Source organism: Passer domesticus, chromosome 1 (genome assembly GCF_036417665.1).
Source record: "Passer domesticus isolate bPasDom1 chromosome 1, bPasDom1.hap1, whole genome shotgun sequence".
Taxonomy (NCBI): domain Eukaryota; kingdom Metazoa; phylum Chordata; class Aves; order Passeriformes; family Passeridae; genus Passer; species Passer domesticus.
In genome coordinates this window covers 134808-403353 of record NC_087474.1, presented here as the reverse complement: position 1 = coordinate 403353, position 268546 = coordinate 134808, and the positions used below count along the sequence as shown (strand labels likewise).

At 62.1% G+C, this 268546-nt stretch overlaps 16 protein-coding genes across 28 annotated transcripts in view; 7 read left to right on the top strand and 9 right to left on the bottom strand.

Annotated features, from left to right (window-relative positions):
• Positions 1-16285, bottom strand: part of KCNH2 (potassium voltage-gated channel subfamily H member 2) — a 28605-nt gene extending 12320 nt beyond the window's left edge. For all 4 annotated transcript variants that reach the window (XM_064409451.1, XM_064409527.1, XM_064409675.1 and 1 more), the window contains exons 1-5: positions 15557-16285; positions 14234-14464; positions 10921-11085; positions 9495-9950; positions 8651-8865 (exon numbers count right to left, since the gene is read on the bottom strand). In XM_064409451.1, the coding sequence (XP_064265521.1) occupies positions 8651-8865; positions 9495-9950; positions 10921-11085; positions 14234-14464; positions 15557-15632 (1143 nt within the window). In that variant the 5' untranslated portion in view covers positions 15633-16285. The remainder of the gene's footprint in view (positions 1-8650; positions 8866-9494; positions 9951-10920; positions 11086-14233; positions 14465-15556) is intronic.
• A 2732-nt stretch (positions 16286-19017) lies between these two features.
• Positions 19018-33077, top strand: NOS3 (nitric oxide synthase 3). Its single transcript, XM_064409220.1, has 26 exons — positions 19018-20550; positions 21624-21726; positions 22034-22182; positions 22709-22871; positions 23286-23377; positions 23450-23591; positions 23826-23965; positions 24719-24893; positions 25348-25449; positions 25611-25805; positions 26293-26366; positions 26450-26594; positions 26690-26794; positions 27189-27256; positions 27341-27457; positions 27882-28056; positions 28177-28306; positions 28715-28793; positions 28985-29172; positions 29751-29929; positions 30204-30414; positions 30665-30752; positions 30936-31057; positions 31773-31921; positions 32552-32746; positions 32831-33077. The coding sequence occupies exons 1-26, from the start codon at positions 19829-19831 to the stop codon at positions 32951-32953; spliced, it is 4131 nt and encodes a 1376-aa protein (XP_064265290.1). The 5' UTR covers positions 19018-19828; the 3' UTR covers positions 32954-33077.
• Positions 33078-33582: 505 nt separating this feature from the next.
• Positions 33583-40984, bottom strand: ATG9B (autophagy related 9B). Of its 2 annotated transcripts, none has more exons than XM_064408718.1 (15): positions 40611-40984; positions 38960-39092; positions 38769-38812; positions 38592-38656; positions 38359-38517; positions 37685-37826; positions 36758-37506; positions 36497-36650; positions 35801-35980; positions 35513-35722; positions 35283-35449; positions 34778-34880; positions 34253-34334; positions 34035-34141; positions 33583-33722 (listed from the first exon to the last, which is right to left on the bottom strand). In XM_064408718.1, the coding sequence occupies exons 1-14, from the start codon at positions 40977-40979 to the stop codon at positions 34050-34052; spliced, it is 2649 nt and encodes an 882-aa protein (XP_064264788.1). In that variant the 5' UTR covers positions 40980-40984; the 3' UTR covers positions 33583-33722; positions 34035-34049. The 2 variants fall into 2 exon arrangements, with proteins under 2 accessions (XP_064264788.1, XP_064264847.1); XM_064408777.1 differs by having other exon boundaries at positions 34778-34850.
• Positions 40924-46067, top strand: ABCB8 (ATP binding cassette subfamily B member 8). Its single transcript, XM_064408870.1, has 16 exons — positions 40924-41054; positions 41581-41854; positions 42727-42882; positions 42957-43051; positions 43119-43224; positions 43305-43466; positions 43542-43627; positions 43698-43795; positions 43902-44007; positions 44104-44137; positions 44319-44455; positions 44566-44660; positions 44811-44944; positions 45034-45181; positions 45434-45684; positions 45911-46067. The coding sequence occupies exons 1-16, from the start codon at positions 40978-40980 to the stop codon at positions 45989-45991; spliced, it is 2040 nt and encodes a 679-aa protein (XP_064264940.1). The 5' UTR covers positions 40924-40977; the 3' UTR covers positions 45992-46067.
• A 1155-nt stretch (positions 46068-47222) lies between these two features.
• On the top strand, positions 47223-55001 carry ASIC3 (acid sensing ion channel subunit 3). The gene is made up of 11 exons (XM_064408989.1): positions 47223-48158; positions 50500-50650; positions 50993-51120; positions 51858-52008; positions 52074-52130; positions 53070-53223; positions 53762-53853; positions 53918-53997; positions 54066-54137; positions 54232-54278; positions 54683-55001. The coding sequence occupies exons 1-11, from the start codon at positions 47604-47606 to the stop codon at positions 54759-54761; spliced, it is 1566 nt and encodes a 521-aa protein (XP_064265059.1). The 5' UTR covers positions 47223-47603; the 3' UTR covers positions 54762-55001.
• Positions 55002-55141: 140 nt separating this feature from the next.
• On the bottom strand, positions 55142-59861 carry CDK5 (cyclin dependent kinase 5). The gene is made up of 12 exons (XM_064409096.1): positions 59723-59861; positions 59525-59613; positions 59065-59132; positions 58907-58967; positions 58727-58783; positions 58543-58638; positions 58000-58074; positions 57148-57244; positions 57004-57073; positions 56184-56244; positions 56028-56108; positions 55142-55765 (listed from the first exon to the last, which is right to left on the bottom strand). The coding sequence occupies exons 1-12, from the start codon at positions 59757-59759 to the stop codon at positions 55679-55681; spliced, it is 879 nt and encodes a 292-aa protein (XP_064265166.1). The 5' UTR covers positions 59760-59861; the 3' UTR covers positions 55142-55678.
• Positions 59862-60164: 303 nt separating this feature from the next.
• LOC135286658 (cuticle collagen 2C-like) lies at positions 60165-61171 on the top strand. Its single transcript, XM_064399780.1, has 2 exons — positions 60165-60436; positions 60784-61171. The coding sequence occupies exons 1-2, from the start codon at positions 60165-60167 to the stop codon at positions 61169-61171; spliced, it is 660 nt and encodes a 219-aa protein (XP_064255850.1).
• SLC4A2 (solute carrier family 4 member 2) lies at positions 60188-76574 on the top strand. Of its 4 annotated transcripts, XM_064408527.1 has the most exons (24): positions 60188-60436; positions 61136-61189; positions 65220-65363; positions 68409-68580; positions 68705-68940; positions 69072-69196; positions 69310-69533; positions 70363-70499; positions 70578-70758; positions 70835-70970; positions 71107-71290; positions 71367-71481; positions 71561-71745; positions 72277-72490; positions 72584-72805; positions 73255-73403; positions 73539-73733; positions 73807-74049; positions 74176-74265; positions 74526-74692; positions 74773-75026; positions 75290-75459; positions 75762-75935; positions 76043-76574. In XM_064408527.1, the coding sequence occupies exons 3-24, from the start codon at positions 65304-65306 to the stop codon at positions 76121-76123; spliced, it is 3714 nt and encodes a 1237-aa protein (XP_064264597.1). In that variant the 5' UTR covers positions 60188-60436; positions 61136-61189; positions 65220-65303; the 3' UTR covers positions 76124-76574. The 4 variants fall into 4 exon arrangements, with proteins under 4 accessions (XP_064264597.1, XP_064264417.1, XP_064264488.1 ...); XM_064408347.1 differs by having other exon boundaries at positions 72277-72805; XM_064408418.1 differs by lacking the exon at positions 61136-61189 and having other exon boundaries at positions 72277-72805.
• Positions 76569-86397, bottom strand: FASTK (Fas activated serine/threonine kinase). The gene is made up of 10 exons (XM_064408626.1): positions 86241-86397; positions 85354-85957; positions 82602-83072; positions 81833-81981; positions 81418-81634; positions 81164-81323; positions 80143-80234; positions 79284-79899; positions 78902-79016; positions 76569-77222 (listed from the first exon to the last, which is right to left on the bottom strand). The coding sequence occupies exons 2-10, from the start codon at positions 85910-85912 to the stop codon at positions 77136-77138; spliced, it is 2466 nt and encodes an 821-aa protein (XP_064264696.1). The 5' UTR covers positions 85913-85957; positions 86241-86397; the 3' UTR covers positions 76569-77135.
• Positions 86398-86645: 248 nt separating this feature from the next.
• Positions 86646-88580, bottom strand: TMUB1 (transmembrane and ubiquitin like domain containing 1). The gene is made up of 2 exons (XM_064408227.1): positions 87954-88580; positions 86646-87510 (listed from the first exon to the last, which is right to left on the bottom strand). The coding sequence occupies exons 1-2, from the start codon at positions 88313-88315 to the stop codon at positions 87156-87158; spliced, it is 717 nt and encodes a 238-aa protein (XP_064264297.1). The 5' UTR covers positions 88316-88580; the 3' UTR covers positions 86646-87155.
• A 6116-nt stretch (positions 88581-94696) lies between these two features.
• AGAP3 (ArfGAP with GTPase domain, ankyrin repeat and PH domain 3) lies at positions 94697-202748 on the top strand. 4 transcript variants are annotated; one of them, XM_064408056.1, is made up of 19 exons: positions 95841-95860; positions 95972-95997; positions 134649-134707; positions 138802-138889; positions 139055-139140; positions 139325-139466; positions 140716-140850; positions 143579-143706; positions 151400-151555; positions 155376-155468; positions 162990-163094; positions 167679-167844; positions 183896-184069; positions 188468-188629; positions 198891-199045; positions 199456-199546; positions 199877-200099; positions 201008-201263; positions 201501-202748. In XM_064408056.1, exons 1-19 carry the CDS (start codon positions 95856-95858, stop codon positions 201723-201725), a joined length of 2475 nt encoding a protein of 824 aa, XP_064264126.1. In that variant the 5' UTR covers positions 95841-95855; the 3' UTR covers positions 201726-202748. The 4 variants fall into 4 exon arrangements, with proteins under 4 accessions (XP_064264072.1, XP_064264189.1, XP_064264126.1 ...); XM_064408002.1 differs by lacking the exons at positions 95841-95860; positions 95972-95997 and adding an exon at positions 94697-95097; XM_064407942.1 differs by lacking the exons at positions 95841-95860; positions 95972-95997 and adding an exon at positions 126023-126848.
• An 8345-nt stretch (positions 202749-211093) lies between these two features.
• GBX1 (gastrulation brain homeobox 1) lies at positions 211094-218106 on the bottom strand. The gene is made up of 2 exons (XM_064407818.1): positions 217446-218106; positions 211094-211883 (listed from the first exon to the last, which is right to left on the bottom strand). Exons 1-2 carry the CDS (start codon positions 217903-217905, stop codon positions 211360-211362), a joined length of 984 nt encoding a protein of 327 aa, XP_064263888.1. The 5' UTR covers positions 217906-218106; the 3' UTR covers positions 211094-211359.
• An 11672-nt stretch (positions 218107-229778) lies between these two features.
• On the bottom strand, positions 229779-234877 carry ASB10 (ankyrin repeat and SOCS box containing 10). The gene is made up of 5 exons (XM_064399771.1): positions 234655-234877; positions 233158-233425; positions 232200-232704; positions 230358-230471; positions 229779-230113 (listed from the first exon to the last, which is right to left on the bottom strand). Exons 1-5 carry the CDS (start codon positions 234875-234877, stop codon positions 229928-229930), a joined length of 1296 nt encoding a protein of 431 aa, XP_064255841.1. The 3' UTR covers positions 229779-229927.
• A 9983-nt stretch (positions 234878-244860) lies between these two features.
• LOC135286772 (late histone H2B.L4) lies at positions 244861-246256 on the bottom strand. Its single transcript, XM_064399995.1, has 2 exons — positions 246034-246256; positions 244861-245347 (listed from the first exon to the last, which is right to left on the bottom strand). The coding sequence occupies exons 1-2, from the start codon at positions 246151-246153 to the stop codon at positions 245111-245113; spliced, it is 357 nt and encodes a 118-aa protein (XP_064256065.1). The 5' UTR covers positions 246154-246256; the 3' UTR covers positions 244861-245110.
• Positions 246257-249866: 3610 nt separating this feature from the next.
• On the bottom strand, positions 249867-260311 carry ABCF2 (ATP binding cassette subfamily F member 2). Of its 2 annotated transcripts, none has more exons than XM_064407700.1 (14): positions 259909-260311; positions 257338-257550; positions 256240-256422; positions 255769-255940; positions 255524-255619; positions 254370-254472; positions 254190-254285; positions 253970-254089; positions 253330-253419; positions 253002-253112; positions 252681-252743; positions 252096-252224; positions 251077-251280; positions 249867-250459 (listed from the first exon to the last, which is right to left on the bottom strand). In XM_064407700.1, exons 1-14 carry the CDS (start codon positions 260060-260062, stop codon positions 250322-250324), a joined length of 1872 nt encoding a protein of 623 aa, XP_064263770.1. In that variant the 5' UTR covers positions 260063-260311; the 3' UTR covers positions 249867-250321. The 2 variants fall into 2 exon arrangements, with proteins under 2 accessions (XP_064263770.1, XP_064263684.1); XM_064407614.1 differs by lacking the exon at positions 259909-260311 and adding an exon at positions 258594-258714.
• A 233-nt stretch (positions 260312-260544) lies between these two features.
• Positions 260545-265734, top strand: CHPF2 (chondroitin polymerizing factor 2). 2 transcript variants are annotated; one of them, XM_064404342.1, is made up of 4 exons: positions 260545-261024; positions 262795-263359; positions 263793-263975; positions 264259-265734. In XM_064404342.1, the coding sequence occupies exons 1-4, from the start codon at positions 260768-260770 to the stop codon at positions 265519-265521; spliced, it is 2268 nt and encodes a 755-aa protein (XP_064260412.1). In that variant the 5' UTR covers positions 260545-260767; the 3' UTR covers positions 265522-265734. The 2 variants fall into 2 exon arrangements, with proteins under 2 accessions (XP_064260412.1, XP_064260946.1); XM_064404876.1 differs by having other exon boundaries at positions 260897-261024; positions 262776-263359.
• The last annotated feature ends 2812 nt before the right edge of the window (positions 265735-268546 follow it).

Here is a 268546-nt window from a genome sequence, read left to right as displayed (position 1 = left end):
GCCTGGGGCCTGGGCTGGGGGTCTTGGCCCGGGTGGGTCATTCTGGGGGGCCTTTACAGCCTCAGCAGGGCTGTGACACTCCGGGGTGAGGTGGGACCCCCAAAGGGCAAGGGAGGGCACTGGGGGGCTGCGGGGGGGCAGTGCTGCTGCAGGGCTCCGAGCCCGGCCTGGGGACAGGTGGGGACCTGGCTCATCCCTGGAGCTCGTGGTCCTCAAGGCCCTTCCCAAAAGCAAGGTTCAGTGACTGGGGGGGCAGAGGGACCCCAGCACAGGCCACGAGGGGTGCAGGGACACCACCACGTGTGACCAGGGGTGCCAGGGGGGCACAGGGGGGACAAAGCCCCTTCATTCCCCAGAGCTGCCCCACAACCCCCTCCTGCCCCAGAAATACTGCCAGGGCAGCTCCCACCCCGAACAGCCACAGACACGATGCTGCCTGGGCCCAGCTCTGTGCCCAGCTCTGTACCCAGCTCTGTGCCCCCAGCTCCATGCGCAGCTCCGTGCCCCCAGCTCTGTGCCCAGCTCCGTGCCCAGCTCCGTGCCCAGCTCTGTGCCCAGCTCTGTACCCAGCTCCGTACCCAGCTCTGTGCCCAGCTCCATGCCCAGCTCTGTACCCAGCTCTGTGCCCAGCTCTGTGCCCAGCTCTGTCCCCAGCTCTGTACCCAGCTCTGTGCCCAGCTCCGTGCCCAGCTCCGTGCCCCCAGCTCTGTGCCCAGCTCCGTGCCCAGCTCTGTACCCAGCTCTGTGCCCAGCTCCGTGCCCAGCTCTGTGCCCAGCTCCGTGCCCAGCTCTGTACCCAGCTCTGTACCCAGCTCTGTACCCAGCTCTGTGCCCAGCTCCGTGCCCAGCTCTGTGCCCAGCTCTGTGCCCAGCTCCATGCCCAGCTCTGTGCCCTTTTCCGTGCCCAGCTCTGTGCCCAGCTCTGTGCCCAGCTCTGTCCCCAGCTCCGTGCCCAGCTCTGTGCCCAGCTCCGTGCCCAGCTCTGTCCCCAGCTCTGTACCCAGCTCTGTCCCCAGCTCTGTGCCCAGCTCTGTACCCAGCTCTGTCCCCAGCTCTGTGCCCAGCTCTGTACCCAGCTCTGTACCCAGCTCCGTGCCCCCAGCTCCGTCCCCAGCTCTGTACCCAGCTCTGTCCCCAGCTCTATGCCCAGCTCCGTACCCAGCTCTGTACCCAGCTCTGTACCCAGCTCTGTGCCCAGCTCTGTACCCAGCTCTGTACCCAGCTCCGTGCCCCCAGCTCCGTCCCCAGCTCTGTACCCAGCTCTGTCCCCAGCTCTATGCCCAGCTCCGTGCCCAGCTCTGTGCCCAGCCCTGTGCCCAGCTCCGTGCCCCCAGCTCTGTGCCCAGCTCCGTGCCCTTTTCCGTGCCCAGCTCCGTGCCCTTTTCCATGCCCAGCTCCGTGCCCCCAGCCATGGCCACCCCCCTCGGGGGGCACGGCCCCCCCCGGCATTTCCGTCTGGCGGGCACAGACCCCTCCCCAGGTGCCAGTCCCTGTGCAGAACTCCTGCACGTCCCGGGCACAACCCCGGGGTCTCTGCGGGGTCTGGGTGATGCTCGGGGGTGCCACGGGGTCCATCAGCCCCCCAGCCCCACGGCAGGGGGGAGAGGGAAGGGGCTGACCCCGGCCCCCCCTCCCGTGCCCCACAGGGGTCACCGCCTCCCTTCTGCCCTGGGGGGGGTCTCGGTGCCCCCCGCACCCCCGGGGTCCCCTTGTCCCTCCAGGCCCATCGTGGGGCTCCATCCGCTGCTGCCCCACGGGAGGGGATGGGCACCACCCACCCCCCCCATCGGCCCCAGCCCCGAGGGGACCGGGGGGGCCGGGGTGTCCCCGTCATGCTTTATGTAAGCCCCCATCCCCCCGAAGAGTGCCGAGGACGCGGCCCGAGCCCCCCACAGCCCCGGCGGGTCTCGGGGGGCACAGAGCCCCCCACCCTCGCGGCACCCCCGCCATCCCCGGGGGCGGGAGGGGCGGCGCCGGTACCTTCTCCCGCCGTCCGGTGCCGTGGCGGCGGAGCCCCGGGCAGGCGCTGCGGAGCGGGACCCCGGGCATGGGGCAGGGCCCGGGGGGCGGCCCGGCGCGGGGGGGCGCGGGGGGGGCGCCCGGCAGCTCCTGCAGCAGCTGCAGCAGCGCGGGCAGCATCCTCGGGGGGCGCAGGGCTCAGCCCCCGCCGGCCCGGGGCTGCCGGGGACCCCCCGGCCCCGGCGCCGTGCCCATGGCGTGCCCCGGGCCCGCGGTGGCAGCGGGACCCCCGGTGGCAGCGGGACCCCGGCGCGGCGCGCCAGCCACGCTCCGCCGGAGCCGACGGGAATTATTGGGGCGGAAATTTTTCCCAGGCTGCTCCGCTGCGGCTGGCACGGCACGGCCCGGGCTGCCCCCCCGGCCCCCCGGGACCCCCGGGACCCCCGGGACCCCCGGCACGCGGGGACACCGCGGGGACACCGCTGCGGCTGCGCGTGCCCTCGGGCGGCACGGCACGGGGTGGGACATGCCACAGCCCCCGGGCATCCCCCGGGCACCCCGAGGGCACCCCGAGGGCACCCGGGCACCCGCACCTGGCCCAGGTGTGCGGGGAGAGCTGTCCATGGCACCGAGCAGGGCTCAGGGACACACTGTGCCAGGGACACGCGGGGGACACACCGGGACACGCCAGGGACACGCCAGGGACACGCCAGGGATGTCCCCGCCCGTGCGGTGCCCACAGCCCGGGATGCGCTCCCATCCCAGCCAGGACACGTCCCCCACTGCCACCGCCCCCCGGGACAAGGCCCCGTCACCTCTGTCCCCAGGGGCCGCGGTGGCCCCGCGGAGCAGCGGGAGCAGCCCCGGGGGGATGGCACTGGGCACGGTGACACGCGGTGACACGGGCACACGGCGCCAGGGACACGCAGTGATGGCACCGCGACACGCGGTGACACGCGGTGACACGCGGTGACACCGCCCCGGGGACACACGGCGGCGGCGCTGGCACGCGTGGTGACAGCGCCGGGACACGCGGTGACACGCGGTGACAGCACGGGGACACACGGCGGCTCCTGCGTCACGGCCGCCACCCCCACGCGGGGGATTCCCGTGCCACCCGTGTCCCCACGCGGAGGGACGAGGCCACCGCGGCCGCCCCCAGCCCCTCCTGGGGGGCCGCACCCCAACCCCCCGAGCCCCGGGGGGTGACGGGGACACGGGGGTGGCAGGTCCCGGGGCACAGAGCCCCCGCGGGGCCAGGGGGTGTCCCCAGGGAGGCCCTGGGGGGGACCCCAACCCCCGGGAGCCCCCCGGCGGTGGCGGCTGGGAGGGCGGGGGGCGCGGGGGGCAGCGGGGGAGGGCGGGGGGCGGCTCCAGCCACCAGCCGCTCCCGCCGCTAAATTTATCGCAGCTGCCGCCGCAAAGTGGGACAAATCCCGGCCTGCGGCGCGGGGGGCGGGGGACCGGGCCCGCGGAAGGCCCCGGGGCTGGGGGGGGGGGTCCCGCCGTCTATGGACACCCCCGAGCCGTGCGGCCCCGTGGGGGTGTCCCACAGCCCACCCGGGCTCCCCCCAAGTGACCCTCACGGGGACCCCCGGCCCCGCAGGAGCTGGGCAGGGACGGAGGGCACGGCAGAGTCACCGGGACCCCCAGGCAGCCACAGCCCCCCAAAGGGCACCCCCGCGCAGCAGGTACACCTGTGAGCCCCCCAGTGCACCCCCCGCCCAAATGTCCCCCAGTTTTGGGATCAGCCCCCAGCCCAAATGTCCCCCAGCCGCGGGGACAGCCCCCAGCCCCTCCCCGCTCCCCGTGCCAGCACCATCGGGGTGCCCTGCAGAGGGGTTGGGGACCCCCGCCCCTGTCGCGTGTGTCGGGACGGGGCCGACCCGCGGCGACACCCCGACCCCCCGGGCCCGGTGCCACCCCCCGCCCCGACACCCGTCAGTCACGGTGACACAGATGGCGGCGGTGCCGGTGACACGTTCGGCAGCACGCGGCGACACGTCCCGCCCCGGTGACGCGTCCCCGACACCTGCGGTGACACCGCCACCCCCCGCCCCCCGGGACAGCCGGCGCCGCACCTGCCGCGACCCAGACACCCGCGCCCACGGGCACCCCAAATACCGCGCGGGACAGGGGGGCGCCACAGCCCCCGGGGCCCCAGAGCCCCCCGAGACCCTGCTGAGCCCCCCGAGACCCTGCTGAGCCCCCCGAGACCCTGCTGAGCCCCCGGGGCCCCCAGAGCCCCCCGACACTGCCCAGCCCCTGCTCCCCCCGGGCTCGCCCAGCTCGGATGCCACGGCCCCCAGCACCCGGCAGGGACCCCCACCCCGGCTCTGCCTGGGACCCCACAGCCACAGAGCCCCAAATCCTGTCCCAGCAGGGACCCCCGGATCCCCAAATCCTGCCCCAGCAGGGACCCCACACTCACAGAACCCCAAATCCTGCCCCAGCAGGGACCTGACAGTCCCAGAGCTCCAAATCCTACCCCAGCAGGGACCACAGAGCCCCAGATCCTGCCCCAGCAGGGACCCCACAGCCACAGAGCCCCAGATCCTGCCCCAGCAGGGACCCCACACTCACAGAGCCCCATATCCTGTCCCAACGAGTGCCCCACAGCCACAGAGGCCCAAATCCTGCCCCAGCAGGCACCCAGCAGCAGCCCTGGCAGGCACCCCACACCTCCCTGGGCACCCCACACCTCCCTGGGCACCCCACACGTGCCCTAACCAGGCCCTGGCACCCCCCTCAATGCCCCAGCAGGGTCTAAGACCCCCAGAGCTCCCCAGCCTGAACACTGCCACCCCCCTTGTCACGGACCCCGAGGCGCTGGGAGCCCCGGGGACACCCCCAGCCGGAGGGACGCTGACCCCGTGACACCCCGGCCGCCTGGCTGGTGTCACCCGACCTGGCCAGCACCGGGGCAGCACCGGCTACGGCCGGGTGACACCGGAGCAGCGCGGGGACACCCCGACACGGGAGACGCCCCGGGGCTGGGGACCCCCACCGCCCCCTCCCCACGCTGTCCCCGCTGTCCCCGGGTACTCACGGCACTGAGCTGCGGCGTCGCAGCCCCCTCGGGACCCCCCGACATGGGCACGGCGACACGGGCCGCCCCGGGCGGGCAGCGACAGTGGCACCCGCTGCCTGTGGCACCCGTGGCACCGTGGGGGACAAGCCCCGTGACGGGGTGACGTCCCTGGGGGACGGGGTGACGTCCCTGGGGGCGGTGCGCCCGCCCCAGCCCGACCCCGGCCCGGTGACGCTGGCACTGACCCGCAGCCACCCCAAAGCCACGGGCACTGCACAGCTACGAGGAGCTGGGACACACCGGGGACCCCCTGGGACACACCTGGGACCCCCTGGGACACACCGGGGACCCCCTGGGACACCGCAGAGGCCACCAGCCGTACTCCCTGCCACCCCACAAGCCACCATGGCACAGCGGGACACAGAACCAGGCCCGGCCGTGGCACCAGGTGGGCAGTGGGGACCACGAGGGGGTTACACCCCCAACCCCCGAGGGCACTGGGGGGCTGCAGATCCCCCTGCGCCCCCAGAGTCGCCCACCACAGCCGCCAGCGCCCCCGGTACCCCACAGCCCTGAGGGCGGGAGGGGCTGCAGGAGCCGCTCCCCCAGGGGGACCCCCCAGGTCTCCTCGGGCCCCCCCAGCCCCTCAGAGCCTGCTGCGACCCCCAGCGCCGACCCCTGTTCCATGCCGCCCAGCCCGGCGTGGGGACACCGCGGGGACAGCCCCCACGCGTGGCAGGACAAATGGCGGGTCCCTGTTCCCGCCGTGGGGGGAGACCCCCCCAAAAAATCCCGAGGCCCCCAAACCCGTCCAAACCCTCCGGCCGCGATCCCCGGTGCCCGCCGCCCTCCCCCCATCCCGGCACGGGGACACCCCTGGTCCCCTGTGCCTGCGGGACCCCGTTTGTGCCGCGGGGGGACCCTCAGAGCCCCCCGGTGCCCCCCGGAGCCGCCAGCAGCGCCCGCCGCCGTCCCCGCGCCCCATCCCCTCCATCCCGGCGCGGGGAAAGCACAACGGCACCCCGACCCCCGCGGGGGACCCTCCCCAGAGCCCCCCCGCGCCCCCCGGCGCCCGTACCTCCTGTGCCACCAGGCTGGACACCCGCACGGCGCGGCGGACCCGCTCCCGCCGCTCGCCGTCGGGGCGCTCGCCGCTGTCGCGCCGCGCCGGGGCCATGGCCGCGCTCGGGGGTCCCCGCGCCCCCCCCGCCGCCCCCGGCCCGCCCTGCGCGCGGCAGATGGAGCGGGGCGGGACCCCCCGAGCCCTCCCCGCCGGGCCCCCCCCGGCTCCAGCCGTCGCCACTCCCCGGAGGAGGGACCGGGAGCGCCCGGGAGCGGCCCCGCGGGGACTCCGGGGCGGGCGCGGGGGTCCGCGGCACCGGGCCCCCCCCGCTGCCACCCCCTCCCCGCTGCCAGGCGGCACCTGCGGCCCCCAGCCCCGGAGCGAGCCCCGAAATGTGACCGGCACAGCGCGATGGGGATGGGGACAGCGGCGCTGGGGACAAGGACAGCGATGCTGGGGACAAGGCCGGTGACGGGGACACGGCCGGTGACGGTGGCGGTGAGCTGGCCCTGGCAGCCCCGGCTGATTCACGGCTCCCGCTGTCCCCGTGTCCCTGGCCACTGCCCAGCCCTGGCAGCGCCCCGCGGCTGCGCCCCCCGGCACCCCCAGCCCCACCAGAGGGACCCGGGGGCAGCGCCCCCGCACACCCAGCCGCTGCCAGCGGGGCCGGGGTCGGCAGGACTCGTCCCGCCAGGGGGTCCCTGGTGTCCCCAAGAGCCAGCGATGTCCCGTGGCACCCCCCGGCTGGTGGCACCGCCGGGTCCCCACACACCCTGCGTGGCTCTGGGGTCCCCCCGCCCTATCCTGCCCCACGCGGGGATCCCCTCCAGAGCACAGCGGCAGTTCTGGGGGTCCCACGAGCCGTGGGGTGTCACGGACACAGCCGGCACACCAGGCCCCTGTCAGTGTCACCCAGCGCGCGGTGACCTTGACGGGCGCTTGGCTCCGGCCCCGCGGGTGAATCACGGTGCCGCTGCGGGGACACCGCGTCCCCAGCGCCACCCACCCGAGGGGCTTCGCCGTGCCCGAGCGGGGACAGCCCCACGCCGCAGCTCCCGCGTCCCCCGTGTCCGTGCCCACCGCACAGCCGGGGGGCCCCCGAGACTCCCGCGCCGTGCCGGGGGGCAGAGCCCGGCCCGGTGGCCGCAGCCGAGCCCCCCGTGTCCCCCGTGTCCCCTCACGGCCCCGCGGGGCGGCGGGGAAGGGAGAGCGCAGCGTCACCCCCGCGGCACAATTAACCACGGCCGAGGCAATCAAGAGGATCCGGGGGGTCGGGATGCGGAGTGAGGGGGTGCCCCCCCAGAGGGGTCCCTCAGCCCACAGAGGGTCCCGCCGCCCCCCCGAGGCCCTGCGGGAGCGGCCGGAGCCCGGCGGCGGGGCCGGGAGCTCCGGGGGGAACGGGGGTGCCCCGGGTCCCTCACGTGTGCGGGCAGGTGCGGGGCCGGGGGGAGCCGGGGGGCCGGGGGGAGCCGGGGGGAGCCGAGGGGCCGGGGGGAGCCGGGGGGGCCGGGGGGAGCCGGGGGGAGCCGGGGGGGCCGGGGGGAGCCGGGGGGCCGGGGGGGCCGGGGGGAGCCGGGGGGAGCCGGGGGGGCCGGGGGGAGCCGGGGGGCCGGGCAGATGCGCCGGGGCCGCCCCGTCCCCCGCCAGCTGCCGGGGACCCCGGGGACAGCCCCGGCCGGGCTCGGGGACACCGGGGGCGGGACAGCCCGCGCGTCCCCCACCCGCACAGCCCCCCGGGGATGCCCGGTGCCCCGACCCCCCCCCCGGATCATTAGCGCAGGGAAATCAGGGTGTAATTAAGCGGCGCCTCCTGCTCCCGCGGCAGATGGCGGTTACACAACGGGCCGCGGATTAGCGGCGGCCGCCAGGGCCTGGCACCCGGCAGGCACGGCACCGGAGAGGGGCACCGGAGAGGGGCACCGGGGAGAGGGGCACCGGGAGAGGGGCACCGGGGAGGGGCACCGGGGAGAGGGGCACCGGGAGAGGGGCACCGGGAGAGGGGCACGGCGGCACCGGCGAGTGTCTGCCCCCTGCACCCCACCAGGAGACCCCCAGGGCCTGTCCTGGACCCGGCTGCCCCCGGGCACGGCGCCCACCGCCCCACAACACCACAGTCAGACGCCCGGCCAGTCCCCCCAGCACCACCGAGCCACCTTGGCATCACCCGGGCACTTCTGGCATCACCCGGGCACTTTGGCACCACCCGGACACTTCTGGCATCACCCAGGCCCTTTGGCACCACTCGGCCAGCTCCAGCACTGCCTGGACATCTTGTCACTGCTGGGACACGTTGTCACTGCTGGGCCATCTTGGCACAGCCTGGCCACACCGTCACCGAAACTGTCCGGATGCCACGGTCAGCCCAGCCATCTCTGCACCTCTGGCACCTGCTGTCACCTGCTGTCACCTGGCCACCTCCAGCAGCCACTACGGCATTCCCTGGTAGCCTCTGCCACCACTTGGCCACCTCTGGCACCTCCTGCACCTCCAGCATCACCCAGTCAGCTCCCACCCAAGCCCGGGGCCCTCCACAGCCCCAGGGCTCACCGGTGTCACCTGTGTCACCTGTGTGACCCGTCCCCCCGCCCGGGTCTCACCTGTGTGACCTTCTCGGTGACGTTGTGGGTGCGGTCGCGCAGTTTGGTGGGGGCGATGATGGGGCGGGGGGCCGGCGGCGGGGCCAGGAGCCCCCCCGGCTGCAGGTCCATGAAGTTGAGGGTGATCTGGGGGATGCGGCCGATGGCCCGGAACCGCGCCAGGTCCGAGTCCGACGTGGAGTTGAGCAGCGCGCTGCGCACCGCGGCCACCGCGCCTGCGGGGGACACACCGACACTGTCACCGCCACCCTGGCGTCCCCTGGCCCCTGGGGGATCCCACAGCCCCCAGGGGTCGGTCCCGCGGCCGGTGAAGGGAATGTGGAGCCCCAGGGCAGGGCGGACCCCCAGCCTGTGCCACCACCCCCAGGGACCTGCCGAGCTGCTCTCAGTTACCTTTAATGTCATTACAATGATTGTCCTTATCTTAATACGCTTAACGAGCTCTGGGGCCAGCAGGGTGACTCCCGAGGTGACTCCCGAGGGGATCCCAGGGTGATTCCCGAGGTGATCCCAGGGTGACCCCCGGGGTGACTCCCAGGGTGACTCCCGAGGTGATCCCAGGGTGACTCCCAGGGTGACTCCCCGGGTAACTCCCGAGGTGACCCCCGGGGTGACTCCCGAGGTGATCCCAGGGTGACCCCCGGGGTGACTCCCGAGGTGATCCCAGGGTGACTCCCCGGGTGACTCCCCCGGTGACTCCACCCTCGGCTCAGGGGCTGCAGGACGGGCGAGGAGGGTCCAGGGTGACGCGGGGGTCCCCAGCCCCTGCTGGGGGGCAGTGGGATGGGTGTCACCAGGGTCCCCGGCGTGTCCCCAGCCCCGGTGGCTGTCCCCGGGCCCGTACCGGTGCTGGAGCCGCGCTGCAGGCCGGCGCTGGCGCTGGCGTGGCGGCTGTGGCAGCGCTTGTCCCCGTCCCCCTTCATGGCCTCGATGTCATCCACGGACGAGGCGCGGCGGAGGCTGCGGAGGCTCTCCCGGGACCGGCGCTCCCGGGAGCGGCTCCGGGCCAGGCTGTGGTTGGCGAAGGCCAGCGCCAGGCGCTCGGCCCGCGGCGACGGCGGCACCGGCGGCTCGGGGTCCCCCATCAGCGCCGCCTCGTCCTCGGCACGGTCCCCGGCGCCGGGCTCCAGCGACGAGGACGCGTCCTCAGGGCCCGAGTCGCCGGCGGGCTCCGCGGCCAGCGGCTCCGCGACCCCCGGGTCCACGACCACCACGTCCGGGGGCTCCGCGGGCTCGGGGGGCAGCGACTGGCGGCTGCCCGTGAGCGCCAGCAGCTTCAGGCGCAGGGAGCGGCTGCGGCCTGGGGACAGCAGGGCCGGGCTCAGCCGGGCCGGGCTCAGCAGGGCCGGGCTCAGCAGGGCCGGGCTCAGCCGGGCCGGGCTCAGCCGGGCCGGGCTCAGCCAGGCCGGGCTCAGCAGGGCCGGGCTCAGCCGGGCCAGCTCAGCAGAGCCGGGCTCAGCAGGGCCGGGCTCAGCCGGGCCGGGCTCAGCAGGGCCAGCTCAGCAGAGCCGGGCTCAGCCAGGCCGGGATCAGCAGGGCCGGGCTCAGCAGAGCCGGGCTCAGCCAGGCCGGGCTCAGCAGGGCCGGGTTCAGCAGGGCCGGGCTCAGCCGGGCCGGGCTCAGCAGGGCCAGCTCAGCAGAGCCGGGCTCAGCCGGGCCGGGCTCAGCAGGGCCGGGCTCAGCAGGGCCGGGCTCAGCCGGGCCGGGCTCAGCAGGGCCGGGCTCAGCAGGGCCGGGCTCAGCAGGGCCGGGCTCAGCAGGGCTGCCCAGGGCAGCAGCCAGCTCCAGAGCCCGGCACCGCGCTGCTGCAGCCATGGGGCTCAGCCGCAGCCTGGGCTGGGCCGGGACAGGGTCTGAGCCCCCTCCCCACCGTGCTGCCACTCTCCCCATGGCCCCCAAGCAGCACCTGGGACACGGGGCCAGCAGGACATGGGCTGACACAGCCCGGGGCACTAAGCCCACTCCCCTGCAGGAAACCAGGAGGGGGGGGGGACCCAGTGTCCCTGTCCCCACACCTGGAGGTGACCCGGTGGCCCTGTCCCCACACCTGGGGGTAACCTTGAGTCCCTGTCCCCATACCAGGGGTGACCCAGTGTCCCTGTCCCCCATAGCTGGGGTGACCCGCTGTCCCTGTCCGCCCCACACCTGGATATGACCTGGTGTCCCTGTCCCCACACCTGGAGTGACCCAGTGTCCCTGTCCCCATACCAGGGGCGACCCAGTGTCCCTGTCCCCACACCTGGTGTGACCCAGTGTCCCTGTCCCCATACCTGCCGGGCCCCAGGGGGCCGGGGTGACCCAGTGGTTGGTGCTGGGGGTCGGGGCCTCCCCGGGCTCAGGCTCCCTCACGGCCTCGAAGTTGAGGATGAACATGATGACGGTGCCATCCTCGTTCTTCACCGGCACCACGTCCACCAGGCATGGGAAGGAGCTGCCTGTGGGGAGGGGGGTCAGTGACACGGGGGTGGCACCCCCACCGGGGAGGGCAGCCCTGGAGACACTGCCCCTGTCCCTGCCGGGCACCCCCTGCCGCCCCCCATCCCTGCTGAACCCCGTTCCCGCCTGCCCCCCAACACTGACCCCACCAGGCAGCCCCGCTGCAGCTGCAGCGCGGGGGAAACTGAGGCACGGAACGGCGGGGTGCCCCCTTTCTCCCCCCGCATGTCGTGGCAGGTCTGTGCGTGGGCAGCGGCGCCGGGGGGGGCCGGGGGGGCTCTGGGGGTGCCGGGCAGGGTTAAGCCGCTCAGAACTCGTTAACAGCTGTGGCGTTAATCCGGTGCCACAGCTGGGGCGGGGGGACCCGGGGGTGCTCAGGGCAGCCCGGGGCACCCTCTGGGGGATGGGGGGGCTCCCTGCTCCCCCCGGCACCCCTCGCCCTACGGGGACACGGGCGGGTGGTGCCGGGGGGACACGCGGGTGACGCCGAGCGCCGAGTCCCCGCTGCCGGTGTCCCCCCGCTGGCGCCGGGCCCGGCAGGCTGGCACGGCGGGTGCCAGCTGGCACCGTCCCTGCTCCCGTGCCCGCGGCGGGGGGATTCCCCGACGCGCGCGGGGCCGGGGGCCAGCACGGCGGGGCACAGGGTGGCCCCGGGCTCCCGCGGGGTCCCGGCCGAGCCAGCGCCCCCGGGGGACCCGCGGCACCCACCCGCGGGCACGGCGGCTCCCGCACAGCTCGGGTCCGGCTGCCGGGGGCTGTCCGGGGGGCACGGGGGCACCGCAGTGACACAGGACACCCCGCTGCAAGGGGACCGCCCCTTGGCCCCCTCAGTGCACTGCCGACCTCCAGAGCTGTGCCCCAAATCCCCCTGCACCCCCTCGCTGCACCCTCAGCGCTCCCCGTGACCGCCACGGGGCACCAGGGCTCCCAAAGTGGGGGACATCCCTGTTCCCCAAATCCCTGCACCCCCTCACTGCACCCCAGCACCCCCAGCGCTCCCCGTGACCGCCACGGGGCACCAGGGCCCCCAAAGTGGGGGACATCCCTGTTCCCCCATCCCTGCACCCCCTGACCGCACCCACTGCCCGGGGGCCCGCACCGAGGAGCCCCCTGCACCCCCAGGCTGGGGACACCCCTGTGGCACAGGGCACCCCACAGCCCGAGGTGGCACAGGGACAAGGTCCCACCCCCCACCAGCAGCGGGGGCCGCGCACGGGGGGTCCCCAAAGGCCACAGCAGCACTGGGGGCGCGGGTGCCCCCTCCCCGCCCCCCGCAGCCCGGGGTCCCCGAGGTGTCCCCGCGGGACGCAGGTGCCCCACGGGCGGCGTGACCCCCGCGCGTCCCCGGCTCCGTAAACAACCCGTCGCCAAGACAAATGGCTGCAGCAGCGGCGGCGGCTCCAGCGCGGCTCCGGCCGCCAGGACGCGGCACCGGGACACCGGGGGGCTCGGCCGGGGGCTGCAGGGCACCGCTGGGCACCGCACCACGGTCCCCAGGGCACCCCGGGAGCGGCAGCGACAGCGGGAGCACCGGGCACGCCGGAGCCACCGGCAGCAGGGTCCCTGCCCCACGGCGCCTGGGGGGCCCGGTGCAGTGAGTGAACCCCCCCCAGCATCCTCACACGGCGGCTGGCGCGGGCAGGAGACCCCCACGGTGGCACCAGTGCAGCCCCCAGGGCCGGCACCCCCCGCAGCAGCCGCTGGCCAAGGGGCCCAGGACCCCCAGAGCCACCTCACTGCCAGGCTCCCTCCCCAGCCCAGGGGACAGCCGGTCCCCATGGACTGCCCTGTCCCGGTGGGGCTCCCAGAGCACCCCCAGCGCCCCCACCACACTTCCCCATGGGCCCCACAGCGGCTCCCAGGGGCTGGGACCCCTCATCACTGCTGGGACCCCCTGTCCCACCTCTCCCTGGCAGCACGCGAGGGCTGCCAAGGGGCGAGACCCCCACGCTGCTCGGGGGGCACAGCTGGGGGTGTCGGGCTCTCTGGGGGCCCAAGGAGGGCCCCATTTCCCCCACCCCTGTGGCACCCAGCAGGCCGACCAGTGTCACCCCAACGGGGGCACAACAAGGCTCCAGGGGGGCACCCGTGGCCAGCTGTGCCCCGGAGCCCTGGCACGGCACAGTCCAAGGGGCACGGGGGCGTGCCAGGCACAGCCCCGCGGCACGGCGAGGGTGCCAGGGCCAGCAGGGTGCCTGTGGCCCCAGCCCACCTCGCGGGCTCCACGGTGGCTCCGCATGGCAGCTGGCACCAGCTTTGTTTACTCCGGCACCGGAACCGGGGCCCTGTGCCCAGAGCCGGGACAGCTGTGGTGACAGCCGGGACACCTGGCACTGGCACGGGGCCACGGCCAGGGGAAGCACCAGCACTGCCAAGGCGGGGAGCCAGCCCGGCCCGGGCTCTGGGGACAGGGGGACCGGGGTGTCACCTGCCCAGTGCTCCACACAACCCCGGGGATGGTGGCACTGTGACCCCAGTTCAGCACACTGCTCCCCTGTCCCTGCTGCAGGTGGCACAGCCCCCCACCTGCTCCCCTGTCCCTGCTGCAGGTGACACAGCCCTGCCCACTGCTCCCCTGTCCCTGCTGCAGGTGACACAGCCCTGCCACCTGCTCCCCTGTCCCTGCTGCAGGTGACACAGCCCCCCCCATGCTCCCCTGTCCCTGCTGCAGGTGACACAGCCCCTCTATGTGCTCCCCTGTCCCTGCTGCAGGTGACACAGCCCTGCCCAGTGCTCCCCTGTCCCTGCTGCAGGTGACACAGCCCCTCTATGTGCTCCCCTGTCCCTGCTGCAGGTGACACAGCCCCCCTGCGGGGATCACTGCCCCCCACAACACCCGGTGGCTCCCTGGCCCCACGTGGTGGCCACCATGGCACCAGGAGGGGCCGAGGACTCGCAGGGGGCTGGTGCCCGTCTGGGGCCACCAGTGCCAGGCTGGCACCCTGCTGGGAGCCACCACGGTGCTGGAGAGCGCTGCCAGGGTCCCCCGGGGCTGCCAGGGTCCCTCGGGCTCCAGCTGAGCCATCAGCTCCTGGCACCAGCCCTGTCCCCGGGGCAGTGCCACCCTGGCGGCAGGGGCAGCCCCGCTGTGCCCGCTGTCCCCGCTGTGCCCGCTGTGCCCGCGGTCCCCGCGGTCCCGGCCCGTACCATCCTTGCGGTAGAAGCAGATCTCCACCTTGCGCTCCTCGGCGCCCAGCAGCGCCTGGGCGATCTGCGCGGCGGCGCGGCGCTGCGTGCGCGGGCCGTGCAGGAACTCGCAGGTGCTGGGCTGCTGCATCACCTCGGCCCGCGAGTAGCCGCAGAGCCGGCAGAAGCCCTCGTTGCAGTAGATCACGGCGCAGTTCTCCACGCGCGCGTTCCCGATGATGAACTTGCGGCCTGGCGGGACAGGCGCGGGGGTCAGGCCGGAGCCCCCCGGCCCGGCAGCCCGCGGCGGGGTCCCCTGCACCCATCGACCCCCGGCTCTGCGCTCCCCGGGGACACGCACACCGTGAGTCCCCCCGCCCGCTCCCCGGGGACCCCTCAGCTGGTGCCATCCCCACCGGGGGGACCCCAGGACCGCTGGGATCCACCATCACAGGGGACCCAGGGGCTCCCAGCACCGCAGGGACCCCCCAAGAGCAGGGACCCCACAGCCACGGGGACCCAGGGGCTCCCAGCCCTGCAGGGACCCCCCAAGAGCAGGGACCCCACAGCCACGGGGACCCAAGGGCTCCCAGCACCGCAGGGACCCCCAAAGAGCAGGGACCCCATAACCACGGGGACCCAGGGGCTCCCAGACCTGCAGGGACCCCCAAGGGCAGGGGCCCGGCCGCTGCAGACACCTCACAGGGACCCCCCAAGGGCAGGGACTCTGGGACCCCCTCATCACCACGGGGACCCCCATAACTGCAGAGACCCCCTAAGGACAGCACTACCATGGGGACCCTGGGACCCCCACCGCCCCAGCCCGTCCCCCAGCAGGTGACACCCCCAGCCTGACCCAGGGCAGCGCTCCCCCCAGACCCCTGCCCTGTCTCCAGGCCGGGGATGCCCAGGGCCTGACCCCAGCGAGGCGCTGGGAACCCCCAGATTTTGAGCCTCCCAGACCCCCACTCCGCCAGGCCCCCCTGACCAGCTGCGGGGCAGTGCGGGGGGCACGGGCCAGGGCACCCCCAGCCCCGCAGCAGCCTGAGCAGGCGGCGGGGGCTCCACACCTGGGGGGCGGTGGGGAAGGCCCGGTCCCGGCCCCCCCGAGGCAGGGGCGGCTGGAGGGCAGGGCGGGCAGCAATCCCCGCCAGGCCGGTCTGTCCCCGCCACCCCAAGCCCACCTGGAGCTGGGGACGCCGCACGCCCGGGTCAGCAGGGTCCCTCCCTGCCACCTCAACCCCCCCAGGGCCACAGCCCCCTCACCGCCCTCCCCCCGGTGCTCCCCGGTGTCTCCCAATCCCGCCCGGGCCCCCCAGGTCCCGCCCCGGGCCCCCCACTCACTCTGCCCCTCGAACTTGCGGATGATGGTGTCCAGGAAGGTGTTCTGGGGGGCGACGTGCCCCCGCCGCACCGGCATCGTGCCGGGCCCATGGGCAGCGCCGGCGGGGCGGGGGGGCCGGCCCGGGGGGGCCCCGCGCCGCGGGGGGTCCCGCTGCCCTTGAGCCAAGGACGGCGCCGCTCCGGGGGGGCCCCGGCACCGGGGGGGCCCTCCCGGCGCGGGGCCGCACCCCGCCCGCCGCGGCGCGGAGCGGCGGGGCCGGGGCGGGTCCGGGGGGCGGCGGGGCCGAGCCCCCCCGCTCTAGCCGCCCGGTGCGCGCCGCGCCATCGGCCTTATTTAGTCACGGAGCGGCCGGGGGGGACCGGGACCCGCCCCGCGCGCTCGGCGCCGCCCGGAACAGGTCGGAACGGCTCGGCGCCGTTCGGAACGGCCGGGCCGAGCCGGGCTCGGCCGGCGCGGTGCGGCGCGGGTCGGCCCGCTTCGGTTCGGTTCGGTGCGGCTGCGGCGGCTCGGCCCGGCCCGGTTCGGCTGAGCTCGGGCGAGCTCGGCGGGGTTCGGCGCGGTTCGGCTGGGCTGGGTTCGGCTGGGCTCGGCTGCACCGGGCTCGGCTCGGCTCGGCCCGGCCGCGTTCGGCTGGGCTCGGGCGGGCGCGGCCGGGCTCTGTTGGGCCGGGCTGGGTTCGGCTCGGCTCGGCTCGGCTCGGCTCGGCTCGGCCTGGCCCGGCGGGCGCTGCGTGTTGACAGCGGGGAGGGGGCGGGGCCAGCGCGGCGCAGCCAATGGCCGCGGGGGGGCCCGCGACCCCCGCCCCGCCCCGCCCGGGGGCGCCCAGCGGGCCCTTGGCCCCGCCCCGCCCGGCCCCGCCCCTGCCACGCCCACCGGGCACAGGGCCACGCCCCCTCCCCGCATCCCCGCAACGCCCCGCACCGCCCCCCCACCGGGGACAGCCCGGGGACAGCCCGGGGACAGCCCCGCCTGGCAGCCAGGCCGCACACCCGACAGGTGCCACACGGGGACACGGGGACATGGGGACACAGGGACTCGGGGTCACAAGGACACCAGGACACGGGAACACAGGAACTTGGGGACTTGGAGACACCGGAACATGAAGACACCTGGACATGAGGACACGGGGACACTGGGTTACCAGGACACTGGGACACTGGGACACAGGGACATGGGTACATTTAGACACCAAGACAGCAGAGTAAAGCACAGGGGGACACCATGACACGGGGACATCGGGATTTAGGGACACTGGCACACCAGGACACTGGGACAAGGGACAGTGGGACACCAGGACACGGGGCCGTGTGGGGCAGCAGCGTCCAGGCACAGCCCAGCTGGGCTCCAGGGGAGCTCCCTGCCCCAGCCCTGCCGTGCCAGCCCAGCCCAACCCTCTGCCCAGGCTAGCTCAGTACCGGCCCCAGGCCAGGCCGATCCCAGCCTAATCCCAATCTGCAGCCAATCCCAACGCCAGTCTGTCATAGTCCTGGTTCCTGTCCCGTCCCAGTCCTGTCCCGTCCCAGTCCTGTCCCGTCCCAGTCCTGTCCCACTCCCAGTCCTGTCCCATCCCAGTCCTGTCCCACTCCCAGTCCTGTCCCATCCCAGTCCTGTCCCGTCCCAGTCCTGTCCCATCCCAGTCCTGTCCCGTCCCATTCCTGTCTGCTCCCAGTCCTGTCCCGTCCCAGTCCTGTCCCATCTCAGTCCTGTCCCACTCCCAGTCCTATCCCGCTCCCAGTCCTGTCCCATCCCAGTCCTGTCCCACTCCCAGTCCTGTCCCATCCCAGTCCTGTCCCGTCCCAGTCCTGTCCCATCCCAGTCCTGTCCCGTCCCATTCCTGTCTGCTCCCAGTCCTGTCCCGTCCCAGTCCTGTCCCATCCCAGTCCTGTCCCACTCCCAGTCCTGTCCCACTCCCAGTCCTGTCCCATCCCAGTCCTGTCCCACTTCCAGTCCTGTCCCATCCCAGTCCTGTCCCACTCCCAGTCCTGTCCCATCCTAGTCCTGTCCCGTCCCAGTCCTGTCCTATCCCAGTCCTGTCCCGTCCCAGTCCTGTCCTATCCCAGTCCTGTCCTGTCCCAGTCCTGTCCCATCCCAGTCCTGTCCCATCCTAGTCCTGTCCCACTCCCAGTCCTGTCCCATCCCAGTCCTGTCCCAGTCTCAGCCCAGACCCATCTAGTCCCTGTCCTATCCAGTTGTGGTCGCCGTCCCAATCCCAGTCTAGGCACAGTCCCAGTTAAATCCTAATCCCAGTCCCCTTTCCAGTCCAGTCCCAGTCCAATCTGGTCCCAGTACCAGTCTCCATCCAGTCCAAATCTCAGTTCCACTCCAGTCCCAGTCCCAGTCCCAGTTCAAACTCCAGCCCTAGTCCACTTCCAGACCAGTCCAGCTCCTTCACAGTCCAGTGCAACCCCAACCCACTCCCAGTCTGGTCCCAGTCCCAGCCAAAGATCAGCCCCAGTCCAGGCAGGGTCTCAGCGCTGTCCCAGTCCAGACCAGCCCCAGTCCAGGCCAATCCCAGTCCAGACCAGTCCCGGTCCAGGCAGGGTCTCAGCGCTGTCCCAGTCCAGACCAGTCCCAGCCACGGTTCTGGTCCCAGTGCCGATCCCAGTCCCAGGTCAGCCCAGTCCAGCCCCAGTTCTCCTCCGGCCCCGGTGTCAGTCGCGGTCAGAGCCCGGTCCAGCCCCAGGTCCCGGTGCCCGTTCCGCGCCGTTCCGGCCCGGTCCCGCTCTGTCCCGAGCCCGGCGCTGGCCGGATGCTCCCGGTCTCTGTCCCAGGTGCTGAAAACGCTCCGGTCCCGGGGCAGCCACCGCGGGGACCGACCGGCGTGACCGGACCCGAGCGGACCAACCGGACCCGAACGGCCCCAATAGACGGACGGAACCAGCCGGTCCGGCCGGGCTGGGTGTGCCAACCGGGCCCGACCGGACCCGACCGGACCCGACCGGACCCGACCGGACCGGCTGGACCGGCTGCACCGACCGGCTGCGAGCGGCTCCCAGCGGCCACCAAAGGACCCGAACGGACCCGAGCGGACCCGAATGGACCGACTGGGACCGACCACCCCCGAATGGACCGACCGGACACGAATGGATCCACCGGACACGAATGGATCCACCGGACTGACCACACCGACCAAATCCGACCAAACGTGACCCGACAGAGCAGATCGAGTGGGGGTCAGCCGAGCCGGGCGGGGCTGGGGGGTACGGGGGGATTGTGGGGTACGGGAGGGGCTGTGGGGTACGGGGGGGGGGGGCTGTGGGGTCCGTGGGGGGTTGGGTACGGGGGGATTGTGGGGTACGGGGGGGTCTGTGGGGTACGGGGTTGTCTGTGGGATACGGGGGGATTGTGGGGTACGGGGGGCGCTGTGGGGTACGGGGGGGTCTGTGGGGTACGGGGGTGTCTGTGGGGTACAGGAGGGTTTATGGGGTACGGGGGGCTGTGGGGCTGGACGAGGCCGTGGCACAGGGGAGGCTGTGGATTTGGAGGGGCTGTGGGGCGGGGGGAGCCGGGGGGTGTCAAGGCCTGCCCCTCATCACCCCCGGCTGCCCCGGGCACGGCGGAGGGTCGGGTGGGCGCTCCGCCGTGACCGGCAGGCCTGTCCCCCCCGCACGGCCCCCGGGGAACACCCGGGACGGGCGCGGCCACCCTGGACCCCCCCAGACGGGGCGATCGAGCCCCCTCCGTGTCCCCCGGGGGTCCCCGCGCCCCGGCCCGGCCGTGCCCCGCGCGGTGCCCCGGTCCCGCCCCGCGCCGCCCGGTGCCCCCGCCCCGCTCCCCCGCAGGAAGGAACCGCCGGCCCGGCACCGGGCGCGGTTTCCCGTCGCTGCGTGAGCTGCGGGCTCAGCCCCTCCTCGACCTCCGGAGGGACTGACCCGCCGCGACCCGGGGCACCCCGCACCCCCGCACCCCAACAGCACCCCCGGCCCGGGCTCCCAGCCCCGCCACCCCCGCGACCCCCGCCCCACTCCGGGGTCCCCGTAGGACCCTCCCCGCCGGCAGCGGGGGTGAACCCCACCCCGCGCGGTTCCCAGGGTCCCCCCGGAGGGTCGCGGGGCGCACCCCCCGCCTGGCTCCCCCAGGGGCGCTGACCCGGGGTCCCCGGCAGCGCCCAGCGCGTCAATGGCCGGAACTGGGTGGAAGCGGCGGGAAGCGGGGGGGTCCCGCAGGACATCCGCCCCACGGCCGGGGGGCTGGGGGCGGCTCGGGACCCCCCCGGGGCATCCGATCGCCCCGTGAAAAGGTGTGAGGGGGTACAGTGTCCTGTGGCCAGGATGGGGGTCCCTGCCACCACCGCGGCCCCCCGAGGGCTGTGTGTCCCCCGTGAGGGCTGTGTCCTCCCTCTGGTGCCATCGCTGTGTCCCCAGGGTGCCGTGTCCACCCCAGTGCCATGTGTTTGTTCCCCCGACGCCGCGCGTGTCCCCCCAGTTCCATGTCCCAGTGGGTGCCATGTCCTCTTCAGTGCCGTGTCCCCACAGGTGCCATGTGCCCCCCCAGCTGCCATGCGTGCCCCCCATGCCACATATCCCCCCAGTTCCCTGTCTCCCCCAGGGCTGTGTCCCCCCGGGTGTCATGTGTGCTCCCAAGTCCCCCCAAAGCCATGTCCCGGCCACGAGTGCCGTGTCCCCCTCTCTGGGTGCCATCGCTCCCTCCCCATGCCCACATGCCAGGGCGCGGGGGCAGCCGGGGTTCCCCTCCCCGCGGTGGGGTCCCCGCCGTGTCCCCGCCGCGTGGCGGTGGCGGTGGCGGCGGAGGTGGCGGTGCCCATTGTGTGCGGGGCGGGGGCGTCGCGGCCTCGTCACCACTTCCCCGGGCAGGAGGAAGCGGGAAGCGGCCGCTCCCGGCTCAGAGGGGCCGCGATGGGGAACCTGCCGGGGGTCCTGCCCGGAGCCCCCCGCGCCTGCCCCGGCCTCGGCCTCTGCTCGCGCCCGCGCGGCCCCGCGCCCGAGGACCCCCCTGTCACCGCCGCCCCCGCCGCTGTCACCGAGCCCCCCAGGTGCGTGCCCAGGTGGGACGGGCGGGCTGGCATGGGGAGGAACGGGGCGCAAAGGACGGACGGGGCTCCGGGGCACGGGCACTCACCTGCCGCAGCTCCGAGCCTCCTCGGGGACCCCCTCCTGGCTCGCGGGGACGCTCGCACATGGCCCGAGGCCACCGGAGACGTGTCCCCGCCGTGGAGGTGACCCGGCTGCGGAGGTGTCCCCGCCATGGAGGTGTCCCCGCCATGGAAGTGTCCCCGCCGTGGAGGTGTCCCCGCCGGGGTGGCTCGTGGGGGCACTGGGGCAGAGCACGGAGCCCACTGCCCGTGGCACCGTGACAGTGTCTCCTGTCCCACGGCGCGGCCCCCGCGGCCCACGGGACCCGCTGGGCCGAGCGGCATCGGGGGACACATAGGGGACATATGGGGAGGGGTCTGTGGGGTCCTGTGGGGATGGAGGCGCGGGGAACCCGCACCTCGGAGGGGCTCGGAAGGGACCCGTGTCCTCCCCCCGCGGTGGCGCGGAGCCCGCTCTGACTCATGGCCATTGTTCACACTCACACGAGGAACGCCCCGCGCCCCCTCCATCCTGACCCCTCAACTCCTGACCCCTCCGACTCAGCCCCCCACATCTTGATCTCCCATTCCCTGGCGTCCCGGCTCAGCCCCCCATCCCCTGTCCCCCTGTCCCGGCATCCCCTGATCCCCACATCCCCTGATCCCCCCAGCTCAGCCCCCCCAGCCTCTGCCTCCTATTCTGAGCCCCCCCATCCTCTGAGCCCCCCCATCCCCTGCCCTCCATCCCCTGCCCCTCCCCATCCCCTTGGTGCATCGGGGGGCTCGGGACCCCCGGCCCCCAGCAGCACCAGCTCTTGGGAAGCCCCCGGGCCCCCCGCTGTCCCCCACAGCCCGGCCTTTGCTCCCCTCCTGTCCCCCCCCGGACAGTCCCCGCACCCGGGGGGTCCCGGTGTCCGAGCCGCGGGAGCAAGTGCCCAGGGCGCACGCGTTTCTCTTTCCCCAAGTCCCTCGGGACCCCCGGCTGGCCCCCCGTGCCCGGGCAGGTCTCAGGGGTGCCCCGTGCCACCCCCCAGCTCGGCGCCCTCTTCCCCGGCGGAGCCGCCCCGCTTCGCCCGCCTCAAGAACTGGGAGACCGGCAGCATCAGCTACGACACGCTCTGCGCCACGGCCGGCCAGGTCCGGGGCGGGGGGCGCGGGCTGGGGGCGCGGGCAGGGGGCACGGGAGAGGGGGCACGGGCAGGGGGCACGGGAGAGGGGGCACGGGAAAGGGGGCACGGGCAGGGGGCACGGGTAGGGGGATGGCGGCAGGAGGATGGCGGTGGCGGCGCAGGTTGGAGCTGCGGATTGGGGCTGCAGGACAGGACGCAGATGGGGGCTTGAAGTCAGGGGGCAGGGCTGGGGTGCAGGTTTGTGGGGTGCCAGGAGTGGGCGGGGATACAAGGACGGGAATGTCGCTCCCGGGGGTCACCCGGTGCCCCCCCAGGAGCTGCCCTGCTCGGGGCTGCGCTGCCTGGGGTCGCTGGTGCTGCCGCGGCCGCTGGCCGCCCCCACCCCCGAGGGGACACGACCGCCCGAGGAGCTGCTGGAGCTGGCCCGGGACTTCATCACCCAGTACTACGTGTCCCTGCGGCGGTGAGCGCGGACGGAACCCCCCAGCGGGCACGGGCACACCGCCAGCCCTGCCCGGGCACCCCGGGGCACTTACAGCCCATCCCCAGCCCTGCCCGGGCACCCTGCGGCCCCATTCCACCCCACAGCCTGGACCTCCCCTGAGCCAAGGCACCCCACAGCCCCAGGGCACCCCATAGCCCCACCCCTCCATAGAAACACGTCCATATCCTATCCCTGTCCTGGGACACCCCAAAACCCACCCCTGCCGCAGAGCACCCCCAGCCCCGTCCCTGCCCAGAGCACTCCACATCCCCACCTGCACGCCAGGGTACCCCCACAGCTCCTGCCGTGCCCTGGGGTGCCCCGTACCCCCACCTCTCCCCCAGAGTACGCCCAGATCCCATCCCTGCCCTGGCACACCCCACAGCCCCGTCCGTGCCCCAGAGCAGCCCTCTCCCCTGGCGCTGCTTGGCCCCCCTCCCTGCCCGTGTCTGGGGGTGCCGGGGGGCGGTCGCGGTGTCCGCGGGTGCTGAGGGTGCCCCTGCAGGGAGAACTCGCCGGCGCACACGCAGCGGCTGCGGGAGGTGGCGGCCGACATCGCGGCCTCGGGCTCGTACCGGCTGCGGGAGCCCGAGCTGGCCTTCGGGGCCAAGCAGGCCTGGCGGAACGCGGCGCGCTGCGTCGGCCGCATCCAGTGGAACAAGCTGCAGGTGCGGCCCCCGCGGGACCCCCACCCGCCACAGCCCGCGGGGGCACACCTCAGACGGCTGGGGACAAACCCAAAGGCAGCCCGAGCCACCCCACAGGAGCCCCACCCCACCTCAGGGGTACCCCGGGGAACAGCACCCCCACACCGCGGGGACCCTCACCCCGTGTCCCGTGCCCTGGGGTGACCCCCGCCCCACAGAGACCCCGCCTCGCAGCTGCAGCACGGGGACCCGGGGGACCCTGACTGACGACACCCCGTGCCACGGGCCCCGGTTCCACAGGGAGCTCCCACCCCAGCAAAGACTCCACGCCACCCCCGCGCCGTGGGGACCCCGTCCCAAAGGGGCCCGGCCGCAGATTGCCAGGGGCTCCCATGCCGCCTGCCCCGCAGGGTCCCCACACCCCTGTCCCCGCAGGTGTTTGACGCCCGGGACTGCGCGGGGCTGGGGGAGATGTTCAGCCTCCTCTGCTCCCACATCCAGTTCGCCACCAACCGCGGCAACATCCGGTGAGAATCCCCCCGTTGCCCCCCGGGACCCGCGGCCGCAGGGTGTCCTGACGGCCCCCCCGGCCCCCCCAGGTCGGCCATCACCATCTTCCCCCCGCGGGCTCCGGGCCGCGGCGATTTCCGCATCTGGAACCCGCAGCTGATCCGCTACGCGGGCTACCGGCAGCCCGACGGCTCCGTGCGCGGCGACCCTGCCAATGTGGACATCACCGAGGTGGGGGGACCCCCGCGCCCCCAGGCCCCCTCGCCGCCTCCTGCCCCTCCTCTCTTCCCTCTCCATCCCCATCCCAGTCCTCCCCCCGTGCCGCCCTCCATCCCCGCTCCGTCTCTCTTCCTTCTCCCTCCTCGTACCACTCCACTCCCCTCCATCCCCCCCATGCCCTTCATCTCCCCCGAATCCCCGCGCCCCCCAACACCTCCTGGAGCCCCCGTGCCGCTGTGCCCCCAGCTCTGCATCCAACACGGCTGGACCCCCGGCGGCGGCCGCTTCGACGTGCTGCCGCTGCTGCTGCAGGGCCCCGACGAGTCCCCCGAGCTGTTCCCGCTGCCCCCGGAGCTGGTGCTCGAGGTGCCGCTGCAGCACCCCACGTGAGTGCGGCCCCGCCATCCCCCTGCCCCGGGACTGGCCCGGTGACGGGGCTGGAGAGCCCGGGGTCACCCCGGGGCGGGTTGGAGAGGGGCAGGAGCGGGGCATGGAGGCTGGGGAACCGCGCTGGGACAGGGAGCAGCCGCGGGTCTGATCCCATCCCTGGCGGTGCGGGAATGCCGGCTCCTTCCCGGGCTGGGATCCTGGGCTGCTGACCCCCTCCTGGATCCGGGAATGCCGGGCTGCTGATCCCCCTGACGGAGCCACGGGTGTGCTGACCCTCCCTGGGTGGGGTGCGGGCGGATGGGGGCTGTGGGGCCGGGCTGGCTGCCCAGGCGGGGCTGTGGGGCCGGGCTGGCTGCCCACGGGGGCAGTGGGGCCGGGCTGGCTGCCCACGGGGGCTGTGGGGCCGGGCTGGCTGCCCACGGGGGCTGTGGGGTCGGGCTGGCTGCCCAGGCGGGGCTGTGGGGCCGGGCTGGCTGCCCACGGGGGCAGTGGGGCCGGGCTGGCTGCCCACGGGGGCTGTGGGGCCGGGCAGGGTGCCCACGGGGGCTGTGGGGCCGGGCTGGCTGCCCACGGGGGCAGTGGGGCCGGGCTGGCTGCCCACGCGGGGCTGTGGGGCCGGGCTGGCTGCCCACGCAGAGCTGTGGGGCCGGGCTGGCTGCCCACGGGGGCTGTGGGGCCGGGCTGGCTGCCCACGGGGGCTGTGGGGCCGGGCTGGCCGTGCGGGCGCGCTCACAGCCCCGTGCCCCCAGGCTGGAGTGGTTCTCGGAGCTGGGGCTGCGCTGGCACGCCCTGCCGGCCGTGGCCAACCTGCTGCTGGAGATCGGGGGGCTCGAGTTCCCCGCGGCGCCCTTCAACGGCTGGTACATGGGCACCGAGATCGGCTCCCGCAACCTCTGCGACCGCCACCGCTACGACGTGCTGCCCGTGAGCCCCCGGCCCCGCGGGGCCGCGCCGGGACCCCGGGATTGTACTGGGACCCCCGGGATCACACTGGGACCCCACTGGGACCCCCGGGGCTGCACTGGGACCACGGGGACTGCACTGGGACCCCACAGGAACGGCCCTGGACCCCACAGGGATGGCCCTGGAACCCCACTAGGGTCCCCCAGGACCCCTCCCGGGAGCCCCCTGGTAGTCCCCAGTATTTCCCTTGGGACCCACACTGGCCCCCCCGGAACACCCCAGCGACCCCCACTGGGACCACGCTGGGACCCCCTTCAGGCCCATCCAGAACCCCCCCGAGACCCCCACCAGGACCATGCTTGGGTCACTCCCGGGACCTCCCCCAGAATTCCCCCCGGGAGCCCTCTGGCACCCCAAGGACACCCCTAGAGCCCCATGTGGGACCCCCCCGGCTGACCCCCGGCCCACCCCGCAGGAGGTGGCCGAGCGCATGGGGCTGGACACAGGCAGCAGCTCGTCCCTCTGGAAGGACCGGGCGGCTGTGGAGGTGAACGTGGCCGTGCTGCACAGCTTCCAGGTGGGACCCCGCGCCGGGACCCCCACACTGCGGGGGTCCCCCTTGCCGGGACCCCCACGGCTGGGACCCCCGAACCGGGGCACCCTCAGTGCAGGAGCCCCGCAGCGCCGGGCCTCGGGCACGCCCCCGTGCCCACGCTGCCATGCCCCCGGTCCCCGCAGGTGGCCCAGGTGACCATCGTGGACCACCACGCGGCCACCGAGTCCTTCATGAAGCACCTGGCGGCCGAGGGGCGGGCGCGGGGGGGGTGTCCCGCGGACTGGGCCTGGATCGTGCCCCCCCTCTCGGGCAGCCTCACCCCCGTGTTCCACCAGGAGATGGTCAACTACCAGCTGAGCCCCTCCTTCCGCTACCAGGTGGGACCCTGCCCCACAGCTCCTGCCCCACAGCCCCTGCTGCTGCCAGGGACCCACAGACCCTCAGTGCCCCACGGCTCCCCAGCCCCTCTGCCCCCTCCCCAGGCACTGAGACCCTTGGTCAGCTGCCACGGAGCCCCCTGGACCCCCCAGGACTTTCTGGGGCTGCCCTGGGCACCACTGATCCCCGTGGCACCCCTCTGCATCACCCCACAGCTGCCCCGGGACACCCTACATCATCCCACAGCATCCCCTGGGAGGCTCCAGCACCCAGCTGGGGCTCTCCCCAGCCCCTCTGGGAGCCTTCCAGCCCCCCACGAGCCCCCCAGTGCTCCCCATGACCCCCAGTTCACATTCTGGGAATAGGTGGGTCCGGCCCCACAGACCCCCAACCCCTCTTCCCCACAGCCGACCCCCACCCTGCTCCCCAACCCCACACACCCCCAAGCCCCCCGCCTCACAACTGCCCCACGCCCCTGCCCCACAGCCCGACGCGTGGAAGGTTTACGTGTCCAAGGGCACCACGGTCACCCGGAGGAAGACCTTCAAGGAAGTGGCCAAGTAGGTGAACCCCCCGATCCCGGGGCAGTTCTGGGGTCCCCGGGAACGCCGTGCTGACCCTCGGTGCCCTGGGGACCCCACAGCGCTGTTAAGATCTCGGCCAAGCTCATGGGACACGTGATGGCGCGGCGGGTCAAGGCCACCATCCTCTACGGCACGGAGACCGGGAAGTCGCGCACCTACGCCTGGAACCTGTGCCAGCTCTTCCGCCGGGCCTTCGACCCCAAGGTCTGGCACAAGGGGCAGCACGGGGCGGCCCCCCTCGCCCACCTCCCCCAGGGCCCCGGGCTGGGCAGGGACCCTGATCCCGGGATTCCATCCAGGTGCTGTGCATGGACGAATATGACGTGGTGGCCCTGGAGCACGAGACCCTGGTCCTGGTGGTCACCAGCACATTTGGGAACGGGGACCCGCCAGAATGTGCTGAGGTAGGGATGGGATGGGATAATGGGAATGGGATAATGGGAATGGGATGGGATGGGATGGGATGGGATGGGATGGGATGGGATGGGATGGGATGGGATGGGATGGGATGGGAATGGGATGGGATGGGATGGGATGGGATGGGATGGGATGGGATGGGATGGGATGGGATGGGATGGGGATGGAGATAAGGATGAGGATGGGGATGTGATGGGGATGGGATGGGATTGAGGTTGGAGATGGGATGGGGATGAGGATGAGGATGAGGATGAGGATGAGGATGAGGATGAGGATGTGATAAGGATGGGATTGAGGCTGGAGATGGAATAGGGCTGGGGATGGAGATGGGGTGAGGATGGGGTGGGGATGGGGTGTGGGGGTGACACTCTGCCCCCACAGAGCTTCTCCAAGGCCCTGATGGAGATGACCTCGCCCTACACCGGCACCTCCCAGGCGGAGCCGCCCATGTGAGCACCCCGGGGGTCCTGGGGGTCCCTGCTGGGCCCGGGGCAGGATCCCCCCGACCCTCCTGACCCCCCTGACACCCCCAGGAGCTACAAGCTGCGGTTCAACAGCGTCTCCCAGTCCGACCAGCTCGTGTCCTCCTGGAAGAAGAAGCGGCGGCAGCTGAGCAACACCGACAGCGCGGGAACCTTGGGAGCCCTGCGGTACCCAGGCCACGGGGACGGGCACGGGGTGGGCACGGGATGGGCACGGGATGGACATGGCCATGGGGATGGGCACAGGATGGGCTCCTCAGCCTGGGCACGTCTGGAGTGCTGCAGTACCCAGGCCACAGGGATGGGCACAGCCAGGGAATGGGGATGGGGACGGGCTCCTTGCCTGGGCACGCTGCCCTGCTGGGGCTGGGCACGGGGCTCACACCGGCACCGGCAGCTGCAGCCCTGTCTGCCCTGCGGGTGTGGGTGGGGACAGGAGCCCCCGTGACCCCCCATGTAATGCCTGATAATGGCCAGGCCCCTCTGACTTTGGGGATCCCCCAGTGCACCCCCGCCCAGGCTGGTGGTGTTGGGGTTGGGGTCCCGGGCACACCCCCACACCCCTGGGGAGCCTCACCCCCACCCTGCGCAGGTTCGCGGTGTTCGGGCTGGGGTCCCGGGCGTACCCCCACTTCTGTGCGTTCGCGCGGGCCGTGGACACGCGGCTGGAGGAGCTGGGCGGGGAGCGGGTGCTGCCCCTGGGCGAGGGCGACGAGCTGTGCGCGCAGGAGGAGTCCTTCCGCACCTGGGCACGCCAGGTGTTCCAGGTACGGGGCCGGGGGCCCTCGGGAGCCGCTCGGCACCTGGGCACCCCTGCTCCTCCAGGTACCGGGCGGGGGGCACCCACGGGCCCCCCGCTTGGCACCCACCGCCCCCCGCGCCCCCAGGCTGCCTGCGAGACCTTCTGCGTGGGGGACGGGGCGGGGGGCGCCGAGGAGCTGTTCGCCCCGCCGCAGGGCTGGAAGCGCCACCGGCACCGGCTGGTGCCGCAGCCGCAGGCCACCGAGACTCTGGCCGGTACCGACCCCCCCGGACCCCCAAACCCTGCGGGACCCCCCACTCCCCGTGTCACCCCCCGCCTCTCACCAACCTCCCGAGACACCCCACGGCACCCCCCGAGCACCCTGTGGGATCCCCTCACACCCCACAGCTCTGTGGGGTCAGTCCCCAGTCCCCCCGGGACTCCTCCTGCCCCTCACGACCTCCCCAAGACGCTTTGGTTCCCCCAGCCTTCTCCTCACCCCATGACTCCCAGCCCGCAGCCCCTCCGTGTCCCCCCAAACCCCTGTTCCCCCCAGCCCCTCCGTGTCCCCCCAAACCCCTGTTCCCCCCAGCCCCTCCGTGTCCCCCCAAACCCCTGTTCCCCCCAACCCTCCGTCCCTTCCGGCGCGCCCCATGCCCCCCGTGACCCCCCGCGCCCCCCAGGACTGTCCCAGCTGCACAAGCGCCAGGTGTTCCCCTGCTCGGTGCTGTCTGTGGAGAACCTGCAGAGCGAGGAGTCCAGGTGAGATCCCCCGGGCAGGGATCCCCACCTCGCCCACCCCCGGGATCTCCCATTCCCCTCCTCTCGCGGGGTCCCCAGATCCCCCCACTCTCGGGACCCCCGGGGCCGCTTTTCCCCCGCTGCCCCCTCCTTCACCCCCGTGCCCCTGCCCCCCTGCCCCCTGCCCCCTGCCCGCTGACCCCTGCCCGCAGCCGGCAGACGCTGCTGGTGCGGGTGGGCTGCGCGGAGCAGGGGGGGCTGCGCCACCTGCCCGGCGACCACCTGGGCGTGTTCCCCGCCAACCGCGAGGAGCTGGTGAGGGGCGTCCTGGAGCGCGTGGAGGACCCGCCGCCCCCCGAGCAGCCCCTGGCCTTGGAGAGCCGCGACGGGGACCCCGCGGGTACGGGGGGACACAGGGGGATTGGGGATCCCTCAGTACGGGGGGACACGGGGGGATTGGGGATCCCTCAGTACGGGGGGATTGGGGATCCCTCAGTACGGGGGGACACGGGGGGGATTGGGGGAGCCCTCAGTACGGGGGGACACGGGGGGATTGGGGATCCCTCAGTACGGGGGGACACGGGGGGATTGGGGATCCCTCAGTACGGGGGGATTGGGGATCCCTCAGTACGGGGGGATACGGGGGGATCCCTCAGTACGGGGGGATACGGGGGGATCCCTCAGTACGGGGGGACACGGGGGGATTGGGGGATCCCAGTCACAGGGGGGTGGTGGAGACTCCATACCGGAGGGGGACAGAGGGAAGATGGGGAGGGGGTGAGGCTTGGGAAGAGAAAGAGGAAGGGGAAAGGGAAGAAGCTGAGGCAGGGGAAGAGAGAGGAAGGGGCTAGGGAAAGGAATGGGAAGGGAGTGAGGAAGAAGAAGACAAAGGGGTTAGGACTTGGCGGGGGAGGAAGGAAAGGTGGAAGGGCTCGGGGAAGGAAACGGCCGAGCTGAGCGGCACAATCCCCTCCCCAGGCGGGGCCAGCCCCGGGCCCCGCTGGGTGCTGCAGCCGCGGCTGCCCCCCTGCACCCTGGCCCAGGCTCTCACCTTCTACCTGGACGTGGCGGCGCCCCCGAGCCCGCAGTTCCTGCAGCTCCTGGGCTCGCTGGCGCGGGACCCGGCCGAGCGGGAGCGGCTGCAGCGCCTGGCGCAGGTCAGGGGGCGGGGGGCACGCCCGGAGGGGGGCTGGGGGGGCTGGGGGCTGGGATACCGCGGTGCCCACTCCCCCTCTGGCTGCGGCACTGGGCTGCCGGGATGCCAGCTGCCCTGCAGCCGGACACTGGGCTGCTGATCCCCTCCCTGATCCTGAGGTGCTGATCCGCTGCCTCATGGGGCACCGGGACGCTGTCCCCCACCCGGGCTGTGCCAGGCCTGGGGGTCCCGGGGCCGCGTGCGGGGTCCCCGGCGTGCCAGCCGTGTGCCCGCAGGACGCGCGGCTCTACGAGGAGTGGAAGTGGTTCCGGTGCCCGACGCTGCCGGAGGTGCTGGCCGAGTTCCCGTCCGTGGCTCTGCCCGCCGCGCTGCTGCTCTCCCAGCTCCCGCTGCTCCAGCCCCGCTACTACTCCATCAGCTCCGCGCCCGGCGCCCACCCGGGCGAGATCCACCTCACCGTGGCCGTCGTCACCTACCACAGCGAGAGTGAGCGGCGGGATGGGCACGGGCGGTGGGGCACCCCAGGGCACCCCCAGGGCACCCCCGGGGCACCTCCGGGGGCTCCGGGGCACCTCAGCTCCTCGCCGGGGTTTCCAGAACACCTCCGGTGTCCCCAGAGCACCTTCAGGTGCCCTGCCCGGGCACAGAGGAGTGCCCAGCCCCTCGGGGGCTCTGTGAGGGGCTGCCTTGGGACAGCTCCAGCCGCAGCCCCACCGGTCCCCTCTGATCCCCACAGACGGGCAGGGTCCCCTGCACTACGGCGTCTGCTCCACGTGGCTGGCGCGGCTGCAGCCGGGGGACACGGTGCCAGCCTTCATCCGGGGGTAAGGGGTCGCTGTGCTGCAGCCTGTGTCCTGCCTGCCCTCCCTGTCCCCTGCCTCCATCCCTGTCCCCTACCTGCCCTCCCTGCACATCCCAGCCTACCCCCCACTCCCCCCGCCCCATTTCCCGCCCTCCCCAGGCGGGGCCGGGCTGAAGCCCCCCCGGGTGACCCCCGACTGCTGCAGGGCCCCCTCGTTCCGGCTGCCGCCCGCCCCCGACACGCCCTGCATCCTCGTGGGCCCCGGCACCGGCGTGGCGCCCTTCCGCAGCTTCTGGCAGCACCGGCTGCAGCTGCTGCGCGCCGGAGGTGGGACAGGACACGGGGACACGGGGACATGGGGACACGGGGGGCACGGGGACACGGGGACACGGGGACATGGGGACATGGGGGCACGGACACGGGGACACGGGGACATGGGAACACGGGGACACGGGGACACGGGGACATGGGGACACAGGGGGCACAGGGACACGGGGACACGGGGACATGGGGACATGGGGGCACGGACACGGGGACACGGGGACATGGGAACACGGGGACACGGGGACACGGGGACACGGGGACATGGGGACAAGGACACGGGGGACACAGGGGGCACAGGGACACGGGGACACAGACACATGGACACACGGACACACGGACACGGGGACATGGGGGCACAGACACGGGGACACGGGGACATGGGGACACGGGGGCTGGGGCAGGGTACAGGGGCCACGGGGGCCCAGGAGAAGGGGATGGAGAAATGGTGACATGGGATGGGGACGGCGGGACAGGTGGCTGGGAGGATGTGGGGACAGGGACCCGGGGATGGGAGGGTTGTGGGGACATGGGGACATGGGGACATGGGCACAGGAACATGGTGGCACTGGGATGGAGGACGAGAGACGTGACAGTGATGAAGGGGATGTGGGGACACGGGGAAGGGGATGGAGCCTGGGGACACGGGGGCGTGGGGACAGGGGGGCTGCAGGACAGGGCGAGCGGGGCTGTGGGGACACGAGGACGCTGTCCCCTGCAGGCGGCCCCCTGGGCCCCATGGTGCTGGTGTTCGGGTGCCGCTCCTCCGCCCTGGACCACATCTACCGCGAGGAGATGGAGCAGGCGCGGCAGCAGGGCGCGCTCAGCCGGGTGCTCACCGCCTTCTCCCGCGAGCCCGGCAGCCCCAAGGTGCGGGGGACAGCCCGAGGGGACAGCCCGAGTGGGGACAGGGGGACAGCCCCTGTGGGGACAGCGCCAGTGGGGACAGCCCGAGTGGGGACAGCCCGTGGGGACAGCCCGAGTGGGGACAGCCCGAGTGGGGACAGCCCGTGGGGACAGCCCGAGTGGGGACAGCCCGAGTGGGGACAGCCCGAGTGGGGACAGCCCGAGGGGACAGCCCATGGGGACAGCCCGAGTGGGGACAGCCCGAGTGGGGATGGGGACAGCCCGAGTGGGGACGCCCCGTGGGGACAGCCCGAGTGGGGACAGCCCGAGTGGGGACAGCCCGTGGGGACAGCCCCTGTGGGGACAGCCCATGGGGACAGCCCCTGTGGGGACAGCCCGAGTGGGGACAGCCCGTGGGGACGGCGTGGGGATGGGGACGGAGTGGGGACAGCGGGATGGGCGCGGAGCTGGGGACAAGGACGAGGTGAGGGTGGAAACGGAGGGGACAGGTGGCACACTAGGCCAGCGCTGGAGGTGAGGGGCTGGGGACGCTGCCAAGGACAGGGACAGCACGCGGGGGTCGGGGCGGGATGGGGAGCTGCGCACACGCTGGGTGGGTGGCTGCAGCACGCCGCGGTCCCCGTGTGTCCCCAGACGTACGTGCAGGACGTGCTGCGGGCACAGCTGGCAGCCGAGGTGCACCAGGTGCTCTGCCAGCGCGGGGGACACATGTACGTGTGCGGGGACGTCACCATGGCCACCGAGGTGCTGCAGACCGTGCAGCACATCCTGGCCCAGGAGGGCGACATGACGCTGGGCCAGGCGGGGGACGTCATCAGCGAGCTGAGGGTAAGGGCTGGCAGCCGGGACACCGCGGGGACACACCTGTGGCACGGCGCGGGTGGCGGCCCGGCCCTGACAGCTGTCCCGCAGGACAAGAACCGCTACCACGAGGACATCTTCGGGCTGACGTTCCGCACGCAGGAGGTGGCCCTGCGCATCCGCAGCCAGTCCTTCTCCCTGCAGGAGCGGCGCCCCGCGGGGCCCGCCCCCTGAGCGGGGACACGGGGACACGGGGACAGCGGGGACACGGGGACAGCGGGGACAGGGGCTCCCCGCGGCTGTGCCCCCGTCCCGCCACCCCCCAGTAAAGGTTTAGTTTTGATACCCCCGGCCCGACACTCCGGCTCCTGCGGTGGCACTGGGGACACGGGAGGTGGCACTGTGACACCTCTGGGGACACCTGGCCACGCTCCAGACACGGGGGGGTGGGAAACGGGGGGCACAAGGACACAGCCCGTGGCTCTGAGGGGTGGGAGATGGGGGGCACAAGGACACAGCCATGGTCGTGTGGCTCCCACCTGTGTGGCTGCAGGTGAGTGCCCCCCCTGCCAGCCCCACCGCTGCCACCTGCCCAGGACCTCCCGTGTAACCCCAAACTGCCACGGCCCCACTCATGGCATCACCCCCCAGGACCCCCCGTGTCACCCCAAACTGCCACGGCCCCACCCATGGCATCGCCCCCCCAGGACCTCCAGCTCGCCCCGGGCACAGCCAGTGGGCACAGCCCCTCTGTAAACCTTTATTTCAGCTGGTGCTGGGGGCACCACGGGGGGCACCAGCCCTGTGCCCCCCAAAAACAGCACCTGGGGGGGCCCTGGCAGCACCCCTGACCCTGCACCGTAGTGGGGGCACCAGGGACGCCCCGAGCAGGGGGCTCCTACAGACAGGGCCCCCCTGGCAGCATAGTGGGCACGGCGAGCCCCCCACTGTGCCCCTGGCGGCTCCCCCGGCACCTCCGGGGGGTCTCGGCACAACCAGGACCCTGCAGAGGGAACGGGGAGTCAGCAGGGACCCCGAGCAGGGACCCCGGCACTTGGGGACCCCAACACTGGGCACCCCAGAAACTGCACACGTGGCAGCCAGCCCCCACTGAGCCCCAGCCCCGGAGCCCCTGTCCCCAGCCCCAGGGGTCCCTGTCCCCCAGCCCCTCCGTGTCCCAGTGTGTTCCTTCCGAGTCCCTGTCCCCCCAGCCCGGGGGTCCCAGTCCCCCAGCCCCGAGGGGTTCCATCTCCCACCCCCGGGGGTTTCCATGCCCCAGTCCCGGGGGTCCCCGCTCCCCCGTGTCCCCACCCACCGGCGCCGGGCCCGGCTACGTCATCGTCTCCTCTTCCTCCTCCTCTTCCTCCTCGGCCCACCCGCCCAGCGGCATCTCCCGCAGCTGCGAGGCGCGGGCAGCCGAGCCTGGGGGGCACGGGGGGGTCAGGACCTCCAGAGCCCCCCGGCTGCAGGCTCAGCCCCGCGGTGGGGGGCTTTGGCAGTGTCCCCCAGCCCAGGGACAGCCCGCGGGCTCACCTGTGGTCACGAAGGGGTGTTTGGGTGCCCCCGCGGGCTGCGGGCCGGGGCCCTGCGGCTGCTGCTGCTGCTGCTGGTGGAGCTGGGGGCAGAGGGGTCAGGGAGCAGCAGAGAGCTGGATGGGTGCTCAGAGCCCCCCCAGAGCAGCCAGAGCCCCCACAGTGCTGCTGGAGCCCCCCAGCACAGCAGAGCCCCCCGCCCTGGCACTCGGAGCCCCCCGTGGGCAGCACAGGGGTCCCTCAGCCCGGGGCACTCCCCCGCCCCAAATGGGGGCAGAAGGGGCACCACGGGTGACACCAGCTGCGGTCAGTGGCCGGGAACAGAGGGTGGGTGTCACCCAGCGGGGCAGGGAGGGTGGGGACAGCCTGGCATGGCACCGGGGATGAGGGACAGGGACAAGGGACCAGGGCCAGGAGGCAGAGCACGCAGACAGCGACGCTCTGGTGAGAGACACCAGGGAGCCCAAGGGAGCCGTGTCCCGGGGCGCTGCGGGCAGGGGGACCCCGGGAGGCGCGGGTGACACACCTGGTGCAGGTAGATGGCGTGGAGGCTCATCTCGGCGGAGGCCACCTCGGCCAGCAGCGCCGAGCGGCTCAGGCTGCGCAGCCGCGACTCACTCAGCGCCGGCCTTGGGGCACGGGGGGGGCGACACGCGGTGACAGCCCCGCCGCAGCCCCCCTCCTGGCTGTGACACCCCCCGCAGCCCCCCTCCTGGCTGTGACACCCCCCGCAGCACCCCTCCTGGCTGTGACACCCCCCGCAGCCCCCCTCCTGGCTGTGACACCCCCCGCAGCACCCCTCCTGGCTGTGACACCCCTTCCCTCCCTGCCCCGACACCCCTCCTGGCTGTGACACCCCTCCCTGCCGCCCCTGCCCGCTGTGACACCCCCCCGTGACACCCCCTCCCCACCCCGGCAGCCCCCCTCGGTGACCCCCCAGGCTGCCCTGACACCCTCCCCAGCCCCGTCCCCCCTCCCCACGCCCCCCATGTCCCCGCCACGTCGCCCCTCCTCACGGCCCGCGTCCCCACCTGTCCTCGGGGTGCTCGGCGGGGCTGTCGGGGGCTGCGCAGGGCGGGGTGCCCAGCGGGGTCCGCAGGGACGCCAGCAGGCTGGCGGTGGCGCTGGCCGTGCTGCAGGGCTGCCCCCGGGCCAGCAGCCCGCCGGCCGCCAGGACGCTGCTCAGCAGCGCCTCGGGCTGCGGGGACACCGTCAGCGGGGCACGCACGACACCCCGCAGCGCCCCCGGGCCCGCACTCACCGCCAGCGCCGAGTCCTCGGGCAGCAGGGACGCGGGCGCGGTGGCCGCGTCGCGGGTCACCTGCGCCTGCAGGTGGCCGAGGAAGCGGCGGGCGGGCGGCGGCGGCCGCCAGCGCGGGTTGCTCAGGGCGAAGCGCATCAGCGACAGCTCCGTCTTGCCGTGCTCCGCCTGGCGCTCCGGGGGCGCCTCCGTGTGTCCCTCGGACAGCCACTGCGGGGACAGCGACACGTGGCACGCGCCGGCAGCGCACGGCGGCCCCGCAGCGCCCCGGCCCCGCGCCGTGCCCACCTGCGGGTTGCCGTGGTGGCGCACGTCCAGCTGCGCGAAGGAGCAGATGTCGCCCACCCCCGCCACCTCCACCGTGAAGTTGCGGAAGAAGTCCACGATGTCGAGGGCGCGGGGGGGGAATGCGAAGATGAGGATCAGGGGGGTCACGAGGGGGCTCAGCAGCTCCTCCAGGATGAAAACCTGCACGGGGGCAGCGGGATCAGGGGGTGTCCCGGGGCAGGGGTCCCACATTCGGGAGCCCTGGGGCGGGATGTCCGGGGTGGGGTCTCAGGGCAGGAGGTCCTGAGGAGGGGAGTCCTTGGGCAGGGCTGCCCGGGGGGGAGGGATCTCACTGTGGGGGATTCCAAAGCAGGATGGGGATGCCTCGAGAGTGGGGAAACCGGGGGCACGACCGTCCCAGTGTGGGGGATCCAGGCTATGGGATCCTGGCACAGGAAGCCCCCACTCTGACAGGTCCTGGGGTGGGGGGGTCCCAAGGCAGGGGGTCCCAGGGCAATGGGGTCTTGGAGCAGGGGGTCCCAGTGTTGAGGGGTCTGGGCTGGGGATGCTGAGGTGGGGAGTGCCAGGGCTGGGAAGTCCCAGCATGGGGGGCCCCCAGTCTGTGGGGTGCTGGGATTGGGGGGCTGGGGGGAGAGGAGGGTCCCAGGGCAGTGGGGTCCTTGGGAGGGGGGCTCGGGCAGGGGGGGCTGCACGCACCGCCTTGTACTGGAAGAGCTGTGCCATCTCTGCTCGTGTCTCGGCGCGGCCGGCACGGCCCTGCCAGTGCTCGGGCAGGTAGTGGACGTGGGCCAGGACCCGCTGCAGCAGCTGCTCCGGGCACCACACCGCGTGCTCGTCCGGGATGAAGGACCTGCGGGGGCACGGGGGGGTCCCACCTCAGCCCCCGCTGCCCACCCGGCCCCGCATGGCACGGCACAGGGTCTGGCCCATCCACCTGGCCACCAATGCAGCACCCACCTGGCCACGGTGACCACGAGCCCCAGCAGCGTGATGGCCGTCAGGATGTGCTGCACCGTCAGCACGTCCTCGTCGTACACGGTGAGCACGATGAGCACGGCCAGCACGGAGCCGGCGAAGAAGCCGACGTGGCGAGCCAGCACGGCCAGCAGCGGGCTGCTGAAGGAGTCCATGTACTTGGTGGCGGGCGCGTGGCCGCGGCCCAGCCGCGCCTGCAGCTCGTGGCCCAGCTCGTTGAAGTGGCGCAGGTAGTGGCGCGCGTAGAGCGACCAGCGGCGCGCGCCCAGGCTGCCCGGCGCCCGCTTCAGCCCCTCGGCGTAGCTGAAGAAGGCGAGCAGCAGGCGCCAGCCCAGCACGCAGGGGCACAGCGCCAGGTTGGCCACCCCCAGCAGCACGGCCGCCCGCGCCAGCCCCCGCGCCAGCGCCCGCCGCGCGCCCGCCCGCTTCACCTGCGGCCGCAGGCTCCAGGTGTTCTGGAAGAGCGCGGCCGGGCCGCGGAACAGCAGCAGCTCCAGGTTGAACTGCAGCCCGCGCGTCAGGAAGACCACGGGGCCCAGCAGCGGCAGGCGGAAGCGCACGGGCAGCAGGGATTTGTTGACCATGGCCACGGTGTAGTTGCGGAAGCGCAGGATGCGGTGGTGGATGTCGAGCTCCGTCAGCTCCCGGCGCGGCACGCACAGGGGCTGGCGCCGCTGCAGGGCCAGCAGCCGGGCCTGCACCGACTGCCAGCTGTGGTTACACAGCTCCTCCTGCGGCGACGGCACTGCCATCGGCACTGGGCACCCGCGGCGCGGCCTGGCGCTGCTCGGTGCTGGTGTCACTCAGCGTGGCACTGGGCACCCGCGGCACCTGAGAGCCCAGCCCGGACCCCAGCCCTCCTAGCCCGGACCCCAGCCCCCACAGCCCCTGCCCAGCCCCGTCCCTCACCGCGGGGATGCCGAGCGCGCGGATGTAGAAGCTCCTGATCTCCCAGTAGCCCACGAGGCGCCGCAGCGCCGTGACCAGGCGGCACAGCCAGACTGCGCCCGCCAGCACCAGCAGGAACAGCAGCCACCCGCTGCCACGGAGCCTGTGGGGACACGGGTGTCACCAGGGCCACCAAGCCCCCGTGGCCACCTGCCAATCAGTGCCACAGAGCTTGCTAAGGGAACACAGCTGTCACCAGTGCCACCAGGACCCCCCCACAGCCACACCAGTGCCAGCAAAAGCAGAAGCCACCTGCTGACACAGGTGGGGACACAAGTGTCAGCAGGGCCACCAAACCCTTCCCAGGCAGCAGCCACCCGCTGCCATGAAGGCTGCAGAAACACAGATGTCACCAGTGCCACCAGCTGCCTCACGGCCATCTGCAGTCTCAGGGACTGCTGGGGACACGTCACCCACAGCACCAGGACCCCGTGAGCCACACCAGTGGCACCCTGACCCCGCAGAGCCACGCTGGTGGCACAGGGACATCTGCATGGCCACGCAGGCAGCAGCGGGAGCCGTAGCCACCGTCACCACTGACCCTCTGGGGACACGCGCGTCACGCACGCCGCCGGGAGCCCGTGTGTCCCCGCAGCACTGAGGAGACCCCGCAGTGTCCCCGCTGCCCTGCCCACCTGCGGGCGCACTGCGGGGCGGGCAGCACGGCGTCGGGCAGCGTCACCTTGGCGCGCTCGGGGACGTGGCTGTGGTTGAGCGGGCGCGTGGCAAACAGCACGTCGTAGTCCACGCAGCACAGCAGGAACGTGCTGAAGGTGACCACGAACAGGAACTGCCTGCGGGCACGGGGGGGTCAGCGGCACCCCCCGGGCCGCCTGGCACCGCACGGTGACAGCACGGCGTCACTTACAGCAGCTCGAGCACGTCCGAGAGCAGGACGCAGGCAAAGCCGTTCCTCTGGTGGAACTGGTAGATGTGGGGGGGGTTAAGGAGACTACGAAGGGGTGATGGACCCCCCCATGTCCCCCCCCACCCCCAGAGTCACCCCATGTCCCCCACAGTGCCACCAGGGGCTGTGCCAGGATATCTTGGTGAAGAAACTGTCCAGGTCCTTAATGTGGTGCCACGAGTCTGGGGGGAAAAACACGGGGGATCAGGTGAGAATGTGGTACCGCCCCCACCCGGGACCCCGCGCCCCACCCCGCACCCAGACACACCACCCGGGGTCCCCAAACAGCCCGCGGGACCCCGGATCCCCCCCAGACGGGACCCCAGTACCTGTCGGTCCTTCGGTGACGTGCAGCAGCAGCTGCTCCTCCTCCTCCTCGCCGGGGGGCGAGTCCTCCTCCCCATCCTCCAGCCGCCGGTACTCCCGGTAGTCCCGGTCCTCCTCTCGCTGCTCCGCCATCACCTGCCGGGGACCGTGAGCGCCGGGGGCCGCCGCGGGGCGGGCGTGGGGCCCCGGAAATGCCGCCGGGGTGCCGCCGCGCCGCCCGCGTGCCCCGAATTCGGGCGGCCTGAGCTGGCCCCGGCCGCGGGCAGGTGACACCGCAGGTGCCACCGGCCCGTCCTGTCCCACCGGCCCGGCCGGTGCCAGAGCCTGCCCTGACCCTGTAGGGCTCCCCGGGGGGGAATCCCCTGCGAGGTCCGAGGGACCCCAATACTCCCCCCGGCCGTCCCCGGGCCATGCTGTGCTGCCCGGCCCGAGTGGGGGGACTCCTCCCCCCACGGACCCCTGTGATCACAGCCCCCCACAGAGCCCCCTCCCCACAGAGCCCCCTCCCCATGCACTCGTGTGCCCACGGACCCCCCACAGACCCCACTCCCCACGGACACAGCACCCCCGAGCCGGGGGCAGCAGCCCAGAGCGGGACCAGCTCAGGACCAGCTCCTGAGCCCTGGTGGCCTCTCAGTGCCTTGCGGACCCCGGCCCGGGGAAGGACTGGACCCCCCACCCCTCTGGGGCAGGGCAGGACCCCGCACCTTGGGGCAGGGAACAACCTCCCACAGGGCAGGACGGGACCCAAAACTCTTGGAAGAGACCCCAAACTCTTGGGTGGGACCATCACCCCCTGGGGAAGGATGGGACCCCCACCCTGGAGCAGGGCGGGACCCCCGGTCCAGCCCCACGGTGCCCTTACCGCCGCGCCGCGCGTCACCAGCGTCCCCCGCGGTGGCCACAGCCGCTGTCCGGCCGGGCCGGTGGCCGCGGGTGACACCGCCCGGCCCCACCTGCCCGCGGCTGACTCACGGCGCGGGGCTGGTGCAGCAAGAGAGACTCGACCCCAATTGTGCAACACCCCCGGGGACAGCGGCCGCAGCCCCCGGGATCGGGTGTCCCGGCGGGTGACACCGGCACGGCCCGTCCCAGCCAGCTCCGCATCGGGAGGCCAAAAATACCCGCGGAGCCCGAAAATAGCCCCAGAGGGTAAACGGGGGGGCCGGGGATCCCCGGAACGGGCACCGGGACACCCCCGGGGCCGGGGACAGAGCCCGGGGCACGTGGCACCCCGGGGACACGGCGGCGCGGACAGTGGCCCCGGTGACCCTGCCGGGACACACGTGTGTTTCCGCAGCGTCACCCGTGTCACGGGGAGCCCCGCGACCCCGCACGGGGACAGGGACAGCAGCCCGCGGGACACGGCAGGGTGCCACCACCCCCGTGGTGACCCGAGCCCCGGTGGCGACACGAGCCCCGGTGGCGACACACGGCTGTGCCCCCTGACCACGGCCGGGGCTCGCCGGTGCCCCCGCGAGTGCCCCGGGAGCGCACGCGGGGACACGGGCACGGGCACGGCGGCAGGGCACGCGCCCGCCCGGTGCCCCGCGCCCCCGGCGGCGCTCCCGGGGCAGCGGCGGGGCGGCAGGACCCCGCAAAGGAGCGGCGCGACCCCGCACACCGGGGCTCCGCCGGCCCGTCCCTGCTCACCTGGCCGCTCGGTGCCGGCCCGGTCCCCGCCGGTGCCGGGCGCTCAGGGGGCCCCGCGCCCGCCCCGGGCCCCGCCGGCCATGGCCGCACCGGCAGCGGCCCCGGGCAGCGGCGGGGTCGGGGGTGCCGGGCGCGCTCCGGGCTCCGGCGCGGGGTTCCGGTGCGGCTCCGCAGGCGGCCCGGGGAGCAGCGGTGTGCCGGGACCGGGATCGGCGGGGTCAGGGCGCGGAGCCCGGGAAGGGCCCGAGGGGCCGGTGCGGGTCGGGGCCGGCGCTGGGCCCGGGCCGCCGTGCTGGGGCTCCGCCCGCCCGGTCCCGCCCCGGTGCCGCCCCCGGTGCCGCCCCCGGTGCCGCCCCGCCGAGCCGCCATGCCGCTGCCGGTGCTCTTGCTGCGGGCGGCGGGCGCCTGGAGCCGGCTGCGGCCGCCCTCCGTCGCGGGGCGCAGGTAGCGGGGAGCGCGGGACCCCGGGGGGCCCGAGCCTCGGCTCCCGGGAGCGCGGGAGCCCCGCTCTGCCGGGAGCAGCCCCCGCCCGGGGGTCGCGGGGGTCCCGGGGCTGGGAGTCGGGCTGCGGGGGAGCCAGGGGTGCCGGGAACCCGCGGGGAATCCCGGACGCCTGGATGGCTGCGGGGGGACCGCGGGGCGGCCGGGGCTCCCGGGGGGTTTGGGGTTCGGGGGCTCCCCGGAGCAGCGCACGGGAGTCGGGGCGGGGGCACACGTGGGCAGGTCCTGGGGACCCCGGGCGCCTTGGGGGTCACCCCGGCTCTGGGTGTGCTGCGGTGTGCGGAGCTGGCACCTGCGGCGGCCGGGGAGTGCCAGACTCACGGGCCCTGGGGTGGTGGGGGCACCCCAACTCCTGCTGGGGAGCCAGGACCCCGGGGTTCCAGCTCCTGCTGGGGGGACAGGGGACTCTGCGGCGCCTGGGCTGATCAGTGGGGACTCCCCCAGGTTCACTTCTCTCCCCTCTCCCCAGTTTCAGGTATGGGGAGCGGCCGGGGCTGGCCGTGCCCCCCCGGCTGCCCGCAGCCCTCCCGGCGCCCCGGCGGCTGCTGCTGGTGGGCTCGGGCACGGGCTGCGTGCTGCTGGGGCTGCTGCGCTCGGCTGCGCGCTGCCAGGAGGCCACTGTCCCCAACGGCCCCCCCGCTGCTCCCGAGCCGCCAGAGCCCCCCCCGGAGACCCCCTTTGACTGGCCACTGTTCTGGACCTTCCTGCGCCCGCAGCTCCTGGCGCTCTCAGCTGCTGTTGTGGTGAGCAGGGCTGAGAGGGTGGCCTTGTCCCCACTGTCCCTGTGTCACACCTGTGCCGTGGAGTAACACTGCACAGGTGCCACAGCAGGATGGCCACTGTCCCACTGACATGGTGTGGCACCTGCCATCCCTGCCTGTCACTGTCCTAGTGCCACAGTGTGATGGCACAGTTCCTGTGTAGGGATGTGACACCGCCTGTCCCCATGCTATGGTGTGACATCCTGGTGCCATTGTGTGATACCCGCCATCCTGGTATCCGCTGTTGTGTGACACGTGCTGTCCCAGTGGCACAGTGTGACGGCCACCATCCCAGTGCTGACACAAGATAGCCACTGTCCCAATGCCATGGTGTGACACCCGCTGTCCCACTGCTGTGCCAGGGCACCCACTGTCCCAGTGCCATGGTGTGACACCCGCTGTCCCAGTGCTGTGCCAGGCCACCCACTGTCCCAGTGCCATGGTGTGACACCCGCTGTCCCAGTGCTGTGCCAGGCCACCCACTGTCCCAGTGCCATGGTGTGACACCCGCTGTCCCAGTGCTGTGCCAGGCCACCCACTGTCCCAGTGCCATGGTGTGACACCCGCTGTCCCAGTGCTGTGCCAGGCCACCCACTGTCCCAATGCCATGGTGTGACACCCGCTGTCCCAGTGCTGTGCCAGGCCACCCACTGTCCCAGTGCCATGGTGTGACACCCACTGTCCCAGTGCCACGGTGTGACACCCACTGTCCCAGTGCCACGGTGTGGCACCCCTCTGCTGCTGTCGGGGTGCTGTGGCAGCGCTGTCCCAGTGCTGTGCCAGGCCACCCGCTGTCCCAGTGCCGTGCCAGCCCTGTCCCAATGCCATGCCAGCCCTGTCCTGTGTCCCCGCAGCTGGCGCTGGGCGCGGCCCTGCTCAACGTGCGCATCCCGGTGCTGCTGGGCCAGCTGGTGGACGTGGTGGCCCGATGTGCCCGCGGCCACGTTGCCACCTACCTGCGGGAGGTGCAGCGCCCGGCCCTGCGGCTGCTCGCCGTCTACTGCCTGCAGGTGAGTGCCGACCCCCGAAAGGGTGGGTGGGGGTCCCGGGGTGCCCCCGGCCCTCCTGACCCCCCGTCCCGCAGGGCCTGCTGACCTTCGGGTACATCGCGCTGCTGGCCCGCGTCGGCGAGCGGGTGGCCGGCAACATGCGCAAGGCTCTCTTCAGCGCCCTGCTCAGGTAACCCGGCAGGGACGGGGCGGGACAGACGGGGGCCCGGGACCCCCACCCACCGCTCCCCCGGCAGGCAGGAGGTGGCCTTCTTTGATGCCACACGCACGGGGCAGCTGGTGACACGGCTGACGGCCGACATCCAGGAGTTCAAGTCTTCCTTCAAGCTGGCCATCTCCCAGGTGAGCCCACCACCTGCCAGCTGAGCCCAGCTACGTCCTGGGCAATCCTGGCGGTCCCCCCAGCCCCTGTGTCCCCGCAGGGCCTGCGCAGCGGCACGCAGACCGCCGGCTGCTTCGTGTCGCTGTACCTGCTGTCGCCCAGGCTCACGGCGCTGCTGCTCGTGGCGCTGCCGGCCCTGGTGGGCGCTGGCGCCTTCATCGGCGCCTTCCTGCGCAGCCTGTCCCGCCAGGCACAGGAGCAGGTAGCCCTCACCCGAGAGCCCCTGTCCTGCCCGCCCTGCAGCGGGCGCGTCTCCATGTCCCCGCTGTCCCTGCAGGTGGCCAAGGCCACCGTGGTGGCCGACGAGGCGCTGGGCAACGTGCGGACGGTGCGCGCCTTCGCCATGGAGGAGCAGCAGGCAGGGTAAGGGGAGGGCTGGGGCTCGGGGAGGTGGGCGTGTGGCAGGGGGGACCCCAGCCCATGCCTGCCCCAGGCTGTTCCGTGCCGAGGTGGACCGTGCCGGACGTCTGAGCGAGCGGCTGGGCCTGGGCATCGCCGCCTTCCAGGGGCTCTCCAACCTGGCGCTCAACGGTGAGTGGGGGCACGGTGGGGCCTGGGGGCTGTGCCTGGGACAGGACCCCCTCCATGTCCCTATTGCATGTCCCCTTCAAACCCCAGCTCTGTCCCCACCCCTCAGGCATCGTCCTGGGAACCATCTTCGTGGGTGGCTCCCTGATGGCTGGAGACCAGCTCTCGCCTGGTGACCTCATGTCCTTCCTGGTGGCCTCGCAGACAGTGCAAAGGTCAGGGCAGGGCCCCCAGTACCTCTGGCACCCCCTGTACCCCGCAGCCTGCCTGGGTACAGCCCTGAGCTCAACCTCTGCCCTTGTGCATCCCAGGTCCTTGGCCAGCATCTCCATCCTGATGGGCCAGGTAGGTGTGGTGAGGGGTCCTGGCACCCCCTGAGGCTGGGAATTCAGGTTTGGGGCTCTGGGGCTGCTTTCACCACCCTCCCTGTGGGTGAGGTGGGGTCTGAGTGCCAGTGAGGTGGGGTCTGAGGGGCCATGAGGTGGGGTCTGGGGGGCCATGAGGTGCTCCTGCTGTTCCCCCACAGGTGGTGCGGGGTCTGAGTGCTGGCGCCCGTGTCTTGGAGCTGCTGAGACTGGAGCCCCTGGTGCCACTGCAGGGGGGGGCCACCATCCCTGCCCACTCCCTGCTTGGACACATCTGCTTCGACCACGTCTCCTTCAGGTGGGCCCCACCAGGCCCCTGCCTGGCCCCCCATGGCTCTGATCCACCATGGGCAGGGGCATTGGCACCGTGTCCCCACAGCCCTGCAGCCCCTGCTCCTCTCCCTGCAGCTATCCCACCCGGCCTGGCTACCCTGTCCTGCAGGACTTCAGCCTCACCCTGCCCCCCTGCCAGACCGTGGCCATCGTGGGCCCCTCAGGAGGAGGTACCAGAACCCCCCACCCTCTCCCTGGGTGCATCCTCCTGCACCCCAGTCCTCTGCCCAGTGCACCCAGTGTATGCCAGGGACGGGGGACCCCCAGTGCTGCTGGAGCCGGGGGATCCGGAGCAGGGGGCTCAGGGGTCTCCTCCGCAGGGAAGTCCACGGTGGCAGCGCTGCTGGAGCGGTTCTATGAGCCCACGGCAGGAACCATCACCCTGGACGGGCACGACATCGCGGGCCTGGACCCCTCGTGGCTGCGGGGGCAGGTCATCGGCTTCATCAGCCAGGTGGGGCAGGACCCCCGGCTGTCCCTGGGGAGGGCAGGGAGGGAGGCGGGGCAGGGCTGGCTCGGTGCTGAGGCCGGGGCGTGCTGCAGGAGCCGGTGCTGTTTGGCACAACCATCATGGAGAACATCCGCTTCGGGAAGCCGGGAGCCTCCGATGCCGAGGTGTACGAGGCCGCGCGGCTCGCCAACGCTGACGGCTTCATCCGCAGCTTCCCCCAGGGCTACGACACCATCGTGGGTATGGCCGGGGCTCCCGGGAGGGGTCAGGCCAGCCTGGAGCCAGCCGAGGCGATCCCGGTGCTGCGGGGACAGCGCTGTGTCACCGCTGACGTCCAGCTGTGCGCAGGGCGCTGGGCTCCGGGCAGGAGGGATGGGCTGCGGGCTGGGGCGGTGTCCCCGGGCCGATGGCACGGACGTTCTGGGGGTCCCCTGGGATGGTGCAGCTCAGCATCCCCACGGCGTCCCCGCGGTGTCCCCGCGGTGCCCGCAGGCGAGCGCGGCACGGCGCTGTCCGGGGGGCAGAAGCAGCGCATCGCCATCGCCCGGGCGCTGCTCAAGGACCCGGCCGTGCTCATCCTGGACGAGGCCACGAGCGCGCTGGACGCGCAGGCGGAGCGGGCGGTGCAGGCGGCGCTGGAGCGGGCGGCCCGCGGCCGCACCGTGCTGCTGATCGCGCACCGCCTCAGCACCATCCGCGGCGCGCACCTCATCGCCGTGCTGGCCCGGGGCCGCGTGGCCGAGGTGAGACCTGCGGGCCGGGGACACCATGGCTGGAGACACCCATGGCTGGTGGCACCAATGGCTGGTCACACCCATGGCTGGAGACACCCATGGCTGGTGGCACCAATGGCTGGTGGCACCCATGGCTGGTGGCACCAATGGCTGGTCACACCCATGGCTGGAGACACCCATGGCTGGTGGCACCAATGGCTGGTGACACCCATGGCTGTCCCCGCTGTCTCCGCAGGCAGGGACTCACGAGGAGCTGCTGCGGCGCGGGGGTCTCTACGCCGAGCTCATCCGCCGGCAGACTAAGGAGGAGCCCTGAGGGGTCCCCGCTGTCCCCAATAAAGCGGGCTGCAAGGCGGACGGGCTGCGCTTTGTGGCGGCCTGTGTGGCCACGAGGGTGGCTGGGTGACCTGTGTGCTGCGGACGGTCCTCCGCGCCGCGAGGGGGCGCCCTTGCCACCGGCAGGCGGGGCCGGGCCGAGTGACGTATGATTTTGTGGGCGTGGCCGTGGGGCTGACCCCGCCCCCTCCCCTGTCGCTCTGCCCCGCGGGGCGGGGGTGTCCCCAGTGTCCCCCCTGTGTCCCCCCAGTGTCCCCCCTGTGCCACCCCCGTGTCACCCCCGTGTCACCCCTGCCTGGTGACGGCCCCCCTCCCGAGCTGCCCACATGGCCCTGCTGGGCTGAGCGCTCCCTGTGTGACCCTCGGGTGTCCCGTGTGCCACCGTGCCGTGTGCCACCCCTGTCACTCCCGATGAGGAAACGCTGCAGCACCCCGGGGACTGGAGGGGTGAACCCCTGCGTGACCGCGGGATGGGGGACCCCTGCACCCCCCGGGATGGAGGAGCCCCTGCGTGATGTCCGTGAGGGGGACCCGGTATTGCCCCCGGGGCAGGGCCCTCGTGTGTCACCTCCGGAGTGGAGGAACCCCTGGGTGACCTCTGGGGTGGGGAGACCCCCGTGTGACCCCCCGCTGGAACGGGGGGGGGTGGCCTGTGTCACCCTCCGGGGGCGGGGACCGCTCTGTCACCCTGGAGCGGAGGGACCCTGTGTCATCCATCTTCCTGGGGTAGGGACCCTCTGCATGACCCCGGGCTCCGGGACCCCTGGAATGGGGGTTGCCCCTTCCTAACGCCACTGGGGACACTGTCTCCTGTGCTGTCCCTCAGGGCAGGGGACCCTTGTGTCAACCCCCGGGGGGGTCGCCCCTGTGCGACCCCCGGGGTGGGGTTAGCCCGGCATGGCCCCCTGGTGGGGGTCCCATGGGTCAGCCTCTGGCCGGGAGAGCCCTGTGTCGCCCCCGGCGCGGGGGGACCCTGCGACATCCTCCGGGGCTGCAGGCTGCGCCGCATCGCCTCCCGCGGCGAGGGACCCCCGTGTGACCCCGGGAGGGGGGGACCGCGGTGACCCCGAGCTGCCCGGGGCGGGGGCGCTCTCCGCCGGCCCCCCCTCCCCGGGGGTCTCGGTCCCCCCGCTCCCCGCTGCGGCCGCCGGCGGGGGCGGCGGGTGGAGCCGCGGGAGGGGCGGGGGCGGCGGCGGGGGACGGCGGGGACCGGCGGCGGCTGCGCCGCGCGGGAGCGGAGCCGGGAGCGGGACCGGGGCTGGGAGCGGGGCTGGGGCTGGAGCCGGCACCGGGATCGGGGGGGACCGAGCCTGGAATCGGGACCGGATCCGGGAGCAGGGCTCGAACCGGGACCGGGATCGGAGCCGCGGCCGGGGCTGGAGCCGGGACGGGAGCTGCGCTGCGCTGCCCGCGGCTCCGCGGCACCGGCACCGGCAGCGCGAAGGGGCTGGGGGGGCCGGGCGGCCGGTCCTGCCCCCCCCCCGCCTTCCTCTCCCCTGCCCACCCTCCTCCTCCTCCCCTGCCCGCGCCCTGAGCCCGGCGCGGCGATGGGCTGAGGCTGCGGGGCACCGCGGGGCCCCGGCGGCAACAGGATGAGGAGGGGCTCGGAGGGCAGCGGCGAGGGCGAGGGGCTCTCCAGCCTGCGGGCGTTCGCCCACAGCTCCTCGCTGCACGGCATCAGCCACGTCTTCGCCTACGGGGCCGTGTCCCTGCGCCGCGTGCTCTGGGGCGGCTTTTTCCTGGGCTCGCTGGGGCTGCTGCTGCTCGTGTGCGCCGAGCGCGTCGCCTACTTCCTCACCTACCCGCACGTCACCAAGCTGGACGAGGTGGCTGCCCGCAACCTCACCTTCCCGGCCATCACCATCTGCAACCTCAACGAGTTCCGCTTCTCCAAAATCACCCGCAACGACATGTACCACGTGGGCGAGCTGCTGGCGCTGCTCAACGAGCGCTACGAGATCAGCAACCCGCAGCTGGCCGAGCCCCACGTCCTGGCCGCGCTGCGCGACAAGGCCAACTTCAAGAACTTCAAGGCGAAGCCCTTCAGCATGGCCGAGTTCTACAACCGCACGGGCCACGACCTGGCCGACATGCTGCTGCAGTGCTCCTTCCGCGGCACCGGCTGCACCGCCCGCAACTTCACCGTGGTGAGTGCCCGGGGGCGGGAGGGGAGCGCCGGGCGGCCGGGGCTGCGCAGGGACACGGGGGGTCCTGCTGGGGCCGGGCAGGTGATGCCCCTCTCTCATTGCCCGCCCCGCTGGGGACAGCCCCCCCGCACCGGGATGTCCCCACCCGGGTGCTGCCAGCCGTGCCAGGATGGAGCGGGGCTGTGCCGGGCACTCTGGGCTGCCCGGGGGTGTCTGCTGCGTGCAGGGGTGGTGGTGGGCACGGGATGCTCACAGGACGCTCACAGGTGTGGGGTGCTCTCCTGCACGGGGTGTCACTTGTACAGGTGCTCGAGGTGCAGCCCCCAGCCCCCGTGCCAGCCTCAGGTGCCGCTGGGCACCGCCAGCAGCAGCCGCTGCCCTGACTGCTGGCACAGAGGCTCCCTCCCATGGGCAGCTCTTCCATGCCGGGCATGGGTGGGGGTCCCTGTGCCAGCCCTGCTGGGACCCCCTGCTGCTGCTCCCAGCACCCTCCAGCAGCCCCACTGTGGCCCCCAGAGCAGGGCAGGGACACTGGCACAGGCAGCGATGGTGGCACTTGTGTGACAGGCAGGGACAGTGGCACAGGCAGCGATGGTGGCACTTGTGTGACAGGCAGGGCTGGTGGCACAGGCAGGACGGGCAGGGACAGTGGCACACGCAGGGGGACAGGGGCGGTGGCACGGGCAGGATGGGCAGGGACACTGGCACAGGCAGTGATGGCGGCATGGGCAGCACAGACACTCCCCTCCTGCCACAGCAGCACCAGGCAGCAGCGTGGGCAGCTCACGTCTGCCATGCCAGCTCTGCCCAGTCCACATCACTGTCCCCAGCAGCTGCTGCCCCTTAGTGCTCTTGGAGCACTAATTAATTCAGCACGCAGCTTAGGGACAAGCTGTGCTTTGACGGGTCTGTGCCCCCTGCTCCCTGTGCCCCCCGTGCCCGTGGCCAGAGCTGCTCTGCCAGTGTTCCCAGAGCCTGGCCAGGCTGTGGTGATGGCCCTGGGTGGTGACAGCCCTGGGTTTGAGGGCTGGCACATGTGGCAGCAGGGCTGCGGGTCCCCAGGGCAGCACTCGGGTGGGTGGCATGTGCCTGATTAGGCAGCAAGGTCCCGGCTCCACCCCCCAAAACGCCCAGGCTCGGCCAGTCTTAGTCCTGGCTTGGGATGCTGTGCCCTAGGCCGGGGGCTGAGCTCTGGCACGGTGTCCCTGCGCCTCGCCCCAGCTGGGCCCAGCGTCCCCGAGGCTCCTGCACATGGGCAGGGGCCCGAGGGCCAGCGGGTGAGCTGTGTCTCCTCTGGCATCCCCCAGGGCCTGTGGACGGGTGTGGGGACAGGGCCTCTTCGGGGAGCAGGGCTGGGGGTCCCCAGGGTGCGGGGCTGGGGTCCCCGTGTGACCCTGAGCAGGAGGACTGGCGGTGCTGGGGACACGTCCCCATCGCTGTCCCCACCCATGCCCCCCCCAGCATCCCCATGCCGGGCAGCCGTTGCCATGACACCCGCCCCCCCCCTTTCCTCCTTGGGCACCGCATTGCCATGGCAACGGGTCCCCACTTTGGGAGCAGCTGGTTGCCACGGCAACGCCCCCTCCGCTCCCCCCGTGGGACATTACCCCGGGTGGGGCACCCGGCACAGAGGGCCAGGACACCACGGGACTGCATGGCAGGAGCCGGGGGCCACGGGACCGCTCTGGGGGCTCGGGGTCACCCCAGGGTCCCCGGCTGGGGGTTCTGATCCCCGGAACTCAAGGTCACCCCAGGGCTCCTGGGGGGGGGCGGCCCAGGGGGGCTGGCCCAGGACAGGCTCTCAGCTCCTGGGGGGGACATGATGGCCCCCGCCGCTGTGACAAAGGTGTCCTGGTCCCCATCACCGTTCTGGCTTGTGTCCTCCCCTCTCAAGTGTCCCCACGTGTTCCCTGGAACCACGAGGAAACCCAATATCCCTGCAGAGCCGCGGCAGCACAGGCCAGCACCACCAACGCCCTCGCCTCTCCTGGCAGCACTAGCATCCTGTCCTGGGGCACGGGGACCCCATCCTGGGTCCTGTAGGGCACTGGCATCCTGTCCTGGGGCACTGGGACCCCATCCTGGGTCCTGTAGGGCACTGGGATCCTGTCCTGGGGCACTGGGACCCCATCCTGGGTCCTGTAGGGCACTGGGATCCTGCCCTGGGGCACTGGGATCCTGCCCTGGCTCATGTGGGGCACTGGATCCCCACTGCCAGTCCCCATGTGGGTCCTTGTGTCCCCACAGGGTCCCCACAGTGGCAGTGAATGTCCACGTGGGGTGCCCGCAGTGGCAGCGAGTGCCTGTCCCCACGTCCCACGGGTGCCCCGTGTCCCCGCAGATCTTCACGCGCCTGGGGAAGTGCTACACGTTCAACCCGGGGGGGCCGGGCCGCGAGGTGCTGACCACGCTGCAGGGCGGCTCCGGCAACGGGCTGGAGCTCATGCTCAACGTGCAGCAGGAGGAGTACCTGCCCGTCTGGGGGGACACAGGTGAGACCCTGCCAGCTGGGGGGACACGGTGAGACCCTGCCCGTCTGGGGGGACACAGGTGAGACCCTGCCATCTGGGGGGACAGGGTGAGACCCTGCTGGCTGGGGGGACACAGGTGAGACACTGCCGGCTGGGGGGACACGGTGAGACCCTGCCCATTTGGGGGGACAGGGTGAGACCCTGCTGGCTGGGGGGACACAGGTGAGACCCTGCCTGGCTGGGGGACAGGGTGAGACCCTGCCGGCTGGGGGACAGGGTGAGAGCACTGGGTCCCAGGTCCTTTTAGGGGGACACGGGTGAGATCCCCTGCCCTGCACCTGACCCCCCTCCCCTGCTCTGCAGATGAGACCTCGTTCGAGGTGGGGGTGAAGGTGCAGATCCACAGCCAGGACGAGCCGCCCTTCATCGACCAGCTGGGCTTCGGCGTGGCCCCTGGCTTCCAGACCTTCGTCTCCTGCCAGCAGCAGCGGGTATCCGGGCACGGCGCCCGGGGCTGGGCACAGACCCCGAGGGATTGGGATGGACCCTCCCGGGGCTCGGGATGGTGACCCAAAGGGATGAGAACGGCCGCCCAGAGGGCTCGGGATGGCCTGGTGTCGCCCCAGCCCTGAGGGGACACTCCGAGCCGCGGGTACCCCAGCCATGCCCATGGGTACCCCCTGGCAGCCGTGCCAGGGCACGGCGCACGCTGTGGGGCAGCCCCACGCCAGGCCCGGGCAGGCAGGGCTCGGCAGCGACCCCCGGCTCCGCGGAGCAGCCGCCGGGGGGTGGCGGCCCGGCCCCCGCAGCCAGACACCTAAATTTAGGTGCCTCGGGTGGGCGTCACCACGTGTGCCGGCACATGGGCGGCAGCAGCGCGGCGGCACCAGGAATGGCCCTGGCACCCACGGGCGGGGGGTGCTGGGCCTCCGCCAGGCGCGGTGCCCGCACCGAGGGGAGGGTCCGCGCTGGCCCCCGCCCTGGCACGGCCTGCTCCAGCCAGCGCCACCTGCCAGACTGCGCTGTGGCACCCGGCACGGGTGACAACTGCTGCAGCGCCGTGCCCCGAAAGGAGGGGACGGGGGGCTCTGGGCGGCAGGACCCGCAGCACTGGGGCGCGGGTGAGCTGTGCCCCGGGGACGGCGCTGCGCGGGCTGGGAGGCGCGGGGACATCGGGGCTGGCACGGGGCCCCAGGACGCCGTGTTTTCCTTAGCGGGTGCCCGGCAGCTGGTGTACCTGCCCCCGCCGTGGGGGGACTGCAAGGCCACCCCCATCGAGTCCGACTTCTTCACCAACTACAGCCTGACGGCGTGCCGCCTGGACTGCGAGACGCGCTACCTGGCCGAGAACTGCAACTGCCGCATGGTGCACATGCCGGGTGAGCGGGGCCGGCCGGGCGCCGCGGGGCTCGGCCGCCGGGCACCAACCCCGCCTCCCCCGCAGGCAATGCCAACGTCTGCACCCCGGAGCAGTACAAGGAGTGCGCCGACCCCGCGCTGGGTACGTACCCTGTGCCCCCCAAGGGCCCCGGGCACCCCGGAGCCTCCCCATGCCCCCATTTCTGCGAGTGCAGCTCCGGTGTCCCTGTGCCCCACCACTGACACTGTGGCTGTGGTGTCCCTGTGCCCCACCACTGAGAATGGCCCTGGTGTCCCTGTGCCCCACCACTGACACTGTGGCTGTGGTGTCCCTGTGCTCCACCACTGAGTGTGGCCCTGGTGTCCCTGTGCCCCACCACTGACACTGTGGCTCCGGTGTCCCTGTGCCCCACCACTGACAGTGTGGCCCTGGTGTCCCTGTGCCCCACCACTGACAATGGCCCTGGTGTCCCTGTGCCCCACCACTGACAGTGTGGCCCTGGTGTCCCTGTGCCCCACCACTGACAATGGCCCTGGTGTCCCTGTGCCCCACCACTGACACTGTGGCTGTGGTGTCCCTGTGTCCCACCACTGAGTGTGGCCCTGGTGTCCCTGTGCCCCACCACTGAGAATGGCCCTGGTGTCCCTGTGCCCCCACCACTGAGTGTGGCCCTGGTGTCCCTGTGCCCCACCACTGAGAATGGCCCTGGTGTCCCTGTGCCCCACCACTGACAGTGTGGCCCTGGTGTCCCTGTGCCCCACCACTGACACTGTGGCTGTGGTGTCCCTGTGCCCCACCACTGAGTGTGGCCCTGGTGTCCCTGTGCCCCACCACTGACAGTGTGGCCCTGGTGTCCCCACCACTGAGGTTGTGGCCCCGGTGTCCCTGTGCCCCCGCCAGGGTGGGGGTCACTGCTGTCCCCAGAGGCGCAGGGCCGGGTCCCCTCCCTGTGCCACCAAGAGTGCTCGTGGCACTCTTGTCCCGGGTGGCACCACCAGCGCCCAGCTCTGTCCCCGGAGCGCCCCGCCGCCCCCGCGGGCCAGAGTCCTGGGGGTCCCCGTCCCACCCACGCCCCCCCAGACTTCCTGGTGACGAAGGACAGCGAGTACTGCGCGTGCCGCACGCCCTGCGCCATGGTGCGCTACGGCAAGGAGCTCTCCATGGTGAAGATCCCCAGCAAGGCCTCGGCCAAGTACCTGGCCAAGAAGTTCAACAAGACGGAGCAGTACATTGCGTGAGTGACACCGCCGCCTCCGCCGCTGCCACCGCGCTGTCACCCGCCGCCTCGCCGGCGCACAGCGTGACAGCCCCAAGCATGACAGCTGGCAGCAGAGGGCACGCTGTGACGGTGTGACACGGCACTGCGTGGCCCCGTGACACGAGCAGTGTGACACAACGGCCCCAGTGACAGTGTGACAGCGTGCCCAGCCAGCATCCCCAGCAGACATGAAGTGGGACGGCGTGGCAGTGTGACACAGCAGCACGGCACAGCCACGCACGGCATCCCCAGCACACACCAAGTGACAGCCCCAAATGACAGTGTGACATGGCATGGCACAGTGTGACAGCATGGCACGGCACAGCATGGCACGGCATGGCCTCCCCTGTGCAAACCTGCCCCAGGAACAGGGAATGCACCCAGCACGGCATGGCTCAGCATGGCCTGGCACAGCATGGCCCAGCACCCCCCTCTGCCCTGGCCCACGGTGCCCCATGGCACAGTCCAGCCCGCCCTGGAGCTGACACTGCCCCCTCATCCCCGTGTCCCCCAGGGACAATGTGCTGGTCCTGGACATCTTCTTCGAGGCACTGAACTACGAGATGATCGAGCAGAAGAAGGCGTACGAGGTGGCGGGGCTGCTGGGTGAGCACGGGGCCGGGCGCTGGGGACACGGGCTGTGCCCTCGCTGACGTCCCCTCCCGCGCAGGTGACATCGGGGGGCAGATGGGGCTCTTCATCGGCGCCAGCCTCCTCACCATCCTGGAGATCTTCGATTACCTGTACGAGGTGAGCCCGCCCTGGCCTCCCCCCGCCCGGGGCTCCCCGGGCCGGGGTCTCTGACCTGCCCCCCCCAGGTGTTCCGGGACAAACTCCTGAGCCTGTACAAGGAGAAGAAGCGGAGCCCCCGGAGCGACGGCGGCACCCTGGTAACCCCCCGCGCCCCCCGCGCCCCAGCCCCCCGCCCAGGGGTCACTCATCCCCCCGCTCACCGCTCTCTCGTCCCTCCGTGCGCCCGTCCAGGAGCACCCGGCGGTCCCGGGCAGCCCCGCGGCCCCGCGCCCACCCAGGTACACGGGGGGGGTGGGGCTGTCACCCCCGGGGGGAGACGGGGGTCCGGGGGGGCTCCCCAGGGCCAGCTCGGGGGTGCGGGGCCATTCCCGGCATTCCCTGCCAACCCCCCGCATTCTCTGCAGACCCCCCCATTCCCTGCAGACATCCCCCATCCTCATCATTGTTCCGGGGTACCCCTGCCCCGACACCCCCAGCGGGGCCGGGGTCCCCCCGCCTGCCATCTGGGACACAGTGGGGCACGGGGGGGGGTCCGCGTGGGGACACGGCAGGGGCCAGCCCGGCTGCGGGGTGGCCGCGAGGTGTCCCCTGCCCAAGTGGAGGGCTCCTGGGGGGCACTGTGGGGGGGCAGGGGCAGAGCCCCCAGCAGGCGGGGCGCAGCTGACCCCCCACCCCCCTGTAGGGCGCCTGGCCCCCCCTGCCCGGCCCCACGCCCCGTCTCGGCGTCGCCCCGAACCTGCTACCTCGTCACCCGGCTCTAGGGTCCCCCCCGGGCCCCCCCGCAGAGCCCAGCCCGCCCCCCCGCCGGCCGGGGGGCTGGGGGGACACCCCCGGGCCGCGGGGCGGCCTCCAGGCCTCCCCCGCCCCCTGAGGGGGTGAGGGGGGCTGGGGGTGAGGGGCCCCCCCGGCCCCGCTCCCACGTCCCTGCATGCGCTGCCTGTGCCCCCCGCGCTGGACATGCAACCCCTCCCCAGAGCCCCCCAAATAAAGAGGTGCCCCAGCCCCGGCTCCGTCTGCCTGGGGGGATGGGGGGCTTGGGGGGACGGGGGGGGGTCACAGGGCTGGGCTGGGCTCAGGGGATGGGGGGGGTCTGTCACACGGCAGCAGGGGTCCCCGACATCCCAGGAAGGAGGAGGCAGCACTGGGGGAGAAGCTCTTTATGGGAATCCAAACGCACATCACCCACGAACAGCAGTGCCCTGGCAGGGGCACCTGGGACCCCCGGCACAGGGGGCTCAGGGTACACCAAAAACCCCCGGCACAGGGGGCTCGGGGCACCCCGGGACCCCCGGCACAGGGGGCTCAGGGTACACCAAAAACCCCCGGCACAGGGGGCTCGGGGCACCCCGGGACCCCCGGCACAGGGGGCTCGGGGGAAGGAGGGAGAGGAGACTGGGGGGTTCATTCCCCCCTTGGGTCCCTGTGCCTGGTCCCGGAGGGTCCTGCCCCTCCACCAGCTCTGTGGCCCCGTGTCTGGGGGCTCCCATGCCCTGGGGAAGCCCCCTGCCCCAGGGTGAGTCCTGTGTCCCCGGGGGGAGTCCCAGCCCTCTCATCCTCCCCCGGGAGGTTGTGCCAGCCCCCCGCAGCCGGGGCAGAACCTAATAAATACTGGGGGGCTGCGGTCAGGGGGCTGGCACGGGCTGGCACCCGGCTGGGGGGTCTGGGGAGTTGGGGGGCCCTAGGGGGGGCAGAAGTCGGTGAAGTAGGGGTGCTGCAGGGCCTCCTCCGCCGAGATCCGCTGCACCGGATTGCACTTGAGCAGGTTCTGGGGGGCACGGGGGGCTCAGGGGGGACAGCACGGACCCTCCCCGTCCCACAGCCCCCCGGGAGGGCAGGGGGCTGCGAGGGGGAGGGCACCCACGCCCAGGAGCCACAGCCCCCACAGGGTGGGCAGGGGTGACACGTGTGGGGGACACAGCGGTGGGACAGGAGCAGGGGCTGTGCAGGCTGGCACACACAGCAGGGGTGGGGGGCACGGGCAGGGGGCACAAACAGGTGGCACAGGGGCAGGGGGCACAGGGTCTCACCTGCAGCAGGTCCCGGCCAGTCGCGTTCAGCTTGGGCACCACGTTGACCAGGGAAGTGGTAGCTGGGTACATGGGGTAGGGCTGGGGACACGCAGGTGAGCCCCAGCTCCCCCAGACCCCCTGATTCCCCTGACCCCCCGAGTCCCCTGCCCTCACCTTGTAGTCCGGCAGCTTGGCCATGGCCGGCCACTGCTCCTCCGTGGGGGTCCCCAGCAGCGTGGGGACAGTCAAGGGCCACCACGGGGGCACCCAGCACCTGCCCCCTGCCCAGCCAAGGGCATTCCCGTTCCAAGGGATCCTCATTCTCAGAGCTCCCCATTCCCCAGGGGGTCCCCATTCTGCAGGGCTCCCCATTCCCAGGATTTCCCCAATCCCCCATTCTGGGGGGAAGTGTCCATTGCTAGGGGCTCTCCATTTAAGAGTTTCCCCATTCCCAGCAGTCCCCATTCCTTTGGGCTCCCCATTCCCAGGGGATTTCCCATTCCCAGAGCTCTACATTCCCAGGGGATTCCCCATTCCTTTGGGCTCCCCATTCCCAGGGGATTCTCCGTTTCCAGAGCTCCCCATTCCTTTGGGCTCCCCATTCCCTGAGCTCCCAATTCCCAGGGGATTTCCCATTCTGAGGCTCCCCATTCCCTGAACTCCCCATTCCCAGCAGTCCCCATTCCTTTGGGCTCCCCATTCCCAGGGCATTCTCCATTCCCAGAGGTCCCCATTAATTTGAGCTCCCCATTCCCTGAGCTCCTCATTCCCAGAGGATTCCCCATTCCCAGCAGTCCCCACTCCCTGAGCTCCCATTGCTTTGGGCTCCCCATTCCCAGCAGTCCCCATTCCCTGAGCTGCCATTCCCAGGAATCCCCATTCCTTTGGGCTCCCCATTTTCTGAGCTCCCATTGCTTTGGGCTCCCCATTCCCAGGAATCCCCACTCCCTGAGCTCCCATTCCCAGGCAGCCCTTTCCCCACTCCCAAGGATATCGGAAGATTCTCTTCAGCTGGTCGTCCACGTCGTTGCCCGGGAAGAGGGGCCGCCCCGCGTTGGCCAGCTCTGGGGGGACAGGGGGTGGTTCCCACAGGCCCCCAGCCCCCCGGGCCCCCCCACGGCCCTGGCCCCCCGTGTACCCGCAAAGATGCACCCAGCTGACCACATGTCAATGGAGGTGGAGTAGAGCTTGGCCCCGAAGAGAACGTCAGGGGGCCGGTACCACAGAGTGACCACCTGGGGAGGGACACGGACACTGGCATGGGGACAGGGACACTGGCATGGGGACGGGGGAGCCCCAGCCGGCTGGGCAGGGCAGTACCCCAGGAGCCCCAGCAGCCCCAGGAGCCCCGGCAGCCTCAGGAGCCCCAGGAGCCCCGGCAGCCCCTGCAGCCCCAGGAGCCCCAGCAGCCACAGGAGCCCTGGCAGCCCCGGCAGCCCCAGGAGCCCCAGGAGCCCCAGGAGCCCCAGCAGCCCCAGGAGCCCCAGGAGCCCTGGCAGCCCCAGGAGCCCCAGCAGTCCCAGGAGCCCCAGCAGCCCCAGGAGCCCCAGCAGTCCCAGGAGCCCCAGGAACACCAGCAGCCCCAGCAGCCCCAGGAGCCCCAGCAGTCCCAGGAGCCCTGGCAGCCCCAGCAGTCCCAGGAGCCCCAGGAACACCAGCAGCCCCAGGAGCCCCAGCAGCCCCGGCAGCCCCAGGAGCCCCGGCAGCCCCAGGAGCCCCAGGAGCCCCAGGAGCCCCAGCAGCCCCGGCAGCCCCAGGAGCCCCAGGAGCCCCAGCAGTCCCAGGAGCCCTGGCAGCCCCAGCAGCCCCAGGAGCCCCAGGAGCCCCAGCAGTCCCAGGAGCCCTGGCAGCCCCAGCAGTCCCAGGAGCCCCAGGAACACCAGCAGCCCCAGCAGCCCCAGGAGCCCCAGGAGCCCCAGGAGCCCCGGCAGCCCCAGCAGCCCCGGCAGCCCCAGGAGCCCCACGAGCCCCGGCAGCCCCAGGAGCTCACCTCGGCCGAGTAGCAGCGCACGGGGATGCCGAAGGCCCGAGCCAGCCCGAAATCCGCCAGCTTGAGCTCCCCGTTCTGGGGGGACACACGGGGTCAGCCTGGGGGCCCCACTGCACCCCCAGGGACAGTGGCCCTGCTGCTTTCCCATCCCTGGGAACACGGCAGAGACGGAGCTGCGGCTGGACAGACACCAGCTGTGACTGCCAGGACAGACAGACAGACAGCCCCACTCGCAGGTGTGACTGCCCAGGACACACAGACAGGCAGACAGATACACAAACAGACAACCCCGTTCGTAAGTGTGACTGCCCAGCACACACAGACAGACAGACAGCCCCATTACCAAGTGCCACCCCGAAGCACAGCCCTGCTCGCAGGTGTGAGTGCCCAGGACAGACAGACAAACACAAAGACAGCTCCGCTCGCAGGTGTGACTGCCAGGACAGACACACAGACATCCAGACAGCCCCACTCGCAGGTGTGAGTGCCCAGGATGGACAGCCAGCCCCGTGCCCGTGCCCATGCCCCGCTGCCCGTGCGCACCCGGTTGATGAGCAGGTTCTGCGGTTTCAGGTCGCGGTGCAGCACGTTGCGGCTGTGGCAGAAGGCGAGCCCCTTCAGCAGCTGGTACATGAAGGACTGCGGGCACGGCGGCTCCGTCAGCCCGGGGGGCACCGCTAGCCCCGGGCACCGCAGCGCCCCGCGGCCCCGGGACTGCCCCACCCACCTTGACGATCTCGGGGTCCAGATCCCCATTGCAGCTGTCAAAGTATTTCTTCAGGTCCTGGGGGAAGCGAGCAGAGACCCTCAGAGGACCCCAGGACCCCGTGTCCTCCCAGGGTCCCTGTGCCCCCCGGTCCCCCGTGCCCCCCGGTTCCCCGTGCCCCGCCGTGCCCCCGGTGCTCACCTGGTCGCAGAACTCGAAGACCAGGGTCAGCTTCTTGTCGCTGTGCAGCACGTCGTGCAGCCTGCGGGGCAGGGGTTGCTGAGCCACGGGCCCGGGGCAGCGGCAGGAGCAGCCCCCGGCCGCGGGCCCGGCCCCGGTGCCCCCGGTGCCGCCGGTACCTGACGATGTTCTTGTGCTTGAGCTCCTTGAGCAGGCAGATCTCCCGCAGCGCCGAGCTGGGCACGCCCTGCGGGACACGGGGTCGTGGGAACAGGGGGCATGGGGGTACCGGGGTACCGGGGGTGTACTGGGAGTACTGGGTACCGAGGGTACCAGGGTACCAGAGTACCGGGGTACCGGGGGCACCGGGATACTGGTGGGTACCGGGGCACCAGGGTACCGGGATTCTGGGTGGTACCGGGGGTACTGGGGCACCGGAGATGTACTGGGAGTACTGGGTACCGGGGTACCGGGGGTACTGGGGTACCAGAGTACCAGGGCACTGGGGCACCAGGATACGGGGGGCACCGGGGATACCGGGGGTGTACCGGGAGTACCAGGGCTACCGGGATATGGAGGGCACCGGGGGTACCGGGATACCGGGGGCACCGGGAGGGTCGCAGCCCCGGCCCCCCTCACCTCATCATCGTCGTCCAGCCGCACCCGCTTCAGCGCCACGATCTCGTGCGTCTCCCGGTTCTTGGCCTTGAACACGGTCCCGTAGGTGCCTGCGGGGGATGGAACGGGGTCACGGCCGAGCCCCCGCTACCTGTACCGGCACCGCCGCCGGGCCCCGCAGCACCCGGCTCCCTCCGTACGGCTCCGGCCCTGCCGCACCTTCGCCGATCTTCTCCAGCTTCTCGTACTTCTGCATCGCGCCGCGATCGCTCCCGGCCCGGCCCGGCCCCGGTACCGGCCCCGCCCGCCCCGCCGCGCCTCCCGGCAGCCCCCGCGCGGCCCGCCACACCTCCCGGCAGCCCCCGCGCGTCCCGCCACACCTCCCGGCAGCCCCCGCGCGTCCCGGCCCGCCACACCTCCCGGCAGCCCCCGCGCGTCCCGCCACACCTCCCGGCAGCCCCCGCGCGTCCCGCCACACCTCCCGGCAGCCCCCGCGCGGCCCGGCCCCGCCACACCTCCCGGCAGCCCCCGCGCGTCCCGCCCCGCCACACCTCCCGGCAGCGCCCGCGCGTCCCGCCACACCTCCCGGCAGCCCCCGCGCGGCCCGGCCCCGCCACACCTCCCGGCAGCCCCCGCGCGGCCCCGCCCCGCCACACCCCCCATGGCCCCGCCCCGGCCCGGCCCCGCCCCGCCCGGCGGTTCCGGGTTCGATCCCGGCTCCGCCCGGTGCCGCGCCCCCGCCCGACCCCCGGTCCCCTCGTCCCTCCCCGGGACAGCGCCACTGCGGGGATCCCTGGCGGGGCCGGTGTCCGCACCCGCCGGGTCGGTGCCGGAAGCGGTGCGGACCCGCCCGCTGCCGCCCCGCCCCGGCGCGCTCCCGCCGTTCCGCCCCGCGGGGACGCGCAGACCCGCCCGGCGCGGCTGGACTGTCCGGTAAGAGCGGCACCGGCAGCGGGATCGTGAACGGAGGCGGTGAGGCTGGCGGGGCGCACACGGCTGGTCCCCTCCCGGTCCCGGTCCCGGTCCCGTCCCGGTGCCCCTCCCCGCCCGGTGCCGCCCGTCCCGGTCGGTGCTGTCCCCGCTCCCCGCACGCTGCTCTCACCGAGCCCCTCCATTCCGCTCCCTGCTCTCCCGCCCGCCCTGGCAGCCCCGGTCCCGGTTCTGTTCCCGGTTCTGTTCCCGGTGCCGGTGCCGTCCCGCCCCGCCCTGGCAGCCCCGGTCCCGGCGCGGCCGCGGCTCTGCTTGCCCCGGTTCCTCCCGGGCCCTGCTGGGGGGTTCAGGGGCTGTGCCGTGTCCCGGGACTCGGGCTCTCCCGGCACACGCTCCGGGTGCCGCGGCTCCTGCGGCTGCGGGGGGAGCGATGCCAGCCCCGGACCCCCGGGACCCCCGGGACCCTCCCGGGCACCCCCGGACCCTCCCGGGCACCCCCGGACCCTCCCGGGCACCCCGGCACATCCTCCCGGCCGGCAGCGGCGCTGCCCGGGACGCTGCCCCTCGCCCCCCGCCGCCCTGGAGCTCCGTGCCGGGGGTCCCGGGGACGCCGGGCCCGCTCTCGGGGTGCCGGGGCTCCCGGGGGTCCCGGGGGTCCCGGGGCAGCGGGCACCCCGGCCCACGCTCGTCGCTCTCTTGCAGCCCGGCCGCTCCATGCGCTTGCCCCGCGGCGCCTGAGCCCGCAGCCCTCGGCAGGTGAGTGGCGCGGGGGTCCCGCCGGGGGTCCCGTCACTCGGCTGCGGCCCCGAGCCCCGGGGCGCCGGGAAGGGTCTGGGGTCCTGCAGCCCCCTCCGCCGTCTGCCGCCCGGCACGGAGGGGCCGGGCAGTGCCCCTTGCGAAAGCGGCGGGGTTGAGCAAGGCCGGGCACGGCTCCAGCCCGGGGCCGCCCCGCGGGGCCGGGCTCCGCTGCCCCGGGCGCCCGGCAGCGGCAGCGGCTGTGCGGGCCGCGCTGCCCGTGCTCCTCTCGCCGCTGCGGGGCCCCGTTCGGTTCGGGGCGGCCCCAGGAGCCGCGGCCGCTCGGTACCGGAGTTGTGCTGGCAGCTCCCGGTGCTGCGGGAGGGCTCCGTGCCCGCCCCGTGCCCCTGGCAGGGGCTCCACCGGGAACCCGCTGTCCCGCCCTTCGGGGTCGCTGCACCGCTTCAAAAATGCGGGATTTGATCGTTCTAACGATCCGCTGGCACCGGCGCCTGCGCCGCCCCGCGGGCTCGGGGCTCCGTGCCGGCTCCGTCACCTGTCCCGGGCGGGAGATGGGGCTGCCCGAGGGCTCCGGGGACCCTCCCGTGCCCTGGCAGGGCTGAGGGTGACCCGGGTGCCACCCTGTCCCGGCGGCGGAAGGGAGGGGGCCGTGGGAGCTGTCCCCGCGCTGTCCCCGTTCCAGCCCCCGCAGCGCAGCCTGTCATTAGCCGGGCCGGGCGGCCGCAGGGCCCGGGCTGCCTGCCGAGGGCATTGCGGGGGCGCCGGGCCAAGGGGTGGGCACAGCCCTGCCGAGGTGGGACCCTGCCCTCGCGGAGGGGGCCGTGTCCCCTGCGTCCCCAAGACGCGCGGGGCGGGAGCGGGGTCGCGCCGGGAGCCCCGGCGAAGGGCTGGGCAGAGCTCCGCTGTCGGGGCTGCTCCGCGGACAAAGGCTCGCGCTCCGCCGCTGCTCCCGCGGGCTCTGTGCCTCCGGAGCCGGCGTGAGGCTGCGGGCAGCGCTCGGCAGCTCCGGGCACGGCGCCGCTGCCCGCGCTCCGGGACTCCCGGTGCTTCCCGCCGGACCGGAGCCCGGCCTGGGGGCGGGAGCGGCGGGAGCCTTGGCTGACCAGATCAGTGATGGGGTGAGTGGGGCCAGCCTGTGCGGGCACTGGGGATGGCACAGCGGCAGCGACACCTCCCCGGGGGCTCCGACAGCCGAGGGGCGGTGGGCGGCGTCCGGCCCTGCCGCAGGTGACACTGTGGCTGTCCCTGTGCCAGAGCACCCCTCACGGTGTGCCACCCTGCAGGGACCGAGCTGTCAGTGCTGCTGCGGGTCCCCGCAGGACTGGGGGTGGCTGTCCCCTCCTGGGGCTGGAGGGGGACAGTGGCTGGGATGGGGACAGTGGCAGGGATGGGGACACTGGCAGGGATGGGGACAGTGGCAGGAGGCTCCTGCAGTCTGGTGCTGCGCTGGGGGCTCCTGGCCTCCCTGAGGTGGCAGAGGGGTGGCAGAGGGTGCCCTGGCACGTCGGTGGCAGCGGCAATGACAGCGGTAGTGGCACCGTGTGGGTGCAGAGCTGTGACTCATCTCCCGACCCGGCGGTTTTGAGGTCGTGGGCAGGGGCGGTGAACATTTTTGGGGTTGGTTTCTGGAGTTTCCGCGTGTGAAGCTCTGCGGGGTGGCAGCCCGTGGTGCCTGGCCCGGCTCTGTCCCGCGGTGACGAGGGGCTGCAGGGTCCCCAGTGCTTCTGCTGGGAGGGGTCTGGGGCACACCGCGTGCCAGTGGCACCCAGGGCTCTCCCAGGGCAGCCAGGTGAGAGGGGGCAGGGAGCAAGGGGCTGCAGGGAGAGGGGCTCCTCCCGTCTTTGGGGGTGGGCAGAGTGCTGGGGCACCCACTGGGGCTCCCCCACTTCGGGGTGCAGGGAACTGGGGGGTCCTGACTTCCCCTTTCCACGGACATGCCTGCCAGGCGAGGGGCAGAGCCTGAGCTGTTCCTCCTGCCTGGCACACGCCGTGCTGGAGGGTGCTGCCAGCAGGGAGGCCACAACAGACACGGTGTGCTGTTCCTTGTCACCAAGGGGCAGCTGGTGTCACCGCCAAGGCTGGGGAATGTGCTACGGGGTCACCACCAGCCTTGATGCCAGCGTGGGCACAATCATGGGTGGCACACGTGTGTGCAGGAGATGTTCTGGCAGGAGCCATGCTGCTGCAGCGAGTGGGGGCACTGGCATGGGAGGGGGCGGGGGACACTCGGTGCCCCGGGGGTCCCCACCCCCAGTCCTGTCTCTTCTCACGGGGTTTTGGCTCTGAGCTGTGGACGTGGTAGTCCTGGTGTGGATGTGTGACCTGGCTGCCCAGGACGTGGGTGTCCTGGCTGTGCCTGTCCAGGATGTCCTGTTGTGTGATTGTCCCGGTGCAGGTGTGGATGTGGTTGTCCCAATGTCCAGACACAGCTGTCCAGGTGTGGACGGGTGTACCCGGTGTATCCCGGTGTATCCCGGTGTATCCCAGGGGTGGGTCCAGCAGCTCGTGGGCCCTCTGGGGCAGCCCCGAGGCGGTGTGGGGCCAGGCCGAGCCCTCTAATCGCCTCAGCAGCTCGGGCAGGCCGGGGCCGGTCCCAGGAATGTGACTCCGGCGGCGCGGGAGCGGCCGTGGCAGCGGCAGGTCACTCCCGGCGCTGGCAGCCCGCAGCGCGCTCCTGCCCCGCTCACCGGGGCGGCCCGGCCTCCAAAGGGGCCATTGTGCCGCGGGGCGCGGCCGCTGGCAGTGCCAGCGCCCGCACCGGCAGCTCCTGTCGCCCGTGGTGTGTGTCCTGACCCTCTGCCCGGCTGCGGGGCGAGGCGGCGGCGCTGGGACTGTCCGGGCTGTCTGCTCCGGACGCGTCCCGGGGTGCCGGAGGTCCCGGGAGTGGGGCTGGCCGCAGGGCACCGACCAAGGCTCGTTCTGGCGGCTTTCCACGAGCCCGGAGCCGTTCCCGGCCGCTGCTCGCCGGTGACTCAGCGAGCGCAGCGGAAAGCAGAAGTGTCCCCCCGTGCCCCCCCAGCTGTCCGTCACCCTTTCCAGCGGGGTCACAGCCCTGGCGCCCGGAGGCCACATGTCCCCAGAGTCACCGTCCTGCCGCGGTGCCGGGGGGCAGGACCCCCTTTTTGGGTGTTTTGGTGAAAGCACGGCGTTCCCGAGAACAATCCCAGTGTGTTCCCAAACTAATCCCGAGCTGCCCACGAGATTAAGCCCAAAAAGCTGCTTAGTGCCCACAGCGGCGGCACCGTGCCATGCCGGCGCCCCGGCTCCCGGCGAGGGGTGGCCCAGCCCCAGGTCCCCCCTGGGAGGGTCCCGTCCTGGATTTGGGGGGGTGAGCGCTGGCGGCGGCTTGGCGGGCGCCCCAGGAGAGCGGCGTGGCAGGGCGGATAATCTGCCTGCTGGAATGTGGATGTGCTGGCTCCGGCCCCGGACGGCAGCGGGGATTAGGGGGAAGCCGGAGCAGGGTAGCACCGAGTTTTGGGAGGAGGTGGGACTCGGGGCTGCGCTGGGGCTCGGAGCCGCAGCCCCGGGGCTCACCGGGGGCAGCTCCCCGAGCCTCACCACGGCACCCCGGCGGTGACGGTGGCGGCGATGCCACCCATGTGAGACGCAGTCATCCGTCACCCCCCTCCGCGGTCCCCCCGTCACGTGGGGCACCTCCCGTGGCAATAAACGCGCAGCGGGTGCCAGAGGGGTCAGCGCGGGGCCCGGGAGCCGCCCAGGGGCACACGTGGGTGGAAGCCGGGTCGGGAAAATGGGGAAATGGGGGAGGGCTGTGGGGTTTCGGGAGGGTCGGGAGCTGCTGTGCCCCCCGAGCCTGGCACCCTGCCTGCACCCCGCGGGGTTGGGTGCCTGCCCGGGGTCCCGCTGCCCCGACTCCGCTCCCCTCCCGGCGTTTGTGTTGGCCGCAGCTCTCCCATTCCAGCCGGGGGCCAAGACAAACCAGCCCGGAGCCGCGCAGCCCGAGGAGGGGCAGCCCCGGCCCCGGCTGCGTCACGGCTCGGGGGCACCGCTGATCCCCCTGTGCCCGCAGGTTATGCTGCCCCGAGAGCGTCCCCTGAGCCCCCGCGAGAAGGAAAAGGGCTAAGCCGGCCGTGCCGGGGGCCGTGCCAGCGCCATGACCCACTCCCAGGTGTCCTCCGAGCTTCACCACATTGTCTCCTCGGCTTTCCAGAGCGTAAGTGCCACCGCGGGCCGGGCCTGGGCGGGGGCGAGGGGCTGCACCCCCGGACCGTGCCCGCAGGGGGGACGGGGGGCATGGCACGGCCCCCTGAGGCACCCGGGGGTGCAGGGCTGGGGGGGGCTGGCATTGCCCCCTGCACCTCACTCAGGTGTGGGGCAGGGCTGTGGGGCGCTGGCAGTGCCCACTGCACCTGGCTCAGGTGCAGGGCAGGGCTGTGGGGTGCTGGCAGTGCCCACTGCACCTCACTCAGGTGTGGGGCAGGGCTGTGGTGCACCTGGCCCAGGTGTGGGGCAGTGCCGTGTGGCCCCACGGCCCAGCCGTGGCACGGGAGTGCCCCACGCAGCCCCGGGGCAGGCCGGGCCGGCTGTGCCAGGCGCCCTTGGGGCCGGCGCGGTGCCAGTGCCGCCGGTGGCACGGCCGTGGCGGTGCCCGCGGTGCCAGCGCTGCCCTGGCGGCGGTTCCCGGGCGAGTTAATGATTGAGCCGGTGTCACGCCGCGGCCGCCCGGTGCTGCTGGCCGGCCCCGCCGCCGCACGTGACCGGGAATGGCACCGGCCCCATCCTGATGGAGTTCCTCCGGGGCTCCCGGGTAAGCGGCGGCCCAGGGGGGCTCTGGGGGCTCTCTCTGCGCTGCCGGCCCGGGGCACCGCGCCCGCCTGTGCCACGGTGCCGCCAGGTGCCACCCAGGGGAGTGCCCGGTGCTGCCGGGGTGCAGGGTGGAGCCCCGCGGGTGTGGGGCCACGGGGCCCTGGCCAGAGGGGCTGGGGGGCTCGGGGGATCCAAGGGGTCCCGGGATGGTGGAGGAATGTGGCAGGAGCGGGGGATGCAGGTGCAGGACGCGGTCTGATGGCACCGCTGCCATCACAGCCCTGCCCCTTTGGCCACGGCCCCACGGCCCCAAACCCGCCGGGCTCTGTGAGCCGGCTGTGACGGGGCGCCGGGGTCACCACCTGGGTCACCCCCGTGTCACCCGCCAGGGGTCACTGCGCGGTGGGGACAGGCACGGGGCACCCGTGCCCAAACCTGCTTCCTGGCTGAGGTCCGTGTGGGGTGGCCATGGCACAGCCCGGGACCCACAAGTGCTGCTGGGGTGCCCGCTCGGGGTGCAGGGACACCCGGAGTGTCCCTGCAGGCAGATCCTGCTGCCGGGGGTGCCCCTGAACCCCCTTTCCCCCACTCCGGGGGTCACTGGGTGGGGCCGTGGTGGGGGGCTCGGCTGCGCAGCCCCCGCGGGGGCTGAGGGGGGCGAGGCTGGGGGGATTTACCGGGGGTCCGTGCGGCCCCGGGGGATGGAGCGCGGCCGGGGGCTCGCTGCACTCCGGGGTTGGTCCGAGCTCGGCCCGGAGCCCCGGTCGCTCGGGGGCCGGGGCTGGCGGGAGGGGCTGGTGCGTCCGGGGGTCGGTGCGTCCGGGGGGCCGGGGCTGGCGGGGGCCCGGCGCATCCCGCGGGGCCCGGCGCATCCCGGGCCGAGTCGGTGCATTCCGGGAGGGGGGGCCGGGCGCTCCGGGGCCGCCGCCGGTGCCGCGGTGCCGCCGGTGCCCTCTGCGTTCGCCGTCACCTTGAGACGGGCGCGAGGCGGCTCCGTCAATATTTGGCAAGGCCGGGACGGAGCCGCCGCCCCCCGGTTCCCTCCCCCGGCCCCCCCCGCGCTCCCCCCACCCCGGCCCCATCCCCGGCCGGTCCCGGCGCTCCGATAAAGCGCTGCGGGAGCTGCGGAGGGAGCGGCTCCGCCATGACTCAGGTAGGACCGGCCGGGGACGCGCCCCCGCAGCCCCCGCAGCCCCTCCCGCACTACCCCGCCAGCCCCTGCTGCCGCCAGCCACGCGTCCTCCGGCTCCGCATCCCCGTGTCCCCGCAGTGCCGCTCCCGCCTTCCCCCCACAACCCCCCCGCGCCCCCCACTCCTCCTGATCCCTCTACGCCCCCAGCCCCGCATCCCCCCCGCCCCTAGCCCCGCCCCCTGCCCCCGCAGCCCCTCCCCCCGAGACCACCCTTGTCCCCGGTACCCCCCGACACCCCCCGGCACCCCCGGCATCCCCCGACACCCCCCGGCACCCCCCGGCCGGGGGGCAGCGGGGGGGTACCCCTGGGCAGGGGGCACAGAGCCGGGGGCTCTGCGGGTGCAGGGGCAGCACGGGGGGGCGGGGGGCACCGCACTGGGGGGGCTGGGGTTGTCCAGGGGCACCGCACTGGGGGGGCTGGGTCCCGTTCGGAGGGGAGCAGGGCATGGGGTACCCGGGGCACAGCCCAGGGCCTGCAGCTGGGGTGCTGTGGTGTTACTGTGGCACATGGGGTGCAGGTGACACCGGCGCACAGCGCTGAGGCCGGGCGTGCTGGGGGTGCGTGGGGTGGGAATGGTGCAGGGGGTGCCCAGCCCAGGGCAGGGGTGCCCAGCCCAGGACATGGCTGCACAGCCCAGGGCAGGGGTGTACAGCCCAGGACAGGGGTGCCCAGCCCAGGGCAGGGGTGCACAGCCCAGGGCAGGGGTGCCCAGCCCAAAGCAGGGGTGCCCAGCCCAGGGCAGGGGTGCACAGCCCAGGACAGGGGTGTACAGCTCAGGTCATGGCTGTACAGCCCAGGACAGGGGTGCCCAGCCCAGGACAGGGGTGTACGGCTCAGGGCAGGGGTGCCCAGCCCAGGACAGGGGTGCCCAGCCCAGAGCAGGGGTGCACAGCCCAGGGCAGGGGTGCCCAGCCCAGGACAGGGGTGCACAGCCCAGGACAGGGGTGCCCAGCCCAGAGCAGGGGTGCCCAGCCCAGGGCATGGCTGTACAGCCCAGGACATGGCTGTACAGCCCAGGGCAGGGGTGCCCAGCCCAGGGCATGGCTGTACAGCCCAGGACAGGGGTGCCCAGCCCAGGACAGGGGTGCACAGCCCAGGACAGGGGTGCCCAGCCCAGGACAGGGGTGCCCAGCCCCTGGGAGCCGTCGGGGCCCAGGCAGCCCCTCGGGGCCCGTCTGGCGGGGCCGTGCCGGGCGCGCCGGGGCTGGCGGCGGTGCCCGCGCTGCCGGGTGCCCGCTCATCCCCGCTCCCGCCCGCAGCCCGAGCAGGAGGCGCTGGGCGCCGGCTCGCCTGCCTTCGGCCAGGAGGAGGAGGAGGAGAAGGACCTGAACAAGGCCCTGGGCGTGGAGCGCTTCGAGGAGATCCTGAACGACGCTCACCCCCGCAACGCCGAGGAGGCCGGGCGCAGCTACGGCGAGGAGGACTTCGAGTGTGAGCGGGGCCAAGGGCGGGCACGGAGCGGGGCAGGGGCAGGGAGCGCACAGGGGGCAAGCAGGGAGTGGGGAGCTGGCAGGAAATGGGCAGGGAACACAGCACCAAGTGCCGCTCCCCCCAGACCACCGCCAGTCGTCCCACCACATCCACCACCCGCTCTCCACGCACCTGCCCTCTGACGCCCGCCGCAAGAAGGGGGTCCCGAAAAAAGGCAAAAAGAAGGCCCGGCGCGCCTCCGTCCCCGGAGAGACCCCCACCATCGAGGAGGCCGAGGAGGATGAGGATGACGCGTGCGACACGGAGACGGAGCGCTCGGCGGAGGAGCTGCGGCAGCCCGGGCCAGCCGAGGCGGTGCAGGTGAGGGCAGGGCAGGGTGGGGCAGCGCCGTGCCCCCTGTCCGGGCACAGCTGGGCACCAGAGGAGCGGGCCCGGTGCTGCCGTGCCAGGGAGACAGGCTCCCCGGCAGCCGGCTCACCCGCTGCCCGCAGTTCTTCCTGCAGGAGGACGAGGTGGCCGACCGGCAGGCAGAGGAGCCTGCGGCCCCCGCCGCACCGCCCGGCTCCCCGCCCGAGCCCCGAGCGGGCGCGGCCCCGCAGGAAGCCCAGCCCGGCAGGTGAGCGGGGGCTCCTGGGGAGCGCAGCATCCTCTGGACAGCCCCTCCCGTAGCCCGGGGCAGCACTGGGGTGCAGAGCGGGCTCGGCACTGAGCCGGGCTCCTGCCTTGCAGCCCCGATGCAGAGCAGGGGGCTCCGGGGGAGGGGGCAGCCCCCGAGGCCGGGTCCCCCGGCCGCCCTGCGCCCAAGTCGCAGCCGGGGCACCGCAGCTACAACCTGCACGAGCGGCGCTGCATCGGCAGCATGACGGCAGCCGGGCAGGACCGCTACCAGAGCATGCCCACGGACGAGTCGGAGGCACAGACCCTGGCCTCGGCCGACCTGGACTACATGAAGAGTGAGTGAGGGGGGGCCGTGCACCTGGGGCTGCCCTGCCGGCCACTCTGTGTCAGGCGAGCGGGCTGGGACAGTGCAGCGGGGCTGGGGACAGTGGGCTGGCAGTGCTGGGGATGGTGGGGTTGGGATGGTGGGTTTGGGATGGTGGGGCTGGGATGGTGGGTTTGGGACAGTGGGGTGGCAGTGCTGGGGATGGTGGGGTTGGGATGGTGGGTTTGGGATGGTGGGGCTGGGATGGTGGGGCTGGCAGTGCTGGGGATGGTGGGTTTGGGATGGTGGAGTGGCAGTGCCGGGTTGCCTTGGGGCTGCACCAAGCTGGGCTGGGTGCAGGCACTGACTCTGCTCCCAGTGCTAGGCACAACCACAGGGGATCCATCCCTGGTGCCAGGGCTGGGCCGAGTCCCTGTGGAACGTGGCCAGGAGCTGGGCCCAGGGCAGCTGGAGCCAGTGCCAGCAGTAGAGGTGGTGGTGGCTCCCCTGGGCCTTCAGCACCCCAGGGATTCACACCCAGGGCTCTCAGGGTGGTGGGTGATGCTGTGGAGCTCCCAGGGGAGTGCAGCCAGGGCAGAGCCCCTGTGCCAGTGGCCATGGGTGGGCACACAGGGAGCAGGTGACCCCGGTGCCAGGAGCCACCTGGATTGGTGGCATTGCTGGCAGTGACCAAGTGACCCCCAGAGCTGCAGCACTTGCCCCCAGCAGTGGGATGATGGCTGTGCCCTGAGCCATCCCTGGCAGGATACCTCGCACAGCTCCCTGCCGCCCGTGGCAGGGCTCAGTGTCCCCTGCGCTGGGTGTGAGAGGCAGGGCCACCCCACTGCTGACCCCCCCAGGTCACCGCTTCGAGGACGTGCCGGGCGTGCGCCGGCACCTGGTGCGGAAGAGCGCCAAGGCACAGGTGGTGCACGTCAGCAAGGACCACAAGGAGCCCAGCACGCGGCAGCGCAAGCAGGACCGGCAGCCCCACGAGGTGTGGCTCCTGGCAGGGACAGCAGGGACGGGCAGGGACAGGCCCCGGGGTCACAGCACTGACCCGGCTGTGCTGCAGGTGTTTGTGGAGCTGAACGAGCTGGTGGTGGACAAGAACCAGGAGCTGCAGTGGAAGGAGACGGCGCGCTGGATCAAGTTTGAGGAGGACGTGGAGGAGGAGACAGACCGCTGGGGCAAGCCACACGTGGCCTCCCTCTCCTTCCGCAGCCTCCTGGAGCTCCGCAAGACCCTGGCCCACGGTAGGGAGGTGGAGACCACCCCGTGGGGCCCTGAGGTGGAGTCCTGTCCCTGCTCAGCACCCCCTCTGTTGTGCAGGGGCCGTGCTCCTGGACCTGGACCAAAAGACGCTGCCAGGGGTGGCTCACCAGGTGGTGGAGCAGATGGTCATCACGGACCAGATCCGGGCTGAGGACCGTGCCAACGTGCTGCGGGCGCTGCTGCTCAAGCACAGGTGGGCAGGGGGGCACGAACACAGCCCCTCGCCCCCGGGCTGTGCTCCCTGCGCTGTGGGGCTGAGGCTGCCCCTGGGATCCTGGCGCTGGCTGTGCCGCTGGGCCAGCACGGACAGCCCTGGCCCTGTCCCGCAGCCACCCGAGCGACGAGAAGGAGTTCTCCTTCCCGCGGAACATCTCGGCGGGCAGCCTGGGCTCCCTGCTCGTGCACCACCACAGCACCAACCACGTGGCCGAGGGCAGCGAGCCAGCCGTCACCGAGCCCCTCATCGCTGGCCACGCCGGCGAGCACGACACGCGCGTCGACGTGGAGCGGGAGGTGGGTGCCACGGCCCCAGCCCTGCCCAAGCCCTGGGGAAGGGCCCTGACCCCCGTCCCCCACTCTGTCCCCACAGAGGGAGGTCCTCACGCCCACACCCCCCGCCGGCATCACTCGCTCCAAGTCAAAGCACGAGCTGAAGCTGCTGGAGAAGATCCCGGACAACGCTGAGGCCACAGTGGTGCTCGTGGGTATGGAGGGGTGGGCAGGCTGGGGGTGTGGGCACCGCATGCCAGGCACCCTGGTGACCCTGTGCCCCTGTGCCCCCAGGCTGTGTGGAGTTCCTGGACCAGCCCACCATGGCCTTTGTGAGGCTGCAGGAGGCCGTGGAGCTGGACGCGGTGCTGGAGGTGCCCGTGCCCGTGCGGTTCCTCTTCGTGCTGCTGGGCCCCAGCAGCACCCACATGGACTACCACGAGATTGGGCGCTCCATCTCCACCCTCATGTCCGACAAGGTCCCTGCCGGGCGGGGGCTCGGGCTGTGCCCGGTTGAGGGGGTTGGGGCTGTACCAGGATGGGGGTTCAGGGCTCTGCTGGGGCGGGGGCTCGAGGCTGTGCTGGGCAGGGAGCTCAGGGCTTTTGTGCCAGGGCTGGGGGCTCAGGGTTGTGCTGGGACTTTGGTCTTGAGACAGCACTGGACTGAGCGTTTGGGGCTGTGATGGGGCCAGCAGCTCAGGACTCAGATGGGATGGGCTGGAGGGCCCAGGTTATGCCAGTGCTGGGGTCTCAGAGAAATGCCAGGATGAGGGCTTGGAGTCCTGTTGGGGCTGGGGAGCTTGGGGCCATGCCAGGATAGCAGTCGAGCCTTGCCATGTTGGGGTCTCGTGCCCATACTGGGTGGGGGCCAGGGCGGTGCCAGGGCCAGGGGCTCAGGGCTGTGCCAGGACAGGGCCATCCCAGGGCTGTGGGTTTGGGGCTGTGCCACACCGGGCTCTCAGGAGCCTCGGAGCTGTGGCGTGGGCACTGACCCTGCCACGGCCCCCCAGCAATTCCACGAGGCTGCCTACCTGGCTGACGACCGTCACGACCTTCTGAATGCCATCAACGAGTTCCTGGACTGTAGCGTGGTGCTGCCGCCGTCCGAGGTGCAGGGCGAGGAGCTGCTGCGCAGCGTCGCCCACTTCCAGCGCGAGATGCTGAAGAAGAGGATGGAGCAGGAGCGAAGGCTGCTGCTGGAGCCCAAGTCCCCTGAGGAGAAAGGTGCCAGGGCTGGGGCCAGGGCAGGGTTTGGGGTGTCCCAGCTGTTGGGGTCTCACTGTCTGTCCGTCTGTCTGTGCATCCGCTCGCCCCCAGCTCTGCTGAAGCTGAAGGTGGTGGAGGACGAGGCCGAGGAGGACGACGACCCCCTGAGGCGCACGGGCCGCCCCTTCGGGGGGCTGATCCGGGACGTGCGGCGGAGGTACCCCCACTACCTGAGCGACTTCCGTGACGCGCTGGACCCCCAGTGCATTGCTGCCGTCATCTTCATCTACTTCGCCGCGCTGTCGCCCGCCATCACCTTCGGGGGGCTGCTGGGTGAGTGGGGTGTGGAGCCTGCGGGGCTGGTGCAGCCGCAGGGCCTGCAGGCAGTGTGGTGCAGCTGCAGGCAGGGCTGGTGCAGCTGCAGGGGCTGCAGGCAGTGTGGTGCAGCTGCAGGGGCTGCAGGCAGTCTGGTGCAGCTGCAGGGGCTGCAGGCAGGCTGGTGCAGCTGCAGGGGCTGCAGTCAGGCTGGTGCTGCTGCAGGGGCTGCAGGCAGGCTGGTGCAGCTGCAGGGGCTGCAGGCAGTGTGGTGCAGCTGCGGGGGCTGCAGGCAGTGTGGTGCAGCTGCAGGGGCTGCAGGCAGGCTGGTGCAGCTGCAGGGGCTGCAGGCAGGCTGGTGCAGCTGTGGGGGCTGCAGGCAGGCTGGTGCTGCCCGCTGCGTGTGCTGCAGGCAGGGCTGTGACCCAGGCCCATCCCGATGTGTGCCTGAGCCTGTGCTGCCGCAGGGGAGAAGACGCAGGACCTGATCGGGGTGTCGGAGCTGATCATCTCCACGTCGCTGCAGGGCGTCCTCTTCTGCCTGCTGGGTGCTCAGCCCCTGCTCGTCATCGGCTTCTCGGGGCCGCTGCTGGTCTTCGAGGAAGCCTTCTTCACGGTGAGCTGCTGGGGTCTGCCCTGGGGGCTGGGGGACACCCCCACCCAGCCCCACAGCCCTGCTGCCAGGGCTCTGCCCACCCCGTGACCGTCCTGACACCCGTCTGTCCGTCCGTCTGTCTGCACGGCTGGGCAGTTCTGCACGTCCAACGAGCTGGAGTACCTGGTGGGGCGTGTCTGGATCGGCTTTTGGCTCATCCTCATCGTGCTGGTCATGGTGGCCTTTGAGGGCAGCTTCCTGGTGCGCTTCGTCTCCCGCTTCACCCAGGAGATCTTTGCCTTTCTCATCTCCCTCATCTTCATCTATGAGACCTTTTCCAAGCTGGCCAAGGTGAGCTGTGGGGGAGAGCCAGGGGGGCTGGGGCAGGCAGGATGGGGCTGAGCATCCCATTCTCCCGCTCCAGATCTTCCAAGAGCACCCCCTGCACGGCTGCCTGAGCACCAACACCTCGGCCGAGGCCTGGGGCAACGGCAGCGTGGCCGTGGCCAACGCCACAGCCCTGGCCACCAGCCCGGCTGCCCGCGGGGTCACCAAGGTCACGGGACAGCCCAACACGGCGCTGCTCTCACTCGTGCTCATGGCTGGCACCTTCTTCATCGCCTTCTTCCTGCGCAAGTTCAAGAACAGCCGCTTCTTCCCGGGACGGGTGCGTGGGGACGGCTGTGAGACCGTGGGGCTGGGGAGAGCCTGGGGGCTGGGGGGCTGGGGTGAGCCTGGGGGGCTGGGGTGAACCAGGAGGGCTGTGGCCAGGCTGGCACTGGTGTTCCCCCAGATCCGGAGGCTCATCGGGGACTTTGGGGTGCCCATCGCCATCCTGGTGATGGTGCTGGTGGACTACAGCATCCAGGACACCTACACACAGGTGAGCAGCCACCCATCCACTGCCTGGGCAGGACACCTAATCCCACACCCTGCTAGGGATGCCTGTGCCCCATCCCAGTGTCCTGGCTGCGGGTCAGCAGCTCCTGCTCCCAGCAGGGCTGCACCTGCTCGGTGCCAGCATCTGACCTTCTCTCTGCCTCTGAGTCTGGCTGCTGGGGGTCCTGGTGCCTCCCCAGCCCCCCTCACTCTATGGGGCACAGCCCGTGCCCTCTCAGCATTTGTCTCCCCCTCCCCCTGCAGAAGCTGAGTGTGCCCAGTGGGTTCTCGGTGACAGCCCCAGACAAGCGGGGTTGGGTGATCAACCCCCTGGGTGTGCAGAGTGCCTTCCCCGTGTGGATGATGGTGGCCAGCGGCCTCCCCGCCATCCTTGTCTTCATCCTCATCTTCATGGAGACCCAGATCACCACGTGAGTGCAGTGGGGGCGGGCAGGGGGCACTGGTGGGGCGGGGGGAGCGCGTGCTGTGCCAACTGTGCCCTGGCTCCCAGGCTGATCATCAGCAAGAAGGAGCGGATGCTGCAGAAGGGCTCCGGCTTCCACCTCGACCTCCTGCTCATCGTGGCCATGGGCGGCTTCTTCGCGCTCTTCGGGCTGCCCTGGCTCGCCGCAGCCACCGTGCGCTCCGTCACCCACGCCAACGCCCTCACCGTCATGAGCAAGGCCGTGGCACCTGGGGACAAGCCCAAGATCCAGGAGGTGAAGGAGCAGCGGGTCACCGGGCTGCTGGTGGCCGTGCTGGTCGGTAGGTCCGGCCCTTGGGTGCTGGGGGACTGCAGTGCCGTGGGGAGGGGGCTGGGGAGCCCTGGGGGGCTGCGGTGGGGAGGGGGCAGCGTGGGGAATGGGGCTGGGGCATCCTGAGCCCCGGCCAAATTGGTGTGGCCACGCTGTCCCCAGTGGACACAGGGATGGGGACCCTGCCCGTGTGAGGGGGTTAGGTGGGCAGGGGGAGGTGGGCTGGAGGGCTGTGCGGAGCCCCCTCCCCAGGCTGACTCTGCTGCGGCCCAGGGCTGTCCATCGTCATCGGGGACCTGCTGCGGCAGATCCCTCTGGCCGTGCTCTTCGGCATCTTCCTCTACATGGGCGTCACCTCCCTCAATGGCATCCAGTTCTACGAGCGCCTGCAGCTGCTGCTGATGCCCCCCAAGCACCACCCTGACGTCACCTACGTCAAAAAGGTGGGGAGGGGGCCTGGGGAGGATCCTTAGGGGCAGGACCCGTGTCTGGGACAGCAGCCAGGCTGGGGTACCCTTGTGTGGGAGCACTGCGGTGTCTGCAGCACAGGCTGTGGCAGAGCCTTGTTTAGGGGGCAGAGGAGGACGCAGTATGGACTTGGGGGGCTGTGTCTGGGGGTGTGGGTACCCAAGCTGTGCCCGCGCTGGGAGGGGGACACAGGGGAACACCCTGTGTGTCCTGGGGCTGCCCGGGCTGGCCAGGGACGGCTCCTCGCCCAGGCCAGCCCTGACAGCCGCGTGCCCAGGTGCGCACGCTGCGCATGCACCTGTTCACTGGGCTGCAGCTGGCCTGCCTGGCCGTGCTCTGGGCCGTCATGTCCACCGTGGCCTCCCTCGCCTTCCCCTTCATCCTCATCCTCACGGTGCCGCTCCGCATGTGCCTGCTCAGCCGCATCTTCACCGACCGGGAAATGAAGTGTGTAAGTGGCTGCGCCGCCGGGCCCCGCGGGGCGGCAGGGCGGGGGGCTCCCGGGGCCGGGGGGCTCCCGGGGGGCCCTGGCCGCCCCTCAGCCGCCGTGTCCTGCAGCTGGACGCAGCCGAGGCCGAGCCCATCCTGGACGAGCGGGAAGGTGTGGACGAGTACAACGAGATGCCGATGCCGGTGTGACGGCGGCAGCGGCTGGCGGGCGCCGGGCACGGCGGGAGCCCCGCGCGGGGCCGGGGGCAGCGGCCGAGCCCGGGACGGGCCGGGGCCTGCGCTCCCCGGGCCCTGCAGGGCCCCAGGCTCAGCCCCTCGGACCCCTGCTGCCCGCCCCCTCGGACAGGGTATCCCGGGCCAGAGTGTCCCGGGCCAGGGTCCCTCGGCCAGGCTGTCCCGGGCCAGGACGTCCCGGCCCCTCGGCTCCCGCCCCACCCTCAGGCGCCGGCTGGAGCCCCGGGGTTTATGGAACACGCAATTCAAAGGCAATAAACAGCTTTATTCCAGCGCGGGGCTCGGGGCAGAGGTGCTGGGTCCCCCTGCCAGGGGAGGCCTGCTCCGAGCAGTCCCTGGGGGGCTACCGGGCTGGGGGCTGGGGCCCCCCCGCTGCCTTCAACTAATAAAGAGACCGGACTTTGCACACTTTTCACCAGTTTTATTGGAAAGTTCCCCCTTCCCTAACACCCCCCTCGTCCAGGCCCAGGCCCTGGGAACAGCCCCATGTGCACGCCCGCTCCCGGCCCTGCTCACCATCCCTGCAGCCCCCGGGACCCTGCGCCCCCGGAGGGGCCAGGCCCAGCGCCCCGGCCCAGCAGCCGTGCTGGGGACACAGGGATTGCCCCCGGTGCCCAGGGAAGCCCAGGGAAGCCCAGGCCAGGCCCCACAGCAGCAACACACCGGGCTGAAGTGGCAGAGCCAGGGCAGGGGGGCCATGAGGGACCTTCCCCAGTAACACCCCCCACCCCCCGGCACCCCTCAAGTCACACCCCGGCCCCCCATAACGGCAATAAATAATCTCACACTCCCCCAGCCCCACAGCAGGAGCAGGTGCCCACAGCCTGGCCCCACAGCCTGGCTCCCCAACGGGGAGCATCTCCATATCCCCCGACCCCCCGGGATGGGGGGCAGCTCCGTATCCCCCTGCACAGGGGAAGGGGCTGGCAGCACCCACCTGGCCCCCCACACCCCCCGCATCCGTCCCTCAGAAGCGCAGCTCCCTCAGCTTCTGCCGCAGGTAGTGCTTGGCCTCTTCGATGCCACTCACCTTCTCCAGCTCCGTGTAGGGCAGCTGTGAGGGGACAGGGACGATGTCAGAGCGCTGACAGCATGTCTGGCCCCAGCTGTACCCCCGTACCCCCAGCCCCACCCAGCCGTCTGTGTGGTGGAGGAACCAGGACACAGATCCCCCCCTGGAGAAGGAGCTCAGCCCTGGACAGGTGCTGCAGGCACAGAGGGAGGAATCTCGAGCCTCACGCCACCCTGGAGCCCCTGTCAGCACCCTCCATGAAAGGTGACAGGGGACTGGGGGGGCTGGGAACTTTATGAGTCCCACAGCCCTGAGGGCACCAGCAGCACCCAGAGCAGGACTGAGGTCACTGGGACCCACGCTCCAGCCACGGGCAGCACAGGGGAGCAATAAAGGTGGTGATGGCTGGAGCCCCTCAACTCGCAGGTGAGAGCTGGGGGTGTTCACCAGGAAAAAGAAGGCTCTGGGGAGACCCTTTAGAGCCCCTTCCAGTGCCTAAAGGGGCTCCAAGAGAGTTGGGAGAGGGACTAGGTCAAGAGCCTGGAGGGACAAAACCATGGGGAACAGCTTCCCACTGGCAGAGGGCAGGGAGGAATGGATATTGGGAAGGAATTCCTGGCTGGGAGGGCGGGAGACCCTGGCACAGGGTGCCCAGAGCAGCTGGCTGCCCCTGTCCAAGCCAGGCTGGGCAGGGTTTGGAGCACTGGGATAGTTAAAGGTGCTGCTGCCCATGGCGGGGCTGGCAATGAAGTCCCTTCAGCTGGGTCCCTGCTGTGCCTGCTGCAGGAGGGACACAGCCCTGGCCAGCCCAGCCCAAACACCAGCTCAAGGGAGAGCTGGCCCTGCTCCCGGCCCAGCAGCACTGCTGGGCAGCTCCCAGGTGACTCCTCAGCAGTCACAGGACCCTGGAGCTCTGCACAAACACGGGGCTCTGGGCTGCTGAGCTCCAGAATGAGGAGGGAGCTGCGGCTGGCACAGCCTGGCAGCAGCAGGGAGTGAAACTGTTTGGGAATGGCTGTGGGACGGCCCGGTGGAGGCACAGCTGCAATCCTGGTCCTCTCTGCAGTGCAAGAGTGAACAGGACAGAGGGCTCATTGCCAGTGCCATTTTCCTCAGGAAGACTCATCCTCAGGCTAAAACCACCCACAGAGAAGCACGTGGAGCTGCACATCCTAAACCAACACCTGGAGTTTGCACACCTGAGGGCTCTCCCAGCCCCAGCACTCGGCAGAGAACAGCTGGGGCTGGAACCAGGGCGGGCAGAGCTCTGGCACAAAAGGAGAACCAACCTCCCTCCTGCGCCCCTGGCACACGGGATCACAGGTCAGCACATGTGGACCCACGTGTGTCCCCCCCACCTGATTCCACCCCGAGGCCTCACACCCGATGCTGCCACTGTGCTGTGTCTGCCAGCCTGGGCTGAGCACCCTCCCCTTCCCCTTCCCCTCACTCAGGTCGGGTCTTAGCTCACAGGACACACTGTCCCTTGTCTCTGCTTTCCATCAGGGCTGGTGTCACCCACCAGCTGCATGGAAAAAGTCCTGCATGGGGTGGGGGAGGGCGAGGAGACATGAGGATGAGTCATCCCTGCTTCCTCTCACAGGGACACGAGTGTTTACACTGGGGATGCCAGGCCCCGGCCCATCCTTCCAGGGGGATGCCAGCTCCGAGCCCCTCACCCAGCGTGTCCCCTGGCCCCGAGGAGGGGCAGCCCCACTCACCTGCACCAGACAGTATCCCAGCAGCCGCAGGTGCCGGTCCCTCATGGCCCGGGAGCCCACCAGGATGTCGGAGTTCTGGCAGTAGTGCCACTTGTCATTGACCGACAGCACCACCCTGCACAGGGGACAGCAGGAGTGCAGTGTCAGCCCACGCCACGGACCCTGCTCCCCAGCACCGTGGCAGCTGAAGAGCAGCACCCCAGCTGCTGGCAGAGACAGCTGTGTCCAGCACCCCAGCACAGCAGGGACATGGCTCTGTGGGTGCCCCGTGGCACTGGGCAGGAAGGGCCAGGGCTGTCCCAGCGAGCAGGAGGCCAGGGCAGCGCCAGGGTGGCTGTCCTGCTGGAAGGGACCAGGGGCACACCGTGTGGCCCTGCCGTACCTCTGGATCTCCTCGGCTCCCTGCGGCCCCTCGCCCGGGCCCCGCTTGGGGCTGGGCCGGCACGGTGAGGGCGGGGGGCCGGCGTCCTCGCTGCCCGGGGGGCTGCGCTCCTCGGGCTGCTCCTGGGGCTGCTCCCCCTGGAAGCAGCCGTGCTCTTGGCCAGGGCAGCCGGCGGCCTCCTCCTCCAGGATTTTGCCGATGGGGAACTGGAAGAGCGAGGTGGTGGAGGTGCGGGGCGAGCAGTCGGGGGTGCCGGGCGGCGGCGCCGAGAGGCACTCGGAGGGGCTGCTGAGCGTGGAGCTGCCCGGGCTGGCCAGGGACGGCTCCTTGCTCAGCCCGCAGTAATAGTCCGAGGGGGGCTGGAAGCAGGGCCCCCCCGGGGCCGGGCAGAGCGCCGGCAGGAACCGCCCGGCCCGGCCGCTCTCCCGCGGGCCCGGGGGGCTGCTGGGCGGCTCTGCAGCAAACGGGGCAAAGTCCTGCAAATCCGAGGTGAGGGCGAGCACGCTGGAGCGCAGGGACATGGCGACGGGGGACGTGGCTGGGGGTGCCCTGGAAGCTGCTGGAACCCGTGAGAGAGGCAGCACTGTGCCCGAGCGGTTGATCCACAGCAGGAAGTCTGCGGGAGAGAGAACAGGGATCAGCAACTGATGGGACAAGGATTGAGGACTCTGTGCTCCAGCTGGGATTCTGAGCCAGCAAACAGACAGAGAAGAACCCCTCTTGTGCAGCGGGAGGGCTCAGGGAGCTTTGTCCCAAAGGCAGTGTCACGGGGAAGGCAGTGACAAAGCAGCCAGAGCTCATTCTGCCCCACACGACCTCCCACCTCGGATGCCACCTGGCAGCCCACAGCCCGGGTTACCTGTGCAGTAGCCAGGAGGCAGCACCTCGTCCTGCCGGTAGCATTCCTCCCCCACCAGCTGTCGCAGCGCCTCGGCCACCAGCCCCTTGTAGCTGCAAGGAGGGGACAATCAGGGGGGCACTGCAGGGGCTGGCACGTCCCCCCGGCACTGCTGGTGCTGAGTACATCGATATGGAGATGGGAACCCCCAGGAGTGGGATGCACAGGCCTGGAGTTTTGGGCTCTGCTGTTGGGAGTCAAGAGGGGATGGGCTCCAGTTCCTTTTGCACAAAAGCTCCCCACAACATTGGGACACCAATAGGGCTGGCTAGCCCTGACACCACTGCCCAGGGCAGGGGGAGTCCCCATCTCTCAGCCACATGGATGTGGCACTTGGGGACATGGTCAGTGGTGGCCTTAGCAGTGCTGGGGACAGGTGGGCTCAGGGGCTAGGTGACCCAGATTGTTATGACATCTTCATCCAGATGTGCAATCCCTTCATGCAAGCACCCTTCCTCCTCCTCTGCCCAGGTCCTGTTGGGGAAATATGATGTGCAGAATGCATTTCCATAATCTGATGTTTTGCTCTCCTCACTGTCAATCTGAAAGCCTTCACCTGTACAACGGTCTCCTGACCTCCTGTACATCCTGCTTCCAGCAGGTGGTATCCCCCAGAATGCTTGGGCTGTGGTGAGGCTGGAGTGGCAGAGAGAGGGCACTGACTGTGAGAATGCCTTGGGAAAGGAGCCTCTGCACCCAGCTTCTGCCCCACACTGTTGGTAACTCTGGCTGGACTTGGAGGCCTTTCCAAGCCAGTTCTCCCTGTAGGGATATCACCTCTTCTCCAGTGAGGTCTCCAAGGCTTTCCCAACCCAAACAACTCTGCAATTCTAAATGACTCTGCGATTCTAGAGTGCTACCCCACAGACCTGGAGCAGCCATAGGGCCCCTCATCCCGGCAGCCTGTGGGATCCCGCCAGAGCAGGTGACAGGCCCCGTCCCCGCGAGGGACAGCAGCGGGTGCCCGCCCTGGCCCCCTCACCTGTACTTTCTGTTGGCCTCGTCGGCGGTCAGGGCGTGCTCGAACATGAGCACGCGGTAGCGCGGGTCGAGGCGGGGGCCGCTGTACTCGCGGAACTCCAGCTCCACGGCCGCGTCCAGCAGCGACAGGTACCGGCGCACGATCAGCGCGTAGGGGCTGCCTGCGGGGAGCGCACGTGGAGCCGCCGCCGCCGCGGGCACCCCGCCCCACCGCGGCGCTGCCGGCCGCGAGCGCCCCGGAGCCGCCCCACGTACTCATGACGTTGGTGATGAAGCCCGGAGAGAAGACCTGGTGCAGGACGGTCTGCGGGAAGTGGCTGAGCTGGAACATGGACATGAGGATGTTGACGGTGGCCAGTGGGGAGCTGCCGGCCTTCTGCTCCAAGATGGCCTCCAGCTTGGGGAAGAGCTCGCCGTGGTTGGAGGGGCGGTAGTTCATCCGGCTGAAGGGAAACACCAACTTCTGGATCACCTGTGGCAAGAGAGGCGTGTGGGGCCAGGCTGGGACAAGGGACAGGTCGGGGCCACCTGCCCGGTGCCATGAAAAGACGGAGGCTCAGAACCTGCCAGGAGTGGGGCACAGCCCCTGGTCCCCTGGAATGCCCCTCATGACAGAGACGGGCCACGGCTCCCATGCCCAGGTGTGCCCACAGGTGGAGGGAGCGCTCACCTTGCTGTCGAGCTGCTCGCCGCGCTTCAGCAGGAAGTTGGCGATGGTGTCGAGCAGCCGTGGCTCGCGCAGCCGGTGCCGTGCCACGTACTTGGCAATGAGGGCCATGGTGTAGGGGGTGAGGTTCTCTGCCTTCCGGGGCAGCCACTCTGCCGAGCCAACACAGCGGGGAGGCTGTCACAGGGGCCAGCTCTGTCCCCACCCCAGGTGCTCTGCAGCCACCCACAGCCTGGCCAGGTGGGGTGGGAGGACAAGACCAGACAGGAGGGCCAGTCCCAAAAACCTCAAAAGTCAGGCAGCTAAAAATCCTCAGGTATGGGTCAGGTGAGAGGCTGAGGCAGACTGCTGTCATACACAGCCAGAAGGCACAGATGGAGCACAGCTGGAATGTGCATAGATGGGGCCTTCTGCAAAACCCCACCAAAACTCCACTGTGCCCAACCCCAAGGCACTGTGGGAAAACAGCCCCAGAAAGAATGGGGGGCTCCTGATCCCTCCCAGTCCCTAGAGGAATGGGGGACTTTCAGCCTCTCAAAGGGCCCAGCTGTCAGTGACAAGGGTGGCCATGACACCTTGTCCTTCTGCCCCACTTCTGGGGCTCAGCAGGGTCCCAGCTGAGCCTGCACCACCCAAACATGTCCAGGGCCAGGGAAGGCATCTGCGAGGCTGCCCCCCACCCGGCCAGAGGCCCCCATGTCCTCTGCCCGACCAGAGCCCTGCACCCCCAGTGCTGGTGGCAACACTGGACCCTCCCCCGGGCACCCCTCACCTGCCATGCTGCGAATGAAGCGCTCCTGCCGGTTCTCGTAGAAGAGCTGGGAGCTGAAGATGGCCTCCAGGGCCTTGTTGTTGGCCTCCTGGGCACACAGGGCCAGCATCTCGTCCAGCAGCGCCAGCTCGTGCTCCCTCATGGCGCTGACCTGGCCCAGCGTGTGCCGCACCAGGCGCAGGATCTTGCGGTTGTTGATGAGCTGCTGGTCGGAGGCGGCGTGGCCCTGCAGCGCCTGCGCCCGCAGCCGGTAGTAGGAGAGCAGCAGGAAGAGGGTCTGCGGGTGCCGCTCCTTCTCCAGGTGCCGCTCCAGGCTGCTGAGGCACGACTCCACCAGCGGGTGGGGGCTGGAGGGGTGCAGCCGCATCACGCTGCTGAACACCATCGACACGTCCTTCTGGTTGAAGCGGCCCAGGCGGCTGCGGGACTCGTCCTCCAGCACCCGCACGAGCGGAGACTCGCCGGGCAGCCCTGCGGGGGGACGGGCACAGGCACGGCTCAGCCCCGGGCACGGCTCAGCTCCACAGCTCCACGGCACAACCACCTCGGAGCTCGGGCAGGAGGCCACTGCCGTGACGGGATGGATGTGCTGGGTCAGTGACCGAGCTGAGAACGGGAAGGGAGGGGAAGGCAAAGCACCGAGAGCAGCAGAGCATCTGCACCATGGGAAACACTACGTGGGGCTGTGGGGCCATTCCCACCCGTCCCACTGGAGTGGGAGCCCTGCAGCTCACCCGCACTAGCAAGGGTCATTTCCTAAGTCTCAAACGTCTCAAAGACAAGTAATTCATAGAATCCCAAAATCTCAGACTGTTTTGGGTTGGAAGGAACCTTAAATCCCATCCAGTTCCACTCTCCTGCCATGGGCAGGAACATTTCCACTAGACCAGGTTGCTCCAACCTGGCCTGGAGCACTTCCAGGGGCTCTGGGCACTCAAAAAACTCACGTCAAAAAGTTCATTAAAAAAAGTTGTGGTTGGAAAACAACTGTGACATCCCATGTGACCAAACTAAACCCTGTTTGTTCCAGCAGGGACTAATCCTTTGGCTTTTCTGACCTTCTCCTGTTTCCCAGCTCAGCTTTAGCTTGTGCGACCTGGCTCCCAGGGAAACACTTCCCTGCAGCTCAGGACGTGTTATCCAGGCCTGGGCACAGGCTCAGTGCCTTGGCTGTCAGGAGGGATCTCCTCAGCAGAGGCAGAGAGCACTGGGGGGGCCTGGAGCTCCCCATCACCCCAGGATTTGGGCAGGCACAGGCCGAGTCACTGCGGGTTATTGTTAATGAGAACTCAGCTGGGGGAACGCGCAGAATTGGTCTGAGCAGCTGCTTTGTTCCGTCAAAAGGCCTCAAAAGAAAGCTGGAGTTTGTGTTAATGAGGGACAAGGGGGCAGAACAAAGTGGGGGGCACAGCAGAGCTGTGGGGGGCCCAGCACGGGGAGCCTGGCCAGGGCAGCTCCGGCTCCGTGTCAACAAACACCGGCGCCGCCGGCCCGGGGCTGCGGGCAGCGCCGCCCCCGCCCCGGCAGGGGCTCGGGTTACCGCGCCAGCCCCGGCCCGGCGGCTCCACCGAGCCCTGGCCCGGCACGGCTGCGGGGAACGGGAACAGGCACAGGATGGGGGAGCCACGGGAAGGAGCGCAGGCACCCGCCAGAGCGTGGAATCCTGGAATTGTTTGGGTTGGAAGGGACCTTAAGGATCATCCAGTTACAACCCCCTGCCGTGACCAGGGACACCTTCCACTAGACCGGGCTGCTCCAGCCTGGCCTCGAACACTTCCAGGGATGGGACAGCAACAGCTTCTCTGGGCAACTTGTGCCAGGGCCTCCCGACCCTCCCAGGGAAGAATTCCTTCCCAATATCCCATCTAACCCTGCCCTCTGGCCGTGGGAAACCATTCCCCCTTGTCCTGTCCCTCCAGGCCCTTGTCCAAAGTCCCTCTCCAGCTCTCAGAGCTTCTCCGTGGCCTCCTCTGGGCTCTCTCCATGTCGTTCTGCTGTTGGGCTTCAGAGCTGGAAGCAGCACTGCAGGTAGGGCCTCACCTGAGTGGGACAGAGGGGAAGATTCCCCTTCTGCCCCACTGTGCACTGCTGCCCTGCTGTGCACTCCTCTTTGGACGTCGATCCCATCCCCCTGCTCGCAGCAGGAGAACTTACAGGATCACCCCAGCCCACAGAAGGAGGAGGCTCCAGGATACAGCCCTCCCTGGGACACAGCCCCTGGGGATGCAGCCCCTGGGGATGCAGCGTTCCCAGGGACACAGCCCCTCGGGATGCAGCCCCTGGGGATGCAGCCTCCCTGGGACACAGCCCCTGGGGATGCAGCCCCTCGGGATGCAGCGTTCCCAGCTCAGCAGCCCCCCAAGGCAGCTGCACAGGAACCCAAGCACCCCAAACCCTCTCTCGCACACAGCAACGCCTGGTGACACAGGGCTTGTGCCCTCCAAGAGTGCAGCCACATCCAGGGTGTCCCCCATCAGCGCTCAGGTGTTTCCTGGTTTTCAGGGCTTGGAACTCAAGCTGCAACTAGACATGGCCCAGGAGTGGGTGACACACACCCTGCCAAGCAGGGCTGCCCAGCATCGACCCCAGGTCAGCCAGGGACACCCGGCCTCCTGCCCGGGCGGGGCAGAGCGTCCCTGCTGAGCTGAGCCCCCCTGCCCAGATCCCCAGCGGTCACAGCTGTCTGTCACAAGCCCACGGCTGCAGAAATGCCCGAGGCAGCGCCGCGCTCCCCGTGTCACGCGGGGCTCACCCAGCGCGGCCGCGGCGTACAGGCAGTTGACGATGCTGAAGTTGTCGAACTTGGCGCAGCCGCTGACGATGGCCTGGCAGAGCACGTGGAACTCGGGCTGCTCCAGCACCTGCCCCGCGGGCCCACGCCCGTCCCCGGCGCCCGCGGGCGGCCCCGGCTGCTGCTGCAGGAGCTGCCCCAGCTTGTGCAGCGCGATGGGGTAGTGACTCGCCGACACCTTGCCCGGGTTCTGCGTGACCCAGCGCAGCACCTCGCCCACGCTGCGCGAGCGCTCGATCAGCCGCTTCATGGTGAAGAAGGTGTCGTAGCTCATCTTCTCGTGGATGAAGTTCCAGCTCTTCCTCTTGCCGTGGGCCCGGCCCCGGCCGCCGTCCGGGGGCACGGCGGGCAGCAGCCCATGGCCGTAGGGGTCCAGGGGCAGCAGCAGCCGCGGCCTGGCCTTGCCGGCGCAGCAGCAGGCGGGGAACATCGCGGCACCGCGGCGCTCACGGGCAGCCGGGCCCCGCGGGCCCGCCCGGGTCAGAGCGCGGAGCCATGGGCACAGCAGCGGGCACAGCATGGCGGGGGCGGCGCGGCGCGGGGGGCTCCGCGGCTCCGGGGGACCCTGCGGGACAGAGCGCCGCGGCCGTGACGGGGGCACCGCGGGACGGCGGGGGGCACGGGCGCTCCCCCACCCGCCGGGACCCCCGCCCCGCCCGCACGGCCCCCCGGCACCGGGCCCGCCGCCCCGTCCGGGCCCCGCGGTGCCGGGACCTCCCGCCTGCCCGGCGTCCCCCGCCCCTCAGCGCCCGCCCCTCTCCCGGGCATGCCCCGACCTCCCCCGGCACCGGGCCCGCCCTGCTCCCCCCGGCGGGGCTCCCCGCCCTCCCCACCCAGCCCGGCCGTACATGGCGCTGGCGGCCGCTCGCTCCCGCCGCCACCGCCGCCGCTCAGCGCCGCCGGGACACGGGCACGGCCCGGGAGCGCAGCCCCGCCGCCATCTTCCTGCGGCCCCGCCCCGCGCGCGGCACTTCCGGGGCGGGGCCGGCGCGCGCTGCATGCAAATCAGCGCAGCGCCTCCGCCAATGAGCGAGAGCTCCGCTGAGAGCGGGGCGGTGCCACCGGCGCAGGCGCGCTGCCGCGCTGCGGAGCGCGTGGCGGGAGGCGCCGGGCCCCGCCCCTCCCGGGGCCCCGCCCCTCCCGGGGCCCCGCCCCTCCCGGAGCCCCGCCCCTCCCGGTTCCCGGTCACCCGCCGCCGCCCGCCCCGCCCCGCCCCGCCCCGCGGCGCAGCACAGCCGGGACGCCACGGCCGGTCACAGTCTGTCTGCTTTAATCGGAACGGCGGCGCGGGGCGGCACCGCCAACACAGCATCGGAACCCCGGGGAGCGCGGCCGGCACCGGGACCGCCTCGGGGCCGAAATCCTCCCCCGGCACGGGGACCTCAGGAGCGCGTCCCGCCGGCACCCCGGGGCTCATGTCCCTGGGCAGGCAGCGGAGCAGCCAGGCCGCATTCCCGCGAGGAGAAGCTCCCGGGGCACGGAGAGCAGCTCGGGCAGGCCCGCACCGGGGGATGCTCCGTGCAGGCACGGGGCACCGGCACCCCCCGAGGTAGCTGAGCCCCCACAGCAGACAGGGCCGGGCGGGCGCTGCTCGGGGCTCTGGGGGCACAGTCCGGAGCCAGCCCCCCTTCAGGCACCGGGCGTGCCCCCGGTGTGCCCAGCGGGCTGAACGCAGAGCCCCGCACGGCCCGGGCGGGCGGGCAGGCTCTCGGTGTCCGGGCGCGGCTCCGGGTCCCGGTGTCCCCGGGCGGCTCCGGGCCGCGCTATCTGCGGTACATGGCGAAGGCCACGAAGGTGACGAGCAGCGTGAGGCCGGCCAGGCAGGTGGTGGCGGTGGCGGTGAAGACGTGCCGGTGCTGCAGCTGCAGGTACCAGAGCAGGGCCAGCAGCAGCACGAAGAGCGGCAGCGCCAGGCTGCCCACGCCCAGCGCGGCGGGCGCGGGGCCGCGGGGGCCGGGGCTGCCCGGGGCCGCGGGCGCCGCGCTGGCCGGGGACAGGTGGCAGTGCAGCACGCTCAGGTGGCCCAGGTGCAGCCCCGCCAGGCTCTGGCTGTCGTCCCGCAGCAGCTGCCCCTGGTAGATCAAGCGCACCTGCTGCTCCTGGCCCGGGAAGTAGGTCCTGCGGGAGACAGGGACAGCGGTGACACCGCTGAGGGGACAGGCCCTGACCCAGCTCCTGCGCCCGCCCTGCCCTCTCACCCAGCTGAGCCTGTGTCCCCATCAGCCACCCCACGCGTCACCCGCCAGCTCAGTATCCCCATCCACCTGCCGTGAGTGTGCCACCCTGCCCGCACACCCGTGCCTGCCCCGGCTGTCACTGCAGGGACAGTCCCCTCTGTGCGCCCTGCCACCGCACCCGCCGGGACCCTGCCCTCGCACCCGAGTGTGCGTGTGTGTGCCCACCGGCCTGCCCAGGGCTCCCCTGCCGCCGCGGGCTGCCCCACGGCCCCGCAGGGATAGGCACGGCCACCGGGCACGGCCACCGGGCACGGCCACCGGGACACGGGCCACTTGTCCGGGACAGCGCTGTCCCCCGGCAGGTGCTGCGGGCCGCAGCCTCACCTCTTGAGCGCCCCGACGGTGTCGCCGGGGCGCACCCGGGCCAGGCGCTCGGTGTCGTTCAGGAACTTGAGCCGCAGCACCAGCGTGGGCTCGGCGGGGCCCTCGGCGGCGGCCGCGGGCGCGTTCCGGTGCCGCGGCCCCTCCGCCTCCTCGGGGGCCGCCGCTCCCTCGGCCGGCGCCGCGGCCGGGTTCGGGGCCGAGGCCTTGCGCTCGGCGGGGGCCGCGCTCGGGGCCGCCTCAGGCGGCGGCGCCGCGGGCTCGGGGGCGCGCGTGGAGGCCCAGGCGAGCCCCAGCACGGCGGCCGCCAGCAGCAGCGCGAACAGCACCGTCACCTCATCGCCGATGCCCTCGATGAGCGCCATGGCGGCGGCAGGACCGGGAGAGGCTGGCTGGCGGGCGGGCGCGGCCTCAGCCCGCGGGGCCGCGGGGAACCGGGGCCGCGGCCGCACCGGGCCGGGCTCGAGCCGCCATCGCGCCGCTTCCGGCCGGGCGCGGGGGGCGATGGGACTCGTAGTCCTGGCTGCAGGAGCCGCAGCGGGGCGTGGCCGCCGCGCGGAGCACGCCGGGAGTTGTAGTCCCGGGCCGGGCCGGGCACGCCCCGTGCATTCCCGGCTACTCCCGGTGCACGGGCGCTCCCGCCGTGATCCCAGCCCCTCCTGGACACTCCCGGAGTCATCCTAGTAACCTGCAGTATGCTCCCAGACACTGCCAGTGCGGTCAGTTTTACCCCAGCGTGGGCCCCGCTGCTCCAAGTACGATCCCAGAATGGTTTCAGTGGCTCCTAGCGTGATTCCCATGAACCCAGTTAACCCCAGTATGATGCCGTTGGTCCCCAGTGTAGGTCCAGTTGCTAGCAGTCCCCCCAGTATGGCTGCAGTCACTGCCAGATACTCTGGATACTGCCAGGTTCAAATTCCTGTGGATGTGTCACTTGGGGACATGGGCACTGCTGAGGGTGGGGGGGCTCGGGCAGCTCTGGGACTTTTCTGCCCTCAGTGATTCTGTGAATCCCCAGGAGTGCCCAAAGCCACCTGCAGGCTCTGATTAAAATCTTTTATATTAGGTGAAAAATTCTTAATTTTAGATTAAAAATTGTTAATTCTAGGTGAAAATGTCTTAACTTTAGGCTAGAAATTGTTCCATTTAACTGAAAGATTCTTAACTTTAAGTGAAAAGTTCTTAGTTTTATGTAAAAATTCTTACTTTTAGGTGAAGAGGTCCAACCATGGAAATACAGCAACAGGGATGGGGGAGGTGGGAACAAACTGACTCTCCCATGAAGGACAATTGTGGGTGGGGGGGAAATTCTGGCAACAACGTCCCCTGTCCCCAGGGTGTCCCCTCCGTGGGTCCCTCGCTGGCGTGGCACTGACACTTCCTGGGGTGAGATCAGGAGCATTTTCTCCTCCATATTATTTTTCCTGGGTAAAAAATCAGGATGAAATCAGGATAGAAGCAGGAGGCACCAGCGTGCTGGGGCTGTGCCGGAGCTCAGGGTGGGAGCTGCCCCTGGGGATGAGGGGCTGCAGGTGGGGGTCCCCCCGGGCAGGGTGGAGCCCGCGTGTGCCGGGGCTGCCGAGGAGCCCAGCCCAGCCCAGCCCAGCCCAGCCCAGCCCGGCTGGCACAGCAGCGACGGCACACAGCAGCACGTTTACACTGATCCCGCAGGCACGGCACCACCGGGATTTATCCCTCCCCGAGGCTGCAACGAGCCCGGATCCACTCTGGAGGGGCTGTGTCTGCTCAGATTTGAGGTTTATCCCGCGGTTCATCCCCTCCCCGATAAATCCGGTGTCTGGCTGTCACTGTGGATTTGTCTGGCTGCAGCTCGCAGAGAGTGAGGCGTTTCCATCCTGCCAGCCTCGAGCTGTTTAATATTCCCTGACAGTACTTCCCCAGTGCCACCAGTCACCCTGTTTCCAGGAAAGCTGAGCAGCCTGTGCTCCCTAAACCTGCTGCTGAGGAGCCAGGCGTGCCGGCGTGCCGCGCCCGGGGCTGCTCTGGGTGCCCTGCAGTCTTCAGTGCCCTCCTGAAGGACGGGTGATGTGAACTACAGCCAGTCCTGGAGCTGGGAACGCCCTGCCCTGCCCTGCCCAGGCTCTGCAGGCAGCACTGCGGTGGTCCCAGGGGTCAGCAGGGCAGGGACCCCGACAGTGACACCCAGAGGTGTCCCAGCCCCTTCCTGCAGCTCTGCCCTCCTGGGCGCAGGGGAACCTGCCAAGGCAGACCCTGAGGGGCTGGAGCGTCCAGGGAACGGAGCTGGGGAGGGAATGGAGCCCCAGGAGGGGCTGGGGGAGCTGGGAAGGGGCTCAGCCTGGAGAAAAGGGGGCTCAGGGGGGACCTTGTGGCTCTGCACAGCTCCTGCCAGGAGGGGACAGCCGGGGGGTCGGGCTGTGCTCACAGGGACAGGACAGGTGGAAACAGCCCCAAGCTGTGCCAGAGGAGGTTTAGGTTGGATGTTGGGGAGAATATTTTCACGAGAGGGCTGTCCCATTGTGTTTCTGCCAGGGCTCACGGTCCCCTCCTCCTGGCTGCTCTTTAGTCCCCATTTCACCTTTCTTCAGTGTTTCTCCCCGTGACTGGGCCAAGCCCCCTCCTGTCCCACAGACCCTGCGGGGATTGTCGTGCCACAGAGCCCAGGGGGTTTAACCCACCTCGTTCCCCTTTCAGCCTCCTTTCCCAGAGCCCACGCACTGGGACAGTCCAGCTGCTCCGGGGCTGTGACCAGAGGGGGTCACAGAGGGGCTGTGCCCCAGAGGGGCCCTGGGGACACTGGGACACCGCCCCAGACAGGGATGTCACTGAGGTGACCCCGGCTCGTGCGGAGCAGCGCTGATGGGACCCAGTGCCCGTCCCAGAGGAGGCTCCCGGGCCCGCCAGTGTGCAGGCAGACACCTGGCGTGGCACAGGTCCAGGTGTCACCAAACCCCCGGGGCAGCCTGAGGTGGCTGGTGGCATCGCGGGGGTCACACAAGGGACACGGACAGTGCCACCCCTCGGGGCCAGCAGCCCCGTGTCCTGGGCACGGCGAGGGGACGTGAGCTCTGGGTGGGACACCGGTGCTCTCTGCTCCCCGAGCTGTGCCAGGCCTCGGGGCAGGGCACGGCGGGACGCTCCCAGCGCTGAGCAGCGGATTTTGGGCTGGCACCGAGAGCCGCGGGCTGCGGGTCGGGGGGGATTAACGGTGCAGCCGTGCTGCAGAGCCAGATTAGAGCTGCAGCTATTCCGGGAGAGCTGCAGGCTGAGCCCAGCCCGGAGAACAGCCCTGTCACGGCATTAAACACCTCTCTGATGGCATTAAACACCTCTCTGCCCCGAACCAGCGCTGCCATGCCGTGAAGCACCGCTGCCTTTGGAACAGCAGCCACAGCTCCGGGGAGCACAGGGGGACAGGCAGCCCGAGCCTCCCAAAGACACACGGAGTTTGCTGCTCCCCTGCTCTGGGAAGGGGAGCAGGGTCCCCAGCAGGGCCCCCCAGCTGTGCTCTCAGCTCTCCCAGCAGAGATGTCCCCACAGAAAGAAAGCCCCAGTTTTTATTGCAGAAGTGATCAAGCACCTCAGTGTCCCGGGGCCCTGAGAAGCCAGAAAGGCCTGCAGACCTCCCGGGACCCCCTCTCTGCCCACTTTGCTCGGACACTGACTGAAGCTCAGCCCTGGGTCTCCCCCCTCAGCTCTGCTCTGGGGGTGCTGCTCCCAGCCCCACATCCTGGGGGGACGTTGTGAGTCTGCTGTGGGGACCCTCCTGCTGCCCCCGTGGGCCCGGCACTGTCCGGTGTCACGGAATGGTCTGGGTGGGAAGGGACCTTCACACCCATCCTGTTCCACCTCACGCCATGGGCACCACAGGTACCAGGGTGGCTGCTCTGGGGGTGGGAGCAGCCGCAGGAAAAGGGGGGGAGGAAGAGGAGGAGGAGGAGGAGAAGGAGGAGGAGGAGGCAGTGGAGGAGGTGGCAGCTCCTCTTGGCAGCAGCACCGGTTTGAGGCACTCACGAACTGCAGCGTCAGATGGGAGGGCTGCAGATGGAGCAGGGAAAGTTCAGGATCTGAGGGTGAAATCCATCCTGAAAAGCAGTTTACATCTTCAAGTGGCCTGTGCCTGCAGCAGGCAGGTGGTGGCCATCCCTGAGGGAATGTTTGCTCCTGACAGCTCGGCTTGTCCCCACGCGCCCCTGCCTTTTCAGCATATTGAACTTCTCTCCTGGGTGTTCCCATCCCTTTGCTAAGCCCCAGCTCCATCTGCTGCTCTGCAGCGCTCCAGCTCCAGCTCCAGCGCTGGTCCCGTGCTGCCCGGGGTCCTGCCCCACCGGGGCTGGCAGGGCCAGGGCCCCTGGGCAGGCTGGGGCTGGGCGATGCTCCGTCCCCATCCGCCGCGCCCTGTGCCCTGCTGGCCGCGGGACCCGCGCGGTCTGGGCTGGGGGCACTGGTGGCACAAGGAGATGAGAGCTGTCAGCTCAGGGTGGCTGTGAACACCACGGGGGCACGAGCAGCCACATCCCTGCCAGGGCAGGAGGAAGAGGAGGCAAAGGAGGAGGGGGCAGAGCCCACCTGCCAGGGGAAAGCCACCATGACTGATCCGGGCTGCTGCTTCAGCCAGGTGAGGGTGAGGGAAGGATGAGGGATGAGGGATGCTGTCCCACCCCTCACCAGGGATACATCCTGGAATCCCTGACTGGGAGGGTGGCTTGGTGGAGGCAGCTGCACCTGGGGTGTCTGGACATTCAAAGGTGCTGAAATGGAGACAATTTATAAATGTTTATGTGATAACTGACTGAGGGCAGCGTTTAGTGGGATAATGGGGAGAAATTCTTCCCTGTCAGGGTGGTGAGGGCCTGGTGCAGGCTGCCCAGAGAAGCTGTGGCTGCCCTATTCCTGGAAGAATTCAAGGCTGGGGCAAGCTGGCCTGGTAGGAGGAGTGCCTGTCTGCAGCAGGGGGGGGCACTGGATGGGCTTTGAGGTCTCTTCCTACCCAAACCACCCTGGGATGATGATAATGATGCTGATGGTGGTGATGCTGATGATGATGATGGAAGAAGACGGAGAAAAAGGCCATGAGCAAGGACCAAGGGCCCCAAACAAAAAGCAGGCTGGAGAAAGGCCCTTGCACAGCCAGGCACTGCTGTGTTGGGTGCTGGCATGGCCTTGCACTGCCCATGTGGATGTAATCCCCTTGGACGGGTCAGGGAAGCTCCTGCTGAGCAGAGCTGTGACCGACAGATCTTTCAAAGGCCTTTGGAAGCCTTGGGGAGCATGAGGGGTGAGGGCAGCCCGGTGCTGTACCAGGTACAGATTTTCTAAATGCTTTCAAAAAACCCTCATGAAAGTTGTTTTCTAATAACCCCTTCTCGTGGCAGAGGCAGTTGGGATGCACTCAAGGAATCCCGGAAGGGCACAAGAGGGAGGGGGAGAGGGCAGGGAGGTGCTGCTCCCACCCACACACCCCGCACCCACTGCCGAGTCACAGAGGATTCCGGAGCCGGGAGGCATTTAGAAACTTCCCAGGGATCTCTCCTCCTCCTTTTCCTCCTTGCTGTCCTCTTCCTCCTCCTCCAACGCTTCCCACCATCACCCAGAGAGGGCAGAGGGTGGGAACCAGCCCCCCACTGCCCCCTGAGCCCCCTGGCACCGGGGCATTGCTGCACACCATGACTCTGGTCCCAGTGGGACTGAGGGAGAAATCCATGGCAATCCTGGTTCTCTCAGCTGCTCACCTTTCTGCTCCTTCTCCTCTCCCAAATTCCACTTTTTTATTTAATCTGCCAGGGCCCACGATCCTGTTTTTTAATGTTTCTCAGCCATTTGGAAGATTTCAGCTGGTCCCCAGTGATGCCCCAGCGAGCTGCACTGGCTCCCACGGTGCTGCCAGCCCTGTGCCCACCAGAGCCTTGCTGTGCCCCAGGTCACCCCACGCAAGCTGATTTAGGGATGGGCACAGCGGGAGGGGTGCAAGCAGCCCCTGCCCAGCAGGCACGCCCTGAGGTGGCCGGACTGCCACCAGGCTGTCCCCTGGGCAGCTCCACCATCGTGCCTCCAGAGAGGCCAGGAGCAGCGAGCACTGAGCGAACGGGCAGGGGGACAGCGCTGGCTCTGCGGGCCGGGGCTGCCAGGGAGGGACCCCACAGCAGGCAGCACCTGGCGGGCACCAGGGGCTCCGTGGGACAGGTCATGTTCCACACCTCACCTGGGGTGAGTAATGACGAAATTACCGCTGGCAGGCAGCCGGGGGCAGGGCTGGCACGGGGGGTTCGCAGACAGGGCCAGGGGTCTCCAGGCTGGCACAGGGGGTTCCCAGGCTCGGGGGCAGCGTGGGCACGGGCAGCACAACAGCGGCGACCGGGATGGCCGCGGTGGGACGCTGAGGGACGGGAGCCGGGACCCGCAGCCGGGCCGGTGCCCACCGCCGCCGTGCCGGGCGGGCAGGGGCCGCGGCGGAGCGGGCAGCGACAGCCTCCGCTCCCGGTGCCCGCTCCCCCCGCTCCCGGTGCCAGCTCCCCCCGCTCCCGGTGCCCGCTCCCCCCGCTCCCGGTGCCCGCTCCCTCCGCTCCCGGTGCCAGCTCCCCCGGTCCCAGTGCCAGCTCCCCCGGTCCCAGTGCCAGCTCCCCCCGCTCCCGGTGCCCGCTCCCCCGCTCCCGGTGCCGGCTCCCCCGCTGTCCCTCCGGATGCCAGCGCCCCCTCTCCCCTGCGCAGCCCCGCTCCGCTCGCCGCTCCCCGCCCGCCGCGGGGCCGGTCCCGCTGACGCGGGCGGGGCGGGGCGGGAGGCGGTCGGGGGCGGCGGCGGAGCCCGGGGGACCCGCGGACGGACGCGGCTGCGGCCATGCAGCGGCTGCCCGGAGCCCCGCGGCGCTGAGCGGGCCTGCCGCCGCCGCGATGAACTTCCCGGGCGGCGCCGGGCAGAGCCCCGGGCAGCAGCAGAGCCTGGCGGCGCCGGGCGGGCCGGTGCCCGTGCCCGTGCCCGGGCCCTCGGGGCCGCAGCCCGGCGGGCCGCCCCCGCCGCAGTTCGGGCTCTCCAACTCGGCCGCGATCCGCGCCGAAATCGGGCGCTTCGAGTCCGTGCACCCCAACATCTACGCGATCTACGACCTCATCGAGCGCGTGGAGGACCTGGCGCTGCAGAGCCAGATCCGCGAGCACGTCATCTCCATCGAGGGTGAGCACCGGCAGCGGGCACCGAGCGGGCACCGGGAACGGCACCGCGCCGGCCCGGCCGCGCCGCCGCCTTTGTCCCCGCGCCGCTGCACCTGCGCCCGCTGCCGCCGGCGGGGCCCGGCCCGGCCCGGCCCAGCCCTGCCCGCGGGACCGGCATCGCGGCGGGGCCGGGGGCGCGGGGCCGGGCGCGGCCTGCGCGGGCCGGGGCGGGCGGGCGCCGCGCCCCCAGCGCCGGCAGCGCGGCCGGGCACGGCGGGGCCGGGAGGGAGCGGGAGGGAGCGGGAGGGAGCGGGCGAAGCGGACGCGCTCGGCAGCCGCCCCCGCCCCGGCCCCGGCCGGCCCCGCTGCCATGGTGGTCGCGGCCGGGCCTGCGCAGGGCCGGGGACTCCGCCCGCGGCCTCTGCCGGGAGCGGCGGGCGGGGGCGGGCGCCGGTCCGGCACCGCGGCGGGGGCGCTGGTGCTCGGCGGGGAGCGGGAGCCGCCGGAGCCCGTTAACATTAGAAATGCAGAACGCTGCAGCCCGGGTGCCGGGAGCCGGCGGCGAGGGGAGGGATGGAGCCGAGGAGCTGCAGAGGAGCTGAGGAAACGCAATGGAGCCGAGGGGCTGCGATGGAATTGGAGACTGGGATGGAATTGGGGGACTGAGATGGAGGTGAGGGGCTGCGATGGAATTTTGGGGCTATAATGGAGCCGGGGGCTGCGATGGAGCTGAGGGGCTGGGATGGAGCCAGGGGGCTGCAATGGAATTGGGAGGCTGGGATGGAATTGGGAACTGGGATGGATCCGAGGGGCTGCGATGGAATTGTGGGTCTGTAATGGAGCCGGGGGCTGTGATGGAATTGGGAGGCTGGGATGGAATTGGGGACTGGGATGGATCCGAGGGGCTGCGATGGAATTGTGGGTCTGTAATGGAGCTGGGGGCTGTGATGGAATTGGGGGGCTGCGATGGAGCTGAGGGGCTGGGATGGAACTGGGAACTGGAATAGAGCCAGGAGCCTGCAATAGAATTGGGGGGCTGGGATGGGATTGGGGACTGGTTGGAGCTGGGGGGCTGCCGAGGGTGAGGGGCCGCGGGGCTGGCATGCAGGGGGGCTGGGATGCAGCTGCAGGCCAGGATGGGCGAGTGGCTGCGCTGGAGCTGACGGGAGGGGATGATTGTGCTGTGCTGGGCCCCACTGAGGGCCGGCAGGCTGTGCAGCCCCCCAGCCGCAGGGTGCCCTGCCCTGGGTAGCCCAAGTCTCCAGGTTTCTGCAGCAGCCCCACGGCAGGGAAGGCAGGGCTGGGGTGCCCTGGTCTGCGTGAGGAGCCCTGGTCCAACTCCGTGCTGCCGTTTCCTGCCCTGGGTTTTGTTGTCCCAGCTTGGTGGCAGTGTGCTCAGCTCCGTTCCTGCTGCCTCATGCCGGGAATGTCACTGCAGGGGCACACGAGGTGCTTTTGGGGGGTGGTAGCCATGCTATAGGGGTGCTGGGCACTGTGGTGATGCTGCATGTGAGCAGCAGCCTGGCTGCTTCTCCAGAGCCCTGCTTCCCACTTTGGTCCTTTTGGGTTTCTGGGGAAAGAAGGAAAGGAAGATGGCCTGTAAGAAGAGTCAGGCCTGTAAGAAGAAAGGTTGCATGGGTAGAGGGAATGTAAATCCCAGAATTCGTTTTATTTGCCTCATGGTGTACAGACAAAGAACACTCTGTGGGGTAAAGACAGGGAGGATGTAAAACCCTGCGCTGATGCTGGAGGGGCCTTTCAGTGTCTGTGGAGGTCTTCAGCCACAGAAAGCTGTTGGGTTGATGGAACTGGAGGAGAAGAGGAAGGGGACTGAGGCTGATGGAGATGGGTGGGAGCGCAGGCTGGCACACGCCGTGGCAGTGGCTCAGTCCAATACACTGGGGTCCCACCAGCACAACTGGGGGAGTCCCAGTGGGCTGGTGGGGGAGGACTGTGCTGTGCCCATTCCTGTGGGGCTCCTGCAGCTCTCCCTTGTTTGTGCCTCTGGTGACAGCTGTGGTGGGAGCCCCGGGGTCACTGGTGACATGGTCTTATCATGTGTGAGGTTCCTGCGCTGTGGGACAGAGGAGCTGCCAGCTGGGACATGGCAGGGCTGTGCCTGAGGTGCTCCTAGGGTCACCTCTGGGGGCAGAGATGTCCTGGGCACCGTGTCCCTGCCCCTGTCCCCCTGCAGGGACACAGAGCCAGGCAGGTGCGTGTCCCTGCCCCTGTCCCCCTGCAGGGACAGGGAGCCAGGAGGGTGCAGGTGCGTGTCCCGTCCGCCTGCAGGGACAGGGAGCCAGGAGGGTGCAGGTGCGTGTCCCTGTCCCCCTGCAGGGACATGGAGCCAGGAGGGTGCAGGTGCGTGTCCCGTCCGCCTGCAGGGACAGGGAGCCAGGAGGGTGCAGGTGTGTGTCCCTGTCCCCCTGCAGGGACAGGGAGCCAGGAGGGTGCAGGTGCGTGTCCCCCTGTCCCCCTGCAGGGACATGGAGCCAGGAGGGTGCAGGTGCGTGTCCCTGCCCCTGTCCCCCTGCAGGGACAGGGAGCCAGGAAGGTGCAGGTGCGTGTCCCTGTCCCCCTGCAGGGACAGGGAGCCAGGAGGGTGCAGGTGCGTGTCCCCCTGTCCCCCTGCAGGGACAGGGAGCCAGGAGGGTGCAGGTGCGTGTCCCTGTCCCCCTGCAGGGACAGGGAGCCAGGAGGGTGCAGGTGCGTGTCCCGTCCCGCGCCCCCAGCCCGGCAGCGGGTGCTGGGCACGCTGGTGGGAGGCGTGCGTCTCTTAGCAACTCCTGTGCTGCGTGGTTCCTGCTGGTGCTGGGAAGGTGTGAACACACACACCGGCCTCTGCCTGCTGCTGAGGGGCTTCCCAAGCACCCTGTGTCACCCACAGTGAGGGCTGAGGGTGTCCTGCTCACTGTGTCCCCAGGGCTCACCTGTGTCCAGGGCTGTGGCATGGTGCCAGGGGCTGCATGTCCTCAGGGGCTTTGCCTGCTCGAGCCACAGTGCCATCCTGTCTCTTCTGAACCTTCCCTGTGGATTTGCTGCAGGAATCCCACAGATTTCCTTGTCTGGGCTGCATTCCCTTAATACCTGCCTGGCACTGGGATGGAGCCTGATCTGGTGAAACGTGTGCTGTGTTTACACCTGTGACCCGTGGTGTGTGTGAGTGAATTAACAGGGGTTAATTAACAGCTGGAAGAGCCTTGCTGGAGATGTTATCATTCCATGCAGTGCCTTGGTCTGGAAGGGAATTTCCTTTTAAACTGCAGGTTTGGGGCTTGATACAGAAATGTCTGAAAGAGAATTTTGTTTGTTGATGTTCCTGATCTGAAGATCAGAGTTGGTGACTGGAACAATGGTTCGTGGTCTGAAAATCCATGGCGGAAGTTGCCAGTGAAACCCCAAATTCAATTTCCTAAAACTTGAGCACTGGGTCTTGCACGACTTGCTCATGTCCTCCTGCCAGATTCCTTTCCTGTAGGTAATTCCTTCATTTTTGAAGGGGAAAAGTTGAAGGCTGCAGCAGGGCAGGGGGTCCAAGCTGCCCACCCTCTGCTGGGCCGGGGCTGCCAGTGTCCCTGCAGGGGTGTCCCTGCAGGGGTGCCAGCAGTGGAGCCGGGGGCATTGGCAGAGCTGCACAGAACGGGGGTGGGGGTCTGTGGCAGTGTGGCTCTGCCAAGGAGGGGGTGCAGTGGGTGTGGGGGGCTGCTGCAGCCCCAGCCCTGCCAGCCCCCAGGCTTGGGGAACAAGCCTTCCTTGAGAAGTTTGCAGCCCACGATGGGGTGAGAGCCAGCTGCGCCTGCTCGTGGGTCGGCATCGGTGGTGCCACTGTGGGATGGAAGGGAAATCTGCTCTGTTTTGGTCTCCTCCTTGAGCTGGAGCTTTATTCAGAGGCGAGGGGGGCTGAGGGGCACTGGGCTGGGGGAGACAGCGGGTTGGGCTGGTCGCCAGCACCAGCTGCATCACAGGCAGGACCTGGAGTTTTTTGGTGGTGTCTAACCACCAAATTTGGACAGATTTTCAGGGGGCTTGCAAAAAGCGATTCCCTCATCCCAGGCTGCTTTCCGTGCCAAATTGTGGAGACTGCTGCAAGCTGCTGAGTTCTATAAAAGATTTCATATCTGCATAAAGCAAAACGATACCAACCTGGGGCTGGTGCAGACAGTAAATGTGGCCTCCAACATCGTGACTCTGGGACAGGCTGCAGACAGAGCCGTGTTAATAGAGTTTGTAATTAGAGCAGTAATTGCACAGTGCTCAATTTCTTTCCTAGAAGTGAACTTTGAGCAGTGAGCAGAACATGGGTTTGAGGAGGACGAGCGATGTCTCTGGTGTGGGGGTTACCTGAGGGAATGGAGGACAGGCTGTGAGCAGCATGGGCTGCAGGAGCCAGCACGGCTCCATGGACAGCTGGGAGAGACAGCGCCAGCAAGGTGGAATAGCCAAGGAAGATCATGATGTGGGACTGGAGAGATGGTTGCACACAGGTTTTCTGGGCGTGTGAAGTGGTGAAGGCAGGAGGGAGAGGTAGAAGGGAGATAAGAAGTAGGTGAGATTCCCTCAACAGAGCTTTTGCCAGATGATGAGAATTTTCTTTATGGTTGTGCACATGCCTTGCAGCCCACCTAAAGCTCAGCTCTCTGGGAAAGCTTGGAGAAGGTTTGAGCCATGGTGAGGACTTGGTGTCCAGGGAGCAGCACCAGGAATCTCTTTGTAGTCAGCTTTACCTGGAGCACATGTTTTTTCCCTTCATTGTCCTTCCTCACCTCTCCCACTGCCTCTAAATCCATGTGGGTTCCTCTCTGCAGTTTAAGAAGCAGGGTTAGTTTGGGAAAGCCCTCCTCTACAATTTCCAGCTGTTGCTGCTCTGGCAGAGGCTGGGGATGAGAGAAGCCCTGCAGAATGTCTGTGGTGGCTGGGAGCAGCCTGGATGTCCGTGAGCTCCTCATTTGCTCTGTGGGCAGGGGCTGCCCCACTGCTGGCTCTGCCTCACCCCAGGCCTGGCTGTTGGCTGGGGTGAGGCCAGCATGGACCATTGGCTCACTTGGTGTAAATAGCCCATCCCAGGATTTGGGCCTTAAAAAACAAGGCCTCTGTTGGAGCTATAGACCTGGCCCTCTGCCTCAGGAGTTTACTCCATCGTCACCTGTCTTGCTGTCAATGATTGCTGTGGCTTTCCCAGCTGGCATCTCCAACATCCTGGGTATTTTCTGCATTTCCCTCTTAGACATCTGCTTTGATACTGGGTATTTTCCTGTTTCAAGCCACTTGTACCAGTTACTGAGGCCACTTTGCCATCTCTGTTTCTCGTGAGTTAGATTGGCTGAACATCATCATTCTGTTCAGTTCCAGCTTGTCTTCCAGCTCCACGCTCCATCCTTTCCCATCCTCTTTTGAAACTGGCTCCTGATGTGCTGCTTCACCAAGTGAACTGAGGCAGGAGCTGCCATTGATGCAGGATCTTCTGGAGCAAGATGAGGGCCCTGCTCGCTGGGGGAGCCCCACACTGCCAGGCTGCACTCAGGGCTCACCATGTCTTCGCTCTGCTGAATCAGCCTCGAGTAAATTACACCCTTTGGGAAGGAGAGCGTTCTGCTTAGCCAGCTTTTTCCTGCTAATTCCATGACCTCTGCAGAAAACTGCCCTGTTTATGTATGCCTGTGAGTTCCCGAGGGCTGGGAAACCACAGGCCGTGGTGCTGGGGTGCCGAAGGGGAGCTGCACACTCCAGAGCCATCGGCACATCCCTGCTCCAGGGCCGGAGCTGGGCGCTCTGGGCAGCTGCGTGCCTCGTGCTGCATTACCCCTGCATTCAGGGCGAGCTTCCTCTGACACTGTGGTCTCCAGATCTGCTGGAAGTTAAGTGCAAAGGCAGTTAAAAGAGCACAAAATGAGAGGTTGGGCAAATCACAGAACCAGAGAATGGTTTGGGTTACAGACCATCTTGTTCCACACCTTCCACTAGACCAGGATGCTCCAAGTGCCATCCAGTCTGGCCTTGAGCACTTCCAGGGATGGGGCAGCCACAGCTTCTCTGGGCAGCTTGTGCCAGGGCTTCCTCACAAGGAAAATTGCCTTCCCAATATCCCATCTAACCCTGCCTTCTTCTCTGTGAGAAGCCATTCCCCCTTGTCCTGTCACTCCAGTCCCTTATCCCAAGTCCCTCTGCAGTTTTCCTGGAGCCTCTTTAGGCACTGGAAAGAGCTCTGAGGTCTCCCTGGAGCCTTCTCCTCTCCAGGTGAGCATCTCCAGATGAACATCCCAGCCTGGCTCCAGGGCAGAGGGGCTCCAGCTCTCGGAGCAGCTCCTGTTCTGACCCTGCACTCTGGTTGTTTGGGTGAGGGGTGCTGTGGTCTCAGGGCCCCTCCCAGGAGAGGCTCCTGGGGGCACTGGGAAAGGCTTCCCTGCTGGCAAGGGAGAGCCCTGGCTCCTCCACCCCTGCGTGTGTCCTGGCCTGGCTGAGGTCATTGGCAGGGCTGGCCCTGCTCAGCATCTCGTGGTGCCAGTGCCTGGCATGAGCAGCACAAGCCAGAGGATCTGCCTGGAAGGAGCCCTGCAGCAGATTCTGATGTGACAGGGGACGTTGGACCCCCAGGAGTGATGGGCAAGAGCCAAAGCACAGCTGAAGGAGCCTTTAGCACGCTTGAACAAATACATCCCCTGTTTTTACTGAGTTTTGTGTTGTGGCCCAAGTCATCTGGAGGCATCTTTGCTAGGTGCAGCTCACACCTTTCTGAGCTTACAGATGGAGAATCTGTAATGGTCTTGGGGAAGAATGAGAAAAGGCCATTCCTTGATGCCTGATAGATGCCTGATAGATGAAGTTGAGAGAGGTGGTGAAACTGTAGCAGGAAGGCTGGAGGATGGTCCTGATGGCTGGGAGCTGAGCAGGATGGAAGGTGCTGTGCTGGGCAAGGCGAAGGTTCCAGGTCCTCTGGGGGCAGGAACTCAATACTGTGGCTAAAGGGGAAAACTGGGATGTGAAGGGGAAGAACAGGATTGGGAGGTGGGATCAGGAGAGAATTGGAGTCTCTGTGGCTGCAGTTTCAGTTCCCTTGATCCAATACAAGCGTGGTTGCTACGGGCAGGGACAGTGCAGCTCTTCCCACTTGGCAGCTCCACCTCCCCCTGCCTGCGATCAGGAGCTGCTCTGGCAGGAGCCAGGCAAGCGCTGGGCTTGGTTCAGCCAGCCCTCAGCTGCGTGTGGTGTGAGCATGTGAATGCTTGTGGTGAGGAGGGGCAGGGTGGGCAGGTCTGGGGGAGCCGCGGGGGCCTGAGCTGTGACAGCGGGTGGCAGAGCTCCCTGTGCCAGCTGTGACCGTGGCAGCAGCACCAGCAGCCTCTGCCTGTCCCAGGGACGCGCTCTGTGTCCCTGGCAGATGTTGGCCAGTCTCCCTGTGCTCGCTGTGGGTCGGTGTCAGTGCTCAGTGGCTCTCTGCCTTCCCAGCACAGCTATTGTGGGAAGTCCTAACGTAACTCTTTCTCGACATAAACCCCAGATTTCCCAGGAGTTTCGCAGCCTGGTTGCACAGAGCCTTTTGCAGTTTAGGGATGCCCTGTGCTGGCTGCTGCTCCAGGCGGTGATGTCCGGCCCCTGTCAGGGCAGGCCAGCAGTGCCCCTGTGCTCAGAGCTGCCTCTGGGCTGTGGGCTCTGGGCTGTGGGCTCTGGGCTGAGCCCTCCTGCGCTCCTGACTGCTTGGGCTGGAGCTGTGGGCTCTGGGCTGTGGGCTCTGGGCTGTGGGCTCTGGGCTGAGCCCTCCTGCGCTCCTGACTGCTTGGGCTGGAGCTGTGGGCTCTGGGCTGTGGGCTCTGGGCTGAGCCCTCCTATGTTCCTGACTGCTTGGGCTGGAGCTGTGGGCTCCGGGCTGTGGGCTCTGGGCTGAGCCCTCCTGCGTTCCTGACTGCTTGGGCTGGAGCTGTGGGCTCTGGGCTGTGGGCTCTGGGGTGAGCCCTCCTGTGCTCCTGACTGGGCTGGAGCTGTGGGCTCTGGGCTGTGGGCTCCGGGCTGTGGGCTCTGGGCTGAGCCCTCCTGCGCTCCTGACTGCTTGGGCTGGAGCTGTGGGCTCTGGGCTGTGGGCTCTGGGCTGTGGGCTCTGGGCTGTGGGCTCTGGGCTGAGCCCTCCTGCGTTCCTGACTGCTTGGGCTGGAGCTGTGGGCCGTGCCTGGGGGAGCAGTGTGACTGGGCCAGCTTTGTGCAGTTGGCTGTGAACCATTCATCTGCCATTCGCTTTCAGGAGCTTTCCCAAAGCTGACAGAGCACCACCACTTCCTGCACAGACACCTTCCAGTGCTGGGCGCTGCTGGGCTCTCACCTCCTCTGGAGTCCCACTGAGATGGAAATGTAAGGCATGGCTGCATCCAGGCTGGTTGTTCTGAGCTAGTGATGGGGCTTGGTTAATTTGGGTGGCCAAATTAGACCTCTGTGATGTCTGATCTCGTCCCAAACTGTGTTTCCAGCTGGGCTGGCTGACATGGGATGGTCCTACGCTGAGAAATACTGGGTGTTCTGGTGGCTGTGGCAGTGGGGTACAGCCCTGGGGCTAAGATCCCCTTGTAGCTGGTGTGGATGTGGGGGCAGTAGGCAGTGGCCACATGGTCTGGAGGAGCAGCTGTGGGCTGAAGGGCTGGCACAGAAGCCTGGCTGCTGGGAATTGAGGGATGCAGGAGCTGCCCCAGCCTGTGATCAGAGCTTGGCAACTTGATGGGCATCTCAGCAGTACCATGATGCTGTTATTGCATCCCTCCCTGGCAGGAGGAGGCCTTTTCTCCTTGTGATCCCATCTTCCCGCTTTGACATTGGATTCTTTCTAAAATTGTTCTCCAAGCCTTGCTGCAAGTCGTTATCTCGCCGTGCAGCAGCTGCAGGGTTTGGGAATCCGTGTCTGTTGTGTTCCTGCTGGCAGTGCCCTTCATGGAAGAGACACCTGTCCTCTCACTGCTGCTGCCTCCCGCAGCTCTGGCAGCACAGGTCCCGTGGGTGCCTGTTCAGGTGGATTTCCTGAATGATGTAGTGAGTGCAAGAAATCTTCTGGGGCAGGAAAGGTAAGAATTAAGATAATTTTAGCTGCCTCCTGACTGGAAGGAGGTTTGTGTGATTAAGACCTGTTGCATGCCTGCTCACCTCTCCTGCCTCAGCAACTTTCAGACCTGCTGTCCAATTGCAACCAAACCTTGCTGCTTCTGAATTCCCACAGATTCTAAGGAAATAGCTTTCCAGACCAGAGAACCCCAGCTGGTGGCATGCAGAGGGAGAGGGCAGTTTGCATCTGTCCATGTGTCTGGCTGCATCTCCACTCTGCAAGCCGTGTCTGAGTCACTGGGGAATTCCTGCCTGGGGTCATGTGTGAGATCTGGTTCTGGCCATGTGATCTGTGTGATGAAATCCTCTCCAGCCTCGGGGCTGTGTGCCACACTCCCAGCTGCTGCATCTGGAATGCGGCCGGGTCCTGCTGGTGCTCCAGGGTGGGAGCTGCTGGCTCTGGGTTGCCGTGTGGCCAGCGTGGTGCTGGCCCTGGCTCCGCAGTGCGCTCAGTGCTCGCTGGCTGCTGCTCTGGCTTTTGGGCAGCTTTGGGTGTTCACCCCGGCAGTGACTCCTGTCTGGCCTTCCCTTTGAACCAGGGACTCGAGTGACAAGGGGGAATTTGCCTTCCCATGCACAGAGGGCATGGTCAGATGGGATATTGGGCAGAAATTTTTCCCTGTGAGAGTGGTGAGGCCCTGGCATAGGTTGCTTAGAACAGTTACGGCTGTCCCATCCCTGGAAGGGTCCAAGGCCAGGTTGGATGGGGCTTGGAGCACCTGGGATAGCGGGAAGATGTCCCTGCCCATGGCAAGGGTGGGACTGGGTGGGCGTTAAGGTCCTTTTCCACTCAGAGCGTTTGGTGTTTCTGTGGTCAGGCTCTGGTGAGGCTGGAGCAGGGCTGGAGGGACACACGCCCGTGCAGGGTGCCACACTGCAGCGGGTGGCCAAGGCCAGTGCTGCTCCTGTGGGAGGTGGGTGCTGCAGGGCTGATGGCACCGTGGCCCTTCTGCTCAGGGCTGGTTCAGTGGGAGAAGCTGCCCCTGGTCCTGGTTTTTCACTGTAGTCACCCTTGGAGCCTCACCTGTGTATGGGAGCACAGGACAGGGCCAACTTCGCTGTGGAGGGCTTGGAGCTGGTTTAAAAGTCAGGGTCAGGTGCTGATGAGTATGTGGGGGCTGTGTCAGGGCATGGATCTCCCAGGTCACCCACCTCAGCTGGGGCATCTGGGTGTTCCTGGTGGGCACAGCGCTTGGGGGAGCTTCAAGGAGCTCCTTAAAAGAGGAGAATAAAGTGATTTCAGGTGATTTACATAGAGCTTTTCCAACATGAAGCACAAACAGGAGGAAGCAGGGAGGTGTTTGCTGTAATTCAGCATCTGGGAAGTGGAGCTTCTGGCAGGGTTGGGGAGGGAGACAGTGAGGAAGGATGGTTGTTATGGAATGAGGCGTTTGGGAGGGGGAAGACGCAGCTCGCGGTTGACGTGACAGAAGAGGAGGGCCCGGAGGGGATTCAGAGGCAGCACTCGCCTGCTGAGGAGAGGGGTTGGGGAAATAATGCCAGCAGCAGCAGTGCCTGAGTAGGGATGAGGCAGGATTTTATGGGTTATAGGCACTTCTTGGGAAGAGGAGTAGTAGTGGTCCATGCAGAGTGACACTGTGGGGCTTTGGTTGCATTTGGCCTGGGGACAGGGAGGTTTCAGGGACTGCAGCTTGTGTGATAAGAAGTGAGGACAGGGGAAAGAGAATCTGTGAACTCTTACTGTCTGAGTCATGTCCTCAAGTGCCAGACAGGGTCTGAGTGACGTCCCCAGTCCCTGTGCAGCAAGGGCTTGGGGGAGATGGGACAAAGCTGGGATTAGCAGCAGCTCTCTTTAATCATGTGGACCTCGGGCTTGTGGGTGCACACTTGAAATGCTGGAGGGGAAAAGAAGCTGAGACTTCATTTTGGACAGGAGACAGTCCAGGAATAGAAAAGCAGAACTATGAATCATCACACAGAGCTGAGGGATGGCGTTAAATTAAAGGCTGGCTGGAGGAAGCGTGGAAGGAGAAGGGAAGGTGCTATGGGCAGAGCCATGTGAGACACCCAAAAAACAGCATCACTGGAGGTGGAGAGTGAGGATGGTCTGTCTGAGGCTGGTGAAAGAAGCTGTAGAGAACCAGGAGGAGAACAAAGAGGATAAAAGGATTGCTGGGATCAATGAGGACAAGGTGCTGTGGCCAGTTTGGTTCCTGAGAGAGGAGCCCAGGGTCCAGGAGAGCCCAGAATCTGCAGGTGAGGCAGGAACAGCCTTGTGCAGTCCCCCAGTGAGACAGAAAAGGGCAGTGGGAGAACCCGAGGTGGGAGTGTTGTCCTCCAGGGAAATGAAGGCGTGTCAGTGACATCAGACACCTTCCCAGGAGACTGGAGAGAATTCAGAGAGAGGTGGCTTTGGTGGATGGGCTGTTGGGTGGTGAGGAATTGCACAGATGGCCACGTCCAGAGGGTCATGGTCAGTGGGCAAGTGGAAACCAGTAATGAGCACTGTCCCCCAGGTGTGTACTGGGAGCAGTAGTGGTTAGTATCTGTGTTAATGACAGAGTGGCACTGAGTGCACCCTCGGTGTGTTCACAGGTGACACCAAGCCGAGGGGTGCGGGTGAGAGGCTGGAGGACAGGGATCCATCCAGAGGACATTGACAGGGCAGTGGGGCCATGGGATCCTCACAAAGTGCAGCAAGTGCAAGGTCCTGCACCTGGTCCTGGCCAGTCAGCTGTATCAGGACAGGCTGGGCACCTTCCACTATCCCAGGGTGCTCCAAGCCCCATCCAGCCTGGCCCTGGACACTTCCAGGGATGGAGGGAGCCCTGTGCCAGGGCCTCACCACCCCCACAGGGAAGAATTTAATCCTAGTATCTGATCTGAATCTCCTCTTGTAGTTTGAAACTATCACCCCTTGGTCTGTCACCATCTGCCCATGTAAAACATCTGAAATTGCATTTTTTTACTGGAAGTTTTGGTGAGTTATTTGGGCTCTGCCTGTGCTGGCCTCCTCTTTGCTCTTAGTTGTGGAAACCTACACAAAGAGGCTTAAACCTCCCCTGTCCTCAGCATCATTCCTCAGTGTCTTCTCTGTCTCCTGTGGAACAGGCCAAGCTTTCCCGTGTCCTTATGCTGGTCCCTGATGTGCCTGGAATTTGTCTCTATTTCTGCTGTTTGTCACTGGTCACCTCTCACTCCTTGTGTAGCTGCTCTGGGCTCAGACTAGGGTGCTGCTGCCACTCCTTTATATTTATCCGTATTAATCTGACCTAATTTCCAGTTTTCCTGTGCATGCCTTCCTGTGCCAAGCCTGGTATGGAGCTTGGGTGAGCCAAGCTGATCTCCTACCACACTGGTTTTCTTCTGCACTGGGATGATTTCTGTGTGCCATCACTGCTGCTTCAGGGGCCCAACAGCTTTTTGTAATTTTTTTTTTCTTTTTCCTTTTGGGTTTGCTTCCAATAAGATCTTGCCTATGGAGTTGGTAATCATAGGATTCCAGAATGGTTTGGGTTGAAAGGGACCCTAAAGCTCATCCAGTTCCACCCCCTGCCCTGGCCAAGGACACTGTGCACTAGACCAGGTTGCTCCAAGTCCTGTTCAGCCTGGCCTGAGCACTTGCAGAGGGGGGGAGTCCACAGCCCCTCTGGGCAGGACCTGCCTCGGTGGAGACTCTGCAGGTGGCTGTCCTTCCTGCCATGGGCTGTAAGAGCTTGGGGACAGCCTGCCCTGCCCTGCCTCCTGCCACCACGGCCCCCAGAGGGTCAGCTGAAGGGTGCTCTGGTGGACCTCAAGACCTGGAGAGTGAGCTGGGGGAGTCTAAGAGAAAATCGGGGACAAAATGACACGTGGCCTGGTGTGAGTGAGAAATGGGCACGGGAGGAGCTGCCCAGCCCCTTGCAGGTCTGGGAGTGGATTTTTGGGGACGGGATTGCACAAGGTGTTTGGGGAGCTCTGGTGGTGAGAGATGAGGGAGGAGACTGAGATATTCCTCTTGGGGGAGGAAATGCCTAAATGCGTGTTGGGCTTAGGTGGTTTGCAGGCTCCGTGGGGTTTGATTTCCAACACCAACTTCGATACTGGAGTGCATTCCATTACTGGCCATGTGTCATGAGCTGCTAAATGGTACTGCCATCCCCCTGTTCAGTTTAACAGCTTTGCTATCCGGGTTGGGAAGTACTTTGTGTGGCTGGAAAGGTCTTGGATCCCCCATTCCTGGAGGCCTTCACACCCTCCTGGGGCAACAACTGAAGGGAGCTGCTTCTTCAGTCGGTTGTTCCAGTCATTAATTCCTCCAGCTGAGATAGTTCCCCTTTAATTCCCAATTTACATTCATCTGTTTTAAAGTTCATTTTCTCACTTGATTCTTTAGATTAGACTAAATAAAACCTTGTTACCTGAACATTGTTCCCTGAGAAGTTTACTGTTACTTCATCATCAATTCTCTTGATGTTCTTTTTGGGAAGTAAATCACATAACTCTCATTAAAAGTCTCTTCATGAGTTCATTTTGTGTGGTCTTCAAAGAATTTTTATGGCTCTTCCTTACCCAGTGTTTTTAAAATGAAAATCACCAGGCTACAGGCAGTGTGCTCCCACTTGACCCAGCCACAGTTTGGTGAACTGTAAACCCAGTTCCTTTCTCTGCTGGCTGCTCTTTTTTATGAAATCCCAGTTTGGCTTGGGAGGAACCTTAAAGGTCATGTGTGGCCTGTGTGCATGAGAGCTCTGTTGCCTGGCATGTCCATCTGCTGCTTCCTGATGGGGCTGATCCACACTGATGGTTCCTGTTCTCCCAGTCATTTCTCCCGAACTGGAAATGGCCCCAAAAGGACGTGGTCTGTGGTTTGGGGCTGGGGGACCCGACTGTCCTGGCGTTCCTGGCATTTGCCATTTCACCTCTCCTGGAGCTGGCATAGTGAAAGTGTTTGCCCGTTGTCTGAAGGTTCCCAACAGCGCTGGTAAGGCCCCAGGTGTCACTGGAATGCTCTTCCCTGTTGACGTGGATCTCTGGCTCTTTTGAGCCTGGTCCTGCTGTGTTAATTGTAAATGACTTTGCAGAGTGGTGGTTTGTAGAGGGAGTGTTGCATGGGAATGGGTTACATGCTCATGGAAACATGGGCAGAGTTGTTTGTGTCATGGAACCATGGGTCACTTTGGGCTGCAAGCACCATTGAGGCTGTCCAGTCAAACCCTGAACAGCAACACCTGAAGCACCTGGAGGAGTGCAATCAGCTGTAACATGAATTGTTGTTTAAGAACATCCAGTTCCACTGACTCCATCCCAGAGACTGGTGTCAGTGGGGGCTGGGGGGCTCCCCTTCCTGGCGACTGGTGTCACTGGGACAGCGAGGGAGGCCGGGGGCCCCGTTCCTGCAGGCACTGGTGTCAGAAAGGGCTGCTGGGGGTATGAGGTCACTTTGCTCTCTTCCAGCCATTCCTGAATATCTCTGTTATTTCAATATTTATTAAAAACTCGCATGAGCAGGAGTGTGAGCTCACTCTTCCTTGCTCTTCCTTGCACCATTGCATTCAGGTTGTTTGTGCCTTTAAATTGAAGTTATGTTTTTTGATGACATCTTTACAATTGTTTCCGCCAGTGGTTTTGCCATTGCACATTGGTCTGTTTGCTCTTCCCCAGTGTTTGTCATGCCTGTGAGCCCAGCAGGCCCTGTCCTGGCCGTGCTCTGGGGAGCAGCCGTGCCTCCTGTGCAGGTCTGTGCTCACACAGCCGCTTCCTGCTGCTCTCAGCATTGTTACTGACTCCTTTTCCTGAAGGCTTCAGCTTCCTACACCCTTTTTGATGCTTCCTGCGTTCAAGATCTTATTGACATCTGTTTCCTCCTCTTTCTTCCTACTTTTTACCCTTTTTTGGGCAGTTTGGATGTCCCTTGCCTCCAGGCGGGTTCGGGAGTTTCAGCCAAGTTGTCCTGGTGGTTTTATGAAGTGTTGGCATTTGGACTGTCTGATCAATTATTGTGGAAGTGTAAAAACACAATCCACAGCGAAAGCCCCGAACTGGGGCTTAGAATCCTGGAATGGTTTAGACTGGAAGGGACCTTGCATCTCCTTTCATTCTTCCCCCTTGCCATGGTCAGGGACACTTTCCACTAGACCAGGCTGCTCCAAGCCGTGTCCAGCCTGGCCTTGGACACTTGGACACTTGCAGGGGTGGTTCAGCCACAGCTGCTCTGGGCACACCCAGGTTGCCCTGCTGTCCTCCCCAGGTGCTGGGGGCTGCTGCTGTCCCCCGTGTCCCTGGCTCCCACTGTGCCCATGGCTGTGTCTGGTGGCTCCTCACAGCACTGGCCCTAGCGCAGCGTCCCTTCCTCTCCTTGAGCTAGTTCTGCTGCTCCCAGAGGCCAGATCTAGTGCCATATTTAGGTGGCACAGTAAAACAAGAGCAGTTACTGAGGATTTGGGTTACTTTATTATGAAAGTAGCTGCTAAGCAGCTTTCCTCAGGTGAGGATGGTGCAGTGGTCAGAGGGACAGGGCAGGTCTGGTCCCCTCAGTCCCCCTGCACGGAATGACATGTCCCTGTGTCCTGGCCATGTGGATGCAGCACTTGGGAACGTCCTGGTGGCCTTGGCAGTGCTGGGGAACACTTGGTCTTGATGGTCTCTGAGGGTTTTCCAACCTTAATGATTGTGTGAGTCCATGACAAGCTGTGCTTCTGGCACAGCCTGGCCCTTGGGCTGCCCCATGCCCAGGGCAGGGGATGCTGAGGCTGATCAGTGGCGTGTGGGGCACAGGCTGAGCCCTGGGCTGGGCACCAGAGCCAGCAGGGCAGTGGCAGCTTGGTCAGGCTGAGGGCTCCCCTGATCCACAGCAAGGAGGGACCCCGCAGCAGGGCCACCAGCGTGTCTGGGGACAGGCACAGCGCCCTGCTCAGCGTCCTTGGGGCACCCCTGCAGCGCTGAGAGACCCTGCCCATGGCACTGCCAGCTCTGTGCTCTGCCCGGGGCCCTCGGGGAGCAGCAGCAGTGTGTGAGCAAACCTGCAGCTGGAGCTGCTGTGGCTGTGTGTGCTGGCCGCAGTGTCCAGGGTGAGTCACGGCCACGCTGTGACTCAGCCAGGCTCTGCTGTGCTGCTGGCTCTGCTCTGAGTCACTGCGCTGCCAGCGCTGGGAGGGACACGCTGGGACAGCCCGGGGCCCTGGGGTCCCAGCACGGCCGGGAGCAGCCCGGGTCCCTGGGGTCCCAGCACGGCCGGGAGCAGCCCCTGTCCCTGGGGTCCCAGCACGGCCGGGAGCAGCCCTGTCCCTGGGGTCCCAGCACGGCCAGGAGCAGCCCCTGTCCCTGGGGTCCCAGCACAGCCGGGAGCAGCCCTGTCCCTGGGGTCCCAGCACGGCCAGGAGCAGCCCCTGTCCCTGGGGTCCCAGCACAGCCGGGAGCAGCCCTGTCCCTGGGGTCCCAGCACGGCCAGGAGCAGCCCGGGGCCCTGGGGTCCCAGCACGGCCGGGAGCAGCCCCTGTCCCTGGGGTTCCAGCACAGCCGGGAGCAGCCCTGTCCCTGGGGTCCCAGCACGGCCAGGGAGCAGCCCGGGGCCCTGGGGTCCCAGCACGGCTGGGGAGCAGCCCCTGTCCCTGGGGTCCCAGCACGGCCGGGGAGCAGCCCGGGGCCCTGGGGTCCCAGCACGGCTGGGGAGCAGCCCCTGTCCCTGGGGTCCCAGCACGGCCGGGAGCAGCCCGGGGCCCTGAGGTCCCAGCACAGCCGGGAGCAGCCCGGGGCCCTGGGGTCCCAGCATGGCCGGGAGCAGCCCGAGGCCCTGGGGTCCCAGCACGGCCGGGAGCAGCCCGGGGTCCCTGGGGTCCCAGCACGGCTGGGGAGCAGCCCGGGGTCCTGCCGGGGGTCCTGCCGGGGGTCCTGCAGCATGTCCCCTCCACAGCAGCTCCCCAGTGCTGTGTGTGACACGGAGCAGTGGCAGGGCTGCCTGTGTGACACGGGGAACTCGGGTGGGTGACTGCAGGGGTCGGGGTGCTCACGGGCCCAGGATGGATCACAGGTCACAGTGGCTCTTCCCTGCTGGTACCTGTCTGTGCAGGCAGTGTGTGCAGCTGTGCTCTGGGAAGTTCTCTCCAGAGGCTGGAGGAGTCTGGCCTGGAGCACACTCTGCTTTCATGGGAGATCAGCTGTAGAAGTACTTTTGGCTCTGGAGCCTTGCCAGTCTGAGGGTGGGGTGACTCCACATGAGCTCCTGATGGAGCAGGCACTTGCTGTGTCCCACAGACTCCGGCAGAAGATGGCATCCTTCCAGCTGCCCCAGGTCTGGGCTCTTGGAGCTGGATTGGAATTTTCTGTGGGTGAGAAGTTGCTTTCCTTGAGGTTGAACATCAGTGTCCAGACCTGCGGGAAGGGCTTTAGGAGTGTGTCTGTAATCATGGCAGGAGTGTTCCTCGTGGCCAGGTGTCCACTGTCTTCCAGGCATGGGCAGGGCAGTGGAATGCACGTGCCATGGAAAACTCCTCTCCATCAGCATGCTGCCCACTGCCTGACTGTTGGTCTGTGTGGTGGTACATGTCAGAGCTGGGCTGAGCAATTCCAGTCCTTGGGTTGGGTGTAACAGCCAGGGATGCCTGGGCCCATCAGCTAATGGTCCTGCTGAGCACAGTGGGGCCAAGGCATGGGGCACGTGGAGGGGATTTTGGCCAGTGACCTCTCTCAGTGGACCCCTGTCTGGACAGAAGACAGAGGGGCAGCTCTTCTCTGGGAGATGTGTCTGCATTAGCTGAGGGCTTCCTGGGCACAGGGAGCTCCCCTGATCTACCCCAGCAGCTTTGCTGATGCTCCCAGGGTTGCAGTTTATGTTGTGGTGTTTGCAAACCCAAGATATGAGTCCGGGGAGCTCCGTGGTGTGCTGCCAGGTCCTTCCCAGCTTTGCTTTCAGGAAAGGCTTGTGGCTGCACGGTGGAGTGGTGAGAGTGGGGTGGGACAGGGTACCCTGTGCCAGTGATGGTAATTAGCACCTCGGCTCCACACTGTCCTCAGCTGACCAGAGCCACTGTGGGGCTTTGCTGTGTCAGGGAAAGGGCCTGCCCTGGGAGGCACTGGGCCAGTGCTCCCCGTAGTGCCTGGAGCCATCCCGTAATTCCCTGAGTGACTCACGAGCACATAAAGCCTTTTCCTGCTGCTGAGGCACTGGGGAAGCCTTGGTCAGCAGGATCACTGTGTGTGCTCCAGGATCAGCGGCTGACAGACAAGTCAGCACTGGACTGAGCCCCCGTGAGCTTCCATCCCCTGATGTGCTGACGTGGGAGGCCCTCTGGAAACCCAGCTGGCTGCTGCAGGAAGCAGGAGCAAACACCTGAGCGTGGCTGGCCGTGGTGCTGGGGCACTGCAGGGCAGTGGTGTGGGTAAGTGCCATCTCCTCTCCTGGCACTGGGGATGGGAGTGTGACAGGTTTAACAGTTAAATTCCCAATGCTGGTAATTGTCGTTCCATCGAAGTCTCTAATTCTGCCGTTTCCATGGAAATAGAATGATCTTGTGATTAAGATGTGAGGCTGAGGTGGCAGCTCTCTGGTCCTTTGGAGCTGCAGGTCCTTGTTTGCTCCCACGATTGTGTCTCTGTGAGGGGAGACACACAGCTGCCCTTACACGGCAGTGTGGGTTCCTGCCTGCAGAAAGGTGTCCAGGAGCCCTGCCGTGCCCCAAGGATCCTGCCAGAACCTCCTCAGGTGCATCGAGCAGCGGTATCGCTCGTTCTGTGTCAGCTGAGTGGGTTGTCCTCTATGGAAACTGTGGGGGAGTTGGCTCATACAGTGTCAGGGGTGGAGGTGACATCACCTGAGTCTGCTCCCCCAGGCTCCTCGTCATTGTCAGCGGTCTCAGGCTGAAGTAGGAGTGATAAGTAGGTTGGGTGACTTGGGCACTGGAAGTGCTGATTTCTCTCCATGCTGTGGGAGAGCTGCGGGTGCTGGATCAGATCTGGAGCTGTAAACCGCAGATGGCTGGAGTTCAGCTTGAGAGGAGGAGGAGGAAGAGTTGTGATGGGACCCACTTTAGTTCTGACGCCCTCCTGCACAGGGTGGTGGTGCCAGTGGGCCATGGGGCTGGTGGGCTCAGCAGGGCCTCTCCCTGCAGAGCTGCCCAGGGAAATGGGCTCTGCAGGGCAGATCCATTCTCAGGAGGCTGGGGACTGGGGTGTGCAGCCACCTCCCCCAGGTCCCCAAACTCTTATCTGGCTGAGTGGTCTTGGCATTTCTCCTGCCTCCCTGTCTCAGGTAATGCCTTGGAGGGAAATCCTGCAGTCACCATGGTCATAGAGCCCAGAACCTTAAAGCTCATCTAGTCCCACCCCCTGCCATGAGCAGGGACACCTTCCACTAGAGCAGTCTGCTCTGAGCCTCATCCAGCCTGGTCTTGAATACTTCCAGGGGTGGGTGGGGTAGCCACAGCTTCTCTGGGAAATGTTTTCCTAGAGTTGTTGAGAATAACCCCAGGATTTCATCTGAGAAATGCTGGGACTGGAGATGCAGGAAACACTTGCTGGGCCCCAAGCAGAGCCCACTGTGGCTTGGCAGATCAAAGTCTAGAGAGCTGGGCTCCAGCCTGGAGCTGGGAGGTTGATCAGCTCTTCAGTCCCTCACTCAAAGCTGGAAAAATGTGCAGCTTTGGCCGAGCTGCCGTGTTTTTCTCCAGCCTGCTTTTGGGAAGTGTCTGAATTGCTTTTGCTGAAACTTCTATAAATACCATCCCGATGCAGTGAGCGAGCATGGAAAATGTCAGTGGGAATGTGGGTTTGGCAGCCGCGGGCCTCGCTGCCGCGGGGCCGGTGTGACAGCCCCAGCCGTGGCACTGCTGCGGCTCGGCGTGCGCGCACGGGGATGGGGCCAGGGGGGCTCCTCTGCCCCCTGCCAGCCTGGGCTGTGCCTCTCCTGCTCCCAGGAAGCCGTTCCCGAGCCCAAAGCTGTGTCCTGTGTCTCTGTGGCCTCGCGCTGAGCCTTTGTCCTTGGACTTGGCCGAGCGTCCTTTGAGCGCGTGTTCGCTGCGCGCCGCCGCAGCCCTGATGAGACATTTCACAGGGATGCTTTATGTGAAAAAACCTCCTGTTTTGGACCCGCTTAATTGGATGCGATGTCCCCAAGTTCCTGCTTCGGAAGAAACAGTGAACAAATTGTTCCCTAGTGGCCTCCTCTTTTATTCTCCTGGCATGGAAAACTTCATTCCCCCTCTGCCATCTTCCTTTCCAGGCTCCCTGTGCAGTGGCTGTTCCTGTCCTGTCCCTCATGGTACCTGGTGAGGACTGTGCGTCCAGATGAGAGTGTTGGGGTATTCCCTCTCTTGTTCTCCATTCTTTACCTAGTAATGGCGGGCACCCTCTTTGCTCTTTGATTGCTGCTAAGCAGTGAACTGATGTTCACAGAATCGTGGAATAATGGAATTGTTTGGGTTTGGAAGGACCTTAAAGCCCATCCAGTTCCACCCCCCTTCCACTGGACCAGGTTGCTCCAAGCCCCATCCAACCCAGCCTTGAACACTTCCAGGAATGGGGTAGCCACACCTTCTCTGGAAAAAAGAATAACCCCAGGATTTCATCTGAGTGGTGAGAACTTGCCGCTTATTTTTCCAGATGTAAAATCAGAATTGTTTGTTTCTGACGATTCCACTTCTTATCAGTCACCTGCTGTTGTGGCAGCTGGACACTCAGGATTTTAAGGTCCTTTTGCCACTCATTCTCTTTGTTTCTGCCACCTTGAGTAATGCTTGGAGCTGCTGGTGTTTCCTTGCTTTATGTTGTTCTCCCTGTGCCTGTCACACACCTCATACTTGTTCTGCACCTTCCTCCTGTGGAGTTCCAGGGCTGCAGTCGGGGCAGCACTGCCTGTGAGAGCTGTGCCACCCGGCAGGCAGGCAGGCAGGCAGAGCTCCCCTTGAGCCGAGCCTTGGTCTGAGCACCACGGGATCTGCCCCTTTCCCAGGCTCTCCCCAGCCCGTTCCCTGTCTGCCTGTGGCCAGGGCAGGTTTCCTGTTTGCCAACCTTCCAGCAGCACAGCATGGCAGAGCCTTGCAGCCACGTCCTTCCAGAGCAGAGATCTCCAGGGAGGGATGCTGTGGTCCTGGGGAACACACCATGGTGCTGGGGTGCCTGCCATGCTCCCTGGTAGCCCTCCTACCCTAGTGGCTGCACTTGCTCCCTGGTAGCCCTTCCTCTAGCCTCAATGTCTCAGTACTGTTCATTCCCACCTTCTCTCCAGCACAGCACAGAACCAGCTGCATCTAAAGAGCTTGGTGGAGGTGTGAACCCCACAGCCTTGCCCGGGATTTGCTCCAGGCACTGCACAGGTGCCCCAGTTGTGCGGTGGATTTTGAGGTGAGCAGCAGTGTGCAGTGAATGCTGGATTACTGGGACTGGTGGCGTGGTGTCACCAGTGGTACCAGTCTGGTATCAGCCCTGGACATCCCCAGGAGGTTCCCAGCAGTGTTTCATCTCCACCAAGGTCATCTCTTGGGAGCCATCCCAGCCCTTTCCCCAGTAGCAGATTGCCTGTGGATGGGGATGTTCCCTGTCCCTCACAGCCCCCATAGTGCCCTGCCAATCTGGAGCAGTGATGCTGTTCTGGGCAGGTGTTTGGGTAATACTCACCCCTTGCCATTTGGTTTTGGAGGTTGGTGTCACTAAAGCCAAAAAACCAATAAAATGATGAGCCACAGGACTTGAGAGAACACAAACAGCAAATGCAGTAATTCCAAAGAATGTCATGTTTGTGCCCAAATCACATAAAGCCCCATTAATGAGGGAGGCTGTGCCAATTGCCAGCCTGGCATGTGGAGCGGGTGGCGCATCAAAACAGCAGGACTGGCACAGAATTGATCCTGAACAGAGGAAGAGTTGGTGTTACAGAGCACAGACCAAGAGTGGAAATGAGCAAAAGAGGTGGGACACAAGTGGCCATTGGCATCCAGCTGGTCAGTGCCTATTGGGAACTGGGAGGTTTATTTGGAACAGGGATGTTTTTAGCTGAGACCTTTGTCTGTACTGTCTGAAACATGGGGTGTGGGGAGCTGTGCAGTGTAAGCATCTCCATCCCTGCTTGGAGAGGTGGAATCCTTTCTCTGGAATGGTTGTTCAGTTCTGAACAGCAGCTGCCAGAGGCAGGTGTTTTCAGATCCCAGCTTTGGGCAGCTGGCACCCAGAGCTGGCTGCAGAGCTCCCTGCAGGCTGGCTGTGAGAAGATGAGCGAGGTTGGAGTGGGCTAATGCTCTGCCAGCCTTCAGCAGGATCCGTGGATGACTCAGGTGTTTAGGATACAGTTAAGCTGATACCGATTCCTGAGAGCACAGTGGAGTGCCTGACATAATCCGAATTAGTGGAGAATTAGAGGAGAGAGGTGGGTGCTGGGTGAGGTAGTTTGATGGGATCTACTTTCCATGACATTAAGAACAGTTCCTGAGCAGTGGGATTAGTGAAAGGTGTTAGTGATTAAATAATACCTTGAGGTTTCTTTATGGTATTTGGGTTAGTCCAGAGTAACCTCAGGAAGAAATTGGAAGAGTCAATGGTCAACATGAGATCTGTGAAGTGGCCTAAGAACTGGGGTCCTCAGTGTGTAGTTGTAAATACAAACTGAGCTGAGGCAGGTTTGGGGGTGTTCTTGGGGATCCATCCTCTCATGTGAGCATTTAGTGTCTGTATTGCATCCAGAAAAATCATCAGGAATGGTTCTCCCTGCCAAATCCCAGATGGTGCAAGGCACTCAAAACCATCCCCTTCTGCCCCAGCCACATGGGAAGTTGGTTTTGGTCCTGGGGGATTTGAGGTGTCCCTTGTTGCTCTCTGTGGTCACGTCAGGCAGGGGCCCCACTGTGACTCAGGTAACTGGGACCCTCGTGCCCTGCTGGGACCCTCGAGCCCTGCTGGGACCCCTCGAGCCCTGCTGGGGCCCCTTGGACCCTGCTGGGACCCTCAGGCCCTGCTGGGACCCCACAGACCCTGCTGGGCCTCGGTGCTGGCAGGGAGCCACGAGGCGAGGGTTGCTGGGGCCGAGGGTGTGAGCTGGGCAGAGTGACACGGGGACTGGTCCCTCCTGGGCCCTGCAGTGAGACGTGGCAGCCGTTCCCAGCTGGAGGATGAGCCTGCAGGCTGAGGTGTCTGTGGCTGCAGCAGGGAAGCCTCAGGGGATGGAGGGAAGGAGAAGCAGGTGCAAGACCTGCGCCTTCCGTCCCACCTTCCGGCTGCGGCTTGTGGCTTTCAGTTTCTGGGTTTTGCTGCTGCCTGTGGTTGGTGGTTGCCCTCTGTGCAGAGGCCTCGGGGAGGAACCCAAAATGCCTGAGTTAGACACAGGTAGGCTCTTTGGGCCACTGGGTCTGTAAAGGTGGCACTGGTGGAGATGGTTGGTGTGGGGAGGCTGCTTCCAGCAGGGGCTGCTCCAGGGGTCAGAGCCGGGACCCTCGTGCCAAAGTGAGAGCAGAGAGAGACATCAAACCCTTGGTCAGCCTGGAGCAGGGTCTTTGGCTCAGCATCCCTCAGGCTGGGGCTGCCTCTGGCTTTCTCCAGGAGCTCGGGGCAGCACCTGAGGTATGAGTGGCTTCATTGAAATGGATAGTCTCACCTAAGTGTTTGTTGTGAAGGTGAGTTCCATGTGCCAGGTGACATCTGCTTCTTTACCGTCCCAAGGTTGACATTTCCTTCTCTAAGTCCATTCCTTGTGGTCTGGGGCAGTCCACCATGAGGGAGCTGGAGAAGGTTCTTGGGGGCTGGAGCACTGCAGTCCCCCTGCTGCAGGTGGGATACAGGGGTATTACTAACACTGTTCTCACAACTGGCTCTTGTTGTTTGCTGCAAAACAATCTCTGCCTGTGTGTGCAGATGCTGTTAGTCACCGTGCTCGCCTCAGAGGATGACGAGGTGGGAGCAGCAGTAACACAATGTTTGTTGGGGCACTCAGGCCCGCGTGAGCATCCTGTGTTGTTGTCAGCCTCAGTTGCTTTTTTGCTTGTGTTTTGAAAATACTTCCTTTGCCTGCTCTGTTGTTCCTGAGCAGGTGCCTTTGGGAGCAGGGCAGAAGGATGGGATCTTTCCGTGGCTTTAATTGTTTTGCATGTTTCCCAGGGAGGGAGGAGTGGTCTTGGAGAGCTCTGGGAAGCACTGTTGGGAACATCCCTTTGGGATTCTGGGCTGCTCGCTTTTCTGTGGAGCTTGATGACCCTCCAGTCCTACCTTTTGCTAGGGTGGGCTCCTCCCAAAGTTCCTGTGTTGTTGATGTCTGCGATGCCAGGTGTGCAGAGCCAGAGGGGTGAGGGCAGGTGAGCCATGTCTGGTCAGCACAGGCCTGCTTGGAGGCCCAGGCTCCATCTGCTGCTGGGCTGGCTGGGAGCTCTGCTTGTGGGCACAGAAATGTCCTGGGCACAGGAATGTCACCACAGGGAAGGAGCTCCACGGTCCAGCTGAAGGACAGCTCTGTGAGCATCCTTTGCAGGCTGCTGCGGGGTCTCTGCCTTTCTGTCAAGGCCGGAGGGATTTTCCAGCCTCCTCCATCTCCTGCCATGTTCTGCTCCTGACCTCCATGTGGATTTTTGTGTCCTCTGAGTCCCATTGCTGCACTGTTCAGTTCTTAGTTTCACCCTCTTGCTATTTTTAGTGCCATTTCTTTTTTCATTTGCTGCTTTTGGAATAAACTGGAGGATTTTCACTGTTTATGGGAGAGATTTTAAGCGAGGCTTGACGACCTGAGGAGGTCTTCTTTAGTCTTCTAACCAAATTTTCACCTGGCCTTTTGTCTTTGGATTTCAAAATCCCAAGGAGATTTCACAATGTCTAGCCTACTCATGCTGATGCTGCTCATACCTGCATCACCAGTGGGGAGCTTGGGAATTGGGAACATCCTGGTGCCTGGAGACAGCCCTGTTCCATGGGAACGCCTGTGTGCCTGGGGCCAGCCCGGTGCAGGCTGGCAGCTCGGCGGGGCTGCTCGTGCCCTGCAGTGCAGGTTCCAGACTGCAGATTTAGTCAGGATGCTGGTATGGAAGTGCCCCGAGGTAGCTTAAGGAGCAGAAGTGATTGCTGCTGCCTTGATCTAGTATGACACCCTGTGGTAACATCCCATTATCTTCTGGGGCTTCCCTGAGGCACCAGGGTCTGGACCAGCTTAGGAAGCATCATCCTGCATCTGTTACCCCTACATCTGCCTTCCCTGCATCTGCCTTGCATCATTGTGGGTGCAGGTTCTGCAGCATGGCCACCTCCGCAGGGTGCCTGGCAGGATGCCCTCTTCGAAGGGCTGGTAGCAGTTTGGTGCTCAGCTGCTGTCCTTGGTGGACAGGAGCCCTGTTTGGTGACATGGGCCTGACCTCACGTGTGTGGGAGGGAGGCGTTTGCTCAGCGCTGCATCCCGGGGCGGGGGGAGAAGGTGGCAATTTCCTCATCAGCAGCTCGAGGTTTGCGGCAGGACCTGAGCTGGGGGTGTGCAGTGTGGGAGGAGGGAGGGAGCTGCTGCTGGAGTCGGGCTCTCCTGTGACTGTTACTTACTTCCCAGCTGGTGTTAACTCTCTGCTGGCTGGGCCTGCTCCTCCTCTCCATGGAAACTGTGGGGAACAACCTGCTTTGAGGCGCCTCTCTGGGCAGGAGGCCTCGGAAGGTCGGTCAGCCTGTCAGGTGTCAGACGCAGGGCTTGTGCTGCAGGGTGGGCACAGGGACAGCAGGGCAGGGCACGGGTGCAGCTGGCAGCGAGGGTCTGTGGCAGAGCTGGCACCTGGAGCCGTGCCTCATCGCTGCGTCCTGAGACCCTGGGCATGTGCAGGGGCCGTGGGCGGGGGGGTGTTTGTCTCTGCGGCCCAGGGTGGTTCGGGCGACCAGAAGGGCTTGTTGGGCTGCTCGGGGTGGCCAGGAAAGGCTGCCACAGTGGGGCTGTGCGCTGTGCAGTGGTGCTGTGGTGGATGCCGAGCCTGCGGCAGGCCTCAGCGTGAACGTGTCTCTGCGCTGGGTCAGGCGACGCCTCCGTGTCCTTCTCGCTCCTCCTGTGTCTGTCTCCGTGCGGGCCCCGTGAGGCCAGCAGGCAGGGGCTGGCCCCGCCGCCGCCCGGAGTGACGGTGCCGCTGACGCCGGCGCTGCGGGCTGTGACGCGGGGAGCGGGGGCTGCCCCCGGGCCGGGCCTGCGCCCCCGGCGCTCCGCCGGACAGCCTCATCAGCATGCCTGGTGCGCGGCCCGGCCGGCTGGAGCTGGTTTGCAGAGCCCGGCAGCTCCGGCATGGTCCTGACACAGCGCTCGGGTCCTCCTGCAGCTGCGGGCGGGCTGCGCTGCCGTCCCTGGCGCTGCGCAGAGCCCCGCTGCTCCAGCTGGGCCCTGCGTGCCCTGCAGCCCGGCACAGCTGCGGCGGTGTCCCCTGTCCTGACTGCCCCTGGCAGGGGTGCGCAGCCTGCTGCGCTGCCCGCAGTCCCACTGCCAGCGCGGGCTGTGCAGGGCTGCCAGCCTCGGGCACTCGCAGCCCTGGTAGCACACAGGGCCTGGAGCTGGCTGGGGTCTTCATGTGCCCCTGGTATCTGCCGCTGTATCTGCCCTCTGGGCGGGCACTGGGAGCTGTTGGGTCCCATGCCATGAGCCTCATCCCTCCCCGGCTGCCGAGGCAGTGCTGCTGCCTCATCCCTGCTGGATGTGTGGGGCTGCGGGGACCCCAGACCCAGGCCCCTCTGCAGAGTGACATTTGAACCCAGGAGGGATGGTGAGTGCAGGTGTCCCATCCTCCCAGCTGGGCATCTCCCTGGCAACAAAATCACCCATCTGCAGATGTCTGGGGCAGCAATACTGCTTGTGTCTGGGGGAACACAGGGCTACCAGTGCCGGTGGGTCAGGGAGAGCAGTGACACCAGCGTCATGGGGAGCACAGTGGAACATTTGACCATGGTTTAGACTCCTTTTCAGGGCTCCACCCTGAGTGTCACACCAGGGCCAACCAGCCCTGGAATGTTTCCTGGCTCTCGGACGCTTCCCATGCAGCTGTTGTTAAGCCTCTCATGGATTATATTAATTTCAGCCAGATGTTCATGGCCATAAGGTTTGTACCATGCATGTGACCCAAAAAGGGTGTGGTAAGGGACCAACTTGCTTCTGTCCCCAGGCACCTGCTCTGGGTCAGATTGCCAAAGCCCTGTTGCTTCCCAGCTCTGGGAGAGGCTTCTGCAGCCCTGCATAGCCCTGGGGACTCTGGCCAAGCTGCTGCCCACCAGTGAACAGGTGAGCTGTCACCTGTCGTCTGCATTAGGCATAGACACGGCTCCAGTCCAACCCAATATGGTTATGGTGTGAACTGCCAGAGAAGAGACACATTAAAGGCATGTGGGGAGTTCCATTGATGGCTCTCCTCAAACCCTGGTGTTTTCTGGTCTCGTTCTCAGAGCAGTTTCTCCATCGGTGGAGGGCTGAGGCAGCTGGAGCCCCTGTGTTGCCGAGCCTGGCGGGGTTTGAACCTGCCCTGGGGTACAGATTCCCAACCTGTGCAGGTGCCCTGCAGCCCTCAGCCCCAGGACTTGAATCTAAGGCTCCATTTTAGCCTATTTTAGATGTCTTGTGGAATAACATTGAGGGGATCATGTCAATATACATATCAATGCAGACAGCATTTGGAAACCTTTGCCACCAAACAGCCTAATGAGGTAAGAACAGTGTTAGGCCGTCACTGTGGTATAGACCAGGATCTTCCTGGGATGCAGTAGCACAGGTGTTGTACCTGTATTCTTAGGCCGCTGGAGGTTCCAACTGAGTGCTGTGCCCAGGTTCTGACTCTGTGTTTAAGAAAGGTGCAGACAAACTGCAGAGAATTGGGCATGCTTTAAAAACACTAATAGCTTTAAAAACATGATCCCTGGTAGGGCAGGGAAGGGATGTTGTCAGCTAAGGGGAGCTCTCCATGTTTTCCAGTAGGTTTAAGCAGAATTTGTATGGGATCAAAGGAGGAGGAAGAGCTGGAGGAGGAAGGAGGTCACAGGTGGGAGGGGGCTTGAGGAGGTCATGGTGCTGGAGGGGTCTTGTGGAGCTCCTAGGGATGGGTCAGACAGACCCTGTCAGGGGGACCCAGCATGTCCAGTCCTGCCTCAGCAGGCAGCACAAGGTGCATAATCTCCCCAGCAGACAGTTTGTGATTCAGCGACACCTCACAGCCAGAACCTGCCAGAATATTTTAAAAAGCTGAGACTCATGTGGAAGGGGAACCATCTGGTGCTGTTGCAGTATGTGCTAAACCCAGGGTTTGGAAAGAGATGGATATAGACGGTCCAGTCTCCCCACAGGAAGAACTTTCCGTGCCTGGGAGCACAGAGCTGTGCCAGGCACGGTGGACAGGAGCTTGTGAGGGTCCTGACGTGGTTGCCTGCCCAGGGCCAGGTACCTGTGCCTGAGGTGGCCCTGACAGGTCGGCTCTGACAGCCTGGTCCCCGCAGCCAGCCCTGTCTGGTGCTGAGGACTTTGGAAGGCATTCCCTTGTAATTGCTTCCTGCAGAATCCCTCGCTGTCGCTGCAGTGCGGCTGCTCGGGAGACGGGCTGGCAGATGCCGTGCACGCGGGTCGGATCCAGTCTGGCAGTTCGCGTGTTCCCGTGACCTTGGCACAGATGGCAGAGCCGCGGCTCTGGCGGGCTGGCAGGCGCCTTCTGCTCAGTCCCGGGCACAGGTGCCCGTTGTCCTGGGAGGGAGGGCAGTGGGATGTGCCCACTGTCTGCCCACGGGGCATGGGCTGGCGTGGGGAGAGGCGGCTCTGAGCTCCGGCTCTGTGTGTTTGCCAGCGGGTACCGGGAGGGGAGCTGCCGGCAGAGGGCTGGGGCTGGCACCTGCGGGAAGAGCGGGACGTGAATTCCCAGGGGAGGCTCTGGGTGGGACCTCTGCTCCTGCATGCTGTGATGGGATCTGTGGTACTGACAGGGATGGGAGGGGAGGTGGATGGTGGGATCTGTGGGTTTGGGAGAGGAGGGAGAAGGAAGGGGCTTGGCCGAGGCGCTGGCTGTGCAGGAGGGAGGGGAAGAGCTCTAGGTGGGGTTTGGCTGTGTCCAAGGCCTGGGTGCATCCAGAAAACTGGAGAAGGATGAGGCCTGCTGTGGAGGAGGATGAGAGGTCAAAGAGAAGGCACAGTCTGAGAAGGTGGTGGGAGTTTGGAAGTGTCAAGGCAGTGGAGTCAAAGTCTCCTGTATAAGGAGGGGGAAAGGGAGGTGCTTGATGTTACGGTGTTCCCTGGAGAGGCCTGGAGAAGCAGGAGAAGACCTGGGCTGGCTCAGCAGACAGGGCTTTCAGTAAGGTAAAAATAGTTTAAGGGGGAGTCAGGTATCTTTTTTTTCCTCCCCAGAGGGAGCACAGATCATACCTGTAATGTGAAGGAGGAAAGCTAGGGAGAGGGAAAAGGTGTGGAGGAAAAAGGAGGAGGAAGGGAAGTGGGGAGGAGGAGGAGTGCCCTGGGGTGATGGTGGAGACAGGGACTGCAGGCAGAATGGGGGGTGCTGGGGAAGAGGTGGAGGAGGTACCACAGTCAGGACTCCAGTGGCCAAGGAGGAGGGTCAGTGCTTAGTGATGGTGGCTTTGGTCAGAGGAATGACCGCCCTGGAACGAGACAGGAGTGAAGCTCTGGCTGAGGTGGTCACACTTCACCTGGTGCCCTCTGCTTTGGGCTCGGGGGAGCTCTGGAAGTCAGTGCTCCTGGGGGTCAGTGCTCCAGGGTGTGGGTGCTCCGGGGGTCCCTGGGGTCCACACTGACGGTTTTCACGTGTCCCCGAGCACAGGGCAGCATCACGCAGCTGCTGGGCGTTTGCTGCCCCGTCACGGGTTTGGGAAAGGTGAGAAGGCAGAAGGCAGCTGGATCTGGTGCAGGGCCGGGGCCGGGGGTGCTGGCAGGAGAGGGGCAGCTGCGGGCCGGGCTGAGGAACGTGCGGCGGGACTGCGGCCGGGGCGGGCAGCGGGGGGATGCCGCAAGGGGCGGGCCGAGCCGGGGCCGCCGCAGGGTGCGTGTTTGCCGGCAGCGGGATGCCGGTGCCGTTCCCGGGGCCGGTCCCGCCGCGGTCCCGGTGTCGCTGCCGGTGTCGCTGCCGGTGTCGTGCCGGTGTCCCTGCCGGTGTGGTGCCGGTGTCACTGCCGGTGTGGTGCCGGTGTCACTGCCGGTGTGGTGCCGGTGTCACTGCCGGTGTAGTGCCGGTGTCGTGCGGTGTCCCTGCCGGTGTCGTGCCGGTGTCACTGCCGGTGTGGTGCCGGTGTCACTGCCGGTGTGGTGCCGGTGTCGCTGCCGGTGTGGTGCCGCTGTCGCTGCCGGTGTCGTGCCGGTGTCACTGCCGGTGTGGTGCCGGTGTGGTGCCGGTGTCACTGCCGGTGTGGTGCCGGTGTCGCTGCCGGTGTCATGCCGGTGTCCCGGGCAGCAGCGGCCAGCGGGGGCGCAGCGCCCCCTGGCGGACACGGCCGGCCCCGCGCCGCACCGGGGCCCCGCTGCCGGCCCTGCCCCGCCGTCCGTACCTGGCAGGGGCCGGGCCGGTTCTGGTCCCGGTGAACGCCCCGGCGGGGCCCGGGCAGGTTCTGGTCCCGGCTCTCGGCGCCGCTCCGACGGGGTCCGAACCAGTTCTGGTCCCGGTGAGCGCCACGGCGGGGCCCGGGCGGCCGGGCAGCGGGGCCGCTGCCTGGTGCGGGCTCCGCCGCGGGCGCTGAGCGCGGCCGAGCAGTGACAGGGACCGCCGGTGCTCTGCCCCGGGGCCGCAGCCCCGCGCGCCCGGGACGGCGCCGCCGCCGCCGCTGCCCGTCGCCCGGACTCGGTGCCGTCGGTGCCCGCGGAGGGCGCGGCGGGCGGGGCGGCCCCGGCCCCCGCCCCATCCCCATGGCGGCCCCGGCCCGTTCCGGGGCGGGCCGGCCCAGCCCCGCGCTGGCGGCGCCGAGCGCGGCCCGGACATGCGGGCGCGTCGTGGGAGCCCCGCGCCGGCGGCGGAGAGCGGCGGGCGTGGGGCCATGGGGCAGCCCCGCCGCTGACCATGGCCGAAGGCTGGCGCTGGGCCGGGCCGGGCCGGGGCGCCCCGCGGCCGAGCCCCCGCCGCGCCGTCAGCGTCTGCGAGTCGCTGGACTTGCAGGGCGTCCCCGCCGTCCAGGCCGCGCTCGGCGCCGCGCAGCAGCAGCGCCGGCGGCCCAAGAGCTTCTGCGCGGCGGGCAACGGGCTGCCCGGGGCGCTGCTGCCGCCGCCGCCCCCCGCCCGCGCCCGCGGCGGCCTCCTGGAGCTGCTCCGGCTGCGCTCGCCCCGCAGGCACGGCCCCGAGGCCGAGGGCGACGGCCCCGACGAGGCGCAGCGCCCGCGCCCCAGCAGCATGACCTTCCTGCCCGCCGCCCGGCCGCCGCACCCCTCCGAGAGCCCCGGCTTCCTCCGGGGGGGCTCCCTGTGGGGCAGCCGCCGCTGGAACCTCTTCGGGGGCAGCGGCTGGAGCGGCTCCAGCCCCAGGAAGAACTTCAGCTCCCTGCGGAAAAGCTTCAGTTTCCGCCTGCGCCGGGGCCACGAGCTGCGGCGCTCGGAGTCCGGGGGGCTCCTGCGCCCCGCGCGCCTCCGCACCAAGAGCGAGGGTGATGCCAGCTCCCTGCACACCTGCCCCAGCAAGCGCGACCTGCTGTACCCGGAGCTGAGCAGGGTCGGGGGCCGGCTGCACACCGACCCCGTGCAGACGGGGGGACTCTGGAAACTCCTCACGAGCCGCTTCCGAAGGCGAGAGCGTGGCAGCACTGGCAGCGTGTGCCCCAAGGATCCCCACGGCAGCGTTGAGCCTGTCCTCATGGGTGGGGGTCCTCTGCGGGCGCTGGGTGAGTAAGCACAGGAGCGGTGCTGGGCTGGCACGGGCCCCCTGTGCCCACGGGCCTGCAGGGATGCGTGGCTGTGGCCTGTCCCAGCTGAGGCTCTGGGCTGTGCGCTGGCACCTGGTTCTGTCCCGGTGCTCTGCAGGGCTTGCGCTGCAGCAAAGTGAGCGCTCACAGGGTCACGTCACCCTCCGGTGCCCTGGGCACTGCCATCGTCAGTGCTGCTGGAGCAGCCGTGCTGTGCCTGCTTGGGAGGATGTGCTCCGGCGTCTGGTTCCCTTGCTGGCCACACACCTGGGAGTCAAGCATGTCCTCCCTGCCCTGGTGGTGTCCCAGCAAGGGCAGGGTGGGCTGAGCCATCCTGCCCTTGCCCCACAACATAGCTGGAATGGGGAGAGAAGTGCTGTTGGGCTCCCAGGCAAGTGGGACTGTTTGGGAGGTTGCCAGAGCAGAGCATGGAGCAGCACAGGGGGTTGGGGAGCCCAGAAATGTGCCTGTACCCCCGTCTTGTGAGCGGCTCCCTGGTGCCAGGCCTCATCTGGGGGATGCTCAGCCCCAGCCACCCCTGCCAAGGTCCTGCACTGGGGCTGAGTGGAGACCATGTGTTGGGGAGCACAGGGACCCTCACCGGGTATGGGGCAGCCTGCGGAGAGCAGGAATGGCATCACCGGTGATGGGACAGGGACAGGTCCCCACGGGGCTGGGCATTCAAGGGGAGCAGCTCTCGGGTGTTCGACTCTCTGATGCTGGTGGCGAGTTCTCTGGCGCCGGGGCTTTGTGGGGCTCAGCTGGGGCTGTGCTGGCTGTGCCTCTGTGGCCTGTCCCCTCCCGGGCCCTGTGGAAGGAGCTGCAGGCCAGCCCTGTGGCCTGGCAGGGCCGGGAGGGACAGCAGCATCCACAGCTTTTTAAGGCATGGAACGCATGGAGCTGGGGGCTGGGCCAGGCCCTGCACCCGCTCCCGGGGCCTCGCTGCGTGCCGCTGCGCTGCTCTGCAGCTGGGTGCTGTGCAGGCCGCTCTCTGCTCGGCTTGTGTGCCTGCCAGAGGGATGTCTCGGGGCTGGCAGGCGCTCCAGGGAACCCACTGCTCCCGTGGGACCTGGTTCTGCTGAGCAGGGGCTCTCCAGGGCAGCATCATGCCTGGACGTTCCCCAGGAGTGCTGGCCCACGGAGATCAGCACAGGAGCAGCTCTGCAGCTGCCCAGGGAGCTCAGGGGGCTCCATCCTCCAGCGCCGTGTGTCCCTCGGGCTCGCTGTGCTGCAGGGAAGGTTCTGGAGGCTCTGGTGGATGCGGGGCTGCCCGTGTGCCAAGGGCCGGGATGCCGCTGCGCTCCGGGGGTTCCGGGGCTGGCAGGGCAGCCCGGGCCGTGCGCCGCTGCCGGCTGGGTGGCGGGAGGTTCCCAGGAGAGGGGAGGCTGCGCTCATGGCTGGGGAATGTGGGTGTATGCGGGCAGGGAGGGCCGGGCCCTGCCCCTGCAGCGGGGGCCTGTTCCTGCTTGCCGCTTCCAGTGGGAGCTGCGCCAGCAGCAGCCAGCCTGGCGGCCGCATTCCCAGAGAAGCAGCCGAGGTTGAGCGCTTGGTTGGCGTCCTTGCCTCTCACCTGGCTCCTCCATGAGACAGGTAGGAGCTCCCTTTGGATCCATCTTCGGGAGACCCTGCTGAGGTTTCTGTGCAGACTGGTGTGGGCAGCTTGGGGTCCCTGCAGCAGTGACCAGCCAGCTCATGCAGGACTACTGCTCGTTACAGGGATTAATGTTTGCCACTGTGGCTTGTGCTGGAGGCACAGGCTCAGGGATTGACCTCTCCAGGCTGCTGCCAGCACTGTGGCTCCTGGCAGGAGCCCCTGGCACTGCAGAGCTCACACGGGGTTCAGTCACACTGAGAACACAATTCGTTAGCTGCCTGGTACCTGCACAGTCCCTGTACCCACCAGCCCTGTGTCCTCCTGGGGATGGTGGTCTGTGAAAAGGCAGTGGTGAAGTCTGCGCAGTGAAGTAGCTGCTGCTTGTCCTCTCTTGTGCCCCATCTCCCTGTTGTCCCTCTGCTCAGAACGTTGGTCCGTGGCTTCCTCTGCTGGGAGCTGTGGGTCTCTGAGCCAGGCCAGGGGGCTCAGCCTTAGTGCTGCTGCCACGGGGCTGCTCAGGAGGTCTCTGCCCCATTCCTGTTCCAGTCTTGCAGGCCCGTGGTGTTCCAAACACCTGCTTGATGTCCCACAGACTTTGATGGTGTTTGTGGGCGCTGCCCACCTTGCCCTGGGAAAGCTGCTGGTGCAGCCCCAACTTGCCCTCCTGGGGGGTGCAGCTGCAGCTGCGGTTATCAGCACTTGGAAAAGCTGGATGTAGGAGTCCCGGCACAGAGCCAAGCCAGCGCTCTCTGTGTTTCCAGAACCTGGAGTGGTTGTTTATGGCACGCTGTGATACCCACCCTGCACCACGATCTGCATCCAGATAGACCCACAAGAGCCAGGGGCTCGCTCCAAGTGCTGCTCCCAGCCCTGGGGGGGTTCGGCCGGGATTGAGCACACAGAGAGGTGATGGGGGATTTCAGGGCTTGCTACCCAAAAAAGACATAAAGAGCTGATCCTTGTGTAATGGGCGATGGAGGGCAACAGCCCTTGGGACTAGAGAGCAAAGTCAACACAGAGTCTGGCCAGCTTGGACTGACCCAGGTGCTCGTGGTCAGTGGTTCAGAGCATTTCTAGGTACCCAGGTGTTGGCTGGTGCCATTCCAGAGAGGCTCTCTAATAGGTATGGCCTTGGGAAGACTGGACTGTTTTGGAATTGGAGTTGTCCCTGTGCATGAAGGGACTGTGTGATGGGTACAGCATCTCTGATGGCTCAAGAGGCATTCCTCATCTGAGGGAACAGCATGGAGCTGTGTCAGGGAGGTTTAGGTTGGATATCAGGAAAGAGTTCTTCCCCCAGAGGGTGATTGGGCACTGAAGAGGCTCCCGAGGGAATGGTCATGGCCCCAAGGCTGCATTTGGACAGTGCTCTCAGGCCAGGGTGGGATTGTTGGGGTGCCTCTGCAGGGCCAGGGATGAGACTTAATGATCCTTGTGGGTCTCTTCCAGCTCGGGATATTCCGTGATTCTGTGATCACAGCTGTGTCCCCTCTCCCAGAGAGATGCCTTTAAGGTACCTCCCTTTACTCTCGTGCAGGGCATGCGAGGGAAAGCTTCTGAGAGAAGGCAGGCTGTTTTCTCATGGATTGGGTGAAGTTTGCATAGTGAGTTGGGTAGGTCATGATAAATATCACCTCGTGTTGGTACTTGCCTTGGTTGAGCTGGGAGTGTTGGTGAGAGGCAGAGATGTCATGGTGGGGTTAGAGATGCATCGGATGCTGAGGCCAGTCTGGTGTCTGCACTTTGGAAAAACTTGGGAGATCTGGAGGTGTCAGGGAGGGAGCTGTTGGGACAATACTCTGGAGGACTCAGTTCTAAGATGAGGGTGTGCAGTGGGTGCAGAGGTGTCTGACTGCAGTCACAGGCAGCCTTAGGGAGAGGGAGCCCTGTGCCTTCAGTGTTCACCTGCCAGCACTCGTGGGGCTGCACAGCTGGAGATGAGGTCAGGCACATTGGGAACAGGTTTTTGCTGCTGAGGTAGGTCCCCACAGAGTGTGTGATGGGAGGTTGAGTTACCTGTCACTCTCTCCTGGGTTTTCCCTTCCAGCAGACCCTGTCCCACCATCACAGCAGGGTTTGGTCTGGGTCTTTGGCAGTGTTTGGATGGGTGCTGGAGAGCAGCAGGTGCCGAGAGGTTGCTGGATCTTCCAGAACCTGCACTGACCTCAGAGCACAGTGACACCAGCTGCTGCCCCCCGTGCACACTGACGAAGCAAGGGTGGCAGTTCCTAAGTGTGCCCTTTCCCAGAGAGACACAGCATCGTCTCCTTTTGTTGCTGCAGAGTGTTTGAAGCTCTGCTGAGAGAGTCCTTGCCAAGGTCATGTCCTGCAGTGGGTACCCGTGGCTGGAGCGCTGGCTATGCCTGTGCTGGTCCTTGACCTGCAGAAATCCCCCTCCTGCAGCATTGCCGGGGTAGAGGCTTTATCAGCCTGGCCTGGGAGGGGTGGCAGTGCCCAGGAAGGGTGGCTGTGCCTCCCTTTGATCTGTGTGTGGTCAGGCGGGTCCGTTTGTGTGGCCGCAGTGGTGGCCACAAGGGGCCTCGGTTTGTGTGGCCTCTGCTGTGTTTGCACAGCCTCTGACCTGGTTTCAAGGCTGGGTTTAGTGTCCAGGGTTGCAGTGTCCAAGGGAGTTCCACCATGGCTTGGATAATGGTAGGTTAATTATTAGTTGCTGTGTGGGGAGACAGATGTGTCTGGCACTGGCGCTCCTGGAGCACTGGGTAGATGAACCTGCTGTGCATCATCCCGTGGAGCCAGCAGCTGGGCTGAGCAGTTGAGTTTGGCCAGCCAGCCCCTTTTCCTGCCAGTCTCCCTGTGGCATGTGGGGCTGGGAGCTGTGGGTGTGTGGCTGAACTCCCTCCAAGCTCGTCAGGGCACAGGGAGCCACGGTGTCCAAGCTCTGTGGTGGAGGGTGCTGGTCCTGCCCTCGGTGCACACCACTGCTGTCCACAGCTGGGGTCTGGTCTGTAGGTCCTGAAGGTGTCCAGGGTGACCAGCTGACCAAGGGACATCAGATACAGAGTGCCTCCTTTATGTCCCTGTCTGCTCTTCTGGATGGCAGGGACTCTGCCCGCCCCATCTCCCAGATTTCCACTTTCTGTAGCAGAGCTGCCTGTGCCAGGAAACCTCCATCAACAGAAGCTTCTGGAGAGTAACAGAATTGTCCTAAATTTCCTTTTCCCAGGCCAGCCTGGACTGATCTCCTCTTGTAGAGTTGTGTTGTGGAGCCAAGGATGCTGTTGGGCTGTGCTGAAGCTCTTGGTATGACAGTGGTTCCCTGAGCCCACTGCTTTGGTTTTGGAGGTCAGGTGCACCTGGGGAAGGTGCTGAACTGCAGCACGGACAGCCTGGTCCCCTCTGTGTGATTTAATAACAAAGACAAGATGCAGAAGAGTGACCAGGTGTATTTTCATCTGCAATTGCAGGTGATGCAGCCAGTCCAGCACTGAGGCTGTGCAGTAAAGGGTGGCTCCCTGATGGTACACGAGCCCCAGTGCCCAGAGGTGATCAGTCCCGGGAGTGTCTCCTGCTGGATGAGCTGGCACAGGGGCCCAGGAGCTGCAGGGAGGGTGCTCTGCTCACCTCCCTGCCAGGATTTGGGTGGTGCCTCAGGCTGCTGGGGGCTCGCTGTGTGTTTGTTCCCACATGGTCACAGCTTCACCCAGGACACCGTGGGGTCTCGGTGGGGAGCAGTGCCCGAGGGCTGGGCACCCCTGGGCTGTCAGTGCCACACGCGCCAGGGTCACCAGGAGCCGTGGGTGGCCTGGGCTGGCCTTCAGGCCTGGCAGTGCTGGAGCAGGCAGACAGGCGTGCCTGGTGATCAGCTAGGGTGGGCTAACAGAGTGAGGAGCAGGGTGTGTTGTGGGGCTGAGTACAGTCCTGGTGGCCTTGTGTTGTTGGTTTTTATTTGTGTTAAGTTAAACCTTCTCAGCAAGTAAAATATCAAAGTGTTGCAAACTCTTGAACCTGGGTTAAGAACCAAGCAAGGATCTGTTGGGATGGTTGGTGCAGGAGGCAGCTGGCAGCTGTTGGGCAGCTTGTCCTGGTCATCCTTGAGCAGATCCAGAGAGAGCCCAGCCAGCCCTCTCCCGGGCTCTCCCTGCCTCTCCTCCTTCCAAGGCCAGTCAGCGAGTGTGTGTGCCTTGTGCTCCAGTCAGAACCTGCCAAAAACCTGCTGTGTGTAGTGAAACAGCACGAGTGTGTGCTGCCTGCTCCCTTCAGGGAGTGCTGGGGACAGAAGGCCTGCATGGTGCTTTGTCTGTCACATTACCTGCCAAGGAGGCTGAGCAGGGCAGAAGTCCCAAGTGGAGGTGACAGCTTTTTTTAGACCCAGTGATGCAGTTGGAAATACAGGTGTGCTGTTACCTTTTGGAAAGGGCTCAAAAATGTATCATTTTCCTCCTGATTGATGAATTGTTCTAATAAAAACATTACCTCTGCCTAAAAAAGGAAAGGGCAGGTGAAAGACACCGCAGAGAAATGATTCCTCAGGAAGGCTATAAATAACCCAGTGTTCCTGCAGCAGGCTTGGGGAGTATTTGTCTGTAACTCCTGGAAAAGGAGTGTTCCTAAGTCAGCCAAGGAAGGTAAAACTCCAGGTAGGAGCACCATGTTCACACCTTTCCTGAGCACGAGGGATGGATGTTGTGGGTGCTGGTGGCTGCACAAAACAGGGACGAGGGCACAGTGCCAGGTTTGTTGCCTCGTGCTCTCTGAGCAGCTTGGCCAGCCCTCTGGCAGTGGGAGCCGGAGTGGGCTCTTCCCCATGGCTGTGGCTGCCCAGCGAGGGGAGAGTGAGGTGAAGCTTTAGCCTGCAGGTGGAGGATGTGTGTCCAGGCTTCCCTAGGGAGGTGCGAGGGCTGGAACAGGAGCTGGGGTGAGGGCAGGCACTGGTGGGCTCTGGCAGGGCTGTGGGGCACAGTGCTGCCCCCAGCACAAGGTAGATGCTGCCAGGGCTGGGCTGGAGCCCCTCTGCCCTGGAGCCAGGCTGGGAGAGCTGGGGCTGCTCACCTGGAGAGGGGAAGGCTCCAGGCAGAGCTCAGAGCCCCTGCCAGTGCCCTAAAGGGGCTCCAGGAGAGCTGCAGAGGGACTGGGGACAAGGATGGAGGGACAGGACTCAGGGAATGGCTCCCAGTGCCACAGGGCAGGGATGGATGGGAGATTGGGAATTGGGAATTGTTCTCTGGGAGGGTGGTTTGGGTACTGCTGGAGCAGGCACTAGGAGTTGTGGTTGTGGTGCTGGGGCTGCTGGGGCAGACCTGGAGCCCCCCTCCCTGTGGCCTCGGGTGGCACTGGAGCAGTGGCAGTGCCCAGTGTTTGATTGCTGCCTGCTTTGGGGTCTGCTGGATTTGCTGCTTCCCTTCTGAGTCACCTGAGATTCCCATTCCTGCAGTAGCCTGTGGCCACCGATTTGGCAGGTTTATTAGAGGCTCCTGAAGGTGCAGAGCTCCTGGACCAGACAGATTTCTGGTCTCCAAAAATCCTTTCTGTTTGTATGTGGTAGACATGCAGGAGGTGCTGCTCCTGTGGTCCTGCCCTGGAGCTGGTGTTGGGTGGAAGGTCTGGCCTCAGCAAGGTGAGTGAGGGGCTGAGGTTTGTCAGGAGGGGCTGCTGGCTGCCTCTGGCACTGGAGGTGTCCTCCAGGCTCCTGCTGCTCCTGCAGATGCTCTGTGGCAGGGTGGGCGTGTTTCCTCAAGCCGTGCTGCACTGCCACAGCCTCTGTAAGCCTCCTGCAGCATGCTGCCAGTTCCACCATGTGCAATAACTCCCCGTGTGTGTGTTCATCGGGGAGGGTGGCTGATACCCTGGGCAGCTCCAGCGCCTGTGGTGTGCCAAGGGCAGGGCTCGGGGCACTGGCACATGCCCTCAGCTCTGGGGGCTGCTGCAGCTCTGCTCCCAGAAGGGAGTCTGCTCCCTAGTGCCTCCCTTGTGCTCTGGGCCTCGGGGCAGGGGGTGCTGAAGGGGATTTTGTGCTCCTGCAGGGCTGAAGGGGGGCTCCAGCCTGTTTGATGCCCTTGGCTTGGCCACTCCTCCCCGTTTGGGGCTGCTGCTGGGCTGGGTCCTCGTGCAGCTCTGTGTCTCTGGAGTAGAAGGGTGGGAAGAACCATATATCTGCCTGGAGGGCGTAGCAGGATCTTTGCTGGGATCCTGAGGGTAACCTGATGATTTCTTGCCTCTGTCTGCAGATTCGTTTGTGAACAGCCAGGAATGGACCCTGAGTCGCTCGGTGCCTGAGCTGAAGGTGGTGAGTACTTGTGGCTTGTGCCTGGGATGCCCCTGTTCCCCAGATCCTGAAGAAAACTCTGCATTTTCGTGTGGCCAGGTGGAAACACACAGAGGCTTCAGCCTCAGGAGGAGAGGGGAGCTGGGGCTGGGCTGTGCCAGGGAGGGACTGATGATTCTCAGCTGAAGCTGCAGGTGCTTCAGTGATCGATTCCTCCCGCTGCCCTTGCTGTGCTCTGTGCCAGCCCTCAGCTCTCCTTACAGGCTCCTGGCGTGTGCCCTTCCGTTCCTTCTCCCTTCAGCTTTTGCAAGATTAACTTTTTTCAATATCAGTCCAAGAAACAAAAGAACAAAATTCTTCTTGCAAAACATTCCAGCACCGTCCTGCCCCAGTGTCTGTTAGCTTCAGTTAAGTGAGAATCAAACCAAATTTTGAATATTCATTTGCTTGTTTACCTGTGAAATGCATTTTAAAATCATTCTCACAGCTGTTTGGTGTCGCTGCCTGATGTTGGGGTTCTGCAAGGCTGCAAAGCCACGCTGCCAGCTAAACCATCCTAAAGCTTTTAATTCTTCCTCAAGTGGCACAGCCCTTTCCCCAGCTTGTGCATGACCTCTGGGGATCTCTGTTGCTCCAGGATTTGATCTGGCCAAAGCAGCTCTTGTAAAAGCCCAGAGGCCTCCTGGAGTCCTAGTTTAGAGTGACAGAATCATTTGGGTTGGAAAAGCCTCTGGAGATCTTTGAGTTCAGCTGCTTCCCCAGCACTGCCAAGGCCATCACTGGCTGTGTCCCCAAGTGCCACATCCACACAGGTTTTAAATTCCTGCAGGGATGGGGGCTCCCCCTGCCCTGGGCAGCTGTGCCACATCTGGACAGCCCTTTCCAGGAGGGAATTGTTCCCAATATCCCACCTGAGCCTGCCCTGGCCCAGCCTGGGGCCGTTCCCTCTGCTCTTGTCCCTGTTCCCTGGAGCACAGCCCGACCCCCCCGGCTGTCCCCTCCTGGCAGGAGCTGTGCAGAGCCACAAGGTCCCCCCTGAGCCCCCTTTTCTCCAGGCTCAGCCCCTTCCCAGCTCCCTCAGCCCCTCCTGGGAGCAGAGCCCCTTCTCAGCTCTGTTCCCTGGACATGCTTCAGCCCCTCAAGTCCTTCTTGTCATGAGGGGCCCAACACTGACTCCAGCAAGAAATGTTGCCAAGCTTCACTTCCTTCCCATTTTCAAGCAATTGTGTGTCCTCTGTCTCTCTCAGAGGAGTTGAGGGTCTCACTGCTCTCCCTGATTATGTTCCCAGGCATTCAGGATACTTTCTCCAAGGTCTTTGAATAATTTGATGTACTTAAATACATTCAGCAGTTTTCCCTCCCTCAGTTTCCCCCCAAAAGCTCCCTCCCAGTGCTGGAGGCCAGGAGGAAGCTGTGGCTGGGCAGTTCTTGCAGAGGGGCACTGATGGTGCCTCCTGGCAGGGCTTGTCCCCTGCACCTGCCACTGGGCAGTGCCAGCACAGTGCTGACTGCGTTCCCACATTCTCCCAAAAACCATGGACCAGAGGCTCCCTCAGTGCTTACAGACCCTGTTTGGCTCCAGTTTGCTGCCTCTCAGGGGCTGTGTTCCTCAGGGTTGTCAGTTCTGTGGCTGGTTTGAAGCTCTGGGTGAGCTCAAGAACACGGCAGAGCAGCAGGATTTTGGTGAGATGGGGGCCAGGGTTTGTACTATGTGCAGACAAAGTGTAAGTGCAGCCTCTGTCCACGTTTTAGAGCTGAATGCCATGGAGTGTTTATCTTTGGCGTGGTGTGGCACCCTTGCTGCTGGGCAGCCTCGGGAGCCGCTCCGTGGGCAGAGCAGCCATGGCCAGCCTGGCACTGAAGCCTGAGCTGCCTGCCCAGGGCTGGGCTCTCCAGAGTTCCTCCTGTGAGACCTTCTGGAGTGCTGTGTCTGTGTCAGGGGCCCAGCAGAACACAGACATGGCCCTGGAATGGGTCCAGAGAGGCCATGGAGATGCTCTGAGGGCTGGAACTCCTCTGGAGCCAGGCTGGGAGAGCTGGGGGTGTTCAGCCTGGAGAAGAGAAGGTTCTGGAGACATTAGAGCCCCTTCTAGTGCCTGAAGGAGCTCCAGGAAAGCGGGAGAGGGACTTGGGATAAGAGCCTGGAGTGACAGGACAAAGGGGAATGGCTTCCCATGGACAGAGGGCAGGGTTAGATGCAGTATTAGATTAGATGGAATGAATGCAATCTTCCCTGTGAGAGTGGTGAGGCCCTGGCACTGGCTGCCCACAGAAGCTGCCCCATGATCCCTGGAAGTGTCCACGGCCAGGCTGGATGGGGCTTGGAGCCAGCTGGGGCAGTGGGAGGTGTCCCTGTCCATGGCAGGGGTGATTCTGAAGGTCCCTTCCAGCACAAGCTGTGGTGGGATTCCATGGTTCTGAGGTTACCCTGGGCAGAGCGCAGTGGCAGGGAGGGCTCGGGCAGAGGCTGGGCTGTGCCATTGTCCCTGGCATGGGCAGGGTGTTGGTGCAGCCTGCCCAGTGAGGCTCTGGAGGTGCAGAGCGGGCAGGGCTGCAGCCACCGCGCTCTCTGCGTTGTCACCTGTGTGGCTGTCCCTGCTCTGAGGGGGACATGGGGCAGTGCTGAGAGCGGCCCCGGGAGCCATTGACCAGTGCTCCTGCTGCTGCCAGTGGCACCAGGAGCTGGCAGACAGGTGCCCTGGGCTGTGCCAGCACGGTCTGTGCCGCACAGGCCACGGGGCTGGTGCCTCTCTGCTTCACAGGGAGCATGTGCCTGGCCCAGGGCAGCACTGAGTGCCTGCCCAGAACCTGCCTGGTGGTGACTCACCTGCCAGGCTCATCCCTGTGCCTGGAAAAGTTTGGCTGTAAACTTCCATGGTGGCAGAGGCAGCTTTAGTGTTCGTAGCCACTCCTTACCTCACGTCTTCTGGCACTGGTGTGGCCATGTGAGTGCAGCAGTACAGAATAACAGAACCTTTAAGGCTGGAAAAGCCCTCTAAGGTCATCAAGTCCAGCCATCAACCAGCACCACCACTGTGTTCACCACTAAACTATACCCTCAAGTGCCACTTCCACATTTTTGAACGCTTCTGGGGATAGTAACTTGGTTCACCTTCAGCTGAAGGCGACCCTTCCCTTTTTGTGGAAAAGGGATACCTGATATCCAACCTGAACCTTCCCTGATGCAATTTGAGGATGTTACCTCTTGTCCTGTCGTTCGTTACTTGAGAGCAGAGCCCAGTCCCCACCTGGCTGCACCCTCCTGTCAGGTATGGAATGAGAAGGTTCCCCCTGAGCCTTCTTTTCTCCAGGCTGAGCCCCTCCCTCAGCCAGTTCTCCTTAGACTCATGCTCCAGCTCCTCCAGTACAGACCTGCTCCCACAATTAAGCAGCATTAAATGGTCAGGAGGACACTGACAACGAGGTGAGCTGGGCTCTCTGACCCATCCTGGGTCACCCACCTGCATTTCACAGCCAGTCTGAGGGTGCTGCAGTCAGGTGTGCTGCCACCCAGTTCCATTCGGTGCTCGGTGGGTTTCTCCTGTGTTGGTGGAACTTGGTGCTGGGTGTTTCCGTGTGGGTGGCACCATCAGCTCTGCTGGGAGGTGCACGCAGTGCTGCTGTGGTGCTGGTGCCTCAGGCATGAGCACAAGCTGGGCCTGCACCCATGTGGAGCTGCTCTCTGCTTCCCTTCTGCTGGCAGCTGCTGTCCAGAGCTGCAGCACCCCAAAACCGAGCATGTGTGGGCTGGGGAAGAGGTTGTTCTCCTGAATTGATTTGGGACGGCAGGTGTTCTCTGAGGAGCAGAAGGGCTGTGGGAAGAGCTGATGTGGCTCTGACAGGGCTGTGCCTGCTCAGGTGAGGACAGGAGTACTCAGTGCCCTCTGTCCAGGTGGCCGTGCCCCATTCTCAGCTGCTCTCTGCCTGACTGAGCCCAGTCCATCCCCTGGCCTCCCACCGACTCCTGGGCTGGCTGACACCAGCCCTGTGTCCTCTCAGGGACACCTCTGCCTCTCATCAGAGTGTGCCCAGCACTGCTGCTGTCACCTCACAGGGGTGGCCTTGTGTACAGGGACACGTGCTGGGCACACGGGTGACATGTGCATCTGTTCCAGGGCATCGTGGGGAACCTGTCCAGTGGCAAGTCGGCCCTGGTGCACCGCTACCTGACCGGCACCTACGTGCAGGAGGAGTCTCCAGAGGGTAAGGCCTGCTTCCCTGCGTGCCTGGGCATGGGCTGGGGTCACTCCTCTCCGTGGTGCAGTGATCCCAGTCCCTGCACCTCCTCCACTGCCATGGGGCTCTGCAGCTGTTTGTTTGGGGTGTCCCCTGCTTGCACCCCGCTTACTGACCACCTTTGCTCCCAAGGTGGCCGGTTTAAGAAGGAGATCGTGGTGGATGGGCAGAGCTACTTGCTGCTGATTCGAGATGAAGGGGGCCCCCCTGAACTCCAGGTAGGAGAGCTGTCCTCCTGTGGTCCTTCCCTCCCATCGTGGTGGAGGGGCTGGGGGAGGCGGTGCTGGCTGAGCCCCGAGGTGGCTGCCCTTGCTGGCTGCCCTTGCTGGCTGCCCTTGCTGGCTGCCCCGGGCGCGGCTGTCGGCTGCTGGTCCGCGCTCTAATCCTGCCATGTCTCCTCAGTTCGCTGCCTGGGTTGATGCAGTGGTGTTTGTCTTCAGCCTGGAGGACGAGATCAGCTTCCAGACCGTCTACAACTACTACCTGCGGCTGTGCAGCTACCGGAACACGGCGGAGGTGCCGATGGTGCTGGTGGGCACGCAGGGTGAGCACGGCGCCGGGCTGGCCCTGTGGCCACGGGGGGCATCAGGGGCATCCTGCTCTCTGAGCCTTGCGTGGGGCTCAGGGACGGTGCTGGGGCCCTGGCAGGAGGGAGTTCCTGCTCACACCATCTCAGCTTCCCCACAGAGGGCTGCCTCATTCCATGGAGCCAGTTTCCTCTTGGAAATGGCATGACACCCTGGTGCTGCCTCCCCCGGCTCTGCCAGCCCAGGCAGGAGGGAGCCTGGGGTGAAGAGTTTTCTGTCTGACAGTAGAGAGCAGGAGTGGGACATGGATGTAGGAAAAACTGAACTGACAGGACAGTTCTGAGCACTGTGTGACCTGTTCCTGGCCAGGAAGAAGCTTTGAGGCCAGGAAAACAGGCAGGAGCAGTGGGAGGGAGTCACAGGGGGTCTGCTCCAGACCCCCATATTGAAAGCAGAACAAAGTTGTTAAACTTTAGATAATTAGAGCTTGTGGAATGAATTTTAGGACTGAATGATCTTGGCTCAGGAACAGAGCAGCAGCATGCACTGTGGGGCACAGGAGTGGGACAGGTGACAGGGTAGTGGCTGTTGTTGTTCCAGACACAGAACCAGGTGAGGTCCTAGCCTTGGTACAGGCTCACAACCATCTGGAGGAGGGCTTCCTCACAGTGCAGGTCCCAGGTCTCCTACCCTACCTGAGAAGGTTTGTTCACAGCCATCACTCTGGCTTGTCTTTAAGGAGTTGGATTCCTCTTGGTAAGGAAGTTTTTCCAAAACAGGCAAACACTTGGTGGCTATCTGGGATACAAATGGAGCCTGTATTTTAGAGCTGTCCAGGAATTCCTTGGCTGTGGAGACATCCCAGCAGAGTTGACTTTCTTGTTAAACCAGGAGGATTTCTCCTTTGGATTCTTTAACATGTAGGGCTTGGCCTTGAGCCCTAAAATGTTGGAGACTGACAAATCAAATTTATTTGGCAGCTGGGGCTGCCTGGCCTTGGTCCCCGCACCTCCCAGAGGTGTTCTGCCTCTGTCTTGCTGAAATGTCGGTGCCTGGGTGGTTTGGGAAATTGAGTCAGGTTCATTTACAGAGATTCATCCATTTTTCTACAAACGTGGGACTTTGTGATCACAGGCGTTTGTGGGACAGTGCTGTGGAGGTGGTTCCTCTGTGAGGGAGAGGCAGGGAGGCCAGAAGCGTGGTGGGACCCGTGGGTGGGTGGGACAGGGTGCTCGCCTTTCAGCCCGCTGTCCCCTTGGCTCGCAGATGCCATCAGTGCCACCAACCCCCGCGTCATCGACGACTCCCGCGCTCGGAAGCTCTCCAATGACCTGAAGCGCTGCACCTACTACGAGACCTGCGCCACCTACGGCCTGAACGTGGAGAGGGTCTTCCAGGACGGTAACTGCAGCCCCTCAGGGTGCAGGCAGCCCAGGGCCGCGCAGAGGAGCTAGTGCTGCCCTCGGAGCACCTGAACGGCTGGGTGGGACTGCTGTTCCTCCTGGGAACGGTGTGAGAGAGCGTTCCTGCTGGGCTTGGAGAGGGCTCTGCAGCACAGTGATGCTGAGGGGCACAGGGAGCCTGCACCATCTCCTGCGGGTTTGCACTCTGCTTAAATTAACTGTGACCTTACCCTAAAGGAGGCTGTGTGTTCCCTCTAGTGACAGGACAAGGGGGATGGCCTGAAGCCGATGGGATGAGGTGTTGCTGGAGTGGGTAAGCTGTTCTTCCTAGTGAGCACTGGTGGCTCATGATGCTGCTGGTGTGGCATCTGGTGGATCCTGGTGCAGCTGGTTTGGGATCTTGTGGAGTGCTGGCAGTCACAGACTCTGTGAGGACCTTGCCCCACATGGCAATCCAGTTTCCATCAGGCTTGTCTTTATATGACTTCTTCCACACAAGTCACCACCCGGATCCCAGCAGACCTGCCCTGGGCAGGCTGGGAAGGATGTCCACTTCCCACAGCAGGAGCACTGCTTTCAGAGCCGAGGTTGCCTGCTTGCCTGTGCTGGGTGGAGTGTGTGCTGCACCTCTGTTTCTAGAGAGCCCTTCCCTGCCAGCGTCCCGGGTCACAGCCAGTGGCTGCTGACCTTCCTGGGGAACAGGTCAATGTGCTGGAACGAGAGCTTGAGGGAGTGACCATCCTTGGTGTTCACAGACAGCTCTTCCCACACATGCACACAGTGCTGCAGAGTGTGGGGGATGCTCCAGGACAGAAAAACTGGTGTCCCCATCTTCACCAACTGCCCAGGGATTCTCCAGGACCTGGGTGGCCCCACAGCTCAGGCAGCAGCAGCAGAGACCCTGTTCTTCAGAGCAGGTTTTGATGTCTGCTCTGTGGCCTGGAGCTGCGTGTGGTTGAGCTGTGCTGTGTCTGGTCTGAGCACACTGCAGTGTGTGCCTGACACACGCTGGTGTTGGGGATTTTGTGGCTGAGGCTGTGTCTGGGCACTCAGGCTGCTGAAGGTCACCGTGAGGAGGGCACGTGGCAGGAGAATGGGGATCGCTTCCTCCTTTCTGGTTTCTGTGTCCTGGCAGGATTCCCCCTGGAGGTGCTGCTGGCTTTGTGGGAATTGTGCTGCTCCATCCTTCCCAAGTCCACAGATGTGACAGTGACTCCTGCAGTGAGAGGGTGGGATCTTGGTGGGACAGTGCCCTAGGCCAGGCTGTGTCCCACAGTGTCGGGTCAGCCTCAGGACTCCCTGAGGCAGGCCTGCCCCAAGGGGTGCTTGGCAGAGCCCCGCTGACTGGAGGCTGCCATGTAATGTGCCTTCTGCCCTCTTGGCTCCAAGGAGGTCTGGTTAAAGAACTTCATTCTCAGGGTCACCCTCACAATTGCTGTTTGCAGAAATCTGGGGTTCACATTCAGCAGATGCCAGGACAGATTGCAAGGAGCCATCAGTGTGGGGGGTCTCAGTTCTTGGGCTTCATTTTAATGGTGTTTCTGTACCAAGGAAAGGTCAGGGAGCCCCTAGCCATGGTCACCTTGGCTATGTTCCTGAGGAGGAGGAGGACTGACCCAGCCCAGTCCTGCAGGGACAGCAGCTGTGCTGTGGGTGACTTCTTGAGCCTCAGCTCTGCTGCAGATCCCAGGTGCATAGTCCTGCCTTTCGTCTGCCCTGAGCACTGGAGAGGGCAGCCAGCAGCTGCATGGCCCAGGACCTGTGTCTGGGGTGCTGGTGGCATTGCTGCTCTCCATCATCCCTCTCAAACATGGGGCTGCAGGCCCAGGCTCCAGCAGGAACTCCCAGGGAGGCTCTGGATCCCCTGCCCAGGGGACATCTCCTATCCCAGTGCTGGCTGGGCACACTGTGAGCTCAGCTCCCAGGGGCCAGGAAATGTCCAGAAAAAGCCCTCAGCCACTGCTGTTGTGGGCAGGGAGCCTGGAAGAGGCTCTGCCCATCAGTTATCCCTTACCACTACTGCTAATGAGGAATTAACCATGAGACCACACTGGAGGGATAACATCTCCCCAGCCCTGAAATGAGGCACCTTGAGGTGACCTTCACCTTCCTGTGTGCCAGGCCTGAACATCAGCCAGATGTTCTGGGGTAATTTCTGCCATCCCTTACACCAGTCTTTGTCCTGGTTTCTCTGGTTGCCCCACAGGGCTGTGCTGTACAAGCAGTGAGGTGTGCCCTGCCCTGAGCAGCCCCACTGCCCAGTGTCACTGTGAGCACCAGCACCTGAGCAGCTCGCAGGGTTTCAGAGAAACCCAGCAAGTTTGGACAGAGGAAGAGCATGCAAAGGTCCCTAGTGATCCACCAAGGATTCTACAGAGAACCCTCAGGGTGTCCCTTTAGAGACCCACAAGGCCCAGACCCATGGAGGTGGCATTTGCCCAGGCAGTTCAGTACCTGGCTCCTGGAGTTGGCGTGAGGGGTGGCTGAGAAGTGATGGACTCCCAGGGGCTCTCCTGCAGCAGCCTGGGCTCCTGTGGTGTCCATGGGAAGTTGCTGCTCTGTGTGGTGCCCGAGGGGCCAGATGGCCTCTGGGGACTCAGCCTGAGCAGTGCAGGCAGCACATCAGTCAGGGCAAGGGCCTGGCTCTCCCTGAAGCCCTCCAGAAATCTGTGGGGGGAGTAAACTGCTTTCTGCAGGCTGACCCTGTCCCTTTCTCCCTTTTGCAGTGGCTCAGAAGGTGGTGGCTCTCCGCAAGAAGCACCAGCTGTCCATCGGCCCCTGCAAGTCCCTGCCCAACTCACCCAGCCACTCGTCTGTGTCCGCAGCCTCCATTCCTTCTGTCCACATCAACCAGGTGGGGAATGGGAACGGGGCGAGCCAAGGGCTCTCGTGCTCTCCACACCCTCAGCTCAGTAGGCAGCAGTTCATCCTTAGCCTGGTACCACTGCTCGGGGCTGGCTCTTGGAAGAGCAGAGCGTGTCACCCTGGTGCTTCTCCCACAGCCCAGAGCAGCTGTGGCTGCCCTGTCCCTGGCAGTGTCCCAGGCCAGGTTGGACACTGGGGCTGGAGCAGCCTGGAACAGTGCAAGGTGTCCCTGCCCATGGCAGGGGTGGATTGAGATGTACTTGAAGGTCCTTTCCAGCCCAAAGCACTCCATGATTTTGTGATTGTGTGACAGTTTGATGCTTGCCCTGAGGTCAAGTTTCATGTCTAAACCTTTGGGTGTGGCTCGTGGTGCCCAGACTGTTGTGCCTTGGCAGACACTCAGCAGAGCCATGAGTGGGTTGGGGAGCTCTTGGGCAGCACAGGGGCTGTGGCAGGGGGCTGCCCCAGCTGGGTGGGCACAGCTGCTCAGGTCCTGCTTCCCCCAGACTCAGGAAGCTGATGGTCAGCATGCACATGCAGCTGAGGGCTTCTGAGGGGCTCTGAGGGCATGTTCCTGTGGAGGGGTGTGTTCAGTGGTGAGCTGAAGGAGCACAGCAGGGAAGGAGGTTCCCTCCCCTCTGCCAGAGGAAGGGCTCTGTGCTGTTGGTAAGGTTTGCCAAGGTCCTGCTGCGGGAGGATGGTGATGTTCTGTGATCCTGGAGCAGAGCTGAGGCAGGAAGGCTCCATTGTGAGGGGCTGGGGGAGGAGATCCTTCAGGCAGCCACCTCACTGCATTCAAGCTTTGCTGCATTCCCAGTGCCCACAGAAATGCTGGCTGGGCGACTGGTGAGGGAGAAAGGAGAGGTCCTGGGCTCCATTGCTCCCCAGGGCACTCAAGGCAGCAGATTCCATCTCTGGCATATGGAATCACAGGATCTGTGACAGGGACTGCAGGAAATCTGCCTGTGGCTGAGGGACAGCACGTGTCGCTGATGGCTTTTCCATAAGGGGTTGCCTTTGAAGCTCTGGTTGTGTCAGAGCCTCCTAGCCCTGGGGGGACTCCTGGGCCCCCACCACAGGAGCCTGTCCCTGCACTGACCTGGCCATATCTGCAGCCTACCTGATTGCAGGGGCTTCTGAAGCTGGATTGCAAGTAGGTGAGTGCAGGTTTTTGCAGAGACCTGTGCCAGCTTCCTGGTGCTGCAGGTCACCTGGACACCAGCAAGTTCAGGTAAAGTCTGTGTGCAGCTGGATGGGCTGCTGGGGAAGGCTGCAAAGCCAGGTTCTGTCTGCTTGTGTCCAGAAAGCTGGGGACAAGTTCAGTGGGAGACATCCAAGGTGGAGGGCAGAGTCCCAGGGACATACAGATTTGAGGGACATACAGATTTGAGTGCCTCTGGTAATTTGAGGGTTTTATTAGCAAATTGTGTACAGTGTGAGCCTGGTTGGGAAGAGGCCACCTGTGCTGGAAGGGAAGCAAGAGGCTGATGGCCCAGGTCAGCATTTCTCAGGGGAGCTGGACACTTCTGTAGTGTTTTCTTCCACGTCCAAAGTATGAGAAGAGTCCCATACACGTGTGTCATTGGCACTGGCTGTGCCAGGCAGGCAGGGTGTTTACTGTGAAGCTAAAAAGTGTTCCCTGTGTGAGGGATGGGGCTGCCAGACCCCTCGGTTCCCCAGCTGAATCCAGTACTCAAGTGACTGTGCATGAACCTGAAGGAGTACCAAAAACGTCTGGGGGGGAAGAGAGCCTGGCACAGGAGGAAAGTCAGCACTTGACTGATTTAGCTGAGGAATGAGTGCAGAGATAGACCTGAAATCCACAGGTGTGACATGAAAGAGCTCCTTCAGGAGAGGCAGCACTGAACAAAAGGGGTGGCTTTAGGACTGGCTGCAGGGAAACAAATTCTGGAAGAATTTTCTAACTGCATGTTGTGAGCTTTGTGAGGCGTTTGCTCAGAGGCGTCCCTGCTTTCCTCTCCTCTCCTTCCCACAGAGCACCTCTCAGCACGGCTGGCAGACGACGTCTGTGTAGAGGTGAATTCTGGCTGCCTGCTCGGGGACAGACCTTTGCTCTCTGTGCCTCGCTGTGCTCCTGGCGTGGCTGGAGGGACGTAGGGAGCTGTGGTGGGAAGCAGAGCTGTGGAGGGAAGTAACGCAGGGATTGTGGCTTGGTGCCCGTGCCCCCTCCCAGGACCTGCTCTGTGCCCCCTGCCCTCGGCAAACCTGAGCCCCACAAGGGTGACCCAAGTCAGTTTGTGTTCTGGCTCTTGTGTGGTCCCACCACAACCCCTCTTGGTGCCAATCTTTGCCCCTGGTGTTTGCATGGCTCTCCCCCATTACTAAGGACACCTCTAAAAATAGAGAAGCAATGGTGAGTGATCCTGAAATGCTGTGAAGCGTTTGCCTGTTCTTGCATGGGCTCGGAAGTGAGGTTCTGGAGCTGCTCCCCACTGTCCTCAGGGAAAATCCAACTGGCTTTGGGAAACGAATTCACCCATAACTGGTGGTTCTGGCAGGGAACTGGGCAGAGCACAGGGAGCTGGCACACGCTCAGGTGTGTGCTCAGGCTGCCCTCGTGGGAGGGCACCGTGGCCAGGTGGGTGCTGGGGAGCAGTGTCCTGGTGTGCCCTGCTCCTGGCCCAGCAGTACATGGTGGGGCAGCTCTGGGAGAGGGTGGACAGGCTGGCCCTGCCAGGAAGGAGCAATGGGAGGGTGACAAGGTGTTTGTGAGCTGAGCTGAAATCTGTCATACCTGAGGGCCTGGGGCTCTCACCAGGGTTTCTCATTTGCTTTTGCAAGTCAGAGAGGAGTAGCTGGCACAGGGAAAACAGGAAGAAGGCTCTCAAGGAAGAGTTTAGGAGCACAGGACTTAACATGGAGATGAGGTGGAGAGAAGCCAGACAAAAAACACAATTAGGAGCTTTGCCTTGTGCCTCAGGTATCTGTGTGTACAGGTGAGGCATGCACTTGGGACAGAAGGATCCCCTTCCCTTCCAGTACTGCCTGGAGGAGTCTCTGGAACAGTGGGACTGGCATTTGGGGGCCAGGAGGAGGCCCTGGAACAACAGGGTTGGCATTTAGGGTCAGGAGGAGCCCCTGGAACTGGGATTGGCAGTACTGCTCTGGGCCTGGTCTGGCCATACTGCAGGGACAGTGCTGTCCTCTGGAGCTGCCAGCTGAGAAGGCACTTTTCTTGGAATGGGAACAAGGAGTCCCCCACAAAGGGCTTCTTATGGTAGGTGGGAGCTAGGACCCAGCCCTGCCCCTTCTCTTGCTCTGGGCACAACTCTTCTGGAAGTAGCTTGACACTACTGGCTGAGCCAAACTAACTTTTCTGGACATGGCACTGGTCTGTCATTTGGACCAGTGCAGCGTGGTTACTGGGAGAGGAGGGACTCCTTGTTACCCGTCTGTCTGGAGGATTGCCTTCTCCTGGGACAGTGGTGCTGTGGATGTGTCCCAGTCTCCTTGCACAGTGCATGATGGTCTTGGGAACCAGCCAAAGGCCCTGGCTCCACTTCTGCCTTTCGGAGTTTGGGGTTTTTGCTCTTATTCTGCAGCAGTGCCAGGAGGATGTTGCTCCATCCGTGGGGAGGGAAAGGGAGCTGCAGGAGCAGGTCAGCCCTGGTCAGGGTTTTCCACCAGCTCTCATGAGTCACTAGGTGTGCTCAGCAGGTCCCTGACCCTGGCTACTGTGCTCAGCATCAGTCTGGAGCAGCAGGCCAGGGCCAGCCCTGGAGTCCTGCACTCCCCTGGGGACACAGATCTGTCCCTTTGGCCTTCCCAGCAGCTTGAGGGGTGTGGGTCTGCACCTGCTGGAGCAGGCACCTGCTGTTCCCCAGAACCAGCAGCCCCAGGGAGAGCTCTTGCCTGCTGCCTTGGGCTCTCCTCTCTGTATCTTGCCCACACCTATTGCTGAGTGAGCAGGTTGGGTGGGTTTGGGAATCCCACTCCTCACTTAGCCCTGACTCCCGCCTTGCTCCCTGCTGGCAGCTCCTGGCCCTTGCCTGCAGGGAGGGGTGGGAGTTTCTCGGGCCAGTGGGTGCTTGCAACACCCGCAGAGTTGTTCTACCTGATTTCCTCACTTTTGCTGCCCCGTTCTCAGTCTTTCTTCAGGGCCTCTGGGATGCCTTTGGGAGTTCCCCAGGCTGTGGGTGAGTCAGTGTTGTGTTTGCTGTGGGATGGCAGTTTGTCTTTCTGCCAGGAAACTGGTTCCCAGCAGCGGGCAGGAGGTAACACAGGTACCCCATGCAGGTACCCAGCAGGCTGGTGGAGGGAGCTGGGTGCCCCCCAGGCCTTGGGGGCTGCTGCCATCCCCCGTGCTCTGGGCTGCCCAGTATGATGGCTCTTCTCCAGTGGCCTCGGTCTGCCTTCCTGCACGGGCTCTTGGGGGGCACTGGAAGGGCCTTCATCCGGCCTTCAGGGAGACATCAGATGAAAGAGGTGGAAAATCAAGGTTTGCAAGTGAAATGAAGGCCCGAGGGCAGCTCACCTGAGCCGTAGCAGTGCTCACTGCTGCGGCACGTTCCGTCGGGGCTCAGGAGCTGTGGCAGCAGGCGTTGGCATTTCCTCCTGGCAGCCGAGTCCCGCTGCCTGCTCGGCTCACGGTGCCCACTTCCCATCGTCCTTGTGCTCCTCTGGCCTCTCCCTTCTTCCCGCAGACAGCGGGGTGCTGGTTGTTGTTTCTGTGTGCTCTTGCACTCAGAGCCCTTCCCAAGCTCCTTGTTCCGCCCCAGGCCCTGTTCCACCAGGAATTCCTGCCCTGACCTCCAGCTGAGTTCTGCCCTTCCCAGGCACCCGTGGCGCTGCCGGTGCTCTTCTGGTGGTTACACACTAGTGGGAAGGATTTGTCCCACAGCTGTTTACCAGGTTTCCAGTTCCCACTGTGTTCTCAGATTCCAGTGGTGACCACAGGTGCTTGTTCAGGTCCACCAGCAAAGTACCTGAAAACAGCAGGCACATGATACCGGCCCAGACCTGCCACCTTGTTCACCCACATCCCTGGGATTTGTCCTGTGTCCCTAGATCCCATGGAAGTTAGGGAGCTCCCTGCTCCAGCAGAGCTCAGGATTGGCTCAGGATTGGCTCAGGATTGCTTGAGCCACTCTCTATCTCTTTCTCCTCTGTCCCCAAACTCATGGCAGCTTGCCTTGATAGCCTTCGTGGTGTGAGCCATCCTCCAGCCCCAGAGCCCTTCCTGAGGTTTGGTCTGTGGACCATAGGAGGGTCAAAGGCCAGTGTCCTTCATCACTCAAGGACACTAACCTTGGCTCCAACACCAGGCAGACTTAAAGGCTAAGGAAAGTTATTCTGGCCAGACAGAAATGTCACACAGAACTGCAGGGAGTAAGTAAAATATAAACCAGAGTGTAGCAAAATTTCTTCCTTGATGCTTCAGTGTCCATCATCTGCAGCCACAGGGTTTGTTCCAGCTGCTCTGGCAGGAGCTCAGACTCTGCAGCCTCCTTGGAACTGGCTCCTCCCCACAGTCACAGCATCATGAACGTGCAGCCAAGGTCACTGAGACATGCCAGGCATGGCCAGGAGGCATCTTGGAGGGACAGCCATGCCCAGCTCAATGTTCCATGTGGCAGGTTGTCTGTGCTGCTGCATCCTCCTACTCTTCCTAGCACTTGGAATGTTTCACTTTCTTTGAGCTGGTTCACGTGTGCTGAATCACAGACCGCGCATGCGTGCACTTGGTGGCCCTGGCTCCCTGCAGCCTTTCCTCCATCACAGCACCTGCAGTCCTGTGTGGGTGCTGGACTGGCACTGACAGCAGCTCTCTCTGTTGAAGTTAGGATGGCAGGTGACATGTTGCTTCACCCCTTTGTGTCCCTGGTGGTCTCCCCTTCTCTGGGACTTGGCACTGAACCTTCTTGTCCAGCACAGGGTTCCTCACCCTGCAGAGGAGCTCCCACGCAAACTGGACTAAGTTCCCAGCTTCTTGTACTTGTGGAAAAACACAACCAGGCTAGGTTCCCTCTTGTTCTGTGTTTCAGGACTCCAGAACTGTTCCTGTTTCCAGACAGGCTGGGATGGTCTGAGCCATCCACCTGCTCACAGCATGGAATTATTTTCCTTGCTCTGCCTTTGTGAGGAGGAAACTGAAATGCTGCTTGGGTGGCTTTCTCCTCTCTTAAGTTCTCATTGTGTGTCTTCTCCCATATCTCTTGTTAAAGATGAGGGGATCCATGGCTTGGTGAAGGTTGCACCTCTCTCTGAGACTGGGCTGTGGGTCATGGTCACTGCTCTGCCTGCACAGCCCCTTTCACACTTCTCTGAACTGCTTGTCTCAGAATAAGGCTCTGATCCCAATGGGGATCGGGGTCTCCCGTGGAGCCCCTTCAGCAGATCATCACCCTGCAAGGGCTCCACTCGTGCTCAGAGTGTAGGCAGGATGGAGGAAGTCACTGGGCCATTGGTGCCACCACTCTGTGGTGTGAGTGTGGGAGCTGGGAGGAGGCGGGCTGTCCCTTCTGGGGTGCTGGAACTCACCTGCCCTTCCAGGGGCAGCTCCTCCATGTGTTTCTGAAACGCTGTTCAGAGCTGCCCGGGAGCTCGGGCTGCCATGTGCCTGTCTCAGTGAGATGTCCTGGGCTGCAGACCTGAAATGCTTCCATGCCAGTTTTGTTCCTGGGGTGTCCCTAAGCCCCTGTCCACTGGCTTGCCCACACTGGGCAGGGTGGGAGTGAGCAGCCTTGTCTGGAAGACTTGTTTGTGGCGTGGATGCATGGCTGCATGGTTGGATCTTCCTCTTGCCGTGGAGTCCAGTGAAGTGTTGGTGAAGCCCCTTGTGTTCCCAGACACCCTCAACTGTGGCTGTGGTGGTCTGCAGGCATGGGAGGTGTGTGCCAGCCTCATGTCTGCTCAGAGAGACCTCCAAACCAGCAGCAGAGATGGGTTTCACACAGAGGTTGAGCATGGGGTGTGGCACTGTGCTTCAGGACACAGGAGAGGTGAGAGCTGGAGTGCTGGGGACACACTTCCCCGTTGGCATCACAGCTCTACTCATGAACAGGGAATGGATGAATGGGACTTGGAGCTTGGCAGGCTTTGGGCTGCCTCACAGCCTCGTGTCTGAGGGGCTCAGTGGAGAGGAAGGGCATGACTGCCCAAGGAGAGTTACCCTGATCCTGTGTTCTGGGAGCAGGTGGAGGTGCCCTAGCTGTGCCCCTCTGCTGGGGACAGCTACATGGGACTCTGCTGCCTCAGGCCTCATTCCACACCTGTGTTTGGAAGGGCTTCAGCTGGATTTCTCTGGCCATTTGCTGCCCTTCTCTTTGATTTCAGAATCTGGTGAAAAACTAGAGCAGAAAGAGGCTTCCCAAGCCCCTCTGTTGAGCAGGAGCAGTGCCTGGCATTGGATGTCTCTCTGGGTTGCCCACAGAGGTTGTGAGCTCCCCATCTCTGGAAGTGTTCAAGGCCAGGTTGAATGGGGCTTGGAGCAATCTGGTCTAGTGGAAGTTGTCCCTGCCCATGGCAGGGGGTTGGAACTAATGCCTTTAAGGTTCCTTCCAACTGAAACAATTCCATGAGTTTTTGGATGTCACCCAGTCCCAGTCCTGCATGGCACACCCTGCCCTGGCATGAGGCCACGTGGGGCAGGTGGTGTTCCGGCAGTCGTGCCTCCAGGTAGCCTGCCTCTGACCTCCCTGACCATCCATCTCCTCCTCCAGGCCACCAACGGTGGAGGAGCCTTCAGTGACTACTCCTCCTCTGTGCCCTCCACCCCGAGCATCAGCCAGCGGGAGCTGCGGATCGAGACCATCGCTGCCTCCAACACGCCCACCCCCATCCGCAAGCAGTCCAAGCGGCGCTCCAACATCTTCACGGTAAGCAGCACAGGGAGCCCAGGAGCGCTGGGGTGGGTTTCAGCAGGAGAGGGCAGGGCAGTGGCTCACGGCAGCCGGAGCCCTTGGGCTCTCCTGCACGGTAAGCCGTGCTGTGCTGGCAGGGGTGTGTGCAGGAGGGACCTGCGTGTGCAGGGACCGTGGTGCTGCAGGCTGCTTCAGGCAGAGCGTGCGTGCATGGGGAGCATCTGGGAGCAGGACATTGCTCACACACATGGGAGTGTGCAGCGTGCACTCGTGTGGCTGTGTAGTGTGTGTGAGCTCCTGCTCGTTGCAGGGAGCGCAGCTGTGCGTGCACAGCACCAGTGACTCTGCTCATCCTCTCCTTGGGGCTGCATACCCCGAGCGTGGCACAGAGCCCCTGCTCCGTGGGCCTCCTGTTTGCTGCTGGTGATGCTGTGCCAGTGGTGCTGTGCAGAGCTCAGCACCTGGCATGGGGCCCCACTTGCTCCCGTTCCTGAATCCTGCGTGACTTGAGCAGCACGCGTGGGAGCTGCTGTGGGTGTGGAGGGAGGGAAGACAGAGGGGAGGCAGTGAAGCTGTGGGCCCCAGGTGGAGCAGGGTACATTTGCAGCCCTCAGCTGTGCTGGTTGCCTTGCAGCCTGCCTCTCTGCACGCTCTCACACCATGCACACGCCGTCCACGCAGTGTGCCCAGTCCTGCCCTCACACTCACCCTTGCTCTGAGCACAGCCATGAGTGTCCCCTCACTGTGAGCACACGTGTCCCAGTCCCACGTCTAGTGCAGGTGTGGCCTCTGTTCCCTGTGTACATGTGCAGGCTCCGGCCTTGATCCTCTCCCCATCTCAATGTGCTTTCCAGCCACCATTGCTCAGCACACTGTGTCTGCTGTTTGTGGAACCAGCCACAACAAAGCCCTTGTACCTGTTGCACTGTGTCACCCTTGTGACCAGCCGCTATTGCTCTGAGCCCAGACCACACAAATTAGGTGTCCTGTGCCCCATTCCTCTCACTGCACCATTGGCATCCCAGATTCCCCACTCCTCGTGCTGGGAATGTGCCCATCTCCCTTGGCTTGTGACCTCCTGGCGCTGACCTCCCAAACACTCTGTGCATTCCCCCAGCTGCATCTCACACACCCCCAGCTCTCTGTGCCCGCCCCAGGCCCACGCTCACCCCGTCCGTGTGCTGTTGGCGGGTGGGCTGTGCTCCTCACATCCTCCTGCCAGCCCACACGGCCCCTCCAGCAGCTCCCCACTCCCAGCGCATGGTTGTTCCCTCCCTGCCTTCCCCTCCCTGTGCTCACGCCCTCTGCAATGCCCGCTAGCTCTGCGGTGTGGAGGCCGTGCTCCCCCTGCACGCAGCACTGCGGGTGCCTGTCCTGGGCCCTGCCGTCCCCTCGCTGTGCTTGCTGCTGTGCCACCTCTGTGCCACCACCTCGCTGTGCCACCACCTCGCTGTGCCACGCCCGTGCTGCCCGCCGCGCGCCCACGCCTCTGGACTCGCCGCCGGCTCGCGTTCGCGCTCCCCGGAGCCCCGTGCTCGCTCCCTGGGGCGGGCACGCTTGGGGGGAGGAGGAGGGCGGCTTGCTGGGGGCTTACGCTTGTTCGCTGTGGATCTCATCGCGCGCGCGGGGCTCTCGCGCGCTCGCTCATCCCGGGCTCACGCTTGCTCTCCGCCACACGCTCACCTGTGCTCGGCGGCGCTCGCTCGCTCGCCGCGGGGCTGGGGCTCACCTCACCTGCTTGCTCGTGTGCTGGTGCACATCCATGGCTCACGTTGACGTCTTCACCCATCTGGTCGTGGCAGCAGCAGCAGCTCCTGACACCTCCCACAGTGGGACAGGACCAGGAAGGGCGGGAAGGGAAGGAGAGGGCAGGCTGTTTTCTGCCACTAGCTTTTCCCAGGCAGACAGCGCAGGTGTAGCCAGCAGCTTTGTCCTTACAGGGTCCCCAGGTGGGCACAGGCCTTTCCGAGGTGCAGTGCTCAGCCCAGCTCTGGGAGCTGCTGCAGCCCCAGTCCTGAGCTATGCCCGACTCCTTTGCTCCTCTTCTCCTCTCCTCCCTCTCCTTTCCTACTCCTCCTCCCCGTTCTCCTTCTTCTCTTTCTCCTCCTCTCCTCTTCTACTTTTCTCCTCCTCCTCTTTTCTTCCACTCTCCTTCTCCTCTCTCCTGCTCTGGCTCCTCTCCTGCTCCCCTCCCGCTCCCCACGGGATCGCATTCCCCCCCGGGGGTCTGCATGCCCCAGAGCTCCAGGTGGAGACAAACTCTGCGCCCACCCGCGCCTCGAGGCGCCCACCCACTCCTGCCCCCAGCCCCAGCCCCGACTGCTGCTGCCGCCGGCGCCCACTCCGTGGCCTGTCCGTGCTGTCTGCTGGCACCCATCACTGACAGACTCGTGTCCGTGTTCTGAGTATAACTTGCCAAACTCTTTATTCTTTCGATATTTGCAGATATGTGCCACTGTTTCCAACTTTTCATCAACAAAAAGGCCTTTCCAACTCCTTCCAAATTAGAAGATCCAGGTGGTTACACACGGCACCTCTGTACAAATTCTCTCACTTTTCATTGCCTCTCCAGGGCCGGATAAGGGATGGGCACTGGGATTGATCTAAGATTAGAGGCTCGCCCGCCCTCCAGCCAGCATGGGTCCCCCCCTCGGAGACACGCAGGAGCCTTTTAAATCCCCCCAATGTAAAGTCTAGGAAGCGCTGAGACGGCCTGCGCCTGCACTTTAAGCTGGGACATTTCTGGGCCTGCTGGATGCTGTCTAGGCACTGCCCTTTCTCGGGGATGCCAGGCGGACGACCCTCCTGGGATGGGAAGACCTGCAGCCACACCGGGACCGGGCGACAGCTGCGCATGGAGCTGGATGGGCCAAAAGACGCTTTGCTGCTGCCTGCGGGAGCCGCTGCAGCGCCTGCCGCTAGCGCTCCGCTCCTTCTTCCCTCCTGCACCTCTGCAGCCTGCATGGACTCCTGCTCCTTCTCCTCTTCTCCTCGCAGCCGAGCAGCCATCTGTGTCTCTTTAGTTTTCTTCTCTTTCAATCTCTTTGTTTGGTTCTGGGCCCAAAATCTGGTGAATCGGTGTCCCAGGCGCGCGGGGCTCGTATCCCTTTCTGATCCAAAGCACACGGGGCCCTCCTGGACTGAGGGGGTGTGTAGGACGCTCCAGAGAGATGCTGCCGCTGCCTCCTGCCATTGTTGTGATTCTGAATGTATTGGTTGTGCTCCATGCCATGTATGACTTGGTATTTCCCTCTGTCCTAAGCACTTTGAATGAGTTCTGCTCAACAGACTGTAAATTTCATATTGTATTTATCAGAGTTTGCTCTCCCCGCGGCCCTCGGGCACTGGTGGGTCCTGCTCTCGCCGCTCTAGACGTGTGGTAGATATTTATTGTCCATGCTCTTTTGTAAGGGGCTGGTATCTGCCCGGTGACCTGTGCTACTTTGTATGGTGCAAGTGTGTTACCAGAATAAATCTGTTGGATTAGTAGAGGTGTGAGTTCCTTCACTGCCTGACCCTCTCCCGCTTCCATCCATGCTCCACCTGCATCCCATGCCATTTCTGTCTGTCGCCATGTCCTGTGTGCCCCACGGGAGGGGGTGCCCACATAGCCCCGCTCTGCCAGGAGGAGGACAGCTCTGCTTGCCGTGGGGGGAGAGGAGAGCTTGCTGGGGGGCTGGGCTGGAGTGTCCCGAGCGTCCCTAGAGGGGCCGGGTGCTGGGAGAGCTGGCCCGGGGGAGAGCAGAGTGGTGTGCCCTGGAGGCTGCCGGGGACAGGGGACCGCGGTTCGGCCTCTGTGCCCAGCTCTAACGCGCCTGTGTCTCTTCTCTTCCAGTCTCGGAAGGGCGCGGACCCGGAGCGCGACAAGAAGGTGCCGGAGTGTAAAGCGGACAGTATTGGCAGCGGGCGGGCCATCCCCATGAAGCAGGTTCGGTGCTCCCCTTGGCTGCTGCGGCAGCGGGCTCCGGGCAGTGGGGCTGCCCGTGCCCCCTGCCCCGGGGGCTGCCACCCGCGGGCCCGGCAGTGTGGGGGCTGTGGCCCGTGCCCTGGGTGGGTGGGTGCGGCGGGGCTGTGGCTGCAGAGCGGTTCCAGCAGATGGCATCCATGCCCCACGCCCGCCGCAGCCTCTGCCGCAGCCTCTCTCTGCTCCTTGCCGCTCCTCTGCTCTCCTGCTCCTTTCCACTCCTGGCAGGACAGGAAGGGATTCCCCTCTTCAGGGGCTCCTACAGAGAGCTGTGAGCACAGTGCCCACACCGTGAGCCGCTGGCAGTCTAAGGGAGGCACTGCTTCCTCCAGTAGCACTGCATTCTGCTCCTGCCTCTTGGCTTCCAGGGAAGCTTGAACCGCTGGGATCCAACCCAGAGTGTTGCCTGCCCCTGTGTCCATCACTGGCAAGCAGGGATGGGTGATGTCCAGGCGAGCCAAGTGGTGTGGATTGGCTGGATGGTGTTTCAGTCAGGATTTCCTTGCATTACAGGAAAGACTGATCTGGCAGTTTGTGCTCCTGTCTTGCATGTTGTGCCCCCGTTGTGGATTCATTTACCCCCTGCGGGTCTCTCTGTGCCCCATGGGCCCCCCAGCGCTGCCAGGGCTGAGTTGCACAGGGTCAGTTGTGTCCCTGCATTGCAGGAGTGCTGGGACACGAGGCAGGAGAGTTGAGTCTACATCCCCACCAGGTTCTGGCTGCCTGGTACAATTCCATGCTGAGATTCCATGGGGAAGGACTCAGTGAAGCCAGGCTAGCTGAGGAGGGGAGTGGTGGGTCAGAAGAGAAAGACCCTGCTCACTGCTGGAGCTGCTGAAGCTGCTGGAGCTCCCTTCCCTGCCCATGGAGTAATCCTGGGGCGGGTTTGTGCAGGGCTGTTGGTGCCCTGGGCAAGGGGTTGTGCTGAAAGGAGGGTGCTGTTGGGAGAGCAGCCTTGGGAGGGTTGGCTCTGGAGCCAGGGGGAGCAGTGACAGGAGGAGCAATGCCAGGGTGGAGGCTGTGGGATCTCACACGTGGGGCTCTGCTCCTGAGGTGCCCAAGTTTGGCCCTGCCCAGCAGGAAGAGGCAGCCCAGCTGTGTGCTGGGCCGTGCCCTGCTCTCTGCAGCACAGCGTCTGCTGGTGTGCAGTGGGTCATTGCTGGTGTGCAGTGGGTTGCTGTTTGTGGTGGATCATTGTTGGTGTGAGGGTCATTGGCTGAGGTGGGTTGTTGATTGCAGTGGGTTGTTGGTATGGTGAGTTTTTGGTATGCAGTGGGTTGTTGTTATGGTGGGTTGTTGTTATGGTGGGTTGTTGGTGTGCAGTGGGTTGTTGGTGTGCAGTGGGTTGTTGTTATGGTGGGTTGTTGGTTGCAGTGGGTTGTTCATTGCAGTGGGTTGTTGGTATGGTGAGTTTTTGGTATGCAGTGGGTTGTTGTTATGGTGGGTTGTTGGTGTGCAGTGGGTTGTTGTTATGGTGGGTTGTTGTTATGGTGGGTTGTTGTTATGGTGGGTTGTTGGTGTGCAGTGGGTTGTTGGTGTGCAGTGGGTTGTTGTTATGGTGGGTTGTTGGTGTGCAGCGGGTTGTTGGTGTGCAGTGGCAGTGCCCATTTGCTCTGGTTTGGGCTCAGCCCAAGCTGGGCAGCAGGGGAAGAGGTGGGTGGCTGTTCTGTGGTGAGGTAGGGGAGGCTGAGAGTAGAGCAGCTGGAGCCCTCAGTGAGACCTGACTTGGCTCCCCTGATCCTGCTGCTGCCTGCCAAGGGCTGGTCCTGAGAGGGACCTGACAGCCCATTGTGCCTGGACCTCTGGGCTCCTTTTTCCAGGATCTCCCTCCACCTGGCAGGGCAGGATGATTCTTTACCTGCTCCTGTGTCTCCGTGCTGCTGACAGAGCCTGGCCTGGTCTGCCAGAGGCTGTGTTGGTTTAGTGGGATTGAGTCATTCCATGGTGTTCCTGTGTGAAATGGGGAGAACTGGGACCAACAGAGGCCCAGCTCTGCAAACACAACCTCTGTACATCCTTTCTAGGCTTTGCAAGGAGGAGGAGATGCCAAACTGCTGCCTGGTTCAGGACTAAGCAGAGGAGCCAGTTCATGGCAGCAGCAGCAGCTCACAAGGAGAGCCTGGAGCAAAGAGTTCCCACGGGAGATCCAGGTCCATGCTGGGTTCAGGACTGGCACCTTTTCTAGCCAGAGGTGGTTTCCCAGAGATCTGGGCAGTGTTTTTACAGGAGCATCGTGGGGGGAAGTGGTGTTGGACAGGTGGACACTAGCTTGTTCCAGCCGATATCAGCATGTGGCTTGTGGGGAAGGGCTTGTCAGGGGTCCATAGTGAGGTTAGCACTACAGTTTGGCACATTCCTGCTGTGGCCCTAGGCCACAAGGAGTGATGGCTTGGTCCCACCAGCAGGGAGAGGAGCAGAGACTCTCAGGAGGTGTAGCACTGTATCACAAAGATTCAGGACTGGGGGTGGTTGCTCTGGTCTCTGGCATGGACCTGCTCCTTCTGGAAGATGGTGGAGGTCTCACTGCTTGCTGTCTCTGAGAGGCAGTGGGAGAGTGGGGCCTTTAGTTGGTTTTCCTCTTAGACCCTCGTTGGTCCTGCCCAGCGTAGCAGTAGAGGAGCTGTTGGGTTTGGGGCTGTGAGTGGCAAAGGGGCAGGATCTGCTGCTTGGGTTTGTGGCCAGCACTGGCTTCCCTGGGCATGGGCACCTCTGGGCTGGCACGTTGGGTGCTGGGGCTGCTGCAGGTCACCTCAGGAGCAGCTGGGTTCCTCTGTGTGGGAGAAGGAGGCAGGTCTGTGCCCACAGGGCCAGCCCAGGCTGAAGGCAGCGGGTGCTGGGGGCAGCAGGCTCACCCATGGCCCCCATGGCTGCAGTCACTGTGATCCACGATCCCTGCCTGGTCTCTGTGAGCACAGAACAAGTGTTGGGAAGCACTGACAGCCCTCCTCAGCACGTGGGGTCTGGGGCTTGCATGGAGCCAGGGAGCAGGAGGCTGGGCTGGGTGCTGCAGAAAGAGACACACTGGGGAGCCTTGGCTGAGGAGGGATGTGTGGTGCTGCTGCAGGCTGCTTGGTTGTCACTTGTCACTGCCTTCTCCAACACGGCACCTCTGGGTGACCTGATCTGTCTCCCTTATGCACGTCTGGAAAAGATGAAGCTCCCCAAGGGGACAGGTGAGGCTGTGGGTGTTGGGGCCCCCCTGCACCTGGAAGGGCACCTACACACCCTCCAGGCAGTGGGTGCCTCTGCCAGGGCTGCTCTGTGCCAGGGACTCGGGGTCCGTGTGCTGCAGTGTCCTCTTGGTGATGGTCCTGCAAGGCTGGCAGAGTTCCCTCATAGCTGGACACTTGTCTCTGAGAAGTGGGTTAATTAGGCCGGGAGACGAAGCTTCCTCAGCTGTTTGTTACCGGGAATGAGCTCCTAATTGCACATCTACCAGATCTTTTTGGGAAGGCTGCATGGAGCGTGCTGGCAGCCCGAGGGTCCCCTGGCCCCTGGCCTGGCTCTGCTCGGGCCGTGCACTCCAGCAGGGCCCAAGGCGGGTGACTCCTCCTTCTTGGGAGCTGGGATCATGCTGGGAGCTTAGATTACATTTAAATTGCCATTTGCATTTTCCAATCAATACGCGACTTCACAATTAAGTTTGGTGTTAAAATTCTTAGCAAAAAGTGAGTGGAAGGGAGATTTGTGGAGTAAACGAGTCCTCTGGGGGCCATCGCCGCTGCCTGCTTCATTACGCTGCATATTGCTGCTGCTGCTTTTACTGTGCACCGGCACAGCCCAGCGCCAGCAGCCCGAGAGAGGGAGAGGGAGCAGCTCTGCTCCCTTTGTGTGTCAGGGGAAGAACTCCTGGAAGGCTTCCTGCCTGCAGGTCCTGCACGGTGAGAGGGAGGGTGAGGAGCACCGCGTGTGCTGGCGCAGGGCTCCCGGGCCACCAGGGCCTCTGGGGAGGCTCGAGGGCAGCAGCACGGGCAGGCAGCCTGGGTTCTCCTGCTTTTGGAGCTTTGTTCCTTCTGGCTTGCACAAAGGGGCTGTAGGGCCAGTCCTCCTTCCCAGCTCTGAGTTTGGTTGTGCTTCAGTCTGCCAAGCTGCAGGTTAGAGGCTGACCTAAGTGCAGCCACTGTTCCCTGCAGGCAGCATGTGTTTGGGGCAGGCTGGAAGTGCTGAAGTGGCTGTTCTGTAGCATCAGGGTGCATCAGGCTGAAGTCACATTGAGGGGAGGAGAGGAGAGGAGAGGAGCTGTACTGCAGGGTGCTGTGGAAGGGCAGGTCAGACTGTGGAAGTGAGCTGGGTTTAAGGCAAAAAGGGGATCATCATGCCCAGGAGGGATCTTCATGCCCAGGAGGGATCTTCATGCCCGGAAGAGATCACTGTGTCCAGAAGGAATTGTCACGCTCAGAAGCCAGAGAATTCCACACAGTGACTTTGAGTTAGATCTGTAACTTTGGCCCACTCTGGAGCAGATTTGTTTGACAGGTACCAAACAAATGTTCTGAATTACAGAGAATTCACCGTTTGCCTGGGTGAGCTGGTGGATGTTAAACTGGCTTTGTGTGGCAGGAGGAATGATCATTTTCTTACACCATGTGGGAAATGTGTGGCCCAGCTGTGGTGTTAGAGAGGATGACTTTGGGTGGGCCCAGAACCAGTGCTGAAGGGAGCGTGGGTGCTGCTGAGTGTGTGTGGGAGGATGGTGCACAAGATCCAGGCAGCCGTCCTGCCCATGGCTTGGCATGGCATGGCATGGCATGGCATGGCATGGCGTGGCGTGGCGTGGCATGACATGGCTGCCGTCTCATCTGGGAGGTGCAGGGGTGTCAGGATCCATCTCTGCTGCAGTGTCCATCAGTGCAGGTTTTGTGCAGAGGTTGGAGTGCCGTGGTGCAGCTGAGCCTGTCCAGGGAGGGAGGGCGAGGTGACCTCCCAGCACTCCTGCAGCTCTGCTGTGCTGTGGCAGTGCCACAGATGGGCACTGCCTGCCCTGTCTGACCCAACGAGCACCCCCAGACTGAGGTACCTTTCCCACAGAGCCCAGGAGCTGCTCAGGGATGGCACCTCCTGCCCCAGAGCTCACACGTGGGCAGCTCCCACCCAGGCCCTGTGCAGGACCAGCCCTGACAGCCCACTGCAGGGTCCTGCCACCTGAGCAGGATTGTGCCTGCTGTCCTCAGCAGCTCAGTGTGCCCAGTGAGAGGAGGCAGCTGGGGTTAAGGACAGTCACTGCACTGATTTACACCATGCAATTGCAACATTACCTTTAGGTTTTCTGGCTTTGTGTTTTCTTGGAGTTCATTTGAGCAAGATGTTGAGGAACTGGTCTGAATCAGATGCAGGTTGGCTGGACCTCTGTAATTCCTCTTGGACACAGGTTTGCCATTTATAACCGTGCTTGTTCTCAGACATGGATATGTTTTGAGACCTTGCACTTGACTAGTTCTCATTGCATTCATTGCTGGCTCTATGGGTTTTGTACAACTGGTGCTGAAGAGGGTTGTTGCTCAGTTAAAAACCTGACAGAAAGCAAAAACACTTGTCAGCACAGTCACTCCTGCCATCAGATAGTGTGTTTTACCCAGGGGAGAGCCAGGCTCCTCTAATGTCCTGTTTGCATCAGCTGGCATTGGCTCCTCTCCTCTCCTCTCCTCTCCTCTCCTCTCCTCTCCTCTCCTCTCCTCTCCTCTCCTCTCCTCTCCTCTCCTCTCCTCTCCTCTCCTCTCCTCTCCTCTCCTCTCCTCTCCTCTCCTCTCCTCTCCTCTCCTCTCCTCTCCTCTCCTCTCCTCTCCTCTCCTCTCCTCTCCTCTCCTCTCCTCTCCTCTCCTCTCCTCTCCTCTCCTCTCCTCTCCTCTCCTCTCCTCTCCTCTCCTCTCCTCTCCTCTCCTCTCCTCTCCTCTCCTCTCCTCTCCTCTCCTCTTTGCCCATCACTCTTTGCCATAGTTTTGCCATAGTTTTTCCATGGATTTGCTCAGTGTGAGCCTCCAGCTGTGACTCCAGGGGTTGTTGCTTGTCCCTGGCAGGCCTTGGCAGAGCAGGAGCTGTCAGCCAGCTGCCACATTCCATGCCATGTTCTCATTAGCACCTTCTGACTCTCCCAAGTGAGTTCTTCAGCTCATGTCCTCTGAGCTCCTGAGGGCCAGGTCTCAGATCCTGGCAGGGGATCTGATCCTGCCCACACACAGCTTTGCCTTAGCCACTCTGCTTTGCTGTTCCATCCCTGCATGTTGGAGGGCAGTTCCTTTCCCACTGCTGGCTGCCCGAGCCCCGAGCTGGAGGGCTCGTGGGGACTCCTGCCTGTTGTGCACCATTTATTGCTGATTTCACGGTCACGTCTGGCAGGGTTGTGCCCCCACCACTTTGTGCTGGGCCTTTGCACCGTGCAGGCGCAGCAGCTCAGTCTCCAGGCACTGGGATGGGGCCCCCAAATATGCCAAGGCTGGCAGGGCTGACACTTTCTGCCCAGGGTTTTGAGGAGGGGCTGGCCCGGGGCCCAGATTTTTGCCAAGTTAGGAACAGGCAGTCTGGGTGTCTGTCCAGACAGCACTTTCAGAGGTGCCAGGCCTGACAGTTGGTAGAGCCAGCTTTTTCCCAGACTTTGTTACTCATTCCTACTTTTGTCCCCCCATGCTGTGCTTCCCTCCCTGCCGACAGAGTGCTTGATGTGCTCTCCCTGCTCCAGAGCCCCTGCACCTGGTGTCTTGCCCCAGCTTCCTTCTCCCTCTCCACCTTTGTCCTTACCTGATACGTAATAAATTGCTGCTGGAGGTAGATTCCTGGGGAGGCAAAAATGAATGGGGAGAGGATGGGGGTCGTGCTGTGAGCTTTGGTTCAGATCAATGGAGTTGGGTCTGGGTTACCTGAGTGCAGTCATTTCCTGGCCCTGGGAGTGTGGTGCCAGCGACAGCAGGGTGGGTCTCAGGTAAAATCCTGATGGGAAAAGGGGATAACTCTGACTCTCAGCTGCCCAGGACCTGCACTCCCTCCTGGGATGTGTCCATCCCTACTCTGACAGCTCTCAGAATCACTAGCTGGCGAGAGAATGTGCATCCCTTGGGAGACCTGTGTTTGGAGTGTTATTTCTCAACTGGCCCCTGCCTGTCCCCAGTTTTCCCTGCCTTGACCATCCCTCTGCACTTTGGGTGGTGGGAGAAGGTCTGGGAGCAATCTGTGTCTGTGGTGGTTGCCCTTCAGCATGGGAAGAGTGGGTGGTTTGGGACACCAGAGGATGTGATGGGTCCCTCAGAGGACCTGAACATTGGTGTTGACACGTGGAGACCCTTATCCCTGAAAGGAAGGGGCTGTCTGTGGGACTGGGGGGTTGGTATGGAAAGAGTGCAGCCCAGGGAGTGTGGGAAAGCCAACCTAGAAGATGTTTTCTTGAGTCTGCTCGTCCTTTCTTCTCAAAGACCAGTGTCCAAGGGGCAGTGTTGGAGTGGAGCATGAGGTGCCTGGATCAAACACCATCTGACACTCGTGACTCTTCTCTTTTAGGGCATTCTCCTCAAACGCAGTGGCAAGTCCCTCAATAAGGAGTGGAAGAAGAAGTACGTGACACTGTGTGATAATGGGGTCCTCACCTACCACCCCAGCCTGCACGTGAGTACTGGGCTGAGAGGGGGAGCAGGGTGGGACAGAGCAGTGTCCTTCATGCACTTGCAGCAGCTGTCATGGCAGAGAGGGGCTGGGGAAGAGTTTGGTAGCAGATGGAAGATCTGGGCTCTGCCCTGTGCAGGCGTTCAGCGTTGGCCACCTCCCAGGCAGCATTTTCAGCAGACCAGGTTTTTACCAGGGTCAGGGGGAGACTCTCTCCTGCAGGCCATTTGCTCAGTGCTAGGCTGGTGGAAGCAAGCTCTGTGCAGGATTGCCCTGGGAAGCTGCAGTTCTCTCCTGTTTGCCTGCTCAGCCCATTAAAGCAGGGCCTACCTTGCAGCCGGACGAGGAGCAGGCAGAGAACTCCTTGCAGCTGTGTCTGATGTGCCATTTGGGTGTGGAATAATTTTCCTGGCTGCTGGGTGTTGGGTAATGGAGACGAGGTGCCTGTGCAGAGGCGCGCTGCCCCGGTGCCGTCTGATCCCCCGCTCCTCAGGCACGCAGCTGCCGCCCCATCCATCTCTGTCGCCTCCCCACTGTGGGGCTAATGGCTTCTTCCCTGTTCCCTCTTGAGCACAGTTTGCTGCTGTGGCAGCAGCCACGGACAGACACACCTGTGACACAGGCCCAGCACCTCTGCCAAGGGCGTGCTGCCGCAGGACAGACAGACGGGCAGTGGCTGGGGGGCACACGGTGGTTTAGGGGGCTGCAAGGAGGAGAACAAGGTGCTGCAGCTCTTGTGAATGTTTCCAGGCCCTCGGTGTGTCCCTGATCTCTTCAGATGTGGGGTATTGGAGTGTCCTGAGCCTCGGAGTCTTTCTCCTCATTGCTAACCCTGCACTGTCACTCCAGGGTTTACCATGCTCAGTTATCCAGCTCCAGAGCCCCTGGACCCTGACCCAACCATTGCATTTCCTTTCTCTAATTTTTTGGAGCTTTTTCTTAGAGTTCTCAACCCCCATACTGTAGTCTGCAGTTCTCTAACTTTGTAACCCCAGTTTTTGGTCTTCACATCACCAAACCAGGAGGGAGTGGCTGCTGCTGCCATCTCTGCGTGTGTGCTCACCTGTGCACCTGTGTGTATGGGCTTATCACATTTCCACCATGGAAATTACCATGCTATTACCATCAGCTGTGGAGGGAGAGCAATTTCTGGGCTGTTGTTTAGCTCCTCTCAGATGCTGCTGCTGCCACACACCAGGTTTCTCTCAGTTTTTCACCATTCCTTCCTCAGGGGGTGATCGAGATTGATGCCACTTGCTTTCCATCCTGCACTTCAGTGTTTCATTTCATTACTGCATTGCCCTGGGAAAAAATCTGGTTTGCTTCCAGCTGGTGCCACTGGTGATCCACAGCCCGTTGCTGAGGGTGGTGCCAGCTGGGCCTCTCCTGCCTGGTTTCCACGAGGAGCTCTGAACCTTGCCCCTGAGACAGGAGGTGTATTGCTGGGTGTGTTTACCCACAGCGAGGGTGGATTACCCGTGGGCACAGAGCATGGGGCTGCCCAGCCTGTCTGCCACAAGGCTGGGGTTCTGTGTGCTGCCCTGGGGCATCGCCTGCCTCGCAGCTGGGGAATGGACCCTGGCACCCACCCTCGTGTCCCACTGCCTGCTGCAGTTCTGGCAGCATGACCCACAAAGCCTCTCTGCCTCCCTTTCCCTTGGGTACCTGGTGTACAGCCTGCTTGGAAGGGGTAGATGCAGGAGGAAGAGGTAGTCCAGAGGAGGATGTCCCATTGTAGCTGCTCCTCCCCGTCCTCCAGAGTGAATCAGGGGGTGCTGTGGTGGGTCTGTACCCACCCTGTGGCCCAAGGCAAAGCTCCCATGTCCTTTTCCAGGATGACACAAGCAGAGCACGTTAGGGATGGAGCAAACCTGTTCTCCTGAGGATGGGCACATGCTCTTCAATCACTTCAGTGTGGCAGCAGATCCCAGGCTGGCTGGCACAGGGTGGGGGAGCTGTGGGCCAGAACTAACCACAGAGTGCCAGCCAAGGGGACATGCAGCATCCAGTTCTTGCCATGGAATGGGAAGTCCCAGCTTCTTCCCTGCCTGTGCTGCCATGTGTCTGTGGATGGTGGAATTCTGGGTGCAGCAAAGGAGTCCCTGAGAGCAGACTGAGCCTTGCAGGAAGAGTCTTCCCTGTCCATCAGGATGTTCAATGCCCCAGAGCATTTTTGTGCTCTTTTTGAGTTCCCAGTGGCTGTTCCCTGGCATGAGTCCTGGCTTTTCTTCTCTTCCATCTCTGTTACATTCTCTCTCTGTCCCTCTTGGGGTGGGTGTCAGGACCTCAGGGATCAGCAGCCCTAATTTATTTCTCTGCCAGTGCACATCTGACCAGGTGTGTCCATGCCCCATTGGGTGGAGGTCAGGGCCTGGCTCTGGCAGTGCTGATTTTACCAACCAAAGCTTCCTGGTGGAGCTCTTCATCTGTTTTTGGGAGTTCATCACTCAGCCTATGTCTGGATCTGGATCTGGATCGTGGTACCTCCAGCCCAACTTGAAAGTTTCCTCAACAGGAGTCAGGCGTAAACTCTGGGTTTTCAGTCACAGGTTGGCAAACACATAGTGGTGAGCTGGCCCTGGCCCTGGAATTGCTTTCCTGATGGAAGCAAATCTGCCTTGAGCACCAGCCTGGACTCACCAGCTTGGGAACTGTGGGGCAGTGGTGGGCTCCTGCCCTGAGGTGCCACCTCTGCCTCTGCACTGGAGCAGTTGGTGGTTTCAGGGACAAGCAGGATGCCTGGAGATGAAGGCAGGAGTGCTGGGGGCCTGATCCCTGGATGCAGCAGGGCTTTCCTTGTTGCATTTATGTTCTACCTTTCTGTAAGTGTGCTCAGTGAAAGGAGAACAAGTTGTGTGAAGAGCCTGGTGCAGCTTCCCATCACTTCCCAAAGCCTTGGAGAGAATTCTGCTGCTGGGAAGGTGCGTGGCTGAGCCCAGGCTCGCCGGCCGCGCTGCACAGAGCCAGGGAAGCAGCTCCCATTTTGCAGCCAGTGGAGCCATTCACACAATCACCTTCTGTTAATTCTATCTGCAACATCAATTAAATTGTTTGTAGAAACTAATTGAATGTGGCTTAATCACACATCTTAATAGCTTTCCACGCTTTGAACTCGTTGTTAATTCCAGTAATAAAATGAAATGAGAGAACTGGCTGGGTAATTAGCGAGGAGGCTTGGGAAGAAATTGCTGTTTTATGGTAGGTAATAAAAGCGAGCGGCAGTGACCGCTCGCTCCGGCAGGCAGCCGGCGACCGCGGCACTTGTGCTGAGTGAGGGAAAATCCTCCAGCCCCTCGGAGGGTCCTGCCCAGGGCTGGCAGCAGCCCTGCACCCAGCTGGGCGCAGCTCGGTGTGCTGTGTGCTTGGGCTGGCCGTGTCAGGGCACGCAGGGTACCGGCTGGGGAGTGCCAGGTTGGAGGCCAGGCTGCCCGGGGGCGTGGGGGTGCTGCCCCGTGTCCAGGTGTGCTCTGGGGGCAGGATGCCTGCAGGGGGGTCAGTGGGGAGACAGGAGCTCAGACCAGGTGTGAAGGTGCTGTGGGAGACTATGACCCTTGCAAATAGCTACCTGAGAGCACAGAGAGCCTGTGCAGCCCCTGTCACCCGCTTTTGGGTCCAGGATGGGAGGATTGTTGCTCTTAAACTGAGCTTGTTCTTGTGTTTGTCTTCTTAGATGTGGAAGCAGATGGGGACCATCTCTGAATTAATCTTTTTGGTGACCTCCTTGTGAACTGGAGTAAACTCAAGCCCCCTGCACCAGCCACAAGCTCTCCCTGGACAGCTGTGGCTTCTCTCCTGATGGCAGCAGAGGAGCCCAGGGATGGTGTCCCCAGTTCCCTGTTCCTCCCAGAGCCTTGAGCTCCAGTGTTGGTCCCTGCTCCCTTGGGATCTGACCAAGAGTTTCCCCCTGTGACATTGGTTGGGTCTTCCCCTTCTGAGGGCACAAGCCCAAGGAGGAGCTGGCCTCATCAGAGAGGGCTGGAGAAGAACCACAGTGCCCCAGGGGCAGGGAGGGGTGAGAGACACAGGAAGGGATACAATGCTTGGGAGAGATTGGGAGTCTGCACCCTCATTCTGACTGAAAGCTGAAATGCTCTTGGAAGACAGGGCAGAGTGATAGTTACAGACTGCACATGGGCTTTTGGTTGTATAATGAATTGTCTGCCAGAAGAAGTGGTGGAAGCACCAAGTTTGGAGTAACAGGGAGCTCTGCAGGTGAATGAGCAGTTACCTGAGTTCTGTTGTTTTGGGTTTCTCTTAGCCCAGCTGTGACCTGAGGGAATTTTTAGGTATCCTATTGCTTATGCTGTACTCATATCATATTATATAATGTCATATCATATGTCATTATATCATATCATATGCTGTTGCAGGTGAGTGCTGAGATTAAGCAAGGATGACAGGGAGGAGGAGGAGGTGCTGGCCAGCTGTGTGCCCTTTGGCTCCATGTGGTCTCTGATCCCCAGCCGTGCTTTCCCAAACGGGCTTGTCCTGGCATCCAGCAGGGCCTAGTGCTGATTCTGAGGATGGGGGAGCTGAGCGTGTGTGGCTGGGGCAGGGCTGATCCTCCCCCCTTGTGCTCTGCTGCAGGACTACATGCAGAACGTGCACGGCAAGGAGATCGACCTGCTGCGAACCACGGTGAAGGTCCCGGGCAAGCGGCTGCCCCGGGCCACGGCGGCAGCGCCCAGCGCCAGCCCCAAGGCCAACGGGCTGGCCAAGGACAGGAGCAGCTCGCAGCTGGCAGGAGGCACAGGTAGGAGCTGGTGTGGGTGGCACAGAGCCAGCAGCTGTCTCTGCACAATGCCCCAGCAGCCCTTAGCTTTGCTGAGCTGGTGACAGAACCCCTTCTGGAGTGTCTGGCTTTCACCACCCTCAGGGAGTCCCTTTGGTGGGTGTTGGCATTTCTGTGCAGGTCCCAGGTAAGCTCCCTGGGTAATCCTTTTAGGATTTTACAGGTAAGAGGTAATACTTGTAGGATTTTGTGCTGGTTGGCATCCAGGACAGAAGAACGTCAGAGGGTTTAACTGCAGTGTGAACCCCTGAGGAATTTCCTCACCTTGAGGAGAGTGCTGAGGCTGGTGAGCTGCGGCACATGGTGGAAGCTGCTGCTCCCTAAACCAAAGGAAATCCCAAGACTCTTGGTTCCTGACAAGTTCTGTTTCTTTCTGGTTTTGGGACCCTCTTTCCTCCTTACCTTTCCCTGGAGAAATGGTGAAGATCTGGTTTGGGACCATCACTCTGTGTGCACACTGAAGAGTTGCCCCAGAGTGTGGTGAGGTGAGACTGGGAGGCTGGCTGTCCCTCTGGCCTCTCACAGAGTTCCTGTCACACTCCTCCTCTCATGGAGTTCCTGCCATGCTCCTCTCACTGCTGCTGCCATGGGAGGCTCTCACCCTGCCAGGGGGAACTGCTGAACCTGGGGCTGTCCTGCTCACATTTCCCAGAGCCTTTACTGCATCCTTGGGGCTGGTGTCCTTGGCCAGGGTGGGCAGTTCCCACCTGCCTTTATCTCAGCTAGCTGTTGGCACAGTCTGGTGCACAGGTTATGGAAAAAGCTCTGTTGGGGATGCTGAGGGTGGTGCTGCTGATCACAGAAATTCTTCCAAATCCAGTACTCAGGGTGAGCTTGGGTGACACATCCCCATCTGGTTCACTCCTGCTCTGTGCCCCAGCTCTGCCCCGTGGCCAGATGCTGTCAGCACAGAGCTTCAGAGTGACCTGGGGCTGAGGGGAGGTGGGATGCAGCTGTGGTGAGTATCAGGAGCTGCTGGAGTCCTTGGCATCACACACACAGAGACATGGACAGGGAATGGGGCAAGTAACATCACTGCTCACATGGTGCCAAGGAGGGCATCACAAGCCCTCCCAAACCCAAACCACTGTTCTTAGTAAGTTAGAAGTCATCTGTGGGTAAACTGTCAGTTCTGACCAGGGCTGTGCAGCTCTGCCTGTTCCTTGCCTGGGCTCTCCACTGTACACTGACACTCTTCCACCACCTCCACCCGCACTCAGCGTTCCCCAGCATGGGACAGTTCCTGAGTCTGGGCAGGGACACTTCTCTGCCTGCCTGTCAGAGGTGCTTTGTCTGAGCTCTGACTTAGCAGAGGTATCAGAGCTGGGGGAAGGATTCAAACCACAGAGGATCTTCTGCTGATGTCAAACCAGCTGCTCACACAGCGCCGTATCCTGCTTCCAGCAGTCCTCTCAGTCCTGCTGGGCTCAGGAGCAGGTTGGGATGTACCTGGATTACTGGGATGTACCTGGATTACTGATCCCTGCTGCTGGAAAACCAGTGCCAAGGATGAGTACAGTGTGAGAGTGCCCCTGCAGTTTGGGCCAGGGGGCTGGAGCAGTTGCAGAGGGTGGGCTGGAGCTAGAGCAGTTACACAGGAGAGGAGATGCAATGTCCTAGCAAGGGGGAAATGAATGTTGGAATAGTTTATCTGGAGAGCAGTTGGGCTGAGCACTGCCTGAGCCTTTAGAATGAGACCAGTTTCCTGTTCAGATGTGCTTTAGCCCAGCTTGCAGGTGCTGCTGGCAGTGTGCAGGGGGGGGACCCTGTGGCACTCCCACATGGTCACTGCCATGTAGGCTCTGTGCCTTTGGGATCCCCTGTCTGCCCTGGGCCCTCCAGCAGAGCAGTGCTCTGGGCTGCCCAGACTGGGTGTCCACACAGGGCTCAGCACCAGGACAGCAGCTTTACCACAGGTGTGAGTCCTGTCTTGGCTCAGGCTGTGTCTGCAGTGTCAGAAATGCTTTTTGTCTGGTACACAATCAGTAAAGGCTTTTCTGAGGCTTTTTAAATCCCTCTCTGATGCCTCCAAGCCCCATAGCAGTGGATGCAGTCACTAAGTGCACTGATAGGACACAGACTCTCTGAGGTGATGTGCTCTTATCCCTGTGCAATGCCCAGGGCTGGATTTAGGGTTGATGGAGAATCTGCCTGCCTTCAAATCAGCAGTGACCTCACAGTTTTGCCACCTTTGGGACTGTGGATGAGATTGTTACTGGATCCACTGGGCATCTCTCATCTGACACATATTTTGGGACCTGGAGGAGAAGCACTTCAAAGTTTGCAGTTCTTTGTCAGTCACAAGTTAATCTTCAGAGGACACAGACTTTGGAGACATGAGGGATTTGCTGTCTTGCCCCAGGAGTCTCTGGGCAAAGCCAGGTGGCCAGTGGTTAGAGTTCAGAGCAAGTGTCTGGTTCCTCTGTGAGCTGACCTCTGCAGAGGTAAGTGACTGTGCTGGCTGATGTCCACTGCAGTGTCTTTACCTGGGGTGAGGAAAGACCAAGAACACAGAGGGCAGAAGAAATAAAAAATGAAGTCTCACCTTGCCCTGTATGTGGATGAAATACATGAGTGCAGTGCTCTGGTGAGGATCCAGAATAACTCCAAGGCAGGTATAGACAGCTTCATGCTAAGTACAGTAGGAGTGAGGAAGGGACTTGTGTGTGTGAAGCCAGTGGGGGCTCTGTGCACCAGTATTTAAACCATTCAAGAAGGCAGCTTTACTGCAGTTAAGCTTGGTTTTATTTTGGGTTGGCTGAGTTCTCATTGTCCAGAGGAGGCCATGGAGATGCTCCAAGGGCTGGAGCCCTCTCCTACAGAGAGGGCTGAGAGAGCTGGAGGTGTTAACCTGGAGAAGAGAAGGTTCCAGCGAAGACCTTAGAGCCCTCCAGTGCCTGAAGCTGGAGAGGGAGCTTGGACAAGGGCCTGGAGTGACAGGACAAGGGGGAATGATGTTATAGTGAAGGAGGGGAGGTTTAGATTGGATATTGGGAAGTTCTTCCATGTGAGGGTGGTGAGGTCCTGGCACTGGTTGGCCAGAGGAGCTGTGGCTGCCTCATCCCTGGAAGTGTCCAGGGCCAGTTTGGACAGGTCTTGGAGAAGCCTGGTCTGGTGGAAGGTGTGGCAGGGGATGGCCCTGCAGTGGTTGGGCTGGAGAGGGCAGGAAAGGGATGAGCAGATCTGCCAGAGCTCACAGGTGCTGTGGCCTGAAGGCAGGTATTCATGAGAGGTGTGCCACTGCTGGCTCAGGTGTCTCCTTCACATCCCTGCTGCTCCTCTTCCCACTGGAATGTCTCTTCTCCTGCCCTCTCCCTCACAGCCCCCCAGGTGCATCCTTGCTATGGTTCCTCAGGCTCACCTGGCCTCGTGCTGTGCTGCATCACACGTTCCTGGCTCCAGGAACAAGGGCAGCTCCTATCAAAGTGCAGGTGGGATGAAAAAGGACTTCAGTTGAGGGAGGAGAGATGGTGGCACGAGACAGTGTCAGTCAGCACAGGAGCCTAGCCTCAGCCCAGCTGAGCCTGGGTTCTTGCTTCACAGAGGTTTGTAGGGGCCTGCTCCAAAGGGGAGCTGGCCAGGGAGGTGCTGGGCTGTGTCCATGGCACCTGTGACAGTTGGTACGTGGCACGGAGCACAGCAGCTGCCTCTGCAGCTCCCTGGTGGCAGAGGCTGTCGAGAGCTCAGCACTGGGAAGCCTGCCTTGAGTGGGAAGTGAAGAGAAGTGCAGGAAGAGCTGCAGCAGTGCTGAGATGGTTGTGGTTGCAGGCAGCAATTGGAGGTGTTGCCAGCAGCAGACAGAGATGGGACTGAAGGAAACAAACATGGGGGAGCCAGAGCAGTAGAGTGAAGGGAGCAGGCTAAAGGGGAAAGTTCTGCTCCACTGTGGGGGGCTCACAGGGGATTCTCCAGCTTGCTGAGCACCATGAGTCTCCCGTGGGATGCAGTGCCAGAGAGCAGACATGTCCTCAGCACTGGGCAGGCTGAGCAGGACAGGCCAGTCGGACTCAGCACGGAGTTGTGAGCTCAAGCTCTGGAGGATTTTGGGTGGGGACTGCTGCTGGCCAGTTCCTTCAGCCCGAGGAACAACCTGCATGGTCTGACACGTGTGTTGGGGCCAGTGCCAGTGTGAGTCCTCTTCCTCCTCCTGCTTCTGCAGCAGCACTCCTGCATCTCCAGGGAGAGCTTTTTGCAGAGTGTGTGGTGCTGGGAGGCACTGCTTGGGATGCAGGGCTTGGTTGATGCTCCTGTTTGTCTGAGGTGATGAGGGTCCAGCTGTCCCTGGGCCGAGTTCTGTGTGCTGGCACCGACTCCTGGCTCCACAGCACAGGACAGGGAGCCATCGGTGCAGAGTGTGGCAGCGTGCACGTCTCTAGGCCTCTGTGCCCATCCCTGGGGCTCTGTGCCCGTCCCTGAGCCTCTGTGCCCATCTCTGGACCTCTGTGCCCGTCCCTGGGCCTCTGTGCCCGTCCCTGGGCCTCTGTGCCCATCCCTGGGGCTCTGTGCCCATCCCTGGGTCTCTGTGCCCGTCCCTGGGGCTCTGTGCCCATCCCTGGGTCTCTGTGCCCATCCCTGAGCCTCTGTGCCCGTCTCTGGACCTCTGTGCCTATCCCTGGGTCTCTGTGCCTGTCCATGGGCCTCTGTGCCTGTTCCTGGGGCTCTGTACCTGTCCCTGGGGCTCTGTGCCTGTCCATGGGCCTCTGTGCCTGTTCCTGGGGCTCTGTGCCTGTCCCTGAGCCTCTGTGCCCATCTCTGGACCTCTGTGCCTATCCCTGGGTCTCTGTGCCTGTCCATGGGCCTCTGTGCCCGTCCCTGGGGCTCTGTCCTTGGGGCTCTGTGCCCGTCTCTGGGCCTCTGTGCCCATCCCTGGGGCTCTGTGCCCGTCTCTGGGCCTCTGTGCCCATCCCTGGGCTTCTGTGCCCGTCTCTGGGCCTCTGTGCTCGTCCCTGGGGCTCTGTGCCCATCTCTGGGGCTCTGTCCCTGGGGCTCTGTGCCCGTCTCTGGGCCTCTGTGCCCATCCCTGAGCCTCTGTGCCCATCTCTGGGGCTCTGTCCCTGGGGCTCTGTGCCCGTCTCTGGGCCTCTGTGCCCATCCCTGGGGCTCTGTGCCCATCCCTGGGTCTCTGTCCCTGGGGCTCTGTCCCTGGGGCTCTGTGCCCATCCCTGGGGCTCTGTCCCTGGGGCTCTGTGCCCGTCTCTGGGCCTCTGTGCCCATCCCTGGGGCTCTGTGCCCATCCCTGGCCTCTGTGCCCATCCCTGGCCTCTGTGCCCGTCTCTGGGCCTCCATGCTGGACGCGCTGGTGGGAGGGAGCCCGTGCTGGCCCCAGTCACTGCAAACAGGATGGCAGGGCATGGTGCTGGGTCTCGAGCAGCTCGGGGTCCTCTCTGGCAGCTCCGTGGTGGCCTCTGGAGCGGGGCTGGCAGCGTTTGCAGGCGGCTGCGGAGCCGGGGCCGGGGCCGGGGCCGGGGGAGCCCCGCGCTGGCAGGGCCCCCCCGCCGGGCCCGTGCCCCCCGATGCTCTTCCTCTGCAGAGTGAGGGATTGGCTCCCCCAGGCCGGGGTTGCTGAGCCTGCTGTGATCATGTCACGTCGGGCTCCGTCGATGTTAACATCTCATTATCTTTGTTACTGTAATTACATTATCCGCTGCTTTATGCAGAATTATTCTCCGAGGACTAATTGATGGATCCATGTTTAATTCATTAATCATTAGCATCAAATTCGACAATTACAGTGCACACTGATTGTGGAATTTCAAATGTAATGAGGGAAGAATTAACAAAGAAAAGGGAAAACCTGTTTCCCTGGCACACCGCTGCTCGCCGTGGGGGACAATGACATTGAGGGAAGAAGAGCAGTGAGAGCAGGGTGGTGCAGGTCATGGCAGACAGGAGGCTGGTGGATCATCTCCTGCCTTTCTCCTGGTTGTGGCTGCACGACAGGTTCTTCAGGTCAGAGCAGGGTCATTAATCTACAAAATAATGGAAATGGGGACTCGGGAGGGAAAGCTCAGCTCTGACTTGTGAAACAAAGTTGGTTTTGCTTTCCCCCCCACCAGCAGCTGGGGTCACCCTGCCCTGGCGTGTGTCAAGGAGCATCCCAGGTTAAGCTGTGCCCCACACTTGGCAGGGAAGGCTGGATGGACTCTGGTGTCCCCGGGACTGGCCCGTAGTCCCACGGCTGCTCTGTTCCATGCACACGAGTGGCTCCGCCTGTGCTCGGTGTGTCCTGTGCTCTGCTCAGAGGCAGGGTCCTGTCCACTGTGCTCTTTGTGGTGCTCCCTGGGAGCTGGGCAGCAGAGGGAAAGCCAGAGCAGGGCCCCCAGTGCCCCCCCTCCAGCCTGAGGGGCTGCTTGGGGTGGGGGCAGTGCCCATGCACAGCTGGTTCCGTGCCAGCTGTGGGGACACACCCTCCCTCCCTCCAGCTGTGATTTCTGCTTGCTCACTTGCCTTTCTGTAGAGTCTGACTGTAAAAGTCCAGTGTTAGTCACTGTGTCCACCAAGGGCAGGGGCTGGGAGTGGATGATCTTTGAGGTCACTTCTGACCCAAACCAGACTGGGATTCTGTAACTCAGACATGGGGATGCTGAGCTGAAAGGAAAAGGGTGAGGGTCTGTCTGTTCCTCAGTGTGGGACTTCTGCCCTTCCCAATAATATGTTAAAGGGTTGTTTGTAGTCTGAAGATGAAGCTGAGATGAGAGATTTACTAAAATTTATCTGTAATTAATATTTTGCATCATGAATCATGTATAAAATACTGCAAATTCATATGTATATTATAAATATTATACATTCACCATTACAGTCATACAGTAACCTCTTGCTAATGTTTATCTGCATGTCTGAAGGTGGAGGATGAATCCAAATGTGAGGTTGAGCTGCTGGTTTAAAGTTTTGCATTGAGTAGAAGCTGGAATTGTCAGGACTCTGTGGGAAGAGGAGGAGCAGCCAGTGGCTGCAGCCGGGTGGGATGACACAGGTGGGACAGGACCAGCAATCCTTGGTGCCTGGTTCTCGTGCTGGACAGAAGGCTGGAGGGCTGAGATTCTGCTGGTCAGAATGGCTCCTGCTCTTGGAACAGGCAGCTCCAGGGCTGTGTGAGCAGGGAGGGGTCCCTGGAGGGGATCGGAGCACGAAGGGAGCTGCTGGTGCTTCCCCCCTCCACACCCAGCTCTACCTGCCCTCCCCAGGGGGAAAGCAGACACCGACTTTCTCTGACCCAACAGTGTGATCACTAACCCTAATTAGGGGTAATTAGGGAGTTGATGCACTTATTCCTTACCAGATCACTAAGGAGCTGTGCAGTGCAGGGCTGAGCAGGGAAAAGGCCTTGGAGAAAGGAAGGAGGAGAGGAGCAGGGAGGGAGAAGCACAAGGCAGAGGAGTGCCATGGTGATCAGAGCCCTGCCCAGGGCTGGCCAAGGTGTCCAGGGCAGCCAGGAGGGCACAGGGCAGCCAGGGAGGCACAGGCACCCAGGTGGGCATGGGGCAGATAGCCAGGCCTGGGGGCTGCAGCTGTAGCTCTCAGCATCCTCAATTCTGGAACATCTGGCTCAGGTTCCTTGCGTGGGGCACCTGGAAAAGCTACAGGGGCGTAATTAGTGGCCACCTGTGAAAATCTCAGTGTAAATAACTTGCCTGGTGCTGCCAGGGAGGGCTGGGCTGGAGGGGTGGCCGGTGTTCTCCAAGGTGGACTGGGAGCCTTCTCCAGCAAACCAAACTGTCTCATCCATACAGCCCAGGCTTGGCTGCAGGAGGGAGAGGGGCCAGGGAGTGACTTGTTACAGGCCACAGAGTCCTGCTCTTTGGTGTCACACAGCCCCAGCTCATCCTGACCACAGGCAGCAGCTCCAGGGGTGAGTCTGTCTGGGGCTGCCCCTGCCATCAGCACACAGGGCCTTTGCTGGGTCTGCACAGTGCTGCTGGACAGGGAGTGTCCCAGAGCAACGTGGGAAAGCTCATCGCTAGCAGGCAAGGGGCACAGCCATCCTCTTCTCCAAACAGCAGGGCTTGCTCCATCCCCTGGAATTATGCACCCCAGGAGGTTGTGCTGCTGCACACCAAGCAGCCTCTGTGGACAAAGCAGGCAGGGGTGGATAAAGCCTTGTATGAGTGAATGGCTTTAGAAACAGGAGTTGTGCAGGAAAATACAGCAATTCGAGCATCCCCAGCTGGCCCTTCCCCAGCTGCCCTTGGGAGCTGGGGGCAGGGGCTGTTCCTCATCAGTCACTGCAGTGCTGGTCCAGCTCCACACTCCTCAGCAAGCCCAGAAAGTTCTGGCTGTGCTCCCTTCCCTCCTGCAGTTCTGTCTCAGAGCCAGGTTCCTGCTCCATCTACACACAGATGGGGATCCATGTCGGTGCTGCTGGTCCATCTCCCACTGCCACCACAGGGATCTCAGGGATCTGTTCTGGGCTGTGTTTTAGACAGCATTACTTGCAGATTTCCTGCAGGGACTGTAAGGACACCTCTCTTCACAGTCACAGAGCAGGAGAGTGATCTGGAACACAGACCCTGCTTCCTTCATCTGCTTCTGCTGCTCATTCCCAGCACCTTGGTTCTCTGAGATAATTCTTTGTAACGTGTTGGAGAGTCACTGAGGGACCTTATGAAGTTGCACTAAAGCTTCCGTGGACTTTCTGAATGCTGGTTCCAAACAGCAGAGCAGCTCCCAAGGAGAACACCACTGTTACCCCAATCACCAAACTAAATTCAGTAGTGCCTTACGTAAAGGTGACTTGGCTGTATTGTGCTGGTGTTCAGGCAGAGTAACATTCAGATCAGAAATAGAGTATTGAACACATGCACAGACACATGCACACAAAAATGTGTCTGAGCCAATTTCACCAAGCTGGAAGCAATTACGTGCCAGATCTTTTGGGAGAAGGAATTTAAACAGGGGAAAAAAAAGTGAAGCGTAATTAGGAGTTTTAAAAGAATATTTTACCGGATACCAGAAAGTTAAAAGGAAGGTTGTACTGCTTAAAAATATGTCAGTCTTGGTGGAGAGGAGATGCAAACTGTTTGTTCTCTGTCTCGATAGTGAGAAGGGGCAGGAGCAGGCGGAAGAGGCTGGCTGCATGGTGCTGCTGTGGTTTGTGCAGCTGTATCTGTGTGTGTCTGAAAAGTGATAAAACTAACAGCAACATGATAAAGTAATGGGTAAGTGCTGAGCAGGGGCTGGAAGCTGCAGCCGAAGGAGGCTGTGGCTGTGGTGGCTGTGGCTCTGGAGGCTGTGGCTCCGTGGCACAGCCAGCTGGAGGAGGCTCCCGTGCCAGCGCTCCCGGCCCAACGTCCGCCAGCAGTGATTAATTGTGAGCAGCCCTCGAAGTGACCCTCCTGGCTTTATGGGAAGTGCTCCAGCTCCTTGTGTTTCCAGATTCACTGGCTGCAGCCACACAAAGGGCTGTGTCACCATTTGCTCTGGGCTCTCGGGGCAGCCTGGCAGCCTTACACTGCCCCACATCACACTCCGTGCCCACCAGGTCTAGGGAGGAAGTTAAACAACATTTGACAGATGGTGGTGATGAGGAATTTAGGAACAAAGTCACTGATGAAGTGAGAGCACCAGCACAGCACAACTGCTGGGGAGACCCCCCCATCTCTTTCTCTGTGGGGACAGGAGTGTCCCAGCTTACGGGGACACTAACACTGCCTGCCCCATTTTGGGAACATCTGCACAAGTCTGTCACTTCACTTCTGTTCCTTTCTCCCAGAGGAAAACCTCTCTTTCATCACTCTCACAGCTGCTTTACTTGGCAAAAACTCAGCTCCTGTGTCTCAGTTCCTGCTCCAGGTGCTGAGCACAGGGCAGCTCCCGTGTCCTCCCTGCACTCTCTGTCTTGGTCTCTGCAGCGTGGTCTCCTTCACCACCATTCCATGCCAGACTCATCTTTGCCCAGTGCTGGGTGAGCCACTGCTTGGGTGGCTGCTTCACCCTGTCACCATTGTTCAGCCTGAGAGCCATGAGAACAGTCACTGCTCACGTATCTCACCAAGTCTCTAATCCTCAATTATTCACATTCCATGGAGTTTCCACACAACATACAAATAAAAGTGATGGATCCAGCTCACCTTCCACCTTGGCTGGCACAGGAGCCTGCACTGCCATGGCTGCACGAGGAGATGCAGAACAGGGACCAGTAGAGTTACAGACAGTGAAAGGGTTTTTTTCAAGTGTATTAGGAACTAATGAATCCTAACCCCAGCATTCTTTCATTACTGTATGGGAATAATAGAATGGTTAATAAGGAAAAAAAGCAAAGTGTTCAGTGAACACTCGTATTGGTGTTTGGGAAGAGGCAGGATGATGTATCTCAGCACAGAATGATAAATTCTTCATATTCCAGCTGTAATTAGGCAGCAAATTAAACAGCAGGTAGGAGATGTGGACATGTTGGAATCAGCAAGGCTGAATTATTTAATTCAGGAATTTTAGAAGATGCGGTCAAGGTGTGGATGGTAACAGTCAGTTTTGGGGTGGAGAGGACTTCCACAGAGCTCAGGTTAATGGATTTATGTGTACACAGGATGAGACTAAAAATGATGGACAGGAAAGGCTGTAAAAACTAGGAACTGCTCTCAGAATCACCTTGTAGGAAGATTCAATGAGCTCAATATATTTAACTTACTGGAGAAAAGGTTAAGAGATAATTTCAACACCACCTGTAAATACCTGTATAGGAACAGAAATTTGGTGAGAGAGCTCTTTATCAGATAAAATGTACCAGGATCCAGTGACAGTGGCAGAAGGAACACAACTCAGGCCAGAAATAAGGCCCAGATTTCAGCAGTGAAGGCAATTAACCACTGGAACCACTCACCCAGCATCACTGTGATCTCTCTGGCACCAGCAGTGTTCAAGTCAGGCTCAGATTTTCTGACAGATCTGTCACTGTTCGGGCAGGAGTGGCAGAGGGGCAGACCTGTGAGGTGACTTTGCACTGTGCAGCAAAGCTTGGGCAGTGCAGGGGCTCCTCTGGCTCCAGGTCTGCCACTGCTCTTCCAGCAATCCTCCTCTTCCTTGCAGAGCTCGCCTTCCCTGGCCACGGAGCTGCTCCGTGGTAGCGTGGGGTGCCTCAGCTGGCAGCGTGGGCTCTGTGTGGGGCTTGGTGCAGAGCTCAGGCTGGAGGCAGACGGAGAAGCTGCAGCTGCCCGCAGTGCCCAGGCTGGCAGAGTGCTCCCAGGGCAGGATTTAGGGGGCAGCGTCACTGAGGTGCCCACTGCCAGCTTTCTCCAGTCTGCTGGGCCCTTCTGGTCACCCTCTAAACCGGAGGTGAATTGGTGTGTTGTCTGGAGAAGCATTGGCTCATCCTGTGTGTCCTGGAGCTCTGGCTGGGGAGTGGGAGGGTGCCATGGCCACCCTCCCCATGCTGCTGCCACAGCCAGCCCAGGCTCTCAGCTGTCCCCGAGTCACTGGCACCATGCAGAGTTTTTTGTCCTGATGGTTTGTACCCACCACGAGTCAGCTTTGGTAGGAGCTGGGGTGTCACTTGGTTATGAGCATGTGCAGATGTCCAAAACCATGCTCTGCAAGGGCAGCACTGAGAGGGGAGGGAGATTCCCTGTGTCAGAGCATCTGTGAGGCCCAGTGCAAGGCATGGCTCCTGCTGTGTGCAAGCTGGCAGATCCTGATGGCCCTGCTATGGAGCTGGGCTGGGAATCCTCAGTCGCCCAGCTTGGATCAGTGATTCCACACAGACGTTGGGTGTCGGCAGAGCTGGGAAGGACACCTGTCCCTCTGTCAGCCCAGAACGTGCCCCACCACGCCTGGGAGCTGTGTGGGTGCCCAGCATGGGGGCCAGCCCCAAGGAGAGCGCAGAGGGTGAAGTCTCAAATGACAGGTCTGCATCCTGGGGCTCCTGCTTGCTAGGAGCCAGCCCTTGTGTTTGGCACTCATGGAAGTTGTTCAGGAGGAAGGACCCAACAATGTCCAGGTAGCAGCAAGCAGTGCTCCTTTAGAAACCCAGCCTGACAGAGACTCCTGACTCTGGCTCTGGGGCACAGGTGGCTCTGGGAACAGCAGCCACAGGGGCTCCAGCACAGCCACCTTCCTGCCATGGCAGCTGCTGCCTCGTTGACACAGGGGTGAGGTATGTCCTCCCCAGCAGGGTGTTCACAGGCAGGCAGCTCTGCCAGGCTCCTTGGCTCTCACCTCCCTTCAAGAACCCGTTGGTTTCCCACTAGCTGCAGTTGTGTTCAGCCCAGCTCAGGGTCCTGAGCTGCTGTAGCTTTTGGGGAGGCTTTGAGCCAAATTCAGCTGCAGGCTCCAGCCAGGCTCTGGGGAGCCAGTACACTAAGGTGACTCACAATAATCCTGGTTTTTATTTGGAATAAATGATGACATGTTGGCAACAAGCGGTTGAGAGGCACAGTGACTGCTGGCTCCTTGGGACACTGTTTGGCAGACAGTTAACAGCATTAATCTGCACTGTGCTGTTGGCCTCTGCAGTACCAGAGAAAACAGGGCTAGCCCCATGCCTGGGTGTCCTCACCCATCCTGGAGCTCCTCCATCACCATCCTGAGCCACACGCTGACAGTTCTCTGCACCGTGGTGCAGCAGCAGCATCCCTCTGCCTGTCAGGGAGCAGGGCCTGGCACTCCAGAGGAAAGACCTGCCCTGTACTTGGCCGTAAACCCAGGGGGAGCCCAAAAGTTCTCTCCAGCTGGTGCCTCTTTAAAATTCAGCATAGCGTGTTCCCTGTGCCAAAATTTGATTCCTCCACACTGTAAGGGCCTGGTAGCAGCATCCAGTATAATGTTGCCAGGAAATTTTACCAGATCCTGTGTTTTATTTTGCCAAATTGCTCTTGAAAATATTAAAGAGATCCTAAAAAAGATCCTCAAGTGACTCTGCAAATGACCTCTTTCCCGACTGGTGGTGCACTTTTGGCTTACTCTCCTTTATCCTGTTCCCTGGGCAGCCACACCCTAATGAGGAATTCCCAGTTTGCTCTGATCCAGGTGTTTCCCCAGAGCATCTGGGCTGCCACATGTCATGCCTGGGAAAAGGCCATTCTGGTTTTAGGTAATTTTCCATCCAGTGCCACGTGGTCAGTTGGGCTGTACTGAAAAGGCATCAGGGAGCCATGTGAGTGTTTTTTGGAGGGCTTGAGGAAACTGACTGGGATAGGGACTTGGGGAACTGTCAGCAGTTTGGGGGTTCAGTTCCTGCAGGCCCAGAGGCATGTAGTGTTTACATGTCACTTACACGATGGACAGGGAAGATATCCAGCAGCTACCAGGATGTCACTTCCAAAGGGATGCAATTCCTGAAGCTCTGGCCTTGCTGGGAGCACCCAGCAGCTCCCTCGAGAAGCCAGAGCTGCACAGAACAATGTCTGTGAGCGAGCAGAGACTGGGCTGTGAGGGAGTTCCCCCAGCTGGGTGACTGCAGGCAGCTGGAGAGAGGTGCAGGGAGCCTGGAGGGGCTGCAGAGGCTGATGGAAGCTGTTCCTGCTTTCAAAATGGAACAGTGGCATTTGTGGCAGCCTGTGCTGCTTCTCAGAAGTGTGATGAAAGGACATGTCCTGGTGTGCTGGGGCTCCTGGCCTGGCTGGGTGAGGGAGCAGGGGTCAGATCTGCGCTCCCTAGGGCCCTGCAGGACTTTCCCCTCTGCAGGAGGAGCTTCTCCCAGGCCCTCTGTGTCTGTTCTCCCTTCTTCACCTTCCTCTGCTTCGTGGCTGTGGCCATAACCAGGGCTGGGGGCACTTGGGGCTTGGTCCTGGCAGACACTGTCTGAGCTCTGAGCATCCCAGCCCAGCCCATCCCAGCCCAGCCCAGCCCAGCCCATCCCATCCCATCCCAGGACCCAGCCCAGCCCATCCCAGGACCCAGCCCAGCTCATCCCAGTCCCAGGACCAAGCTGATCCCAGTCCCAGGAGAGCAGCGTTGTCCCTGCTTCAGCAGCAGCAGGCTCCCTCCCACGAGGAGGCAGAGAGGAGATGGATGCAGCAGTCAGGAGCAGAGCGCCAGCTAATTACCCTTCCGAGTGTGTCTTGTAAATTAAGGGCTAATTAGAGGCAAAGTCAGTGTCATGGTTTTACACGTGTTTCTGTGGCGCTGAACAAGGGGAGGGAGGGGGAACATGCAGCAGCCAGAGTGGAGGCAGGAACGTGGTGGGGCTCTGCAAGGAAGGTCCTGGCAACTTGGGTGAGGCTTGTGGGAGCACAGGGTGCAGGTCACCAGGGCCTGGCACTTTGGGGTGCAGGGAGCTGTGTCCCAGCAAGCCCTCCCTCAGCACGGCTGGCAGGTGGGATCTGCAGGGGGGGCTCGCAGGGGGTCCCTGCACAGCCCTGCAGGGAAAGGGCGTTGTGGTGCAGGGTGAGTACAGGGAAGAGGAGGGTGGGAGGTACATGCCTGGCTGGTGATGGAGTGGTGGCAATGATGATGATGATGGTGGTGGTGGTGGTGGTTGTAGTGGCACAGTGGGTGGCAGGCATGCCACCAGGCATGGTGCAGGTCTGGTGGCAATGTCACCCCTACTTGCAGCCCTTGCCTTTGGAGGGAGTATTTGGATCTTGAGCTGTCCCGTCAGACACTCGGCAGCCCTGGCTGTGCTTGGGTCTAAATAGCAACTCTTGTGTTTTCATGGGAGCAACAAGGACAGAAACACACATTTATGTATGAGCTCTGGGGCTTCACATGGGGTTTTGTGGGGCTCTGCTCTTTGTAGAGGGTGGGGCAGCACAGGGATAGGTTGGCCAGGGAGGTTATGCCACCTCCCTCCTTAGACATGCTCCAGACTCATCAGAAACAGTCCAGGGCCACTGGCTCTGGGGGGCTCTGCTTGAGCCAGGCTGTACAGGACGATGGCAGAGCTCCCTTCCACCTCGGCCATGCTGGGATCCATGAGAGTCAGTGAACGTGGATTCCCACAGGAAGACAGGTGAGCTGTCCTGGCTGTAGCAGCTCCCTCTGAGGAGCTGCTTCCACAGGTGTTCCTTTGCTTCCGTGGAAGGCTCCCACTTGTACCAGTCCCACTGGACCAATGGTTCCTCACAGCCCAGCTTTGTCGTGACTGCAGGGCTGAGCTGTGGGTGTGCAGCATCTGGAGCTGTTCTGTGGCCCTGCCCTGGGCCATGGCCAGGTGGGCTGCACTGAGAGTCCCAGCTCAGTGTCTGTGCCTGCGGGCAGGGAAGGAGGAGATGTAGCTGTGTAGTAGGGACAGGGCCCTTGTCCTGAGCTCCCAGAGCTCCCAGAGCACTTGCTCTGCAGTGGCTGGAGCAGAATGGCCTGAGGGGAGTGTGGGAGAGGGCATGTGCAGAGGGATCCCTCGGGCCACTGTCCTCTGTGGCAGATTGCCTGCAGACTGAGCGGGAGGGTGTGTGCTCCCTGCCAGAACCATTTTGTTTGCTATTCTGGACATTTTGGGTATTCCTGTAATCCAGAAACACTTGACCCATTTTGCATCACTGAGTGATCATGTCCTCTGTGGCAGACTCTAGTCCCAAAATCACTCCTCTCTTGGGGGTTCAGGTTTCTGGGCTCAGCCACAGCAGTTTTGAGCTAGTGGAAAAAGCAGCTTCCATCTGCCATCCTGTTCCCCTGCTTGTTTCTTTGACACCCTCCATGTGATTTCACAGTGTCTCCCAGTGCCCCCAGCATGGCTGGATTTCCTGCCAGGGACACACAAGAAAGTGAAGTTGAGAGATGAAAGTGGGTGTGCTGGTTGTGGGGTGGGTTTGGGTTTGCTCAGGGGCCAGAGGCTGTAGTGAAAATCATGACTGTGAGCTCCAGCTGTGGGAAGCTGAATGCCAGAATCCCCAGCTGTGCATTCCGGGGTGCTGCACTGCAGCCCACTAAGCTGGGGCTCCCTCTGGGAAGTGGGGTGTGCTGGGCTCTTCTGTCAGCACCTTTGGGGTGATGCACAAGCACCCCTTGGGAGAGGAGAGCCAGGGAGAGCCTGTCCTCATGTGGAGCCACCCGAGGGGTGTGACACCAGGTACGGGGCAGCTTTGCTTCTCCCCTGTGCTGCAGTCAGCAGTCAGCCCGTGCTCGTTGCTCTCTCTTGCAGGTGCTCCCCACTCGACCAGCAGCACCTCGCTGCACTCCGAGCGCTCCATCAGTGGCATCAACCTCGTGGGCTTCAGCTCCAAGCCGGACGGGATGCACCAGCGCTCCTACTCCGTCTCCAGTGCAGACCAGTGGAACGAGGCTGTGGCCATCCCCGGCAGCTGCCCCAACCCCTGTGAGTAGCCCTCCTGCCCTCTCCCCTCAGCCACAGCAGGTAGGGGAGCTCATTTCAGCAGGGAGGCAGGTCTGGGCTCTGCCCTGTGGCTGTGAGCCCAGAGTCTGCTCGGGAGTGTCAGACACAGCCTCTGGGCCTCGCTGGGGCTGTGCCCCTTGGCGAGGGTCAGCTGGCAGTGTCCCAGCCAGGGAAGAAGCTGTCCTGCAAGGCGTGGAGCAGCTCCAGCCAAGGGACACTGCTCTGCAGCAGGATGGCTCCGAGCCCTCTGCTCTGACCTTGCTCTGAGCTCTGCGTGCTGGGGTACGGGGGTACATCCCACTGCTTTCCCATCACTGCACCTTACCGGCACCCCCACCTCCCAGATTTCGGGGCAGCTGAAGGAATAGGAGTGATTCCTGTCTCTGGAGCACACACTGAGCACGGCCCACCCCCTCCCCCCACGCTCACTCGCTCTCAGTGATGTTTCAGGACAGTTGAGTGAATTAAAATAATTCATACATTTCCCAACGTAGCCACTTTGCCGAATTGGAAAATAAATGCTTTTGTGCTGCATTCATCACTCCTTCGTTCCTGGCTCTGCCGCCGCACTAAAAAAGCAGTTAAATGCACATCAAGAGTGGAGGAGCCATTTCCATGCCTGCTCGCCCCTTGTAGTTCTCATTAGCGCGGCAGCCGCCCCCCCGCCCGCTCCCAGGGGCTTTCGCAGTTTAAAGGAGCCTCTTTATGATCATTACCGGAGTCCGACTGTGCGGGCGCCATTTGCAGCTGAGGAGGCTCCTCATTTGTAACTGTGAAAAACTATCAATTTCAGCGCGCCTGATGCAGCGGCTCCATCATTGGCCCCATCAGCTCCCTGCTGGAAGCGAATTAATCAGACTGTTACTGCTGATGGGGCAGCGCGGGCGAGGGGAGCGGAAGGGCGCAGCGCTGAGCGGGATGTGCCGCAGCCCCTCGCCCTGGACGCGGGGCAGCGCTTTGCGAGGGGCTGCTCACGGCTGTCTGCCTGTCCCCGTGCGGGCAGGGACCCCGGCCCGGCCCCCCGAGCCCCTGCACACCCCGGTGTGCCCAGCAGCAGCTCCCTGCCCTCCCGCAGCCCCGCGCGGGGTGCGTGCCTTGGCACGCGTCGCTCCTGTGCCACCAGCCCTCTGGGGAGCAGCTCCTTGCCCCAGCTCCCTCCTGCCCCAGGAGCTGCCCTGGCAGGTCTCATCCTTCCTCCCAGCACCCCTCTGCGGAGCTGGGGGCTGCTGCGGCCATGCTGTGTGCTGCTCTGCCCTGCCCTGCCCTGCCCTGCCCTGCCCTGCCCTGCCCTGCCTTGCCCTGCCTTGCCCTGCCCTGTCCTGGGGACACAGGAGAGCAAGCCAGCCCATGCCCCATCCCTCTGTTCCCTGTCCTGCCCCCATCCCTCTGTCCCCTGTCTTTCTGCTCTCCATCCCTCTGCTCCCTGTCCTTCTGTTCCTGTCCATGGAGGAGCTGTCCGTGCTCACAGCACCTGGACCAGTCTGCCTCTTCTGTGCACAGTAACTGAAGACTGAAATGAGAGCTGATCTGCACGGCCTGCTGTAGCAGGAAAAGAAATAATGTTTTTAAACTAAAAGTGGGTGAGTTTAGACTAGATATAAGGAAGAGATGTTTTATTGAGAGGATGCCCAGAGGAGCTGTGGCAGTGTCCAAGGGCAGGTTGGACAGGGCTTGAAGCAGCCTGGGACAGTGGAAGGGTCCGTGCCCATGGCAGGGGTGGCTCTGGGTGAGCTTTGGTCCCTTCCCACCCAAACCATTCTGTGATTCTGTGCTGCTGCTCCTGCCAGTGACATGGAGGGATGAGGTGTCATCTCTGCTCACTGTTGTCCTGCCTGCTGGTGGCTGCTCACCCAGGGGCCAGCTGTTCTGGAGGGCCACAGCACAGCCTGGGCCGCTTGCCTGGGGGCCCCAGGCAGTTCCCAGCACTGCCTCCCTGCTCTGTGTCCCCACAGCCACAGCTGGCAGAGGTGGCTTCTCAGTGTCCTGAGGGAGGGGGCATTTGTGGGGGGCAGCACTTTGCACATGGCAGGGCGTGCTGAGCTGAGCAGCACAGCCAGCCTTCCCTCGAGGAGCTGAGCTGAGGCTGTCCTGCACCACACCTAAACCCAGCTCTGCCAGGGGTCAGGCTCTCTGCTGCGTTTGCAGTTCTGCATGGCAGGGCAGGTGAGGAGTTGTTCTGTGCTCAGAGCTGATTTTGGGCACATAGCAAGGCTGTAGGCTCCCATCCCAGCTCCTGGGGACAGGCTGTCTGCTCTGGTTGTGCCTGGAGAGCACATGGAAGAGCAATGGGATGGGGCCAGACAGCCATATGAACATGCTGCAGCACATTCTATATCTGTCCCTTATGCAGGAGCTCTGCAGCCCACCTGTGGGGTCCCAGGGTCCCCCCTAAGGCTAACTGGTTTGGAGAAGGGCCCAGGAGGTCCCAGGTGTGCCTGTGAAAGGTTCCCTTGCTGAGCTGGGGCTCTGGAAGTCCTTGGGTGGGTCAGAGGGGTTCGGTTGTCCTGCTGGGGAAGGAGAGGGTGAGCAATGCCTGATCTAACAGGGGGAGTGTGTTCCATATGCTGCCCCCACCCCATTGCCATCCTGTCCCCATCCACGGGGGCCCTGCAAGTCCCCAGCTCTGGCGTTGGCTGCTGGGCAGTAAGAGCAGGGAGTGGGTGATGATCCCTCAGGAGCTGCCAGGCTCTCAGCAGGCCACAGGAGGGGGAGTGCAGAAATGTGACCCCTGTCACTGAGCCTGGAGTGGGGCTGGGTGCCAGAGGTGTGGGATTTGGCCCAGGGAGCATCCTGGTGAGCAGGTGGGCAGCAGAGGGAGGATGGAGGCACCACATGTAGCCACTGAGAAAGTTCAGGTCCCCTGTGACATATGGCTGGGAGCTGAAGGTGCTTCACACCTGCTCTAAGCACGGTCCTGTAGCAGGATCAGTAATTTATATTTAGAAAACTGGAGTCTGATTTTATTAGATTTATCTCTCTTAATTGTCAAGGGTGAGCTATTTCCCCATGGATAAATAGCAGCAGAAACACCCTACTGGTGTGTGTCAGTGCAGGAGAAACCAGAGCTGGGAGAGCTCCAAGGCTGCAGCCTCTCTCAGCTGTGTGAGGGGGACACCAGCTGCACCTCCATCCCTGCCTGGCAGCTCCTGGCCTCACACCCTCTGTGCCTCTCTCCACCCCACTTTTGGTGTTTGTCGAGACCAGCCGAGCCCTAAAAACCAGTCTGACCAAGCCAGGATGAACCGAGGGAGCAGAGGATGGGCTGGGGTGGGAGAAAGGCTTGGCAGGTCCCTGCCATCCCACTGCTGGAGCTGCTGCCCTTGTGCAGCGCTGTGGTTCCTTTCTTAACTCCAGGTGCCACAGAACATGGAAATGGGAAGTCAGGACTTGCTGGGAGACACTGGACTGTGGCAGAGAGGACGGCAAGCTGCCTGGGGCAGAGGTCCTGGCCATGGAGCTGCCACCTATGCCCTGGGGTGGGTGGACACTGGAGAGGCAGGAGTGGATTTAGGAGAGGGTTAACAGTGCAGCGAGGACTCCTGCGCCTCGTTGCCTTCCCCGGAGTCTGCATTTTTATGCTGATTGGAAGCCTGCGCTGTGTGTGCTGCTGAAATTGAATGTCAGGCTTTTGATTTTGTTGCTGGTCTCTAATGAAATTTGACATTTAATGGTGAGTGCAGCGGCAGCGTGTGTGTGTGTGATCGGAGCTTGATTAGCGCACTCTAATTGACAGTAATTAGGCAGCTCCCTGATTGTTTCTAATTCTGCTATTAATTGTAAGGAACAGTATGATTGAGGATAAATTTGGTGCGTTGCTGCTGGGGATGCAGCTTCTTCAGCTCCGTATCGGAAGCCTATTGAGCCCATCACGCTCAGGTTCCTGAGTGTGGCAACCCCAGTCACCTCGTCTGGCAGAGCAGCGCTGCGAGGGCAGCGCTTCTGCAGGGGCTCTGCAGATCTGCCCCAGAGAGCCAGATCACCCGGGCTGTCCCTTCCCAAAACGCCTGTCCAGCCCTGTGAGGACACGGCCCTGTGGGGGAGCTGCTTCCCCAGGAGCACACGCTGGGGCCTCGGGCTGCTCCAGAGGTGCTGCTGCACGTGTGCGGCTGCGCGGGTGCCGGCGCTGTCCCTGTGTGATGGCTCTGCATGGATCCCATGCAGACAGGGTCCAGCCTGACTGCCCAGCAGCTGCCAGCCCTGAGCTGCAGTGGGTGTGGGAGTGGCCCTGTGCCGTGGAGCTGGCTGGGTCCTGCCCTGTCTCATGGGGTCGTGTGGGTCGAGCCAGCCAAGTACTGGGGCTGGCCCCAGAACGCTTCGGTGTCTCTGGGAAGAGGAGTCTCACTGTCCCATGTGCATGACTTGCCTTATTTTTGTCCCCAGCTAACGGTACTGCCGACTCCCTCAGCTCCAGCCCAAACATTTCCAGTGCTGCCAGCCCAAAGCTGGAGCCGCCTCCGTCACCACATGCCAACAGGAAAAAGCATCGCAGGAAAAAGAGCACGGGGACAACTCGGCTTGATGGCCCCAGCACGGCAGCTGAAGGTAGGAGGGGTCTGCCTGGAGCAGCTCTGCGGCTCACAGGGTCCTGCAGTGCTCTCCGGGTGCCTGGGGCTTGGAGTGCTTCTCATGTGGGGCTCGCTGGTGACCTGGGGCTCAGAGCTCTCCCTGTCCAAGCTGCTTGGGCTGAGGCAGGAAAGAGCTACCAGCCTCTCTGATCTGCCTTTCCCTCCATTTCCCACGTGCCCTGCAGAACCACCATCACGCCTGTGCGTGCTCAGACAGTCACTGGTAATTAAAATTGCTAACTGCAATAGCAGACCTGAGAGTACACCATATGGTTAAGGTGTGCCCTCAGACACTTTCCACCACAAGGACTTAATTCCATTGACTTGGCCGGACATTCATATTTTAGAAGACCTGTGCTGGGCACTCAATAAGCTTCTGTAGTGAACCAAAGTAAAGACAGAATTCAGAGGGGAGGAGGTTGCAGTACAAGTGTTTGAAGCTAACAGTTGCTACAAAACAAACCAGGAAATATTAGTCTGTACCTGAAGTGCTGCAGCTGTCCTGGCACCTTGCTCCAAATCACGTGTCTGCCTGCAGTCCAGCAGCCCAGGTGTCCCACAGCAGAGCAGGTCAACTTCTTGGTCTTGGAATCATTGCTTTGATAATTTGCAGAGTTGGGCAGCTCTGTTGGGTTTTTTTGCTGTTGTAGGTGTCTGCATCTGAAAGACACAAGTCTAAGACAGGCTTCCCCTCTGTGGTGGTTGATAGAGGAACTTTGAGCATCGTTTGAGTCTGTCAAACTGGTGTCCCATGGATAGCAAGAAGGATTGCCTGTACTTGCACTTTGTTCTTAGCTCTGTGTGTATGTGGCCTCCTCAGACCCATTGTTGTCCTGCCCAAATTGTTTTGCAGTTCTCAGCCCAGTGCTTGGCAAAAGGAGAGGCTCATTCTTGGTACGAACAGTGGGACAGTGAAGGAGGGGATGGTTTTGCACCCCCACACGTAAGACTGAGAAAGCATGTGCTGAAGTAGTGTGCTCTGCCCTGTAAATAAAATGCTAAGAGAGTTGTAAAGCAGGTCCAAAGCTGACCTCGGTGTGATGACTGGGTTTGTGATGTGGACATGAGGGCTCTCCGCTGACCACAGCAAAGACCAAGAAGCACAGGGCTGAGAGCAGTGCTTGCAGAGGAGGTCTGGTCCTGTGGCTGCTCAGCGCAGCTGACAGTGTGGGAGGTGCAGAGCTGGGACCTGATGTTACACAGAATGGGATGCCATTTCGTAGTGAAAAAGGGAATTGAATGTGGGAACACTTTATGAAGCAGTAACACGGACTAACCACTGCTTGAAGTCTTAAAATTTGATTAGTTCCTTTTCAACAACACACGCGTGCTTGGCAGGAGTCCCAGCCCTCTGCTCCCAGATGCACAGGCTGGAGGGCTGTCACCCTTCTCCTTGTGTGCCCAGGACAGGAGTCCTTGAGCAATCCCAGTTTTTCATCATCTCACAGGCATGTGTTTTCAGACACATGCTCGCTCTTTCTGTCCTTCCTGGTTTGGCAGCATCCCTGGAAGGTGGAGTGATGGGGGTGGAGACATGGGGCAAGAATGAGGGCATCAGAGTATTTTTGTTGTTTCCTGCACTGGTCCTTGGCCGTGGTGGTGAGCTGGGCAGAGGTCTGTCTTACCTGAAGTGTCTCAGATTTATATAGTTAATTTAAAGCCCTTTCAGGTGTTTTAGCAATGTAACTTTTTCCTACAGTGTGCATTCCTTGGCATTTTTCAACACAGAACTTCATTTACCAGTGTCAATTACCAAACTTCATGTGTCACTGCACAGACCTTGCAGTCTGTGGATGCTCCTGCTGCCATTCCTCAGGAGGAATCCCCTCTCTGTGATCTGCAGTGCCAAAGTGAGTGGCAGCAGGCAGCCGAGCTGCCCTGGTGCTGCAGAGGAAAGAGCAGGACAGGGGTGAGCAGAGCACGGCACAGCAGAGGGGCAGGGCACAGGCAGCCCTCCCTCCACGTCTCCAGCATGAATCCAGGCTGTCCAGGCCCCTGTGTCCTTCTGCAGAGGGTGAGCAGGTGCAGCACCTGCCAGCTCAGTGCTGCAGTGGGGCAGAGCTGGAGGATCCAGCTGCTCCCAGACCTGTGTGGGGCACAGTGGTGCCGTGGGCTGCTGTGTGGTGGGTTTCTGGCTTTTGGTCAGCTACTGACAAACTGAACTTGCATTTCATTTTTGAAAGAATCTATAGTATTATTAGAAATAATATATTAGAAAGTTGATCCAATTGCAAAATTGGAGTTCCAGAGGCTGGGTCAGTTCTGTCATGCTCCCAGCTTGCCCTGCATCAACAGGATCTGCTGCTGTGGGCAGCGTCCGTGCCAGCAGAACCATGCTCCAAGTCCATGGGAGCAGCCACTGTTGCTGCACTTAGAGCTTCCCAGCTTGGTTTTAGCCAGTTCCAGCAGCAATGAGCTGTGTGCCCCATTTTGGCATGAGGGGGACATCCTGCTCAAGAGAGGACCATGTGCATCCCTGTGCTCACTGTGAATTCAGGAGCTGGGTCACACATCCTCTCCATCCCCTGCCTGCCACGTGCCTGCTGCACAGCTCCTGCCCTGGTGCCTTTGTGGGTGACTTGGCTGGTCTCTCTCCTGCTCTGAGCTCCAGGACTGTTCCAAGAATGGATGCAGCTCTGGACACTGCGGCAGCTCCTCACCAAGACCAGCAGGCCAGGGCAAAGGCAGAGGAGTGGGTGACTCTGGGACTGGTGTTCAGGTGGCCCCCCATGGTGGGTCACTGTCCTGCATGACAAGCAGAGACTGGCAACAAGTACGAGGAGGTGCTGAGCCTCTGCTTGAGGTCCCATCCCAGTGTCTGAATGGTCCAACTGTGAATCCTGGGCAGAGCATTGCCCCACACCATGGGCATGGCCAGTGGTTTGTGTCGTGGACTGCTGTCCATAAGTGTGACTGATACCCCTTGAATCTTTTTTAGCTGCTTTGAACAGTTACGGCAGGTTTTTTTCACAGCAGGATAATTTGAGTTTTTTGTTTCTGCATAGTCAGCACAGTGGAAGTGTGAAATTGCTGTGCCAGGAGCAGGGCTGCTGGGCCTGTGGCAGAGCTGCCATCCCTTGTGGCTGAGCTGCTGTCCCCTCGTGGTGCTCATCCCTCTGTGGAGGGTTCACTGTGCTGGCAGGGGCATGGGGACAGCCCAGTGAGGAGCCATGCTTTCCGTTAGCTCACGTCAGTGTGGCTGTACTGGTGTGGGGAGTACTGTGGAGGGACACCCCCAAAACTTCCCACCCACCAGGAGCTGCATGGGGCCAGGCAGGGCGTCAGGCTCAGCCTCTGTCACAGCATCCCTGTGGGCAGGAGCAGCCCTGGGGTATGTGAGGGAGCAGGTTTGGACTGTGCTCAGGCTGCCTGCACCTGCCTCCTCCCGCCCCACGGCGGTGAGCTAGGCACGAGCAGCTCAGGTTAGCATCCTGGGAAAGTTGGTGAGGTCTGGGGATAAATTGCCATCAGTTTATCTCATTTAGGAGGTAATCAGAGCCAGGGACGTGCAGAGCAATTGAATCTTAGTTGTTCTGAAGTATCATAAATCAAACGAGCTGTTGCTTTTTTACATGGGCTCATGTTAAAGAGAGCTCCGTGTCAGGCTGCCAGGGAGCATCCACAAACTATGGCAGGCGTGGGATTGGGCTGCCGGAGATGTCACCAAACTGGGGAGTGCAGCTCAGGCTGTCAGGGAGCACCCACAGGCTGGCAAACACATGTCAGGCTGTCAGGGGACGGAGATGCTCATCCCCGTGGTGTAGGTGCAGTGTCATCCTGCACGGACCATCAGGAAAGTCTGCTCTGATCAGAGCCCAGCACAGCTCTGTGGCCAGGAGCGCCCCGTCCTGCCACGGAGCAGCCCACAGCCCCCCTGCAGCCTGCCTGGACCCTCGGCCCCTGTTCATGCTTCCAGCAGGGCCAAAGAGCCAGCAGACACGGCTGAGGGCAGCAGCACCTTTGCGACGCTCCCTGCTCCAGTCTCCCCATGGCTGCCAGAGCTCCGGGGATAATGAACTTCTCATGTGCTTAAAGAGTGATGCAGGGTGCATGGCGAGAAGCTGACAGCCCCTTAATGTGCTTCTCAGTGGCGGCCAAACGACGTGGTTTTGTCTTTGTTTTTTAGTTTTAAAACCCACAGGAAATTGATGGCCAGTAAAGAGTTGTGTTGGGGCGATGTGCGTGATTAATGCCAACTGTCAGGGGCTGTCGAGGCCCATCGTGGCAAGCCAGGAGTGTGAGGCTGAGCCGTGCTCACCAGATTGCTGGGGATTCCAGCTGCTATCGCTCAGCTCCCGCCTGCCCCACACAGCTTGTGTCACCCGCCGCTTCCTTCCACCAAGCCTCTTAATTCAGTGCTAACAAGTCACTCCAGCTCATTATGGACCTTGGAGCTCCCTGCTCAGTCCTGGCGGGAGGGAGGCAGCCTGTGCTGGGCATCTCGTGGTTCAGCTGGTCCCCTGTCTCCATCAGGTCCCATCCCTTCAGTCTGTGATTCCTGGGGACCTTACACAGCTCCGTGTTACCCCTCTGAGAGACCCTCATGCACGCACCCCTGACCCTGACAGGCCTCTGCTCACACCATGAAGCCCACGCTGTCGTGCCCTCCCTCCTGTGTCCTGCCTCCCTGATGCCTGCACACACCCCCAGCCCTTCTCCCACCCCCCGGCCTGCCCGCGGTGCACACGCTGCACCCCACATTGCATCCTCCCTGCCCCGTACACAGAAATGGCACTACTCGTGCCATGTACACAGAAATGACACTGTTGGACCCTTACATGACCCCCCTGCACACCCCTGTGCCCCTGTGGTGTCCCTTGGGAGCACCTGCTCCTCCTGACACACTGTGTCCTTCCCCACACGTGCCACACACGTTTGGGACCCCAGCAGATGCCCCCTTGCCCAGCTCAGTGTGCCCCTCCAGGCTCGAGTCCCGCGCTGCTGCTGCCCCACGCCATCGCTGGTGGTGACTGCCAGCTCAGCCTGGGGCACTCTGGCCCTGGGGGCGCCGGGACAGCGGCACTGGGGGGTCTCCATAGCGCTGCTCCTGCTGCGCTCTCCCGGCGACTGTCCCCGCGGAGGGCCTGTCCCTGTCGCACTAATACAGGTTGGGAATATTGGGTTTAATGATCTGCAAAATGAGGAGGTAGCGAGCTGACATTTACGAATGGTGCTGCATCCCTCTCTTCCCAGACGCCTGCTAATTTGTTGATATCCCAAACACCTCATAATGATATGGTACAGTCGCAGCTTGCAAACAAGCACCCGCGGCCAGGGGCTGCTGGCTGCCCTGCTCCAGGACCCTTCTCACAGGCCTGGCAGCCAGAGAGCAGAACTGTGGGCCAGGGTCTCCCTGCATGTCTGACAGGACCTGCCCTGGTTCCTGCCGTGTGCCCCACGGAGGGGCTGGAGGCATCCCCCCACCTCCTCCCTGCGTGACTACCCAGATCTCTGGAGGCACTTCTACTGTGGCAGCACAAAGTGGGAGAAGGGATGGGAGTGGGAGAAGGATGGCATGCAGGGAGAGGCTGGATGTGACTGGGAGATGGTGAAGAGGTGACAGAGGAAACTTCTCCTTCAGGAGTGGGGCTTGGTGCCAGCTCTGCTTCCTGTGTTGCTGATGTTTAGTGGAATCCTGTTCCTCTCTGCCGGACCTGCCGGGATGAGGGAAGGTGTCCTACACTGCCCTGCACCCATCTGCTCAGGAAGCAGCCAGCTGGGAAGCTGTCTGGCATGGAAGGCTCTCTGCCTGGTGTGCTGGGATGGAGATGCTCCTGCCATCCCCTGTGCTGAGCTCCCCCTTCCCACGAGGGAAGGAAGTGCTGCCCTGGGCCTTTGGGCTGGCGTGGGGGAGCTCTGTCCGGTGCCCTGTGCAGAGAGGGAATTGCTGTGCCAAGTGCTGGGAGCACAGTCCTGCCGCACTTGGGGGGACCAGAGGGACATTGCTCTGTCCTCACAGAGCTGCTTCGTATCCCGGTGCTTCTGGGACAGGGGAGCAGCCCCCATATTGCTGCCTGTGCTCTGGGAGTGCTGCCCCAAGCTGTGTGGGGTATCTCGGGTAGGGGTGAGGCTTGGGGCCAGCCCGTCCCCTGCAGCTCCCGGGGCAGCACGCTGCCTGGGTGCACCCACGGAGAAGCAGGCTGTCCGTGGGAGTGCAGGTGGGAAGTACTGCTCCCGTGGCTCCACATCAGGGTCCCTGCTGAGGGTCTCTGGGCTGGGCACCAGTGCAGGGTGTAGCCAGAGCCCTTTGCAGAGCAGCACCAAGCTCTGCCCCAGCCCTGTATTGAAGCTGAGGCATTTTTAGCTCCCCAGTGTACCTCTTGTGCTCAGAGCTGTACTTCCCCCCACTCAGAGCTTAGAGAGGGTGCTTGGCACGAGCTGTGAAGGCAACACTCTGTGTCACTGCTGCTGCCCTTCTTTTTCCTCTCTGGCATCCCACAGGTGTCAGTGGGACACACTGTTCCACTGGGCACCCTCGCCCCCAGGGCTGCCTTCAGCAGCAGGTGCAAACTCCCTTGTATCTTGGTGGGCACTTCGTACCCTCCTGCTGTCCCTTTGGTCTGGCTCCTGGCTGGACACACAGGATGTCCATTCCCTCATTCTTGGCAGTCCCGTGGTGCTCCTCTGCTGTCGGGAGGATGCTTCCCCCCAGGGCTAGGGTGTTGGCACAGCGTGGGTGACTGCTCTGGGGCTGCTGCTCTCCCTGCAGGTCCTGCCCATTGTCTTGGCTGCTGCTGGGCTCTGGGTGCCATGTGGCCCTGCTGTCCCAGCCTTGCCCTCCCTAATTCTGCTCCTGTTCAGAGCCCTCATTCCTGGGCAGTGTTGGAAGGGGGGGTCGTGGGGTTAACACCCATTAGCAGAGCCGGCTCACACCACTCTGCTCAGCAACTCTTCACGGAGCTCAGTCTTTAAAACATCATCAAAAAATCATCAAGAGAGAGAGAGGCAGCACATTCATTTCCACTGCCCACTAATTCTAATGGATCTGGTGTAATGGGCTCCCACCAGCACGCTGGGGCAGCCGCAGGGCTGGGGCCGGGCTCTGGCCTCTGGGTAGCCGCTCACTCAGAGCCAGCTGGGAAGGGCTCCCTGCTCCTGTAGGAGTGGCTTCCTCTGAGGTCTGAGTCCTTTCAAGTTGGAGCTGGCAAGCTCTGGGACTTCTCTGGCCTCTGAGAAGGAGCCTGTGCCCATGTGTGGGGCAGGGGAGGGAGTTCTGCCGGTTCTGCTTCAGCAGAGGTAGTCTAAACCCTTCTGCTTATGTTATCTGCTTGGTGCCTTCCTCTCATCTGGCCAGAAATGGTCCTGCCACACTGGAGACCTGTACCTCTCCCCAGAAGAAGCTGAGAATACTCAGTGCTTTCCCTAAAAGAACTGCTCGAGTCTGATTCAGTTTGTGTGGGTGCCCTGAGGTGCTCGGGACCCGGTCCTGGACCATCCCAGAAGGTGGGTCTGCACAGTGTTCAAAGCTGCTGCAGGTCCTTGATTCCCTTCCCAGCTGTGCTGGTCCTCACGTGAATCCAGGGCGTGACCCTGCAGTGCTCCTCTGTTGTAGTCAGGCCATGCTGAGGCCCCGCAGAGACCAGCCCCTGTGCTGTCCTGCACTGTGAGCTGGGGAATCGGCCGCAGCGCAGCAGAAAAGCTGTGCTCCTTTGTTAGCTCTTCCCGGGCTCCGAGAGCAGCAGGGCCTTTGTTTGGCCTGAAGCTGGAATCCAGGAGGCACAAAGAAGGAAGGGAACGGAGGTCCTGTGTCTTGCAGAGCTGGCGCCAGGGCTTTGCTTGGGCTGGGACTGCTCCCAGGGCTGGGCCTGGGCAGCCCGAGAGCTCTGGAATGTCCCTCAGCTGTGACAGTAGGAAAGTCTGTCCAAGTCACTTGGAGCCCCAGAAATCTCTCACCCAGAAGGAGCAAACCTCCTGCCCTACTGTGAATGTCCTGAGCAGAGTGCTGGGAGCCACATGGGGCCTCCCCTGCCCCAGCATGGTGCCTCGAGGAGCAGCAGTGACCCCCACACCAGAGCCCTGGGCAGGCAGGGCAGACCTTTTCTTCCCGGGAAGTGTTCAGGTGCAGGAGGGCTGGGATTGCTGCCTGCCTGCTTGCTAGGGAGGTGCTGGGCAAACAGGAAACTGGAGCTGGGAAGATGGAGCCATGTGAGCCCTCAGCAGGAGCCCCGCTGTGCCCTGCTGACCGTGATGTCCTCGTCCTGCTGTGCAGGAGAGGCTCGGCACCAGGAGGAGGACTTCAGGTCACCCAGTGCTTCCCGAGTCCAGGCAGCTGGCTTGGGCTCAGCAGCACAGCAGCAGCAGCCACAGGTGGCTCAGACCAAGGCAGGACGAGGTTTGTGATGTGTCGGGGTCCCCCAGGAGCACTGTCTGCAGGTGTTCCCTCTGCCCCAGGGAGCTGCTGCTCGTTCCTGCCTGGCTGGAAGTGCTGGGCCCAGGCAGCCCCCGTGCCGTGGCTGGGGGGGATGGTCCTGGCTCCCCTGCAGTCTGGGGGCTCCCTGCCCATGCCGGGCTCTGGCAGCACTCACAGGGGCTGGTGCCAGCAAGCAAAGGAGGCAATGCCTGTTAGCCTGGCTGTTGCCTGGTTATTTCCTCTCCCAGTATTCACAGGCTGGCAGCTGTATATTTTCCAAGAACCCAGTTCTTGAGCTGGGAATTGATGTCTGTGGGGTCTCTCCTGCAGCTGAGAGCTGGAGGAAGGTGTGGACAGGTGGGATGTCCCAGTGACACCTGTGCATCACAGGGGGGAGAGTCCAGCAGCACAGCTAACTACCCACTCCCTGCAGTCTGTCATCCTCCTGAGGGCTCAGTCTCTCATTCCAGCAGGACACACGCAGTTGCAGACATCTTTCCCTGGAGGAGTCCCAGGCTGATTTAGGCTGAAATGAGTAAAAGAGCCTTGCCTTCCTATCTGGGAAGAGCAAGCCAGGACAAGCCCTCATGCTAGAGTCAGTCCATCCTGCCCAGGCTCTGATGGTGTGCAGACCCAGCCTCATTCTCCTGCACCAGTTCACAAGCACTGGTGGTCTCCAGGCCTGGTACTTGTCAGTGCAGGTGCTGACCACGAGCCTGGGAAGAAGGGCTGTGCACTCCCATCATGGCAAACAGACCTGGCTCTCCTAAGGAGGCTTCCCAAGGCTGCACCATGTTCTGGCGCTGTGCATGGACACAGCCTGGCTCAGATGGGCCCAGGAGGCCCCAGAGCAGCTGAGGGTGGCCGTGCCCTTGGTGGGACGCAGCCAGGGGCCTCTGCACCATTCACTGTGGGCTGCAGCAGCTCCTGGGTCCCTGCCTTCCTGCTGCTTCCCTCTGCAGTGAGAGCCTTCTGTGCTGCAGAGAAGTCAGGGAGAGGAGGGGGACCTCCCTCAAACACCTCCAGACCCCTGCTCACCTCCCCACGTCATGCCCGCTGTGCACAGACCCTGCCAGGCTTGAGGCCAGCACAGCTCTGCCTGGATGTGGACCAGAGGCCCCTCGGCCTCCGTGCTGTCTCTGGAGCTGAGCAGTTGACTCCCTGCTTTTAATAGAGAGCTGGGAAGGCACATTATGGAGATGAGGGTGTTATTTGCATAACGCTAATTAGGTAATTACAAATCATTTTGCTATGAGCTGAAGCGTGTGCTGTGACATAACGTTTATTAGTCATTCCATTCAGGCCCCGCTTAGTTAAGTCATTTACTGCACTAACTACTGAAGTTGGCAATAAAAGGTAAATGCTGGTGCTGGGTGTGAGGCTGACACGACACCCCATGAACTGTGCCCGTGGGGGGCCGTGTGAGGCAGAGCCAGGCTGGCAGGTGTTAGCAGGGCAGAGCACCGTGTAAGCCTTGCTGAGGAGCTGCCTCTGAGCCCTCTGCACAGGCTCCTCTCGCCTGGCCTCACTCACTCCTGTGCAGGGCCCGTCCAGGGCGGGCACTGAGCCCTGGCACCGGGCTGTCTGCAGGCACTGGCTCCTGGAGGAGCTGATTTCACTGCTCCAGAGCTGGCAGCTCTCTGTGAGGGTGGGACACAGGGCAGGGAGAGCTCCGCAAGCCAGTGGAGCTGTGAGGGGCAGAGGGAGGGAGGAGGGAGGACTGGCACAGAGCTCTGATTCTTCTCTGCAGGGGAAGACATGGACTTGCCTGTCCCAGCCTCCTGGGCTCTGCTGCTGCCTCAACCCTGCCATGTGAGGATGGCAGGATCTGTCCCATGGCAGACCCACTCCTTCCCAGTCCCATGTTAGGCACATCTTTCTCTTCCAGAGCCAGATGAGCCATTTGAGTTCATTATCGTGTCACTGACGGGCCAGACATGGCTCTTCGAAGCCTCAACATCAGAGGAGCGGGAGCTCTGGGTGCAGGCCATTGAGAGCCAGATCCTGGCCAGCCTGCAGGGCTGTGAGAGCAGCAAAAACAAGGTAAGAGCTCTTGGCCAACTTCTGTTCCATCTTCTCTGGCATCTGCTTTGCCACGTTCCTCCATGTCCCACGCTTGCCTGTCTGTCCATGCTGAATCCTGCCTTGACCCCTCTTCTCCCAGCGGGAGTTCAGTCCTGTCCTGGGACTATGCAGTTCCCCCAGGTTTCTTGTCACCTCTTCCCCGCCTGGCTCTGGCCCCACAGAGTACTCTGCATCCCATGTGGCTGGATCCTGCATGTTCATTCCCTCCCTGGACATTCCTGCCGTTTCTCCCCACCTTGGCCCGCTGTCCCCTGCTCCTCTGGCACTCCAGACCTGTTGTCAGAGCCCCCATGCTGGTGGAGCGTGGGGTGCAGGATGGTTGGTAGGGTGGCTGCCTGCAGTGAAGGGCCTTGTGGGGTTCCTTGCAGGCTCGGCTGGGCAGCCAGGGCGACGCGCAGGCCATGCAGGCCGTCCGCACCGCGCGCGGGAACAGCTTCTGCGTGGACTGCAACGCACCCAGTAAGAGATCTGTGCTGGGCGGGGGCTCACCCTGGAGGGAGGGGCTCCGGCACCCCAGGCACCCCCTCTCTCAGCCCAGAGAGACCGCTCGGTGTGTCTGTCCTGTCCTCTCCTGCCCGGGACCTGCTCTCGGGGCCGGCGTATGGAGCACACTGCCACCCTGGCCTGTGACCCCTCTGGGCAGCCTGAGGTGCTGGCCTCTCGCAGGGACACTGAGCTGGGAAGGGCTCCGGGGGGCAGGTGCCTGCAAATACGGGTCTGAACTGTGGCAGGCGGGCTCGTGAGTCTCGGCAGGTTATTAACTGTCCCCACTGATGCTGCTGCCCTCAGATCCGGACTGGGCCAGTCTCAACCTGGGCGCTCTCATGTGCATCGAGTGCTCCGGGATCCATCGCAACCTGGGCACCCACCTGTCCCGCGTGCGCTCCCTGGACCTGGACGACTGGCCGAGCGAGCTCCTCATGGTCATGACGGCCATCGGCAACGCACTTGCAAACGCTGTCTGGGAGGGAATGGTGGAGGGGTACCCCAAGCCCACGCCCGAGAGCAGTCGGTAAGGGAGGCGGTGAAGCCCAGAGACGCTTCCCGGGAGCTGCCAGGAGGGCTGGGAGGCACTGCAGGGGTCGGGAGCGGCCGTGGGGCAGCGGGATTCTCCGGGTTCTCCGTGCCGGGGGTCGTGCCTCTCCTGCCACCCTGCCGGGGCACTGCGCTCCACGGCGAGAGCTGAGGTGCAGAGCCGAAGGGGTTAACAGAGATGGCTTGCCGGCGTGGCGCGGGTCTCCAGGGCCTGTCCTTTCAGGCCCTTGTCGGCGCGGATCGCGCCGCGCCGCTGTCACTCAGGCCGACAGGAGCCCATTCTGCGCCTTATCAGCGCCGGGCCGGGTCAGGCCGGGCCCGCGGCGCATGCGCGCCGCGCCATTGATGGCCGCCCGGCGGCCGCAGATGGAGAGAATGGCAGCAGATAGCGGGGCGCGGCGCGCATCGATCGGCCGCCCCGGCGGGACGGACGCGGACACAGCCTTTGTCTGCGCCAGGCGGGACGGCGGCAGCGATAAGGTGCCTCCCGTGGCACCGGGCTGGCGTGCGCAGCGCTGTCCTTTCCCCGCCGCCGGCCGTGGCCCGCGCGCAGGCCGGGGGCAGCGACGGTCCCCGCGCTGCCGCAGGCGGGCACCCAGCCCCGGCGTGAGGGGCACACGGGCCGGGTGTAAGCACACCGTGTCCGTGGGGGCGGTGAGCTGGGGCAGGAGTGCAGCGGGTGTCAGGAAGCTGTCCAGAGTGGGATGACAGAGGCTCGGTGGCACCTGTGGGCACAGGGGCACGGCAGGGGCTGTGCAGAACGTACCTGGGAGTTCACTGCTCACACGAGTATGTTCACATGGCACTGCTGATACTCGTGTCCTTTGTGCACGGGGCCCAGGCAAATTGTCTCAGCTGTGCCCGTGACCATGTCCTGTCTGGCAGGGAGGAGAAGGAGCGCTGGATCCGGGCTAAGTACGAGCAGAAGCTCTTTCTGGCCCCACTGCCCCAGTCGGACATCCCGCTGGGGCAGCAGCTGCTGCGGGCCGTGGTGGAGGATGACCTGCGGCTCGTGGTGACGCTGCTGGCCCATGGCACCAAGGAGGAGGTGAACGAGACCTACGGAGACGGAGACGGGCGCACGGCGCTGCACCTCTCGTGCGCAATGGCCAACGTAGTCTTCACACAGCTGCTCATCTGGGTAAGACAGAGCCTGCGCCTGCATCGCAGTGCTTCTGGTGCTATCCCGGTGCTTCCCACCTCCCTGCTACCTTTATCCATCCTGCTTCCGTGGGCTCCCCCACACGCCCACCGGCACTGACCTGCCCGCCCTCTTGGCCCCTCTCGCTGCCCGCCCTCCCAGCTCCGTGCCCCTGCCGCTCCCGTGCCCTGGGCACACGGTCCCGGTGGCACTGACCGGCCGCTTGTCTCTGCGCAGTACGGCGTGGACGTGAAGAGCCGGGACGCGCGGGGCCTGACCCCGCTGGCCTACGCGCGGCGGGCCGGCAGCCAGGAGTGCATCGACATCCTGCTGCAGCACGGCTGCCCCAGCGACAGCGCCGGCACGCTGACCCCCAGCCTGCCCCGCCGCAACGCCAACGCCAACAACAACGCCTGCGCCGCCGCGGCCCTGGAGCTCAGCGCCGGCCCCGGCACGGCCTAGCCCGGCACGGCCTAGCCCGGCACGGCTCGCCGCACAGCTGCCTCCAGCCCTGCCGCGGGGCTCCGAGAGCCGCACAGACGGGCCCGCGCTGCCTGCCCCGGCCAGCAGCAGGCTGCAGCCAGCTGGGAGCCGGCATCCCGCTCCTCCGCGCTGGTTCCAGCCGCCCTGGCCGTGCAGCTGTGCGGACCCAGTGTGGCAGCTTGTGGAGGGCTCTGCATTATCGCTGGGGCGGCTCCAGTGCGCCCCGCTCTCGGTACGTGGATGGGGAGGCAGTTCCTGCTGCTCCCCCCACATCTGTAGATAAAGCAGGGGCTGGGGGCAGCTCAGGCGTGTGGCCTCCCCTGCACAGCAGCGCCAGGGACGCTGATGGCTGCGCCTGCTCCCTCAGGGAGGTCAGTGTGGTCGCTTCCCTCCTGCTGTCCCTCCATGCAGTGGTGCAGGGGTGAGGTGGCAGCAGGAGGTGCGTGTTTCTCCATTGCTCCCCGTGCTCCTCTGCTTCTGGCCAGTGCAGGAGGGCTGCACGCACCGACACTGCTCCCCACGTGCTGATGCAAGGGTGGCACCTCCCCAGCACTGCCCCCGGACAAAGGCCTCCCCAGCCTCCCTGGTGACCTAGACGGGGAAGAGGATGGTCACCTCGGAATCCCCAGCTCTGTCTGTCTGTCTGTCTGTAGAGTCACTGTCCTTCCAGGTTAAAGCTCCAAGCTCCAAGCCATACACAGTGTCTCCCTCAGAGCCTCCCGCTGGCTCCCGCTGCTGCCCAGGTGGGGCTGGTCTCCAGCTGAGCAAGAGGAGAGGAGAGGAGCATCTCTCTCTGCATTGGGGTCAGGCCTCTAGCTGAATGCTGGAACCTCAAGGCTTTGGACACTGCTATGGAATGTCTCTGTCACTTGTGTATAAAATGTACATTGGAAATATTTATATGGACACTCTGTATATACGGTTTCTTTTCCATAAGTTGCCCTGTGTGTGTTATCTGCAGCCAAGGAGATAAAGGCCAATAAAGCAACCCACCTCCTGCCAGGCCAGTGTCTCTGTGCTGCCTTTGGGGCCTCCGATGCAGCCCTGGTTTGCAGCTGGGTCTGGTGCCTCTCCAGCCCACACTGACAAACGTTCAGCCTCTTCTCCTGGGGCTTGGGCTCTGGTAACAGCAGTCCTGTGCCAAACCAGGCTCCTGGGACACGGCAGAGTGCTGAGGGGAGATGTGCCAGCCTGGGGCACTGAGGGACAATGCCAGAACCTGGCCCCAGAGGAGTGCAGAGCTCTTTGGGATGGGAGATGGGCACAGCAGAGGGGTGTGCTGGAGAGGGGACACGCAGGGCAGGAGGGCTGGGCCGGCTGGTCCCTGTGCACAGGACAGCAATGTGAGGCTGGGCCGGGGGAAGGCAGAGATGGGCAGGGGGCGATGGGCTGCCACAGCAAGCTAGGAGTGCAGGCTGCAGGATCATGGAGTCCCAAGGCACAGGCAGACCCTGAGCGCTGAAGGGAGCCGTGTGTGCCCTGCCAGCCCTGCCTTCGCACGCCTCTCCTAGCTGTGGGCAGAGTAGGGCCCCAGGGCCGGCAGTGCCGGGCTGGCTGCACCCAGGCCACACCACAAACAGCACTTTGGGGCTCCAGTGTTTGTGCTGTGCTGGGCTCCAGGCTCTGCTGCCCTGCAAGCGGGCATAGGCCTTGGGCCCCAAGCCTGTGTGGCAGGGCTGCAAGGAAGGGAGGTGCCAGGACCCCCCAGCTGCCAGGGGTACCCTCAGATGTCCCTGTCACACCCCTGCTGCCTCCTCCTAGTGCCCTCCCATGACACAGCTGCCTTGCTGGGGGCTGCAGACGGTGGCCCCAGCCCCTCCACTCCTTGATGTGTTCTGGCTGTGTGTGCCCATGTCAGCATCCTCAGCCTGGTCCCAGTCCTGGTCCTGGTCCCAGTCCGGCCCCTGCACCCATGTCACCCCTCATTCCCGTCCCCTCGTGGTGCCCGTGGGTGCCCCCACACCGGCCCTGGCCCCAGCCCAGTGCTGGGTTTGGTTAATTTCCTGGCGACTGCATTAACGGGAATGGAAGCCGAGGGACGGCAGCTCCTCTGGGGCCCATTAATCATCCCCCTCAGACAAGCTGCCTTGATTACAAGTGGCAAGAAATTCATTAGGGCTGCGGCTCTGACAACTTTTATCTGCGCGGCTGGATCTGACTCATTAGGCAGCCAAATTAAAGCCATGATGGGCCCTGATGAAATTCACTGCTTGTTTATCTTGTGCGATCTGATACATCTGCCCATACATCATCTCCCGCGCGGGATCCCGCCCTACCCAGCCCTGGCGCCTCCCTTCCCATCCCAGCCCTGCCCCAGGCCCCCGGCTGCCCAGCCTGGGCCCAGCTCTGACCCCAGAGCCCCCTCGCCTGCCCCCACACTCTGCCTGTGGCACTGGGGCTGGAGCTGGGGCTGCGAGCCACGACCGTGCCACCGGGAGCCACGCAGGGACAGCTCTGGAATCAAAACCATGCAACACTCTGAACTGGAAGGGACCACAGAGATATCAACGTCCAAGGTCTGGGGTCACACAGCCCCGAGCAGCCCCCACGGCCCCTGCAGGGCACCCGGAGCCCTGGCCAGGTTCTGCTGTGTGCCCACTGCTGTGGGCACAGAGCCCTGTGGGGACAGGCCCCGTGCCCTGCTGCTCCCACAGACTGCAAACAGGGGCTGGGGATCCTGGTGATGCCCTTTTGCTGGCACCTGGGGGCAGGGAATGCCACCAGATCCCTGCAGGCTCTGGCACCGTCCCAAGGGGCCAAGAGTGGGCCAGACCCCAGCCCAGCATTATCCATTGTTGGAGCACATCTGGGTGCCAAGGTGACCAGTGTGGCTTCAGGTGGCCCTGGGCCAGGGCAGGCTGAATGAAGCAGGAGCTCCCTGTCCGTGTTCAGGGGCAGAGGTGTGTGTCCATGTTTAGGGGCGTGTTTAGGAGCCGTGTCTGTGCTCAGGGGCAGGAGCTGTGTGTCTGTGTTCAGGGGCACTGTGTCTGTGTTTTGGGGCAGGAGTCAGGTGTCTGTGTTCAGGCTGATGCCAGGGAGGGCACGGGCCAGCCCTCTGCTCTGCTGCACACCAGAGCACTGTGCCAGGGCAGCAGCAGTGGGGCTGTCTCTGAGTTACGTGGCCCCAGCAGCAGCAGTGACCACAGCAGCTCCGTGAGGACCGTGCCCCAGGCAGCCAGCAGCACTCACATCGTCGAGCAGAGGCTGGAGCCAGGGCAGGGAGGTGGGTGCCACAGGACAGGAGCCATGGGGTGCAGCCTCATGCCATGAGTAAATCCACGCATGCAGCCTCTGGCTGGAAACCAGCCATACCAGGTTTGCAGCGCTTCCCAGGGAGCCTGGGCACAGCCAGGAAAAACCCCACCGGGCACAACTTACAATCAAAGCCCCACAGGACTTCTTGCAGCCCCAGCTGAGCAGGCACAGCTTCCTGGGGATCTGCAGGTGGGCATGGGGCAGCACCGTCCACCCCGAGGCTGCTGGGATCCTGCTGAGCACATGCAGAGGTGGCCAGAGCAGAGATCCTGCCACAGGGCTGTGCCTTCGTGTGTCCAGCCAGCCTTGCCTCTGGGGGAAAAGGTGTGGCAGTGTCCCAGCCCCTCGGCCTGTGCTCACTCAGGCACAGCACCCACAGCCTCCACTGCAACGCCTGCACCCTGATTCCGTGGGAATCAGGCCTGGGGGGTGCAGACACAGCACACGGAGTCACAAAGCCCTGAGGGGAGTCCAGCCTGGCTGACGGGGACACTGGACAAGCTGGCACAGGCTGCAAAGGAGTTGGGGAGGGTCACAACCTTTCCCAGGTGCCAGTCGTTGGGACATTGTTTCTCTCTTGCCCATTATTTCGCTCCTGGATGTTGAGCTAGTCCTGGCAGCACCATGTTATGGGCCATCACATCTTCATGCAAGCCCCTTGCCAGGGAATGCTGAGGACGAGCTTTCTTGTGCTGAGTGAATAAACACTCTGTGGGATGCAATCCCTACTCCTTTCCCACTTCTTTAAGAACCACCATACAGGTAAACAAGCCAAAGACAGGTTTGGGTAGGGAGAATTCCCTTGTAAATGCTGAAATTACCTTCCTTAGGGCAACATAAGTCTTGTTTTATGAATGCATGTATATATATATGTGTATAAACATATTTATATAGACAAACATGTCCATGTATAAGCACACTCTATGAATTTATCTGTGTGAGTCTGCACCTGTATCTACCTTTTACTCTGTGTGTGCACACATGTGTGTGTATCCCTGCACATACGTGTACCAGTGCTTGTGTGGAGATTCCTTCCCTGGCAGTTCCTGCTCCAGGACACAGGGTAACAGCCAGAAGCTGGTGGATGGGAAATTCCAAATAGATGCAAATGAAAAAACATGCTAGGGAGTGGTTGGGCACTGGTCCGGGGGCCCGAAGAGGAGGGTTGCCCACCCTTGGAGATACTGGAAGTCAGATGGGCAAATTCTTCAGCATTTTTAATGGGACAAGCTTTGAGCAGGTGTGGGAGCAGAGACCTCCCAAGGCCCATCCAGCCTCATGGCTCAGTTGTCCTGGGTCTGTATTAACTGCCCAGTTTCTCATTGTGGCTCTCCTTCTCCCACAACCCCAGTCTGACCCAGCACCCAGAGCTCCAGCTCATGGGGGCCCCCACAGCTCTCCAATCTGAGGAGGGGCCACAGCTGCTTTGGGCAGTGTGGGCAGTGCTGTGCCCCGTGCTCACTGTGCAGAGTGGGCAGTGCTGGCACTGTGCTCACTGTGCAGAGTGGGCAGTGCTGTGCCCCATGCTCACTGTGCAGAGTGGGCAGTGCTGTGCCCCGTGCTCACTGTGCAGAGTGGGCAGTGCTGGCACTGTGCTCACTGTGCAGTGTGGGCAGTGCTGTGCCCCGTGCTCACTGTGCAGTGTGGGCAGTGCTGGCACTGTGCTCACTGTGCAGTGTGGGCAGTGCTGGGCCCTGTGCTCACTGTGCAGAGTGGGCAGTGCTGGCACTGTGCTCACTGTGCAGTGTGGGCAGTGCTGTGCCCCGTGCTCACTGTGCAGAGTGGGCAGTGCTGGCACTGTGCTCACTGTGCAGAGTGGGCAGTGCTGTGCCCCATGCTCACTGTGCAGAGTGGGCAGTGCTGTGCCCCGTGCTCACTGTGCAGAGTGGGCAGTGCTGGCACTGTGCTCACTGTGCAGTGTGGGCAGTGCTGTGCCCCGTGCTCACTGTGCAGAGTGGGCAGTGCTGGCACTGTGCTCACTGTGCAGAGTGGGCAGTGCTGGGCCCTGTGCTCACTGTGCAGTGTGGGCAGTGCTGTGCCCCGTGCTCACTGTGCAGAGTGGGCAGTGCTGGGCCCCGTGCTCACTGTGCAGAGTGGGCAGTGCTGGCACTGTGCTCACTGTGCAGTGTGGGCAGTGCTGTGCCCCGTGCTCACTGTGCAGAGTGGGCAGTGCTGGCACTGTGCTCACTGTGCAGAGTGGGCAGTGTCCTCACCATGCTCACTGTGCAGAGTGGGCAGTGCTGGGCACTGTGCTCACTGTGCAGAGTGGGCAGTGCTGGCACTGTGCTCACTGTGCAGAGTGGGCAGTGTCCTCACCATGCTCACTGTGCAGAGTGGGCAGTGCTGTGCCCCGTGCTCACTGTGCAGTGTGGGCAGTGCTGTGCCCCGTGCTCACTGTGCAGAGTGGGCAGTGCTGGCACTGTGCTCACTGTGCAGTGTGGGCAGTGCTGTGCCCCGTGCTCACTGTGCAGTGTGGGCAGTGCTGTGCCCTGTGCTCACTGTGCAGAGTGGGCAGTGCTGGCACTGTGCTCACTGTGCAGTGTGGGCAGTGCTGTGCCCCGTGCTCACTGTGCAGAGTGGGCAGTGCTGGCACTGTGCTCACTGTGCAGAGTGGGCAGTGTCCTCACCATGCTCACTGTGCAGAGTGGGCAGTGCTGGGCCCCGTGCTCACTGTGCAGAGTGGGCAGTGCTGGGCCCTGTGCTCACTGTGCAGAGTGGGCAGTGCTGTGCCCCGTGCTCACTGTGCAGAGTGGGCAGTGCTGGGCCCTGTGCTCACTGTGCAGAGTGGGCAGTGCTGGGCCCTGTGCTCACTGTGCAGTGTGGGCAGTGTCCTCACCATGCTCACTGTGCAGAGTGGGCAGTGCTGGCACTGTGCTCACTGTGCAGTGTGGGCAGTGCTGGGCCCTGTGCTCACTGTGCAGAGTGGGCAGTGCTGGCACTGTGCTCACTGTGCAGTGTGGGCAGTGCTGTGCCCCGTGCTCACTGTGCAGAGTGGGCAGTGCTGGGCCCTGTGCTCACTGTGCAGAGTGGGCAGTGCTGTGCCCCGTGCTCACTGTGCAGAGTGGGCAGTGCTGGGCCCTGTGCTCACTGTGCAGTGTGGGCAGTGCTGGCACTGTGCTCACTGTGCAGAGTGGGCAGTGTCCTCACCATGCTCACTGTGCAGAGTGGGCAGTGCTGGGCCCTGTGCTCACTGTGCAGAGTGGGCAGTGCTGGGCCCTGTGCTCACTGTGCAGTGTGGGCAGTGCTGTGCCCTGTGCTCACTGTGCAGAGTGGGCAGTGCTGGCACTGTGCTCACTGTGCAGAGTGGGCAGTGTCCTCACCATGCTCACTGTGCAGAGTGGGCAGTGCTGGGCCCTGTGCTCACTGTGCAGAGTGGGCAGTGCTGTGCCCCGTGCTCACTGTGCAGTGTGGGCAGTGCTGGCACTGTGCTCACTGTGCAGAGTGGGCAGTGTCCTCACCATGCTCACTGTGCAGAGTGGGCAGTGCTGGGCCCTGTGCTCACTGTGCAGAGTGGGCAGTGCTGTGCCCCGTGCTCACTGTGCAGAGTGGGCAGTGCTGGGCCCTGTGCTCACTGTGCAGAGTGGGCAGTGCTGGGCCCTGTGCTCACTGTGCAGTGTGGGCAGTGTCCTCACCATGCTCACTGTGCAGTGCTTTGCTCTCCGCTGTGCAGGAGGCACCAGAGCCATCACAATGCTCAGGGTTCACAGGGAGCTCTGCTCTGCTCTGCTCAGTGCCAGGAACACTCTGCTGCTCTGCAGCTCTCTCCAGCAGCGCTGGTGACAGCATGAGTCTGTCACCCCCAGCAGCTCTGCACAGAGCTGCACCTCTGCAGCATTTGTGGGGATTTCAACATGGCTGTTTGTAGGGCTGCAGTGTGTGTGGGCTCTGGGATGGTCTAATACAACAACAACAAAACCCTCCATGCAGCTAAAAACTGTAGGTGTTGGAACAACCTCAGCAGCAGTGCATGGATGAGCATGCAGTGGAGAGGGAGTGCTCTGCACGCAGATTTTGGGTGGGCTGTGGCCTCTGTGGTGGGGGACGTGGGTTAAAGACACAATAAGTGTCTATATATATATATATATATATATATATAATAACAAAAAGTGCTGCCACTGGGGCAGGACATATCAAGCCAGTGTCAGTTAGAAATGCCTGGTGGAAATAAGGGAGTTCTTGGACGTTAAAATAAAATTTGACTCCTTTTAATGTCACTGCCCCAACCCTGGAGCTGTGGACACTTTCTGGAGTGTTGTGGTTAACGTGCACTGCTGTGCTGTGGTCGGCTGTAGTGGCACAGACCCCTCATGTGGACACATTTGTAGTGGCAGAGTGGCTTTACCCTGCCCCTCGCCCTCCCACACAGAGGTGAGTACCCGTTCCTGTGCCAGAGCCATCGCTGCAAGCAGCTGTGTCCCTTTGCAGCCACGCAGCACAGCTGAGGTCAGTGCCTGTCCCAGAGCAGCCCCCACCCGAGGATGGAGCAGTGGTGCAGCTGCAGGAGCTCTACCCCAGCCTGCTGCAGAGGGAGCAGACAGTTTTCCTGAGAGTAGGGTGCTGGGGGCTGCTGCCAAAGGACATTTACTCCCCTGATCCAGAGGGAATGCCAGCAGGTGTTGCTGCCTGGACAGGGCAAATCCATGCTGGGGATGCTGTGAGCAGCACCAGGCCAGGCGTTTCCTGAGGGTACTTTCTTGTTTCCAGGTCAGTGGTGCAGGGACAGAGGCAGGTGTCCTGTAGTGGAAGCCAGCTGTGCTGAGAAACCAGATCCTGAAAGGATCCCACAGAACCCTTTCGGTACCTGCAGCAAATATTTCTGTGGAAAGAGCCACCCACCAAGGACAGCGAGAAGCACAGCTTTGTCCAAATGACTGCTCTGATCTCAGCTGTGCCTGTTGGCCACGGCAGCCAACTGGAGCCAACAGCCAAGGGACAGGGACAGCCACCCCCAGTGCTCCAAAGCTCCAGGGCACTGCAGGACCCAGCTCTACAGGCTGAGCATGGACCCCACACTCCAGGTGAACAGAATGCACCTGCCAAAGAGGGAGGGGAAATGGGGAGGGAGCACTGCTCCCCAGGCAGCACAGAGACGGCCCAGCCCTTGCTATGGCATCAGGGGAAGGTGGAGCCAGCTCTGGCTGCCAGGGATCGTTCCTGCTCTCCCAAGCTTGTCTCCCAGGGAAGGTGACAGCAGCTGGCTGGACCGTTTGTGACCCAAACTCCCTATCAAACCTGTGAGCAATTGGTGCCCCACCAAACCTTGGAGAGAGCCCTCTGGCTCTCCAGGAACCTCTGGTGACATTGCAATGGGTGCTGCTGCCACAGCACAGGATGGGAGCTCCCGTGCTCCATGGACTCACTGACGTTTGTCACACCAGAACAGTTTTCCCAGGCTGGACACCCAGGGAGCCTCGCAGCCCTTGTGCTGTAGACTGGGCATGCAGCTGTGCCCTGTGCAAAACCGGGTCTTCATGGGGTTCTGGGGCTGGGCTCTGAGATGGCTGGCTGCCGAAGCAGCATCTCGTGTGACAGCTCTCAAGAACAGAGCATGGCTGGCCTGGATGTGCGAGCCCCTTTTGTTGCCCCTGTCCCAGGGCATCAGCACCAGGAGCCGGGCCCGGCAGGGGTGCTGTGGGTCTGCAGCAGCGCAGCATTCCCCCGCTGCGGGACGAGCTGCGGAGGCGCTCCTGAGCCATCCTGGCCGCGGCTCCGCCGGCGGGAGGGCCGAGCCGGGGCTGCTCCCGGGCGCCTCTCGGCCCGCCCCATCCTCTTCTCTCCCGCTCTGGGCCCCGGCACAGCAGCGGGTGCAATGAGCCGCAAGGCCACGGCTGCGGCTCGCACAGCCTCCGGCTCCGCGGGCCCGGTCCCGGCGCCGGCCGAGGGGCGGTGAGCCCCGAGCCTCCCCTTCTCCCGCTGGCCGCCCCGGCCTCCGCGGCCGCCTCTCGGCGCCGCCGCCCGCTGCCGTGCCCGTGTCCCTGTCCCTGTCCCTGTCCCTGTTCCCGACCTCTCCCTTCCCTGCTCTCCTCCTCTGCCCGCGCCGGGCCGGGGCCGCGGGAGCCCCGTTCCCGCAGCGAGGAAGAACGTGGTCTTGCTCCATAGAAAATAATTTATTGAAATCACAGCTATACACGGGCGGGCGCCAGCGGCAGCGAGGGCCCGGCCCGGCCCGGCCTGGCCCGGCTCAGCCCGGCCCAGCGGGCGGCCGGGGCCCGAGGGCCCGGCGGCCGCGCTCCCCATGGCACGGACAGAAGGACACGCTGCCGTATGTACAGAGTTTACACGGAATAAATAAGGGACATGTACACAGGAGTGGGAGCGGGCGCTCGGCCCGCCCCAGGGTCCGGGAGCGCGGCCGGGCTCAGGGCCGGGCGCCCTGCTCGATCTGCTGGTGCTGGCTGCGCACGGCGAAGCGATTGACGTGCACCGGGATGGGCACCACGATCTTGGGGTTGCGGACGGGCTCTCCCGAGCGGTTGCTGACATTGCCGGCCTTGATGCGTTTCCACTTGGCGCGGCGGTTCTGGAACCAGATCTTCACCTGCACCTCGCTCAGCTTCAGGGCGTGTGCGATCTGCGAGCGCTCCGTCAGGCTCAGGTACTTCTTGCAGTGGAACTCCTTCTCCAGCTCCAGCAGCTGCTCGCTGGTGAAGGCCGTGCGGCGCCGGCGGCTCTTGCCGGCCCCGGAGCCCGGCGGGGGCTGCTCGGCGGCGGGGCCGCCCTTGCCCTTGCCCTTGGCTCCCAGCGCGGCGCCGCCGGCCGCCCCGTCCAGGAACGGCTCCTCCTCGCTCTCGCCCGCCGAGCTCTCCTCCTCCCGCTCGCTGCACGGCGTCGCCGCCGACTTCACCTCCAGCTTCTCCTCGTCCGAGCTGTACGCCTTCCCGTCTGCGGGGCACACAGCGTCAGTGTCCGCCGCACCGCACCGCACCCGCACCGCGCCCCGCCCGCTCCCAGAGCCCCGCAGCCGCGGGGAAGCTCCCCCCGCTCCCCCGGCCGGAGGCTGCAGCTCCTCCCGCCGTCTCGGGCCCCGTCAGCACCGCGTCCCGCAGCGGGCAAAGCGGCAGCCCCGGCTCCAGCCCCGGCTCCAGCCCCGGCTCCAGCCCGCAGCCCTGCTCCCTCCCTGCCCTTCTCCCCGCAGCCCGCCCGGCTGCAAGGGGCAGCACCGACAGAGCCGGCGGGCTCCCTGGGCTCGGACCCCCTCTGCAGCTGCCCATCCCCATCCCCATCCCATCCCCATCCCATCCCCGTCCCATCCTCGTCCCCATCCCCATCCCACGGCCCAGCCGCAGCAGCACCACGGTCTCGGTCTAGCAGAGAACATCACAACGCTTCAGGGCTTGTCTGGATCTCCGCACAGGAAAGAACACCCACACCTTCTCTCTCAGCTCAGCCCTCCCTGTCTCTTCCCAGCGCACCAGACCATCGATGCTGTTAGAAAGTAGCCAGCCAGGAGCTGAAGAACTGTCCTGGAAACAGCATTCGGAGCCAGCTCTGGCCCAGCAAACCTCTCTGCAGGGCTCTACAGGACATGGGGGGGCCACTTCTGGCTCTCCCTCCTAATCCAAGGATGCTCCACAGCAGACTGTGCAGCCAGGGAACAAGGTGCTGAGGCAGCCGATGCTCAGGGCTCAGCTACGCCCAGCAGTGGGCAGAGGGGCAGGACAGAATCTGTAAACATTTATCACCCAACAGACAGCACCTCATGGCCTCATCCAGGCCATCAGGCAGAATGCAGTGCTTGGATCATGGCCAACACCTCTGTTAAGATGCCTGTGAGGATATTGGTAGGGTACTGGTGTATGAATCTCGTCCTTGCAAGCTTCAAATTGCTGCCTGAAGGATTAAACAGCCATGGAGCAAGGGAGGACACGGTGGGAGACAGAGGGAGGAAAGAGGCTTGGAAGACAGTCACTTCCATAGTAGAAGGGCTCAAAGTGAGACGATGCTCTCAGCCACAGACAGGGGTCATGAAGGGAGGACCCACAGATATGCACAAGCAGGTGAAGATGCTTTTCTGTCAGGCTGAGACTAGAAAAGAGAGAAGAGACCAGAAAATTCTTCAAGTCTGACCCAAGAGCAGGAATCGCTGCTGGAAGGAGTTGTCCTGAAGCACTGCTGCTTTATATAATCCAACATGCACAAGGAGGTGCAGTAGCTCTCCAAATTTCTAAGAAGTATCCAGGTACTGACACATGCAGCCAGGGCCCCTGGATTGCTGGCCACCTTTCCTCATCTCAGTGGGAAATGCAGAACAGCCCTCAGAAGCCTGACTGCAGGGTTTAAATACACAAACAGAACTGCAGGAGACTACTTGAGCGAGCCCAGAAGACATTCCTGGTAGCCTGGTGACTGTGGAGCTCCCACACCCCTTGTCACTCCTGCAGCAAGCCTGTGGCTTCCTGAGACCAGGCTTTGGAGATCTGGAATCTTCTCCCTACTCTTCCTGTTTCCTACAGTGGGAAAGAACACCTTCATCCCTATCCTGCTGCAGAGTGATTTCTTTCTTCCTGAGGGCCAGGGGTAGGGGAAGAGACTTCCCATGTGCATAGAGGGTAAAGACCCAGAGATTTTGTGCTTGTGGGGCTGAGGATCAGCAGCAAGGAGCACTTTGGCTGCCATTGCACAGCCTGATGCAAGCACTCTGATGAAGAGAAGAAGAGCTTTCACTTCTGTGTACCACCTCTCTCTGCTGGAGCATGGGGCCTGACAAGGTAAGAGAGCTCTTGTGAGGAATTCAGTGTCTTCCCCAAGGGCTCTTTAGGTCCTGCCCTGGCACTGCAATTCCCCAGGGAGGGAGGATGGCATCCCAGCAGCCACACCAGCAAACAGTGCTCCTAGGGCAGCTTGCTCCTGTCAGCCCAGGCTGTGCCCCAGGAGACTGGAAGAAGACTGAGCAACATGATGGTTTGCAAAACAGGTGCTGTCTCTGAATACTCTCTTCTGAACCAGACTCCAAATTTTAAATGAAGCACTCTCACATTTGTGTCTTATAAAAGGGCTGGGTTTGCAGTAAGGAACTTGGAACTACTTGATAACGTAACCTAAATTGAATGTGTTCACAAAGAAAATTGTATATTGGTCTGTTAGTCACCTACTATGTCACTAGCAAGGAAGGAATGAGGGCAGGGGATCCCACCCATGTGGCTGGGGTGTACTGAGACTTTCAAGGCCTTTGAACATGAAGGGAAGCTGCCATGAAGCAAAGCATCATGATTGAAAAATCAACGAGAAGCAGTAAATGAAGAACAGGGTTGACCTGCTGGTTTGTTTTACACAAAGTCACAGCTGTTCATTGATCTTGTCAAAGACATTGAAGAGAGTCCAAAGGGGGTCACAAAAATGTTCTGAGGGCTGGAGCACCTCTGCTGTGAGGCCAGGCTGAGAGAGTTGGGGTTGTTCAGAGTGGAGAAGAGAAGGCTCCAGGTAAACCTTATTGCAACCTTTCAGTGCTTAAGGAGGGCTTAAAGAAAGACAAAGAGAGACTTTAAAGTCTCTTGTGATAGAACAAGGGGTGATGATTTTACCTAAAAGAGGGTCGATTAAATGAGGTATAAGAAAGAATTATTCACAATGAGTGTGGTGAAACACTGGGACGGGTTGCCCAGATAAGTAGTGGATACCACATCCCCAGCAACACTCAAAGCCTGGTCAGACAGGGCTCTGAGCAGCCTGATGTAGTCGAAGATGTCCCAGCCCATGGCAGGGGGTTGGACTAGGTGGCCTTTAAAGTTCCTTGCCAACCCATTCTGTAAGTCTGTGATTATGGATGTGGAAAGCATGGTGAAGAGACTTGAGTGTCGCAGGTGACAAAGCTACCAGGGAAGCACCTGGGTCAGGAATGGGTGTTGTGATGAGCCCTGTGTGGGTAAGGGGAACAACAGAAACTTCACCCTGTCCCTGGATGAATGTGCTGTCACTACAGCAAACCAAGAAAGAGTCTCAGACTCCTGCCTGAATCTCAGAGGAGATCTGTACAGCTCAGGAACAAACCTGCTCTCACAAGAGATGTGGGGATGTTCAGTACCCTTACACCAGGGGTCATAACTTTGTGGCAACTGTAGAAACAAACCTGACTTCAAGCTTTGCTGCTTCTCACCACCAGTTTACCCAATGCCTCTCCCTGCTCGAGAAGGGTGGCAGTTGCTGGAAGCAAGTTTCTAACCCAGTGGATGCAGAGAGAAGTTCTAAAATAGTGCATTAATTCCTTTGGCTGCTCCTGTGTCCACAGACACCTGCGTGATGGAGATACTAACAGAGCCTAGGGACAGCAGCAGTCACTCCAGAGTGTAAGTCACTAAATGTCAGTAAAACTGTCAAAAGGGGGCATTTATTCTTCACAAGGTTCTTCTACAGGTAAAAAATCTGTGGAACATCTTGCCATCTTGATGTGGCTGATGTCAAGGTTATCCCTCCTTTCTAGTGGACTCCAGGGGAGATTAGATAAGACCACAGAAAACAAATTAGTTGAAGTTTACTAAATATACAGAAACAACACTTGGCACAGGAAGTCCCTGATGTGCAGATGGTTGAATGTGAGGGAAATATCATTTTAGAATTGACCACTGAACAGGTTGTGCTCTCTTGCTCTTCCCTGGACAACTGCTTTTGGTGAGGGCCACAGATTGGATGTGAGAGCAAACTGCATTATAGATAGTTTTTGATGACTCCTGTTTACATGAATCATCTTTCTATTCCTTAGTGCTGGAAAAAGCTCACAACAACCCTCCTGAGCTTCCTGTAAGATGATTGTAAAACAAGCCCCACTGTCCATCTCCAGTTTTGTCTGGTACAGCCAGGAGAAGCAGCAGGTAAAGGAGAAGGTAGGCACATTTGGCCTGGGCAAAGCAGCCCACAGAACTGGGTCCACATGGGCACATGCCTGTGCAGAAGGACAAGCACCCCTCATGGCTGCAGAGCAAACCCAGTGCTGAGGCAGCAGGGGATGAGCAGCAAGACATCTTCCCTTCCATCACATCGTCCAGTTGCAACAGGAAAAGTCTTAGAGGTAGGATTTCTTGGATTCAGAAGTGGCCACTGTCTGGGACAGTTCATGTGAGTCCCTTGGGAGCAGAGAACAGACTGGGCTCAGTTATGGAGGAGCCAAGGAGGCAGATGAAGCACAGTGCAGTTTGTCTGCTCACACACGGGAAGGGTGAGGTCACACAGACCTGGTTTTGGCCAGGGCAGTGAGAAGACTTTCACAAAAATAAAGTAAGATTGCATTGGGCTTTTGACTCAGCACCGAGGCCAGGGGAGCACCGGAGGGGCACCCAATAACCCACACAGGCAAGGGGGAGGCAGAATGCCCCCATTGTCCTACTTGGGGTGAGAGGTCTGAGGGGTACCTGAGTGAGTGAAATGCTCTTCTGAGGGATGAACAAGGCAGGGCAAGGAAGACACCTGGGCTTACCCAGGAGAGCCTAAGGAGAGGATGGAGAACAAACAGCCAAGCACTGCAAGAAGCAGCAGAGACTGTCAGCACACATCCATGCCAAGAAGCCCGTGAGACAAAGGTGGATCCCGGGAGCGGCCAGGAGAGACAGTTCAAGAGAGGCCGCACCAGAGAAGCAGCAGCTGGCTCGTCTGTGTCCTGCCGCAGGGACCCCGCACGCCCCGTGCTGCAGGACCTCGGGAGAAGAGATGAGTGCTGGACTGGCTGGGAAACACGGAGCAACAAGTCTCCGAGGCTGGTGCTGGCGCGCTCGGGGAGCGGTCGCAGCGCACAAAGGCGCGGACCCCGACGAGAGCGGTTCCCGTCGCACCGGGGGTCCCGGGAGGGGCGCTGCCGCTGCCCGCGCCGTCGGGCTGGGCCGGTGCCGAGGCGGCGGGCGCGGAGCAGAGCGGGGCTGCGGGACCTGCGGGGCGGGCTCGGGGAACTTTAGAGAGCCGGCAGTCCAGCACGGCGATGCCGGGAGGCACCGGCCCGGGCCACCGCAGCATGCTGGGGACGAGGCGCAGCCCCGCGGGACCGGGACGGGACCAGGACCGAGACCGGTGCGGGCGGGGAGGGCTGCGGACCGAGCCGTGGGACGCCCGGCCACCTTGCGCCTCGCCCGCCCCGGGCCGAGTGCCAGGACCTCGGAGAGCTCCGTGCGATGCTCCGGCCGCTCTCCCGCCCCTCCTGCCCCGCGGCCCGGCCGGGGCAAGCGAAGTTTGACTCCCATCGGGGAACGGGTCCGGGCCTGGGACGGAGGGGAATCGGTTCGGTACCCCGAGCCGGGCCGGGAGCGCAGCCCAGGGCGGGTGCCGCCGCCGCGACCCTGCTGCCCCGCTGTCCTGCCCGGCACCTCTGCTGCCGTGCTGGCGAGCTCCGGCCCGCAAGAGCGCCGGCCCCCGGTGCCGCTGGGACGGCGGAGAGGAGCCGGGCAGCTCTCCCCGGGCTGCGGCGGTCCGGGTGACGGGGGCGGCTGCTCTCCGCCGGGCAGGACGGGCCCGCGCCGCTCTTACCTGCCAGGCCGGGGAAGGGGTCCGGGAAGTGCAGCGGCGGCTCGGCCGGCCCCTTGTCGCGGCCCGGGGGCAGCTCCTCCGCCTCCAGCCCGTCGGCGCCGCGCCGGCAGCCGGCGTCGGGGGTGGCGCGCGGCGGGGGCAGCTCCTGCGGCGGGTAGAAGCCGTCGGGGGGCTCGGAGAAGCTGGGCAGGGCGGTGGTGAGCGCCACCATGGAGGGCACGGCCTGGCCCAGGCTGGCGCAGAAGGTGTTGGTGAGGCGGCCGGCGAAGGAAGCGAGCGGGGCCAGCGGCGGCAGCCCCGACTGCAGCGGGGCGTGGGACAGCGCCTGCGGTAGCACCAGCGGCCGGTACGGCATGAACATGGGGTAGCCGGTGTAGAGCAGGTGCCCGGAGCGCGGCGGCGGCGTCCCGATGAGCGAGTCGATGGAGAAGGCGGTCCCCTGGCCGCCGGGTCTCTGCATGGCGAGCGGGCGCCTCCGGCTCAGCCGGCACCAACTTTCCGGCGAGCTCGGGCCGCCGCCAACTCGCCGCGATCCCGCCGCCGCCGGGCCCCGCCGCCGCGGCCCCGGCCCCGGCCCGCGCCCTCCGCCTCCCGTGGGCTCCGGCGCCCGGCGAGAGCTGCCGCCCGCTCGCTGGCTCGGCGCGGCGGAGTGGAGGCGCGCTCGGAGCGCGGAGCCGCCCGCCCGCCCCGCCGCGGGGGGGCCGGGCCGGGCCGCCGAGGGGAGGGGGAGGAGGCGAGGGGAGGCGGGCGGGGGTGTCGCCCTCTGCTCTCATCCATCTTCTGCACATCACGGTCGAGTTCCTCCTTCAGCGCCCGCTCCGGCGGGGCAAGGCGCCCCGCTCCCCCGGCGCGGCCGGCCCCTGGGAAGGCACCTCCCCCTCCCGCCTCATCAGCTGTTATTAATGGTGATTGATGATTAGCAATTACGGGGCCAGGACAAGGGTGCTTTTGTGGGGACGGGACGGGACGAGGCCGCGCCGCTCCGCACAGCCTCTCCGGGCCCACGGACGGGGCGAACCGGCTCCGCTCCGCCGGCACCACCGGGCTCCCGGAACCGGCCCCGAGCCGGCCCTGCGGCAGCTCCGGATGGCCGAGCCCGCGGGGACTGGTCCGGGAACGGCAGCGAAGGGCGAGCTCCAGCGCCCCGACGGACCGGCTCTGGCCAAGCACCGGCCGCCCCGTGCCGTGCCGTGCCTGTGCCGTGCCGGCGCCGTGCCGTGCCGTGCCCGCAGACCGCCCGAACAGGGCGCGGGGAGAGCAACCACGGAGCAGGGTCCGGACTGTCCCTTTCTCGGCCCTGGAGCCCTGTCAGCTCGGAGCGGGGTCTCCGTGAGACCGGCGGGCTCGGGCGCCGCGGGGCCGGGAAGAGCCCGGGGCCTCCCGCAGACGCACTCGGGTCAGGGTTGGGGGGGTGTATCCTGAAATGCCCCCTCCTGCTGCTCCCCGCACTCCGTGTGCCGGACTCGTCCCCGGCGGCCGGGCTGCGCATCGCTCCATCTGCAGAGCCGTGCGAGCCGAAAGCTCCCGAGCCGCGGCTCCGCCGCGCTCTCTGTGTCCCGAGGAACATCGCCTGCCCCTTGTGGGGAGTCCCCGCGCTAAAACAGAGGGCTTTCTGCCTCCAGCTCGGCATTTGGGCTGTCCTGTCTATAGACCTGCAGGAAGCAAACTGAAGCCTTGCTTCAGAAGAATATCAGGATTTTTAAAGTGCTTGGAAGCTAAGAAATGCAAGCTGGAGTCGTGTCTGTGCTCGCTCCAGCTGTAGTTTCAGTGGCACAGTGACACTCCAGACCTCCTGCTCTCACCTAGGGGTATTCCTCTTCTCGAGCCCTCTGTGTGTTCCTGCCTGCACTTCCCCTTTGACCAGGGATGCAGCACCCCTGGCTGCCTAGCTACCCAGGCTCCCTGGTGGCATCGATATCTGTGTAAACACATGGATTTCTCTGCCAGCACCTTCTGCTTTGTCCCTGAAGATGTCTGGAACACCACTTTGAAGTGTGTGTTTTCTGTGGGACATGACAGCCCAGCCATGGAGTTGGACACTTGGATCCTGTGTGCAGCATTCAAGTGAGGCAAAATGGGCTCACTGTGCTGAAAGTGGGTACTCAGCCTTCCTCCACAAAACAGGCAAAATCTGAATCCCCAGGGCCCAGATAGGACATCACACAGCCTTCTCTTCCTTTCTTGTCTTTTGTGCCTTTTTCTGTGGCACATTCTTGTTGTCCCAAAGAATTATCCCTCCACAGCAAGAACAGCCCTGCTTCAAGCCAGGGAAATGAGTGTGGAGAAGTCAATGGTAAAACAATCATCCAGGCTCAAATATTGAATCATTGAGCCCTGGCATAGGAGATCCCTGTCACCCCTCTGAAGCAGACACCTCCTGCTCTTGATTGCTGAGAGAGTGAGAGATGCTCATTTGCAGGTCAGTGACTGCCTGTGGACCCCGGTCCAGGACTAGGGCCCAGATTCCATGGTGGGAAGGAATATGGCAGTGACAAGCATTTGGATGAACCCCACCGCAGAGACCAGCTGTGACACAGTAAGGGACATGGCTCCAGATCTGCTGGGCAGCATCTGGGCTCTGTCTGTCCTTGCCCCAGCTCTCCTGCCTCATCCACCAGATGTCTGTGGTAAAGGAACCTTCAAGTTGGAGTCGTCTTCAATGCACATAGCTTGGGTCCATTCCCTGCTATGGAAGCACCATGGAGGAAGTGAAAGCACAGCCACATGTTACTGGAACTCAAGACTGCACTCAAAGGGCCCAGATCAGGCTGTGAAAGCAGCTTTCTGACTCCTGAGCAAAGACAATTTGATCACTTGCTGGATGAATCTTTTCTGTGTAACCAACCCACACCTCACACCTGCAGACAGGTTAGCAAGGTATTTGAGAGCAGCAGGAAGCTGCTCTCTCTAGTGACCTTGCTGGAGACCCGAGCGAGCTGGGGGTGAGCTGTGTCTCCCACGGGAGGGAGGATGGCAGCCCGTGCCCACAGCAGCAGCTCCTGCCTGGAGACCACAGTGGCAGGCTCATCTCTGCCCTCTGCACAGCAGGAGCTTGCACCCTGCCAGTCCCTGCTGATGTCTCCACGGTTAAGGTTCTGCTTACCTGATCATCCACTTGCACTCCTGCAGCCCCATCTCCCCTCCAGCATTGAGTCTGTTCCATGCTAGGAGCAGCAAGGCAAGGCTGCTTCCAGAGGGGTGGGAAGCCGGGCAGGAAGGGCTGCAGCAAGGAAGGGGCTTCAGTGACCAGGGTGCATTCCCACAGGACCTGAGGAAGGTGAGCAGAGCAGATCTGGTGACAGATGGCTTCATCCTATGAGTTGGTCCTGACCCTGGAGTGTCAAACCTCCCCCAGGGAGGGGGGATGTACTCAGGGCCCCAGCAATTCACTGCACTTTGGTTTACTGTGTCTCATGAGACTTTGTAGTAGAGGTAGAAACTCATGTGCAAATCATGAAGCAAGATTTCAGAGAAGGGTATGTTGAAGGACTACAGAAAAAAAATAAAAGGTTGTAAGAATAATAAAGCAAAGATGTGCTGCTATACTCTCGTGTGTACATCACATGGGACAGAGCTCCCTCATCCACCATCCTCACAGGTGAGCCAGCTTGGAATGAGGGTCCAGGCTGCACATCCACCCACTGGACTTCCATGGGCTTTCCCAATTCCAGTTGTGTAACCTATGTTGAATCTCCCACAGCTTCTTGCTGCCTAGTGAAATGCAGTTTCCATGGCTTCCACTTGAGGCTCAGACCTCCACTGCTCAGATGCTTCCTGGGCATCTTTCCCTCTCCACACACCTCTGCAGAAAGCCCCTTGATTCCAGTTTAAAGGGCTTCATCCCTCCCTCTAAAGGAAACAGTGTATTTCCTTAATGTGGCTGAAGATAGACTGTCCAACACGCCAGGTACAGCAGAAACATAAATTGTGTGTGCAATTTGTAAAGCCTCGTGTCCCACTGCACTCTCAGCTGTTGATGGAGATCTCTCAGGACCTTGCTAGGAACATTATCAGACACTGAGTTGAAAAGGTCTTGGGAGGAGACCTGCTCTCTCCTGTTTTGGGGTCGCTGTGTCATGGCTCGTGTTTTGCAGTCTCAGCAGGTGGCCCTGAGTCTCACCAAGCTGGACCCTGAGTGCTGAATTCAAGTCCAGTCTCTGCAAGCAGTAATCACAGACCAGCCTGGCCCATCTCCCCATCCTCAGTCTGCCTTTGCTCACCACCTCTCTTCTCTGTTTCCTGCATCAGAACTGTTCAACTCCTCCTCCTCATTCCTTGCTGCAGACATGTGAACATGGACCAGTCTGTCTGCCTGCTTTTCTGGAGTCAGCAGGAAAGCTGGAAGGTGTCCTGCTCAACACTTGGCACGTGGGACAGTGTCTGTCCTGAGGATGGTGCATGACCTGTCTGATCAGCACAGAGGATCCCAGGAGAAAACCTTCAGCCTTTAAAACTATCCTTGCTCGGATCCTGCAAAGTGGGATCCTCAGAGGCTGTTCATTAAGGAAAATTTGATCCTGTGCTGCTGGCCAGGAAAAGAACCACCCAGGCTGGCTCTCCTCTCTGAGGTGGAGAGCCTGGAGTATTCCTGATGCACCAGCTGTTGGCCAAATACAGGCCAATTAATTTTTGCTGCATCTGTAATGGGTAAAGTTCTGAGTAACACAGCACAGCAACCACAACTGCAACAGTTAAAGCGTAATGACAGACTGGGAAATGAAAGCAGGTCTTCCTAATGGAAACTGCTATGCAGTCTTAACTTTATGCCTCTACCTGCTCCACTTACTATCTCTGCACGGAATCTAGCACAACAGGACTAAATCTAGTCACAGCCTCTAGGCATTCCTGCAACATAGCTGCTAAACATACTAAAAGCAAGAGTAACGTTGTGAAATTATTTACTCCAGGTTTGGTAAGTCTAGAGAGCAGGCTGGCTGTGGCCATGGTGTTGTTTGACCGGAGCTGGGCTCCCACCAGGCAGACCCTGGTGCTGGGGGTGCCCTTGGCATGGCCCCTCAGGCTCTGCAGCCACACGCTGCCTGAGGTGGGCAACCCTCACGTGCCAGGGGCACCCAGGAGGAACCAGCTGGCTCCTGCAGACAGGTCCCTCAGGCCCTCCCTGACTGCAGAGCTGCCCCACGCACTTCTGTCTTCAGCTTCTGACATGAAACCTGTCTGTGTTCATGCCTGGGGAAGGTATTCAGAGCTAGAGCTGGCAGGGCCATAGCTGGAGCAGTGGGAGTCCAGGATCCTCATTAACAGTAGCACGAGCATGCCCAGGTGCATGGGTTTGCTGCTGACAAGATCTCAGACCGGAAATTTTTGTTTCTGTAGTCCTGGACAAGGTTCACATATTCCTTTCACAAATTTCTTTAAGGATTGTTCTGCTCAGGAGAGCCAAGCTCTCCCTCACTCCTGTGTTTGGATCCTGCTCAGGGAGAGCGATGTTAACCAAATTCTTTAGATAATTTATGGGGCTTCTAAGGCACAGGGCTGGTACCTCTTGCGTGTTTAGGCCAGAAGCAGCTCTCTCCACGTGCACTGCTCTGCCCAGCAGTTATGTGAGCATGGCACTCCAGAACTGTTCATTCAGAAGACATCCATCATCTGCAGGTCACTATACAGACATGCATCTCATGGCTCTGTGAGAGCCTGTAAGCAAAGCTGGTGTTCTCAGAGTGCAGTTTGCAGGATTCAGAACAAAATGGGTTATGCAACACTATGCAGAATAGAGGCTGGCACATGAGCATCGTTTCCTCAGCTGGGAGCACAGCCCAGGCAAAGGCACCACTGGAAGCAGCCAGCCTCCATCGCCTTCGTGCCCTCCCCTCAGGTATTTATCCACACTGATGAGATCCCCTGTGCCTTCCCTTCTCCAGGCTGAACTGCTCCTGCTCCCTCAGCCTTTCCTCATAGGAGAGGTGCTCAGGTAATTTTTCCATGTTAAGATATTGTTATTTTGTCACTGCTCAGGTTTTCTCCTTGAGGCAGCTTTTATTGTCTTCTGACCATTCCTGCTGCCTTCTGCTACTGCTGCAAAGTTATACCAAACCAGCTTTTGTTGAAACCTTTGCTGGGGACTCTTTCAGCGACCTGAAGCACCCACCCCTGGCAGCAGCTGCAGGTGACTCTGCTGAGGAGTGGAATGAGCCAGAGCAGGGCTGGCAGCCCAAAGACAGCGTGCAAAGGGGGTCTGCTGCCCTGGGGCTCACCTGGGGAGCACGGCACCTCGGGAGCACCAGCCTCTGCTGCAGCACCTCTGCATGGAACCAGTGCAGGAGGAACCTGGAGCCTTGCTCCTCACAAAGAAAGGCAGAAGGCCTCGGCAGCGGGACAAGCAAGCCCCAGCATGAGCCCAGCAGAGCTCTGCTCAGGGGGACTCTGTTGCTGTGGGGGTCACAGCCTGGCATGGGCACTGAGGTTCCTGGTGCCCCAAGGCAGGCACTTTGCAGTGCCTCCTCGGGGAAATCACAGCCAGGATTGGTGAGCAGCCCCCGAGGTGCTCGTGTGCTGGGGAAAGGATGGGGTTTGCCTTTGTGGGTCCTTCAGAACTCCTGAGCACTGTCCATCCCACTCCAGTGAAACGTGCTTGGTGCTGCCAAACAGCTGAGATGTCAAAGATAAAGCTTGTGAGACAAGTGGTGTAAGACCAAATATTTAAATAACTTAATAAAAGCAGCATCCCCATTTATTTCAGACTGTCCTTCTCAGAAACCACTGCAGCCAGCACATTCAGAGCAAGGAATCTGATAGAACCAGTACAGACCAGTGGACTCCAAACGAAGGAAACTCAGGTTAAGTCAGAGATGTCAATGAGGTGTTAATGGAGTTAGCAGTGCTGGGAAGGGAAACTGGAACTTATTGTCCTGGGGCAAAACGCAGTCCCAGTGGTGACAGCATCTTGCAGCAGCCCAGTGAAGGTTCAGAGATCTGTAATTAATCGGCCTGATCTCTTTGGGACTGGGCTGAGCACCACCTGGTCTGGGCTAGGGCAGATCCTCACGTGATTTAAAAACAACCCCTGAGATAAGAAATCTACATCCACCATGATAAACTGTTCTAAGATGCAACTACCTAGAAGATTAATTGCCCTTCTATTAAAATAGTCTCATTTCTAATATGTGTTTGCCCAGCTTCGGTTTCCAGCCATGTATCTGGTTTTAGCTCCAGGTGCCTCCAGGAAGGCCCCACAGTGCTGAACGAGCCCTCAGGGAGGCTGAGCCAGAAGGCACAGCAGGGTCCAGCAGCGGCTGCCAGGGGACAGTGGAGGGGTCCCTGGCTCTCTTTGGGCTGGGGGCTCAGCCCCGGGGGCCCTGTGACCCCGAGCACAGGCAGCCACACCTGCACCCAGGACTGAGAGCAGCCCTGGAGTGTCCAACGCCCTCAGCTCCACATCTCCCGCTGCCAGCAGCCCCTGCAGCCCCCTCCCGCTGCTGGTGCTGCTCTGAGCCCTCCTCTCTCTCAAACCCCCTGAAACACCGACCCCAGAGCCGCGTGCCCCTGCAGCAGAGAGCCCAGAGAGCTGCAGGCACTGGGCACCTGCCCCGTGTGCAGCACACATTCTGCATAATGACATCCAGGAACGCAGTAAATATTTCTGCTCTGCATTTGAAACAACTATGTGCAGTATTCATATTTTACAGTGGTAATGAAATACTTTCTATTCCATCAGTAATTAAGGAAGATGCTAAACTGTGTAAGTAACAATTTTTATAATGTGCAGGAGAAGAGCTTACATGCAAGAGTATTTAATCGGCTAATGAGTTCACTGAACCATTTATTTTTTTCTTTATAACAAATCATGGCACACTGGGGAACTTAAGATTACTAGGGGGAAAAACACCAGTGTCTTGTCAGTATTTAAATGTGTTCACATGGATATCCAAGAAACTACACAGCAGTTAGTTCAACATACCTCCCAAGCAATCACGGACAAGCAGTCAAAGGATGTCCTGGGTAAGTCAGTAAAAACTAGAACCTAATTCAATGTAATTTGAAGGAGATACTCTCAAATCATTTTATATAACTTTTTATAAGCCTACAAGTTTGATAGAGCTAATGAGAGAGATGGGGCATGCTTAGAAATCTGTAAGTCATTTGACTAAGTTCTGCATGGCATTCTAATAAGAAAAATTAGCTGTATGCTGCAGTGAGTGTCCTCAGTATTAACAGATCCAAAAGAACTTGGTGACTGAGGAGACTTATCTTACACAGCCATTTGACAGGGTTATCTCCAGTTCCATTCTCTTCACATATCAATGCTATATGCTATTAGCAATCAGGGAGAAATAAAAAACAATTGCTGATAAAATTATTGGAATGGATGAAAATGAATTGTTGGTAAAAGTAACAGGTGCACTTGCTCAAGAGAACCTGATCTGGGTTGGTGGAAACACCAGGCTGAGGAGCAGCCTGGTTGGTTGCACTGCAGTGTAAGGTGCAATTTGTGAGTAAGAATGGGGCTTCAGTTCAGGGACAGAATCATGGGTGTAATGAGTCTGAACAAGTCCTCTTTGGAGGCTGCAACATCTGCCACGGAGCACAGACCACGCTGGCTGGAGGGCAGCACTGCCCAGGACTCCACCTGGGCTGTGCAAATGGGGAAATCACACCAAATACGGGCAAATCACACCAAATACGGGCAAATCACACAGAATTTGGAGCCAGGGCTCCTGAGCATTTCTGTGCACAGCAGAACAGCCCCCACACAATCACAGCACTGCACTGCTGCCCTCCCTCCATCCCAAGGGATGCACTGCAACAGGAGAAGCCCAGGGAAACCCTGTGTGTGGAGTCAGGGCTGGGTGACAGCTCCCACACAGGAACAGCACAGCTGAACACAATTCCAGCCCAAATAAGGGGAGAAATAGCACAGATCTGTGCAGTTTTAAATTATATGATGAAGAGAAACAGAACATCGTTGCCTATATGTTCTTACATGGCATCAAATGAAACATAACAGGGACAGCAGAAAGATAGAGCAAGGTGATCAATGCACTGTGCAATTCTTCTCTCCTTCCCACAAGGGAATCAGAATGCTCAAATATTCACAGGCCCAAAAAGTGGCTGGTCAAATTTATGGCAGAAAAAAAAATATCTCCACAACAAAAAATACAAAGATGCCTTTTTGACTCAAAACTACCTAAGAAGCAGGTTACAGCTCAGGGTGGGTACAGACATGCTGGGAAAGAGCTTTTCTCTGCCTGCTTTGCCTGTAAGTACCTTACTGTTAACCCCCATTATGGCCTCTCCTGCTCTTTACTGAGGAACAGGAAAAACCGAGTGAGAGTCAAGCAGGTGCTTGAGGCTGGGAAGCCTGCAGAGAGTGCTGGTTGTCTGTCAGAAGGAACACCAGGGATGGGCAGGGCTTTGGCTGCACAGGGAGGGTCAGAGCAGGATCCAGTGGCTGCAGCTGGGATGGAAACTTCTGTCTGGAGCTGGGACGACTCTTTCCCCGAGCACATCACTTGAATGGCTGCACTGAAAATGCAACAGTGGACTCACATCTCTCCAGCCACTCCTAAGGCTGCACCTTGCCACGACTGTTCTGCCGACAAACCCATGTGGATGCTGAAGGAGGAGCACCAGCCTGTGCCCAAGAGACATTCCCAGCACACCCAGGACACAGAAGTGACTGGCAGCTGCCTGTGCCTGCAGCAGCCGATAAAAACACACCAGAACCACGTGTCCCTGTGCTAACAACCCCCTAGGTTCAGTGTTCTCAGCAGAGACCCCAGCCCTCCCACTCAGGATGGTTAAATTTCCCTGGCAAAATTGTCCCTGCAAGTACATCCAATGCTGCATCAGGAATTTCCCCTTCAGAAACCTGAGAAAATAGCAAAGCTTGTTAAGTTGCCAGAATGTGCTCTGGAACATTACATCTTTTAAAATCTGTTATTGTAAATGTTTTTGAAAATCAATTGCTAATCAATTAGCATAACTGAGTTGAAGTCAGAGCATTTGCACTCAGGCTGCATCTTAGCTTGAACCCTTCTGATTGTTTCTATTTGCAAAGGGCTGGAGTTCCCAGGAACCTTTCTAGTGGATTGGTTTGATTTGGTTTAGTTTTTTCCCCAGCAGTTGCGTTTGTCATGCTGTAAAAGGTTCTCCCTTTTTCCTCCCAGCCTCACATTCCTTGAAGTCTGTTATCCAGTGGTATCCTTATGCACAAGGAACTCGTGCCCCTTTCAGTTTTGGTAGGAGCACAGACAAAACTCAGTTTCTGAAGACTGTGGCCAGGGAGGGCCTGTTCCTCTCAGCAGCCACCTGACCTCAGCCCTCCCAGGCACACAGGATGCTCTGTCTGCAAACCTGGTGGCTCTGAGGGGAGCCCTGGAAATGTACCTGCAGCCCACCATGGGTCCTTTGCTGCAGCAGGTGCCTGTTGGGCTACCTTTGTCCAGGAAGGACAAGGATGTGCCAGAGCTCCATCTGCTCCTGCCTTTGCAGAAACCAGACCCTGTGTGTTCACCTCTTCCCACTGGAAGAGCTGGAGCTGCCTCCATCAGCCAGTGCAAGAGCAGCCTCAGAACTGGCAAAAGCAGCCAGCGAGACCCAGAGAGAGCTGTAAGCCTAACAGGCACAAGTAAAACTACAAAATAAAGCAAATGATGAAATTCAACTCCTCCCTGTTCTAAGGAGATGTTGTTATGGCTGAGCATGCATTACTGAGCACAAGTTAATGCAGGCATAGGCACAGTGTTGGAGGGAAGGATGGTACACCTGTCCAGCTGTGCTGCTCTGCAGGCTGCCTTCAGACCAGGACATCAGGTCAGGCCAAGGCAATCCCAGATTGTGCTGCCACCAAAAAGGACAGACCTTCCTGTTTCTGTTCCTCCTTTGCTCACAGACATCACCTGGCTAAAAATGAACTCTCTAAAGTGGTAATTAGACTTTGGGAACAAGATCACTGGCCCTTGTCACATGCACAGATGACCTGAGCAGACAAGCTGGTTCAGCCAGCAGGAAGGAAGCAACTTCAGACTCCGTTCCTACACTGGTGCAAGTGAAATGCACGCTGGTCCCTGGGGAGAGGGCAGGCCATCGTCCGTGTATTTTAAAACCTTTGGCTCTCCTGTACACTTCATCCCAGTCTTGCAGATCATTGTGGTCACCCCAAGCCAACACCTCACCTCTCTGCCCCTGAGATGTACCATCTCTATGCAATAGCACCTACATAAAGGCAGGCACAAGTGCTTTCCAGGCACCTTGTGTGCACCTGTAGCACATGAACACAGCCCTGCTGTACCCTGCTAGCATCCCTGCTGTGGCACATCAGCAGTGCACGATCAGGAGCAGCACATCCACCTCTCAGCGTAGCTTTGGGCTCCCATCCTCAGAGCAGCAGGGCTGAGGGCTCAGAGCTACAGCCCGTGTGCCCGGAGAGGCAGGAACAGAGAGCACCACTGGGTCTGCCACACGGCCTTTTCTTCAGAGCTGCATGTTGCAGGGTCCCACTGTCGCCGTGGCCGTGGAGAGAGGCCAGGCAGAGCAAATACAGCAAGAGGAGGCAGCGAGTGCTGCCCTGGGTACCTGTGCCAGCCACAGCTGTGGTGCTCAGGGCTCTCCTTGAGCCAGAGGCAGTAATGGAGCTTGCTTACAGCAGATCTTTGAAGGATGATAATGCTTCCTTTTCATCATAAGTGTGTCTTATGTCACAGGATAAAACATTTCCCTTCACCTTGCCAAGGCTGTGGTGCAGCCCAGGCCGCAGTGGGACCCTGCAGGGCTCTGGTGCTGGCTGCTCTGTGCCCAGGGGAGCAGCAGCCCCAGGACACTTTCCTTCTCACCAGCAGCGAGGTCCTCCGTGCTGCACAAGCACAGCCAGCCTGCCCCAGGCTCCTGAGCCAGGTAACCCAGACATTGTACCTTCATGGAATGGTTTGATTGGAACAGCCACCACACATTTCCCAATAAAAAACAGGTGGGTGCACAGGTCTGAGTGCAAATGCCACCACCCATGGCATGTCAGGTGAGCTCTGTCAGGACAGCCTTCAAAGAAATGAAGAAGCCATGCTCAGATGAGTATAAAGAACAGGATTTATTCCAAACACCTTTGGGTACAGACCAAGCAACTTGACCAAAGACAGGACCACAGCAATCATGGAGGGCACCAGAGTTGCCTAGTACAGGCTAGAGTATTTGGATTTGGGATAGGGAAACTGGCACCCTACTACTAAGCCTGTGATCCATGCAGTGTCTTTGCTCCTTGTACCACAAAGTTCCCTAATTCCCATGCCTCCTTTTGTTAGTCTGGGGTCTGTCTGGATTAGTATGGACAAACAGAACACTCCAAAACAGGTGCGTGATGCAGAGCACAAGGCTGCTTGGGACTGGGACACAGCAGCAGGCTTGGCACAGGGGGCTGATGTGGCCAGGCAGGAGTGGGGTGAGGGGAAGGGGGTAGCTGCAAAAGCACAGACTGCATTGGCAGAGGTGGAACACCTGCACAGAGAGGCACAGCAGGACTGGAACTGCCACCCCTAGTAGAGAACGTCCTCGAAGCCGAGCAGCAGGAACTGGTGCAGGGCACTTGGCAGATGCAGCTGGGACAGGACCAGAAGCAGCCGGCCCTCCAGGAGGGTCCTGAGTGTGCAGCGAGCCAGGTGCTGCAAGGAGCGAGGTCTGCGCCCCAGGGAGAAAAGTGACTGGTAGAAACAGGGGTATTTCTAAGAGAGAAGAAAGGACCAGAGGCATGCAAAGTTGAAGATATCACCCTGGGACCAGAGGTAGAACCAACATCCACTTGCCTCACAATGGAGCATCCTCCCTGCCCCCAGCAGCACCATCCCTGTGCCTGCAACGCCCCGGCCAGCCCCAGCTCCACCCAACCCCCTCCAGGCCTGGGTGCCCCAGCAGCCCCTCAGAACCCAGGCACGTGTTCCCCAGCAGCGCTGGCATTTGCTCCCTCACCTGTACCACCTCTGCTGGAACCGCTGCCACCCAGTCCTCGGAGACACGCACGTGGCTGTAGCTGTTCACCAGCACCTCGATGACACGCGGGCAGCTGTGGCAGCACCGCAGCACCTGGCCAGGGAGAGACAGATGCCTTGAGAGGCCACCCGGAACACAGGCTGGACAGTGCTAAAGGAGTAAAGTAGGGCTTGATTAAAAAGGCCTTCAAAGGATACACCTTGGGCAGTACAAGAGCCTGGCTGAGGCTACACCCAAGATGGACTCCAAGTCACCAGTTGTCATATGTTTAAAAGTTTTGGTCCATTTACATATTGGGGTTAATTGTCCAATTACAGCTTCAGGTTATGCATTCCCATCCTTCCAGTTTGCTCTCCTCAATTCATGGTTGTTTACACTCTTTGGGCCTGAAGCTGGAATAGTGTCCTTGGTTCTGGGGCTGGAAAAGGATGGGTTTGTGTGACTGAGCTGTGAAGAAAGCTTGCTAACACTTTATATGAAATTCAGAGTTACATACTAGTGCAGTACAGAATCCAGAAAATATGGAAGCTAAAACTTAAGGCATCAAGAGCAGGTGATCACCATCATTTGGCAAGATCCTGCAAGCCCCGCTGTCACCTCCTAAAGCACTGCTCGATCCAGATGCAGTAAATCTGGTGAACTCCTGTCCTTCCCCCATTCTGACCCAGGAGAGAAAAACCACTGCAGGTATGAAGCACCAGAGCGTCCCTCCTTGCAAAGAGGAGGGCTGAGCCATCACTCAACATGCACAGCTTGGCTGCCTTCAGCACAACCCACAGCTCCTCCTCAGACACAGGGACCATCGTGCATGGCTGGGGAGATGATCTCCATCAGCTTCACTGCTGCAAGGAGCTCATAAACACCAACGCTCTGGCTGACACCAGACTCCTTACCTCCCATTTCAGCAGTCAGAGCACGAGCCATTCCAGGGCAGGGACCGGCATTCATTTTGTGATCAGACAGAGCACAGCACACCATGCCTCCTTTGAGGGCCACACTGGGGTCTCAGGGATGCAGGATTGTGCCTCTTTGGTGCACAGCTGCAGAGACAGCTGTACCTGTGTCCAGAGCAGTGCTGTGGCCATGCCAAGGGTGGCACAGAACCGCAGAGGACTTCACACGTATTTGTACAACACCTCTGGTGTGTCCCACATTGGTGTAGGTGCAGGTGACACACCAGTGCCGTGTACCTAGCAACAGTGCAGCCTTTGGAGAGCACCCCACCCAGGCAAAGCCGCACAGAGGCAGATTTCCCTGGCTCCGGGCTGCCACTCCCCATGGCCCAGGCCAGCAGTAGCTGTCAGAGTCTATTCTGGCTGTACCAGTGATCCTCATTATCTGGCGTTAATAGGAGATTAATTAGTGTTAATTGTTGATTTTCCTGTATTTTCCCAAAGGGGAGAGCAATCTGCTGATCTCCGGGCTGGGTAATTATTGCAGTGCTCAGGAATTAAGACAGGAAATTAACCCTTTGTCTGCAGCTGTCTTGCAGAGACAGCAGGAGCTGGAGGGTGTGCCCCTGAGAAGAAACACCTCCAGAGGAAAAGGACCAACAATTTCCAGAGCAAGTAATGATGAAAACTGGGTGAGTGCTGTCCACACAGCTTAGCAGACAAGCAGGAGAGTACTACAGCAAACCACACTCCAGGAGAAGGCATCAGGGATTCCCGTACCAATAATGCCAGTTGTCCCTTCCCAGGCCCTGGGCAGAGCAGGGCAGGACAGCGAACAGGCTGCCTTGGAAAAGCCCTGCTGTGACAGGAGGGCCCGCGGGGGCCCTGGTGCTGCTCACAGCCTTCCCCTCCCGCACAGCGCCCGCACCTTGAGGAGGGAGCCCGGCCAGATGCGGACGGCTCCGTGGTTGAGCAGCGCTCGCACCACCAGCTCGGGGCGATGCTCCCGCTTGTAGGCAGCCACTTGCAGGATGTTGTGCAGGGCCGTGTTGCCGCCGTAGTTCATGACATTGACGTTGGCGCCGTGGGCCAGCAGCAGCTCTGCGATCTGAGCGTTGGCATTCTTGCAGGCCAGGTGCAGCGGGTGCTGCCGGTCCCGATCCTCGGCGTTGATCCTGGCACCGCTCTGCACCAGCAGCTGGCAGACTCGGTAGTAGCGGTCCATGTCCTGGGGCTGATGCTGCTGAGCACAGGCAGCGTTCAGCGGTGTTTGCCCCTCCTTGTTCCTCACCTCCAATTCAGCCCCGTGGTGCAGAAGCAGCTGGACATGCTCTGCCAGGCCGTGCCGTGCTGCCACATGCAGGGCTGTGTCCATCTCCTCCTCCGTCTGACTGTTCACGCTGGCACCACGCTGCAGCAGCTGCCGGACACACCTGTGTGGGCCGAGGAGACTTGCTGACCATTCCTCATCTCCACCTCCCAGCTCCCACATCTGTACCACCCCTGCTTTTCCCCAGAGTCCAAAAATCCCTGCTCCTCATGCCCTGAAGCAGCGTTTTTAAGCCAGGATGACTGGTGAGCAGAGATGCTGTCACCCTAATTCCAGCTAACTCTGCACAGACCTCTTAAGTGTTGTCACACCTGGTGCCTGCTCACAAGCTCAGTGGATCCGCACAGGAACGCCCTGAACATTACAGCGAGACCACTGGCTCCTCAGCTGCATCTGCTAAGGACACGAGCCTGCAGTCACCTGCTGGACCCAGAGGTGATCCCGGTCCAGGAGCAGGCACAGGGCCAGCCCCATTCCGCACCCACCGACCCCCCTCCAGGGGTGAGGAGGGACCGCTCCTACTCGGGATTGGGCTCGGCCCGGCGGGAGGACTCACTCGATGGAGTCGGAGCTCTTGCAGAGGTGCAGGGGCCGGTGGCCATCCTCGGAGACGGCCTCGGGGTCGGCTCCGGCGGCGAGCAGCAGGCGCGCGCAGGCGGCGCTGGCGGCCGCGCAGGCGGCGTGCAGCGCGGTGCGCCCGCCCGGGGCCGCGTCCACGGCCGCGCCGCGCCGCAGCAGCAGCCGCACGCACTCCGCGTAGCCCCGGCCCGCCGTGATGTGCAGCGGCGTGGTCAGCTCCTGCTCGTAGCTCAGCGACCACAGTCCTGCAGGGGAAGAGGGGTCAGGGAGCCGCGGTGCACAAACACCTGCCCTTTTCCTTGAAGCACCTGAGGTGCAGCCCCCTGACAGACCTGTGTTTCCCCTCAAGGGACATCAAGTCCTTTCCCTGCAAGATCCCTGCATCCGGGCTGGCCCCAAAGGCGGAGATCCTGGAAGGCTCCCAGGCCACAGAGCCGTGCAGACAGGGAGCTCCAGGACCAGCAGCCCGCAGCAGAGGCTGGTCTGGGCAGCGTGCCCCTCACCTGTGGCTCGGGGGCTACAGGGGTTTCTCTTGTCAGGGGCACCTGGGGCATGAGCAGAGCTGATGGCAATGAGGTGGCTGGGCCAAACACCACGTGTGTAGCACCACAAACATGAGGACCAGGCAGTAGAGAGGTGTCAAAGCCCACTGTCACACACAGGGGACTCAAGCCCTGAGCAGGGTGCAAACAACAAGCTACAGCAGAGCTGGACATCTAGAACCTAGGAGAGAGCAAGGGGCTGAAATGTGCCAGCTCTCAAAGATGCTGACCCAGCACAAATCACCACTGAGCCGGTGCTTTCTGCTGGCTAACAGCCTGCAGATGCTACAGGAAAAAGCTCCTTAAACTGTGCCTCTTGCTGCCTATCCAGACTGAGCTGGAGGACATCCCCGACTGCATGGTGTGTTCCACACTACATCCTCCCAGCTCCTTCTTGCAGAGGCAGGATGTCATCTGTGTTTCCCAGGGCCAGGTTCAACCTGCACTGTCTCAAAGACCTGACTCATGTTGTGACAGTCTGGCACAACCCGCAGTGGGAGCCCACAGCGCAGAGCAGGCTGCACGCAGAGCAGCTCCCAAGCACTTAAACAACCCCTGTGGGAGGGACCAGCTTTCCTGGATGCACCCTGTGCTCTCAGGAACAGGAACCCCTTTCCACAAGGAGCACAGGAGAACCTGACCACATCCCCAAGCTCTTGGTGCCGTTCCCACCACTCTGCAAGCCAAGGAGCACCCATAACACAGAACCACAGCAGCAGCTGAGCCCCACAGCACGGGCTGAGCCCCACAGCACACAGCACGGGCTGAGCCCTACAGCACACAGCACGGGCTGAGCCCCACAGCACACAGCACGGGCTGAGCCCCCCAGCACACAGAACGGGCTGAGCCCCACAGCACACAGCACGGGCTGAGCCCCACAGCACACAGCACGGGCTGAGCCCCCCAGCACACAGCACAGCTGCTCCCCGTACTCAGCCCGCGGGGGTTGAAGCGGTAGTTCTTCCACTCTTCCAGGTCACTGGTGTCAAACACAGCACTGGGGCTCAGGTTGTTCTGAGGCTCCCCGAGGATCTTGGCTACAGTGCCCTGGTCCCCAGCCAGCAGGGCCTGCCAGAACACCTGGGCAGGGCCGTGTGCCTGCCGTGTGCGGATGGGCTCCTGGCTCCCGTCTCCTCCGCCCGTGACGCTGCCCATAACGCCCAGCCAGGCTCTCCTCAGAGACCAGGACAGGACCTGCTGGTGCACCCCAGCCAGGCTCTGAGGCACAGCCCCACCAGCAGCCTGTGCTTGGGCCGAGAGCCTGCCTGCCTGCCAGCCCAGGGCGTTCCACAGGGAGGGGGAACACATCTCACCCCTCGCTTTGGCTCCGCCTGGGCACAGCTCAAGTCTCAGCTGTTCTATTCTGGGAAACCTTGTGACCAAATGCTGGGGCCAAGAGGCTGATAAAGGCTCTCCACTCGGGCAGCAGTACCTCAGCAGTGCCCTGCTGTGAAGGGAAAACCTTCAGGAAGGGCAGGGAGCTTGAAGGGTAGAAATGGGGATGAGACATCACTAGAACAACAGAGAGGGAAATGGTTTCATGCCTACTCAGCATGTTGCCCAGACCACAAGAGCATGACCCCAGCAGCTCCACACACCTCTCCATGCCTTTGTTCATCCCTTGGCTCCACACACGTCTCCAGCAATGCACACCCATCTACCGTTGCACCTGAGCCATTGGCACTAGAAAGATTTTTAAACAAGCTACAAGACAGCTATTTTTAATCAAAGCCAAATAAATGGTTGAAACAGGTACAAAGATGGGAAAAATTTGAGGTAATTATGCTTTAGGCCCTTCCCACCTCCTCCTTTTTCTTGATATCCAGCCTTGCACAGAGCCCCTGCATAGCTTTAGTGCTCCCTTTAGTGCTCCCTTTAGTGCTCAGACACTCCCCTGATGGGGCTGCTCACTGCAGTGCTGTCACCTGAGCTGGTGTTTTCCTCTGACCCCACTTGGCTCACACAGCCAGCCCTCCCACCTCGGTCACAGAAGAGCATGCCCTGCTCACGTGGCACTAGCACCGTGCACATATTGTTCACACCATGTGATCTGGAGAACATGTCAAACTGCACGGGAGGCTGGTAGAGCCCACTTTAACTCTGTGTCATGGAATTAGTCAGATCATGCAGCTAAACACCAGTTAAGTGACCCCAACAGACCACCAAGCAACAATTACCAGAGGACCAGAGCAGAGTGTAAGACAGGGAACTTTACCCTTCTCAGTAATGAAAATAAATGAGCAAGTTCTCTGCTGACAGTATCCAGTTTTCTCTGTGTGTGCAAACTTCACCTTGTCTAACTGAAATGTAGCCTACAAAAAGGTCAAGAAAGGAAAGCCCCTGGCAGACGTTCTCACCTGATGGGACCCTCTATTTACCCAAGGATGTAAGCAGGTATCCCATGGGAGCCTGAGGTTCCCACTCACACACCAGGGAGGCAGGAAGTGGTGTAAGGTATCAGTGACACCAGACAGTTTACACTTCCTCTGGGCACCTTAAAATACCAGCGAGGTGATCTGGGAAAGACAAGGTCGCTGGAACCTACTGCTAAGGTCACTGAGTTCTAGGAACCTGTCCCTACACAGTCAGTGAGATACAGAGACAAGCCTCAGGTAGCTTGAAGGTTTGTTTTGGTTTTTGTTCTCTATTCTTATCAGACAAATTTAGCAGCACATTTTTGCTTTGTTCTTGATGAATGATCTTGTTTGGTTGGGTTTTTCATGTCTTGAAACTTTGTTGATCATAGAAATTTCTACATGAGGTTGTTTTACATTGTTCCATTTTCTCTGGGCACAAGCCTTTACCAGCAGAGAGACGGGCTGCTCCAGTGTCTCTCAGCCTGGCACAAGACAGGAGTTACCACACCCAATCTGTATTTTACTGACAAATTATCTCACTTACATGGAAGGTAATACCTTTAGTGGTTTCATTCCTAAGTAGACTGTAACAATTCAAAACCTGGTTCATACAAATCTTGCAACTCAGTGAATAATCTTCACCCCTCACAAGTAGCAGCATGTGCATTGGCAAGCCCACACACCCTATTTGTCTCTTGCTGGAGTGGATCCCCACAAAACGCTGTCTGCCTAAGCACCAGGACATTTGGCCTGCTCCTCTGGGAAAGCAACTGCATCAACAGCTCTTCCATTCTTAGATGAGAGGCTTTTGCCACCAGCCTTCTGGTGAGGAAGCTCTTTCCCAGATTTGCCCTAAACCAGGACAAAAACAACTAAAGGCCTTCCCCACTTGGTGCTCTTAAATTCTGGAGTCTGCCTGCACCACATCACTGCTTGACAGCAGAAGAACAAGGACACATCCAGGCTGCCCAGCACACCCCTGCCTCAAACACACCAGCTGCATTCTTACTGAGGAGCTTATGGACAATGCTGATGAGAAGCTAAGTAAAAGGGACCAGAGAGCGTGGAAGCCCCAAGATGTGCCTGGACAAGCTCGAGATGGACAAGTGAGATGTACAGACAGAAGCACCAAGAATGATCAGCTCCTACCTCCTGTCACTGAGGAAAGTTTGCTTCCACCATCTTTCTCATACACTGGATTTCTGCTCCCCTTGTCAAATCTATGTCATGGAACAGAGCAGTGTTCTGATGCCTCTCCACCCACGCACACTCCCCACCTCACATGTATTTCACATCCATCCCAGCAATCTCTAACAGGACAGCCCTGAGGATCTGCTTCTCCAGCAACTCTTCCAGGGCCTCTATTCTCATTATTTCCCCTTAGATCTGCCTCATGCCACCTTCAACAAGCCTGCTACTTCTTCTTGTGCAGCCTTGGAAAGTTCCTTCCTCACACTAAAGCTGTTCTTCTCAAGACCTTCTTCACCACTGGGGATTCCTTTCAATATTTTTCTCAGGTGCCTGAGCCCTCTCCTTGGAGCCCATCCTGGGCATTTTCTATCCCCCCATGTCGCAGTCCCCCATACCCACCACGTTTGCTGCTGGTCCAGCGCAGCACATCGCCCCTGGTCTCAATGATGAGATTGACGGCCGCGCCCTTGGTGAAGTATTTCTGCAACATGTCCAGGTCTCCAGTGAAGAGTGCATTCTGCACCAGCAGATCCCGGCACTCCAGGGGCTCCAGGCGGCTGTGCTGGTGTCCCCAGCCACCTGGGCTCAGGCTGTGCTCACTGTGGTAGGACCTCACACTGCAAGAATCCTTCCAGGGAGCGGGCTGCAGCGAGCGCTGAGGGGCAGCGCGGGGAGGGGAGGTGCAGTCCATCACAGGCAACTAGCCAGAGCAGTCTGAGCCACACAGTAAATGAGCTATTACAGCAAAGACCCTCTCGTTCAAGGGTTTGTCCTTTGCAGGTTGCTCCTGGGTTCCAGCTCCCCTGCATCTGGCTGGACTCAGGCAGGGGCCTGAATCACCCAGTATAAATAGCCTGGCTTGGCAGCTGCTCATCACCACCTCCCCTTCTTCCAAGAGCTTATTTTCAGCTGCTAGGTGCAATCACCAGCACGGACTAGGCACAGGAGAGGGGTGGCAGGCAGCCTGGGAATGCTCTCTTTGTGCTTGTTGGCTCTGCAAAGAGCCCCTGCTCCACACAGTGCCCCCAGTGAGAAAGAGGAGAGCAAGGTGGGGACAACCATGGCAGGGAGGTGGGTGGTGAGGGGGAGCTTGGGAAAGGCCTGGATCAGACTCAGGGTGAGAAGTCATGAAGTACTAAGGACAGAGCTCTTCCCCACAGGCAGCTCACAGGGACCAAAAGACCCTCACAAGCACCACACACTGCTCTGGGAATCAGCCCCTTGCCTGGGCAGAAAGGCTGCAGGATACAGAAGGGCAGAGAGGTGAGCCCTGGGAAAAACAGCTTGTACAACACTGTCACATTGGCCCCAAACTGAAATCAAGTTCTTTGTGGTGTGGCTGGAGGTGCTGGTCAAACAGGGTGTCAGACTTTGCTTGTGTTCCTTTTGAGCAAAGTGTTGTGTGAGAACCTTGAAGCTGAAGAGGGTCCACGAACCAGTCCCAGGATTGGGATCATGCCAAACACTCCCATTGCCACAGCACAGCTGCTCTGTGCCAGTGAGCACTGCAGCATCCCCCTGGTGCTGGGCTGGGAGCACACTGTTCTCCCGAGGGATGCAGTGGCTGTGTCTCCAGCTCCACTCTGGAATCCACACTCGAGCTTCAGCGTCTCCTCCAACCAGGCGAGGGGCTCAGAGCAACAGCCCTGACTTGGGCAGCTTTGGGTACAGGAGGTCTGCATTCCCTGAGAGATGAGGAAAAGGACAAACTAAGAACCCTTAGTTCCCCTCCAACCTGTCTTTACAACTTGTGCTGTTCCTGGAACCAATGCCATCATTTTCACCCAGCTATGGGCTTGGGAAAAGAATCCCAACCTAGCCCCTGGCACTGAGCACTGTTCCTGCACTGAAGGCCATCCAGGAAAGGTCACCCCACTAGTGTTTGGCCACAAGGTAGCACTGAGAAAAACCACAGCCAGGAGAGCCTGGCTAGGGGGCCTGAAACATGATCAGGAGGGAGAGGATGAGGACTGAACACTGCCTTGACCTCCCACACAGGATTTCCATCCTGCATGGCTTGAGGGGGCACAGAGAGTGCCCACACAGCAGTCAGAGAGAAACAGAAGGAGCAGCAAGGCCACTCTGCCAGCCAGCCACTAACCAGCACCCACAGCACCACTGCTGAGGCTGCTGCTGCTCCATCAGCTCCCTCACACCCAGTCCCTCCAGCTCGTGCCTCTGCCATGGACATTCAGGAGCACAGGCTTGTCCTCAGCTTCAGAGCCAGCCTAGGACAGCTGACACAGCTCCTCCAGCAGTGCCCAGAGCACCCCAGCTGAAAGCCCTGGGGCTTCAGGGTCAGGAAGCTGCAGTGACACAAGTCCAAGGGTCAGAAAGTGACCACAGGTGAAGGCCAGGACACCTGAACAACAGTTCCTCACCAGGCGTGGCTCACATTCCCATGGACAGCAGCCAGGTGCCACGACCTGGCTGTGCCTTATCCCTCACCCCACAGGACACCATGGTGTCTTGTCACAGAAGTGTCCCATAGGGCCAAGCACTGCAGCCATGGTGGGGGAGACGCACTCAGAGCTCAGAAGGAGGTTGTGGGGAGGGAGCAGCATGCGTGGAAACGAGCCTGTAACGAGTTTGTAATATGCATGTGTGGCACGGCCTGCGCAGCGTCATCACAATGGCACAGGCACTTTCCCGCCTCATTGCCTCCCAAATGGATTTTAAATATCATTCCGAGGACACAATTATTTAAAACGCTGAACTAAACACTCACTAATGGGAAAACGGCGTGTGGCCTGCAGCAGCCATTCCTCATGGGGCCACTCTGCCCATGTCATCCTCTTCCCCAGCCCCACACCCTGCATGGGGCCACAGGGAAGCATCCTCCTCCTCTTCCTCAGAGGCCAAACAGGGCACCACTGGTACCTGTCTTGACCCCAGGCCAGCACACATTGCTTATATGCCTTTTGTCCCCATCCCAGTGACCTCCAGCCCCAGAGCAGCTTCCAGGCACCAGGGACACTGCGAGTCAGCCCCAGGGCTCCACGTCAGGGAGCACCTCACCAGAGAGCAGGTCTTCCTGTCTCTCCCCAGTTTGGCATCAGGTAACGCAGGGCTACAAGGGAGGGGACAAGGATGAGGACAAGGATGCCTCCTGACTCCCTTTACATGGCCCTGTAAGTTATGGTTACAACATAAGACTTACTTTTTCACTTAGTCTGAATACCTCCCACACCCTGAGGCACAATCCTGAGCAGAGGAGATGAAGAAGGCAGCATTATTGTAGGAATCCAGAGCACACAGAGCATGAAAAGAGAGAAAAAACCCAAGGAAACAAACTCCTTGTAGCAGCACTTGCTGGGGAGAACAGGGGTAGAGACAGCTCCAAGGATGCCGCGGACGCTCAGTCCCATTACAGCCCTGGCAGCATCAGGGGTGACAGAGCTTCAGGCAGCAGTGCACTGGTGACGGGGAGTGCCTGCCTGACCTTTGAGCATCCCCCTCTCCTTTCCTCCACGCAGGGATTCCAAGGCCACCACGAGCTGCCAGCACTCAGACTGAGCAGAGAAGTGACACAGAGCAGCCCCATCCCCACACACGAGCAGCTGAGCTCAGAGAGGATGAGAGTCCGTGCTGGAACCCCGGCTGCACATCAGAGGTTCATATTTTAACAGCTTTGGCATCACCAGGGCTATCCATCACAGCTCATTTTCCTCTCTGTGCGGAGCTGCTCCTCTGCTGTTTGGAGCAGTGTCTAATGAGACACCGGAGCACCACCTGGCAGCACGGCTGCCAAGGGACACACATGGGCACAAGAATACACACAGGTCTGCACACTGCTGCCAGCCTCCACTGCCCAAAGAGCTCCCTCCCCTCAAACCTGCTCCACTCCTAACAGACCTCAGGGATGCTCTGCCTCCTGGTCCTTCTCCATGTGAGAGAAAGCACATGCTCCTAAGCCATTGCTCTCTCAGAGAACAGAAAACAGCACAACACTGGTGATGTTTTCATGAAGACTTATCCAACACTATAATGCTCTTTTTGAGAGGCTGAAGAAATGACAAAGAAAAAATAAATTGTTTCTATCCCACAGACATGCATAGCTTAGTCAGAACGTAGACGTGGGGCCAGGGACATGCAACAAGACAGTGATGCAGTGTTGCAGCACTAAAAACTTGCTGTGAGACTGTGAAGACATAAGCAGACCTGGACAAAGACTCTCATGGAGCAAGGCAGGCCCAGGACACTTTGGAAGAGAGCCTGCACAGGCTCCAAGTTTTGTTTTTAGTGTGACCTGAGTACTTCTGACTTGTTCTCAGTGAGCAGTGCTCTGCCACTGGGCAGCAGAGCCTAAAAGCAGCTTTGCCCACATCTCACAGGAGCCACAAGCCCGGTCTGAAAGCAGCTGAGCTGAGGCATGGCTCTCAGCAAAGCTCATCAGCTGAACGCGGGGTGAGCCCTCAGGAAAAGCCAGCCCTGTGTGACATCCTGTGCAGCATCCCGGGACACTCTGTGGGGACACGAGCAGCACATTTCCGCACGGCAAGGGATGAGCCCCTGACACGGGAAACGGGAAAGGGACAGTGTGGGCAGGGTCAGCGCAGAACTGCCTCCTTCCAAGAGCAGCCTCCTCCTCCTGCCCCTCTGCACCACCTGTCACACCTCTGAGGACGTGCAGGGATCTAGCGAGAGCAGAGAGCCCAATGTCCAACTCCATTCTTCAGGTCTTTGCTGCGGTGGGGGAAGAGGGGGATGTGACACGAAGCAGGATGCAAAAGCGGAGAGCTGAGGAACCAAGCACCCACACCTTTAAATCCCGACTCCAGGGCTCAGCCGGTGCTCGATGCTCTATCAGACACCGGCAGGAGACAGCCTCTCCCCTCTCACAAAGCAGCGCCCCGTCCGCACGGGCACCGGCCGCGGAAGGGGCACGGTGCCGGGCAGCCTGCTCCGAGCTGGCAGCGGGCTCTGCGGCAGAGCAGAGCAGGAGCCGAGATCCGGCAGTCAGACAGACCCATCTCCAGGGCAGGAGGAGAACTGCAGCTCCGCGCTGCTCCTCGGCGCTGCCACCCATCCCTCCGAGAGCGGCTCCGACACCTGCTGAAACGGGAACGAGCTGCAGGGAACGGGTCAAAAGTAAGGAGTGTTTCTCCATTGCCTCCTCAGAGATAAAGGTCTGTAAGTTAAAGTTTTGAACTGCCTCCAACCACCAACAGAAACGGGTTCGTTCTAGAAAATGAGGCACCCCCTTTACGGGTCATTAAAAGGGCTTGTAGGTGACACATCAGGCAAACAAGTGATAAACTTTTGAGACATCAGGCAAACTTCACCAGATACTAAGGAGCTGCTAATGACATTTTAGCAAGCGAAGATGAAGATCTCCACACGCCTGCTGTTGACAGGAGGCGGCTGTGACCTTGCCCCTTTCAACACTCTCTGTAACCAAGTTCCTAACTTGCCACAGGGGCTGCAAAATCTACAAAACGTCGAAGTCTTTGCTGTCCTTAACGGTCCTGGCTGCTCCTAGGAGGCTTCTCACGCCCCACGCTGCTGGCCTGGCTGCCGTGGCTCTGCTCCCTCCCTGGCTTGCTTGCCGGCTCTCAGAGGGAGCTCACCAGGGAAAGACCCATCACACCCAGCACAGATCTCCCCCATTGCACTCCATAAGCCAGCTCTGGACCTGTGGCAGTGGTCACCCCTTTCCTGTGTTTTTCACAATTATTCTTGGCATTTTCCTTATTTTCTTTGCTTTTCTCTCTTAATTAAAAAAAAAAGTTTAATTATCACTTTGTTTTCCAACATCTAACCTCATTTATGTTTTAATCTCACTTGCAGGTATGTTTAGAACCTAGATCCTTTCCACAATCATGGATCAAGGCAAAACCTGCCTCTCCTCACCTTAGGTGGATCAGAACTCCAGCGCAGACACCTGGCAGCAGAACAGACTCAGCCAGGAGATGAGCTGCTCACCTGCTCAGCCTCCCCCTCTGGCTGGACTGCCCCCAACCCATGCATGCAGCTGAGCATCCCCACAGCTCTCTCTCTGCCCCCAGTGCCAGCCACACAGCCTGTCCCCACGGCACAGCCACCACGAGGGCTAGAGGCAGGAGAAGAGCTGCAGCCCACACCTCTGCTCAAGTCCAGCTCTGGCTTGCTGGCCAGACACAACAAAGAGATCGCTCTTCAGTGCTGTCAAAGGGAAACAGAGCACCCAGCACAGCCCTTGGCTCTCTCCCCAGCCAGCCCCACTCTGGTGCTGCAGGGATGGAGCTGAAGGGGAGATGCTCAGTGCTGCTGCCTCCTGTGCACTCCCTAGGAGCATCACATACACTCAGGCTGGCCCCCATGAGAGATCAGCATCTGTCACAGCTCATGAGACTCAGCAGCACCTCTCAAGCTGGGGAAATCCAGGACTGCCCCGTTTACTGTCACCTTGAAACTTAGCACAGCTCTGGCTCCTCCTGGTACTCCTACCCTGATAAGGTCTGTGAAGATAAGACATTAGAACCAGGCATCAAGCCCCAACCTGAAGCTGACAAAAGGCACTGCAACAGGTTGTCCAGAGAAGTTGGATGCCCAAACATCCAAAGCCAGGCTGGACAGGGCTTGCAGCAACCTGGTCTAGTAGAAGGTGTCCCTGTGGCAGGGAGGTGGACATGGATGGGCCTTAAGGTCCCTTTCAACTGAAACTGTTCCATGATCTCCTCCCAGGACATGGACCACGTGTTTTCTTCACTCCACCACCGACCCTGAGGCAGCATCTCTCTGCAGGAACCCAGGACAGCCCCCCACACCCCAGGAAGGTGCTGTGCTTACAGGGCAGCCAAGCCACCCACCACAGGGTCATGGCTCTGCACAGCACTCAGCCCTGCGGGTTGCCCAGTGTCCACAGAAAAAGAGGGCCCGTGCTCCCTTCAGGGCCCTGGATCCCTCCTGTAGGAAGCACTTGGGGATGGATACAAGGAAAGGCAGTGAGGGCCCGTCATTAATATGATGGTCCAAGGCAGAACACCAGCCCAGTCCTAGCCCTGTTTAGAGCCCTGCAAGATAAAGTTCTCTTTAAAGACACTGGAAGAAACAATGACCATGTGTCTAGAAAGAAAACAGTTTGTTTTTCCCATCAGTGAAGCTCATTTTTCTTCAGTTCTGCCTATCCCAGAAAAGGAGAAAGTTTTCACCAGAAGGAAACCCCCCCCCCCCCCCCAAAAAAAAAAATAAATAAACCACCCAAAAAAAAAGCCCCAGCAAAACCTAAATTAAACAACAGCAATAACAAAAACAATACACAAGAACAGCTAACAAGGAAAAACTCTCATTCTCACAGCCCACCAGAAAAAAAATCCTAACCAAACAAAGAACAACAGCTTTGAAAATAGTTTATAAACATTATAAGAACCCATTACCCAGTGCTAATTTCATCCTATTGACCCAGGGAGATTTAGCATCTACTCTGACCAGTATAAAATGCTAACTTGGGCAGAAAGACCCACCACAGTTAGGAAGCAGTTGAAGAACAGCAGGAAAGTCAAAGGCAGCAGAAGTTTTTAGCAGTCAGGAATCTGAAAGCCATAGCAAGGAGTTGGGAGAACTGCAGAGAACCCACTATGCTTCCCACAATGACCCCAGCTCTGCCCAGGCATACCCTGGGTTCCCTGCTCCTAGTTGCACATGGTTGTTTCCAAAGAACAGCTGTTCTTCCAGCCCTCCCAGACAATCCCCATGGCCACAGTTTAAACTGCCTCACAATTTGTGATGCAAAGATCAAACACACGATCTGTATATCTATGCATTTTTTATTTGCAGGCAGACAACATGAGGCTTTGCTTTTTCAGCTGAGTGAGACCAAGCACTCGTCCTGCAGGGCTGGTCTCCGGGGCCCAGGTGGTCACTTGCTGCTGGTGTACTTGGTGACAGCCTTGGTGCCCTCGGAGACGGCGTGCCTGGCCAGCTCCCCGGGCAGCAGCAGGCGCACGGCCGCCTGCACCTCGCGGCTGCTCAGCGTGGCGCGGCGCCCGTACTGCGCCAGGCGCGAGGCCTCCGCCGCCAGCCGCTCCAGCATGTCGTTCACAAAGGAGTTCATGATGCTCATGGCCTTGGAGGAGATGGCGAGGTCGGGGTGCACCTGCCGGGGGGGAACCGACGCGGCTCGAACTCACACACCCAGCACCCTGAGAGGGGGGGAGCTCCGGTGCCCAGCCCAGACAGGGCACCCCAACTCCAAAAGCACCCGGAGCTGCCACCCTGAGGGTTTCAAATCACGGGCCACTTTAAACTCAGGATAGGCTCCCATAATGCTGTAGGAGTTTTGGGATTGCACTGGCAGAAGCCTCCTCACAATCCCCATGAAAAACATGGCTGTGAGGGATGGAAATACTCCCATCTCCAAGTCCTATTTATGGGCTCATGTTGACAACAGTGGCCTAGAAAACTCATGGCCACTTCCAAAAATGCTCTCATTTCCCCATCAAAAATCACCAGACATCTACTCACAAGGCCAGAAGCAGCTATTTCTACTGTACTGACTTGCATGAAATTACTTCTTCAGGCAGAGCTAAGCGCCAGAGTTCATTCCCTCTGGGAAACACTTTCTGCTCTGGAACCATCTCTACCACCCCTAGAATCCACCCCCTCAACTTCTAAGCTCCAGCTGGGGCTCTACTCTACCTGCACTTACACTGTTTTTTCTTTCCCCATCTCTCCAGAAACCCAGATTTTTTTTCCTCCTTGCTCTTTATGATACCAACATACAACAAGTAGAGTTACTTTACATACAAAGCAATTTCTTGCAGAAAAGAAACATTTACTCACCTGCTTCAGTACTTTGTAAATATAGACTGAAAAGGCTTCCTTTCTCTTCAGCTTCCTCTTAGATCTTTTTTCCCCAGAAGCAGCAGCATGACCAAGTTTCCTCAAAGGTTCTGGGCTCATCTTAACCCCCAACAGAACAGCCAGCAGGTGCTGTGGGGCTGGTTATATAGCACAGGCAGCAGGGCCCAACCTGCCTCAGTTGCAGCCCCCAAGAAGCAGGAAAAGTGCACACCTGTGGCTGATGAATCACTTTGCACTAAATGAAAAGCACCTGGCCTGAGAGGAGCTTGGAAGTGACAGATTCAGCTAAACTTTCAGACCTGAGAAATTTGAGTGTAACCGGGGCAAAGAGGGGTAAGAGCAGAAACATCTGATTTACAGGGAACAGAATTACCAGAGAAGAGCCAGTCCCAGGTCCAAAAGAAGTTTGGTGAAAGGAGGGATCTGGCTTTGGTGCAAGGCTGTGAATTGGAGTACTCAAGGTACTCCAGAATCAAATGGAATCACATCTGCTTTATGGAACAGGTAATGCCATCAGGGGAAGCCCAGTAACTGCAGGGAACATTGGTCCAGGGATGAAATGATGGCACTGTAAACATCCTACCAGCCAAATTTCCCCTGCCACCTAGCCTGCTCTTGGGATGCCACCTACTGCCACAACAGGGCCTGGAATGTCAGGAGGGAGGCAGTGGAGGGCTGACACCCCAAGTGTGGATTTGACTTGTCTTGGAAACCAATTATTACACTAATGACGGTAAATGTGACACAGGATTTAGGCTTAGCCAGGAAAAACATGCAGCAGCACAGCACAGACATGAACAAAACAGAGTTTTCTGTACTTTGGAGAGAAAAGAAAGCCTTTCAGCAGACACCACTACAGATATTTCATAAAAGGGTGATGCCAGTATGCTTGTATGGTGGGGGAACACACCTTGTTTGGTGGGGGTCTCGGTGCTGACATGTGGAATCTCCTGCTCAGGTGCACACCATTCTGGCACATCCTGAGCAAATCACATCTCCCAAAGAATGAGCTTGGGAGGCCTGCTCATCATCAGTCAGGGATTTTGCTACTGCTTGTGTTTCACTGAATTGCTTTATTCTCAGCCTGTCCTCATGGGGAGGCACCTGACCACCCTCCCCCAGTGCAAATAACAGTCACAGTGACAAGGGGGGCAGTGCCACAGCGAGGTTCTTGCTCCCAGAAACTGAAACATTAGTGATCAGGCAGTACAGGCTGCAATGGTCGTGTCAGTGTGTTTGTGAAGGAGAATGGGCTTGTGAGGATATGTGGCAGTGGGATCCTCCTGAAACAGGAGTGACTGATGCTGGCAGTGAGGAGCAGGGGACATCACCACTCGTGCTTTGTAAGGGGCCCTGTGCTGTCAGGAGCAGTACAGGGCTCCCCCTTGGAGGGACATTCCACCCTCCTCGTAACAGGAGCTGTGTTTCCTTGGTCTCAGGTCACAGCACGCAGGGAGGGACTTTGTGCTGAAGGAGCTGGGGGCTGCTGTATCCCTCCCCAGCTACCCCCCTGTTTGTGACACACAGCATTACACTGTGATAAACACACAGCTGTCTTTTCTGAGAAAACCCATCTAGCTGGAGGGGAGCCCTTTGGTGGAGGAGCAGCAACTGGTCACTCAGCATCAGGCACAGGCAGTCTTTACACACCAAGGGTGAAGGCTCATCCACGGAGCAGCAGAGTCAGCTTTGGACCCTCAGGTTTGGAGAATTACCATCTGCTTCCCTGCACTGCATGTGCTAGAGGCTGTACACGCTGCTGTGCTGGGCCTGCCTCATCCTGCTGCTGGTTTTGTGGGGTATGGATCGACTTGCAGCACACACACTAGGGAATCCCACAAGCCTGCACCTGCCACATCTGGCTGTGTTAGAGCCAACCTTTCTTTTGGATAACAGACAAGTCTGACTGTGCAGGCGCTGGGTCACTTTTACTGAAATTACCATCCTAGCACCTGAGGAGCAATTCTTGCAATTTATCGATAGTTTTGCTTTTCTGCAAAACCAGAAAATTCTCAGCTGAAACAGCTTGAAGTGGCACTGCCTCATCTTGTTGCTGTCTCTGAGATCAGTGCTCCAGGACATCTGTCTGCCACAGCTGCTTCAGCACAGCCCAACACAGTCACCACAGAACAAACTGAGGTTAGATTAAGGCTGTTAAAGCACATTTATGGATTCCATTTTACAACTCTTGGCCTACCATGACCTCTAGTGCAGCTACAGCAGCTTTTGCTTCAAACGTGTGTCTGTGGACCTTGTTTATACGTCAGAGACATCTCTGCATTTGGGAAGTTCCTCTCTCTTTGCAGCAGAAGATAGGTAACTGCTCTTCCTGGCTCCATGAGCTACAACAATGCTCAGCCTGTCATGCTGGCTGTCATCCCAGCATCCCCAGGCCATTCTCAGGATTTACCATTCCCAAAGAACTCCGTGTAAGACTGTATCCTCCACGTATTCCCGCAAATCTGAAATGTAGTGAAAAGAATTGTTGCCAAATCTTTGGTAAGGAAAAGTATAGGACAAATGGCTCTAGCTCCAGTAAGGACTCTGACCTCACCATTCTCAGAGCTACTTCACAACCATTTCCAACACATCAACACTTCCTACAACCTAGAGAGCAGAACAGACCTGCATTAATCTATTATTGTTTAACTTGTGACCCATCAGCCTTTTGAGTAATCACTTCCCTTTGAGTTTTCACACCCTTGCTCTACCTGATAACTTCCAAGTCCTCCACTGTGAGACATTCATCCAGGTGACATTTACTGCCATCTAGACCTTTCTGCAGAACTAACCTGGAAGCACTTATACTAACTGGCATTATTTTCCCAGAAAATTTATTATTTTTCTCCTCTCAGGTCATTGCTAGAACTAATAAAAACCTGAAGGGTCCTATTTAATCTACTGGAAGCAGCTTGCATTGTGACATTTGTCCTGTGGATGACACTCAGTGCTTCCACAGCAGCAGTCACAACTTGGATGGGCCCTTTGGGAAAGAAAAATAAGGGAAGACTCTACTCAAAAAGTTAAAGCCAGTCAGTTGGCACCAAAGAATGCTCTGCATGGGAGCACAACTCCTTTGTTTGTCCTTTCACCCAGGCATTTGTACTGCCAGATGGGCTGCTGGGCTACACGAGCCTCTCCTGTGACCAGGGCTGTCACTCTCATGTGTCAGAAGTAATTAAAACGATGACTCACAATCAAAAAAAGCTATTAGGTTCAATTTGCTACTTATCTTTCTCTTTAGTACCCTTTATTCCAGTACTAAATGAAAAATGTGTTTTATTCAAGCTTCTGTGGCTCGGGGTGAGGTTTAAACACCAACTTTTTCAAGAATCTGTTATTGAGAACAAAAATAACAACTAAACTTCAGTTGATTAGTCTTTAGTTAAACCTGCAAGGAACAAGGAATTCAGAGTCCAAAATTCCGACATTATTGAGTCTTATTATTAGACAATTCAAGGCGAAGCAAAAGGCCACACCTGAGCCAGTTTGCAAGAACACATAGATCCATGTTCTAACAATGATCTTCAGATCACTTTGAAGTTGTGTCTGTCACGGTCTATGACCCAGGCATCAGTGGCCTGTTCTGTGACTCAGTGGAAATGCAGTGTTCAGTCTGGCTGAGCCGAGGTGTCCCAGGTGAGGACCCTGCTCAGTGCCCCCACAGCTGAGTACTCACCACTGCACATCTCATCTCTCAAGCTCTGGCCACAGCTTTGCTTGTACTGAAGAACTGATCTCACTCAAAGCTCAGGACTTGCTGACTCACCCCACCACAACCCAACTACCATGGCTCACAAAACAAGACAAGATTGTTTTTTCTCTCTTTATTGACTGACGGATTCTCAGGCAGATCTGTTAATTACACTGTTAAATAATAGTTAAAAACAAACCAAGGCCAGAGGAGTTTGAAGTGAAGTATCTAAACTGAAGCAGAAATTGGGAAGGAAAAGGCAGGAAAAGCTGGGCTGGGGTCTCCACTTGTGTATCACTGCAGCTTGGACACCCCGATGGCCACTGTTGTGACCCCAGGCCAACAGATTCCAAGGCCTGGCTCAGATGGGACGTTGTCTAAATAAGGAAACAGTTGCCCAAATGTAGCCAGATCAGAAGAGAACAGCTCTGTCCAGACATAGAGGCGCAAGGCAAGTCGAGGGGAAGCAGTATTGCAGCAATCCTAGAACACAGCCAGAGGGAGCAGCAGCTCTGCTCCGCCGAGTCGCGCGGCCACCGCCAGCCCCGGGGAGAGCACGGGCTGGGGCTCAGCTCACACGTTGTGGGTCCGTTTGGTGAGTTGCGGGTCCTCATCCACCAGCTTCGACTTGAGATGCTCCTTGTAGGCAAGGATGTCCCCTTGCCACTTGGTGATTGTCTGCTTCTCACAGACCCAGATCTCCTGTGCGACCTGAGAGCAAACACACGACGAGGAGGAGGAGGGGGAGGAGGAGAGAGGTTTGCAGTACCAATTTTTACAATCTTACCAAAATTAGAGAGTCAACTAAAACTACTCTCTGATGTCTGGCAGAAAAGTTTGATAACTTTCACATTTAGACTACCAAAGAGAAGTATCTATACAGAAACATCTTCCCTCGTGTTTCCTGCATAATTTGCACAAGATTTTAGAACTGAAAGTCCCATGCCCCTCTACATTTCTGGTTTTGTTCATGGACTGAGATAAAAAGCCATTCTTGCTAAATTGGTAATTGAAACAAAAGTAGTTCTTGACCGGAACTACTTGGATCTATCACAGTGAGAAATAAAATCATACCTGAACTTGCAGCCAAAGCCATAGTGAAGAGATCAGCACTTCACATTTGTGGTGGTTTTTATTTTATTTTAAGTACCTAATGTTTTCCTGGGCTAGTTCAGCAATTGTTTAACATGAACACAGTAAGGGAATGGTGATTTTTTTTCACTCACCCATCTTTCTGGGATGAGTAAGATCCAGTCAGTTGAAAACACCTTGTTTTAATGACTAAAATGTTAGAAAGCTGCTCTGACAAAACTCACAACTGTCCTTACCTGTTGGATGAGTCTGAAGTCATGGCTGACAAGCATCATTCCTCCCTCGAACTCATTGATAGCATCTGCCAGTGCATCTATGGTTTCTATGTCCAGGTGGTTGGTGGGCTCGTCCAGGAAGAGCATGTGAGGGTTCTGCCAGGCCAGCCAGGCAAAGCACACACGGCACTTCTGCCCATCAGAGAGGTTCCTGATGGGGCTCACCTGCACAACAGACACACGGCTTGCAGCTCTGCAGTGACCTGACAGCCTGCCACCCTGACCCAAACCACTTGGGTCTACCTTGGCCTCCCAGCAGCTCCATGACACAAGAAGACAAATGTTCACTTAGCCTTATACCTACACTAGCCTTCTCCCACCCAGGGAAGAAGGGAATTCCAGGGGTTTCTGAAGGACTGTACACAGCAAGGCCCAGCTTGTGCCAAAGGTGTGTGTTTGGTCTGACTGGTATTCACTAACACAGCAAACTACTCTCAACTTCTGCAGTAACAAATGGGCAAAACCAATGTAAAAATCAATGCTGAACATATGCAGCCATACGTAGCCATATGGACAACTGTCACACAAGGACGTGTCACGTACAGTGTCATGCTGGGACTTAGAGCACCATAGGTGAGCCCACTCTCTTGTCTGAATCAAGTGGACCCTACCAACAGCTGAGAATTTTCTAGCACTTCTGGTATTCATCTCAGAAATAAGAGAGGAGCAAAATACTTCAAATTATAATTAAAACATGCTCAGGTCTAGCACTATACCAGAACTTGCTTTCTTTCCACCCAGAGTCTGAGGGAGTCACCCCTTCCAACCCACACATGGCTGTGATCCAAAGGAAGTTCCCATGAGCTGTGATTTATTTTTTTCTCCAACTTCAAAGGCAGAGACAGAAAAAGCATTTTGATGCTGTGATGTGGCATGCTGCATACTGTATCACACTGTCAGGTATCAGCAGAGTAACAGAAAACACAGAACCTCTACTCCCCTAATGAAAAAAAAAGCAAACCCCAACAGCTCATACTCACCTGCTGCTTCCCTGTCAAACCGTATCTGCCAATGATTTTCCTCATCTCCTCCTTCTCCTTGATCTCTGGGTAGCATTTCAGCATATACTCCAATGGTGAGAGGTCTAAGTCCAACTGCTCTTGCAAGTGCTGGCAGAGAAGAAAAGTCAGCTTCAGGTTGTGCAGGCCAACCACTTAATGGCCCTAAGCACTACCCCCCCAGCACACCTCTGGTACCAGGTGAGCGGCAGAACACATGAGCCAATAATCCCACCTGCAGGATAGCCTCTGTGCCAAACTACTAGGGAATAATTTCCATTTCAGGAACAGGAGTGCTGCTTCAGAAGGCTTTTCACCACCAAACACAAGGCAACCAGCTCTGTCATAGCAGGTGTGAGACTGAACAGGAAGGACCACAGCCAGTCTCTTTGCATGGTAAGAACATGAGCTGGAGCCCATTCCATGGAACAGTTCCTTCCCCCATCTCCAGACACAGAAAGGCAGCACTGGGAGAAGCCTCAGAAGCACAACTAGAGGGGCAAGGTTCCTCATTCCTGACAGTTTTCCTCAGCATTCCCTGTCCTTTGGGGCTGCTGTAGAGAGTACCTGGTGGTATCTACCGATCTTCACATGCGAGTGCTTGCGAATCATCCCATCTGTGGGCAGCAGCTAGAAGGGGAAGACAAAATTATTTCAGCAGGAAATCTCTCCTCTTGTAGTATGCCAGAAATACAGAATCCAGCCATCTCCAGTCTGGCACAGGGGAGACAGTCTGAACAGGTAATATGAGAGAAAAAGCCTTATGTTTCAACAAGACCACATGACTTCTAAGGCCTGACCAGGGTGTTCTGGCAAACAAGTGCACTTTGTTGAAGACTATCCCAAAAGTAAAGGCCCAGAGCAGGGTAGACAATGCATGAAGCAAACCTCTCCTGTGAGTAGTTTCAACAGTGTTGACTTTCCAGCTCCATTGGGTCCAACAAGAGCTACACGAGTATCCAGGTCAATCCCAAACTCCAGGTTATTATAGATCCATGGCTGTGAATCACAAAAACCACAAAACATTATGCCTTTTCAGCACTCTCCAGAACCTCCCCGCTGCACCTGTAATGCTCTGTCCCCAGCATTAGCAGTGCCAATAACTTTGCTCCACTAGTCATACACTGCAGCCCCTCAGGAAGCTCAGCCAAAAGTCTCCCACTCCCAAACAAGGCAGGAATACAAGTGATCCCTGTATGCATACTCCCATACTCACCCCATCCTTGGTGTATCTGAAGCTGACATTCTGCACCATGATGACGGGAGGGGGAATTTTCCCACAGGGCGGAAAGTAGAAGGATAAAGTCTGTTAACACAGAATATCCACCTGTGAGACACACAGATCACGGGACAGCCCACTCATTCCAGTATAACCATGCCTCACTACCAACATCAGCTGTACACCAAGTCCCCAGATTGTGACTTTTTCTAAGTCCTTCTTGCAACTCACTCAGATTTATTCTGATGAGCTGCTTGCAAGTTCATCTGCTGGCCAACAAATCCCTATTTCTTTCCCTTTGAAACAAATGTCAGTTTGCACTCTTAACACAAGTAAAAGCTGCACTGAGCATCCTCTCCTATCTCGTATGAGCCCTAGGCATTCCTTTCTGATTTCTATATTTGCAAAACAGCCTTATTGATAAGACAACTACATTTCCCTTCCCCAGAAATTTTCTCCTTCTCATTGTTCAACACTACTCCATGCTGAGCACAGCGATATTTGGCATCAAGGAAGGGTATTTTGTTCTTGCTACCAGCTCTGTCAGCCATTCCTGCTATCTGCTGAAGACCCTTCTACTCCTCTAGTCCATGTTTCAGATCCTGATCTCAAGATGCAATGCCATGTCTGATCCTACCTTATCATTCACAACTCTCTCTGTCAAACCAGAAGCCATCATTTTTTGAAGGGTCTTCTCCTTGCTCTGAGCTTGCCTGGCCAGCTTCGCACTACCATGGCCAAATCGTGCAATGTAATTCTGCAAAAAGAGTTAGCCAAAAGGCACAGTGATGAGGTTGACGAGGGGCAGGGATGCCCACTAAAAGGGTAGGAGGGTGCTCATGCAGCTAGGCAGGTACCTTCATATGAGCGATCTGATCTTGCTCCCAGTGGAATCGCTTCATTTGATTTTCTTCTAGTTCTAAGCGAGTCTTTACATACTGATCATAATTTCCCTGGAAAGAGAGCATGGAACATCAGATGTGTCCAGAGAACAGTCCCTGTTTCTGCTCTGGTTACACAGGGCTGTGCTTACTCACCGTGTAGTACTTAAGTTTGCGGTTGTGCATGTGGATGATGTTGGTGCAGACGCCATTCAGGAAGTCCTGGGAGTGGGATATCAGCACAAGAATCCGCTTGAACCTGTGGCACCACATAAGTTATTAGAGACTAAATGAGGAAAAGAAATCCTGTTTGCTGGCCCTGATGGTGACAAAGGCTTTATATGCATGCTCTGGGAAATCAGCAGTGAAGCAGCTACAACCAGCTTCAGTGAGTAACTCCTGCCAACAGTTTTCACTGTAGTAAAACACCCTGCACCATTACATAGTCTTTGCCTGTTACCACAAAAACTCCAGAGCTGGTTGCCTTTGAGGCAAGTGACTTGTGTCACTGATGCAGCTGACTCCACTGGCCTCACGTTTCTAAGAAGTTTCAACCTTTGCTGCTTACTTTTCCCTCAGTACAGACTCCCATCCATAAGCACACTGCATCTGGCTATGCTCCAAATCCGTACAACGAGGGGTTAAAGCCTCACCAAATGAGGTTCAAAGTTCTTTTCTAAAGCACCTCACTTCTAAAGCAAGGACACAAAAGGTTCAACTGACTGAGCTGATGGGAAAACCTCTGCAAAGGCAAAGCCCTTCTCACAATATAGCTCTTTTAATGCACACCCCATAACCTGAGCTTCCTAACTGTTCGTAAGCTTTTTGCCTTACACCTTAATATTTTACCTTTGTTATGAAAACCACGCACCTCACATACTAGCAAAAGATGAAACCAACACTCAGATAACTAGCTCTGTGAAAAGAGAAATGGTGGGGAGGAAGATGAGCCGAGAGCCAGGTCTAGAATGCTCACACTACTAGTACAGTACTTAATGCTGGTACACAGGCTGCCAAGGCCTGCTCCTGGCTTTCAAGGAACCACCTTTAACCTGGGAGTACAAACCAGCATTTCTCATTTCTTCAGTGCCAGGGAGACAGGGAGTTGAACTGAATTCTTTGCCCTTGCATCAAAGAATCTCACATAGCAGCAAGCAGGTGTCACTGGTACTGTGACACAGTTATGCACCCACAAGAACTAGACAGTTACTCCTGCAGAACTTGCTTACGTGCTGACAAGATGTTCATGCTCACATGCTGACAAGGAGAAAAGCACAACCCACAGAAGCAGCAAACTCCTCCATGCTTACGTTTTCAGCTCTTCCTCCAACCACACACAGGCATCCAGGTCAAGGTGGTTTGTGGGCTCATCGAGCAGCAGCATGAAAGGCCGAATGAAGAGTGCCCTGCAAGGACAGGGGAGATGACAGCACAGGGTAAGTGTAGGTAACCCAGAGCCTCTCAGCCTGCTCGGAGTTCTTACAACTGCCTGTGACTCTGCAGTCACGAGCAGGCACGCATTCTCACAGGAGGCAGGCGGCACCATTCCACTCACCTGGCAAGAGCCACCCTCATTCTCCAGCCACCACTGAAGTCCTTCAGCTTCTTCCTCTGCATGGCTGGTGTGAACCCCAAGCCGTGAAGGATACGTGAGGCTCGTGCTTCTGCCTTGTCAGCATCCAGCTCCTCCAGGCGTTCATATAACTCCAGGAGTTTCTCACATTCCGCTGAAAGAGAGCCTGCTGGTCAGCACATCTGCCCACAAAGGACTCTCAGCTGCACAGCTGGCAAACCTCACAGTCCCTCTGCTTTACTCCTATTTAGCCCCCTCCACTCCAAGCCTGAGACACTTCTTAAAATGCCACACGGAATAATTCATCCAAAGAAGCGTCATCTCTGCCCTTAGTACAGGGCAGCTGGGGGACACGGGTACCACAACATGTGAAAACTTCCCCAAGGAGCCCCAATTTTTTTTGGTAGGGAAGGAAAGGGAGGAAATGTCCCTTGGGACTCTGAGAAGCTTTACCGTCTTCATGAGCTAAACGCTCTGCTTCTCGCTCCAGCATGGCCCTCTCTGTATCCACCTCCATCACACACTGCAGAGGGGTCTTGTCACTGGGAGGCATCTCTCGGGTCAGGTGATAGATGTCAATGTGCTCTGGGATGGGCACTTCTCGCTTCCCAATAGCTGACAAAAGCATGGATTTCCCTGTGTGCAGATAATCACAATTAACTGCTGGATGCAGTGAGATACATCACAGTGAAACAGATGAGATACACTCAGACAACACTGTGATTCCTTCCCTTTCCAACCTTAGAAAATCCTGGTGAATTTTTTTCCCAAGAGACGAGAAGAACTGGTGTCACAGCAGAGCCCACTGCCTCATTAGGACAGGCTGCCCTCCTAACTCAGGCTCACCACCCCAAAGACAGGACTGAGACATGAAGAAGCTTTTTGGAAACCACTGCACTTCAGCCCTTGCCCAGATTTGGGAAACTTTATCTCTGTTGTAGTTTCTGCTGTCTAACCAGGTCTGTCAGCTGGTATCAGGATCCCAGATTCCAAAGACTTCTAATATAGAGGAAAGTAATGCACTCACCCCTAAACAACCTGGGTTTTCCTGAAACTTAAACCAGATGGTCACTCTTACTAGCACCTCTCTAATCACACCAATATTCTACAACTCTCAATGTAGCATCACTTTCTCCAGGGACTGTACAGCTGTTTTCCCAGTCAGGTCAAACCACACGTTTTCTACTCCCCCCTACAGCACAAGTTCTTTGACCAACACCATCAGCATTGGGTATACTGGCTCTACTAAGCTAATCAGGCACACAGGAAACAGGCAGATTAACAGATCCCAGACAACTCACCCAGCTCTCCACAGAAACAAGATCAAAAGCACAGTCCAAATCTAGAATGCAATCTCAGATTTCTATCAGCAATCCTAGTAATTCCCCTCCTGGGGAGAGATATGGGAGAACAGAAACTGCTGGGTTGCAGCCATATCTGCCAAACAGCCCTCCTTCTGGTTCCCAGCACTTCCCACCTGCCCCTGGCCAGCTTCTCAGCAGAGACACCTTTACTGAGCTCAGGGAGGCACGTTGCTTCCCCTCAGCTTACCAATCCCATTGAGTCCAATCAGGCCATAGCGTCTCCCGGAGTTCAGCTCCAGTTTGGTGTCACTCAGCAGCTCCTGGCCATGAAAGGTCAGTGAGAGGTTGATGATATGCACATCAGTGCTGTTGGGGTGGGAGGCCAGCACTCCTGTCACGGCTCGGGCAGCAGCTTTCTTTAACTCAAAATCCTCCAGCTCCTTTGTAAGAGCATCCACCTCTGTATGTAGAGAAGATCAAAAGTGTTACTGATTTGCAAACACAAGGGAAGCCATAAGCCCCTGCACCAAAAGGCCCAGGACCACAAAAACAACTCCCATTTCTATGGAAGAGTTGAGGAGACCAGGATGCAATGACACACAGCTTTTCAGCTTAGCAGGAGGATATATATGGTCTAGTAGGATCTTCCAACAGCTAAATATCTAAATGTCATCTAAACAGAACAAGACCGTCAGAACTAAGTGAGCAGCCACAACAGTGAGCCATTTTCTGAATGTGATGGGACTAACCCCTACTTGCAGGTAAGACTAGACTACAAATAGAGCACACAAAGCCTGCAAGTGTAAGAAAATGCTTAGCCAGAAAATGAATTGACTAGAAAATAAACAAAGGGAAAGCTGAGAACAGAGAAGCAGCAGCAGCATTGAAACAGTCCCTACTAATTTTCTGAGAAGCTACAATGCCCATCTGCATGTTCCCTCTTCCTTTCCTCCTACAGTACAAGAAAATAATAGAATCACAGAATCCTAAAATGGTTTGGGTTACATCTTCCAGAGTATGTAATTCCAAACCTGCTGCCATGGGTAGGGACACCTTTCACTAGAGCAGGTTGCTCCAAGCCCCGTCCAAAACTGGCCTTGGACACTTCTATGAACGGGGCAGGCACAGCTTCTCTGGGCTGCCTGTGCCAGAGACTCACTGCCATCCTTCCTGTCATGCTGACCTTCTGTCACAGGCCAACTTCACTCCTCAGTGAGATGCTGCCCTTTGAAGCAGCCAATGGCACTGGGGATCCTGGCAGGCAGACCTGATTTCTGATTGTGCCAGTGCAGAATGACACCCTGGTTGTCAGCATCCAGCACTCCTGGCAAAATCAATCACTCACTCTGCAAAATCACCATTTACAAACACCATGGCAAATGTGCCTTAGCCGAGGAGCAAAAAATATCACTGGCACTGATACAGGACCCCTTTGGGCAATGCCACAGAGCAGTGACAACAAAGAGTTAAACGGGTGAGCAAAAACGGGTAAGGGAGTGTTACCCCGATGCAGGAATAGCTCAGCAAGAAATATGCCGGTATTGACCCACATAGAAACACGTGATCTCCTGAGCCGGAAGGGACCCACAAGGACCACGGAGCCCAAGCCGCGGCCCTGCACAGACACCCCAGCCGCGCCACGGCCCTGCACAGACACCCCAGCCGCGCCGCCCCGTGCCCGAGAGCGCTGCGCACAGGCTCGGCGGAGCCCCCGAGCCGGCCGCCGCCGCCCCGCCCGCCGCCCGCGCCGCACCAATGGCGAGGCGGCATGCAAATGAGCGCGGCGAGGCCGGCGATTGGCCGGCTCGGGCCGGGCAGCCCCCGCGCGCCGGGCCCCCGAGCCCAGAGCCGCGCCGGGAGCGGCCCCGCCGCCGCCGGGCCCCGCCGCGCACCGCCCGCCCGCCCCCCGGCACCGCAGCCGAGCCTCCCGGCACCGCCGCGCCGGGCCCCGCCGCGCACCGCCCGCCCGCCCCCCGGCACACCGCACCGCACCGCCCGCCCCCCGGCACACCGCAGCCGAGCCTCCCGGCACCACCGCGCCGGGCCCCGCCGCGCACTGCCCGCCCGCCCCCCAGCACACCGCAGCCGAGCCTCCCGGCACCACCGCGCCGGGCCCCGCCGCGCACCGCACCGCCCGCCTCCCGGCACACCGCACCGCCCGCCTCCCGGCACAGCGCAGCGCGGCCGAGCCGCGGAGAACCCGCGGGCTGCCAGCTGGGCGAAAGGGAGGCCCAAAAATAAACTCTCTCTGTAAGCCTTTCCAGCCCTGTCTCCTTTAGCACCAACAGCTCCCCGTGGCAAAGCCTCTCTCCTTAGCAGACACAAAACCTCTTTTAGAGACAGGCTCTCAGTTTCTGCAAACCACGTACGTCTCAGAGAAACGGGTGAGCAGAGAGTCACAGCAAACAGCAGTAAGAGAATTAATTCAGACGCTACAATGGTTTCTGCAGCAGGGAAGAAAACTCCAAACGAAATGAAAAACAAGAAACCCCAAACAGGTCTGGGTACCAAGTAGCAGAAGATAGGGACAGTGTCTGAGAGGGGGGAAAACACCATCAGCCCCCTCCATCTTCACACCGCCGTGCCCCAAGCCGGGCATCCTTCACACACAGGGCCTTGCGGAGCCCCCAGGGCCCGCGGCTGTCCTGCTGCCTCGGGGCAGAGCGCTCCCAGCTACCGCAGCCGCCCGGCCCCGCGCAACCCGTGCCCGCGGCGCTTCATCCCTGCCGCGGCTCGCCCGCCCAGACACAGCCCGGCGCACACGGCCCGCCGGGCAGGCCCCCGCCCGGGGCACGCACGGGAGCGGCCAGCTCCTCACCTGGCAGCACCGTCCCGTTGGCCTCCGGGGGCCGCACTTCCTGCGGCTCCGTCCCGGCATCACCGTTCTCGTCCGGGACCCGGCGCGGCCGCTGCCGGGCCTTGGCCGCCTCCTTCTTCTTGGCCGCCTTCTTCTTGGCCAGGTCGGAGGGCATGGCACGGGTGGGAGCTACGCCAGAGGGGGCGACAGGCGCCGTTAGGCCGCGCCGATCCGGCCCGGCCCGGGTCGCTCCGCCTCTGCTCCCCGGCCCGGAGCACGCGGCGCCGCCGGCTCCTGCCGAGGGTTCCCGCGCGCCTGCCGGGCTGCCCGCGCCGCGCCGCCCGCCGCGGCCCTGCCCCGCCGCTCGCCGCTCTCGGCGCCCCGGGCCCGCCCGCACCGGCCGCTCGCGCTTTCCTTCTGTCGCAACAGCCCCGCCGCGACCGCGTGCGAGCGCCCCGCCCCCTCGGCGCACCGGCCAATCGCAGCGCGGACCGTCACCGGCGCCGGGCGGCGCGCGGCCCTGGGGAGCGCCGTCCGCACGGCCGCCGCGCCTCCCGGCATGCCGCGCGCCGGCCCGGCCCCGCCCCCGCAGGTACCATAGAGGCACTGGCGGTGCGGGCCAGAGTGGCCGCCAGGCACCAGTGAGAGTGGGGCGGAAGCGGAAGCGCGCGGGGCGATGTGGCCGGTGAGGTGGCAGCGGCGGAGCGCGGCCGCGCTGGAGCCGCCGTCCCGGAACTCCGGCCCGCCCTCTGTCCCGTCAGCGGCCTGCGGGTAACGGAGCCCTGCGCCGCCGTCCCGCGGGACCGCTGTCGCCCGAGCGCCCCGCGCCCGCCATGTCCCGCGGCGGCCCCGCGCGCTTGGCCCGGCCGTAGGTGCCGCCATGCGGCTGGGCGCGGCGCTGGGCGCGCTGCGGCCCGCGCTGCCCCTGCTGCTCGGGCTGTCCCTGGGCTGCAGCCTGAGCCTCCTGCGCGCCTCCTGGAGCCACGGCGCGGCCCAGGAGCGCTGCCTGGCCCCGGGCCCGCCCGCCCGCGCCGCCCCGCCCGAGGCAGCCCAGGGGAGGCCGGGCCACGAGGACTTCAGGCCTCGCATTGTGCCGTACTACAGAGACCCCAACAAGCCTTACAAAAAAGTGCTCAGGTAAGGCATGCTTTTTCTGGCCTGGATTTTCTTCAGTCGAAATATTCTCGTGGGAAGTTTTAAATCTTCGTGTAAGTGAACAGGTTCAAGGTGAAATTTGCTGTTTGAAATAACTTGTGTAGTAAGAGTGTGGCGCACCACGACAACGGCCAGGATTGTTGCCTTAAGGGGTGCAAGAGACGTGTTCAGGAAATTAACTTCAGGGGGAAGAAAGGCTGCAAATTGCTCAAGAGGAGTGAGAATATTTCTTCTTGGTACAGGGAGGGTGATTCTGCCCTGCTCAAGTGATACCCCATCTGCAATGCAGCATCCAGCCCTGGGGTCCCCAACACAAAAAGGGCATCAGCTTGTTGGAGTGAATCCAGAGGAAGCCACCAAGATGACTGGAGGAAAGGCTGAGAGTTTAAATTGTTTAGTCTGGAGAAAAGAAGCTTCACAGTGATCTAGCTGCAGCCTTACAGTACCTCAAAAGAGCAGCCAAGAAGGATGGAGAGAGACTTTAACAAGGACGTAGAGTGACAGGACAAGGGGGGATGACTTCAAAGTGAAGGGGAGAAGTTTTAGATTAGGTATTAGAGAGAAAGTCTTTCCTCTGAGGATGGCAAAGCACTGGCACAGGTTACCCAGAGAAATTGTGGCTATGCCATCCCTGAAAGTGTCCCTGGCTGTGTTGGACAGGGCTTGCAGCACCCTGGTCTAGTGGAAGATGTCTCTGTCTGTGGCAGGATGTTGGAACTAGGTTATGTTAAAGGTCTCTTCTGCCCCAAACCATTCTGGGATTCGGGGATTGTTTTGTTACTCATGTTTAATAGAACGTGTTAAATTATTCTTCAAAACTTGTTTTAACTGGTCTACTTGTTAGGAAAATTTTGGTCAATGTGTTATGTAGTGTATGTGTTAAGGAAATTTTCCTGCCTGACCATCTAGGAGCTACTCTGGGTATCGGGCTGCCCCTGCCCTGACTGAGGCTCCTTTGCAGCTACAGCTCTGCTTACCCAAGAGGTGCCTTGCTCAGCTCCTTCCACACACCCTGCTCCTACTGCCAGACAAGTTTCCTTGGCCTCAGGTTTCCTGTAGCAGAGTCTCTTAGGTTTCTCTCAGTATTTCACTATGGTGTAGCAGCATCATAACAGCTCAGGGTGGTGCCTCTGCCGAGGGACCCTGGACAGAGACCCCTGGACTTTTGTACCCTCACAGTCTGTGTATTCTCTTCATGTTTCCTCATGTGCCCCTTGGTGCAGTGGTGGTTTTTGCTCCGGAGTCTTCTCAGTGTTCACTGGGTCCTGCAGGGCTTTGTGCCATTTGTGAGCCCAAAGACCACCACCCATTGCTGGCTCATGGCCTGGGTCTTCAGTGATCTCCCAGCACCCAGGGCCCCATGTGCAGCTGGTGTACCCCAGCACACCTCAGCCACCAGCACTGGAGACTCCTCAACAATCATTCCTGTGTTTTTGTTGAGCATACCTGCTAAGCTGCACTGTGTACTGAGCTCCAAGTGGTTAGCTCTGTGGTGTTTTAATTTTAATTGCACTGGCACAGTTTTCTAGTTTAGATAGATAATGTGAGATTGTAGCTACCTTGAAGGAAGCAAGTGTTTTTGCAAAATAGGATTTTCACTAGTGAGTCTTCTCTTAAACCTCTATGACTAGGCTTGATTTCTTCACCCTGGGTAGATTCCAGCATTTAATGACTTGTCCCAAGTTACCATAATTCTTTGATGTTTTTTTCTCCTCCGGCTGTTTGTCATGTAGGTATGTACTTCCTTTGCAGAACTCGCTACATTCAGACAGAGCTGGGATTCCACGAGCGCCTGTTTGTGGCTGTGCTGACCTCCAAGGCCACCCTGAACACACTGGCAGTGGCAGTGAACAAGACAGTGGCCCACCACTTCCCACGCCTGCTGTACTTCACCGGGCTGCGCAGTGCCAAGGTGCCCCATGGCATGGTGCTGGTGGCCCACGGTGACGAGAGGCCCATTTGGCTCATGTATGAGACCATGAACTATATCCATCAGCATTTTGGCTCTGACTATGACTGGTTCTACATCATGCAGGATGACACGTATGCCCAAGCTGAGCAGGTCAAGGCTCTGGTGACACACCTGAGCATTAACCAGGACGTGTACCTGGGGCGGGCGGAGGAGTTCATCGGGGGAGATGAGCAGGCCCGGTACTGTCACGGGGGCTTTGGCTACCTGCTCTCCCGGAGCCTCTTGCTGAAGCTGCGCCCGCACCTGGACAGCTGTCGCAATGAGATCCTCAGTGTGCGCCCGGATGAGTGGCTAGGTCGTTGCATCATTGATTTCCTTGGCATCACTTGTGTTTCCCAGCTCCAGGTAATACCTCCCTGCTCAGGTTTTGTGTTAGCTGAGCCTGGCAAAGCCCAGAATCTGATTTGTTCTTTCCTGCATAGCCAAGTGGCTTTTTTGTGAGTTGCAGAGGAAGGAAGGGCTCTGTGCTATGGCAGCGTTGGTGGAGGGGGGCCCAGAATCACAGCTGGGATGTTGGGGGAGAGAGCACACACAGGATTTAATTTTCAGCCTTACTAGCAGGGCTGATTCACAGGTTTTTGAAGGCATGATAAGGGGTTTGTTGGTACTGAGAATCAGTGGGAATGCAGTGCAGGGTGGGAGGGACAACTTACCCCTTTTTTTTTGGTGGGTACTGCAGTCAGTATGGAAGGAGGGGCAGACGTGTGTATGGGGTGAGGAAAAGCTGCTCTGTGAACTCAAGTTCCATGCCAGTCTTTGTGGCTTTTGTCTGCTTCAGGGCCAGCATTATCGCACTTATGAACTAGCCAAGAATACTGAACCGGAGAAGGAGGAAGAAGAGGACTTCCAAGCAGCTCTTGCAGTGCACCCTGTTTCTGACATGACCCTGATGTACCGGCTGCACAAGCAATTCAGCAGGATCCAGCTGGACAGAGTCTATCAGGAGATCCAGGACCTCCAGGTATGTGGTGAGGGCTACCTTCAAAAACTCCTTGACCAAATGGAGGATTTCCTTCATTTTCAGCACACTGGAGGAAGATCATTGCTTCTGTTTGTGGGCAGGTGTCAGTCAGACACAGGCTATAGTCCCTTGTCTCAGAAACAGAGTTTCTGATACCATGTTACCCAAAACTCCTGGTGAGACACTACCCAGGTTGTAGGTGGTGAGGTGGGCCTGGGGAGGAGCTGGCCTAGATCTCTTTGAGAACATAGTGGTGATCAATTTGTGCTGTCTGTTTGCACAGATGCAGATCAGGAACCTGACAGCACTGACCCCTGCAGGTGAGGCAGGTGTGACCTGGCCTGTGGGCATTAATGCCCCATTCCTTCCAAAGTCTCGTTTTGAGGTGATCAGCTGGGACTACTTCACGGAACAGCACCTGTTCTCCTGTCCTGACGGCTCCCCAAAGTGCGAGCTCTCTGGAGCCAGTAAGGCAGACGTCAGTGAAATCATTGAGTCTGCGGTGGAGCAGCTGAACCGTCTCTATCAGCCCCTGCTCCGCTTCAGCAAGCGGCAGCTGCTGAACGGCTACCGGCGCTTCGATCCCACGCGGGGCATGGAATACACCCTGGACCTGCTCCTGGAGGCTGCCACCCAGAAGGGCCACAGTCACGTTCTGGCCAAGCGAGTGAGCTTGGTCCGACCCTTAAGTAAGGTGGAAATTATTCCCATGCCATATGTGACAGAGGCCACGCGGGTGCAATTGGTGCTTCCCTTGACAGTGCAGGACCTGGATTTTGTAGCGAACTTCCTGGATATGTTTGCTATGAACACACTGGACACGCATGATAATGCCTTGCTGACTTTGCTTTTCATCTACCATCCCTACGATGCCCAGAGAGTTGGTCAGGTGGATGTTTTTGCTGGAGTCAAAGCCATGGTAGGAGAGCTAGAGAAACGCTATGCAGAAGTTAAAATCCCGTGGATTAGTGTTAAAACAGAGGTGCCATCGCAAGTAAAGCTCATGGATATAGTCTCAAAGAAGCACCCTGTGGACACACTGTTTTTCTTGGCCAGCGTCTGGACAGAAATCAACATGGAGTTTCTGAACCGCTGCCGCATGAACACCATCAGCAATTGGCAAGTCTTTTTCCCTGTGCATTTCCAGGAGTTCAACCCTGCGCTGGTGTACCGTGGTGAGCAGACAGCATCCTCCAACACTGACTTCCTGAGAGATGGGCATTTTGACAGACATTCCTTTGCTGAGGCCTGCTTTTATAATTCTGACTATATGACAGCACGTACCAAGCTCGCAGCTGATATCTTGGACCGAGATGAGGTGCTGGAGAGCATGGAGGTATTTGATGTCTTCCTCCACTATTCTGGCCTGCACCTGTTCAGGGCTGTGGAGCCGGGGCTGGTGCAGAAATACACACTGAGAAGCTGCAATCCCCGGCTCAGTGAGGAGCTGTACCACCGCTGTGTGCTCAGTAACTTGGAAGGACTTGCATCCCGCTCACATTTAGCCATGGCCCTCTTCGAGCAGGAACAGGCCAACAGCACTTGAGAGATGACAAGCATCAAGAATTTCTCAGCACCTTAACACTCGGCACTTTCCATCCCCTTCCCAGCCTTGCCATGGGTAAAGGGTATGTGAGGTCAAGGGAGGATGAAGACTTTCCCAGACCCTGAGGCACATGGGCTATGGAATGAGGCTGTTTCAGTAGAGGGGGTTTGGTTTGTTTTGGGGTTTTTTAAAATAAATTTAATTTTCTTTCCAGGTAGAGTAATGTCATCACTTGTAAACTTTGCAGCCTCTGGGATGATGGAGGTAAACAAGCTGTAGAATGGATGTTACTTAAAGCTATGTAATTCTGCTGAACAGTGCAGGGAGAGAATGAGTATGAGCTGTGTATGTGGACAAAGTTACCTTGACTGTGCTGTTCTCAGGGCTGTTGCTGCACCCTCTTGTGTATTTATGCATTTCACTTTTTCAAGAGGCATAGACACAGCTTGTCTGGGTTAGCTGGACAAAGCTATTCAGCCACTTTCACTTTGGTGGTTTTGGCTCTTCCAGAGGTGCAGTGGTTCCAATTTAAATGTCTTGGGGATGGAGACTCCCAGCAATAGAGTGGATTGTAATATTTACAGTTCAAAATTTCTTTCTCCTGTTTAAATGAATTTTTTTTGCATTTTAATTTGTGCCCATTGCTTCTCTCAGCATCACTGGACACCTCTGAGCAGCAGCTGTGTCCTCCTTACACTTTCCCGTTTCTAACGCACACACAGATGACACTGTCCTGAGTCTGTTCTCCAGACAAAACAGTCCCAGTTCCCATTACTTAACATTTCCACATCCCTTTCTGGACTAACACCAGTATGTCCCTGTCTGTCTTGTATTGGGAAGCCCAGATTGGAGACAGCACTCCTGGCATGTCTCACTTGTGCTGAGGAGACAGGTCATTGTCCTTGACCTGCTGGCCACAGTCCTACTGCTATGGCCCAGGATGCTGCTGGCCACCTTTGTTCTGAGGGAATGCTGCTGGCTTTTGTTTAGCTTGGTATCCACCAGGACCCCACTAATCCTTTTACTTTTTCAGCTTTCCAGCATAATTTCTCCAGCCAACATCCCAGAAATCAAAGCCCTGAAGTGAGCTTGTGACTTTGTGATAAGCTGACAAGTGTGGCTGACCCTGTTCATCACTGCAGGGCCACTGCTGAAGGAGAGAGGTTGTATTTGCTGCACTCATCTCATGAGGTGAGCGAGGTGAAGCTCTGGTGTGGCAACAAAAGAGATGCTGAAAAATTAGGGAAGCTTGAAAGAAGTATTCAAAGTCAGGAACATTGGTTCAAATTGGATAGAAATTTCAAATTTTCTTACTTAAGTAAGGCATGTCTCAGTTACATTTACATGGGAAGATCACAGGTGTTTGCAGTGCCTTATGGAGATGTGTGTTTGTTGCTAAGTGAATGAAGCAGAGCAATGCAGAGTCTCCAGGCGAGTGCAAAGGAGAGCCCTTTATTGCAAAAAACAGGCCTTTTTAAGAAGTTTGGTGGTTATCAGTTGCATTCCATTTTAGCATAACAAATGTAATTCAGCTAACCAGCATTCACCACAATGTGAGCACGTAGTCATTATGTAACTTGTTTTTCTACCTCCAAATCAGATGAGTCACTTTCCCATAGTCCTCTTCTACTTAGCATGAGGAGGTTCTGATCCATTATGATCCATGTAGGAAAGGGACTTGGGCTGTGTAGGGTGCTATTTAAAATGTCATGTGTTAGACCAAACACAAAAGAATAGTGTACATCATCTCATCTTTTAGATGTGGAGAGCCCCAAGTGGGCCTCTGATCCACACCCAACATGCCCTGCAGACCCCACCTGCAGTGCTGGTTCTCCCTTTTTTGCAATTGGAGCCATTATAAGAGTGCAAGAAAACAACTCTGTTCCTCATTCCTGCTGTCACACAGAAGGATGTGTGAATGAGAATTTTTCATCTCACTGTTAGACAAAAGGCAGGGCATGTGAGTGGCAGAATGGCTGGGCAGGACCAAGAGCTGCCCATGGGCATTTCTGTATGATGAGCTGGCTGAGACTGTCTGTTGGGCAAGGGTTTTGTGCAGCAAAGCCAGGTGTGACTGTTGCCCTGTGAGCAGCACAGGCCTGTGTGTGCTGAGGTTAACATCTCCTTGGGATGCGGCGACTGCCAGGTGGGAACACGTGCCACAGCAGAGATGGACAGAGTGAAAACTCCAGTGCTGCTCACCTTGGGGGTGGTGTGCTCATCTTGAATGCAAAAGAGATTCTGGTGCATGAAAAATAACTTCCTGGTGTCAGCCAGGATACAGAGCTTGTAAATGCAGGTTTCAGTACAGGGTAATATCCAAGGAGAATTCCTTGGATCATTGTTCTGCAGAACACATCTGGAAGCACTGGTAGTGGGTACTGGGAGCTGTAAGAAACTAAGCAAGCAGCAGATCTTCTGCATAGGACATAGTGGGTGTCATTCCACCAAGCTGAGCATTGACCTGGGAGAGATGCAGGAACTGGCTGTCAGGAATTGCTGACTGAGAGAGGTTAGGGGATGTGACAGGTGGGGATGTCTGGGATGTAAAACAAGCTGCTAAAACAAAAGGTTTGAAATGACATAGGGCAAACAAGGATCATTAGTGAGTCCTCATTAGAGAAGAAAGATAATAATGGGAAACAGTAGTGAGATTTGATGGATGTAACCCAAAAGCCAGGAGTGTTGTTGCCAACTTGTTGGCAAGTCCCTGCCTGTGTTTAGGCTATGTCAGATGATGATGCAACACTACACAGAACTTAAAATTCTTAAGAGCATCTTGTATCTTGGGATAAAGCTGAGGGAAGCTGGAAGCTGATGGTTCTTTTTTTTTTCACAATCCAGGTCTGTGGGAAAGGAGAGGCAGGAAATATGCCAGCAAACTGCCCAATCCATAAGCTAGGGATTCTGGTTTTATCTGAGGGACAATTCTCCGGCCAGTATTGTTTGACACTTAATTGATTATTTGGAAGCAAGTATAAGATCTCTACAAATAAAATCAGCAGATATGTAAAAATATGCAAAA

Excerpts from the sequence above, each read along its gene's own strand:
- NOS3 (XM_064409220.1), top strand. The coding sequence starts at position 19,829 with ATGGGGGTCCCTGCCACCACCGCGGCCCCCCGAGGGCTGTGTGTCCCC. Across the intron at positions 20,551-21,623 it reads GCTGTCACCGAGCCCCCCAG|CTCGGCGCCCTCTTCCCCGG; the intron begins GTGCGTGCCCAG and ends GCCACCCCCCAG. Across the intron at positions 31,058-31,772 it reads GCAGCTGCTGCGCGCCGGAG|GCGGCCCCCTGGGCCCCATG; the intron begins GTGGGACAGGAC and ends TGTCCCCTGCAG.
- ABCB8 (XM_064408870.1), top strand. The coding sequence starts at position 40,978 with ATGCCGCTGCCGGTGCTCTTGCTGCGGGCGGCGGGCGCCTGGAGCCGG. Across the intron at positions 41,055-41,580 it reads CCCTCCGTCGCGGGGCGCAG|TTTCAGGTATGGGGAGCGGC; the intron begins GTAGCGGGGAGC and ends CCCTCTCCCCAG. Across the intron at positions 43,225-43,304 it reads TCAAGCTGGCCATCTCCCAG|GGCCTGCGCAGCGGCACGCA; the intron begins GTGAGCCCACCA and ends GTGTCCCCGCAG.
- ATG9B (XM_064408718.1), bottom strand. The coding sequence starts at position 40,979 with ATGGCGGCTCGGCGGGGCGGCACCGGGGGCGGCACCGGGGGCGGCACC. Across the intron at positions 36,651-36,757 it reads CTCGTGGTCACCGTGGCCAG|GTCCTTCATCCCGGACGAGC; the intron begins GTGGGTGCTGCA and ends GTGCCCCCGCAG. Across the intron at positions 35,981-36,496 it reads AGCTCTTCCAGTACAAGGCG|GTTTTCATCCTGGAGGAGCT; the intron begins GTGCGTGCAGCC and ends GCCCCCGTGCAG.
- ASIC3 (XM_064408989.1), top strand. The coding sequence starts at position 47,604 with ATGAGGAGGGGCTCGGAGGGCAGCGGCGAGGGCGAGGGGCTCTCCAGC. Across the intron at positions 48,159-50,499 it reads CCGCCCGCAACTTCACCGTG|ATCTTCACGCGCCTGGGGAA; the intron begins GTGAGTGCCCGG and ends GTGTCCCCGCAG. Across the intron at positions 50,651-50,992 it reads GCCCGTCTGGGGGGACACAG|ATGAGACCTCGTTCGAGGTG; the intron begins GTGAGACCCTGC and ends CCTGCTCTGCAG.
- CDK5 (XM_064409096.1), bottom strand. The coding sequence starts at position 59,759 with ATGCAGAAGTACGAGAAGCTGGAGAAGATCGGCGAAG. Across the intron at positions 58,075-58,542 it reads AGAACCTGCTCATCAACCGG|AACGGGGAGCTCAAGCTGGC; the intron begins GTGCGCACGGGC and ends GTGTCCCCCCAG. Across the intron at positions 56,245-57,003 it reads CAGCTGAAGAGAATCTTCCG|GCTGCTGGGGACCCCCACGG; the intron begins ATATCCTTGGGA and ends GACTGTCCCCAC.
- LOC135286658 (XM_064399780.1), top strand. The coding sequence starts at position 60,165 with ATGGCCCCGCCCCGGCCCGGCCCCGCCCCGCCCGGCGGTTCCGGGTTC. Across the intron at positions 60,437-60,783 it reads CGGCGCGGCTGGACTGTCCG|GGGCTGTGCCGTGTCCCGGG; the intron begins GTAAGAGCGGCA and ends TGGGGGGTTCAG.
- SLC4A2 (XM_064408418.1), top strand. The coding sequence starts at position 65,304 with ATGACCCACTCCCAGGTGTCCTCCGAGCTTCACCACATTGTCTCCTCG. Across the intron at positions 69,197-69,309 it reads CAGGAAGCCCAGCCCGGCAG|CCCCGATGCAGAGCAGGGGG; the intron begins GTGAGCGGGGGC and ends CCTGCCTTGCAG. Across the intron at positions 75,027-75,289 it reads GCTGGTGGCCGTGCTGGTCG|GGCTGTCCATCGTCATCGGG; the intron begins GTAGGTCCGGCC and ends GCTGCGGCCCAG.
- FASTK (XM_064408626.1), bottom strand. The coding sequence starts at position 85,912 with ATGCTGTGCCCGCTGCTGTGCCCATGGCTCCGCGCTCTGACCCGGGCG. Across the intron at positions 81,324-81,417 it reads CTTCATCACCAACGTCATGA|GCAGCCCCTACGCGCTGATC; the intron begins GTACGTGGGGCG and ends CGCTCCCCGCAG. Across the intron at positions 79,017-79,283 it reads GGAGCCGAGGAGATCCAGAG|GGTGGTGCTGTCGGTCAATG; the intron begins GTACGGCAGGGC and ends TCCCCTGTGCAG.
- TMUB1 (XM_064408227.1), bottom strand. The coding sequence starts at position 88,315 with ATGGCGCTCATCGAGGGCATCGGCGATGAGGTGACGGTGCTGTTCGCG. Across the intron at positions 87,511-87,953 it reads ACCGTCGGGGCGCTCAAGAG|GACCTACTTCCCGGGCCAGG; the intron begins GTGAGGCTGCGG and ends TGTCTCCCGCAG.
- AGAP3 (XM_064407942.1), top strand. The coding sequence starts at position 126,038 with ATGGCCGAAGGCTGGCGCTGGGCCGGGCCGGGCCGGGGCGCCCCGCGG. Across the intron at positions 126,849-134,648 it reads GGGTCCTCTGCGGGCGCTGG|ATTCGTTTGTGAACAGCCAG; the intron begins GTGAGTAAGCAC and ends CTCTGTCTGCAG. Across the intron at positions 139,141-139,324 it reads GGGGCCCCCCTGAACTCCAG|TTCGCTGCCTGGGTTGATGC; the intron begins GTAGGAGAGCTG and ends ATGTCTCCTCAG.
- GBX1 (XM_064407818.1), bottom strand. The coding sequence starts at position 217,905 with ATGCAGAGACCCGGCGGCCAGGGGACCGCCTTCTCCATCGACTCGCTC. Across the intron at positions 211,884-217,445 it reads CCCCTTCCCCGGCCTGGCAG|ACGGGAAGGCGTACAGCTCG; the intron begins GTAAGAGCGGCG and ends TGTGCCCCGCAG.
- ASB10 (XM_064399771.1), bottom strand. The coding sequence starts at position 234,877 with ATGGGCAGCGTCACGGGCGGAGGAGACGGGAGCCAGGAGCCCATCCGC. Across the intron at positions 232,705-233,157 it reads AAGAGCTCCGACTCCATCGA|GTGTGTCCGGCAGCTGCTGC; the intron begins GTGAGTCCTCCC and ends CGGCCCACACAG. Across the intron at positions 230,114-230,357 it reads TTCCAGCAGAGGTGGTACAG|AAATACCCCTGTTTCTACCA; the intron begins GTGAGGGAGCAA and ends CTTCTCTCTTAG.
- LOC135286772 (XM_064399995.1), bottom strand. The coding sequence starts at position 246,153 with ATGAGCCCAGAACCTTTGAGGAAACTTGGTCATGCTGCTGCTTCTGGG. Across the intron at positions 245,348-246,033 it reads TTTACAAAGTACTGAAGCAG|GTGCACCCCGACCTCGCCAT; the intron begins GTGAGTAAATGT and ends CCCCCCCGGCAG.
- ABCF2 (XM_064407700.1), bottom strand. The coding sequence starts at position 260,062 with ATGCCCTCCGACCTGGCCAAGAAGAAGGCGGCCAAGAAGAAGGAGGCG. Across the intron at positions 254,286-254,369 it reads GCAAACTTAAGTACTACACG|GGAAATTATGATCAGTATGT; the intron begins GTGAGTAAGCAC and ends CTCTCTTTCCAG. Across the intron at positions 252,225-252,680 it reads AGATCGGTAGATACCACCAG|CACTTGCAAGAGCAGTTGGA; the intron begins GTACTCTCTACA and ends CTTCTCTGCCAG.
- CHPF2 (XM_064404342.1), top strand. The coding sequence starts at position 260,768 with ATGCGGCTGGGCGCGGCGCTGGGCGCGCTGCGGCCCGCGCTGCCCCTG. Across the intron at positions 261,025-262,794 it reads CCTTACAAAAAAGTGCTCAG|AACTCGCTACATTCAGACAG; the intron begins GTAAGGCATGCT and ends CTTCCTTTGCAG. Across the intron at positions 263,976-264,258 it reads AGGAGATCCAGGACCTCCAG|ATGCAGATCAGGAACCTGAC; the intron begins GTATGTGGTGAG and ends CTGTTTGCACAG.